Source organism: Heterocephalus glaber, unplaced genomic scaffold (assembly GCF_053883595.1).
Source record: "Heterocephalus glaber isolate CG9 unplaced genomic scaffold, H.glaber_assembly_v1.0 deba00001447, whole genome shotgun sequence".
NCBI classification, from domain to species: domain Eukaryota; kingdom Metazoa; phylum Chordata; class Mammalia; order Rodentia; family Bathyergidae; genus Heterocephalus; species Heterocephalus glaber.
The window spans coordinates 6197549-6401970 of NW_028258299.1; the positions used below are offsets into that span (position 1 = coordinate 6197549).

Below are 204422 nucleotides of genomic sequence, written 5' to 3' on the forward strand. Positions count from 1 at the left end.
CTTTGCAGATGTCCCAAGGCCTTTGGGCTTAACACGTGTGAACCTGTGTCGCCCCAGCCTGCTCCTTGCATCGCTGTAAATGATAGCTTCCTCTTTCCAAGCCCCTCGGAGTTGCCCTCCGCTCCACTCCACTTTCCCTTTCACCCCACCTACCCATAATCCCCACTCTACTGACATATCCGTCATGACTCCTGTTCCTCTCCTTCTAGCCCCATGTCCTTTCTCAGGAGCATCTGCCTAGCAAACCCAAGACTGTGTGTTCAATCCCCAGTGCTGCGCAAACAGAACGAAGAAGATAGTGGTGATGTGGGTCATATGATCCAGGAATTTCGCTTCCTGAGAGTGACGGGTTGAGTTGCTGTATTGACTAAAGAAGGTTGGATCTACTGGGGTTGAGAATCATGGTTTAGGGGCCAGGCAGCATGTGAAACCAGAACTCAGAAGCCATGACTTCCTTTTGAAAATCCAAAAAGTTGGTCCGTCGTATATGCCCTGCTTTCCCGTTTCTTTTGTTTGGTTTTTTTGTTTGTTTGTTTTTTCTTTCTTTTTTTTTTTTTTTTTTTGGTACCGGGGATCAACTCGGGTCCTTGGGCTTGCGCAGCAGGTGGTGAAACCACTGAGCTAAATCCCCAGCCCATGGTTTTGGTTTTTTGAGATAGGATCTTTCTACGTAGTTCAGGCTGGCCTTGAATTTACTATGTAGTTTAGGCTAGCCTTGAACTCATGGCAGTCCTCCTGTTCAGCCTCCCAAATTCTGGGATTACAGGTGTACACCACCACTCCCAGCTTTTTTTTTTTGAAACTGAGTCTCTCTATGTAGCCCAGGCTGGCCTTGAACTCACGGCGATCCTCAGCCTCCTGAGAACTGGGATTACACCACACCTGGCTCCTTACTCTGCTTCAGAATCTTACTAGGTCACTGAGTTCACTGGTTATGCTTCCTCTTCTTCTCATTATCACAACAACAGTGTGGACAAAATCTCTTCCTACACATAGAGAAATAGGAGTCCTCTCCTCTCCTGCATCTGTAGCATTCACTCCCTGGGCTTTACTCTGAGCTTCTCAGGCCTCTTGTCAGCCACTCCACCCCAAACCCACTGCTGCATGCGTTATGCTTTGTTACATGGTAACTGTTTCTAACCAGCTCAATCTGCTGCCACGCACTTCACCCACAGCTGGGCATGGTGGCCCATGCCTGTCATCCCAGCACTCAGGAGGCTGAGGCAGGAGGATCCCAGGAAGTTTGAGGCCAGCCTGGACTATGTAGCAAGACCCTGTCTTTAAAAAACCAAACATAAATGAAACAGACATATCGTGATATTATTTATTTTTTGTTTTGTTTTTGGTATCGGGGATCGAACTCGGGTCCTTGCACTTTCGAGTCAGGCGGCAGAACCACTGAGCTAAATCCCTGGCAAAACAAACATATCGTATTATGCCATTTGGCTCCAGTCGCCTGAGCTCAGGTAGACTCCTCCTTTGGGAACTGCTGTGGTTACGACCAGATGCTGGCCGCCCTGGAGACCTCTTCACATCTGGCTTCCTTGTCACATCTGGCTGTTGGCTGCCACTCCGACATGTGGCCTCTCTGAGGTCTGAGCAAGTTCCATGAGTTGGCATGCTTGAGGGGAACCAGCAGGCCAGGTGTCATATAGCGGCACTGCCACAGACCCACCTTCTCCACAGGAGGGCTGTCACTGTCGTATTTTTAACAACTGCCTAGCTGGGCATGGTGGCACATCTGTAATCCCAGCAATATAGGAGGCTGAGACAAAAGGATTGCAAATTCAGCCCAGTCAGTGCAATTTAGCCATTTAGCAAGATCCTATCTCAAAATTTTAAAAAAGGGCCGGGGATTTAGCTCTGGTTTTGCCACCTGCTGCACAAGCGCAAGGACCTGAGTTTGATCCCTGGTACCAAAAAAAGAAAAAGAAAATGTTTTAAAGGCCAAGGATGTAGCTCAGTGCAAAGGCCCTGGGTTCTATCCTCAGTACCACTAATACAAAAAAAAATTCGAGGTGAGAGTTTTATTTTAGTGCTGGGGATGGTACCCAGGGCCTTGACATGCTAAGCATCCACTCCCAAGGGGCTCTACCCGCAGCTCAGGAGGTCTTGTTCCAGGTATCTTAGAAAATGTGGTGAGGGGCTGGGGATTTAGCTCAGTGGCACCGCACCTGCCTGGCAAGCTCAAGGTCCTGAGTTCAATCCCCAGTACTGGGGTGGGGTGGGATGGATCATATAGAAAATGTGGTGGCACACGTCCTTAATCCCCACCACTCAGGAGGCTGAGGCAGGAGGATCACAGTGAGTTCAAGGTCAGCCTGGGTTACACAGCTAGACCCTATCTCAAAACAACAACAACAAAATGTAACCAGCCACGCACACAGGCTGTCCTCCGTATTGTCTCCCCTTTTTCTTGATGCTTTATGGGGATTCTTTTATCTTCTTGTAGATCTTTGCTCCCTTGTCAGTTTTCAACGCTGTGAATTTCTTCTCCCAAATTGTTGTCTCCTTTACAGCTTTGTTATGGTCTCTTTTTAAATAGAAATTCCCAATTTTAGTGTTGTTACATCTGTATTTTTATTTATGGATGTTCTTCACTGAAAACGCACCAAACATCTGATTCAAGGGTATTCAGTGCATTCACAATGTTGTGCGTTGTCCGGCCCCCTCTGGGTTTGAATCCATGTTCTGTTGCTGTAACAAAATTCCTGAGATGGAGTGATTTTAAAAGACTAGTGGTTCAGCCAGGTGTGGTGGTGCAGTCTGTCATCCCAGCTACTTGGGAGGCTGAGGCAGGAGGATTGCAAATTCTGGGACAGCCTGGGCAACTTAGCGAGACTCTGTCTCAAAAAAAGTATGGAGGATGTAGCTCAGTGACAGCACTTGCTCAGCATGTGTGACACCTGGCCTCTGTCCTAGCATCACAAAGGAAAAAAGAATAGGTGTTTACTTTAGTGCTTGATCCGGGAGGCTTGCGTCTGGTCTGCCTGGCTTCCAGGGACGGCATGGAGCAGGGGACTTCAGGCAGGCAAGAAAGAGGCTGAGCAGGAAGGGCAGCCCCATCACAACAAGGCCCTCTGGTGTCAACCACCATGTGGCTGGAACCATGCTTTTCCCTGGGTCCCCAGGGCTTCTCAGTGCTGCTCTGCTGCAACCAGATTTCAGCGTGAGTGTTGAAAGGGACAGATCGCATCCAGTCCAGTCCCCACCTCTGATTCCACACTGTGGGTGTGGCCCGAGAGCCTTATGAGTTTTCTTATTCTGTTTTGTATTTTGGTTTTTTGAGACAAGTTCTCACTATGTAGCCCAGGCTGGCCTCAAACTCGCTGGGATCCTGCTTCAGCCCCCCAAAGGTTGGGATTACAGGTATGTACCATCACACCTGAGATTTTCCCTTTTATTTGCAGTACCAGGGATCAAACTCAGGACCTTGCACTTGTCAGGCAAGCTCAGCACCACTGAGCTACAGATTTTCCCTTTTTAATTGACTCTTTTGAATAGAAATTTGAAATGCAAGAGCTAGTAAAGAGTAGTAAGGGAAGACTGGCTCTTCCCCTGTCAGTATGCCTAGGAGTTTGTTCATTTTTCCACCAATACATATACCTTACTTTTGTTATTATCATGTCTTTTTTTTTTTTGGTACTGAGATTTTACTATTTATTTATTTTTATTTATTGGGGGGGGTACCGGGGATCGAACTCGGGACCTTGTGCTTGCGAGGCAGGCGCCGGAACCACTGAGCTAAATCCCCGGCCCTTAAAATTTATTTTGAGACACGGTTTCACAAAGTTGCCAAGTTGAGGGCTGGGGATTTAGCTCAGTGGTTCTGCTGTCTGCCTCACAGGCACAAGGTCCTGAGTTTGATCCCTGGTACCAAAAAAAAAGTTGCCAAGTTGACCAGGCTGTGTTCAAATTTTCAATTCTCCTGCCTCAGCCTCCCAGAGTGGTGGGATTACAAGCATATCAACAGCACTTTTGCTAATTCCCATCTGGGTTGTGACCCCACAGCCCCCTTGCCCTGCACCCACAGCCACACCTCAGGTTCAAGCAGCTTTTACCTCCTCTTCCAGAATCCAGATGCCCTCCACCTCCTCATGAACACCTTTCTTTGTTTAAGCTTTTTCTTTTTCTCTCTTTTTTTTTTTTTTTTTTTTTGAGACAGGGTCTCACTATGTAGTCCAGACTAGCCTTGAATCCACTGTATAGCCCAGGCTCGCCTCAAACTCACAGCAATCCTCCTGCCTCAGCCTCCTGAGTCCTGGGATGACAAGCATGCACCACCACACGTGGCTTTTGTTTAGCTTCTCTGCTCTTCTCCCTCCCATCTATCATCCATCCCAGCCTCTCCAGGGTGGCCATGGCTACAGCCGTGCAAATGACAACTTGGCAACCTCTCCCAGGAGCCCTTGAGGTGGGATTGTCCATCTCAGCCTCCAGATAAAGAGTGTGCAGCTCAGGCAGGGGACGCTGCTTGCCTGCAACCAAGTACTGCTCAGCTGGAACTCTGGGCTCATCTGCATCCTCCTGGGAGTCTTTGGGGACACTCTTTGGGGACAAAGCCACAGGGGGAGGAGCTTTGCTCCAGTCATTTCCAAACCCCAGGGGACCCTGGGATGAGTGGCAGAACCCTGGCCCTGTAGACAGTCGCTAAACCTTCTGCCTTTGGTATCAGGTATCAATTTTTATGGAGGCTTAAATTATTTATGCTGCTTTGTTGAAAGCTAAGCATGTTGGAGAAATTGCCACTAATGGAAAGGTAGAAAGTGGCAGCACGCTGTGCTGTGGTGGGGCCTGCCTTCTCCAGTGCTGATACCTTAAACTGTCTTGCATTGTGTGTCTGTGTGCACGTGCGTGTGTGCTGAGAGACAGAGACAGAAGTAAAAAGAGACGGAGTGGGTGTGATGATCCATACCTGTGATCACAGCATTCTGGGAGGCTGAGGCAGAAGGATCTCAAATTCAAGGCCAGTCTGGGCAATGTAGCAACTTACTGAGATCCTGTCTCAAAATAAAAAAATGAAAAAGGGCTGGGGATGTAGCTCAGTGGAAAGGCCTTAGGATCAATCTCCAGTACTAACAAAACGGCAACAACGAAGATGATTTATTGCCAGGACTTATCTGGCCGCCTCTAGTGTGTTTATTTCCCTCTGTTTATTTTTAGCTTCTTTGGAGATGATTTCTCTACATTTCAACCTCTTGGTAAAATGCCATGGTACCTGTTCACATCTCAGGGCAGAAGGAGGTTGCTGATGTAATGGCTTTTTTTAAACTTTGAACTCTTGCAAAGAAAAGCATATTATAAATAAATAGCATAAATTTTAGCTATAAACACAGAGACAGCTGTTTATATAAATATTGTAGCTCTAAATGCTTGGCTTTGCGTGGAGATGCTTTATAATGGAAGGCTGAGCTTTATCATCCACGCATACCGCACCTAGCAAGGCTGTGAGCGATGTGAAACATCTTTGCAGCTGATTTTTTTTTTTTTTTTTTGAGATAGTTTCTCACTATGTCCCAGGCTGGCCAGGAGCTCACAGCGGTCCTCCTACCTCAGCCTCCTGAGTGCTGGGATGACAGGTGTGCACCGCCACGTCTGGGTCCAGCTGAGCTCTTCAGGGTGATTGAGAAGTGCTATGGCAGCCATGGCCCCATCTGCAGGTCTCTCCATGGTTATTGCTTTGTGCCCAGGAAACTGGGCTACAAACAATATTTAACGCAGAATACTATAGTCCCTCCTGCTCTTATGACCACTTATCTTTTTTTTTTTTTGGTTCTGGGGATTGAACTCGGGTCCTTGTGCTTGCAAGGCAGGTGGCAGAACCACTGAGCTAAACCCCCGGCCCCATGACCACTTATCCTAACACTGTGCCTATCCATTTAAATGGAAGAAAAAGAAGTGTGAAGGGCTGGGGATTTAGCTCAGTGGCTCCACCACCTGCCTTGTAAACGCAGTCCTGAGTTCAATCTCTGGTACCAAAAAAAAAGAAGTGTGAGCCTGGTGTGGTGGGACATATCTACATATAATCAATCCTAGGTACTCAGGAGGCTGAAGCAGGAGGATTGGAAGTTTGAGTCCTGGGAATTTAGTGAGACCTTGTCTCAAAACAAACAAACAAACTTTGGGGGATGTAGCTCAGTGCTTCCTAGGTTCAATTTCCAGTGCAGCAAAAAAAAAAAGAAAAAAAAAAACAGAAAAGGTAGGGCCGAGGATTTAGCTCAATGATTCCATTGCCTGCCTTGAAAGCGCAAGGTCCTAAGTTTGATCCCTGGTACCCCCCCCAAAAGAATGTAGAAAAAAGAAAAGGAAAGAAAGGTTGACAGAAGATAAAATAAATAGAGCTGATGGATTAGGGGCCACACAGTGATGAACATTAATTAAGAGACTGAGGAACAGAGGTAAAAGCTGGGAAAGAGGAGAAATAAATAGAATTAAGCAGCCATATGTAGATGGACCAACACCCCATGATGAATGTATTCATTACATGTTGCAATCTTATACTAATAAAAAATAAATTAAGGATCTGGGCATGGTGGCACACACCTGCCACCCACACTTGGGTGGCTGAGGCAGGAGGATTGCCATGAGTAAAGACCAGCTTGGGCTACAGGGTGAGCTCCAGACCAGGTGAACTACAAAGCAAGACCTGGTCTCAAAAGACCAAAAAAAGAAAAGAGACCGAGCGGCTGGGGATATAGCCTAGAAGCAGAGTTCCTGTGGTGTGGGTGAGGCCCCAGGTTTGTTCTCCAGATCTGTGAAGGAGAAAAGAGAAAAACAGAAAACTGAGTGTTTTCATGGGTTCTAAGTATGTGGCCAGGAGGTCCCTTCCTTCAGAGAAAAGTCAGCTTCATTGGAAGATGAGGATGATATTCAAACCCAAATCCCAACTTTCCCTTTGCTGACTTTCGTGGGAAACTCAGTGTGGAATGCGGTAAATAAGGGAAATAAAACAAGGTCTTTTCTTTTTGTTTGCAGGGCTGGGGGTGGAAGCCAGGGCTTCACATGCCAGCCAAGGGCCGCATCCCCAGCCCTTGTTCACTTTAGACAAAGTTGAGGACAGGATGCCAACTGAAGAGAAAGGCAAACGAGTCTTTTGGAAGATAGGAGGCTTCTGTGTCTTTGATCTGATCTCAGCCGTAGACTAAGAGCCTGTGGTGGCTGCCAAGTAACTCTTGCGTTGTGCACTAAATATGCATCTTTCTTTTTCACAAATTGTATCTTCTTGTCAAAGTGCCGGCATTCTTGGCTGAGGTGTGGTCATGACCTCATTTGCTGTGTAGGGTGTGGGAAGAGGCACCTCTGCGGCAGAGCTGCAGTCAGAATGTCACCTTCTTCCCCTTGGCATTGAGTGTGTTCCTGTCTTTGGTTTTTTGAGGCAGGGTCTCGCTATGTAATTCAGGGTGGCCTTGAACTTTCAGCGATCCTCCTGCCTCAGGCTCCTGAGTGCGGATCACAGGTGTGCCCTACCACACCCGGCTTCCTATCTTTATTGGTTAATACTTAGTCAATTTCTGTTTGTTTGACTGATGAATAAGGGGAATGTGGTACTATGCTTAGAGCCAGAGGTTGCTCAGTTTGAGTCCTGCCACCACCACGGACAGTGACATAAGTAAATGATTTAACTTTTATGTCAGTTTTCTGTGGCTGCTATGGCACAAACCAGCCACTTGAAACAGCAGAAGTTGCCAGTGTGTTGCCAGTGTGATGCAGCACACTTGTAATCCCAGAACTCTTGGACGCTGAGGCAGGAGGATGGCAAATTTGAGCCCAACCGGGGCACTTGAGCAACTTAGCATGACCCTGTGTCAAAATTTAAAAATCAAAGAAGGGAAAAAAAAAAAGAAGGGCTGGGATTGAAGTTCAGTACAAAAGCCCTTGATTCAATCCCAGTACCAAAAACAACAAAGGAAACAAAAATGTTTATTTTCTCATAATTCTTTTTTTTCTTTCTTTTTCTTGCTTTCTTTCTTGTTGTTCTTTTTGTTTTGTTTTGTTTAGGTAGGGTCTCATTGGGTAGCCCAGGCTGGGCTCAAACTCAATGCAATTCTCCTGCCTCAGCCTCCTGAGGGCTGGGATTGTAGGTGTATACCGCTATGCCCGGCTAGCAAAGCCTCTCTTTCTATGTAAGTGATATTTACAGGTTCCAGGGACTGGGACCTGGGCCAGGGGCACTGTGCAGCTTCCACAAGCTCTTGCACATTTGTTTGGTTTTTTTAGGTGGACTCGCAACAAGAAGATCTGTTTTCTAGGACTGTTTTGGCAATCACGGGAGGTGATCAATGTAAGATGCTTAATGCAGTTCTTGATTTTATAGTCAGTGCTCTGTGAATACCAGCTGTGATCACCGCTACCATCACTGTCATCGTCCTCTCTTTAAATTCTTCCTCTCTGGAGAAGGAGAGACAAATCCAGTGAGAACAGAAGGCAAAGATGTTAGAACCAGGAAACACCTGGATGTCAATCCATCTACTCTGTTTTGTTTTATAGACCAAACACTGGAATCTAGACATTGAGCAGGGCGTAGTAGCGCATGCCTGTGATCCCAGCACTTGGAAGGTTGAGGCAGGAGGATCGTTGTGAGTTCGAGGTCATCCTGGGCTACATAGAGAGTTCAAAGGCAACTTGGACCACAGAGGGAGGCCCTGTCTCAAAACAAAAAACAACAGAGATATTGACCTGGAGTAGCCCCACACCTACGATGCAGTGGAATCATTTTGTGTTAACATTTTAGATTTGTCGTGTGTAGGTGGGGGAACCCACAGGAGTGCCGAGGGGGCTGTCAGGGAGGAGAGAGGGAGGGGTCAATATTGTCACGAAGCTCTGTTATTGTCACAGAACTGTGCATGGGAGCAGATCTGCACCAACGGGTGTGCTCAGAGTCGCACAGTGGGAAGACGGGGCTGCTGTCACCCTTATTCCTGTGTTAGAGAAGAAACCAAGACTCCGGAGATCACACAGCCTGTCTGACAGCAGGAGGCAGGCGACAGAACTAGAAACCAGGATCCAAGCGGTGTGACTGCTGCAGTTCAGGTCTCAAATGTCCCCAAAGGCCGGATGTGCCAGGCTGGGCCCCCGGGGGAGTTCGGTCACAGGTTCGTGCCCTTGGAGGACTTTGGGAGCTGCCTCTTTCTCACTCTGCTCCCAGGTCCCCAGAGGGTGAGCAGCTCTCCCAGGACACCTTGTGCCATGCCATGCTGCTTCCACAGGCCGAGCACAGGGCTAAGCTGGCTTGGGCAGAACTTTTCATTTTAATAAGTTGGCTCCCTCAGGTGTTTTGTTACGGTGATGGATAAAAGCAGACTCACCTGGAACCTCCCGAGTGTGGGAATTACAGGTATGCACCACCGAGGCCGGCTCAGCATGGATTCTAAACTCATCACCAGGCTGGGATCCACGCAGAATGGGGTGAGGAGACCCCGTCGGAGAGTGGGAGCATCGGGGTGACTGATGATGTCTTCCTCACAGGGGACCTGGGGGAGGCTGGAGGCCACCAGCCACCTCAGGACTGCTGGGCCCTGTCGGCATGGGCTTGGCATCCTGTTGTCCCAGTATGGCCCGGTCAGCGGGTCCCAGGGGCCCCCTGGTGTGGCCTCTCTGGTGCTCTGTCCATGTGCGCTGGGCCATCTGTCATGGGTTCACAGTCCCAGTAAACAGCAGTTTGGTTTCTTGAATCATGGCTTTCAGACTGGAGCTAATTGTCACAAGGTTGTTCCTCATTAGTAAAATGCCTGTTGTTAGAGAAAGTGATTCCGAAGAGGGGGTTCTCTGCAGTGTCTTTTTTTTCTTCTTTTTTTTGGTACTAGGGATTGAACTCGGGTTCTTGTACTTGCGCAGCAGGTGGCGAAACCACTGAGCTAAATCCCGGGCCCTCTACAGAGTGTCTTTACCTGGCTGGGATGCCTGGCTGATTATGGGCCACCCAGGGTTCGGGAGGCGAGACCCAGCAGGCAATTTCAACAACGTCTGGAAGAAACCACTGAGATTAAGCAAACATACTACCTTGAGGCACCCCTTCTTATCTGGGTGTGGTGTGCATGTCTGCGATCTCAGCACTCGGGAGGCTGAGGCAGGAGCATTGCTACGAGTTCGAGTCCAGCCTGGGCTACATAGCAAGACACTGTCTCAAAAAACGAAACAAACCCCATCCGTTGTTTTACTCTTTACAACAATGTGAGTGTTTGCAGATTGGCCTGTCCCCCTGTAGGGATTGTTTGGTATTTCCTGTGTGGCTCTTGGGACCCTGGTGATTCCTGGGGTCACACTAACCTGCACTATGATTTATGCATTCCTTGCTACACTGATATACATTGACATAATTGAGCATTGGAGGAAAAGGGGGAAAATGACATCACTTGATTTATTTGGCTATTGCCTTGAGGGACTTTGGAAAATGTGCTCTAGCCAGGTGTGGTGGTGCACACCTGTGATCCCAGTACTCAGGAGGCTGAGGCAGGAGGATCACCTCAAGTTTGAGGCCAGCCTGGGCTACATCATGAGTTCAAGGACAGCCTGGACTACAGAGGAAGACCCTGTCTCAAAAAAAAAAAAAATGTGGTCTAAACCAGACATGGTGATGCATGCCTGTAATCACAGCACTCTGGGAGGCTGAGGCAGAAGGACTGCATGTTCAAGCCTATCCTGAGCAATTTAGTAACTTAGACTTAGCAAGACCCTGTCTCAAAATTTAAAAGGCGGGGGGGTGCTGGGAATATAGCTCAGTGGGAAGGCCCTGGGTTCGAGCTCCAGCACAATAAAGAACAAAAAAAGGGAGAGAGAAAGAAAGAGAGCAGGGGGTCTAGGCAAGCCTTTCTCCTTCAGGCTCATCCAGAAGTGTAGAAACTGATTTCCTCAACAGTGTCACCTTTTGCCATGACCTGCACAGTGTAGGGGCCAAAGCCCGGGAGAGCAGTGGGAGATGAAGAAACAATGAAGAAACCAAGACTATCCTTAAAAGCTGGGCCCAGATGGAACCATAGCTCATCAGGAGCTAATGGCCCCCTGGAGTCCCATGCACTCTTTATTTATAGTGGAAGGCAAACAGGAAGAGAGGGAGGGCAAACAGTGCTATGTGGCCTAGGCTAGTGATTGTTTGATGAAGGGGGCATGCGCAGGAAGGGAACAGGGAAGGATACAATGTAACTGTGTCCTGGGGCTGTGCCCTCCAGGTCTACAGTGTTTGACTCTCTGATCTATGGAGGAGAAAGGGAACAGAGGAGGCAAAGGGCCATCTTCAGGATCAGTGTCTCTTCACTCAACGTATTTAAAAAACTACTTTCTAGAGTTATGTTCATACCCTATGGCGTGATTTCAACTGTTTTAGCATCAGACATTCACACTCTCTATTCATTTGGGTTTTGAAAACACCTCAAAGTCATTCGGGTCCCTGTGTCATCAGCCAGCTGTGTTTTTTGAGGTCTTCCACATACTTTTTACATTTAGCCTCTGCTGGAATAAGCCAAGCTTTGTCCACCATTGCACTCCCTCCCTTCCAATTTGCTCCTAATGACCTCGCCAGCTAAGGTGGCAGACAGTGGAGCTTACTAGAATTAGTGAGGCAAGTGTGGTGGTGCACACCTTAGTCCCAGCACTTGGGAGGCTGAGGCAGGAGGATCGCCATGAGTTTGAGGCCAGCCTGGGCTACATAGTGAATTCAAGGCCAGCCTGGACTATATAGTGAGACCCTGTATCAAAAAAACAAAACAAGGCCAGGGATTTAGCTCACTGGTTCTGGCACCTGCCTTGCAAGTGCAAGGTCCTGAGTTCAATCCCCGGTACCAAAAACAAACAACAACAAAACAATAAAAGAATGAGTTGGGGGGGGGCGGGGGCTGGCTGGTCGTGCAGCTCAGTGGCAGAGCATTTTCCTAACATGCTCAAGGCTCTGGGTTTGATCCCCAACAATGAAAAAAAATAAAACGACAACAGCAAAACAACACATAGTGATGAAATGTTAATGAAGAGATATTGAATATAGGCTTGAGAGACTTTCCAGTGAGTAAGGTATGTGAAATTTGTAACATTTATTTCAGCTGATTTTCTTTTCTTTCCTTCTGGATTCTGAGTAGTTGAAGCCACCAAATAAAAATCAATCCTTGCCAAACTAGAGGCTTGAGTTTATCGTTTCTGATGGGGTAAAGTTAACCATTTCTAAAATATCTTCAGGTTTCCTCCCTGACTCCAAATAACTTTGGCATATGTAGTGTCTCTGTATATTCATATCTATGAGTGAAACCAACTTGCATCCTCTTTGTTAAAATACTTATTGGACCCCTAGTGAACCCTCAAAAAAATAAAAAAATAAATTACTGGAAAAAAACCTAGCATATTAATTGAAATTTCACAAGCTCCTCATTGTCATTACTTAATATAATCTGTAGATACATATGTCTATAAAATAAATATTAATTAATATTTACAGAGACTGTATAGGAAGACAGATATTTTCAAGGCTTAACAGGATAGAGAGACTTCTAGACTCCTAGGTCCAAAAACACAAGTGGTAACTATTTTTAATCATGCAACATGACCCAAAGACTTAAGTACATGTGTCACCTGACCTTGGTTAGAAGAATTGAAAAATATTTCTCTTTATGGCCTGGGAGAATCCAGCAAGGGACTGCAGCTTTCATTCTCCCAGAAATAAAAACGAGATCTCGTAGGGTTTTGTCCCTTCCAGTGTCAGTGCGTGGCATTTTTGAGTGAATGTGGACTCCGAAGTGGGAAAGGATTTCCACACTTGGCCTTTTGGGCTGGAAGATGGGAGCATTTTACAGTAGGTCGGAGAGGTTAGAGGCACACGGCCCTTGCAGTTGGCCCAGCTGCTGGGCCTGTCCATGTCCCTTTTACCCCAGCTGTTGTTCGAGTCTACAGAGAATTAACTAGCGCTGTTGCAGCTGAGGTCCCTTCAAACAAATTTAGTTATTAAAATAGAAATTGTTTCTGTGGCCCTGGACGTCAAACCCAGGGCCTGGTGCATGCTGGCAAGAGCTGCACATTGCATTTGATCCTCAGTACCAAAAAAAAAAAAAAAAGAGCTACACATTGCAGCCATGAATTTTATTTTATTTTTTTTGGCACCGGGGATCAAACTTGGGACCTTGCACTTGGGAGGCAGGCAGTGGCACCACTGAGCTAAATCCCCAGCCTAGCCATGAATATTTGGTTTTTTGGTTTTTTGGGGGGGTTTTTTTGGTACTGGGGATCAAACTCGGGTCCCTCTGCTTTTGAGGCAGGCAGCGGAACCACTGAGCTAAATCCCCGGCCCTCATGAATATTTGTTAACAGGCAGTAAAGTGTACAGGGCACATAATGGTACCCAGCCATGTACACACCACCCAATGGTATCATTTCCAATCTCGTGTCATCCCCCACCCTAAGAAATAAAATATTACAGATTGCAAGCCAGCTTGGCACATGTCTGTAATCCCAGCTGCTTTGGGAGGCTGAGGCAGGATGATGGCAAGTTCAAGGCCATCCTGGGCAACTCAGCAAGACTCTGTTAAAAGTGCACACCTGGGGCTGGGGATTTAGCTCAGTGGTTCCAGCACCTGCCTCGAAAGCGCAAGGTCCCGAGTTCAATCCCCGATATCAAAGAAAAAAAAAAAAAAGAGTGCACATCTGTAATCCTCATACTCTGGGAAGCTAAGGCTGAGGGACTGCAAATTTGAGCCTAGCCTGGGCAATTTAATGACTTAGAGAGAATCTGTTTCAAAATATGAAATAAAAGATGTAGCTCCAGGCAAAGGCCCTGGGATGAGTTCTCAGTACCAACCAATCGACAAATAAATAAGGGCTAGGAATGCAACTCACTGGTAGAGCACTTGCCTGGCACATTGCAAAACTAAATGAAATGATTACATTAAATTAAAAAAGGGTTGGGAGGGCCAGGGATTCAGCTCAGTGGTTCTGTCACTTGCCTCGCAAGTGCAAGGACTGGAGTTCCATCCCTGGTACCAAAAAATAAAAAAAGGCCTGGTATGTAGCTCAGCAGTAGAATGCTTGCCTAGCATGCATGAGGCTCTGGGTTCCAACCACTCTCTCCCCAAAAGTGATTCTCCTAGTCTTCTCCCAGTTGGGGAACCTCGGTCCTGAATTCGGTGACAATGGTCCTCATGCATAGTTTCACACTTCACTACACTGGGAAGTAGTACTAAACAATGTAATGTTCTCATGCATATTTCAAATTTCCTGTATAAATTGCACTGTTCTGCAAGTCCTACGACCGTTAATTCTTCTTTCTTGTTTGTTGGTTGGTTTGTTGTTTTGGGGACAGGGTCTCACTCTAAAGTCCAGGCTGGCCTGGAACTCATGGTGATCTTCCTGCCTCAGGACCCCCAGTACTAGGATTACAGGTGTGTGCCACCATGCCTGGTCTGATGCCTGAATTTGCATTTTGTATGGTGTGAGGTAAGAATCAGACTTTTTCTTTATTTTTTATTGTTGAGTAATTATTCCAGCACCACTTGCCACCATTTACAGTTTAAACTTTCCCCACTGACTTGAGATGCCAGTGGTCTCATGTCATTCCTGCAGACATGCGGTCTAATTCTGGACTTGCCTCCGTTCCATTTCTGAATGTGTATACTCTTGTGTCAATAATACAGCAGAGTTCTAATCAGTGCGGTGTTCTAGAGAATCTCACTAACTTATAGGCATATCCTCCTCATGCTTTATTCTTCAAAATTGTTGTGTCATTGTTCTGTCATTTGATTTTTTAAAAATGGACATGGAAATGCCTGGTGTGGTTGTACAAAACTGTAATCCCAGCACTCAGAAGGCTGAGGCAGAAAGATTTCCAAGACTTTGAGGTCAGCCTGGGCTACATAGGAGTTCAAGGCCAGCCTCACAGAATCTTTTTTTTTTTTGGTACCAGGGATCGAACTTGGGTCTTTGCACTTGCAAGGCAGGCATGGAACCACTGAGCTAAATCGCCGGCAAGGCCAGCCTGAACTACATAGTCAGACTATCTCCAAATAAGTAAAGAAAGAAAATGGAATAGATGCATCATGTTCATGTGAAATTTACCATGAACTTGTCAAATTCGACCAAAAAAAACTTGTTGAAATTTTGATTGGAATTATATTAAGTTTATGCATTAATTTAGATAGAATAAATATTTCCTTCCAATCCCAAAATTGAACTATTTATTAAGAATAAGATTTATTAAGATTATTATTTTTTAATTTTTTTTGATACCAGGGATCGAACTCAGGACCTTGTGCTTATGAGGCAGGTGCAGGGCCACTGAGCTAAATCCCCAGCCCTTAAGATTAATTATAAGAGTAAGATTTATTAAGATTTTTTTTTCAGGAGTGGGGATTGAACCCAAACAAATTACATCCTCACCTGGTTTTTAAATTTTTTTAAATTTTGAGACAGGGTCTCATTAAGTTGCCCAGGCTAAGCTTGAACTTGAGATCCTCCTGCCTCAGCCTTAGATTTTCTTTAATGTGTCTTAATATAATTGTGAATTTTTTTTCATGTGAGCCTTGTTCATTTATCTGCAACTACTTAATAGTTTTATCACTATTTTTTATGAGATTTAAAAAAGTAATATATTGTGATGAAAAGAAATACTTTGCGTCACCACGCCCGGCCAACATTTTTATAGATTGATGTTGAATCCAGAAGCCTTAGTACAAGGGTTGTGGCACTGTCATATTAATAGACCTTCTCACATCACTGTTTCCTTGCCTTCAGGGAGAGCCCTCCCAGACCAAGGTAAAGTCAGTTTTCTAGTAATCTGTTAATGATTTTGAAGATTTTGTACAAAATCTGTAAATAGAGAAGCTGAGGGCATGCACTGGCTGCATCTGCCTCTACTGCTGCCTCCAGCAAGGGAGTGTGGATCACTGCCCTGCACCTCAAACCCCTTTCAACTTCTGTTTATAGACTCAGCTTCCTGGAGCACTCAAACAACTGTAACTACCCTCCAGCTCTCCAGGGTGCTTATCACAGTACTCTGCAAAGGGCTGGCGCTTGGGCCTCAGCATCCACTGGTGAATCTGAGCTGCTGCTCATTAACCCAGTGGGGTTTCCATTTTTTTTTTTGGTACCAGGGATCAAACTTGGGTCCTTGCGCTTGCGCAGCAGGCGGCGAAACCACTGAGCTAAATCCCCCGCCCAACTATTTGCTCTTTTTAAAAACTGTTTCTAAAATTAAAAAAAAATTTTTTTATATTTATTATTATTTTCTTTTTTGGTACCGGGAATTGAACATAGAACTTGTGCTTGCAAGGAAGGCGCGGTAACATTGAGCTAAATCCCTCGTCCTAATTTTCATTTCACTTATTTTTGAGACAGAGTCTCTCTCACTTTGTAGTTCAGCTGGCTCTGAACTATGTAACCCAAGTGGGCTCTAACTGTGCCGATTCTCCTGCCTCAGCCTCCTGAGTGCTGGGATTACAGGCATGTGTCACCATGCCCAGCCTATTACCTGCTTTTTATTATTTATTTATTTATTTTTTTGGTACCGAGGATTGTCAAACTTGGGACCTTGTGCAGGCACCAGAACCACTAAGCTAAATCCCTGGCCTTACCTGCTTTTTAAAAATGTATTAACTAATACATAAAAATATAAAAGATAGCTGGGGATGGTTGTAGACAACTGTCATCTCAGTATTCTGGGAGGCTGAGGCAGGAGGATTGCAAGTTTGAGCCCAATCTAGGGAATTTGATGATTTGGTGAGGAGTGCAAAGGTCCTGGGTTAAACCCAGACTGCCATAAAAAAAAAAAAAATAAAATTGTATACGTTGATGGAGTACCATATTATGTTTGGATACATGTATACATTGTGTAATGTTTCAATCAGGTTAAAGATATTTATATCTTCAAACATTTATCATTTCTTTTTGGTATCGGGGATCAAACTCGGGTCCTTACGTTTGCAGGGCAGGCGGCAGAACCACTGAGCTAAAGCCCTGGCCCCAACTTATCACTTTTTAATGGTGAACTTTCAAAATCTTTTCCTCTAGCTTTTTGAAATGTACAGTATATTGTTATCAATAGCCACCCCAGTAGCATCCCAGAATTTATTCCTCTCAATACCCCTTGATCAACACTTTCCTATCCTTGCTTTTTTTGGGGCAGTGCTGGGGATGGAACCTAGGGCCTGACAGTTGCCAGGTAAGCACTCTACCACTAAACTACACCTCCAGCCCAATTTTTCTTTCTTTTTTTTTTTGAGACAGGGTCTCCCTTTGTAGTTCAGACTGGCCCTGAACTCACTATACTGCCCAGCCTGGCCACGAACTCCTATTGATCCTCCTGCTTCTGCCTCTCAAGTGCTGAGATCACAGGCGTCCACCACCACGCCCAGCCCCAATTTAAAAAAAAAATAAAGTTCATTCCTGGTTTTAGGAAGTGATTGCTTTGGTATAAGCCATGTCAAATCCTTTTGTGGGTTGGTGGTGTATAAAATTCCTACTAAAATGAGAAATGGCCAATAAATGTTGAATGACTGAAGTCTGAGGATTTTAGTGGCGGTGGTTGATTTTCCAGAACCATTAGTGTAGAAAATTTAATTTCATTGTGGATATGCTTAAGTCAGGCCTGTTATGCCCAATAATATTGTATTGAATTCAGGGGGCACAAAGGAAATCTGATTTTACTTCCCATTTCTGCTAGTAAATCCCTAAACATTTCACAACCTTACAAAGTAGTGGTTCTTGGGATGCGTGTGACAGCTGCATATCTTTTTTTTTTTTTTTTTTGACAGGTGCATATCTTATCACTGAATATGATGTTTCATGAAGTGCTGAATTAAGCTGCTCGTGAATGGTCCAGTCGTGGATTTTTCTCTGGAGATGTTAATGTGTTCTCTTGTGCTCCTGGACTCTGGATTCTGGCAACCCTTTCAAGGGCACCTCCGGAGTGGGGCGCTCTCGGTTCCTTCACCTGGGGAGACAAAGCGTTTTGTTCCTTTCCTCCCAGCCCGCACGCGCTCTCGGAGTTATGCTTTTCCATTACTCATTCCGCCTTTTCTCCCAAGGTGGCGTGTGGGAGGTGTTGTGCGAGGGATCGAGAAGAATAGGCCAGGAAGCTCTGCAGGCTCAGCTCAACCGCGTGCGCGGTTCCGTTCCGATCGGCCCGCTCCCGTGAGATGTTTTCCAAACCCACGATGACTCCACACGCGGCCGCTCCCTACGGAATCCCGGCTCTCCCGCCGGCGTCCGGTCCGTCCAGTCCCGCCCCGCCCCACTCAGCCAACCTTTTGTGCACTCGCAATGCGGATTATCGGGCTGCCCAGGGACGGTCGCTGCCCACTGACGCCCTCCGGGGGTCACCCGGGAAGGAACCTGGGCGCCGCCGTCACCCACCCCGCACCCCCGCAGCGGTGTTGGCTCCTAGACCACCAGGGGGCGCTCGGGTGTCTCCGCAGGCCCTCGCAGCCTCCCCGCCCCTCCCTGTCTCCCCTGGGATTGGCCGGCCCCCTCTAGGTCTGAGCTCTTATTGGCCATGTCCTGCGTCAGTCAGGGGCCCTGGGCGGGAGGAGGTGACGCGCGGCGCCCTGGCTTGGGGCGGTGCCTGTCGCCGGCGGCTGCGGGCGGAGTTTTTGGAGCCGCGGCGCTGGGCAGTCAGACGGCCACGGTCCCTGGAGGCGTCCGCGCGGACTCCAGCCGCTGTCAGCTCCCTGCCGCCGCCGCTCTTGATGCCTAGGCCGGTCGCTGCGTGATGGCGCAGCCGAGCGGCGCTGTGCGGCTGGCGGCGGCCGCGTCTCGCGCTGAGGTGCGTCGGTGCCCGGCCCTCTGCGCCCCCGCGCCCCGCGCCGCCTGCTGACCGCCGCCCGCCCGGTCTCCGCAGCGCGGCTGAGGTAAGCGGCGGGGCGGGCGGCGGTTAGCGTCGCGGCCGCCGGGGACAGCTCCGGGGGAGTCCGCGGCCGGGCCCGGGGGCCGGGCGGGGTAGGGGCGGAGGCGGCGGGGAGCCTCGCCCTCGGGTGGGGCGGGGCGGGGACCCCGGCCTGGGCGACCCGGGCCGGCGGCCTGTTGGGCCCCGAGTGCCTCCCGGCTGCTGTCCCTCCTGAGCCGCGGGCCAGGCCAGGCCGGGCCGTGCGGAGGAACCCTCCGTGCTGCCGGGCCCGGGGCGCCTTGAAGCTCGGGGGTCGGCTCCGCTCCGCTGGCAGCCCCCTCTCCTCGTCTCCAGTGATGGTTGGCATCGGGGTTCAGCTGGGAACGCCGTTCCGCCCCGGTGCCAGATGGAAGCAGGGAAGGGCATCCTCGGGGGCAGAGCTGGGCGCAGAGACCGGGCGAGAGGGCGCGGTGGCGAGGACCGGAGGGGTCGCTGGCCGCTGGCCAGCTGCGGGGAGCTGCGGTGGCCCGGCGCTGAGCCGCCCAGGATCGCCGGCAGCCATATTGGGAGGATGAGCTGACAAATCCTTTAGGAGCCAAGTCCGGCTGCTAGAAGGCACCGAGTGACAGCCCCTGGCAGCTCGCGGGGTGACTGGCCGCGCCAACAGCCAAGCGGTGGGGGTTGGGAGGCCGCCCGAGCGAGCCAGTCATTGTTCGTGCCACACAAAATATCCGCAGCCGCAGAACCAACCCAGAGTCCCAATCACTTTTTCTTCTCGGGTAGGGTTGCTAAAATGAGCTTCCAAAGTCAGCCGCCGTCGAGATTGCGTTCTTGTTGGGATGGAATTCTGTACTCATTGTTTCTGTCCCCGCCTCCTGTGTCCAGGGGAGTGGGAGGCCTGTTGATGCCTTCCTGGCGCATAGGCAGGGGTTGCTGCGAGGCCACTTCGGCAGTGTGCAGGCCTTCGGTTAGCGCTTCGCATTGCATCGCATCGGAGGGCCACATTTGCGGAGTAGCTCAGCAGGCAGAGGTTTAGTGAACTGGCAGGTTCGGTCGGTGGGGGAGGCTTGCAGCAGTATTTGAGAGGACTCGAGTTGTCATCTTCATGGAATCTTGGGGTAGCTGAAATTAGACTGCCAACAGATTCTGCTGCTCCGGACGGTTGCTGTGCCCACACAGAACGTGCTGCTGTGGGTCATGGTGTGTCTGAGCCCGATGAGAGCGCGGGGATCAGGTTTGAGTAACCTAAAAAGTGATATCACGGTGGAGGTTTTATTTAAAGGCTGGCATTTTGTCCGTTTGGCTTAGTCATAATGAAATGTTAGCTCATGTTCTCTAAGAAGTGAGGTGGTGTTTTCTAATTTTGCTGGTTTGGTGGTTGGATTATAAAGTGAGGTTGTCAGTGTTCCGTTTGGGGACGGAATGTGAAGATTGCACATAGGTTGGCATGGTGAAGCAGAGCTGGAAATGCTCAACAACTGGTTTTAGTGTAAGCCTGTAAATCTTCCTGCATCCTAGATGTGGACGGGACCTGGAGAGATGGCATGCCTGCTGTCCTCTTTGTGTTCTTCCTTTTCTTTAATTCAAACTCACTCCCCCCACCCCCCCTTGTGGTGCTGGGGATGGAGCCCTGGGCCTTGGACACACTGAGCAAGTGTTCTGTCACTGAGCTACATTCCCAGCCTCCTAACTCGCATTTCCTAAGGCAGAAATTCTTACTTCTTAGGGTGAACTAGTTGAAAACTTTCCTGTATACTTTTCTTAACTGTATTCTGTAATTTTTATCATTACTCCTTTTAAAGCCTAGTTCAATCAAATAGGGCCTCAACAAGAACCAGTGTTTTTGGGTTTTTTTTGCATACGTTAAGATGAGAGAACTACAGAATATTTGTTGTATAATTCCATGCCCCAAATAAATATTTCTAAGTTTTTTTAATGTTTAGAGTTACTTTATTTACATAAAGAACTGAGGAACTGATTGAATGTAATTTCATCACTTGGTGAAATCAGATTTGATCATTGTGAATCTGATGTGGGGGTTAGATTTTTATGAGCCTAAGCAGCTGTGCTCTGGTGAATGTTTTTCCAGAATTTATCCTATCACGTTCAGCTTCTGAGGCTTAGGATACTGTTTTCCTTTGGAAGATCAGATATGAACTCAGTTTTCCTTTTTTTTTCTCCAAATAGTTTTTTCCTTTTCAAGAACAGATATGAATGTGGTTTTCCTTTTTTTCTCCCTCCTCTTTCCTACTTGGAACTTGAGCAGGGAAAATTTATGCACAAGAAGAGTCTGCCAACAGCATTCCCAAGGCCAGAGCTTTCTAGCCCTCATCTTGTCCCTGGAACAGAGGACAACAGTAGGCCTTGGCTTGCTTGTAAACCTGTCCTGGGGCTACTTTCCTGGGAGTGAGCGTGGCCCTGCATTCAGTCTTGGAAATGGATAGGATACAATCCACAGGTTCTGAAGCCAAAGGTGTGTCATGCCTGCTTTGTGCAGGTCTTTGAAAGAGGGCCTCATTTGAACAGATAATTGTGAGCTCCTGGACTCCATAAAATAAAATAAATAAATATGATACTTCTAGAACTTTTCAAAATGCATGATGAGAGATAAACAGGTGTGATCGAGATAGGAAAGACCTGCAGAGGTATCTTGGACTTCTCTGTGAGTTGGGCTTTTTGGTCCACAGTCCAGTGATTTACTTTTATGCACTTTTATCATAGTTATTGCCAGTTGGCCGAGACTGCAAATGGATATTTAGCTCTTTACCCTCAAGGATCTTAAACTTTCTGGTCTGAGTATGCTGGGATAAGGCAAACTCCTTTCATTGGAGTGTGATTCCTGTACTGCTGCCTGTGCCATGGTAGTTTCTGTGATTTGCAGGTAGAACTTTTTTGTTCTTTATAATATAGTATTTTTTATTATTCTGATACTCAGTTGATACTTTTATGATTATCTTGCAGATATATATGTATATGTATATGTCCATTTCAAGTCCCATGACTATAAATGTCTGATGGATTTAAATTTTTATATATATATATATATTTTTTTTTTTTTATTGGTACCGGGGATTGAACTCAGGTCCTTGCACTTGCACAGCAGGCAAATTTTTTATATTTAATATCACATTGTTTAAAAAAAATATATCACGTTGTTTACACCTAAGCATGTCATTCAACTGTATGTCCTCTACTGTTGCCCTCTTTGGCAACTTTGATTCTTTGCTTAGTTTTCCCTTTCATCCAATTTATTTCTTTATTTATTCAATGCTAGGCATCAGACCCTAGGCTTGTACAGGCTAGGCAAGTGCTTTACCACTGAGTATACCTCCAGCAGCTCCCATCTAAAATTTTGACATCATTTTGGCAGATGCCATTGTATAAATAAACAACAACTGCAACAACAGTAACGATATACATAATGGTTTAACTCATCTTGAGTACTTTATATGTGTCTGGTTCTTCTCTAAGCACTTTGTGTTTATTAACTAATTTAATCTGTGATCCACCATGTAAAGCAGATCCTGTTATTCTCCCCATTTTTCAGATGAAGAAACCAAGTCAGAAACTAAGGGACTTCCCTAAGATCGATAGAACTAGTTAGTAAGCACTGTGCTGAGCTTGCTGTGTAACGATTCTGCTCAAGCAAACCTTGGCTTGGTCCTGTGTGAGTAGCTCGGTGATCACTTTTAGATTGGATTCACCTTCTGATCTTAAACTCCAATAATTCACAGCTCTGGCTTTCTTATTTGCCTTGCCTGTGTTCTCTCCCTCAAGCCTCCTAGCCGTTTAGTCACTTTTGGATTTTACTTCGGTTCCTTCTTTTCTACAGTGTGACCTCTGGCACGTGTTGCTTCAGCTATTTTCCCTCCCTCCCTTTCCAGAGACGGTCTCAGTATGTAGTCCAGGCTGCCTCTGCCTCCTGAGGGCTAGGATTACAGGTGCATACCACCATGCCCAGTGATACTTCAGCTGTTTTCTTTTTTTTTTTTTGGTACTGGGGGATTGAACTTGGGACCTTGCACTTGGCAGTCAGGGCGCAGCCCACTTCTGGTATTTTCTTACCAGCACTTGGAGTTTTTATTCTTCCTTGTTGGGCAGGACCCACTATTTAGATGACAGCTTACATCATTCCTGCTGTCCAAACCCTCTGTTCTAACCCTGTGTTGTGGAGAAACCACGCAGTGCTGGAGATTATTGGTGCCAGCCTCAGCTGGAGGCTTGGGTCTCCTTGAACGAGTCTTTGTGGTCTGTGAAGCACTTCCCTCCCTGAGGCTCCATAAAATCTTGACCACTTCACCATTTGCCTGTGCTGGGCAGAAAACCTTGCTTACTGCCTCAGGAAAGAGAGGTGGACTCCCTAGGCTTCCCTTCTGTGCTTACTAACTTCTCATTCTCCCTGACTCCCACTGCTCCTTGGCCTGCTCTGGATGTGGGCAGCTTCTCTCCAGGGGCCTGCTGTGCGGGACACCCCTCGGCCCCTCAGGTGTTCTCCTCTCCTTGCACGGCTCCGCCTTAGGACCTTTGTGCTGAGTCCACTGCCTGCAACACTCCTCCCTTTGTCTCTTTCCAGTCTGCTGCAGTCTGTCCACCTCAGCCGGTGACCCTCACTGCTTTTAGGGACCTGTACTCTCCTGATTCCCGTAACACTTAGTATATCATCTATAGTTTATTATTTTACCCCCCCCCCCCATGTGATTTGCTCCATGACAAGGATGTTTAGCTTTTTGTTCACTGATTTAGTTGGGGAACCCCTGTCACATTGTTGGTACTTGATGTATAGCCATTGAATTAAGCATAGAGAAGTGCAAGTCTTTACTATGAAGAAAATACAGGAAGAGAAAAAAATTGCTCTCCTTGTAGTATGGGGCTTGACATGCTAGGCAAGTGCTCTGCTATAGGTCTGAACCACCAACCCTTTCTAAAAAATTTTATTTTGCACCTGGCATGGTAGTCCATGCCTTTATTCCAGCATTCTGGAGGCTAAGGCAGGAGGATTGCTGCAAATTTGAGGCCAGTGTGGGCTATGTAGTGAGTTCAAGGCCAGCCTGACCTATATAGTGAGACCTTATTTCAAAAAAATTTTGCCACAAAGTCTCTCTAAATTTCCCAGGCTGGCCTACCTCAGCCACCTGAGAAGGTGGTACTGTGCACATGGGCCACTGCACCCAGCCGTGGGAAATCCCTCCTTCATTCTGTTCCCTCCTTCTCACTCATCTTTGTTCATCACAGCGAGGTTGTGTCAGCCTGGTAAATCTCACATTTTCAGTTCTTTGTTACCCCAGCACAGAGAGACTCTGGCCCCCACTTCTGACACAGCTGTCTTTTGTTAGGGAGGGGACACTCGTGCCCCTGCAGTACCGAGAGTGTGGCGGCTTCCACTCCCTCCATCCTCAACTGCTGGCTGTTGCTCCTCTGTGGCTGGTTTCAGTCTGCTGCTTCCCTGGCTGCTTACACAGCTGTGACATTCACTGAGCCCAAGGTTCTGCATAACTTTTTAGGGTTACTGTGTTTGGTTTTTGTTTTTAGGAACTTGAACTTGGGTTGCATAATATACGCATATACTTATATATACACACCCACACACAGTGACAAAAAGTAGAATAGATTATTCAGAACATTTTATTATACTTTTTTTTGAGACAGAGTCTCACTTTGTAGTTCAGGCTGGCCCTGAACTCACTAGGTAGCTCAGGCTGGCCTCGAACTCGAGGCAATCCTGCCTCTGCCTCCCAAGTGCTGGGATTACAGGCGTGAGCCACCATGCCCAGCATTTTATTATAATTTATACCTTTTACTGCTTCTGGAGAGGATTTGAGTAGCTTATGACAAATATATAAACACTAAGACTGTTGAAATATAAGAAATAAAACTAATCTAATAAAAGGAAAAAATACAAGTACGATTTGCCCAGGCTAATGTGATTATTATAATTTAGTTTAGAAACTTATTGGAAGTCAGAAGTGGTGGTGCATGGGAGCCTTGGGAGGCCTAGGCAGGAAGATCACTGTGAGTTTGAGGCCAGCCTGGGCTACATAGTGAGACCTTGTCTCAAAAAACAAACAAAAAGGGCCAGGGATTTAGCTCAGTGTTTCCACCGCCTGCCTTGAAAGGGCGAGGTCCCGAGTTCGATCCCCGGTACCAAAAAAGAAAAAAAAAAGCAAAAGAACCTTTTTTTTTTTGGTACAGGGGAATCAAACTCAGGACCTCGCCCTTGCAAGGGAGGCAGTGGAACCACTGAGCTAAATCCCCGGCCCCCAAAGAAACTTGAGCCGGGGATTTAGCTCAGTGGTTCCGGTGCCTGCCTCGTAAGCGCAAAGTCCCGAGTTCAATCCCCGGTACCAAAGAAACTTTTGAAAGAGTGGAAAGAAAAGGACAAATTATATAATTTTCATTCTGGTAAAAGCCTAATGCCTCTTAAGTGAAACTGTTTTCAGCTATTAAATTCTAAAGGAATAGGCATCTTGGTACAAGAATTGTGCATACCAAGTATTTTCAACATTAAGCGAAAGGAAGACAGTCTTCAAAGGTCTTTTAAAAAAGTAATCAAAAAAAAAAAAACTAATCCACCTGCATTCTCAACTGAGAACATGACATTAAAGTATAACAAAATAAGTCTTTTCTGTGAAACAAAACTAATGTGGTTCAAGCATATACTTTTACATAAAGATTAATCTCAATATCTCAGCAGAAAACTGATTATTTAGCCCTGGGAAAGGCCTGCAGTACTTGTATTGTGTTGTCATCTAAGAGAAAACATACTGTTACACTTCAGAGTGCTGGTTTATCTCACAGCCACATTGGCACCTGTTGACCCGAATTCCTGCCACGAGATGAGCCGCCTCCCAAGCTCTCAGCTGCTCAGGTGTGGCCAGGAGCAGAATTCAGAGTGAATGAGCCCTGACTCAGCCGAGTTTACCTCTCATGGTTGTGTTCCCTTCTCCACCGTAGCTGTACTGCATTCATTTCAGCCAGGACAGTTTCAGGAGTCAGTGTTGTCACTCCTGACCGAAAGAATATCACCAGAATGTTGGAATTTGAATGGTGGAGTGGATCTGATGGGTGGGGGTGGGGAAGAGGGGGAGAGAAAAAGAAAATTCTACCGAAGGTAGCCAGACATTAGAGGTAGCTAACTTACTAGACAGTATTTAGTGTTGGCTGTTCAAACTTTCAACTTGGCCCTGCCTGAAAAGTTTAAAAAGAAAAGGAAAACTGATCATTGGTAGTGGCATTTCTCAGTGTTCCTTGGGTTGTGGGAATAAAATCATGTCCCCAGTGAGGAGGACACTTGGTTTCTTAGCTGCAGAGGCCAGAGTTCCCGAGTCTGATGACTAAAGAGTGTCTCAGGGGCCGGGGATTTAACTCAGTGGTTCTGCCGCCTGCCTCACAAGCGCAAGGTCCCGAGTTCGATCCCCAGTACCCCCCACCCCCCCAAAAATTACAAGAGCGTCTCAGGTTGTCGGAGACAGCACTTAGACAGCAGGGACCGGATGGGGCCTTCAGCACGTTGCGGGATGGCAAACCTAGCCTGTGGATTGCTGCCCCTGTGAAGTCTGGCTCTGGGTGTGCAGTTGGGATGCAGACAGCAGCTTGCCTAATGTGACCCATTTTGAGCTTTCACTCCATGGCCCATGGCTGATTTTTATCCACAAAGTCAAAGATCAAAAATAGACAAATTCTTACATATCTGTGGGCCGTTTTTTTCAGTACAGCCACAGTCAGTGTTAGGTCCTAAAACTTGTTTGGTCCTCATGGAAAGTATAAAAGAAATACAAAAATGTTACATAAACATTTTTTCGTAGCATCTCAAAAGGGGCCTTCTAACTGTACAGATTTACTTTTGGATACCTAATCTTTTTTTTTTTTTTTTTTTGGTACTGGGCATTGAACTCGGGTTCTTGTGCATTTAAGACAGGCAGCGGAACCACTGAGCTAAATCCCCAGCCCAGGATACCTAATCTTTAAAATACTTATCCTTTAAAAATGCAATTCAGCAGAAAAGGTTGTCTTTTAATTAGATTCCTTATTGATGTAAGTTTGTTGCTGAATAGCAAATTGTGCTAATATTGAATTTAAAAGACTGCATTTCATGGTAAAAATGTATATTCTAGCAAGCAGGTATTGAATAGGGTGTCAGTATTTGAGAGCTAAGTGAACTGACCACAACACAATGAAATAAATAAAGGAAACTGGACAGTCTGTTTTGTTTTGAGATGAACTCGCTGTGTTGCCTAGAGTGGTCTCAAGCTCCTGAGCTCAAGCGCTCTTTCCGCCATAGCCTGTGCCACTGTGCCTGGCAATAGAACAGTTTTTAAGGAGCAAAATAAAGTATGATTCAGAAAGATAGATATTAGGGCTCGAGATGTGGCTCAGTGGTAGACAGCTTGCCTAGTGCGAACAAGGCCCTGGGTTTGATTGCTAGCGCTGAAAAAGAGTTAGCTTTTGGGCCGGGGATTTAGCTCAGTGGTTTTGCCGCCTGCTGCACAAGCACGAGGACCCAAGTTCAGTCCCCAGTACCAAAAAAAAAAAAAAAGAGTTAGCTGTTAAGGAATGTATGATTTAATGCTTCCTGCTCTCTAGTGACATTTGACTTTGTCCTTGAAAGATATGGACTTTTGCACTGAATTGCAAAGGGACATGGGCATCCACAGATGTGGTGAAGAAAGACGGTGGCTAGTGGAGAAAGGGTCAGGGTTGTGAGCGAAAGCGGAGACCAGGGAAGTAGGTTGGATTTAACTTGAGGTTGTGTTCTTTTTTTTTTTGGCAGTACCGGGGATGGATCTCAGGATCCATTGTGCTTGCCAGACAGTCACGATGCCACTGAGCTACATCCCCAGCCCTAGAGGTTGTGTTCTGATGGTGCCTTGGATGGGATGATGTGAGCTCGTTTCTGCTTTGGAATATAATCCTGGCTGTTTTCTATAGAAAAGGACTATTACAGGGCCAGGGATTTAGCTCAGTGGTTCTGCCAGCTGCCTTGCAAGTGCAAGGATCTGAGTTCAGTCCTCGGTACCAAAAAAAAGAAAAGGGCTATTACAAAAACCAGTCAAAGAAACTAGCAGGTCAATTTGTCTTCTCCTTAGACTCCTAATCATCTAAGGGATGAACATTCTGAAAGATCAAATTAGGAATTTGGAAAGCAATTAGGAAAAAAGTAACACATTACTCACATGAATTACACCTCAGTGTTTTGTTGTTCCTTAATGTTAGTGAGTGCTTCTGGAAGTTATGCACCATTCCACGTTGCTGGTGCTTCTATTATGTGTTATAAGGAAGGAAAAAGTAGGCAAGGAACAGTCTAGAACTGAGGCTGTGTGTGTGGCCCGAGTATATATGGTTAACTTTTCCTGCCTGCCTTTCTTTCCTGGCTCTTCAAAGCTAGAAAAATGTATTTTTATGCAAATTAGTAAGTGTTATTTTCCTCTAATTTCTTAAAAATACTCTAATTATTATTTCTTTCTCTCTTCTTTTTGGTACTAGGGATTGAACTCTGGTCCTTGCGCTTGCACAGCAGGCAGTGAAACCACTGAGCTAAATCCCCAGCCCTCTAATTATTATTTCTTACTGGAGTTTCAAGTTGATTTCAGACATACAGGTGTTTTTTTGTTTTGTTTTGTTTTGTTTTTCCTAGAAGCATGGAGTTTTGAACCTGTAATTCTTTGGTGGGTATTGTTGCAGAAGAGATACCATTTATACTGAAGGAGGCTAAGGCAGGAGGATTGCAAGTTTGAATCTCACTTGGGCATCTTAGTGAGACTGTGTCTCAAAAAAAAAAGAAAAAAGAAAAGAAAAGGCTGAGGCTGTAGCTCAAAGGTAGAACACCCTGGGTGTGGTCCCCAGTTCTGAAGAGATAGAGAAGAGGAGAGACGAGTCAGAGACAGGGCCACAGACTGTTTATAGTAGTAGGGAGACAACAAAGTAACTCTGTAATCCTCTGTAGTCTACTTAAGTAGTTAGCAACTGCTGTATAAAATTTTAACCCGCTTGTGAAGGTTGGTGCTGTTTTATCATGGGTTAAACCAGAAAAAATAGATATTTAGATTCAGGTTGTTGTGGGAAAGTAATTTTAAAATGTATCATTTCCAAAGAGGATTACTGTTACCTTTAATTAGAAAGGAATTATAAATCAACTTTTTCCTTTTGATGATATCTCTTTTGAAACAAGTTATACTTTTTTATTAATACCATTTAAACAGTATAGACTGTTGATACAGTAGGAATTCAACAACAAAATTACTGTATTCAAGACTGTTGTGGAGATTAAAATGACTAAGATTGTGTTCTTTAAGTAGTATAAAATCTACAGCAGCAACAAAATGAAGTAATTTATTCTGACCAAGGTAAGGTCAGTAGATTGAGAGATACTGGAGAAGCAACTGCATTTAGTTTGGGGGAGGTAGGGAAGTCTGCCAAGGGTTTAGAGGTAGGTACTATGTGAGAAAGTCCTGGAAGAGTAAGGGGTTTTGGAAAGAACAGGAGAAGAGAAAGGCCACAGTGAGGGAACATTCCGGATTAGGCTGAGAACACCTGAACCGAATGAGGGGTCTCAGTGTCACTAGTCACGGTGGCTAAGGGGAGTACTGGAAGCACGCCATGGTGCTGGAAGCCCTCTGGTGGGGGTGGCTAGGGAATGTGGGTGGAAGCAGTTGTCTTGTGAACTTGTTAAAATAGATAGTTAATGTTGCTGAACGCTTTGAATGTGGAGTTCAGACATGGTAGACAGAGCAGGGAAACTCTGAGGCTTTTTATATACTTTTCTTGGTACTGAAGATGGACCTAGGTCCTCATGCATGCTAGGCACGTGTTCTAGCACTGAGCTACATTGCTTGTCCCACCCACCCTTTTGAGACAGTCTCACTAAGTTACCCAGGCTGTCCTGGAACTTGGAATCCTCCTGGAATTTGGAACATTCCATGGGATAGTGAAGGAGCCTGGCTAGACTCAGCAGGCCTTGACTTTGGTCTTGATCTGGTCAGCACTGGGGAAAAGAGAACTTGGACTCCTGCCTCTGCCTCCCAAGCAGCGGGCTTCCTGGCATGTGCCACTGTGCCCAGCCACTCTGAGGATGTGTAAGTAGACAGTAAACAGAATAGAGCTCTACTTAAGGAGGATGAATCTGGCAGTGCTGTGTAGTATATAGATGGAGTAGAGGGGAATGGGGTAGGAGGAAGAAAGTCAGGTTGGTTCAGGAGGCCATGGGTGAGAAGTATTGATGACCAATAGGGATGTGGAAATAAAAATGGAAAGAGATTTTATAGATGGAAGCCATATAATTTGGAAGCTAATGAGGTGAATGGAGGAGCAAGCTTTTCAGCCTGTGGGAACAGAGTGGTGGGAATGTTAAACAGAAAAGAGGCGAAAGAGCTGGTATTGTTTGGGGGAAAGCTATTTTGGCTTTGGTGTGTGAGGGTGAGTGAAATGCTGGCAGGAAAGCTAGGTGGAGGAATCAAGCAGTCTGTTGAAAAATGCATGTATAGGATGTTAGGTATTAGAGATATTAGTGTTTTGGTTCATGGTTTTTAAATGAGTAAAGTTCAGCTTTTGTTGTCTTGTTTGTAAGTCAGAAATATTCAACATTTTTTTTTTTGGTACCAGGGATCAAACTTGGGTCCTTGTGCTTGCGCAGCAGGCAGCGAAACCACTGAGCTAAATCCCCAGCCCATATTCAACATTTTTGTAGGTGCTGGGTAGAACCCAAAAAAGGAAAATTTGTTTTTTTATAAAAAATTAAATACAGTATTCAGTTACTATCAACATTTTGGAAATCTTATTTCTTCTATACTTGATTTTCTATAATATGTATTTTTACAGAGTTTCTTGATTGAAAAATTGTTGCATTTGGTTGATGAATAACATGTCTCTTTTATAACTCCTTCCTTTTCTTCACTTACACTAATGATTTGAAGAGACTGGGTGACTTGTTCTGTGGTCTGAATTTGGCTAATTTCAACTTTGATGCGTCATCTGAATTGCCTCTTTGCTCTCTATATCTTATAGACTGGTTGTTGGATCTAAGGCCCTTTTCTTTTCTTTCTTTTTGGAGTGGGGCAAGAAATTTCCTGGGTGGTGCTGTGTATTTCCTGTGTAGCACATGAAGGCAAAAGGCTGATCATTTGATTCAGGTGATCTCGGTTTAATTTATAATATTCCCCATCAACCAACCTTTCATGTGGTGCATTTTAGCAACTAATGATGATTTTGACAGAAAGCCTTTACATCAGTTGGACTGGAAAAACATGACATTCAAATTCATTGCTTCTGCATTTATTAGCTAGAATATTTACTCTAAAGAAGAACCTACTCTCATTGACTGATTATCCTGGAATGTTTTATGTAAGCTGTACAGACTGAATGTCTGTTCAGTTCTTTTGTTTCATTTGCTAGTTTTCAGAATATTGATTTTCTTTTGTGTGCTGGGGATCGATCCAAGACCTCATGTGTGCTAGGCAAGTACCCTATGCCCAGCCCAGAACACAGATTTTCTAAGGTATCATTATAAACTGTATGACTTTATATATTTGGTGTTTTTCAGTCCATTTGCAGCTTTTGTTTTTTTGAATCCTCATTATTTTGGCCAGTAGGAGCTCCTTCAAGCCGCACTGTTTTGTTGCGATCCCATTCATTCTTAGTATATTTTTGCTTTTTTTTGCCTTTTTCTTTTTTTTTTTTTTGGTCCTGGGGATCGCACTCTGGTCCTTGCACTTGCGGGGCAGGCGGCGGAACCACTGACCTAAGTCCCTGGCTATATTTTTGCTTTTAAGCATGATAAAATGCCCTAGGATCATCTTGAAATTTCTTGGCCATACTTCAATTTCACCATTTTTTTAACGAACATAGGTTAGGTCCAAGGAGATTTTTGAAGGAACAGGATTTTACTTTGGGAAGCCATTGAAGAGCAAGGATAGATAGAATGCAGTTGTGTAAAATTGTAGTCATGCTCTGCAGCGGGGGGGGGGTCTGTCAGTGCTGTGGAAAATGCCATTGGTTCCTGGAATGTTTGGGAAAGCCTTTAGGAAGAAGGGAACTGGAGCTGGGCAGCTTCACAGAAGCAGAATCTTTGTGCCCACTGCAGGAGAAGTAGTGAGGAGCTGTGAAAGGGCCGGCAGGGTAGTGAAGGGGCCTGACTAGACATAGGACTGGAGCTGTGGTCTTGGTCTAATAAGCACTGGGGAAAAGAAAAGGCGCTTCTGAGAGACAAGCGAGGTTGTGCTTTGGAAAGGTTGATCGTGCAGCAGGAAAAGCAGTGGCCTAAAGCTGTGGTTCTTGGCTAGGATTGCAACCAACTCTCTGAAAAATTAAAAACAAAGTGGCAGACTAAGACCGGAGTCTATCTTAAACCTGTTGAGTACTGGACAAGGGGAGTCTAGGCTCATTTGCATTTCAAAAGACCCCCGTGTGATTCTATTTTGTGTGACCCTGTTAAAGGACTATTGAATCAGACTAAAAGCTCCAAAGAACAGTTGATTCGTTTTAAATATTCTAGGCATGTGGTAGTAAGGACATGGATTAGGGTGATGGCAGCAAGAAGGGGGGGTACAACAATGAAAATTCATGTCTGAAAAGGTTTCATACCGTTTCTATGAATTATGTTAATACTGGTACAAGGATTCAAAGAGAAGGAAACAAAGATGACCCCAAGTCTTATATGTGGGGCCCTGGGAAAATGATATTGATGGAAGTGGGAAGTTTGACAGATTGCTAGTTGGAGGAGAAGATAATGTGTTTATGGATATGATGAAAGTTGAGAGAATGATTATGTATCAAAGAGAACTGGGGCCAGGGATTTAGCTCAGTGGTTCCAGTGCCTGCCTCGCAAGCACAAGGTCCCGAGTTCGATCCCCCGTACCAAAAAGAAAAAAAAACAAAGAGAACTGGAGGGAATGGAAATGTATTTTGTTTTTCTTTTTCTGAATGCTTTATGAATTCTTTTTTTTTTTTGCATAGTATTCAACTAGTGAACATAAGATATGCTACATTAATTGGGATGTTTAATAACTTAAATTTTATTTAATGATCGTAAAAATATGTGATATATTAAATAAAGAACTGTCAATTAAATGTAAAATGGGAAACAGACTGGAAAAAACATTGGTGCGTTTACATAAAGATTAATATAAAAATTATAACCATTTGAAACAAAAACAAAATCAGCAATCTAGGCAAAGGATTTAAATAGATAATTGTTTGTTTGGTTTTTTGTTTTTTGGGGGATTTTTTTGGTACCAGGGATCGAACTCGGGTCCTTGCGCTTGTGCAGCAGGCGTTGAAACCACTGAGCTAAATCCCCGGCCCCAAGGTTTTTGTTTTTTGAGGCAGGGTCTCCCTTTGTAGTTCAGGCTGGTCCTGAACTCACTATGTGTAGCCCAGGCTGGCCTGGAACTTGTGGTGATCCTCCTGCCTCAACATCCTGAGTGCTGGAATTACAGATGTGCACCACCGAGCCAGGCTTAAATAGATAATTCTTGCCAGATGTGGTGCACATCTGTAATCCCACCACTCAGGAGGCTGAGGCAGGAGGATTGGTGTGAGTTCGAGGCCAGCTTGGGCTATGTAGGGAGTTCAAAGCCAGCCTGAATGAACTATATAGGGAGACCCTGTCTCAAAAAAACAAAAAATAAGATTTTAAAAAAATGATAATTCTTGCAGGTGGACAGTATAATTCACTTGTTTACCAGACAGATCAGGTCTTCTTCTGAATGTTAGCACAGAAGACAGGAGCTCACCGAGTAGTCTGGCGTGGTGTGAGAGGTGGACGGTAGAGATGTTCCCAAAAGCAGGGATTTCAGGTACTGATGATCCTGTTAAGATAGGGAGCTGGCTGTGGTGGCCCACACCTGTGGTCCCTGCTCCTGGGAAGTCAAATCAAACCCTGCCTGGGCAATTTAGTGAGACCCTGACTCAAAAGGAGGGGGAGATGTAGCTCTGGTAGACAGCCCAGTACTGGGGGAAGAAAAAAAGGGAAATTTGATAGGGTGAGGAGGTAGAAAGTGACTTTTGGGGTTTTATTTTTTGTTTCGTTTTTGCCTTTTCCTGGGGAAAGCATTGGTAGTGTTGAATTGACAGATATTAGCGTTTCTAATCTGCTTAATTATGTGGAAAAAATTTGGTCAGATTTACGTTCTGCGGGCTTCCCTGATAATTGGACTCATACTTTTCTTTTTTAGACTTTTCTTTTGCTAGGTTGTTCTTGAAGATGTTTATATAATGGATTTCTTCCTGACAAGAGAGATCAGTTGTTTCTTGTGGATTTTTTCCACTGAATAGTATAGGTTTTATTCTTTTGGGAGGGAAACTATTCCTCTGAAAATGTTAGCACTTGTGGCATCTTTGATGTATAATTTGATTCTGCTAGAAGTCCCTGGCAAGGCAGGAGATAGGCCTGAGTCTGGGCAGCTTCTGTGCTTCTTTTGCCAGGAGGTGTGAAATACCAGGGGTCTTCAGCTAGGGGACTCACTGAGCGCTGAGCCAGCTGGATAGAACTGCTCTCTCCTCTACTGTTTAACCCTAAGTCATGTAACCACATGTTTCCAACTGCAGTTAAAGCCTAGAGGTCAATGCATTTCTTTAAAGAAAGGTAATAAGGAGTTTGCAGATGCAAAGCTTAAGAAACTTTTAACAAAAGCTGGGCTTGGTGGCGCACACCTGTGATCCCAACACTTGGAAGCCTGAGGCAGGGTGATTGCTGTGAGTTCAAGGCCAGCCTGCACTACAGAGTGAGACATGTCTGAAAAAAACGCAAAGAAGGGTGGAGGGGGTGAAGGGTGCACAGGTAATGGGGAAAAAAAAAAGAACTAAGATACATCATGTACAGGTACAAGCACCCAATGATAAATGTAAATGTATTGTATACCTAAAATGTACCAATAAAAGAATAAAAAAAAAAACCCCAAAACAAACAAAATATTTTATTTATTTATTTTTTTGAAGTACCTGGGATCAAACTCAGGACCTTGTGCTTGAGAGGCAGGTGCGGTGCCACTGAGCTAAATCCCCTGCCCTTTATGTTTTTAATATATTACTGAGGGGCCGGGGATTTAGCTCAGTGGGGCTGGCACCTGCCTCGCGAAGCACAAGGTCCTGAGTTCGATTCCCGATACCAAAAAAACCCAAAACAAACAAAAAAATCCAAAATATGTTACTGAAAAGTGACCTAGAAACACAAAAACAAGATAAATGCCTATGATTCTGCAGTTCTAAAAACCATTATTAATAAGTTCAGGGACTTTTTAGGAATGAGAAGGTGCTAATAGAATAGGAAAACAAATTTCAGTCTTTAATATTTGATAATTTACTGCTGGGAATACACAGTTTGCAGAGGAGAAAAAGATGAGGATTTTAGAAATGGAAACAAATGGAATGTCAGGTAGCAGCCTCTTATGCTTATGTTGGCCAGTGTTTCCTTTAATTCTGACTGCCTTGTGTGGAACTGTTTTCTTTTCAAAGGAAACTTGATACAACCCCAGAAGAAGAGAGTCCTTGTTGTGGGATTGCGTGTATATCCAAGGCCATCAGGATGTCGGGAGCCTCGGTGAAGGTGGCTGTCCGGGTGCGGCCCTTCAATTCTCGGGAGACCAGTAAGGAGTCCAAGTGCATCATTCAGATGCAGGGCAGCTCAACCAGTGAGTACGCGCTGCTTTCTCTCCCTCCTCCCCTTCCTGTTGTGATCAGAAGTGAACTCTGTGTAATTAAAGCTTTGAACTTTGCCATTCTGGAGGCTCCTCTGAATGCGTCCTGCTCTCAGGTGTTTGCTGTGGTACTTCGGTGTGGATTGCGTGTTTCACTCTTCATAAACCAGAAACTGCAAAGAACTGAATTATTTTAGCTACTTCTGATGCTGCTTATTAAGTTGACATCTTAATGACAATAAGGTATAAGCAGTGATTTTTACTAAATCCTGGTGTGGATATACCTAAGGCCCTAGAGTCACTGTTTTTCTTTCCTGATTTTCAATAGCAGTTGAGCCTGCTGAGATGGTATTAAAACTTCTAGCTTATAGTGGCTGAGTTGAAAAATGGATATAACTAATTTATACTCACAAATCAGTGTTAAAATGACCAGTCGTTGCTTCTGGCTTGTTTCTCTATAGAATTGCTTAGGTAAAAATGACTTAGACTTGTTTCTTTTGTACCTCCACTACCATCTTACTAGGGTTCTGTAGGCAAATCCTTATTTAAAATAGAAGTGGGCTCTGCCCCTTTTAAACCTGAACCTTTGCAATAAAGCAGAATCATTGATTTTTCAGACACAAGATTACTGCTGCAGAGACCATTCCGACTTCATCTGCCTATGTGCCCCTTGCCTGTGTTCTGTGTAGAGGAGTCTACCGGGGAAGTGTGTGTTCCACAGGGAAGACAGCTAGATCCTGCAGTCTGCATTTCAGTGTGGTTCATGTGCAACTTTGTATATCCAATTGCCTATACTCTCCTCTGAACTTAATAGATAGGGCTTGTAACAAAAATGAATCAAGTGCTGGGCACAGTGGCACATGCCTGTAGTTCTTGCTACTCAGGAAGCTGAGGCAGGAGGATTGCTTGAGCCCAGGCATTTGAGGCCAGCCTGTGTAGCAGAGTAAAGCTCTGTTTCAAAAAAAAAAAAAAAAAAAAAAGATTAAAAACTAGGAGTCTAGGGCTGGGGATTTAGCTCAGTGGTTCCACTGCCTGCCTTGCAAGTGCAAGGTCCCAAGTTTGATCCTGGATACCAAAAAAAAAGGCCATATTCAAGAAATCAAAATATCAATAGATAGAGTAAATGGACAGCCAGGGATTTAGCTCAGTGGCACTGCACCTGCCTCCCAAGTGCAAGGTCCTGAGTTCGATCCCTGGTGGTGGTGGTGGTGGGGTAGAACAGTCTCCCAAGTGCTGGGATTATAGGCTTGCGCCTCCACACCTAGCCAAGATGTCCTGGATTTTAAATTGGCTTTATTTATATTCATTGCCAGGGTAAAATAGCATTATCTTATTTTCCCTCCAGTTTTGATTTATTTTTGTAAAGGGGTAAAACATTTCCTTATAATATAAAACTCAGAAAGTACAAAGAATCTGCAGTACAAAGACTTCTTATCTTACCACATAGTGAACTAGTTCCTCTCCCAGAAGCAGCAGGTTAGATTTCCTTCTAGAGATTGTTCATGTTTCCTTCTATAGACAGTTCATACAGCAGCATCTTTTTCTAAGGTAGTTTTTTCCCTTTTCTTTAGTGAGAAGGCATCCTGGCAACTCATTTGTCAGTCTTTCCTGTACTGCATGCTTTACGTACTTTAATAATACAATTTATGTTTATAATTTGTAAAAGTTGGTAGTTGTTTCCTTTGAGATTTTTTTTTTTTTTTGGTACCAGGTACCAGAGATCGAACTTGGGTCTCCGCTTTCAGGCGGCGGAAGCACTAAGCTAAATCCTCGGCCCAAACCATAGGATCATCTTTTTTTTTTTTTTGTGGTACCGGGGATCGAACTTGGGACCTTGCACTTGTGAGGCAGGTGGAGGAACCACTGAGCTAAATCCTTGGCCCAAAGATAATTCTGTTTTTTTGAGTATTTTTTTGGTACTGGGGATCAAACTCGGGTCCTTGCGCTTGCATAGCAGGCGTCAAAACCGCTGAGCTAAGTCCCCAGCCCTCCTTTGAGATTTTTGTATGCAGGAATATCTGTGTAAGTTAACGGGTTTATTTTTCAGTAGTCATCTGTTATATGTCTATGGTATGCTAAATACTATGTATATAAAGTATCAAAAAATAATCCATCAATTTTCCGGAAGAACAAAACACTCAACAATGTATGGTAAAATTACTTCAGTGTTGTAGACCATTTTCTGCTGTTGTCACAGAATACCTGAGGCTGGGTAATTTATAATCTTGGAAGAGATTTCTTTTGGCTCCAGTTCTTGAAGTTCATGAGCATAGTATGAGTGTTGGCTTAGCTTCTGGTGGTGTCTCATGCTGCTTCAAACCCTAGTGGAGAAGCGGAAGGCAGCAGGCATGTGTGAGGGAGAGTGAGGGCTGGGGCCAGGCTTGCTCTGCACCCGCGTATTCGGATAACCAAGCTGCTCTTCACGAGTATGTGTCCCATTATGGAAATAACCCCTTAGAGGTCCCACCAGCTCTTGGTTTCCCACACCTCAGCATGAGTTTGGTGACGACAGACCATCCTCAAACTATAGCAATTTTTTCTGTAGTTCTGGGTTTTTACAGTTTTTTTTTATTGGATTTTTTTTTTTTAATGGTACCGGGGATTGAACTCGGGTCCTTGTGCTTGGGCAGTAGGCGGCGAAACCACTGAGCTAAATTCCCAGCCCTTACAGTTTTTAATAGTAGGACTAGATCTGGGTCTGCTTGATTTCTGATTTTCCTGTGTTTTGATCATCTTGATTAAAACCCACTAAGATGCTAGAGATTTAGCTCAGTGGCACTGCGCCTGCCTCGAAAGCGCAAGGTCCTGAGTTTGATCCCTGGTACCAAAAAAACGCCCCCAAAACAAAAACCTCACTGAGATTATTGACACCTAAGGAAGAAAATGTTAGGTCTCATTGTGTATCTAAGATCGAATGCTATTTGACCTTTTTGTTTTGACTGTATACAAAATTAAGTCTGTTTAGAGGAAAAAGTAAAATCAACCAAATATGATAATTCATTCTGGATGGAGGATTTTAAATGTTTTCACTTGTGGTATAAAGCAAACGGAAGAAGGAAATAAGATTCCTAGTTGAATGTCTTGAGAATAAGGCCATAAAATTTTAGAGTTGACTGGAATATTAATTTTAGTCATTCATTTTTTTCTGTTTCCCACAAAAAATCTATAATTATTGGAAATATTGATGCGTCTTTTGATGAAATATTAAAGATGAAATTTCTGGTGTTCATTAAAGGTAGTAATAGTTGGATTGAAGCAGGTTTGCGCTAGAACATGAAAGGCTATCTATGGATTATCGTCAGCACAGTGCTGAGCCCCTGATGGTTTCCCCCATATTGTATCCAAGCATTAGAGCACAGGCTGAGAGGGCTGCTCTGCCCTCCTGTCCTCTCTCTCCTGCCCTCTTGGGTGTCTGCTCTAACGCGAGTCTGTGGGGGTCATGGGGGTGCCCGCACTGGGGGAGCCTGCTCTGTATGGAGTGCTTAGTTTGTGACAGGATTAATGACATATTAAAAGAATCTTAATACAGAATAAGAGTGATCAAAGTCCTAATTACCATAAAAAGGGGTTTTAAAAAGTGCAAATGTAGGGCCAGGGATTTAGCTCAGGGTTCCGCCGCCTGCCTCGAAAGCAGAAGGTCCCAAGTTTGATCCCTGGTACCAAAAAAAAAAGTGCAAATGTGAGTTGACAAAGGACAAACCTAAAGATTCACTGATGAAATGGTGTTTAACCTGGACTTTGAAGAACGAGTAGGATTTTAACAAAATATCCAGTATACTTGGGGAAAATTCAGAATTGTAGCTTGTTAGTGGTAGTGTTTGGACTACATAATGGTACTTCACCTTCACAGCAACTGTCTGTAACACATTGCATCTCTGAATGTAAAATTTTAGCAGGAGAAATTTGTGACTTTTAAATTAATGTTAGTTTACTAGAAAAAACCACCCTCATTAGATCAGGCTTGGAAAAAGGAAAGTATTTAAGGTTAAATATTTTATCATGGTTCAGAGGATTTGAGGTCTTTTTTATATTTTTGAAGGGTGTAACTCATGATGTGAGAACTATTGTATCTTACATAAGAAGCTTTCTCCTGGATTTTTTTGTTTTTTTGAGACAGGGTCTCATTATGTAGTCCAGGTGGCTTTGAACTCACAGTGATCCTCCTGCCTCAGCCTGTCAAGTGCAGGAATTACAGGCGTTTGCCACCATGCCTGGCTTCATTTTGAAAATACCATTGTTACAGAAAGTGAACTGAGTATGCCACAGCTGCATACTGTTAGCTCCATTAAAAGGCTGCTGTGCTAGCAAACTGGTCTGATTGCTGCTCGCAGGATTACAGCTGATTGCAGATGGAAAGCAATGGAATGTTTCTGCCATAAGGTCTTTTATGAAAAAGGAGAAAAGCATGCTTGAGGGATGTGCAAAGTGTGAAAACTGAGTAATAGCCATTTTATTTGAGCACTTTGTGGTCTCAGAGGAAAGATTTTCCATGCACAGATAAATGTTACTGCTTTGACATTTTGGAGTCCCAAGCACATACAAATGGCTCTGTTCAATAATACCTCATTATGTTCCAAGCTTCTCCCACTTTGGAAGCATTTTTTATTGTCTAATTACGTTGTTTTTAAAAAATGCACACATTTATGGTTAGTTTATACGTGTAAATCTGGAGACAATGAACCTACGTAAATTTCCCAGCAGAACAGGAGGTGGATAAAGCTGGCTTTCCCTTTCTCTGCAAGAGACACTCTATGTATGGGGTGACTGAACCACAGTGTTCAGCTTTGTCTTTAATCATAGGATTCTATCTCTCGCCCTTTGGTAAATCTCCATTTACAATCATCCTCTCCCAGGGTCTTTTGTTTTTTTCATTGTCCAATCTTAGTGGGACAGAAGCAAACTTGATTTTTTTTCTATTGCTTACACTGTATGTCTTGTAAGGCTTTTTCATTCACATATACATTTCTAAATCAAATGCTCCACATCATGGCTGGCATGGAGAATGATTCTTGTCTACTGCTGAAAATTTAGGATGGAAGAAGGGCGGGGACAAAATGAAGAGTTAGGAAGGAAGCATTTAGAAAATAATGCTTTCTTTAGTTTTGGTTTTTGTTTTGTTTTTTGAGACAGGGTCTCACTATGCAGTTCAGGCTGGCCTTGAACTACGTAGCTCAGGCTGGTGTCCAACTGATGGAGTTGCTCCTGCCTCAGCCTCCTGAGTGCTGGGATTATAGGTGTGCATCACCACACCTGACATAAGAATGCTTTTAAATCTGTGTATTTGTATATTTGGATAAATTAGTCCTGGGTAATCTTGAAGGTAAAGATGTTGTATACTCACGCATGTCCATATCAGGGAAGAGGCAGTGCAGTGCATGGTCCTTGTCTGCAGCCTGCTCGTTCTGAAACTTTCTAGCCAGTCTTCATTTCTTTCTTTTCTGAAAGATGATTCTGTACTTTTCAGCTCGATGCCCGCATGGATTACATGACTCTTCTCGACTGGAATATAGAAAGGTGGGCAACAAGAAGAGAAAGAGGTTTCTGTAGTGTAGAAAGAAGGGTTCAGAATTCTGTTGAAATCAGGTTGGGTTCCAGTAGCAGTGAACCTCTTTTGCAGGTGGAAATGCAACACTTTCCTGTGGCGAGGACTCAAATCGATAGCAGCTGGGTGTGGGATTTGTGAATGAAGAGGCCTCTGGGGTGAGGGTAAGCTTACTCACTGGAGCTGATTAAAATCACCCTGGAGCACATCCCCAAAGGGAAGGCGCAGGTCTTGGTCCTGCACTGTCAGTGGCCTTGTCTGCCCTTGGGCCCTGGCTGTATCTGATGGCACAGTTCCTCGCAGGTCAGGGTCGAGCACCTTCCCTGGCACAGGGTGCCTCCTGGCCACTGGCTGTGCTGTGGAACCTCATCTCTCACCCATTCAGGTGTTTGTGGTCCCCACCTCCCACCCCCAGGAGAGGGAATTGAGCTCAGACCCTTTGCACTGAGCTATGTTCCCAGCCCTTTTCAATTCTGAGATGGTCTTTCTAGGTTGCTAAGGTGGTCAGGCTGGGCTTTAACTCTAAATCCTTCTGCCCCAGCCTCTCAGAGTGCTGGAATTACAGGTGTGTGCTACTGTGCCTGGCTTCCATTCAGTTTTTTGGTACCAGGGACTGAACTCATGACCTTGAGCTTTTGAGGAAGGCGTAGTGCCACTGAGCTAAATCCCCAGCCCTCCCATTCAGTTTTTAAAGCAGCATTTGCCTTCTTTTTCGTCATGCTCAAAACATTGTCTTTTCTCTACATATTACACAGTTTTATTTAGTATTTCATGACTTCTCATATAGCAGCTTACTGACTATTGTTTTTTTACTGGGGTAAAGTTTATGGTCATAAATAACGGCATCAGATTGTGTTCTGTTACAGACATGATAGCAGGCATATTTCTTTTTTTTTTTGCTTGCTGTTTAAAATCTTTTGTTGCATTTGATTATGTGGGGATAACATATCAAGACCTTTTTGTATATGTGTGCAGCTTTTTCTGATTTGCTTGATTCCAGAAATGAAGATGACCTTGGCATTTGACAAAAGGTTGAGCTGGGCATGGTGTAATCCTAGCAGCCCACTCAGGAGCTGAGGCAGGAGGATCACAGTGAGTTCAGGGCCAGCCTGAACTTCATAGAGAGGCCCTGTCTCAACAAATAAATAAGCGAATAAATAAAAATAAAGGGTTGCTTGGTGATAGGAACAAAACCTAATGGTCTGTTGGTGTTGAAACCATTGTTTTGTTTTTGGCCTGCCCTGCAGTTTTTCACAAGTTCCTGCTGTGGAGCTTGTATTTATAGCACTACATTGAGAGCAGCTGGGGATGATACATCTTCTGGTCACTTTGATTAGCAAGAGGATTCTTTGGACTTAACTGTCATTTTGCAGCAGTAGTTGGTTTCTGTCTTGTCATTGGTTTATATTAAGAAAATTCTGTGTTCAGAGGAAAGATTCTGTAATTATCTTGGGTGTTACCCATTTCTCAGGAAAGCAGGAAGAGTAGCATGCTTATTTCTTCTGTGATGCTCTTCCATCAGAGTGAGGGTCTCCCTCCACTGCTTTCCTTCAGGCCTGTTGGGCCAAGTGCTGGTCAACAGTTTTTCACTTTGTGAAATGTACCTCACGAGAAAGACAGCAACCTGACAGAAAAAGGCATAGTTCTCAGACTGTTTCATATTTCTTGTACCTTCCTAAAATTGGTGTTTAAGAAATTGAATTTACCTTTTGTCATTGCTATTAAAAATTTTCATAATCAGTAGCAGCTTCTTTCTAGTATTTACAGCACTATAATTTGTTTCAGTGCCTTTGAAGTAGATCAGAATGAGGCTTACAGTCACAGGAAGCTGACTTGTTTGAGGAGTCTCAATTTTTTGTAGCAAGTAATAGCCTCTCACCTGTCTTCCTTGACTCGGACAGCTTCTCTGGCTCTTGCGGAGGAGTTAGCCTCTGGTGTTTACCTGGTTTTACTCTGCTGATTGTCATGTTTTCAGGCTGTTGATAAAAACGCAAAAGGAAGGTAGTTTGGTAGTGCTCACAGCAAAGGCTCTACCTAGCCTTGGTCTCTACTTCAGAACTAGTTATCATAAATGAGATATATCCGTGAGTTCTAAATTTAAAGATAATCTGTGATGTCTTTTGTTCTGAAAACAAAAGGAATTAAAAATCACAGAAGAGACAGCACTTGGGAAACACAGAAAACACAAAGAAAAATCATTTCTAACCTTAACACTCAGAGAAAACTACCATTCCCATCTCTATGTGTACTCTGTTCTTTTCTGTTCACCGAGACATGTGATTAACATTTTTATTGTATTTGGGTTACAATATAGTCACTGTTTTTAGCTTGTTTTTTAAATCTACTCTAATATTTTAAATTTAATTATTTTTCTACATGACTTAGCAATTGTGTAAAACTTTGTAATGTGAATGTCATAATTCTTGTTTCATTGGATTTTTTTTCTTCTATCTCATGTAATAAATGCTCTGATAACTTTTTTTAAAAGCAGGAATTGAACTCAGGGAGTACTGTGCTGTATATCCTGAGTCTTGTCTTTGTTTATTTGGAGACAAGGTTTCACTAAGTTGCCTGGGCTGGCCTTAAACTTGTGATCTATTGCCTCAGCCTCTCAAGTAGCTGGGACCACAGTTGTGAGCCACCATGCCTACCCCAGTAAGCACTTTTTGAAGAGGAATGTTTGTGTACATTTCTTGAGCAAAAATCTGTAGAATAGGGGTTACTTGATCAAAGATATCCATATTTTTTCCTTCTTTTTGGTCCTTGAGGCTTGAACCCAGGACCTCAAGCCTAGTCCTGAGCTGCACCCCCAGCCCAGTATCCTCATTTAAAAAATTTTTTTACAGGTGTGTAAAGGAGAAAAATATATTAGTCAGGTTTTTTTAATAGAGAGGTTTTAAAAGTATAATTACAGGTATTTTTTTGTTTGTTTTTGTTGTGCTAGGAGTTGAACCCAGGGCCGCATTCATGCAGGCACTCTACTACTGAGCTGCATCCCCAGTTTTAGTAATTTGAACAGATATTGATAACCGTAGTGTTTCTAGATATGAACCAGTTTAAATTATATATTGATCTAGATTCTGTTGCAAATAGTGCTGAAACTACATAAGGGGGATTGCATAAGTTGGATGACTAGAAAATGTTATGGAAATTACCTTAAATACTGTTTTCTTCTTTGATGGGTTTAAAGATTTGTTGAATGGTATCTGGGTTCAAACCCAGGACTTCAGGTGTGCTAGCCAAGTACTCTAAGCATTCTAGGGAAGTACTCTAAGTTCTCTATGACTGAGCTGCATCCCTGGCCCTTGGTTTACCGCCTCCCTCCCATACAGTATGGAGATGGAACCCAGGGCCTGTGCATTGAGTTACATCCCCAGCCATTTTTTCATTTTTTAAATTTTGAGATAGGGTCTCTCTAAGTCTCTAAGTTGCCCAGGCTTGTCCCAAACTTGCAGTCCTCCTACCTCACCTTTCCAGAGTACTGATATTATAGGTATGTGCCACCATACCTATGGCTTATGGTTCTTTTTTTTTATTTTTCCCAGTACTGGGGATTGAACCCAGGGCCTTGCACCTGCTAGGCAAGTGCTCTACTGCTGAGCTACATTCCCATCCCTGGTTCATTCATAAGTAAAGTATATTATTACAGTTAATCCACAATCTGACCCCAATTAAATATACCTGCTTATTTTTACCTGAAAGAGAAATCAAAGTCAACTGTTTTATTAAGATAGTTTTATTCCTTAGTGTCCTTTAGTGAAGAGGTGACCTCTTCAAATGAGTGCTTTATTATTTCTTCTCTTCTTCCTTTCCCTCTTCCTCTTCCTCCTCCTCCTCATTGATTAGAGATTAAACTGGGGGGGTGCTCTTCTGCTGAGCTACATCTCTAACCCTTTTCACTTATTTAGTGACAAGGTCTCACTAAGTTGTACAGGCTATCCTCAAACTTTAGATTCTCCTGCCTCAGCCTCCCATGTACCTAGAATTACGGGCATTCAGCAGCATGACTAGCATGAGTGTTCTATTTGAGTACTAATATTTCCTATCATTTTGTTCTAGTAGTTTAATATTCATGACTTAATGAATACTATACATTACTATACATACTATACATACTATTCTTTCTTTCTTTTCTTTTTTTTTTTTTTGTGCTACTGGGGATTGAACTCATGAGCTTGCACTTGTGAGGCAGGCACCGTGCCACTGAGCTAAATCCCTGGCCTTCACATGCTATTCTTTTTTTGCTTAAATTCTTTTATTGGTACATTTTAGGTATACAATACATTTACATTTATCATTGGGTACTTGTACCTGTACATGATGTATCTTGGTTCTTATTTTTTCCCCATTCCCTGTGTTCCCTTCACCCCCCCCCCCTTCCCTATTTACAAAGACTTTGTTTCCGTTTTTTCCTTTTCTTATAATTTTTCCTTTCCCCTCTTTCTTTTCCCCTTCCCCTCCCACTTCTCCTACCCCTTTGGACCTTTTCTTCCTATTTCAAATTATCAATTATTCATTTTAATCATTTTAATCCTTATTTACACTTTCAATTTCTCACACCAGAGAAGCTATTCAATGTTTACAAACATGTGTGTCCTATTTATTTCACTTAAGAGGATGGCCTCAATATGCATCCATTTAGCTATAAGTGTCTAGTTTCTCATTCTTTGTGGCTGAGTAGTACTCCATTTTATAAAAAAACCACATCTTCTTTATCCAGTCTCCAGTTGATGTGCACTTGGACTGTTTCCAAGCTTTCACTATTACAAACTGTGCCGCTATAAACATAGGTGCACAGGGCCGGGGATTTAGCTCAGTGGTTTTGTTGCCTGCTGCGCAAGCGCAAGAACCCGAGTTCCATCCCTGGTACCAAAAATAACCCCAAACAAACAAAAACCTAAACATGGGTGCACATATATCGCTGCCCCACATACTATTTTTTTTTTTTGGTACTGGGGATTGAACTCAGGGCCTTGCGCTTGTGAGGCAGGCACGGTGCCACTGAGCTAAATCCCTGGCCCCCCACATACTATTTTTAATAGCTATCTCTCAGTTGTTCTGGGACATTTGATTGTCTTTTTTTTACTAGGGAAGGCTGATCGTGAAGGTAGGGACCATGTCTGTCTTGTTCTCAGCATATGGCCTAATGCCTGTTATTTAGTAAACATTCAGTGAGAGAGTGGATGAATCAGTCAATGTAAACTAAGATGTAAATGTGTATACAGGAAAAATTGTTTTTTTTTTTTTGATACCGGGGATCGAACTCGGGTCCTTCCGCTTGCGCAGCAGGCGTCGAAACCACTGAGCTAAATAAATCCCCGGGCCGAAAAATTCTTTTTTCTTTCACTTGAGCTCAAAGCTGAGCTCAATATACCCATTATTAATTAAATTCATTGATTTATTGAGTACATTTTTTTTTGGTACCTGGGATTGAACTCGGGACCTTGTGCTTGCGAGGCAAGCGGCAGAACCACTGAGCTAAATCCCTGGCCCTTCAAGAGTATTCCTAAGTGTCTTTCAAGAACATGATTTTAATGGGTATGCAGCATATTTTCGGTAGCTAATCACTTGTCAGACTCTTAGCCTTAGAAGAGTCACCTCATAGACATGCTGTGCAGAAGGCTGTAAGGCCATGTGCACAGGGAAGCAGTTGTGTCCAGAAGGCAGTGTGCTCCTGACCCTTCTCCCGGCCTGCAGGACTAGTGAGCAACCCTCCAGACTTGGCGCTTCCTAAGTGGGTCCTGATGCGCCTGCTTGCAGCCCTGCTCCTTTGCTTTCTCCTCAGTTCTGTCAGTAGCAGCCCTGTCTGGCAGCTCAGGGCAAAGCTCTCCTGATCGTCCTGACTTCTCTCCCGTGTGCTGTGCCAGAGAGCGCCCAGAGCCGCCCGCTCCTCACCACTTCAGTCTGCACTGTGGGAAACTCACAGGTCTCCTTAATGCTCTTGTGGCCTCTACCAGTTGGTTCTCAACAGAGCAGCAGGCGCAATCCTTTTGGAATAGAAAACAAACCATTTTTTCCTTGAACTGTGCAGTGATTCCCTCGTCATCAGAATAGTAACAGCTAACATTTGTGCGATGACCGTTGTGTCAAACCTTCATAGCATCCCTGGCCTGTCACTTAATGGTCTGTTGGATGCATTCCCCTATGTGTTAAATTTCAGGGTGGGTAGTGTGTAGAGCGAGTGCTTAGTCTGTCTGTATGAAGCCCAGCCCAGCTTCAGTCCCCAGTACCCTTTTCATTCCCTGAAAAAGAACTTACTTTTGTAGCTCCATAGCACTGCTGTATTTATGTACCATGCTTTAATTTGACCCGTTTGCTTAGTGTGTATGAGGCACAGGGTTCAATCACCAGCAGTAAAAAAGAAAAAACAAAACAGGAGATGTTGCTAAGGTCTGCTCAGCCTGCTATCCCATAGTTACCGTAAGGATCAGATGAAATGATGTATGCTGCATAGGGTGGTGTTTTTTTTTTCTTTTTTTGGTACCAGGGATTGAACTCAGGACCTTGCGCTTTTGAGGCAGGCGCCAGAACCACTGAGCTAAATCCCCGGCCCAGGGTGGTGTTTGAAAATTTATTTTTTGTGGTTAACTTTAGTACCTAAATTACAGTGTTTTCAATGGGAATGTGTTTAACAGCAGAAGTAATTGAACCTATCATTAAGTTTGATGGAGCTTTTTCTACTGTTGTGTTATATTATATAATTTAAATTTCTTGAACTACTTAAATAGTTTTCACACCAAAACAGCTGAAAGAGAACTGAATAAAATTTTCTTATAGAAAACCTAGTTCTCGGGCCGAGGATTTACCTCAGTGGTTCTGGCGCCTGCCTCGCAAGCGCAAGGTCCCAAGTTTGATCCCCGGTCCCCCCCCGCCCCCCCCCAAAAAACCTAGTTCTCTCCTTGCTGTTTTGTGTCTTATTGTTCAAGTTATTTGAGGTTGCTTTGATTGAAATCCTAACTGTACCTCAAGCTGCCTTTATGTGTGCTTTGTTGGTTCCTCATGGGAGAAAGCAACTATGTCTAGTGTTCTTTTATTTTTTTCCTGAGTTCACTATTAAAAGTCCATGCCTGTAACACAGTGCTGATTGCTTTTGGTAGTTGGCCGGTGGAGTGTGAAGTGCCGTAATGGGAACTAGCAAAGTCTGCAGAGCATTACGATGAGGGACTGCTACTTCAGTCCTTCAGTTAGGCTGGGCAGGCATTCATAGGTTGAAGTCTTGGTCTGTCAAGGGATATGTGTTACAATAGGCTAGGAACTGTTCTTAGTTGTACTGTTGAGGGGTGAAGGCTGTGTGCACACAAGTGGTAGGAACAAGAAATGTGTGAAATTAGGTTTTCCAGTATCTGTAGGAAATCAAGCTTTTGTTCGTCAGCACATGTAGGCTGCAAGGCCACTATGCTTTGAGAGAGTTTTTAATGTTGCTTGCATGTGCTTAAACCATCAGAACAGTGTGATGACCGTTGGAAAGCATTGGGGGGATGCGAGGGGAGAGGTGGACAGTGTCTGAGAAGCCCTTTGTTTTGGCAGAACAGAGAAGTGAAGGGCCAGAATTAGCAGAAGCCACACAATGGGGAAAATGATTTAACTCTACTTATTGTTTCTCCAGACATTGTTCTGTTCTTACACCAGAGTTCCTTTCAGTGTGAATAAACCAGAGGCAAAATGGGTAAAGAGAAAGCCAGAAATCTTTACTTTTAAATTGCCTTTTATTGGGGAAAAATACAATGATTAATAATCAACAACCGGTTAAGCTGTGCCAGGCACACTTAGGCACTTACAGATTTTTTAAATCTTTCATCCCTCACAATAAGGGACTCTAATTTTCCTCAATTCTAGGGGAGGGATTGGTAAGGAGATCCTGGCTCGTTCACCTGGGACCTCATAGACTTGAAAATTGGGAGAGCTAGAAATGAACTCGCCTGTTGGGCCTAGAGCCCCGACTCTTGGCCTTTGTGCTTACTCCCTGTCCATGCTCACAGTGGCTCCTATCTTACTATTCCGCGTGGTGTTGCTGACTGTCTGTGGCCAGTAGGAGTTTCACTGTTCTGTTAGAATTGATCTTGGTATCTCTTGGTAGAGCGAAATCACAAAAAATGGGGGTAGGGCATTATGATTAGTTCAGAAGCCTTTGGGCCATGTAGATTAAATGAGATCTAGGACTTCCAGATCATTTCCCTTTAATAAAAATTACTCAGAATGTGCTTAGGGCCGGGCCAGGGATTTAGCTCAGTGGTTTCTGTGCCTGCTGCACAAGCGCAAGGACCCAAGTTCGATCCCCGGTACCAAAAAAAAAAAAAAAAAGAATTTGCTTAGGGAGAGCAGAATTGTTTTGTTGTTGTTAATTGAGAGTTCAAAAGCATTATAGCTAGCATATTTTATATCAGAGTGATCACACTGTGACACTAAAGAGTTGTTTTTCCCTACTATATGTATTTTTTTTAGTACTCTGGGATTGGGTATTTGGTGAACACATAGTGCAAGTATGACCGTTTTTTAAGATTAGGGATCTAAGTTTGTTATTTCAAATGATTAAGAAGCTTTATGGTTGTAGGTATTTTGCTCAAATCCATTTTATGGTGATGTGATTTATATCATTTTATTATATTTCTAGAGTTATATTACTGTGAGGAGGAGAGGGACCTGTCTATGGATTTTAAAATATAAATAATACACACAGTATTTTTCTTTTCAGTATTTTTTTATTCTGTGCCATTTTTCTTAATTTTTGGTACACAAGGCTTTTGGAAGAGGAAGATGGTACTGAAGATGTCACTGGGATTTTTAACAAGCCCCAAACATGGTGTGTAAGAAAAGTTAATATAAAGTTACAGTGTTCCCACACTGATATCTTAATTATAGATGTAGGCACAATCTTAGTAGTTTGCCAACAACAGTATAATTACCACATTAGAGGCTTAGAGATATTAGATAAACAAATTTATCCTGGAGAGTGAAAAGGCTTTTAAATACAAATCTTGTTTTGACTGTCCTATTTTCTAGGGTTCAGTAATGAAAACATTATTTCTGCATTTCTTTGCTTTGGTAACAAAGTTGGAAAGAAGGCACAGAGAAAGGGGAGGAAATGTGGGATTTTTGTTGTTGTTTTAAGCAGGTTTGCAGTATATAATGATTGCATTTTTTGTGGGGAGTTGGTCCATGTACATAACACATCTCAATTCTTTTTTCATCCTCTTTTCTTCCCCTCGCACCCCACTTTCCTCCTCCCATCTTTTGACCTCCTTCCCATTTGAAAAAGATATATCTCCCTCGTTTCTATTATCTGTCTTTTATTTTACTCTATTTTTTTCTCATATAAGAGAAACCATGTGATATTTAAGCTTGATTTATTTTACTTAACATTATACTCTCAGCATGCATCCATTTTTCTCCAAATGACTCAAGTTTATCCTTTTTTAAGGCAGAATAAGTGCTGCATTGTGCATAAATGCCACATTTTCTTCATTCATCTGTTGATGGGCATATAGGCTGCTTGTAAGATTTAGCTATTCTGAATTGTGCTGCTATAAATAGGAGTATGTATGTATTGGTGTAATACCGTGTCTTTAACTCTTTTGGGAAGATAATTAGAAGGGAAATAGTTGGGTCAATTGGAAATTCTAGTTTTATAGTTTTTTTGTTTTTTGGTACCGGGCCTCCAACTCGGGACTTCGCGCTTGCGAGGCAGGTGACAGAACCACTGAGCTAAATCCCCGGCCCTGGTTTCAGTGTTTTGAGGAATCTCCATACTGATTTCTACAGTGTTTGTACTAGTTTACATTCCCACCAGCAATGCAGAAGGGTTCCTCCTCTCAACCCTACTCCCCTGGCCTTGCTAGCGCTTGTTAATATTTGATTTCTTGTTGATGGCCACTGTTTCTGGAATGAGATGGAATCTCAAGAGTTGTTTTAATTTGCATTTCTCTAATGGCTAGCGATGTTGAACTTTTTTATGTATTTATCGGCCATTTGTACTTCTTCTGAGATGTGTTTCTCTTGCCCTTATTTTGACTGGGATTTTTGGTTTTGGGGTCTAATTTTTTGAGTTCTTTGTATATTCTAGATATTAGTCCTTTGAGAGATAGCTAGCAGAATTTCTTTCCCATTCTGTAGGTTGTTTCTTCACTTTATTGGCTGCTTCCTTTCCTGGGCAGAAGTTTTTTAATTCAATGTGATCCCATTTGTTGATTTGTGTACTGTTTCTTGTGCCATTAGGGTTCTATTCAGAAAGTCCTTGTCTGTGCCTGTGTCTTCAAAAATTTTTCAGTAGACTGTTTCTGTTTTAGATCTTTGATCCATTTTGATTTTAATTTAGTACATGGTGAGATATGTGGATCTAATCCTAATCGCCATGTAAATAGCCAGTTTTCCCAGCACCATTTATTATTTCTGCTAAGTATATTTTTGGGCCCCTTGTCAAGAATCAAATAGCCCAAGCTGGGTGTAATGGCGCACACCTACAATCCTAGCACTCAGGAGGCTGAGACAGGAGGATCACTTTGAGTTCGAGGGCAGCCTGGGCTACATAGTGAGTTCAAGGCCAGTCTGAACTACATAGCAAGACCCTATCTTAAAAAACAGAAAACAAGGGCTGGAGTTTTAACTCAGTGGCGTTGCACCTTCTTGAAAGCACAAGGTCCTGAATTTGATCCCCCCGTACCAGAAAACAAAAGCAAACAAGCAAACAAAAAGATCAAATAGCTGAATGTGCCTGGGATTATTTCTGCATCCTCATCTATTCTGTTGATTTAAATGTCTGTTTTTGTGCCAGTACCACCATGCTGTTTTTATCACTATAGCTTTGTGTAATATAATTTCAAACCTGGGATTGTGATGCTTCCTCCTTTGCTCTTATTACCCGGGATTGCTTTTGCTATTCTGGGTCTCTTCTGATACCATATGAATTTTAGGATTATTTTCTCCAGTTCTGTGAGCAATTCTTTTGGTATTTTGGGATTGTGTTAAATCTGTGTATCAGTTTTGGAAGTATGGCCGGTTTGACTGTTGGTTCTGCCTATCCAGTAATGGGATATCTTTCCATTTTCTGATATCCTCTTTGATCTTCTTTTTCAGAGTACTATAGTTATCATTGTAGAGGTCTTTCACTTCCTTGGTTAATTTAATTCCTGAGTATTTAATTTTTCTTGGTGGTATTCTGTTGTTTTTGTTGTTGTTGTTTTGGGTTTTTGTTTGTTTATTTGTTTGGTTTGGTACTGGGGATCGAACTCGGGTCCTTGCTCTTGCAAGGCAGGTGGCAGAACCACTGAGCTAAATCCCTGGCCCCTTTTGGTGCTATTCTGAATGGTATTTTTTTTTCCTAATTTCTATTTCAGTGAGTTTGTTATTAGTGCACAAGACTGGTATTGATTTTTTATTTTTCTGGTACTGGGGATTGAACTCAGGACCTTGTGCTTGAGAGGCAGATGTGGTGCCATTGAGCTACCCCCCCCATATTGATTTTTATGTGTTAATTTTATATCCTGCTACATTGTTGGAATTTGGTTATTAATTCTATGAGGTTTTTGGTGTGAATTTTTGGGTCTTCTATGTAGAGGATCATCTGCAAATAATAATTTGACTTCTTCCTTTTCTACACATATCCCTTGTATTTCTTTTGGTTTACTGCTCCGGTTAATGTTTCAAGGACTATGTTGAACAGGAGTGGTGATAATGGACATCCTTCTCTTGTTCCTGATTTTAGAGGGAAAGCTTTCAGTTTTTCTCCATTTAGTATGATGTTGGAAGTAGATTTGTCGTAAATGGCTTTTATCAGATTGAGATAAGGTCCTTCTGTATCTATTTTCTTCAGCGATTTTATCATAAATGAATGTTGGATTTTGTCAGAGGCTTTTTCTGTCTGTATTGGGATGATTATGTAATTTTTGTCCTTCTATTTATATGATGTGTTACATTTATTGATTTGCATTTGTTGAACCATCCTTGCGTCCCTAGAATGAAGCCTCTTTGGCCATCATGTGTGATCTTTTTTTATTTTGGTACTGGGGATCGAATTCAAGACCTTGCTCTTGCGAGGTGCCGGAACCACTGAGCCCATGTGTGATCTTTTTGATGATTTGTTGCATTCTGTTTGCCATCAACTTGTTGAGGATTTTTGCACCTGTTTCGTTAAAGAGATTGGCCTGTAGCCGGGGATTTAGCTTAGTGGTTCCGCTGCCTGCTTCGCAAGTGCAAGGTCCTGAGTTTGATCCCCGGTACCAAAAAAACCCCCCCAAAACAAGGAGATTGGCCTGTAGTTCTCTTTGGTTGGGTCCTTTTCTGGTTTTGGAATCAGGGTAATACTAGCTTCTGGGAATGATTTTCAGAGTACTCTTTCCCTTTCAGTTTCATTAGAGTTTGTTTCAAGTGACTCCAAGAAAGGCTATCCATGGTTCACCAGTCAGTTAAGACTTTTGAAACATTAATGGTTTCTTGTTTTGTTGTTGTTGTTTGATGCAGTACTGCAGTTGACAGGGAGTGCTCATCTTTGTCCTCAGCCCTTTTTTGATTTTTGTTTTGAGACAAGATCTTGCTGAGTTGCCCAGGCTGGCCTCAAACTTACAGTCCTCCTGTTTTAGCCTCCTGAGTAGCTGGGATTACAGGTGTGCACCATCATACACCCTGCATGATCCTTTTTTGTTTATTGTCGATAAGGGTCTTCAACTCAGCCTCTACAGCTCTTTTCTAGCTCTCCTAAGATAATGAATGTGTCCAACAGCATGTGAGGAATAAAGGGGAGAAAGTGTGAAAGTCATATGGAGAGGATGAACAGGGAGTCATCTTACCTTTGGACCTGGGAAAATATATATCCAGGTCTTAAGATGCTGTGGCTCCCTTTCAGATTTATGGAGGACTCAGAAGAGCAGCCTTGAAACCAGAGAAGAGTTGGGTGGTGACGAGCTAAGAAACAGAGGAGCAGTGAGGCAAGCAGGGGTTGGGGAAATGAGGACACACCCTGAACAAAGACTCATTCCTTGGGCAGTGTGAGTCCTGAAGGTGGTTATGATAATACTCATGGTAATAATGGTAGGGAGCATAGCGTGGGTGCCTCCTGAACCATTTCTTCTCCTGGATCTCAGAGCCAGACACTTTGCAGATTGCCTTCCTTCCGTCCAGGCCATTTTCAGTTCTTCCTTACCTAGGCAGGCTTTTGTCCTCATTTCTTTGTCTCTGGAGAAGACAGACCCTGTAGGTGTTTTCACCCAGTCCCAGGGCTTTCCTTGTTATTGGCATCGTAACATCCAAATTGGTCTCTCCAGTCTGGATCTCTGTAGAACTCTAGACCTGCCCACCCACTTGCCAGCTTCACTGGACTGGAAGACCCAATGTGCGTGTCCTACTCAGTGTGCCCTAAAAGGAACTGTTGTTTTTCCTTCCCTCCCTGCCCAGAGTGGCTCCTCCTTCATTCATTCTTACCATTATTTTAGTTGCTCAGGTAAAAAATACTGGAGCTGGGCCAGGGATTTAGCTCAGTGGTGAAGCCGCCTGCCTCGCAAGCCCAAGGTCCTGAGTTCAGTCCCTGGTACTCTCCCCCCAAATGGAGTTACTCATGTCTTTTTGCCTTTTTCTCACTGGCAACTCATCAATGTCCTGTTGTCTTTGCCTTCACAATTTATGCTGAATCCAGTTACTTCTTACCATTTTATTCTCACCTTCATCAGCATTACAGTAGCCTCCTGTCTCTCTCCTCTGCCCTTGTTATCATAGAGTAGCCAGCCATGTTTTGGAAATATAAATCAGATCAAGCCTCTCCTCAACTTAAAATATTCATTGGCTTCTTACCATTTTCAGAACAAAACTAAAAATCTTCACCTTGGACACAAGGCCCCAGTGGATTTATCCCCTGGCCAGTTATCTGAGTTCATCTCCTTGTTCACCCTCTGGTTATACTGTGGTCTTGCTGTTCCTTAAATTTCATTCAAGTCCCTGCTCAAATCATCTCCTTTAAGTGGTTGCAGTTATCTTCTATTATCTTGACCCTGCTTTATTTTTTTCTGACATTGTACTGTCTCTAATAGTTAATTATCTGACTTCCTCACTAGAATGCAAGCTTCTTGAGGGCAGGGGCTTGTTTTCACTAGATATCTTCCAGTTGTGGACCATGGAATACACTCAGAACATTTGTTGAATGACCTATTTTGAACATTTTCCTTGTGGCAGACCCTGAGGTAGGATTTGACATGGCTTAGCCATTAAACTTCACAACAGTTCCATAAACTTAAACACTATTATTACTGCACCCACTTATGTATAAGAAAATTGAGGGTTGCAGTTTTTATTATGTGCCCAAGTTATAGATGGACCTATGATAATATTGCACATTTAGGATGGGGTCAGAATAAAGCCTCTACAGTATTCTACTTGCTCTGTTGATAAAATCCTTGAAAATATCATCTAGAGATTGTTTTTAGACATTTTTTTTAAAGGTCAGCTTACCTTTTAATAATTGAATGTTGGATCAAATTGTAAGAGAAAATTCAGACTTGAATCAAGAGACAAAATGCTTTTGATAAAGGAGTGAACTCCTTTCTTCCTGTATCTGAAAACATACAAACCAGGACTCATGGATTTCTGCTGCTAGATGCAGTTCTCCTGGGAGTCATTGTATTATACAGAGGGCAAGCCAAAGTCTCTAAGCCTCCTGTAGTGGTTGGTGTTCCTGTGTACACTCATCCTCCATACTCCATTTAGGAGACACTGCATGTGTTCAGAGGAGAGAGGGGTGGTGTGGACCAGGATTGTAATGAGGAGCTGTGGGATGCTGGAAATATTTGCAAGGAAGCTGAAGGAGAGATCAGCTGTGGAGGGTGAGAGAAGGAAGTTTAGGTGACTCCAAGAGCATCGTGGAAAGATGGTTGTGGCAAGGATCCAGGTCTACAATATACTGTACTGTGTGTCCAGGGAAACCACCATCAGAGAGGAGACCTCAGATGCAGAAGGTGAAAAGTACAATGAGAAGGTGGTTTTATAAGAGAGAAAGCAGTATAAACTCTACAATGCTTGAAAGAGTTATGTTCTGACTCCAGCTCTCAAAATATGACTGGAATCTGTTTCTTGTGGACAGATGGTGATGTGTCCTAGATAAAGCCTGCATGCTGGCGATACTCCATCCTGCGAATGGGTGCTATATTTGGAACAGTTTTTACCTTGAGAAAATATGGCTTGTATGTTGACTATTTGTTGATTACCATAACCTTGTTCTAATGTGCATGCTTTCTGAGAAATAAGCTAGTCCTGCACTCTGTTTTAAGCTCAATTGACTTTAATACAAGAACTGCTGGTTAAGCCAGGCATGGGTGTAATTTCAGCATTCTGGGAGGCTGAGGCAAGAGGATTACAAGTTTGAGCCAGCCTGGGCAGTTTAATGATTTTCTGAGGCCCTGACTGAACATTAAAAAAAACCCCGACTGTGTTTTTACAGTCTTTCAGTAATTCTATTTTTTTCTCTATTCTTTCTGTGAAAGTTAATAAAACCTACTGGTGTTTTATGTTTGTATCGCACAGATACTCATTGTTTTGATTGTTCTCTTTGTTTTCTGGGAATTGGTAGCGTTTGGCCAGATTTAAATTGTACCCCACATGGAGGGGAGTCATCCTCGTGCCAGCTTGGCAGACGGTGATGAAGAGCATCCTCAGGACGTGGTCTTTGCATTTAAGGGATTTGTGAGCATGAATGTTTTACTTTGACTCTTGCCAAAAAGTAAGATTCCTATTTTATCTGTTGTTTACTTTTTAAATTAGTGGACTTTCCTTGCTTTGGTTTAAAGACCATGAACCATCATTTTCATTCCAGCAATTATTGAGAGAGTTTAAAACAAGATAAAAAATACTATTTTTAAAGAAATTTAACATTTGTGTAGTGCTTTTCTTATGTCATTCTGTAAAGTCTAGGTCAGTGGTGGCAAAGCTATGGCATACGGGTTATTGTGTTTTTCTTTTAAGACAAAAGATATTAATGTAAAGTTGTTTTTCCTAAACTAAAACCTCAGTCTTCAGGATTAATTACAGTGTTGACACTTTGCGATAAATAAGAGGATTTTGGGTTGTGGTTTGGCACTTGGACTCTAAAAGGTTCACTACCACTAGTCTAGGTATTACCTCAATTTTAATTTTTAATTTTTAATTAATTAATTTATTTTTGGTACCAGAGATCGAACTCGGCTCCTTGCGCTTGCAAGGCAGGTGGCGGAACCACTGAGCTAAATCCCCAGCCATTACCTCAGTTTTAGAGAGCACTCAGTATAGCAATACCCAAGGTCATAGAAAACACCTAAATACAGTATTTGTTCATTGTTCTTCATATGTATAGAATATTTTTTTTTTTGTTAAGGCCATGTTTTATTTGCTGATTAATGGACAAAAGGCAATGTAATTTATTTTCAAGTATTTTCTTGAAAGTCTGTGCTCATAAAAATCATGAAAAGTTGGAAAGACTGTTAAATCACTGAAACTTTAAATATATCTTACACAATCTTGTTTGTACAAAAATACAAGTTAAATATAAACATAAAGCAATCATGATAATTGTATGCAAATCTGTTTTATGTGATCTTTAGTTATATATAAAAGTTTCTTGGTTCTGTTATTTGTGAAAAGATCAATACCAGATTAAGTTACTATCTATTGGCAAAGGGTCCTAAAAAGCTTACTTTAGCATTAATCTTTCACAATGGTTATGTGTTGTCTAATTTGAGACCACCTAAACACTGGAAACAAACAAAAAAAAGGGCAGTTATGTCCATAAACCAACAAATAATTTGGCTGTAATGTATCATAAAACACAAAGAAAGTCCCCATAGCTGTACAATAAACATTATGTACTACATACTCTCACTCGGGTGCACATGCACGCATGCACTCATAGGGCAAACCCTAATGAGGCGCTGCTTCCAGTTCTATATTCAGCTGTGCATTCTTTCTTACTTCATCAAACGAATAGCTTTTGGTCACTTTTCCATTCTTGAAGACAGTATGGAGAAGATCCTGACCATATTCCCCAAGGTCTCCTTTTCCTTCCTCAAGTGTAACAAAATTCCCTGCTGGTGTCCTATGTAATGATAACCGGCCCTTTTTGGACCTTTTGTTGGGATCAGCAACTGGGTCTTTGAAGACATTAATCCCAAGGCCATTGGTGACAACATAGCTACACTTGAAGGAACAATTCAGGAGATCACTGGTTAACTTCTGCAGCAAAGGTCCACCAGAACCAAAGGCAACATTTTCAATGCTCCACTTTTTTTGTTTCATGCCTTCTATAATCTCTTGTAGGGTATTAATATCTACTCCATCCCCTTGAATAACTGTAAGATAAGGTGGCAGCAACTTGTAGCCTTTTGAGTTCTCAGTAACAGGAAATTTCTTACCTAAAATATCTAAAACCTTTAATACAGTATCAAGAGGATTTCCAGAATCAGGTCTGATTATTAGTGGTGCCTCAGTACTTCTTGACAATATTAAATGTCTTAGATCTTCACCCCATATTTTCTCACACACATTATAAATGTCATAGCTATCACTGACCACAGATATAGGCACTGATGAAAACTGTGTTACTATATGTTCAAAAGCATCTTTTTCATGGTTTTTCCCCCAGGCTGTTATCGTACTATGTTCTGCTGCTGGAACAGAATAGCCTGGAACAGGATCTTTGGTGCCATAGTATTTTTTAATTAGAGCAATTCCCGCTACTGTATCTGTTCCTTTGAAGTTAACCAAATGAGCAGATGCCCCTATGCCAGCAGTCTTTTGGGAAGAGACCCCTCTGTAGCCAAAATCGTGTAACTTGTATTCCAGACCATCTAATTTACCAGAAGTTTCTAACAAATATTTGGCCAAAATTTTCTTCTGCTCTCTAGAATTTGTAGCCACTGTGGTTGGATACCAGGATTGAACAAGAATAGTCTCAATCCAATTTGTAAGCCAGTAGCACTCTGGATCAGTGTTTTCTACCGTGAAGAGAACATTTCCTCTGGGAATGACAGAGCCCTCAGGAACGGCCTTTACTTCTATAGGGAGATGCCCATCATATTTCTCAAGAATGTAGTTCCATCCCTTTTCATTAAAGACATCATCCTGGAAATGTTCTTTGTACACCTCTTTGGCTTCCTGGATTTTCTCTTTGGTCACAACCTTACCTTTTAAGTACTTATTAAGAATGTACTGCAACCCATAAAATTCTGTTCCTCGTATTTCACCTTCCTTACTTTGGAGTTTTCAGTCTTCTTTTCATGGCATTCAAAGTAGGAATAAACTTTGCTTGTGTTGGGTGGATATTGTTTATAGTGAGTAACCTTTTAGGAGTTGGTGGCCAGGAGGATGTTGAACTCGGCTTCTGCCGCAGCGTTCATCTCGGGCCGGAGTGGAGGGGCTGCGCGCCGCGAGATCCTCCGGCGCACCTGCGAGGAAGGAGAAAAATGGGCTTCACCACGCCCCGTTGCTTAAGTCACTGCTTCTATGTATAGAATATTAAAATGTGTGTCAGGCTATAGGCACTGATGCTGGTCATTTTGCAAAATGCTGTATTCTTTCTATGATACGTACTATCTCTCTTCCTTTTTCTGGTTGGAAACTTCTTAATTGAGTTAAAGGAGAAAAGTTCTTTGGCATATTTGAAAACAGAAGTAAGAGTAGTATATTCGGTATTTTTGTTTCTTTGAGACAAAGTCTCGCTATGTAGTTAAGGCCGGCCTCAAACTCACTATATAGTCCAGACTGGCCTTGAACTCACAGTGATCCTCCTGCTTCAGGCTCCCGAGTGCTGGGATTATAGACGTGCACCACCATGCCTGGAGTATGTTTGGTCTTTACAGGGTTCTGATAAGTAGTGTTGTCATCAACATTTTATTTGCAAAAAAATCTTTTCATTTGCAAGTTCTAAGGTTTTAAAATTTTTTTATTAGAAACTATTTTGTATATTTAAGGTAATATGTGTCTTACTATCTGCTAGCCTCAAATTTGCTGTGTTGCTAAACTGGCCTCAAACTTGTGATCTTACTGCCTCAGCCTCCTGAGTGCTGAGACTAGAGGTGTGTCCCACCATGTCTGGCTAAAAAGAATTTTAAACAATGCTTGTGGTTTAATTTTAGGAGGGTGGCCATATACACATAAACATGCACATACATGTGCATCAGATACGCATAAAATGCCACTCCCTTTTGCCTTGGCACCCTTGGCATAGAGGGTGAGCACTAAATGGTGATGTCTTGGCTAACTAGGAGTGTGTGCTCTGGGGCCTAACACTCCTGGTGCAGATCCTGGACCTGCCTCTAGCCAGCTCTGTAACCATGGGTGACTTACTTAGCCTCTCTTCATCTGTCCATTGGGGAAAGGAAAACATCTGCCTGTGTGTAGCTGAAAGGGTTAACAAACAGAAAGTGTTATGGTTCAGAGTCACTGCTGCCTGAATATAGTATTGCTGTTATTTAAATCTTTCTTTCTTTTTTTTATATGGAATGCTTCATGAATTTGCGCGTCATCCTTGCTCAGGGGCTGTGGTAATCTTCTTGTATCATTCCAATTTTAGTGTATGTGCTGCTGAAGCAAGCATTGTTACTGAGCTCTTGTGTGTTGTACCTTTTGGTTAGAAGTGCACTTCTTTGCTTAGGTTACCATTTGTGTGTTGGAGATGTTCCTTCTAGAACCATGCCTCCCTGTCACATGCTTATGTGCAGTGTGAGCCTTATTAATACTCTTGTCAGCATTTGAGGTTGGAACATAAGTGTGTGGCCTTACCCAGTGGAATCTAGCGGGAGAGTTAAGCACCATAGCAACTGTTGCTATTTGTGTCCTGAGCAGCAGCTGCCTGAGACAGATTTATTTTTTAATCCTGATCTCACTGATTGCCTGGGATGGGGCCCTGCTGTAGAGAAGTTGATTGGTTCAGATATCCACTGTAGGAGATTTCATGACCACAGGTTATAAAGATTCTGTTCCACATGAAATATGAGGAGCTAAAGCTTTGTGTGAGGGAGAAAGGAAGAGATTAAGCTTTCACATTCACAGTGGTTCCCTGAAGTGTAGTGTGGCTGGATTGATTATATGAGAAATCACTTTTATTATGGGCAGGGAGACTTCATGCTCTTCAGTCAAAAAGTAATTCTACTGTTTATAACATTCTCCAGATGATTTAGTAGTCTGTGCTTCCACTGTATGAACATACGTACACATATGCACACATACATGTATTTGTGAAATAACTTATATATTTGTTGTTGTCAGCTGTGGATTTCAGAAATAAGACTGTAATGAATACTTCATTACCAAATGCTTTTCTGAAGTAGACAACAAGATCTTTAGAAAGAATTTGTTTCCAGTTGTGGTTGGATTAATGGAGTACTGGATGTCATTGAAATATTTCAAGTCTTATGAAATGCCTTGAAATAGTAACACGGTCCATTTCCAAATTTTGACTGCTAACATACCTAGGGCAGATAAATTCTCAGTTGCGGAAATTTTTTTTTTTGTACCAGGATTGAACTCGGGACCTTGCTGTTGCAGAATATTTACTGAGACTTTGCTGTATACCAGGCTCTGTTCTCAATGTCGGAAACACACAGTGAATGTTGTTGGTCTGATTTTTGTTTTCAAGTTCCCTGTGTACTTTAAATTTCCTCTTAAAAATGTGATACTTACAGTGTTTTGGGGTTTTTTTGTTTTGTTTTGCTGCCAGGGATCGAACTCAGGACCTTGAGTTTGGGAGGCAGGAGGCTGAACCACTGAGCTAAATCCCCAGCCCAATACTTAAGTTTTTGATTGTTTTATTGAGATTCAGTGGTATGAATATCCTGATTGGATATTTATTTTGAGTATGCATATGACATCATGTTGAATTAAAGAACTTAATGGAATGAAACATTTTCATTTTCCAGGTATTATTAACCCAAAGAACCCTAAGGAAGCACCGAAGTCCTTCAGCTTCGACTACTCCTACTGGTCTCACACCTCGGTGAGTCTCCTGAGCCACTTTCCCTTTCTATTTTGTCTTTTCCCTTAGGTGAACAGATTCAGTTGATGCTTTGCAGGTGTAGTCCAGCATCAGTTGACTTTTTGATACAGTGAATACTGTCTGAAGAATAAATTGTTCTTTTTATTTTTGGGGGGGTTTTATTGAGACTGGGTCTCATTATGTACCCTATGCTGGCCTTGAACTCGTGTGATCCTCTTGCCTCAGCCTCCCCCAAGTGCTAGAACTACAGGCATGCGTCACCACGCCTGTCCAGAATAAAGCATTCTTTTTATTTTTTGGTACCTGGGATTGAACTTGGGACCTTGAGCTTGCAAGGCAGGCAGTGGAACCACTGAGCTAAATCCCCGGCCCAGAATAAAGTATTCTTAATAAAATATTTTGGTTGATGGAAAAATTTATGTATAACATACACATACATATAAAAGTGATCTTTGTTAAACTAAATCAATACTGAACCTAATTTAGCCTCATTAGACATCTCTTGAGGATTTATTTAGAAATATCTTAGGATTCTCATTACTGTACTTACAGATCCTAGAAAGTGCCGAATTTAAAAACCTGTTCAGTGTATTATTAATTTTAAGTTAAAATTTGAGAGAATGGAAGGCTAGGAAGATTGGAATGAGCACAGTTAATTTTAAAAATTGTAACAGAAGGCCGGGGATTTAGCTCAGTGATTCCACCGCCTGCCTCGCAAGTGCAAGGTCCTGAGTTCGATCCCCAGTACTGAAAAAAAAAATTGTAACAGGAGAATGTGGCCTCTGAACATTCTGGAAGAGCCTCAGAGTCTCAGGGGAAACAGGAGCTTGACAGCACCTAGGAAGAGGTGGGAGGGCTCCTCCCATGTGTCCTCAGTGCAGAGCCCCAGGCTCCCTGACCTCGGGCAGAATTTGCCTCTGTGCCATCCATCTCTTTGTTACACACTTCGCTTTCATCTTCCCTGTTTTGTGTTGAGAAGTAAAAGATGTATCAACCTGTTGGCAAAGCCTAATTGCCAGGGAAGAGTCTGTGGCAGGAAGTGGAATATTTGGAGAGGGAAAGAGAAGGGTGCTCTGGTTGGAGCTCCCTGGCTAGAAGAGTGACGTGAGGCTGTAGAAAGTGGATGTGTCTCGCCAGCTAGTTATGGAGCTGTTTCTGGTTATGGATGACTTACTGTACGTGCGCGTGTGCACGCACCCCTGGGTGGTATGTGTGCAGCGAAAATTTGTGTAAGGGGTACTTTAAAAATGTACAGTACAGTTTAGGCGACTTCTGATTTGAAACATTTTTATTTATTATGGAAGAAATTGAAAAGTATAGAAAAGAATTTGAATAAAATGCCTTTTATTTTCCTTTTTTTTTGGTACTGGGGAATGAACTCAGGACCTTTCACTCGCAAGGCAGGCAGCAGAACCACTGAGCTAAATCCCGGGCCCTATTTTCCTTTTAATCTTTACAGCCTGAAGATCCCTGCTTTGCATCTCAAAACCAAGTGTACAATGACATTGGGAAGGAAATGCTCTTACATGCCTTTGAGGGCTATAACGTCTGTATTTTTGCCTACGGGCAGACTGGTGCTGGGAAATCTTACACAATGATGGGTAAACAGGAAGAAAGCCAGGCTGGCATCATTCCACAGGTAAAAAGTAATTACTTTTTGTCTTAAATTGCTTTAACAAGTATTTTTATTTGGCAAACATGTATTTGGGCACTAAGATGTGCAAGGCACAAAGGTGACGACCTCTGTCCCTTTCCCTCACAGGAGCTTAGGTGACATGGAAGAGATTGACATGCACACGTGCCTGTCTGTAAAGGTGGAAGAATGAATGTTTCATGAAGATTTTGCTGTGCCCTCAGTGCCACGTTATTTTATCCTTTGATGAGTGGCACCAGCTCCCTCTAACCCCAAGCCAGGATCTCATGTGTGCCAGGCATCTGCTCAAAACCACATGGACAGTGCAGTCTCAGCCTCCTGCCTCAGCCTCCCGAGGGCTGGGATTTCAGGCATGTGCCACCACAGCCTGCTTGGACCTCCATTTTATAGACAAGAAAATAAAGGCACAGGGAGGTCATGATCAGCTGCTCAATTAAGGGATAGTGCCACGATCCAAATGAAGGCAATGTAGTTCTGGAGACTTTGCTTTTGCCTCTGTATGATATTTCTTTAGCAGTAACATAATTGTTTATGGCAGGTTATGCTTAAGCTAAATGTTTTATTACATTTAGACTTTAGCTTTTCTGTTCTTTTACTTTACTTTTTTTTTTTTTTTTTGAGATAGGGTTTTGGTGTGTAGTTCAAGCTGGCCTTGAACTCACTGTGTAGCCCAGGCTGGCCTCAAACTCAGAGAGATCCTCCTGCCTGAGCCTCCCAAGTGTTGGAATTATAGGCATGCACCACCATGCCCAGCTAGCTTTTCCTTTCTTTATTACTGGAGTTCTTTTGGTTTTGTTTTTGTTTTCTTTGAGACATGGTTTCACTATGTAGTTCAGGCTCCCTTCAACTCACTGTGCAGCCCAAGCTGGCCTTGATCTCATGGCAACCCTCCTTCCTGCCTTAGCTTCCCAAGTGTTGGGATCGCAGGTATGCACCACTGTGCCCAGCTTTTATTGGAGTTCTTGTTAATTACATATGTACCTCTTTTCTGATAGAATTTTAGAGTACTTCATTTGAATACAAAAGCAATTAAAAAAAATATTATTTAGAAATTACTACTTGTAATAAATTTTAAATTCTATTTAGATTTCTAGAGAATCACATATAATTTATTTTCAAAATGTATATTGCCTTAATGTATGCTCATCATTATAATGAGTGAGTGCCTTCATATGAAAGGTGTAGCAAACAAAAACTCGGAATTTTTACTATTTTTATTAAAATATCACATATTTTAAATAAGACATTCAAAGAATAGAGAGGATGAAATTTGTAGTTTTCCTAACCTAGAAAAATTGTTTCCTGTTGAAATGCCAACCATGTAGTAGAGAAGCATTTCACATTAGGGTAGGAGTTGTGTGATAATGATAAAAAGAAAGGGTTTTTTTTTTGTTTTTTTTTTGGTACTGGAGATCAAACTCAGGACCTAGCGCTTGTGAGGCAGGCGGTGGCACCACTGAGCTAAATCTCCAGCCCTAAAAAGAAAGTTTTATACAATCAAAATTCTTGAATATACCTTTCATTTATCTCCATGGTAGTATAAGTTCTGTCTCAGTATGTATCTGTGTTTGTAATGAATACCCTGACTATGGAGTAAATTGTCTCTTACTTCAGTAACACATGTGTGCAAATACCATTTAATAATACTTGTATTGTTATGGCAGTACTGACAGTAGGGTCCCGGTTACTCAAGTACAGTATGAAGAGTAGAATTCATGTAGATTCAGTGTGCTGCTGATAGAACTCTGGAAGAGGCACATTTCCCACTTCTCTGAATGTGGCTTTCTTCCTGAGGAAACGATATTGAGGCTCTCTTGATGAGTGAGAATAGAGCTTAGGTAAGAAGAGTGTATTCACAGTTTTTACATTTCATTTAGAACAATAATCACACCTTGAGGTTATGACATGCATCTCCGGAGGAAGAGAACTGGGTCTCGCCAGTTCCTGTAGTGCTGCGGATGACACAGTGGTTCTCTGATTTGGGCTTTTGTGCTTTCTCTCATTCTGCTTCCCTAGTTGTGTGAAGAGCTCTTTGAGAAGATCAATGACAACTGTAATGAAGAGATGTCTTACTCTGTAGAGGTGAGTTCCCTTGGTGTGAAGCCTGGGTCTCTGTTCTGTCCTCAGCGTCACTGCTCGTTGGGTCCCACTAATTACCGCTGTAGATCGCTGAACCACCCCCTCAATTTTGTACTTTTAGAATGTTTCTAAGTTTTGATTATAATGAATAATGCTGGATTTAAGTTTCTGATCACAATTCTATTTCTTTTCAACTACTACTTTTTATGTATCTTGGTTGTTAAATAATACATTTGAATTGCCAAAAGGCCTTTTAGAGAGGCTGTAACTAGGTTTTAATTCCACTAGGAGGTGTATAAGCACCCATTGTGCCCTTGCCAACATTTAGTATTTTCATTTTTTAGTCTTTGCTAATTTGGTGTAATTTCTCTTATTTGAATTTGAATTTGATTATTAGTGTGGTCGACTATCTTGTAAATTGTATAGATGCCTATTTACACTTTAGATCACAGTTGTTTTTATTCACTTGTATGAAGTCTTCCTCTTTAATAATAGACAAATGAGTTGAACCCTCTTTGTCTCACACTTGTGTGAAGAGGGACAAATTTTCCAAGCAGGTGGGCATGTGCCCTCCTGTCTCCTAGGGATTCAGAATTGTATGTACAAGTTTAAGTAGTAAGAATAATTGAAAGTATCTTGCTTTTTAGGGTGACTTGCTACCAGAAACAATACTTGTTGTTCTGTTTTAGTCTCATAGTGAATCAATTACTTAATTTTCAGGGTTCTTTTTTTTTGGTACTGGAGATTGAACTCAGAACCTTGCGCTTGTGGGCAGGTGGCGGAACCAGTGAACTAAATCCCCAGCTTAGGGTTCTTAATTTTTTAACTGATTTTTTTTTTTAAAAGAGACAGAAAAAAAGGAAATGGAAATGGAGACAAGGTTCCATTTCAGATATTCTGAAAATGTGAGTATAGAATGTAAAGTTGAAAATTGTGGGAGTTTATATTGTAGCCTGAATAGCTCAGTGGTACAGAAGGATCTGATTCATGGAAAGGATCATAATGTGGCCTGCTGTAGTGAATGTATCCCAGTTCCCAGCCTTGTGTACTTAGAAGTCTGATTTTATGAGACATCAGGACAAAACCCTCCTTCAAAGGCAGACTCTTGAGTGAAGCACATTTGGCTGTTATGAGACCAGCATGTTAGTTTGTTACCTTCCCATGAGGAGTACCTATTTCCTAAACTCAAAACTCAAATTTGCAAGAGTCTTGTGTTATCTTCTGGAGACAGACCTATGTTGGAACCCTGATGGTTGTTTGGTGAACATGGAATGACAGAGGGGGGAGTTGATTAAATAAATGAAATGTTCATTAAGAAATGATGACTTGATATATTCATTATCATGAGGGATCATCATGTCCTGCTGATGGAGCAATTTGTGAAGCAATTATCTGAGATTTCCTTCTTCAGGCCACTGTGGCTGATCCACCCTCACCACTCCTGGTGCATACATTGTCTGTGGTGACAGTGTGATCAGTCTAAAGAATTAGAGTTACCAGTCTTTTGTCTTCTCTGTGCTGAAATACTGACACTGTTCTTGGGCTTTAACTCTGATGGAAGTCTTATTTCCAAGTGCTTGGGGTAATCTCACTTTAAACCTCAATTACTGGTAATAGTATTCATAAAAAAAAACTATTGATGACTAATATTGCTTCTAAAATATCTTTTCTGCTGAATACAAGTAGCAACCACTTTGTGCCTGAGACAACCTGATGATGTCCTTTTTCCTCCTGAGAAAGTCAGAAGGCTGGTTCTGACCTATGCAAGGTGATAACCTGTTTGTGCTATTAGTAGCATAAATGGGCCTAGCACTATGGCACATTGCTTCATCAATCTTGCTGATCTCTCATAACACACCTTTCTGTAAAAGTATTTTTGGGGCCAGGGTTTTAGCTCAGTGGTTTCACTGCCTGCTATGCAAGCGCAAAGACCCAAGTTTGATCCCCGGTACCAAAAAAAAAAAAAAGTTTTTTGGTCATTTTTTGTTAGGTTTTATTGATATAGGGTCATGCTACACTCCAGGGTGGCCTCAAACTCCCAGTCCTCCTGCTTCAGCCCACTAGAGTGCTAGAATTAAAAGATGTACACCTCTGTGCCCAGCATTTATAAATGTTTTTTAGAAATTTTTACTGCACATGATTTCTTTTTTCCAAGTCCTCTACTTCACTGTAATAATGTTTCTAGGTGAGCTACATGGAAATTTACTGTGAGAGAGTGCGAGATTTGCTGAACCCCAAAAACAAGGGTAACTTACGTGTACGTGAACACCCGCTTCTTGGCCCCTATGTGGAAGACCTGTCGAAGCTGGCAGTGACTTCTTACACTGACATCGCTGACCTCATGGACGCTGGGAACAAAGCCAGGTATGGTAAGAAACAGGCTAATGGTGGAGGTCTTTGGCTCATTTTTGAGGCCCTTTGTTCCCACTTGAGGGATTGAGGCCACATTAAAGCTGTGAACGTTGCTTTCATTGTGGACTCCTCTGATCCTGTGTCTGTGCTGGAGAGCTGCAGGTTTTAACATATTAAGTCTTATGAAAACAAGGTACTGCTGAAACAGGCTAGAACTTCAAGTTTTACTCTTGGGGTTTATCAGGTCATAGTAAAATGTTAGTCACTGTGTCTCTATGACTCTGTGGTAGCAATTGATTCTGGAATAAATGAGCACCTAATAAAGAATCGAAATTAAATGCTCCAGTGGTTTCCAAAGGGATAGCTGAGGTATGAGCAGTGATTCCGATGAGGGCCCTTGAAGTTGGAGGTTACCTTGACAGGCTCCCACATCAGGCAGCATTGTGTGAGTCTCAGTCTGTGAATAAGTTTAAGGCTGTTGCTTGTGATTGTTATGCTTATAATGTGGAGCCTGCTGTCCATTTTAACTCATGTAAGAATTCCATTGTCCCGTGTCCCCTTTCTGTTTATTTAGGACAGTGGCAGCTACCAACATGAATGAAACAAGTAGTCGTTCCCATGCTGTGTTTACCATTGTTTTCACCCAGAAGAAACATGACTCAGAGACGAACCTCTCCACTGAGAAGGTAGGGGAACTTCGACCTCTGGGCTTGTGTTGTGAAGATGGGATTTTGGTACTGGGGATCGAACTCGGGTCCTTTTTGCTTGTGAGGCAGGCAGCAGAACCACTGAGCTAAATCCCTGGTCCTACTCTCCATTTTTTGAAATGGAGGAGAATTGCTCTTTCACCTAATGGAGGGTACTGTTGTATAACTTATGCTTACCATTTTTCTTCCACGCTATACCAGTTTTCAGCATGGGTTCATTTACTTAATGGTGGAGATTGAACTCAGGTACTTAAGCGTGGTAGGCAAGTGCTTTGCCACTGAGCTACACCCTAGCCTCAGCTTGGGTGCTTAAATGAAATTACAAGGTAGAAAATACTGCATTTTTTTCCTCCCAGTATTGGGGATTGAACTCAGGCAAGCATGGTGCCAGTGAGCTACATTCCTGGCTCAAGATAGAAAATACAGTTAAGAAAAAACAGTCTTTTTTTTTTTAAAAAAATGACTTTTGGATCTCATAAACTCTATGCAAGACAGTTAAGCAGTTGTGGAGAGAAACACCTTCATTTTCTTCTGGAGTGGACCATAGTAATGTTAGTTGATGATGTTACTATGGGGTTAAATGTTTATGTGACTGATTAGGCAGGCACAGTATGTTTTGTTCTTTAATTTCATGATAATTCTGGTGTTCTTCAAATACCCGTGCTTGTTAATTTCTCATTTTGTGTAGTAGTTAAATATTGTAGACGTTGGAATCAGACTGCTTGCTTTTTTTTTTTTTTTACTCTTTTTTGGTACCGGGGATCAAACTTAGGACCTTGCGCTTTTGAGGCAGGTGCTGGAACCACTGAGCTAAATCCCTGGCCCCAGACTGCTTGCTTTGAATCCTCTTTTCAGCTGTATTATTTTGGGCAAATTATGTAACCTCTGTGTGCCTCGGTTTCCCTGTCTGTAACCCCTTTATAGTGGTGTTCAAAGGTAAATATAGGTAAAGTGCATATAATAGTGTTTGGCACAGAGTAGCCATGCAGTAAATGTTAATTTTATTATTGTTAATAATGAAAACAATGTTGAGTTCTATTCTGCCTACATTTCAAAGTGGCATGTAACTAGATTCTTAAATCTGAATTTAGATGTGTTGTACTGGCAGCTATATAGGATCCTTTTCTTTCTTTTTTTTTGGTACTGGGGATTGAACTCAGGACCTTGTGCTTGAGAGGCAGGCGAGGCACCACTGAGCTAAATCCCTGGCCCTTAGGATCCTTTTCATTATAAAATGAGTACTTTATGATACCACTGTCACTAAAAATTAGAATTATCTTTTACTTGGTGACTTTTTTGTTTAAAATTATTTATGTATGTATGTATGTATGTATGTATGTATGTATGTATGTATTTATTGGTACCGGGGATCGAACTCGGGTCTTTGCGCTTGTGCAGCAGGCAGCGAAGTTTAAAATTAGTTTTTAAAATACACTCTTTCGTATAGGTGATCAAATAACTTGTTCTGCCAGAGGTAGAAATATTGATGCTACTTGGTAGTATTTATCTGAATGCCACCAAGGAGCATTTTGTGTGAAAGTATTTTTTAATAATGTTAGATGTACAAAATTAACGATGTTAATCCCCAAACCATAGCTTCCTTGCTTGCTTTTTGTGGTGGTGATGTTGGAGGTTGAACCCAGAGCGTGTGAGTGAACATTCCACCATGAGCTACACCCTCAGTCCAATAGCTCTTATAATCCATTTTAGATACTTGAGTCTCAACTTCTCTGAAACAACTTTATTGAGGTATACAGTTAACTACAGTATCCATGTTTAAAATGTAAAATTTGATCAGTTTTGACATACATTCGTATATGTGAAACTAGTTGCACCATCTAGCTCATGAGAATTTCTGTGACCCCAAAAAGTTTTCTCATGCCCCTTTGCAATGTGTCCCTGTCCCTTCTTCCACCCCATCCTAGGAAATTCCTGATCCACCTTTTGTCGCTATAGATTACTTTACATTTTCTAGTAACATACAGTATGCAGTATTTTGCCTTTTGCTTAGCATAATTTTGAGATTCATCTCTTTTGTTGTATGTATCAATAGTTTGTACTTTTCATTACTAACAGATATTCCATTACATAGATACAGTGCAGTTTATTAAATCATCTTTTGATGGGTTTTTAAAACTACTTCTATTTGTTGAATACTATAAATGAAACTGCTACAAACATTTGTGTACAGGTCTCTGTATGGAGATTTAAAAAATTTCTCTTGGTGACTGCCTAGGAGTGGGATGAATGATTCTTAACGGTAGATGGATGTTTAGCTTTGTAAGAAGCTGCTAATTGTACATTGTTATATTCCCACCAGCAGTATATGAGAGTTCCTGTTGCTTGCTGCTTCATTTTTAATATGCCATTAAATAATGGGCTGATAAATTTTAGATATTTTCATGACACACTGTAGTAAAATGTCATGTTTATCCTAAAGTTAAGAATTAGTCAATTTTCTAATGTAGAGAAATACCTGAGGCTGGTTAACTTGAAAAGAACCAACTTGCTTTGGTAGTTCCAGCACCTAGGAGGCTGAGGGAGGAGGATCTCAAGTTTGAGCCTAGCCAAGGCAATTTAGTGACTTAGCAAGACTGTCTCAAAGTAAGAAATAAAAAAAGAGATGGAGATGTAACTTAGCGTGAATCCTTTGGGTTCAATCCCCAGACCTCCCCAAAAAAGTTTTTTGGTCATAGTTCTAGAGGTGACATCAGGGACATGGCATGAGCATCAGCTTGGCTCTGCTGAGACCTTATGGCAGATGGCATCACAATGGCAGTAGCATGTGTGGTAGGGAGATCACATCACCAGACAGGAAGTCAGAGAAGCTGTCAGGGGCCAGCCTTGTCCTTTTAGAACAGCCCTCTCGAGAACCAGCTCAGGGATCCTGTGAGAATTGTGCACCCATTTCCCTAAGGACCCTTCCCCCGGCGGGGCCCATCTCTCAAAGCTCCCACTGCTTCTCAACATCACTGTACTGGGGACCAAGCTTCCTGTGTATGAACCTTTGGGGGACAAAGTCACATCCAGACCACTGCAAGTGACTTCTTTTGAACCAAAATAATTACCATAAATACTCTGCACCCCCCCCCCTTTTTTTTTGGTGCAGGGGATTGAACTCGGGTCCTTACGCTTGCGAGGCAGGTGGTGGAACCACTGAGCTAAATCCCCAGCCCTCCCCCTCCCCGCTTTGATGCTAGGGCTGAAACTCAAGACCTTGCACTACACCACTGACCTATCCCCCCCAGGCCTTTGCATGCATGCCCTTTAAGCTGATGATGATATGTCTTGTTTTTGTCTTCATGAACCATATTTGAGAACTTTTCATATATTTAGTCCTCTTCATATTGTAATCTTTAACAAAATTCCCTGCCCTTGCTGGCTTTTTAATTGTCCCTATGTTACTATTCTTTACCAGGTCAGTAAAATCAGCTTGGTGGATCTAGCAGGAAGTGAACGCGCTGATTCAACTGGTGCCAAAGGAACTCGATTAAAGGTATTTATTTTACCAAATAAGCTGCCTAGTCAATCAGTGTTCTGCAACATGGGCCAAATCCAGTCCACCACCTGATTTTATGGATGAAATTTTATTGACATATAGCTAAAATCATTAGTTTGTGTTATCAGTGCTCTACAGTGGCAGAGTTGTGAGCGATCATATGATCCACAAAACCTAATTTTTAATTTTTTTGCATAAAAATTTACAAAATAGGGAAGGCTTCGTGGTTAGGATGAGAACTGAACTACATTTTGAGAAAAGAGGCAAAATTTGCCTAGGTGGAAGTAGAAGACCTTAAAGGGAATAGGGTACCCAAGATCCAGATATGAGAAAAACATGAAGTTTGGTGGAGATACGTTTAACACAAATAGCAGTTTCATGTGGGAAGAAGGCTGCATCTGTAAGGTTTTAGAGAACAACATCTTGGAGGCTGGTATGTCGTCCGAACAGGTTGACAAATGAAAAGAGGAAAGATTGGGGACTGAAGGCAGTTTTTAGAACTTGTGATCATAAACAAATATGCTATCATATGACAGATTACTGTACATTTTATTCTCTATATGAATGAGAAATTACTCAATATAATTCTTTCATGTTTGGTGTTTATTTTAGGAAGGAGCAAACATTAATAAGTCCCTTACAACACTGGGCAAAGTCATTTCAGCCTTGGCAGAAGTGGTAAGTTATACTTCATTACAAGCAGCATTTGTCTGGTCAACAAATACACTTGGTGATAGTTTATGCTTGCTAATGAAGGCTGTCCTGTTTTGCCCTTTCTCCTCTTAGAGCTATCCAGATTAGATAGTGAGTATAACATAGTTTGACTTTGTACTGAAAGTAGGATGAAAGTACATGCAGATGTGTAAATGCTGGGGTGAAGACCTAAGGTGTGACTAATTTTTAGAGCCTTATTTAATATCTTATAGAAACCAAGTGTATTTATTGTATGTTCTTTTCCTGTGCAATAATTTCTAGGTAGGATGCATAGTATCTTTTGGAGTATATTGAGCAGTTTGGCTTTAATGAATGCTGTTGATTTGGGAGCCAATGATAGCTTTTTGGAATACAGTCATGAGTCACTTACTGAGGGGGCCACATTGTGGGAAATGCATCCTTAGGCATTTATTGCTGTGGGAACGTCATAGTGCATGCTCACACTGACCTGGGTGGGGAGCCCACTGCACACCTCAGCTGGAGGGTGTAGTCTACTGCTGCCAAGGTCATGGTGGAAAAAACTGTGTGAGGTTAAGTTAAGCATGGGAGAAGACGATGCAGTCCAGAGTCGGGTAAACACACAAGATGTTGAGGCTGCTGCCCTTGTAACATGGTACACTTGCACAGTAAAACAAAAATTTTTTTGTAAGTAGAAAGGGTATTCTCTAAAAGAGGGAAAAAAGTATAGCATAGTAAAGACACATACCAGTGACGTGGTCTCTGCTTACTACTGTAATACCGGCAGTGCAGGAGTTTCTTTGTACCAGTTCACTGCAGACATGTGAGCAGTGTGTGGTGCTACCACCTAAGGTCCACTCTGACATAGGGATTTTGCAGCACCATTACAATCTTACAGGACCACCATTGTGTGTCCAGTCAGCACGTGGAGGGAAATGTCATTGTGCAGCACGTGGCTGTAGTTTCATTCTTTCCCATTGTTTAACAGTGGAACACCAAAGCTAAAGCATTTTTCATGTAAGCATCTTCATTATTTGGTTTAGAAGCCAAGGAAGTAATTAGTCATTTTGTGCTCTTCTTTAAATTAATACCTCATTTAAATTGCTAAAAAGAACTGAGTATTTTGTGCTTGTCTCTAAGAAGTCATAATCTATAATTTTTATTGAAATAAAGTACTGTTTTTTATTTGGAGGCTTATCCTGTGTCCTTGTTCTCTCCTCTAAATGCTTTCGTCTATAGGATAACTGCACCAGCAAGGTATGGTGGGGATTGGCAGAGACAAGCTACCTATAGAATCAACTCATGGTTTTAAGTCCACAGGGAATGTATAGAATCATAAGTAGGAATTTGGAACCTTCAGAAATTTTTCATCATTTGTCTTCTGGCCCTGGAATTTAGAATGGTTGTTGAGGGTGATCATAAATTGTTAAGATTTTACCCCAGAATTAATTTAGGAACATGATGTACTTGGAGAAGGAAATAAGAATAAAGAAACAAAACAGAAAGTCTAAGAAGTTTTATATTATGTTGTCTTGCAGTGTTTGTCCTGATTATATATAGGACTGTTTCTTTCTTTTTTTTTTTTGGTACCAGGGATTGAACTTGGGTCCTTGCGCTTGCAAAGCAGGAGGTGGAACCACTGAGCTAAATCCCTGGCCCAGGACTGTTTCTTTATACTTACTTGAAAGTTCACCATGTTAAATTTCTTAAGGATACTACTCTAAAACACACCTGGCTTCTTGAAATTATTGGTATATGTATTTTTTTTTTTTTTTGGTACCGGGGATTGAACTAGGGTCCTTGCACTTATGCAGCAGGGGGCAAAACTACTGAGCTAAATCCCCAGCCCCTATTGGTATGTGTATTTTTAAACCTCTTTGTATTATTTTACTTGTTTTCCACCATGAAAGGTCATGGGAAATTTAAAACAACTTTTTTCCTGTTCTCTGGTTACAAATAGATAAAGTGAAAGCTGTAGAATTAAGTTAAAGTTTTAACTGCATCTAGAAAACTTACTTGTATCTTCCTTTACCCAAATACTATAGATTTTTCTTTTCCTTATATTTTTGTACAAATATTCTAGGATTTATTAGTACTCTTGCACAAATTTAGAGCACCTAATTGTGACTCACATGAGGGAAATTGGAGATAGAGGCAGTATTTGCATTGGAACATTTTATACTCACACTTTCAAATATTTAGATTGGTTTATTTCCTCCACCTTTATAATAATAATTTAGTAAAAAAGTATGCCTTTTTGTTTTTCTGTGCTTATCAGCAGAAGATGCCTTATATTCAGAAACCTACCTGCTATTTAATATTATATATGTGTGAACATTCATGTATCTAGTCTGGGTCTCACAACCATGAAGACTGTTAAAATTTAGTGATCTTTCTAACTTGTCCAGTCTCTTTGCTCCCCTATTAATGTATCAACCACAAGAAAAGTTTGCAGAGTATTTTCTGTAAATGTCCACATTGCTCTGTGCCACAATTATGTAGCAAACATAATTTTTGGTGAACTAAGACATTATTTCCACTGGGGAAGGAAACAAGTTTATTGCTATCTCCACTTAACAGTATAGGTTGAGTGTCCTTCACTCAAAAATTCAAAATCTGAGATGTCTCCAAAATCTGAAACTTTTTGTCCTAGTGTAAAACTGAGTGGAAAATTCCACACCTGACCTCATGTGATTGGTGGCAGTCAAAACACAGGCACACTGAAATTACTGTAAAAATTTACTTTTAGGCTATATGTATAAGGTCTATATGAAACATGTACAGGGTCCCATGCCCCAAATATCTCCTTATATGTATGGAAATATTCCAAAATTAAAAAAGAATCTGAAATGTTTTTGGTTCCAAGCATTTCAGATAAGAGATATTCAGCCCGTATTTTTTTAGAGAGATTAATGATCCAACTGAACTTTTTTTTTTTTTTTGGGTACCGGAGATTGAACTCGTGTCCTTGTGCTTGTGCAGCAGGCAGCGAAACCACTGAGCTAAATCCCTGGCCCCCAAGTGAACTTTTTATGTAACTACTAAAGAACTTATTTTCCAAACGTGTAAATGTGAGAACAGGTGGGATTAATTAAGAAAGCAAACAGAAAAGAAATGGCCAGAATTCTGGAATATTTTCAAATGGAAAGGTTGAAGTTCTACTTATGTTTCTTCATTTAACTATTTCTTCTTAATTAGTCTAATTGACAGAAATGAAAATAGGACATTTTTGGCAAACCAGCGTGCTTATTTTTGTAGTGCTATTTGTGGTTATTGTGACTGGTATACTTTTAAGTTCTATAGCATTTTCAGTATTAACAGTGGGCCTGTAGCTCAGTGGCGCCACAACTACCTGGCAGGCTCAGGGTCCTAAGTTCAATTCCCGGTACCAAAAAGAAAAGAAAAAAAGCAGGGGATAACAGTGGGCAAATGAGATGTTTTAGCTGTGTTCAGGAACTGTAAAAGGATAAACTAAGGTCTCAGGCCTCAGAGATTTTGTAGTGGAAGGAAAGTTTGTTCTGAAAGGCTTGGAGCCTCTTGGAGCCCTGTGCTATTTTAAGTTGATCCTGCTACTGGAAATGACTTTCTAACTGGTGGAATACGCATCTGTGGGTGGAGTGCGATAAGATCCTGTGGATGGGTTTGCTTGTGTTGCTGTGGATTCAAACCCTGGCCCTTGAACATGCTAGGCAAGCATTCTACCACTCAGCTGCATCCCCAGCTCAGTGTTTGTGGTGAGAGATGGAATTACAGTGTCACTTGCCTGCTCCCTTTTGTTCTCCACAATCCTGAGGTTAGCCACTGAGTACTCTTCTGAGTACCTGTGCTTTTGCAAAAAGTAGATTATCCTTTGTTGAACCTTGGATTATACTAGGAATGGATTCTAAAACTGCCCATTGCCAAGGCAGTGTTAATCAGGAAGCCCCACTTTTTCCTTAGTCACTGCTTAAGGCCTCAGAACACATTAGTCAGCCAGAGGTATTTAAGTAGTAGCTGTCTGCAAACATTTTGCTCATTTTTTACCTCTAGAGAATATGATTTTTTCCGTTTCAGCACTACCTTTTTAGTGGTGCTTTGGTTTTGTCCTGTGGTAATGAGAAAGACCATGAAGAGAGCATTATAAATGGATCCTTAAAATATATAGAAAATTCACCCTCGTAGTCTTTACATATCTCTAAATTAGCAAACTACATCATTTTCCTAGACCTTTTCACTTTAGTCCTTGTTCTAATGGTTGGATTTTGTTGTTGTTGTCATAGTTACTAGATATGCACCAACCTACTTGATAATTTTGTAGTTGGCCAAGTAAATTTATTAACTAAACATCTCATTCTTACATATCCAACCTAGAATGCACAGGATTCATATTTACCTTTCTATAAAAATAAATGTGTTTGAGGGCTGGATATTAGATGATAGTGAAGAATTACTGTTAATTTTGTTTGGTGTGATGATAATCTTTCAGGTTTTTTGGTAGTTCTTGTCTGTTAGAGATATGTAGAGAATTTATAGGTGAGATATTAGATTTGCTTTAAAACACTAACAGCTGTAGAAGACACGAACAGCATTAGGAAACAGTATTGTATTGCTGTTGAATTTCCTAAATTTGGTGGTTGTTCTGTGAGAGAATGTCCTTATCTGTTGACATGTTAGACAGGATGTCTACACTGTACTCCAGAATAGCTCAGTCAGGACTCTATAAAAGTGTTTGGAGGGTAATTGAAAGATGAATATATATTGATAATAATTGAAGGTGCATGGTATCATACAGTAGCACATTACACTATTTTCTAGGCTTTTGTGTATGTTATAAAAATTTCAAAATAAAATGCAGAAAGAATAATTGCATGAGCTTTGCGTGTTGTGAAGAATTGGAACTGCAAATGATAAATTTCAACAATGGTGGATTACTACTGTAATTTGGTATACTTGTGAATTTTAGACTGGCTTCTGTCTCATGTGAATTTTTTGTCTTAACAGTGCTAAGGCTGTTCCTTTCTTTTAATAGAGTAAGAAGAAGAAGAAAACTGATTTCATTCCTTACAGGGATTCTGTACTTACTTGGCTTCTTCGAGAAAATCTGGGTATGTTGATTACTGGTACAAATTCACTTTGTAGTTATCTTTTTAAAGCTGTTTACTATCTTTTGTGGTTAATTGTTCTGTGTCTGTTTTGGAGAAAAATTGTCTGTAGATATTCATGTTACTAACTTGAGTGCTTCTTGCCTCCATTTTTACTCCAGACTTCAGCTTGTTTGAGTCATGTAACTCAGGGTGTCCTCCTGTTGCCATTTAGGTCAGGGCACAACTGTGGAATGGTTGTCTTCCTGACCCCCAGCATCTGCTGCAAACTCTGGCTTCTTCTTCAAAGTTTTTCCAAAACCTCTTATTCCTCTGAGGTGCACCGAGTCAGACAGCGCCAGCCTTTACTCTTCCTTATTGCTGGTGTTTTGGAACTTTGCAGTCCGTGCCCTTTATTTAGTGCTCTTTCTTAGCAAGAAGGAGTGATAGGATGTGCCACTAGAGGGAAGAGGCTAAAAGTAAGCCAGTGGTCTGGTTGCCAGCCAGTGCCATCCCATTGCCACGGACGGTGTTGGTGAGTGGCTGAGGTCTCGAGCGGAGTAGGTTTAGGGGAGAGAGGAGATGCCGGAAGTGGACCCAGGAGATCCAGATGCCAAAATTTGACTGTAACAGTGGCTGGCACGGAGACATTTAAGAAAGGTGTTGGTGGGCCAGGGATTTAGCTCAGTGGTTTCATCACCCGCTGCACAAGCGCAAGGACCCGAGTTCAATCCCCGGTACCAAAAAAAAAAAAAAAGTGTTGGCTTTTGATTAACTATTAGCATCTGAGATTGTGCTGTCAAGATTTAATGCATTCGATAAAACTTTCTCAAGTGAGATGTTTGAGATACCTATGATACCTCTTTTTAGGTGGCAATTCTCGGACTGCAATGGTTGCTGCTCTGAGCCCAGCAGACATCAACTATGATGAAACTCTGAGCACTCTGAGGTACCCTCCCCATCGCCGCAGCCACACAGCCCACATTGCTGTCCCAAGGGCTTTTTCTGTGCTGTGTGGGTGGTTGTGTAGACAGCGATCTCCTTCCTTCCTTTCCTCTTTCCTTCCTTCCTTCCTTCCTTCCTTCCATCTGTCTTTCTGTTTTTCTTTCATACCAGGGTTCGAACTCGGGTCCTTGCACTTGTGGGGCAGGTGGCAGAACCACTGAGCTAAATCCTTGGCCCTGATCTTTCTTTCTTAACAGGGAAAAGATGGGGGAAATGAGTGTTACTATAATGGAATTTACCTTTTTTATTGTTTGCAGTTTCACTGGGAAAGGCAGGAACTTTTTGAGAGCAAAGAGGTTCAAATTGCACATGCAGGATTTTCAAATAATAATGAAACTTTATTATGATCATTTCTATAAAAAAGTAGTCTCTTGTGAGCACAGACTTTGTCTTTATAGAAACACTGAAGTTATAAAAAATAATACAATTAGGAGTACATGAAGCATTAATAAAAATTAACAGGATGTTCAGTAGTAGAATATTTTTATATGTGAATAAATTCTGTTACTTTAGTCTTTCTTTCTCCCATATAGTTTTGATACAGCAAAAAGAATCCTATCTAGTCTGACAACCTGGGTTTTTTGTTGTTTTCTTTTGGTACCGGGGATCAAACTTGGGTCCTTGCACTTGCAAGGCAGGCGGCGGAACCACTGAGCTAGATCCCTGGCCCTCAACCTGGATTTGAGACCTCTCTGGTTTTCATTTCTGTTGTGATTGTGCACAGAATCACATCAGTTTATCTGAGCTTCCCCCTCATGCTTATAAGACTGTAAAGCTTTACATAAATCTGTTATTAATAAGGCTCATAAAATGTGTCAATGTTCAGGATGTTTGATTTAGAAATAATGGTATGTTACTTATGAGAAAAAGAGTACCTGTGAAATGGCAAGAATAAATTTTTTTATTAGATATGCAGATCGTGCGAAACAGATTAAATGTAATGCTGTCATCAATGAGGACCCCAATGCCAAACTGGTTCGCGAGTTAAAGGAGGAAGTGACACGGCTGAAGGACCTGCTTCGTGCTCAGGGACTAGGAGATATTATTGATAGTAAGTGAATTAAAATCAACACAAAATCTGATCTTCCTCTTTAGGTTCTTACAATTAAAATATACTTGAAATTTAAGGAACTTGATGAAACTAGATGGTAGTCAAAATGATTTTATGGTTTGTTTTTTTTTCTTAAAAACCCCAGTGAAAGCCAGGCATGTTAGTGTGTGCCTATAGTCTCAGCTACTCGGGAGGCTGAGCCATGAGGATTGCTTGAACTCAAAGGTTTGGGGCTAGCCTGGGCAACATAGCAAGGTCCATTGCAAAATGAACAAAGCAAGAACAGTGAAAATGATCTTGGAATTTCTGTAATATGTACCCAGGCCATCATGATTTTTTTTTTTTTTGGGCACCGGGGATCAAACTCAGGACCTTGTGCTTGCAAGGCAGGTATGGTGCTGCTGAGCTACATCCCCGGCCCCATCATGAATTCTTTTTGGATGTTAACTGAGAAAATGTAACTTCATAAAAATGTAACTTGGAAATTTTGTTTCACGGGTTTCCCTGGATTAGCGTAGTGGGAGTGATACATGTGTAAGTAATCCACCATTCAAGTCTATTTTCAGGTAAGATTCACCTTTTTTTTTGGTACCGGGGATTGAACTTGGGTCCTTACGCTTGTGGGGCAGGTGGCTGAACCACTGAGCTAAATCCCCAGCCCTAAGATTCACCTTTAAGTGGTCCTTGGTCCCTATGAACCTATGAAGGAGAAAGGTTCATTTCCTCAAGTTCCAGAACTAGACTTCTAGCAAGTATTGCTTTGCAGTGCATTGTTTAAAATCTCACTGATGTGCCTGTATAATGTCTAATCCAGAATTCTCCTAATCTAGTGCAGTGGTAAATCTAATGCATCTGTAATCTCTGCTGCTCAGAGCTGAGACAGGAGAATCACAAGTTTGAGGCCAGCCAGGGTAGTTTAGTGAGTCTGTCTCAGTAAAAAGGGCTGGGGATAGAGCTCAGTGGTAGGATGCTTGCCCATTATGTTCAAGGCTCTGGGTTCAGTCTCCAGTGCCACCAAAAAATAAATATTTAAATAAGTTAAATGAATAAAATAGATTATTCAGATAGAGTGGGATTGAACCAGGGCCTCAAGCATCCAAGGCAAGTATTCCTCTGCTGAGCTGCATCCCTAGACTTTTTTTTTGTGACAGGGTCTTAAGTTTCCCAGGCTGGCCTCAACCTTGTCAATCCTCCTGCTCCAGCCTCTAGAGGAGCTGGAATTATAGGCATGTACTACCACACCTGGCAGTAATTTTGATTGTAATATTAGTATTATCTTCCTTGACATTCTCATAGATTTTCAAGGCCTCTTCTAGTTTATTTCTTACTGGATTATTAGAGCCTGAGTTTAGATTAATGGTGTTTGTAAAAGTGATCATACATTGTATTAACTTTATTCATCTTCCCAAATGCCAAATACTGCTATGTTCCCTCTCTGTGTCACTGCTGAATGTGAACTCTGACCCTTCTTGTATTTTCCCTCCTGCTTACCTTCAGTTGATCCATTGATTGATGATTACTCTGGAAGTGGAGGCAAATGTGTGTATTTCATGTATTGTTTATTCCAGTATGCTAACTTGCTAATCTGCCTCTGCTGGATCAGCCTTAAAATGAGCTTTGCATGCCAGCAATGCTAACAGGGAAATCCCAGACAGAGCATGCTATAGAATCAGTACTTCTCCTTTTTTTGCCCTTCTTCATTTAGCAAAGTGACCTTTGAAGAATTTCAGTTTGTTGTTTGAGTGAAGTTGAAAGACTTAAGAATTTCTTACTTCTTTCACTCTTTAGTTTTTCCCCATGTGATTCAGTTAAACCCAGAATCCGAGATGATGAGTACAGTACTGATGACAGCTCATGTTATTAGTGTTCTTAATGCACTATGCCCTCTTCAGGCACCTTCAGCATCATTACCTCTCTCAGTTCTGCCTCTGATCGACACAGTTTGAGGCAGGAGGCTTCTACTGTGCCCCTTTACCATAGCCGGAGTGATTAGTTTCCCGAGCTCCCATGGTTTTTATGGGTCCCGTTGGGTAGTGCAACTTGGAACCCTTGCTTTTATTCTAACACTTTTTTACTTGCCCCTGTAGTTGCTGCCTTCATGGTCTGATTATTATTATTATTTTTTTTTTTTGGTACCGGGGATCAAACTCGGGTCCTTCTGCTTGCCGGGCAGGCAGTGAAACCACTGAGCTAAATCCCTGGCCCAATGGTATGATTATTTATAGAAAATTCATTTTCAATTAATCTTGCAAATGGAAGCCTTTGTGTAATTAACAGAATCATTTCTAGTCGGCCAGACGGAGGCACTCTGCATGTTAGGTTAGCCCTCCCTCTGCTTATTCTAAGTTGGTTTTCTCCATATCTTAGGCCTCAGCTTATTGGATGATTAGCTAAGCATTTCCCCCTCTTTTCATAAAGACACTAAGATTTAAAAACAAGTGTCTAAAGTATATGCTTGAAATGAGGACATTTTATAAAGGATTGGACTTCAGTATTCTCTCCATATATAGCATTAAGTTGATGAGGAAATAATTGCTTAGCCTTTATAACTTATAAAGGAATTAACTTAAAAGACATGAGTAATCCTGGTTAGGATATTAATTTTAAGATTCATATTGATTTTTTTCCATACAGTTAGGCGCCTTAGACAATAGGGAAATGCATAGGAGAACCCAGACATAGCCTGGTTGGTATGAGTTAGGCCCTGCAGATCCTGGAATGTTCTAATAACACATGTGACTCTTGGACTGGAACAGCTCTGTCTGAGATTTCCAAAGCTGAATGATACTGGTGTGGAAAAGATGCCTTCTTATTCTTGCTTTTGTGCTCAAAGTTGCTGCTGCCAGCTTGTTACTGACCTCCGAGCAGCTATGGCATTTCCTGAGAAACCATGCATGACTAAGTTTTAACTCCCTATCTGTGAAGGAGGGCAGTCCTGAGTACTTCTAGGTTTCTGCTTGGATCTACTCTTAATTCCTTTCAGGGCTTGCATGAGTCCACTGGACCTTCTAAACCCCATCCATCCTGCCCTTCCCACCTTGCCACCATCGCTTGGTGGCTGACTTTTTGCTGTAGTTCCAATTCCCCTTTGAAAATATGCCTTTTTGCTTATTTTCCTATGTTCTATATTTACAGATGGTGGTTTTCAAACTGTCTTGAAGCAACTGCAGGCTTTAAAGGGGTTAAAGAACTGTCTTTAGTTTAATAGTAAAGATGAGTAGACCTAGAGAGAACAAATAATATTTTTCTATTATTTGTATTGCTTCATATCCTTAGTTTTTATGCAAATTTTAAGCAGTGTAGATTTTCTCAAATTTAAAATGACCTAATTTAAAAATAGGAATGCACCTCTGGTGTTCATTTGAGAAAGATGACTAAAAACGGAAACTATAAACAAATTAATGAATTTTGTTTGTGGCTTTAAAAAAAATAAATTTAAGAGTAAATTTACAGTTCTGTTAGAGACTTTAGCAAGTGAAACTTAGTCCCTAAAATTCACATATCATACTAGAAAGCAGGCTTGCCAGTGATCCCATGGTTGTGCTGTTGTTTGCTTAAATTAGCAAATAATCATTTTTTTTTTTTGGCCATGATAGATGAGTGGAAACTACACCAAAACATATCAATTTGTTAGTTCTTCTTCCCTATTGAGGCAGTTGTTGAGTTCTGAGTTCTTTTTTTTTGGTACCGGGGATTGAACTCGGGTCCTTGTGTTTGCGAGGCAGGCAGCGGAACCACTGAGCTAAATCCCCAGCCCAGGTTCTGAGTTCTTAACCAGACTTATACAAAATTCCCCTCTCATATTCTTTTTTGTTTTGGGGGTTTTTTTGGTACTGGGGATCAAACTTGGGGCCTTGCACTTGGAAAGCAGGCAGTGGAACCACTGAGCTACATCCCTGGCCCCTTAAGACATTTTAAAGGGCCGGGGATGTAGCTCAGTAGTGCTGTGCCTGCCTGGCAAGCGCAAGGTTCTGAGTTCAATCCCCAGTACTGGAAAAAAAAAGAAATTAAAAAAAAAAAAATCTTTTGGCATGTTGAAATGTTGCTATACAAAGGACGCTACTAAGTGCTCTGCGTTTTAACTGTAACATTTCCTTGGCAATTTTTGGCTCAATTCCATAAAATTGTGGCCCAGGCTAATATGGATTATTACTGATAAATGATTGTTATTTTCTCCTTACTGTTACAAACCCCCAGAATTTTGGGGGGGGGGGGTACCAGGGATCAAACTCAGAACCTTGCGCTTTCGAGGCAGGCAGTGGAACCACTGAGCTAAATCCCCAGCCCATATTTTGTTTCTTTTTGGGTACCGGGGATCGAACTCGGGACCTTGCACTTTTGAGGCAGGTGGTAGAACCACTGAGCTAAATCCCTAGCCCACAAACCCCCAGAATTTTGAAGTAGTGTAAATCTGAAGGCATTGTACATGTGGGACAGTAGACTAGAAGAATGTCATTTGGCTGTTCTGGGAGAGTGCCCAGTACCTCTGAGGCTCTCATCACCCCCTACCAGATACAGTGCTAATCCACATTAGAAATTTTTAGTTTCTAAATTTAGAATTTATACTTAACCTTTAGACACCAGCATTTAAAAGACACGTTTTAGAACTGCCATCTAGAATAGTTATAACTTGTCTTTTGTATTATAATGTGTCTGTCTTGGCGCTTTAATGCTCTCCTCTCTTACACTGGTGTTCCTTCCTTTTTTCCTTCCTCTGCTCCTTTCCTTCTTTCCTTCTTTTTCTGCCTTTCCTTCTTTCTTTGTCTCCCAGATCTGAAAGATTTTCAGAACAATAAGCATAGATACTTGCTAGCCTCTGAGAATCAACGCCCTGGCAATTTTTCCACAGCATCCATGGGGTCCCTCACTTCATCTCCGTCCTCCTGCTCGCTCAGTAGTCAGGTGGGGCTGACATCTGTGAGCAGCATTCAGGAGAGGATCATGTCTACACCTGGAGGAGAGGAAGCCATTGAGCGTCTGAAGGTAAGTGATTGCTCAGCCTGAAAGCAAGGTCTTCTGTGTAGCTCCCCGGGCAGGAGTAGTACTAAAAGTCACCAAAATCTTCACTTAGTACATGGAGAGCTCTTTAACTCATAGAAGTATTCTAAAAAGGAATTTTCTGTTTAGTAAGTTAATTTCTTTTCACTAAAATGCTTGACTTAGCCAGACAAAGACGGTCACAAAGTGACTGATAGGTAGATATATAGAGGTAGCTTATAAGTCACAGTGAAATTGTTCAATTAGAAATTTAGTTTTAAATGAAATAGTTAGAAATACTTGGTTTTGTTTGAAGGTGGAATTTCAAAGAACCGTTCTTCTGTTAGTAAAATTAATATACAATTAAAATTCAGCTTGCACATTTGAGAGGCTATACCAAGTTTATTCAGCTATACCTGAAATATCTTATGGAAGTTCACAGAAAGCCTTGATGCCTTCTGATTACAGTAGCAGAAGGGCTTCTCCTTCTCCTCCTGTACTGCTGGTGCACGTGGGGTCCAAGGCCATGATGATGATGTCACCTGCCCAGGGTCCCAGCTTTGCCAGTGGAGTTTCTCCCAGCCTGTTGGAGGCTGTACAGTTCTGTCGTGTCACCCATGAGTGTGAAAGTCAGGAGTGGCAAAGCTTTCCAGCTCAGAGCTCTTCTCTCCCCTCAGGGACTACAGTGAGAGTAGACAGGTGTCATCCTGGTGCTGAGACAAGCTGCCCATCAAGTGTTTTCTCATCCCCCTACTTGTCACCTTTAATCCGTCCCTCCTGGTCTTTGTGTGCAGGAGTGCCAGGGCAGGGGAGGGAAGGAGGGCCAAGAAACTTTTTTAAGAATCTGGGAAGTTTCAGCTGGCCTGTTCTTCACCTTCCTTCAGTGTCCCAGACTGCTGTCCACGGGGACTCAAAGGCAGTGACTGAGAGCTCTGCCCAGCCCTCACCACTAAAAGTGAACTAAGCTCGATAATTGAAGATGTACATGCTTTCCTTTCGGTTTTCAGGTGAGGCTGATAACAATTTCCTAGGAAGAAAGGGCTTCACTTTTTCTTTCTTAATCCTCTCACCCTTGGCCTAGGCATTTTACTCACTTCAAAAAGAAGGTGCTTCAGAAAGAAAAATAATGATCTTGTTTTTCCTTCAGAAAGTGAGTGAAGTTCTGAAATGCCTAGCAAAAGGGAGAGGTAGTGAGAAATCTTTCTGCTCAAGATTGCAAGCTGCAGGGAAAATTCTGCTGCTGGTAAAATTGACTCTGGGGATTTCCTAAAGACCTCGGTGGAGCCCTATGCAGGAAGGTGTCTTCATTCAGGAATTTTGTCATAAATAGGTGTCAGGGAACGCATTGCTGGGTAGGGCTCTGTTTAGAGCCAGGTTGGAGAAGTGAAACCTTCTGCTTACTATTTAATATAAAACATCCTTTTTCCTTGCAGATTTTGACTCTTACTCTTTGCCTATTAGAAGGCTTAGTGCACAAATGAGATTACCCTTCGTTTGACATTCATCCTGCTGTAAAGGAGAAATGTTTCCCTAAATTCCAAGTGGAACCAACTGGAAATAATGTTAAATGTTAGGAGTCAAGGTATTAACTAAGCTTTTTAAGAATTAGGTCACCCAGTGTCTTCCAAATAGTTTTTAGGGAATAATGCTCCCGAGGGAGCTCTCCTCCCACCTCCCTACTTCCCATTAAAACAAAACAAAATTGTATTACTTTAATCAGCACAGAAATCCCTCTGTTTCAGTTCTCCTTTGAGCCAACATAAATGAAATCTTCCATTTTCCCTAGCTTTATTCTAGAGAGAAATGACTTCTTTGCAGTTTTTTTGTTTTTTTGTTTTTTGTTTTTGGTACCGAGGATCAAACTTGGGTCCTTCCACTTTCAAGGCAGGTGGCGGAACCACTGAGCTAAATCCCCGGCCCTTCTTTGCAGTTTTGTGTTGAGTGCAGCGCCATGGTTCACTGGAGCAGAAGCGCCTTAGTTCTGCTCTTACTTTGTGAATGGGGAGAACACATTGGGCAGAGCTGCATGTCAGTGCTGCAGGCGTGTCACATACAGCAGACATACTTGAGAATCTATAGAACTGTGTGCTAAAGCATGACATTGCAGGGGAGAAATGCTCTCGTGGAAAGTGAAAATAGAGAGGTTAAATTCATTTTCCTAACAGTTTGTTTCCCTGTGCCTCTCTTCATTTTTGATGTAAGATCAGTTGTTAGTATGGTAATTTTACACATATGTGACATAAATATCTTGATTCCTCTATCACCCTTTTAGGGAAGAGAGTGCTGTGTAACTGCTTTTCATTTTAAGTCACAGTTTAGGCTGACTGGATATGTATGTATCCTTGATTTGCTTTCCTGTTTAATAAGGTAGGGCCTTGTTTTGTTTTGTCTTTGAGGTATGGGGGGGGGGATTGAACCCAAGGATGCTCTATCATCAAGCAATATCCTCCAGCCCTTAAAAATTCTTTTAAAATTTAAGTGTTGAGGCAAAGTCTTGGTAAGTTGCCCAGGGGGGACTCAAACTTTTGATCCTCTTCCCTCAGCCTCCCTGAGTGCTGGGATTACAGGTGTGTGCTGCCACACCTGCCTTCAGTGAGGTTTAAGTATGTAGCTGCAGCCACTGTGATGGCTCTGGCTTTATATATAGTCTGGCATCTCGGTCAGTACTGTGAATGCCATTGCTTCAGCTTAGTCTGTAAATGCCCTCAAATACCCTTTACAGATGCAGGCAAGGGCAAGTACAGTGCTGAGGAGCCATAGAGCTCCCCAGAACTTGCTTATGTGTTTAGTACAGTTAAACCTTGGCTATCTGACGGCTTCAAGGAAAGGCCCATGTAGTAAGCATTTAACCTCTTAAGTATCAACATTTAAATTATATATATTTTAATTTTATTTATTTAGTGAACCCCAGGGGTTTGCACATGGTAGGCCTGCATTCCATCACTGAGCTATGTCTGGGCCCTTTAAAATTCTGCTTTGAGGGCCAGGGATTTAATTCAGTGGTTCCATCGCCTGCCTCACAAGCGCAAGGTCTGGAGTTTGATCCCTGGTACCAAAAAAAAAAAATTCTGCTTTGAACCTGATGTGGTGTCACAGGCTTGTAATCCTAGCCATTTGGGAGGCCAAGGCAGAAGATTGCCAATTCAACTCACCTGGGAAGTTTCTCAAAACAGAGTCTCAAAATAAAAAATGAGGGTCGGGGATTTAGCTCAGTGGTTCCTCCACCTGCCTTGCAAGTGCAAGGTCCTGAGTTCGATCCCCAGTACCACAAAAGAAAAGAAAAAATGAAAAAAGGACTGGGATATAGCTCAGTGTGAAGGCCCTGGGCTCAATGCTCAGTACTGTAAAAGTGAACAAATACATAAATAAATTTTATTTTGAGACAGGATCTCCCTGAGCCGCCCAGACTATCCTTGAATTTGTAATCCCTCTGCCTCAGCTTTCCAAGTAGCTGGGATTGCATGTGTACACCACCATATCCAGCTCTAATCTGCCATTTTTTCATGAAAATTATTTTTGATTTGTCCTGTGGGTTTTTCTCTCCCTCTAACGGACTTATCAAGAAGAAATTGTTTGGCTATGTAACATAAGTGTTATTACCCCTTGTTCTATAAATACTGGGAGATGCAGATGTACATAATACAAGTGAAGGATAACGGAACCCAGCATTCCTGGGTGCTAGGAAAGACTCCTGCCAGACCTTATGCTATATTATACTAGTCACTGTTCTTTTTTTTTTTTTTGATACCGGGGATTGTACTCAGGTCCTTGTGCTTGTGAGGCTAGCAGTGGAACCAGAGCTAAATCCTCGGCCCACTGTTCTTTCCATGTACATAATTATGTTTTGGGATCCCAGGGCTTCTTACAGTAGCCTGTTAGTGAATCATTCGGTAATGTATTTTGTGACCTGTAAGACTTCCTCATTAATCACTACGACTGTTTCCATCACTACTTTTATCACCGCCATCACCGTCTGACTTCTGATTTCCTTTTGATGACAAGCATTTCCTCCTGCTTTTGCATATGCCCATCCCCTTTTGGGGGACTTCCCCAGCTCACTTGCCTCACAGACATCTGTGAGTGCCTGGATTCTAGCACACAGAGCACTGTCGTGCTGTTGCCTCCCCACACCTGCTCTCAGTCCTCCGAACGGCATAACTGCTTCCTAGAAAACTCCAGGCCCTTTCCTGCCTCTTCCCTCGCCCATCCATGTGGCAGCATCTATCCTCCCCATCTCTACTCACAGAGCTGACAGACTTACTTCCCTTCTTCCTGCATTCCTTCCCTTTCTTCCTTCTTTTTTTCCTCCAGAGCACTTATCACTGTCTTTGTTGCTATGTACTCACTGATCAACATTATCTTGGTCTCCTCACTAGAATGTAAGTCTCAAGAAGGCAGGGAGTTTCTCCCTACCATATCTCTACTTGCCTGGAGCAGGGCTTCACATGTAGTGGGGTTATATGTAATTATTGAGTGAATAAATCATACTATATAGTAAAACCCATCAAGAACAGGAATCATGTTTTAGTTCTTATATTTGTGTATATAATAAACACTCCGTAGGTGCCTGGTAAATTGTCTTATCAGTGGGTACATGAGATTTAATACTGAATCCTTCCATCTTGATTATTGGGTCCTGTTCAGGAGGGTATTGTGGAATAGTGAAACTACTGTGAGACAAAAGCAGTGACTTCCTTCTGAACTTTATTTTTATAGAAGTGGTTGTCAGAAAAAACATATTGCATTTGGGGATGGCCACATTACCTTTCTTCCACCTACACATGCATGGGCACACATACAGACTCACTATTCAGGTATTTTTAGGAAAACTTAGAGGATATATATGGCTGGGGCTGACTTAGTTTTAGGCCTAATCTTCATGATTCTTATGGTATATATTTTTTGAAAAACTTTATTGACTTTGGCCTCCTATCCTCTGTTTCTTACCTTCCTTCCTGGACATGGTATGTAAAATTCAAAGATTCTCCCACTTTAAAGGTGTACTTTCTTCTTTAGGAATCAGAGAAGATCATCGCTGAGTTGAATGAAACCTGGGAAGAGAAGCTTCGAAAAACAGAAGCCATCAGAATGGAGAGGTCAGAGCATTAAAATCTGGGAATGTTTCTATGTTCTCCAGGGAATTTGGGTTACTTTTATGGGAGGCAAGATGAAATAGAAGTTGAAAACAAAGAACCTCCTCTCCTAAAGCACAGAATACAAACCAACCTGGCAAGGGACTTGTGACATGGAATTTACACTGTGAAGTAAACCACATATTATCATTGAACAAAGAAACCCTTAATAGCGGTTGCACCATTAGGATGATCTGATCCATCATTGAGGTCGTAAACTCTATTTGAAGATTCTCTAGGGGTCCTATGCTTAATAGTTGCCATATTACATATTGCTGAGGATCCATAAAAGTGGAGCATACTGGGTGAAATTATTTATTTATTTACTTACTTACTTTTTTGGTACTGGGGATCAAAGTCAGGACCTTGGGCTTGCGAGGCAGGCATGGTGCCACTGAGCTACATCCCCAGCCCTGAATTTTTTATTTCCCTAAATTAGGCTGCCTTTGACAAAGCGGTGTGCTGACTACTGTCTTTCAGAGTTATCTTTTTTAGAACTTCTTTGGTGAAAGGTATAGTTTAGCTTGCAACTGGAGTAAATTGGTACTGAAGAAATCAGTTCCTGTCTTTCCCCTTCATAGAAGTTGGGGCAGACGCCTGTCTTGCAAGCATAAGGACCTGAATTCGATCCCCAGTAACCAAAAAAAAAAAAATAGAAGTTGAGGCAGAAGTGAACTCTAATGTACAGATACAGTAAATACAACAAACAATAAGAATGTTTTTAGCTGAGTGCTATGATGCACACCTGGTGTTCCAGCTACCCAGGAGGCTGAGGCAGGAGAATCCTAAGTTAGAGGCCAGCTGGGCAACTTGGTGAGATCCTGTCTCAAAAAGGGCTGGGAATTTAGTTCAGTACTCCTTGGGTTCAATTCCTTAGCATTGCTCCCCTCCCACCTGCACCCTGCAAAAAGTTCTTGTTTATTTTAGAGATTTTAAGCCAGGATTTTTGAACCGAAAGGAGGGTTGATGCAGGAAAATAACATTTGAGAAAATCACATTTATAGACCATACTCCATTTACTCATGTTACTTTCTGATTGCTTTCTTAGGGAAAGGTTCTAGAGAAGTGTTCTTCCAAATGGATGCATAGCCTTAAGGAGTATCACCGTCTTTGCTTTTTTTGTATTAATAGATGTGTTGTTTATGAATTAGTATCTATCTCCAAGGCAGAAGAGACAAGAGTGGGGTAAGGGATGTGCTGGGGATCAAGCCTCCACCCTTGACGAGGCAAGCACTACACCATTGAGCTCTACCTCCCGCCTAAGACAGAGCTGTTTGTTTGTTTATTTGTTTTGAGACAGGCTCTCACTATGTAGTTCAAATTGGACTTGAACTCACTATGTAGCCCAGGCTGGCCTTGAATTCATACTGATCCTCCTGCCTCACCTTCCTCAGTGCTGGGATTACAAGCATGCACCACCACCTGGGCTTGGGACAGAGTTCTTGTCAGGGTAAAGAAAACTTTAACACAGGAGCATACTTTAATTTATTTGGAATGTGCTATTTTTCTTAAAAATAGTTTCTCATTAACGATAAGGTAAGCACATTATTCCACATTTGCATTATCAACTTTGGACATGGGCAGTGGTTTGGGCTTTGCATGCTTTACTTTCCAGTTCATATGAGACTGACTGATGTGACATTCTGGCTCTGATGTTCTGATGTGCTTGTTCTCTTTTAGAGAGGCCTTGTTGGCAGAGATGGGCGTTGCCATTCGGGAAGATGGAGGAACGCTGGGGGTTTTCTCACCTAAAAAGGTAGGAAGCCAAAGGACTGTTCAGGGTTAGGGATATAGCTGGGTATTTGCAGAGCATTTGCCTGCTATCCATGAGGTCCTGAGCGCAATCCCCAGGCCCCTGGCTCCCAGAAGAGAAACACTCTTGGTCAGTGGGGCCCTTCATGTCTTCCAGGGATGGCCTTTTCTCCTCTGCTTTTATCTTGATTCTTGGCTTACTGTAAGATGTCTCTAATTTTATCTTACACTGTCCTCTAGCACAGGACAGCCTATTTCTAAAATACCTATCATATTTACAAAAGAAAAAAATCCATGCAGTAAATGTGTAACCTTTGCCACAATTTGTATGCTTGGTCATCTCATCATTGCTTTCTCTTAAATTCCCACCTTAACCTAGAACATCTTGCTTCAGTGTGGCTACTCTTTCTATGTAGATTTTCTTAAGTCTCCAGCCCTGCTGTATAGCTTTTTGGAACCAATTTCAGCTGTTCAGGTTTGTGTAGAAAAATACTACTTCCGTGGTTTGTATTACTTACAACCTTGTACTGAATAAAACAATTCTAGTCCTTCAAGACTCTTCTTTTCTTCTCATTTGTTTTAAAAAAATGATTCCAATGGTTATTCTCCTACTTATATAATTGCAGTAGTTGAGGGGCTGGGGATTTAGCTCAGTGGTTCTGGTTCCTGCCTTGAAAGTGTAAGGTCCCAAGTTCGATCCCCGGTACCAAAAAAAAAGAAATAATAATAATTGTAGTAGTTCAAGTAGTTATAGAATAGTTTGGTATCTTTTTAGCTAATTAAAATAGGAATATATCTTTTTTAAAAAAACTGAGTACAGGTTAGTTATTTTGGATACTGAAAAAGCAATATCAAATCATCTTTGTGTTTAGGTACAATAATAGAACATATATTGATGTAAAGAGCATCTATTTCATACCACTAATAAATGGTTCTTCCTTTCACATGACTTCAAATTAGCCAGTAGAGACTTTTAAGCACCTTCTTGTGTAGATTCTGACCATGATTTTTCCTAAGGTGGGAGGAGCAGGGAGGGAATCTTAAGTTGGTACTTTGGATACAGTATAAAATATTCCTGTGCTTTGTGTAAGACTCTTTTGGTTAGATGTTTTTATCATGGTCACATTTTACGGTTTTTTTTGTTTTTTTGGTACCGGGGATCGAACTTGGGTCCTTGCGCTTGCGCAGCAGGCGGTGAAACCACTGAGCTAAATCCCCGGCCCACGGTCACATTTTAAAAAATAAATTCCAGTGTGTTATTTTCAACAGAAAATATTGATTTAAGTGCACTTTTAGATACGTATTACAGAACTAGAACAATAGGTTTATATAAAGGTCAGTGTTTTTCACAGTTTAAAAGCTTTTCTTCAGTAACACATATTTTTTCAGATATATTACTTACAGTTGCACAAATTTTAGCAGGTATAGGTTTGGATCCCCAGTACAAAAAAAACAAAACAAAAACAACAAAACTTTATGGGCTGGGGATTTAGCTCAGTGGTTCCACCGCCTGCCTCACAAGTGCAAGGACCCGAGTTCATTGATCCCCAGTACCCCAAAAAACAAACAGAAAAAAGTGTATTGTATAGGTTTGGTGGAGTAGCTTTGCACATATCTGAAGGATTTTATAGTGTTCACTGCTTAAGAACTGGGAGTGGCTGGGATGTAGCCCGGCAGTAGAGTGCTTCCTTAGTATATGTGACAGGCCAGGTTCACTCAGCACACAGGCACACTAGCACACACACACATGCAATGCATGCACACATACACAATTTGTGAGGGAAACATTTTTAACTACTTGTAAAAACATTGATATTTAATATGAATTTTAAGTAACTTCACAGTGTTATGATATAAACAGTACAAAATTCGGTACTGAGATCTTAGCTTCCAAAGCTTTTCTTGTTTTAATTTTGCCCATCTTGCTTTAGCTTGCTTTTTTTGTTTGTTTGTTAGTTTTTTGTTTGTTTTTTAGACAAGGTCTCACTCTGATTTCAGGGTGGCCTTGAACTCACTATATAGCCCAGGCTGGCCTCAAACTTGTGGTGATCCTCCTACCTCAGCCTCTGGAGTGCTGAGATTATAGGCGTGCACCACCACACCCCTCTGCTTTAGTTTTCTAGACTTCCTCAGAAAGGAATATAACACAGACCACATCCAAACTCAGTGTGGGGGCTGGGGATTTAGCTCAGTGGTTTCACCGCCTTCTACGACCCGAGTTCAATCCCTGGTACCAAAAAAAAAAACAAACTCAGTGTGGAACCTGAGATTCTCTTTTTCTTAGGTCAGGATCCTGCTTGGGCTTTAAAGATACTGCCAAAGAGGGCTTTGCTTTCCCAGTCCAGCCACATCCTTAGACTCCAGGGGTGGACGCTGATGGAGATTCAGAGGATGTTCCAATTTCCATTTAACTGTCTTTGCAGTTCCATTTCTTTACCCCTCATCTGACTCTTCTTTCAGTTTTCTACATTTGCTGACACTATCATGAGTAGATTTTGGCCCCAGGACCATGTGACTTAGTTTTGGATTCCAATGGGGTCTTTTCACCAAGGAAGGTTGGTTTTTAAAAAAGATTTTAGAAACATTAGAGTTACATGAAGAATATTTTTAGAAGATATTTATATTATTGAATATCAGTTATAGTAATATAATTTTAATATTTAAATTTTTCCTTAGGGTAAAGACTAATAAACTAAAGTCAATGCCTGGGACCATGGAAGAACTGTTGAAAATTATAAAGGAAAATGGCAGAGGGTGTAGGGACATTTTGACAAAAGTAAACGAAAAATTAAATCTTTTTTGAGGTTTGTGCCCAGGCATTTACATAAATTGTAGTTAACCCATCTCGAGAACCAGGGTGTTTTAATTTTCCTTTGTGCATGCTAAGCTTGGATCTTCTCAAGAACTGGGTCCTGTTCTTCATCCCAGAACTCATGTTTTTAAGTAGACCATTAAGTAAACTGTTGGTGCAGTTTGGGGAGGCCTGAGGAGAGTGTCTTCTTTTCACTGTGGAGCTGTAACTCCTTGTAAAAATCCCCTCTTCAGAGCCTGTGGGGAACCTGAAAGCCTGGGGACCCGGCATCTTGCAGCCCCCGTGGCTGCTACAGTGCTCTGGTGTGCTGGGCTTCAAGTTGATCCCTTCTAATCTTTTTCAGACCCCACATCTTGTTAACCTCAATGAAGACCCACTAATGTCTGAATGCCTGCTTTATTACATCAAGGATGGGATTACAAGGTGTGTTTGTTTCTGGTTTTGATAATTTAATAGTTTCTTTTCTCCTAGATGATTAAATAACTAAAGGGAAATTGCCGAAAAATTTTTGCAACAATTTGCTGTTTCTCTTGTCTGAAATAATTACGGACTATCTTCTCTTCTCTTTCCAAATTATATATGTAAGTGAACCACTGAACATTTTTCTCTAGAGGACCCTAAATAATTTTTTCTGTCTTTTAACAACTTATATGAATTCATGAGGGAGGTTGACCACATATGAGAATAGAATTTGCCCTCAAAAACAAAAAAGGGGCGATTTTGTACATACCAGAGGATATTCTTTGGGAGAAAGAGGTTCATTGTTTGCAAGTGCTCTTTGTGTCGGAATTTCCCTGGGAAACACTTTCTCTTGTATTCAGGGTCGGCCAAGCAGATGCTGACCGGCGCCAGGACATAGTGCTGAGTGGGGCCCACATTAAAGAGGAGCACTGCATCTTCAGGAGCGAGAGAAACAACAGTGGCGAAGGTGAGATTCCTGGCTGGAGCTTCTCCAGCAACTTTTGCTTCCTATAGTATGAGAAATCCTCAAGACTTGATATTCCCTGTCTCTGTGCTACAGTCTATTATTGAAAATGGAGAAACCTGGGCTGCTTATAAATGCAGAGACAGACACAGCTGCTTTACATGAAAATAACATGGACAAAAGGAGCCCTTTTGTCTCTGCCAGGAACTGAGCAGGACACTGGCAATTAGACTTGGTCCTGAATATTAATCATTTAATAGAAAATAAGAGAAGAATAAATACCGTGGGTAATAGATTTGAAGAACCTCAAGTCTTAACCCCGTAGAATTTATTTTTATCTAAAAGGAAAGAAAAAGTCAGTCTTGATTTTTGCCCAGGTAATTAGCAAAACAGCAACAATCTAATGGTGTTTTGGGAGCTGGCTTATTATTTTTCCTTAACCAACCTTCAGTTTACTTTGTTTTCTTATTATGTAGTTCTTTTGTAACCACAATACTGTACTAGCTTGTAATCTTCAGCTCCTGGTTATTACTTGTGACCCATACTTAAGATTTCTGCTGTGTTCAGTTTTATTGACCAAACTGTCAGATATTTCTTATATGCGTCTTCTGAGATTTGTCACATTTAGTCAAATGTTTCATCTTAGCCACAGCCCCATATAGCCTCATATTGGGACTCATCCTGGTGCCCAAAAAGTAACTGCCATATAAAGATAGGTGCTTCGGCCACATGTGTAGTTGGAGGAATCTGTTGTAGTTCCCTGAGTCCTGATAGGAAGCTACCTCCCTTTATTTGATCCCGCTGAGCTGTGATGATGACATGAGCTCTTGCTCCCTCAGTTATCGTGACTCTGGAGCCCTGTGAGCGCTCGGAAACCTACGTGAATGGCAAAAGGGTAGCCCAGCCTGTTCAGCTCCGCTCAGGTGAGACTGGGGGATGTTTGAGGTTTTCAGCAGTGTACACATGGTTTGTGTGAGCAACTCTAAATGTTGACTCTTCCAAAAACTGTGTTTTTTGTATTATTAAAGTAGATACTATAGATTTAAACAATGATTTCTTTAGGGCTGTGTGGGGTAGCACATACCTGTAATCCCAGTTACTCAGGAGGCTAAGGCAAGAGGATTGGGAGTTTGTGGCCATCCTGGGCTATCTCAAAAACCCAAAAGAATGAAAATAACAGAAGAAAGGGTATTTAAAATCAATCAACGATTCCTTAATCGTATTTCTGTTTTGTGTTAGGAAACCGTATCATCATGGGTAAAAACCATGTTTTTCGTTTTAACCACCCGGAGCAAGCGCGGGCTGAGCGGGAGAAGACTCCTTCTGCTGAGACCCCCTCTGAGCCTGTGGACTGGACATTTGCCCAGAGAGAGCTCCTGGAGAAACAAGGGATTGATATGAAACAGGAGATGGAAAAAAGGTAATGCACAAGTAACGTGCAGCCCAGGTGACTGTTTTAGACATAGTAGCATTTATGAAACATTGGTGATTTCATCATTTATTCTGTTTTGTTTTGTGTTGTTTTTGTTTTTCCTTCCAGGCTACAGGAAATGGAGATCCTTTACAAAAAGGAAAAGGAGGAAGCAGATCTTCTGTTGGAGCAGCAGAGACTGGTAGGAGCCTCTCCCGAGTCTGCTAACATTAGGAAGGGCAGCTGGTCCCACCCCATCCAGGTTCCTAGTTGAGCTTATCAGGCTCACTGGTGCCATGTGCTGTTCTTCCATTCCTTAGTGGAGGACTGAATCTCCTGGTAGCTGTAGTCTGAAACACAATCCACAGAGCCTCTTATGTCTGAAAGTCAAAGCTTTATTTCTATCACAACTGAGTGTGTTTTTGAGAAAGTAGGATTTTTCTGATACCTTTGCCTCTTGGTAGTGGTTTTTAAATCTGCATCAGTGGTGGTCCTTTTAATGCTAATTACTTTGAATGTTGAATTTGATGGAGTTTGCCTTGGTTTTTTTTCTGATCACCTGATAGTACTAATTCTCTGCTCTTGGGCTGACTTGGGGATTGTTCTTGTGCTGGGCAGATTTTTTTTTTTTCAAGTTAAACTGTGTCTAAAAGTATTGCTGCACAGTTGCATGTGTTAATCCTTTTCTGTCCCCCTGCATGGAGTCTGAATTCTCAGTAAGGTTCTCAGTGGCATGTGTGTAACAGTGGGAGCAGGGGCCGCACCCCACCTCAGACAGGAGAGGGGAGCTGCTATCCTCTGGGTTAAGAAAGGGTTTGGGGTGCAAAGTCAGTGGTCCTTCTATAATGCTAATAGTTGTAGCATTTTATGATGCTAAGTGACTTTCTAGGTTTGATAGAAATTGAATCTCATGAATAAGTAAATTGATCTGTTAGTAGATTTTCATTTTAAAACCAACCAGTTTTGGTTAACAAACCCCTGGTATAAGAAGCTCATGGGGATTCATTTGATATACCATGGAAGCAGTTTAGGAAGCTCTTCATATTTAAAGATGCACAGTCTTCTTTGAAGATAAAGGGCCATGAGAGAGAAAGCTGAGGTGCTGGCTTTTATCCTTAACATAAATTACAGCATATAAATTAAACAACCCTGCTCAGTGCTTTGGAGAAGAAGGGACCATGACATAATGAGCCAAAAAAGCCGAGGACTTGAGTAAGAGCAGCCTTTTCCAGGGTACCTCAGCTCTTGGGTGGGCAGTGGGTTTAACCAGTTAGTTTGGCATCTTGGAAATTATAGTAAAGCCTCCAAAAGTATGGATTGTAAGGATGAAGTGTTTGGGACAAGGTAATGCCAGTGTTACAGGTAGAGTGTCTCTATGCAGCCCACTCGGCATTGGCTTTAATGAAACAGATTTAGCTACCATATGATTAGAGTTTAAAAGGTTTGTGACACATGAAGGAGCCTTTTATCTTAAAGATGTAGTATAATATAACAACATGGCTCTCTGATGGTCTGTGAGGATCAAATGAGGACAGGTATAATTAAGCTCCATTATTAACAATAGTGTCTTATATTTGTACAGTGCTAATTTACAAAGAGCCTTTAACATCTTTCATTTTATTTGATCCTTAAAACAACCCTCCTTAGTAGGTGTGTATGTGAGCTCCTTTAATATTACCCCTAGTTTATAGTCAAAGAAACTAAAATAAGGCTAAAATAATGCTGTCTTGGCCACTCTTAAACACCTGCTAAGTCACAGATCTGAGGCTTCAACTGCGTGTTCTGACTTGCTTTCTCCTGTTCTGTCCATTGAAGCAGTGCTTCTCAGCCACCTTGGAGTCTTGTGGAAATGTAGATATTGACTGAGGAGGTCTGGGGTGGGACCTGCGAGTCTGCACGTCTACCAAGCTCTTTGGTGATGCCAGTGCTACTGGTCCGTGACCACACTGAGTAAACTGGGCATGAAAGAATAATGATGCCTGGTGCTGTCCATAACCAAGAGTTGGTGAACATTAAATAAAGAGAAAGCAAGTGTCTCTAAGACAGGGTTAGTTTCTAGGGAACATTCAGTCTCCAGATAACCAGGTTCTGGCTGTCATTAGTTCTTTGTCTCTGAAAGCAAGCTAGGGTTTCAGGACCAGTTCTGCATAGCAAGAAGTTTCTTTCCTCCCCTAAAGTCTAGCTGTCTGTTCCACTATATCTCTTGGCCTCAAGAGAAACTAATTTCTAGCACTTTAGCTTAAAGCATATCTACCAGTAACCATACTGAGCAAAAAAATGTATTTTTATGATCCAATACTTTTCAACCACTACATATATTTCTGACATATCCTGTGAGTAAAGATTGACGGGATACAAAGGAATTATTATTCAATAAATACTTACTTAATATTTATGATGTAATTATTTTTTGTATAATGGCAGCATTAAAAATGGACTTTGGGCTTACAGGCTTTTATGATAGTTCCCCAAATGCGTCTTACCTTTTTGTGCTTGCATTTTCACACAGGTTTGGGATTCTTCTTTGTTTGTATAAACCTGAAGAGTCTCTTCAGGAGATTGGCTTTGCATTTAGTAGTTAATGAAAACACAGTGATCATTTATTGACTTGTAAAATGGCCAAACCTGAGGGGTTTTTCCAGCCCTGTAATCAGTGAATCTAAATACCTTAAAATCTTCCGGGTTTTTTTTGACATGAGATAGGACTTTATATCTTTGTACATAAAGCTTGTGTAAAGTTTTTAGTATCATAGTCATGATGTGATAGGGTGATTCATTTGAACTGTAAAGAGAACATACACTACTGAGGCAGTTTGACTATATGTGTGTGTGTGTATATATATATATATATATATATATATATATATAAAATGTATTTTTTTTTTTTTTGGTACCAGAGATCGAACTCAGGACCTTGAGCTTGAGAGGCAGGTGATGGAACCACTGAGCTAAATCCCTGGCCCTTTTTTTTAACCCTTTGCTAGAGCTATTTTTGGTTACCACAACCAAGAAAAGAGAGATTATTAATAATATTTCCATTTATTAGGTTATCTTAAACTACTCATCTAGCATTTCCTTTTCCCAAAAACTTTTATTTCCTGAATAGAAATTCTTCCTAATCCTGTTATATATAATTCTAAATCCAACATTGCTTTCATATAGATCCACATTATGAAGATTTGCCTGTGTTAAGAACAGTTGGTTATTAACTAAATAGCCCTTAAAACTGTTGTTGTGAAGTTAGACTGCTATTTTAGGCCCAAGTAAAGTTTTTTTTTTTTTTTGAAAAGAGGTATAATAATACACAAACTTCTGGAAAGACAGAATTAGAGATACATTTTTATTTATTTATTTATTTTGTTGATACTGGGGATCGAACTCGGGACCTTGAGCTTGCAAGGCAGGCGCTGGAACCAATGAGTTAAATCCCCGGCCCTAGAGATACATTTTTTTGTTGTTGTTGTTTTTTGTTTCTTTTTTTTTTGGTACCGGGGATCAAACTCGGGTCCTTGCTCTTAGAGATACATTTTTAAGTGGATCCATTTTACAGGTACACAGTATAATCTTTGTGGTTTTTCTTTTGTTTGTGTTAATTGGAAGAGTTGCCCCTTAAAAGTACATCCCTCAAATAACTAGAAATGCTAGGGGTTTTCTAGATAGAAAATATCTCTTAAATTGTATTTATTAAAATATGCTATTACCTGGGGAAATTTATGTTTAAGTGGAAGTATGTTTGCCTAGCTTAATTTTTGTTCTGGTAATTTATTTCTCAAAAATTTGGAGGTGAGATATTATTGGGTTAAGTGTGTGAAAAACAAAAATAAACCAGATCCACTACAAGGGTTGTTTTTGTCCTTCCTTGTTCCCTGGGTAGCACACTTTAATGTACAATTGAAGTAGGTTAATTTAACTTGAGAAAAGAAAATAGAGGGCCAGGGATTTAGCTCAGTGGTTTTGCCGCCAGCTACCCAAGCGCAAAGACCTGAGTTAGATCCCCGGTACCAAAAAAAAAAAAAAGAAAATAGAAAATCCAGTGTCTTCTCCTAGAAAGATTAGTTTCAAAGTCCTTTTTTTTGCCTGACAGAAAAAAGAATTTGGTTAGTAAGCACCTCGCGTGATCTGCTAGTAGGGGTTCTTAGCACTTTTAACATCATTGCTGTTTGCTTCTTTTTCTACTTTCTCATCCTCTAACTTTTTTCTAGGGCTCCTCTTTTTAGTAAAGCTAAACAAACTTGGTGTCCTATAGCCTTACTAACCTTTGTTAATCCGCCTGCTCGTCACATCTTGTATGGCATCTGTGCTCACTCATGGGGGAAGGAGATTCTGGAAGAAGCAACAGCAATAACCAAGGCAAATGGAGGCAGTGGCTGCATGGATTGTTAGCATGTGTGGGCAGGGGTCTGACTGGGTCTCCTCGAAACAGTGGCCATGTGGCCTCAAGGCTATGGGCTTAGCGCAGGAGATTCACTCCCTGTGTAGCCCTCCTAAGAAATTCAGTCACAGATTCATCACTTGAGCCAGAAAGTGGAAATTCGGATTAGGACTACTAAATAAACAGATCTTTATATTAACAGTAATCTACATATGCATATGTCTCAATAGACTTCCACATCATTTAGATTTTTTTGTTTTTGTTTTTTTATTTGGCTTGTTTTTTAGTTTCTTAATTTTGGTTTGGTTTTTAAATTTGGTTAAGGCATTTTTTTTTCTTTTTTGCTTGCTTTTTTTTTCAATTTGATTTTCTTTTTTACGTTTTAATTTTGGTTATTTTGGGGCCATTTTTTGATTTTGTTTTTCCAAAGGACGCGGATTCTGATAGCGGGGACGATTCTGACAAGAGGTCCTGTGAAGAGAGCTGGAAACTGATTACTTCTCTGAGAGAAAAGCTACCTCCTAGCAAGTTACAAACGATTGTTAAAAAATGTGGCCTCCCCAGCAGTGGGAAGAAACGAGAACCAATTAAAATGTATCAGATCCCTCAAAGAAGGCGCCTGAGTAAAGATTCTAAGTGGGTCACCATCTCAGACCTTAAGATCCAGGCCGTTAAAGAGATTTGCTATGAGGTTGCTCTCAATGATTTCCGACACAGTCGACAGGAGATTGAAGCCTTGGCCATTGTGAAGATGAAAGAGCTGTGTGCCATGTACGGGAAGAAAGATCCCAATGAGCGGGACTCTTGGAGGGCAGTGGCCAGGGACGTGTGGGACACTGTTGGCGTCGGGGACGAGAAGATTGAAGACATGATGGCCGTTGGTAAAGGCATAACAGATGTGGATGACCTTAAGGTCCACATAGACAAGCTGGAAGATATTTTGCAAGAAGTCAAAAAACAAAATAATATGAAAGATGAGGAGATTAAAGTCTTAAGAAATAAAATGCTCAAAATGGAGAAAGTCTTGCCGCTGATTGGATCTCAGGAACAGAAAAGCCAAGGAAACCACAAAGCAAAGGAGCCCATTGGTGCTGGTGTTAGTGGCAGCCCTGAGAATGATGGCAGCAAAGGAGACAGCAGAGAACTTGGCAAAGAAGAACGTGTTTCCCAGCTAATGAATGGGGATCCAGCTTTCAGACGGGGTCGGCTGCGCTGGATGAGACAAGAGCAAATCCGATTTAAGAACCTGCAACAGCAGGAGATAACAAAGCAGCTTCGTCGGCAGAATGTGCCTCATAGGTTCATCCCTCCTGAGAACCGGAAGCCCCGCTTCCCCTTTAAGAGCAACCCTAAACACAGAAACTCTTGGAGCCCTGGGACACATATCATCATCACAGAAGATGAGGTCATTGAGCTTAGGGTTCCCAAGGATGAAGAAGGAAGGAAAGCAGGTAAAGAGGAGGGCCAAGAAAAAGGGGGTAGAGCATCTTCCAAGGGTCCCCAGTCACCATGGGGCCCTCAGGGCACACGAAGTCAAGATCACATCCAAGTTAGCAAGCAGCATATTAGTAATCAACAGCAACCACCTCAGCTACGCTGGAGAAGCAATTCTCTCACTCATGGGCAGCCAAAAAGCACACGCTGCCTGGCATCTGCCTCCTCAGAACCCTTACCCTCCCACCCTGGCCACCCCACTGCTGACCTGCAGACTTTCCAGGCCAAGCGTCACATCCACCAGCACCGGCAGGCTTACTGTAGTTACCACACTGGAGGTCAGGCCGAGGGTGGTGCGGCTGGGCCCTGTCAGAAGCAGACTGACAAGCCCAGCCACTGTAGCCAGCTTGTGACACCCCCGAGGATGCGGAGACAGTTCTCAGCGCCCAACCTCAAAGCGGGTCGAGAAACCACAGTATAAATAAACTACTGGACAAACTTGAAATCATAGTGGAGGACACAGGCATTGTTAATGTTAGTCATGATTTGAGTTGGTTCTGTCTTTGGCCTTTGAGTTCCTATTATTTACATTATGGTTTTAATGTTTTGTTCCTACAAATATTAATTGGTTTTATATTGTTAAAACGTAAAACACTGGTAAACATTTCAACACCTTTCCTTTTGCTTGAATACCATCAATGGGCAGTTTCTGGAAATCTGGATAAAACAACAAGACTGAGATGTTTTCTGAGACTTTCCTCCTACCTTGGTGCCTAGCTAATTAATATACACACTTACGCCAACTTGGCCTGTTACAGTATAAGTTTGTTACGCTCTTAGAGTACCTATAAATTGAGCTGATATCCAGAAAGATCTGCCTCTTAATTTATGCAGACATTCAGAAGGGGAATTTGATATGTAGAATTTGGTGTCTGTTATTTCCCAAAAATATTAGAAATTGGTTTAAAAATAATAACATGCTGGGCTGGGGATTTAGCTCGTTGGTTCCGGCGCCTGCCTCACAAGCGCAAGGTCCCAAGTTCGATCTCTGGTACCAAAAAAAAGAGTAAAAAATAATAATAATAACATGCAACTGTGTGAATACAGCTTTGGATTTCTCATCCATGCCAGTTCTTTTTTAATATAATTGGAATTTTCATAATCATAAATTTGGGCCGGGGATTTAGCTCAGTGGTTCTGCTGCCTGCCTCGAAAGCTCAAGGTCCCGAGCTTGATCCCCAGTACCAAAAAACCAACAACAACATAATCATAAATTAAATGTCTTCAGGCACATTTTGTAGTACACACCTTTGCATCTTCCACAGAACCTCCACATCTTATTCTATATTTTATGTAGAACTGATTCAGTAGTTTTTTTAATGTGTCAGGATGCATATGAAATTTGTCATGTTACCGAAATCTTTAAATTGGCACTATGTCTGGGTTTCTGTTTGTGATTTACAGTTTGAAGTTTAATATATCGCTTCATACACTACCCACCAAAATCATGTCAACGGAAATACCAGCAAAACACTTGAGTGCTTCAAGCAGTATATATACTTTTGTAAGGAGATGATTTGGTGGGAAAAGGAAGCAGTGGGACATGGGGAGAAGGCTACTAGATATGGCTCCTTTCTTCTTTTTTTCTAGTGGTTGATGAAGTAGTAAATAAAAGTTAACCTTGGTTAGGTCTAGAGTAAAGGAAGTGATATATAGTTAACCATTCTTTAGTCGACAATAGTAATGCTCACAGACACTCAAGCAAATGAAAGAAGTCCTGATGAACATTTATTGTATCAATACCTCATTGACTGTGTTGTGGTCTCAGTTTGCCTCATGAAGAATCCACTAAAAAACAAGATTGATTTTAATAAGAAGCAAAGACTAGTTTTCTACTCCTTTTTCATCTCTTGAATGGGTTGTAAGTTTTCCTAAGAGGTAATATGAAGAGCCAGAGATTGCCTGACGTCACAGTGCTGAAGACCCTTAAGTCCTGTGAATCATCCATCAAACGCTTGTCTCCCAAATGGTATGAGAAATTGCAGCTGACGTAGCAATTAGTGTTCAAGGAAGCCTTCAATATTAAGGTCATGTGGTTATTTTTTTTCTTTGTGTGTGAGCACTATGCTTTATTAGAACACATTATTTTTAATCATAGTATTTTTTTACTTGCTTCTATGAACATGCTTTCATAATGCTTTCATAAAGCAGAAAGTTGCTTGGAATTTTAATTTTCTTTTCCCTTAAAAAACAACCTTTGGAGGGGGTTTTGCTCCCTGTTGGGCAAGCGCAAGGACCTGAGTTCGATCTCCGGTACCAAAAAACCCCAAAAAAACAAAACCAACCTTTGGGGGATATTTTTGCTTCCATAGCCAGAAGTGTTCTAGTGTTCAGCAGAGGTTTTTATGGCAGATGAGACATGGGTGAGTGATGCTTGCCGTGTGTTGACTCCATTGGGATGATAGACTCCTTGCCATCTGGTTTGAGTGTAGTCCTTATAGGCTACTTCAACTCAGTCACTTCAGTGTATCTTTTGTAAACCCCAGTTGTCTTTATTCTTCTTTAGATATGACCGTGCTATTTGTTTCTTGTTGAAAAATTCATTTTCTTATATTAAAATAATAATTACTTAGCTTTCAACTCTGTAGCAGAAATGGGCTCCCATCTTCCTACCTTGAGATAACACGTATTTTCCCACTCCACACTGAGAGGGAGTTACTCTCCCTTGGTCACCAGGTGACACTGGAGTAAAGAGTTCTATAATATTTCCATGTACAAATGTGAGTTGTGGTAAGGACTGTGCTCATAGTGATATTCCAAAGAATTGGATTTTTGTTTGTGCTTCACCTGCTAATCTTTGTGCCCTCATGTTGCTGAAATGCTTAGATATCTAAAGGAGCCCTTAGTTTTGTAGATGATCAGGAAGAAATGAGCCAAGGTTTCATCAACTGCTATAGATGGCCCTTCATGCATGTTAGAGCAAATGCTCATCCTAGAGAAGAACTTTGAATGAATAAAATTACTTCATTGAATCTAGGGCTGGGGATTTAGCTCAGTGGTTCTGCCACCTGCCTCGCAAGCACAAGGATCTGAGTTTGATCCCTGGTACAAAAAAAAAAAATTACTTCATTGAATCTAAATAAGTAACTAATATGAGCTGGCGTGGTAACAACATATCTGTAACCCCAGCACTCTGGGAGGCTGAGGTAGGAAGATTGCAAGTTTGAACCCAGCCTGGACATTTGAGAAACTTAGCAAGACCCTGTCTCAAAGTAAAAAATGTTAAAAGAGCTGGGGAGGTAGCTCAGTGTGAAGGCCCTGGATTCCATCCCCAGTACCACCAAAACAACCAAACACACAAAACAGCAAAGGTAACTCATGTGGCTTAAGAATACGGGCTTGATGTTTCCTTTTTTAAATCTGATATTTCTCCCTAAGCTTAAATGCTTTAAGACTAAAAGGGAAATGACCATCATTAAAGCATTATTTTACTATTGAGGTATTCCTAGCTGTTATAGTGAAATGAAGGGAAAAAGTGCTTACACTAGTGAAATTATATAGTGGTCTGACATTAACATGAATGGAGAGTCCTAATTAATTGGTAGTTTTGCAAACCAAAACAGTATTCTTTGGAATTAGATATTCTGTGATAAGTCTAAACCAAAGGGCATTTCCTTTACCCTGGCTTCTAATTCTTTCTAGTACAATGAATTGTTTACTGGGAATGCAATGAATTGAATGGGGATTATTTATTACATTGAAGTGACCTTTCATGCTTCAGGTGCAGGGTGATGCTTAAAAAAAACAAACCAACCTGCATTTGTCACACCAATGCCTGCATTAAATGCTATCAGACAGCTATAGGAAGCTGTACAGACATCCCACTCTCAGCTGTTGTACTGGTGCCCTACGGGTCTTTTTGCAGACTTGCCTTAATGATTTGTGTAAAAGACCGGAAGGAGGGGACGCTGCCTGTGTCCTGCTGTACTCATGAACAAGCCTTCTTAGGCGCAATACAAAGCAAGCATTTGTTCTATGTTGTTGGAGCCAAAATTGTTATGAGCACTATTCATAACTGTCAAGTTTATGTCATCTTTCCCAGATTTTGAAGTCTGTCCTAGATATAGTTTGGACCACTTTAGGTTTGAAATGTAATGGAATTCCTGCGATTATTACTGTAAAAAGAAGTTGTGAATCTTCTTATCACTGAACTGTGGATTTCCCCCTCAGTTTCTTAAAACAATGCTTGAAGATTGTCTGAGTGTATGACTTGCCTTTTCAGAAAGAGTGAGTTAGTTTGTAATGTTAAAAAATAAAAGTCCTCATTCAATAAAAGTTGAAATCATCTGTTAAAAGTGTGATTTCTCTGTGTGGGAGGAGGGAAAAGTGAAACAAGGTAATGCTAATTAAGTTTGGTCTTGACTTTTATTTATTGCTTTTTCATCTAAAAATTTTTGCATACCAAATCTTTTTTATATTTCTATGTGGACTTGATTATTTTGAAGCTTTTGTTTGCTGTCCTTTTCTCTTTAACAAAATTCTATCTTATAAGGGATCTTTAAGCCTTACTTTATGCTATATTTCTCTTAAAAATCTTTTCCCATATAAGATGAATAAGAATATCACTTTCTGATCTGAGTTTACCTTAAACATTGTTTTCAGTATTTTCATTACATAGTCATGATTCAAAGTTCTTGTAAATGAAGTAGGTATACTTCCCTTCACGTGCATAGAAACTAGATTTCAGAAAGCTTTGACTAACTATAGGTTTTCTTTTCTCCCCTTCAACCTTTGTTTTTTTCCACCCAGATTTTTCCTGGTGTGGTAGAGAGGAAACAAGACAAAGCAGTCTTTTTTTGGAGTAGACCATTAGATAAGTCTTGTTGAAAATTTGGGCCTGACTTTTTTTATAATGAGAAACAATACAGTTGTCCATTATGGAGTAGAACACAATATCTGCTTGAGTGTTGAACATGAGATGTTGCTCTTTAGAGAAGTGTTATGCAGGAACTGGTGTTAGTCTGCATCAGGCCTCACAGACGCTTTCCCTTCAGGTACTGTGTATTTATTTACTATGGGAGAAACTGGTGGAAAAATTTCTAAGACCCTACCATTTCCGGGCAGACGGACAATTCTGATGCACTGATACACTGAGTGATAGGTGTGTGCACAGGGTGAGAGTCACATCCAGAGGGGAGAGTGGGAGAAGGTTTTTGGAGGTCGAGGGGAGCTTTGAGCCAAGAGCCGAGTCCCAAAGTACAACTGAGAAGTTACCCCAGGGAGAAAAGCTAGGGAGGAAGAAAGTAGGCCAGGACAAGGAACTGGATAAGGAACCTTGATAACTCAAGGTGGTCAGGACGCTAGAGGTGTGCTGCAGGAGGGGAAGCTGGAAGGAACAGATTGTGGTATGTGAGGAGTCAGAGCTTGATCTTAAATGTGGGGAGAAGCTACCAAATGATTTTAAACAGAGAGATTGCTTTATTAGATTCATGTTTTAGAATGTCCACCGTGGTCAAAGTATAGAGGATGGGCCCAGGGAAGGCAAATTCAGAGCCACATGAGCCAGTTGGGGGAAGTTCCTGTGTGAACCAAAGGAGAAACAGTGCTTTTCCAAGCAAGAGGGAAAGGAGAGGTGGGTGGAAATGCAGGTTGTTCAGATCCGAGAAAAGGTGTGTGGGACCCCAAGAGGGACAGCTGAGACTGTAGCTGCACAGTGCTGCTGATGGTAAGGAGCAAATGTAGATGTTGACAGAAGCGGTGTCACCTTGGGTGTGGATAGCTCCCTTCCTGCTGTTGCTCGCTGATTATGATCTGCCATTTAGAGCAAGCTGCTAATGTCAAAAACAGCCTAACATTGGTTCCGTGGTTCAGCTGCCTACCTTGCAAGTGCAAGGTCCCGAGTTCAATCCCTGGTACCGCCCCCCCCAAAACCAAAAAAAACCCAGCCTAACAAAAACAGAATGGTGACATCAATTTTACTTTAAATGTCACCCCTCAGAGTTGCCCTCATTGTGCCACCAGTTCTCTCACTAGAGGACTGACATAGCCTGACTTGTTTCTTGCCTTCTGTTCTTGATCCCTGCAATCCGCTGTCCACCTAGCAGCCAGAATTTCTTTTTAAACATAGATCACATCCCATCAGTGCCCTCAAAGGCTTCCCACTGCTCTTACAAATAGGAGTCTTACCTTTGGTTACAAGGCCTCACCCGTTGGGCCACTTGCTTGCCTCTGATTTTGTGTCTCGAACTGCAGATGCTCTCGCCTTTGTTTCTTGAGTGTGCCCGTCTGTTCCCTCCTCAGGGCACTTGCTCTTCCTCCTCACTGCAGTTGCCTCCCAGTCATGCTTAACTCTTCCAGATCCGAACTCGTACACTGTTGGTTCTTCCTGCCCCAGCGCACCCTGGATCAGCTCTCACCATGTTAGGAATGATAACCTGTGATTGTCTGGTTTTGGTTTTTTCATGAGAATGCAAGCTCAACCTAGAGCAAATACTGTATCTGTCTTGTTCTCCAGTCATGGGTATGTGTACAGCGGTTCTCCACTATTGTAAGAAGCATCAGAACCCTGGGGTTTTGTGAGAACAGACTGCTGGGCCCTCCTGTAGTTTCTAATTCACGAGGTCTGGGGTGAGCGTGATAATTTGCATCGCTGAGTTCCCAGGTGATACTGATGCTTCAGCAGTCACCTTTGAGAACCACTGATCTAGAGCTGAGGTTGGCAAGCATTTTCCATCAGAGGGTGGATAATAATTGTTGAGGCTTCGTAGACCATGTGGTCTCACCATCTCCTCATCTCTATCCTGGTAGCATACCAAGAAAGCAGTTACAGGCAATGTGCAGATTAACTAAGGCAGCTGGTTTCTAATAAAACTATTCCCAGAAGCAGCTGGCGGGCTGGCCCACTAGCAGGGCTTCCAACCCCTAATCTAGAAGATAGTCACCTTTGAGAACTGTGTGTCTGATCTGGAAGACAAATATGTGTCAGATGTATATTTCCTGGCCTTGTGAAGTTCAGAGTTGTAGAGGAGACAGCCACTGGAGAGATAATCACACTAGTAGTTACCTAATACTTTGTGACAAATGCCAGGAAGAAATGACACAGGGAACTCTGAAAGGTCACAACAGGTACCTTCTCACTGATAATCATTCTATTTCACTGAGGAAAAGCAAGATCAGAACCAATATGTGGTGATACACTCCTATAATCTCAGCACCCTGGGAAGCTGAGGCCCTGGGATCACAAGTTTGAGCCCAGGCTGGGCAGGTTAGCAATTTAGCAAGACACTGTCTCAGAAGAAAAAATTTTAAAGATCAGTGAGAAGTCCCCGGGTTCTGTCTCCAGTTCTAGGCATATGTGCAAGGTTGTGCACGTGCACATGCACACACACAGCAAAATCAGACTTTCCTTCTGCTCCCACTTCTGCATGTGTTCATTCGTAATATGCCCCCCCCCCAGTCTATCTTATTAGTGAGTGAGCTGTCCTTGTGCATTCCATACTTTCTCAAGGACTCACTGTTCTTTATCCCTTCTCTTCCATATCGGCTTCTCTCCTGGATTATTTCTGCCAGCACACAACAATATATTCATTTCACCCCTTCACACATGCCCCATGTCTCCTGTGAGCCACCACACCGATTCTCTGTTCCTCCTCATAGAAATGCTCCTGGAGAGGGCTTTCTGTGCTGCTTCCCACTTGTCCACCTCCCAGGCCGTTACTTTTTCCTGTTTCCATTCTTGCTTGAACTCGTCTAGTCACTCCTGTTGTCACTTCCCAGCTGAAGCCCCTGTCATCAGGGTCACCAAAGATCTTCCTAGTGATGAATCCAGGACTCTTTTTCTCCTTCCTCTTCTTACTGAGTCAGTCTCAGTCAATCCCCACCCCTTGCACTGCACACAGTGGCCTGGTTGTTACTTCTCGGACACTTCTCTTGCCTTGTTTTCTTCCCTCCTCCTATCTGCTCATCCATGGTCTTTGTGGCCACTGTTTCAGCTCTTTCCAGATCTCTAGATCTACACTCATTGCACCAGATGATTCCATATATTTCTGTAGCTTTACCTTCATTTTTACAGTGATGATGACAGTAATGTGCATGGGTCGAGTATATACAGAGTCCACCCAAAAAATGTATACATACTTCAGCAGTTCGCTGTACTAATCAACATCTGGAAGCTAATGGTCACCACTTTGAGCACCTCTTGTAATTGTAGAGGCCAAAGGTAACTTGTATTAATCTCATGATATCTCAAAAAATTTAGTATTAAAATAGTTATAGAAGTTTTTCTTTTCCTTATGTGTGTGTGTGTGTGTGTGTGTGTATATTTGGTGGACTCTTATTTCCTGTCATTGAATCATTACAGCACTCCTCTTCTGTGAGGTAGGTGTTGTTGTTTCCATTTTGCTTACTTTCCCAGTCTCACAGCTGCCAAGTGGGGAAGCCTGATTCCAACCCAGGGCACCAATCTGTGTCCCATCTGCTGCCCTGCTGACTCGGATGTCCCCACCCAATCCTGGGCCTCTGCTGCAGCCCTCAGCTCCAGATGCAGCTGTGTAACTAAGATCTGACATCCAGATGGCTGGCAGGAACCTCACATTTAAACTAACCTACGGCAACTCCTCAGGTCAAACCTCCAAGTCATCCTCAACTTCTCCTTTTTCCTTATCAGATTTTCAGCAGGACCTTTTTCCTCTGCCTGTAGAACATATCCCAATGTCATTCTCTTTATATCACCTTTACTGTTAACACCTGGACCGGGCCACCCCCAGCTGCCTTGGGGCCTGCAGCCTGATGGCTGGTCTCTCTCTCCCCAGTTACACCAAAGCGCTAGTAGAGAGAGGGGTTTGTAAAGAATATATGAGACCACTCACTGGGTTCCCTTAGGATAAAATCCAGTCCTTCCCATGGCTGAGAGCCTTCCATAATCCAGTCCCTACCTACCTGTCAGTAGCATCTCCTGACTCTTGTCCTTCCTCGGCCACTCCACCCACACAGAGTGTTTTGCTTCCCTTAAACACACTTGGCTCCCTTCTATCTCAGGGCCCTGGGAATTGCTGTTAGTGTTACTTTACTTAGGTCACACCCCGTCCAGAGGGCCATAGCGTACTCGCTTCAGTGCTTCCTGACCATGTCATCTAAGTCTTCTTCCCATTCGCTTCCTCTCTGTCAGCCCCTAGTGTCTACCTTTCTTTCTCCTTCAGACTACTTCTCTCTACTGAAATTGTAGTGCATATCTTATTCACTGTTTATCATTTCTCTACCCCTCACCAGTGGGACTGTTGTCTAACTGACCTCTGTGTTCCTAGCATCTGACATATAGCAGGAGCACAGAAGGTAGTTGCTGGATGGATGCCTGAAAATGTGTGCTGTAGATTGCCTGGGTCTAGATCCCATTGGCACTATTTACTCCCTCTGTGATATGCTAGAAAGTTACTCAATTTCTTTAAGCCTTTTTCTTTCCCTCTAACAGTACTATTATAGGTAAGATTAGGATAATCCATGATAAACATTAAGAACAGTTCATGACATAGAATAAGCTTATAAACAAAGATGGGCACATAATCCTGGCACTCTGGGAGACTGAGGCAGGTACATCACAAGTTAAAGCCCAACTGGACAACTTAACAACTTAGCAAGACTGTCTAGGGATATAGCTCAGTACAAAAACTCTGAGTTCAGTCACCCGTAGTGTAGAAATAAACAAGGGTGGGTGGGTAGGAGATAATATTCTAGAAGGAATAACCTGTGCTGTGCCATTGTAAATATGGGGCATATTTTGAACTTAGGACTTTTGGGGTGGGGAGAACCAGGGATTGAACTCAGGACCTTGTATTTGCGAGGCAGGTGCGGCACCGCTGAGCTAAACCCTGGCCCATTAGGACTTTTTATAAACATAAGCGGCCATTGAAAAATATATTGCTGTCTTAGCATGCTTTCCATAATTGTCCTAGTTTTAACCATGAAATGAACAGAACAGCACTGTCCGAATTTCTTTATCCCTGTTGGAAAAATCTAACCCTAATTTAGTTTTTGTGATGACAAAACAGCCTTGTTGGGAGCTTGTAAGCAGCCTGATTGGGGAAAGGGCTCAAGTCAAGGGGTAATGTTGATATTTGGACTACTAATTGCTAATCAAAATGCAGTGAAAGGTTTTGGTCCAAGGATCATGGAAAATCTTACCAGTTTTACTGTCCCTAAAGCACAACTGGAACATTTAGGGACCGTTACCTCATACCTCACTATCAGAGTCTATGAATATTGTTGTAATTCGTAGTTTGACCACCTTAATAAACTTTTTCTTGAAGAAATCCTTAAGTAAAATAGTGACAGTTTTTTCTACCTGGTGATTTTTAAGTAAACTAGCAGCCTTTCTCTTTGCCAGAAGAATCACATATAATACATAGTTTTTTGCCTGGGGATTTAGCTCAGTGGTTCTGATGCCTGCCTCGAAAGTGCAAGGTCCTGAGTTTGATCCCTGGTTCCAAAAACAAACAAACATAGTTTTTTTTTGCAGGGGGTGGGGGGGATACTTTCCCCTGCCCAACTATTTTGAAATTTTAAACATACAGAGAAGGTGAAAAGGGCTGGGGATTTAGCTCAGTGGTTTCGCCGCCTGCTGTGCAAGCGCAAGGACCCAAGTTCGATCCCCAGTACCAAAAAAACCCAAAACAAAACAGAGAAGGTGAAAAAATAGTAAATGAAAAATAGTAAATTACTCATTCATGTTTTTCTTTCTGAATTATTTGAAAGTAGCAGATAAAGCAGTTTACTCCTAAATGCTTCTATATGTATCTCCTAAAATAGGAATAGTCTCTCTTTTGAGTACTCTACTGAGCTACTTGCCAGCCCTTTTATTTGCTGTTTTGAGTTAGGGTCCCACTGAGTTGCACAGGCTAACCTCAAGCTTCCCATCTTCCTGCCTCAGCCTCCTTAGTAGCTGGGATTGCAAATGTGTGCCACTGCACCCAGCAGGGATGTTCTCTTACTGTCATTATCCCATCTAATAAATTTAGTACTGATTCAGTATTAGGTAGTGTGTATAGTCCATTTTCACGCTTCCCTATTTATCTCAGAAATACAAATGTGTGCATGCTAGTGTGTACATATGTGTCTGTGTTTTAATCCAAGATCCAGTATTTATATATTGCAATTGGCTATGGCTTTTAGATCTTTCATTAAATTGGCATTATTGAAGAGTACAGGCCACATTCTGATTTTTTTCCAAAAGGTTAGGCTTAGGTTATACATTTTTAGTAAAAAGACTATAAAGGTGACATTGTGTACTTCCCATTGCATCACATCATTAGACATAAAATATCAATTTTTCCAATTACTGAAAATGTTGACGTTTAATAAATTTGGTTAATGTGATGTTTTCCAGCTCTCTTCATTGTGACTATGTTGAGTCCTTTACTGATAATACTACTTGGGCGTAGACTTTGGATTGTGTGAATATCCTGTTTCCCATCCACTTTTCACTCCATTACTCTCATATTTATTAATGATCCTTGCCTGATTTACTAACATCTGAAATTGTAGTGTGGGGATTTTCCAGTTGTTCCGTCTGCATTTATTAGCTAGTTATATTTGTTTGTTTTAAAGAAGAACTTTCCGGTTTTTTCCTCCTTTCAGTATCACTGCAAACTCATGGATTCTTTCTGTACTTAATTTCTTCTGTGTTCTTGCTGTATTCTTTTTCTGGTGTTATTCTGATTTTCGGCCAGTGGAAGCCTGTGTCCTTTTTTTTTTTTTTGGTATCGGGGATCAAGCTCCAGACCTTGTGCTTGTGAGGCTGTGTCCTTTTGAAATGGCACCAGAGGTCTTTGAATCTTTGAATCCTTCCATCCTTCCTGATAGAAGATGTTCCAGGGTCAGCTTTTACTTTCCTTACTCCAAACCTGGAATCTGCCATTTTCTCTAGGACTTCAGATTTCTTTTAGTGAAGAACAGTATTTAGAAACCAAAATCTAGGTGTATAGTATGCTTAGAAAATAAACCTTTAAGATATGTTGCCTGTTTGGAAGTTGAGGCAGGAGGGTTACAAGTTTGAGACCAGCCTGGGCAATGTAGGGAGACACTGTCTCAAAAAATAAGAAAAGAGCTGGAGATGTAACACAGTGGTAGAGCACCCTGGGTTGGATCTCTACCTCTGAAAAATTGCCTATCGTTTCAACAATCTATTACCCTTTAAGAGACCTTTCACGTGTTTTTCAGATGGTCCTTTCTGCAGTTTTATTTTGTTTTTTTTTTGGGGGGGGTGTTGAGACAGGGTCTTGCTATATGTAGCCCAGGCTAGCCTTGAACTCAGTTCCTGGAGTTCTGTGTGGTAAGCAAGTCAGATGTCTAAGCTCTTCATTTTAAAAATGAGGAAAGTGAGATTTGGAGGCAACCTAGCTTCAGAATTGCAAGGCCAGTAAGAACAGGTGCCAGGATGAATACCCAGTTCTTTTTTTTTTTTGGTACCAGGGATTGAACTCAGGACCTTGTGCTTGAGAGGCAGGCGACAGCACCACTAAGCTAAATCCCCAGCCCCTGAATACCCAGTTCTTTTACCTGCTAGTTTAGTTTTTCTTTTCTCCTCTATTTGTTTTCCTTGTAATAATGTATATAATGTCCTAAAAAGTGTGTTTAGAGCCAAACTCAGAGCCGCTCACCTATAGTCCCTGCTACCTGGGAGGCTAAAGCAAGAGGGTGGCAAGTTTAAGACCAACATGAACAAATAGTGAAGACCCTGTCTCTAAAAAAAAAACTTGAAGAGGGCGTGGGATGTAGCTTAGTAGTAGAGTACCCCAGAGTTCAATCCCTATTACCACATCCCCCCAAAAAGAGAAAAGGAAGAGAGTATGTTTAGATAACTAATAAAGCTGTGTCAGTGGCTCTTGGTCTTGCTCACTACCAGCGCCACAGCTTCCTTTGAGGCTGACAAGTGACCAGTGCCATGGAGAGATTTGTGTCCCTGGAGTTCTGTCCCAGGAGGCTCTCCATGCCCTCCGGATGGGCGGGATGTTGGCCGAGGTGCGGTGCAGGCCTGTCTGAGGAGGGACTCCTTGGGGTCCTTCCTAGGAAGCCAAAGGAAGCAGGAGGCTGCAGTGCAGGTCCTAGGATGCTGTGTTTATGCTGTCATTTAATACTTTATCACTTTATTTTCATTATTACCCCAAGGAACCTTTTTAGACAGTTCTTTCCTAATCTCTCTAGTCCTCAAGTGTTAATACCTCAGACACATGTTTAAGAGCTGTATACATATTTTGTGCCTTATACATAAGAGAACAAGAATTTTATCAACCAAGACTATTTTTTACCCCTTCAAGGTGATATTGCTCTTACTGAAAAGACATGGTGCTGGGCATGGTGGTACACACCTATAATCCTAGGCATCTGGGAGGCTGAGACAGGAGGAGCACCAGTGCGAGCTCAGCCTGGGAAACTTAACAGCTTCGCAAGACTCTGCCCCAGAATTTAAACACATAAACTGATCTGGGGATGTAGCTCAGTGCTAAAGCCCTGGGTTCAATCCCTAGTAGTGACGGAGGGGAAAAAGAAAAGAAAAATAAAATGCATGGAGCAGTTAGAGAAATAAAGGGTAAATCTGATTTGGATTGTAATAATACATTGAGTAGAAGGAAAAAATGGAAACAAAGCTCATGTATATGAGGAGGGGAAGAAGGGTTGAAGGCAGGGGAATGAGAAACAAAAAACAAGATACATCATGTACAGGTACAAATTTCCCATGATTAATATAATGTATATCTAAAATCTACCAATAAATGTTCTGGTTTAAAAAAAAAAAAAAAAAAAGGAGGCCAGGCATGGTCGTGCGCACCTGTAATCCCAGCACCCGGGAGGCTGAGGCAGGAGGATTGGCATGAGTTCTAGGCCAGCCTGGGCTACATAGTGAGCTCAAGGATAGCCTCAACTACAGAGCAAGACCCTGTCTCAAAGAAAAAAAAAAAGAATTGAAGGCTGCACTATGACTGGCCAGTTCAGTATTGCTGGTACTAGGGCTGGGGATTTAACTCAGTGGTTTTGCTGCCTGCTGCGCAAGCGCAAGGACCCGAATTCGAGCCCCCATACCAAAAAAAAAAAATTCCTGGTACTACCTTATTTGAACCATAGTACTCTTTGATGCACAGTATTTACTGTTGAGTTCAGTTGAAAAAATATAACTGATTATAATTTTAAAATAATAATAATACATTTTATAATACAGTAGTATTTTTTTAAGTCTTCTGGAATAACAATATAATATAAATTCTTTCAGTCCAATAGTATTGTGGAGGTGATGGGTTACTCGAAGGCCAGACTCATCCTACACTACAGAGGTAGTAATATTTCACTGACAGGCACTTCAGAGTCTACAATCCTAATTCCTTTCCCTTCAAAACAGATAATTGAGATTTGGGGCAGTACTGGTGAATTGAATCTTTTCCAATATTGTCTTTCTCTGGAACACTTCATGTATAAGAGATTACTTAGATTATTTTAATGTTTAAGGGACACGTGCATGTTTCACCTCAGTCGCTCCTTTTTCCTGCCATAGCTCCAAATAAAGAACTCCTAGGTCCTTGAGGGAGTTGATACAGAGAAATTGCCAGTAAAAACCTTTTTTTGTATTTCTCCATTACAGACTATCTCGTGTGCTTTGTCTTCTCCCTCCTACACGTTTCTCTGTCTTTGTATTGTTTCTTGCCTCTCCCTCTCTTTTCTTGTCTTTATCCTTTGCTTTCTCTGCTTTCCCCATTCCTTTCATTTCTCCTGTGCTTCACTCTTATTTCCTCCCTCTCCTACATGTTATCTCCTTTCTTTCCACTCAGGACTATGAGAGTAAATTGCAGGCCTTGCAGAAGCAGGTTGAGACCCGATCCCTGGCTGCCGAAACAACTGAAGAGGAAGAAGAGGAGGAAGAAGGTGAAATTCACAGACCTAAACTTACATCTTTTGGATCTGTATTATCAAATTCATCCTTTATCTGTTATCAAAGCTGGGTTTCTCACTTACCCTACTGTCTATTGACCTTGTAATGAGCCAATTTAAAGATGAAATAAAAGATGCTCAATGCTCAGAACCCAGGTGTGCTTAAGGGCTGGGGGCAGGGCTGATAGTGTTCATAGACATCACACATTTCTGCGCTCGGTCTTCATGGAAATCTTGGAAAGTTTACATCTACTGTGTCATAGTACCATATGCATGAAGTTCATGTTTGTTTCAAATAAATATGGAGCGTAATCATGTTAAGATAGACTGTTCAGTCTGTAGCTCATACCAGAATTCCCATTGAGGACTTTGGAATGCATGCATGTATTTTAAAGCCATTCCTGGCAGACAGAATTCTGAGTACAGTGCTCGTCATGCTTGCCCTTCTGAAGTTTCCCCCGTCTCAGCCAAGTGAAGGCTTCCATTGTTAATATCGCCTTGCACTATGAGCATTCATCACACTTCATTCACTCCCCAGCCTCTCAGTAGTCTCAAGCCTTCAAATTAACTTCAGAGGAACTCTTAATATACTAAATTACTCATTTTTAAATATTTCAGTAAAATGTGACCTTTTATTCCTATATTAGAAAGAAGAAAGAAATATGAGGCCTTATCCTTTTTTTTTTTTCTTTTTTTGTACCGGGGATTGAACTCGTGTCCTTGCGCCCAAGGCCTTATCTTAAAATGAAAAAGAAAATAACCTGGGAGTGTAGCTCAGTTCAAAGGCCCTGGGTTCATCCCTCAGTAACACACACACACACACACACACACACACACACACACACACACTCACACTGAAGAAGAGCAAATACATTTCTTTGATGTGCTGTTTTAAATAAATACGGAAAACAATGTGATAGGTGAGAATAGAGGAGGGAGAGATGGAGTTTCCTTATACTTATGTGATCACTATTGAATATACTTTGTCTGCTCTTTCAGTTCCGTGGACACAGCATGAATTTGATTTGGCTCAGTGGGCCTTCCGCAAGTGGAAGTCTCACCAGTTTACTTCATTGCGGGACTTACTCTGGGGCAATGCTGTGTACCTGAAGGAGGCCAATGCCATCAGTGTGGAGCTGAAGAAGAAGGTATGGAGGCTGGTAGGACACTGGCCATGTGGTGACAAAGCTGAGCCGGGGGTGGGTGCACCTGAGCCCTTACTTTGAAATCACCTTTCCTGGGGAGCTCTGCTGTGCTACTGGGGTACACCCAGCCCTTAGTAAACACTTTCAGAAGTAGTTGTAATCCTCTCAGTTTAAAATGGAAAACCTTATGTATTCCATCCTCTCTCATTAGTGAAGGACCAAAAATGCATTCTTGGGTCCACCTTTCAGTCTCTTGTGTAAGTTCCACAGAAATCCTCAGTCAACCAGAATATATTTACTGAAATTTTAGTTTGTGCACAATTATTTTGCAAGGCTAAAGAAACAAAGTCTGCAAGTATCTTAGTTTGAAATTAAGATTATTGCTAATTTGGATTATTTGAAATTAAGATTATTCCATGTGTTAAATATACAGGTAGCCTTTTTCCCAGTCAGTCACAAGCTTGGTTGAGTACATACTACATGTTTTACCCCTTTCCCATTGGGCACAGTGCTTTTGCCTTGTATGCAAAACTTACCTGCTGTGATGGTGTGGTTTTCACATCTACCGGTGGCTTGCTTTCCCCTTCAGGTGCAGTTCCAGTTTGTTCTTCTGACTGACACACTGTACTCCCCTTTGCCACCTGAACTGCTTCCCACTGACGTGGAAAAGATTCACGAGGATAGGCCTTTCCCTCGCACAGTGGTGGCAGTAGAAGTTCAGGATCTGAAGAATGGAGCAACGCATTATTGGTCTTTGGAGAAACTTAAGTATGAAGACTTTCATCTGTGCTGTTTTATTTAGGAAGTGATAATGAGTTGTTCTCATGGGCTCCCTCATACTCTCTTCTCCTAAGGCTGTGGTTGCTCTCTCTTCCGTGCTGAGTGCTGGTGCCGGCCAGTGGTACCATCATCCATCCACTTTCTTCTAAGTGATGATCTTCACTCGTCCAACACCTTTGATATTTATAGATAATGCTGGGGATTTAGCTCAGTGGCAAAGCGCCTATGTCACAAGTGCACCGTCCTGAGTTTGATCCCTGGTAATGGGGGAAAAAATTTATAGATATTTAAGCTTGCTCTCTGTAGATTCTTCCTAAGTGCTAAATGTTCCAATTCCATGATATTTAATTCTAGTTATTTTTCTGTCCTGGACTTCATGATGACCACTAGCAAACAGGGATGTTATCACCAAGCTTCCTTTACATTTAGGATGGTGAGATAATTCCCATTGTCTGAGTGTATTTGAGATGTCACTGACCATTGAATTACATTTCCCCTGGGTTGGTTGCCTTGTTAGAGGTTAGGTGGCCATTCTTGACTTTTGGTGGCTTCTCTAGACTCAGCACCTAAGATACTATGAAAACAAAGCGCCTGTACATAGGGAGGGGAGGGAGCTTGGGGGGAATGGGATAAAATAAAATAAAATGTACTTTAAAAATTAACATGAAATAGTGGGAGCAGCTTTTTCTAAAAGATAAGAAAGTCTTGCTGAGCATGGTGGTGCACACCTGTAATCCCAGCACTTGGGAGGCTGAAGCAGGAGGATCGCCATGAGTTTAAGGCCAGCCTGGGACACATAGTGAATTCTTCAAGGGCAGTCTGAACTACATAGCGAGGCTCTGTCTCAAAAAACCTAAGTCAATAAATTTTTAAAAATTTTAAATGTCTTGCATGGAAGATGCTTCCAAAGAAAACTTTTAATGCCATCTCATGATATTAATCCTGTGCTCCATGTTTGTTAAATAGACAGAGGCTGGATTTGATGCGAGAGATGTATGACAGGGCAGGTGAGATGGCCTCCAACGCCCAAGACGAAAGCGAAGCCACCATGACGGGCAGCGATCCATTCTACGATCGGTTCCACTGGTTCAAACTTGTGGGAAGGTATATGATGATTTATCTTTTAAGAAAGGAATGGTTTTATTTTAATTGTTTAAGACTTCAGCAGATGTTATAGAATCTTAAAAGAAAAAAAGAGCATAAAATCTTAGCCACTTGTCATCTCTTGTGTCATTTGGTATTTCTCTTCAGTGTTTTCAGTATACATATTATTTTTTGAGTCTCAGACTTTCAGCCAAAGTATTTGACAATCTTTCTTGACTCTCAACATATTCATAGAATGTTTTACAATTTATTAGGTTTAGAAGAAAAAGAAAACTATGTTTGTATCGTGCAGTTTAAAATCATACTGTCTTACCAAACTGCACTCTCTCCATAATCTGATTTGTTCTCACTTTTTAAAATTTTATTTATTTATTTAGGTACCAGGGATCAAACTCAGGACCTTGCACTTGCGAGGCAGGAGGCAGCACCACTGAACTAAATCTCCGGCCCCTGCTCTCACTTTTTTTAAAGCAATTCATTCCCCTATAAGTCATTGGCAAGGGTGAATTAATTGCATACCTTACTCATCCTCATGAGCTTTTTTGTGCATACATTATTTTCAACACTTTATGAAACCAAACATTGGATCTGTGAGTCCATATTGAGTTAAGTTCTTAGAGGTTTAGTTATTTAAAACCAGGGAAATTTTAGTTTTGAGCCTACTTATTCCAGAATTTGAATTTTTTTTTTTTGTAAAAACCCTCTGATGTTTTTACCCCTTCTGATAGTTTTTTTCCCCCCTCTGATAGTTTTTAAAAGAATTAAATAAGAAGAGTTGCTGAAGTAGTAATAATTTATAGAAATAAAGTCTTTTCCACTCCACTCTGATAGAAGACTAATTTTTTAAGGAGGTGAATTGGCCACATATATCTTACCCAAGGAGAGTACATGCTACTTTGGCATAAGCCATTTCATCCGTTTTGTTTTCTCCTCCAAGATGATCCAAGAATTTGAATAAACATTTAAAGCCTTATTGCATCACCTTAATTTTGAGTATCTCCTTAAGGCCTGGATGCTGATGGAGCTTTTGTGTGAATTAAAAAATATAAAAGTTTTGGGCCCGGGTTTTAGTTCAGTTGCACCGTGCCTGCCTCGCAAGTGCAAGGTCCTGAGTTTGATCCCTGTTCCAAAAAAAAAAAAAGTTTTATAGCATGATGTATACCTGGAATGGTTCACTCACGGATTTCCTTTGGTTTTCTTACTGTAAGGATCCGTCCTTGTAGAACTTTCAGTCTTCCCTTGTTCCCTCTCTCCTAATCCAGGTGATTGATGCTTATTTTATCCTTTTGCTTTTCTTTTTGCTTTTACTGTGTCAATTCCCCAGTGGATTCTGTCCTGTTGGCACTTTGGCTTCCTGTTTAACCAACTCTTCCTCTCTCCCCGGCTGTGCTACTCGGCGTCTTCCCTGGTGTCTAGCTCCCCCATTTTCCACGGCTGTGTGAATGAGCGCCTTGCCGACCGCACACCCTCCCCTACTTTTTCCACGGCCGACTCCGACATCACTGAGCTGGCTGACGAGCAGCAAGATGAGATGGAGGATTTTGATGATGAGGCATTCGTGGATGACACCGGCTCTGACGCAGGGACGGAGGAGGGATCAGATCTCTTCAGTGATGGGCGTGACCCGTTTTACGACCGGTCCCCTTGGTTCATTTTGGTGGGAAGGTTGGTGAGGTTATTGTGAGAAAGGCAAAAAGGGACCAGCTCTTGCTCCGAAGGCCTCTTTGTGCCATTTTGGATGATCTTGCCTAAGCCAACTGGATCCGTGACTGGTATCTGGCGTCCTCCAGTGCCGGGTGCTCTGAATGCTGGTGTGGCCGGAGGTGCAGCAGGCAGCCACCTGGGAGGACTCTGTGGGGAGGTCCCATGTCGTAAATGCCCAGTAGTCTTGTTTGGAAGCAGGAAGCCCCAAAGAAGAGAGTAATTAAAGGGCCCGACCAGTGGTGCTGTGGCCTCCACACTTCCTCTGTCACAAACCAGATGGGCAAAGAGCAGGGCAAGTCCAGGGTGAGGCCTAGGAGTCTGTGGCACTGCCGGAACCCACAGGCTATAGGGGCTGCGGGCCAGCGGTAGGCTTACTTTTTGCTTGGCCTAGGTCCTGAAAGAATCTGAAAGTCAGGTCTGTGCCCCCTACCCTGTCTCCATTGGTTGTCTTTCTGTCCAGTGCCACCAGCCTATCCATAGGTCCTTCAGCCAGGATTTTGCTTGAAAGCTTTATAATAATAAATCTCTGAAAACCATCTGTTGACACCACCAACAGGGGATCTTTGTTCAGCGCTACATGAAGCTGCTTTGTGCCGAGCTCACCAAACAGGCTTTGTCTCTGGCCTCTGTTTGTTCGTCCGCTGTCAGTGAGACAGAACTCTCCAGGCCTGTGTTCCTGCCTTACCCAGCCTGAAGTAATTCCAAGTCCAAGGATGGCCGCAGAGCACTCACTGATTTCACCAAGATTATGTCCAGGTTTTAAAGTATAAAATTTAAGCCAGGCATGATGGCATACGCCTGCAATCCCAGCATTCTTGGGAGGTGGAGGGAGGAGGATTAAAAGTTTAACCCCAACCTAGGTAACTTAGTAACTTAATGAGACGCTGTCTCAAAATTTAAAAAAGGATTGAGGATGTAGCTCAGTGTGAAAGCCCTGGGTTTAATCCCCAGTGCCCCCCCAAAAAGTATAAAACAACTTTGAAAGTATTTTTTTTTTTTGGTACCGAGAATCAAACTCGAGACCTTGTGCTTCTGAGGCAGGTGCCAGAACCACTGAGCTAAATCCCCGGCCCTATAAAACTTAACTTTAATGGTGGATTGGAACTACATGTTGTTGAACCCTTTAAAAATAAGGGAATTGTATAATCCTAGCACTCAGGAGGCTGAGGCAGGAGGATTACCATGAGTTCAAGGCCAGCCTGAACTCCATAGCAGACCCTGTCTCTAAATAAATAAATAAATAAATGGGAATTATAGCCAGGCATGATGGTGCATGCCTATAATCCCAGCACTCAGGGGGCTGAGGCAGGAGGATTGCCAAGAATTTGAGGGCAGCCTGGACTACATAGTTCAAAGCCAGGCTGAACTATGTATCGAGATTTTTGTCTCACAAAACCTAAGTAAATAAATAAAATAAAGGAATTATATCACTGCTAAATGGGTAAGATCAGTTATCTGGAAATAAAAGTACAGTGTGTCTCCTGACCCAGTTGAGACCTGGGTTCCAAAATTTAGCTCATAACATGGTGTTGACCAGCTCATGCAGCTGCATGATTAGTTATGAAGATGATGGAAAGGAGGAGAGAAAAGTTTTTTGGGGCCAGGGATTTAGCTCAATGGTTCCACCGCCTGTCCCGCAGGCTCAAGAACCCGAGTTCAATCCCCGGTACCACACACACAAAAAAAGTTTTTTGATACAAATAAAAACACCTCAGTTATAACTTTGAGTCATAATATTAGACAGTTTCTGGGTTTCACAGTAGGGAAAGGACTTTAGAATGCAGTTTCTCCATGAATAGATACAATAAGATCAGGCAGCTAGGGGTGGGGGATTTAACTCAGTGGCTCCACGCCTGCCTGGCAAGCACAAGGTCCTGAGTTCGATTCCTCATACCAAAAAATATATATATTAGAAAATCAGACAGCTATGAATATTGTTTTCTATTAATGTATCTCTGACTAGATGGTTAGAATTTCAGAGAAACTGAATTTTTAAAAATTGAGGATGGTATATACAGATAACACAACAGTAATTCTTCAAGACTTATGGCTATGTGTACCCTTCAGTACATTTTCATTCTATTCTGTAAGGCCTGGAAGTTAGAACCTAGTAAACTCAGTCCCAGGGCAGTTACCCAGCTTCCAGAGCTGCTTTTGTTGTACCCCATTGCACCGTGAGGACCCTGATCTAATTGTGAGGAGAAGCCTTGGGTCTGGGGCATTCTCTGTCACTAACTTAGGACAAGCAACTTAAATTGAGGCCTATTGGATACTCAAGCATAAATGAGTTGAGAAAGATAAAAAGGCTTAAAGATCTTTTCCATCTTTCATGTTCTGCCGTGCACACTAGCAAAATGAATATCCTGGCTAAGCCTTCTGCTTAGGAGCATTTGTGTTTTTGAGTAAGTTGTATGGAAAACTGAAGTCAGAACCTTAATGTGGAAATTGACTGGGTTAAGACACATTTTTTTTTCACTCATCTTAGGTATATGTATAGGTATAAAGCAATCCCATCTAATTTGATTTTCACATAAAATATTTGTGGCACTATGGCTCAGGAATTGATCTTTCCATTTGTTTGGGTTCCCAGATTCTAGAACTCCCTTTGCCTTGTAAGAGACTGGGGGCCTAAGAACATAGCTCAGTGGCAGAGCTTGTGCTTAACGTGCTTAAGGCTCTGGGTTCAATCCCCAGCACCAACAAAAATGAAAAAAAGCCTGGGGAGGGGAAATTGTAGCAGTCAGTAAAACAAAGGCTAGTGCTCACTGTTGCCTCAGCTGCCTTTCTGGGTAGCAGTGCCCCAGCGCTGGCTCCTGTAGCGGTCACTGGCTACAGGGGGTGACTTCTTTCTTGTTGGTCTGATTGACAGGGTTGGATTTCCCCTGTTGGCACATAGTGGCAAATACCATTCACTTGTAAAAATTCCTGTGTTTCCTATAAAATTCCATTTGTAAGTTTGTTTCTTGGCTGTTCCTGCCCCTGGCTAATCTTTACATTGAGATTAAAAGAGCTTGTCCCTTTAGCTGTTCTCCTGCTGGCGTGCTGGGATGTTATGATCCATCATAACATGACATGAAATATAAAATATGTAAGCTAGGCTTCTGGGGGTAAAGAGTGATATTCTGGGGCCTCGCTAAGTACCTCAGCTGACATTCCCTTTCTGTAAGTGTCACCATAATTACGCTGATTTTTCTTATCTTTATGTTGACAGATTTGTTTCTCTTTTTGATGTGTATTCACAGAACTCTGCCAATATATCCTTTACATCTTCTCCCTCTTTATCCCTGTTCTCCTTCAGTCTGCTAGGTCAAAGTATAAGCATTTCAAAAACACTGTAATTATGAAAATTTCACTTTAAAAAGATGTAAAGGAGAACTTTCATACAGCATTGCTTTGGGCACAGGGCTGTATTCTAATACCATGACCAGGAGCTTTCCAGTGAGTGCGTGGCTGTGTATCACAGAGCTGATGCCCTGCTCCTGCCATAGAGTTACAGATCCTCTTTTCTGTAAAGGGAAGTCTACAGGAATGCCTTCATGCTTCCCGTGTGAGATAGTCATCACCATGGGCAGGAAGGGAATTCTCACCTTTAACACGTGCTCTGGCATGACTTTGTCACAGTGTGCCCGGGACTGTGAGAAGCTCTCCTAAGGAACAGTGGCTCCTGTTTTTAATAGCTATTTAAAGTAACAAATTAAGTAGAGTTAGGAATCTGAACATATTCTATGTAGTTAAAACTCATCATGAGTTTGGTTTTGGAAAATCAGCATAGTATAAAGTTAGATGGCTTTGCTCTCTGCTTCTGGTATAACCCTTTTTTCTCAAAAATCTCCCACATCTACTTGAAGATAGAGGACAGGTTGCTATCCTTGTGTCTCGTATGCACAGAGTTGTTCATGTACCAGACACTGGGTATATTTACCATATATCTGCACCCCCTGCAGACATGGTGAGCAAAACCATGGTTCTGTTGTGCACACTTGCAACCTGGTGGGTGACACAGACACGGTTTAAATAATTACACAAAGTTTAATTACAGCAATAGTGAAAGAATTGTGTGCACTGCTTAGGTTGTATGACCTTGGGGGGACTTGTCATGCAGGGGTAGTGGTCAGAATAAGAAATCAAAGGCATGAGGTAGGCAGGGAATGCAGAGAGGACTCCAGGCAGGAGATGAAAACGTTGGCTTTTAACAGCCCAGGCATCGAAGTGGGCAGGTGTGACCACTGTTGCAAGAGTGGTCTCTGCAGCTGGCTGTGATGGCGCTTGCCTGTAATTCCAGCACTCAGGAGGCTGAGACGGAGGCTTGAGTTCAAGGCCAGCCTTGGCTACATAGCAAGACCAAGACAAAACAAAAGACTTTCTAATCAGCACAGTGTGCACATGTGTGTTGACTGTGGAGGTGAAATTATCCATTTGGTTCCATGGGCCAAATTCTTAGGCTTTTAACTGTGTCACAGTAGTAGGTATATGATGGTCTTGTTTGTAATCCTTTTTAGATTACACTTTCATTTCTAAATTTTTGTACAACATAGCTTTAACCCTCTGTCTTTTAGCATTGCTCCTTCTTTCACTTTGGAGCAGACTGAAAGGGAAGTAGACATCATGATCTAATGTTCACTTGTTATTTTTTGTTTTATTTTTCATTCATACTTCATTTCTATTTTAAACTTACATTAACATTTGTTCTTCTGTGATGCATTTTGTCTATTTTCACTATTTTGAGTTGAAACCCAAAGTATCCACTCCTTCCTTCTCTCTGTTAGAAAGTAAATTTCAGAGCAGGAGAAACAGCAGACAGGCTGGATGTCACATTCATTTGTGTTTGATTTCCTGATGTAAGTGTTTCCTTTGTCTTTGCTGTGTGTTCAAAGATCAGCATACGCCAAGTAGGAAGATGAGAGTAACAGTGGGAACTAGATTCTCTTTCCTTTCTGTTTATTAGAATGAACCCTCTCAAACTTGGTGATCACCACTTTTTATTGCTTTAAAAAATAATACCTAGGGGGCCGGGGATTTAGCTCAGTTGTTTCACCGCCTGCTGCACAAGCGCAAGGACCCGAGTTCGATCCCCGGTACCAAAAAAACCCCAACAAAACCTAGGGCCTGGGATTTAGCTCCGTGGCACCGCACCTGCCTGGCAAGCGCAAGGTCCTGAGTTCAATTCCCAGTACCAAAGAAAAAAGATTAATCCCTACAAAATAATGAAAGAAGAAAAAGTGAAAATATGAGCCAGTTGTGGTGGCCTATGCCTTTAATCCCAACACTCTGGAAGGCTGAGGTAGAAGGATCACAAGTTTGAATCCAGGGGGCTGGGGATTTAGCTCAGTGGTTCTACCGCCTGCCTCACAAGTGCGAGGACCCGAGTTCGACCCTCAGTACCAAAAAAGGATCTTGACAAGTTTGAATCCAGCCTTGGCACCTTAGTGAGACTTAGCAGGGGAGCAACTTCGATAGGACTTTGCTAGTTTGAAATATAAAGTTTAGACCTAGAACTTACCTTAGGTTTTAGACTCTAGAAGGAAAGCCAGCCTTGTAGGGACAGCCTCCCTTCACACTTATCCAGCTGCCTGGGTGGAATGTCTTCTACGCTCCCAAATCACAGCCTCTGCCTATAGCAGCTGCTTCCCTCACTCATTGCTTAACCTGCCTAATGGTAATGGTCCTAGGGAAAATACAGACCCATCATGTTAGGATGTGAAGGCTATTTTAGAGTTAGTAACTGTATTTCAGTTGCATTTCCCTGCCCTACTACCTTGGTTCCTTGAGACAAGGTCTCACTATGTAGTTCAAGCTGGCCTTGAACTCAGCCTCCTGAGCGCTGGGATCACAGGTGTTCGCCACCACACCAGCTCTCCCTGCCTTTTAAAAAAAAAATATCCTAATTTGTCTTTTGGGAAAAACCAAGGCTCTTGGTAATTTCTCATGTTTTAAGGTTAAGCTCTTTAATGGGCTCATCTCTCCACCAGTGGTACTCGCATAGTGGTGTCTGGAAAGTCTGCTTCCAGTTGTTACTCGTGTATGTGCAATATAGTCTGATAGAGCGGGACTGGTATAAGTTGGTCTTTGTCACCGCTGTGCCCAGCATTTGCACGTGTTCATGTCCTGTCTGTATAGATAAGGCAGCTCAGTCAGTTTGAGGGGACAGGGCTGAGAGCTGATCTTAAGACCAGGCCCAGCAGCCAGCTCAGTTTGGGTCTCCTTGGCGAGGCTGCCCTGCCCCTCTCTCCACGGGGTGCCCTGATGGCTCTCTCCCGGTCTCTGTCTCCAGGGCATTTGTGTACCTGAGCAATCTGCTCTACCCCGTGCCCCTGATCCACAGGGTGGCCATCGTCAGCGAGAAGGGGGAGGTGCGGGGATTTCTGCGTGTGGCCGTCCAGGCCATTGCAGGTAGGTGACCCACTTCTGAAATCCTGAGCACCGTGGCTCCTTGCCTGGAGATGAAGCCAGCCAACTCTTGGGGCCACACACAGCTAGCTGTGTTTATCCAGCTTGGAGAAGGCCTCTAGGGCTTCCTTTCTGGCCATTGTCCTCAAGTAACATAAATAGATTCTGTTTAATCCAGGCTACTGCTATTTTGGAATAATGAAGTAAAGAGATTTCCTTTAACATTGTTAAAGGAAAAGAGATTGTTCCTTTAACATGTTCCTTTAAGGGCAACTCTTGGATTAACATCATAGAGTCATCAGCATTTTAAATAACATGTTTTAACTGCTTCAGAAGCAATGAAGGATTTTCTTGCCTAATTTTTTCCCAGTAGATATTTCTTTGGCTACTGTTTTGTAATGCATCCATCAAGTGGTGGATATTTTCCACCACTTTTCCATGATCCAGTTGACATTCTGAGAAAAGAATGTGGCAGTTCCTGCATTTTTCTGTCTTAATTTCCAAATGCTGTGCTGTTTAGTGACGTTTCAGCCTTTCTCTCATGGAAACGTGTCACATAGTCACCAATATTGAGTTTATAGACATCTTTACAAGTACAGCATATTTTCAAGTATTTGTTGTGTTTTATTGAATACCATCTTGCCAAAATGGAAAGGGGTCAGTTTTCCAGGTGTGGCACTTGAACAGTCTCCAAAATAAAACTAGTTCTTTACTGGGCCGGGGATGTAGCTCAGCAGTGCAGCATCTGCCTGGTAAGCATGAGGCCCTGAATTTGATTCCCTGTACCAAATAAGAAAAAAGACCAAAAGCAGAAGCCCCTTAAAAAACCCAAAAACTAGTTCTTTATTAGCTAGTCTCACATGAGCTAAGGAACATGGTAATCAACAGGAACAGAGTTGGAAGCAGCCACTGTCATTTTGCTACTTCCACGTTAAGCATTCTTATGCAAAAGGATTTTGTTGTTTATTTTATAATCCAGTAAATCAGCCCCCACCAGCATATGCAGTCTCATTCCATCCTTGATGATTTTTTTTCTTCTTAGCGGATGAAGAAGCTCCGGATTATGGCTCTGGAATTCGACAGTCAGGAACAGCTAAAATATCTTTTGATAACGAATACTTTTATCAGGTGAGAAGCCTTTGGGATGAAAGAACACCTTGAGAAAAAGCAAAGGAGACCGGATAGATTTCTGAGGAAACCATACAGCATTGGAGGCCAGTTCCTGTGCTTAGAACTAAAAAATACATGGCTGGGGATTTAGCTCAGTGGTGCCGCAGCCTGCCTCACAAGCGCAAGGTCCCAAGTTCAATCCCCGGTACCAAAAAAAAAAAAAAGAACTAAAAAATATATATAGGCTGTGGTAACCTCAGAGTTGTTCGGTAGGACATGGGATGTGCCAAAGAGCTACAAACGTAAAGACCCAACATCAATTTATCATTATGTCACTTTTTCTCAGACAGTTCTCAACGTATATAATTTTCAGGCCCGGGGATTTAGCTCAGTGGTGCCACCGCCTGCCTCGCAAGCACAAGGTCCCGAGTTCGATCCCCAGTACCAAAAAAAAAAAAAAAGATCTAACATATATTATTTTCCAATCAATATTATTTGTTGGGGAAATAAACACAAAGAAACTGAGGAAAAAAAAAAAACTGAGGAAATGGGGGGAGTTGTGTCATCCAAACTGGCCTTGAACTCATGGTCATCTTGCCTCAGCCTCCTGCGTGCTGGAATTGCAGGTTTGGGCTACCATGCCTGGTAGAAAATATATTTTTATGTTACTTTATCATGCACTTCCCTGCCTTGCTTTCAGAGTGACTTTTCCTCAGTTGCAATGACTCGTTCTGGTCTGTCCTTGGAGGAGCTGAGGATTGTGGAAGGACAGGGTCAGAGTTCTGAGGTCATCACTCCTCCAGAGGAAATCAGCCGAATGAATGATCGGGGTAAGTAGACAGAGTGTACTGTCATGGGGGCCCTTTCTGAGAGGGGAGGTACTGACCACTGTCAAGGGGCACAGTCGCTTTCATTGACTAGGGATGGGAAGAATACCACCTCCTTCCTCTCTGCATTATTTGAACCATACGTGTGTTCACCTGCCCCTCCTTAGATTTGAAGTCAGGCACTTTGCTGGATGGTAAGATGGTGATGGAAGGGTTTTCCGAAGAGATTGGCAACCACCTGAAACTGGGCAGTGCCTTTACCTTTCGAGTAACAGTGTTGCAGGCCAGCGGGATCCTCCCCGAGTATGCGGATATCTTCTGTCAGTTCAAGTAAGCAATCCTGTCCGCTCTGCTGAGAGCTTTACACAGGAGACAAGAGTGATGCTCTGGAGGGACTGCTGGGCTCTAAAGGAAGATGCTCTCTTCATTCAAGATGAGAGTATGAGGCAAAAGTTGCTCTGGATGACATGGGATTCCTTGTGGGGAGGGCTGGCTGGGAACACAAGTTCAGATCCAGATCCACTTCCCTTGTGCTGAAATAGGTAGCTGCTTGATAAACAAGGGTAAAGTAGTTGATTATCCAGCCACCAGTTTTGCCTACTTAATACTTGGGAAAAGGAAAATTTAAATGATATAAAGAATAAATTTCTGCATCAGTTAAGAGAAGCTGGGCTGAGATTTAGCTCAGTGGTTTCGCTGCCTGCTGCGCAAGTGCAAGGACCCAAGTTCAATCCCTGGTACCAAAAAAACCCAAAAAAACAATTAAGAAAAGCTAATCTGTAGAAAAGACGTGGCAGTTTCGTTTCTCATCTACCTAGGAGCTTTTTCTATCCCAAAGCACCCTGAAACCCTGTCCTCTAGGTGCTTCCTTCCCAAGAACTCCCTAGAAAATCACTTCCCATGAATCTTAAAGTTTCTATACCTCCACACATCAATATATCTTCCGGTATGGGCTGCAATACCAGAAAAAGAAGTCTAGCCCCTCTGTACCTACGGCCTGCCCTGTGCCAGTGGTGCCACCACAGCTGCCATAGAGTTCCACCGTCCCCACCCTTCATGTGTGTGCTCCCTTCCTGGGGTCCCATGCAGTTCCTGAAGCATTGCTTTTATGTAGGATGTAGCCAGCTGTTGTGTCCAGTGTGATCACTGCATAGTAAGGCACTAATGTTGTTTGCTGTAACTCGTGATTGTCATTGACATATCAGCAGTCCAGTCTTGATTTCACTAACACCCTCCATTCCAGTAGGACAGACATGGCTAGATGAATGGGAGGGCTTTCACTGTTGTTCTGATGAGCCAGGTGATACGTTTTATGGAAAACACCTAACACCTGTTTGGTTCACTGATGTCTGAGATGACATTAGGAGTGTCACCCTTCGTCCTCACACCCTGAAAAAACATCACCTCCATCTGGTGTTAGCTGTGGAGATGAGAGTCTGTGACCCTGGAGGAAGAAGTCTCAGGTTCCCTGGGCTTTACTTGGCTCCCAGCTGGCCTGTGGAGGGAAGAGGCTTCCATGTGGCCATGCCCCGGAGATCCTGACTCACCAGGAGCCCACAGGCTCTGTAGCACTGACAATGGCAGATCAGGCCCACTGATGCCCATGGGGTGTGTCTGGTAGGTATGATGTGTAGTCAGGAGATGAAAAAATGGGGCAAAGTAAGTAGGAAGAGGAGAAGGAAGAGATATGAGGGAAAAGGAGAAGCAGCAAGCAGCCAAGGGTGCTCGCAGCACAAGATGCAGCAGTGCCAGCCGTCCCATCCTGGTAGCAGTGACTGGAGCACTGCACTGCAGTAGGCTGCTGTTCTCAGGCTCGGTGAGCTCATGTGGGAGATAAGGGGTCCATACTACGGGTCAGAGTATTTCCCTTCCTCTCCCTCCTTTTTTCTTTCTGTGCTGTGTCAGTGGTATTTTATTTTATTTACTTTTTGGTGCTAAGGATTGAACCCAGGCCTTCATGCATGCTAAGCACACCCTCTGCCCCAGCCCAAGGGGTCCTTCTCATCGATTTTTCTATCCAGCAGTAAATCTTTGTGTTGAGTATTCTTTAATTCTCCTCTTCTTTTTATTTCAGACTAATAATAGGGAGGGAGAACATAGCGGCTCATTATTTGTGAAAATAAGTAAACATAGCCCGATGATTCTACAAGTATTTCTAGGGTGTCTTCTTTGCATCAAGCCCTGTGGGAAAACACTTGCTGTCTGTCAGGAAGGAAGACAGGCCCATAAGTACATTGTTACAGAGAGGTCTGAGTTGGGGGGTGCTTTCTGGAAGAGGAGACATTGGAATCCGCTCTTGACTGGGTATGTGAAAGGCTGCTGGCCATGTGCACCATACACAGGCTTTTAGTCTTACCTCACAGAAGCCGGAATCTGCCACATTTTTTCTGCACAAAATTATTTCATTGTTTTTATTTGCAATAAAAACTTAGACAAAAGAACAGGAGTTGGTTGGATTCACTTTTTCACTTGAAGCATTCTTGCATATACATCCACATAGCTGAGTGATCAGGGTCAGTTATTTTTGTCATTTTGAAGTGAAATTTAAAATGGTGTCTATATGATATGGGAAATGTTCTTGAGAAGGAAATGCAAATAACTGATCAGTTGAGAATCTGCCTAAGTAGCATGCTTCTTATTGTTGATCCAAGTTGGATTCTTAAAGCAGAGGTCCTAAGGAAATTATTTTATGCAACATTCACCTCTCTTTTTATTAAGCTTCTTGCATCGCCATGATGAAGCGTTCTCCACTGAACCCCTCAAAAACAACGGCAGAGGAAGTCCCCTGGGCTTTTATCATGTGCAGAATGTGAGTGACCCAGACCTCTTTGCCAAACACATCCGGGTTTGTGGTGCCTTTATCTGCTGCAGAAAGCTGATCGGGTAACACTGTGGTTGGGGGTGAGGAGTCACGGAGAGAGTGGACAATAGAGGGAGTGGCCAGAGCAGTGAGGTCATCCTCAGGGACAGAGCGGCCAGCCTCTTATCAGAATGACAATAGGCTCAGTAGCTGGCTGGCTAGTCCAGCAATAAAATCTTCCATCAGTCTGAATGAAGTGAGTTGTTTCCATGCTTCTGTCTTAGAAAAACAGCATGTTTAATGCCAGTTTTGTCAAAGTTAATGGATTGGCCTTTAAACTGTAGAATTCTTACATTGTTTGGTTGCAAGGAATGTAGATGATATTAAACCACTTCTGTAGCTAAATGAAGACTCAAAGTCTGTTTCCCTTGTAGCTAATGCTATGATCAACCTACTAGTGCCCCTTACAGCCTTCTTTACACATGGAATAGGGAAGCAGATTTCCCATCTCTGCATGAAATTCCATTTGAACTCTGATCCCAAGCCATCTTCATCACAGCAGCCTACATTCATTGAGAACTGATTTTGTGTCAGTCCCTATTCTAAGTATTTTCTGTGCCATTTAATCTTCACCGTTACACCATAGACTAATAATCCATATATTACAGGTGAGGTAACTGAGGCACCAAGCAGTGAAAATCACTCACTAAGGTTACAAAGCTAGGAATGGGCTGAGATCATAGAGAGATGTGGCTCTAACATCCAGATCTTCACTACTACATGAAACTCTCTCAACCACTTGGCAAATCATGTCCATTCTGTAAAGTAACGGAGGAAACGACAGCGCCTAAGATGGAGCAAACACGAAACACCCTGTTTTCTTTTTTGTGGTTGTACATTGTGCATCCATGTGTATTGAATAAGTCCTGACTAGCTGCTGTGCATGAATGCCATGCCTGACACGTCTGGGGAGTGTAGATGAATCACCGGTGCCCCCGGGGAGCTTCGAATTGTGCTAGGGGAGTAAAATGCTGTTGTTCACATGGAGCAACTTGGGGAAAGTATCCACTACATGCGGTGGGAATAGAGAAAGGGAAAGTTATTTCCATGTGCAAAGATGTAGTACATTACCTTTTTTGGTTGGAGGGAAAAGTTGGACGGAGAGAAGAGGTAGAGAGCCATCTGGAGAAGGTGGTATTTGTAAGGAAGGCTGTGTCAATCTTGGCCCTATGGGGCCGGGGATTTAGCTCAGTGGTTCTGGCGCCTGCCTTGAAAGCACAAGGTTCCGAGTTCGATCTCCCATCTCCGGTACCAAAAACAAAAAAAAACAAAAAAAATCTTGCCCCTGTGCCTGGCTGGTAGTGAACAGCTATCTGTCCTTGAAAGTTAGGAATGACTTAGGTGCTTGGGGTATAGGAAGGGCCTTCCTGGCAGGAAGGAGAGAGTGGGAGAAGGAGCAGCGGCAGGTGAGTGTGAGCTGCAGCAGTAAGTGGGCGAAGGGCAGCAGGGGCGAGCTCATCTGGGGCATACAGTGGGGCCTCCTCATGGCTGGAGCTGAGTGGCTGTATGTAGGACAAAGAGGCCTGCTCAAGTGAACCTCCAGGACATACTCAGGCTTTGTGGTATTAAAGTCCCGCTTAAAGCAAAAATGTGTACTTTCTTGTAACAAATCTTTCACTAACCTTATTTGGCTTTATTCCTTATTAGATTGCGGTGGAGGTCACAGAGTCATTTGTGGACTATATCAAAACCAAGCCTATTGTATTTGAAGTCTTTGGGCATTATCAGCAGCACCCACTTCATCTGCAAGGACAGGACCTTAGCAGGTTTGGACCAGATAAGCAAAGACTTTGGTTATGACAATTTGGATTTTTAGTTTCTCAGTTGCTGGAAAGGAAGAACTCTTTTGAGGGATTCAGATAACTAAATGGCACTTTATATATTACCTTGAATTTCCTTTTGAAAAAATTTACTACCTTTTTCTTTTCTTTTTTATAAAAATCAATCATTTTGTCTACATTACCCTTAAGGCTTCTGACCTGTATGCCCTTGTACTAAATCCCCACGGACAATTGAAGGTTTTTTGGGGGGGGAGGGTACCAGGGATCGAACTCGGGACCTTGTGCTTGTGAGGCAGGCAGTGGAACCACTGAGCTAAATTCCCGGCCTTTACTACCTTTTTCTAGCTTCCTAATCACTATTTTAGACAGAGCAAATTGGAGTTTGCCCACCTGAGCTTTGCCACTTCTTTGTGCAAGGAGTTTGAATAGGGTAGGAAGTTGGGGTAATATGGATACAACATGAAAAGTGTTCCTAAAAACCCTCAGTTTTATGAAATAGAATCTGTAAGTGGAATTATCAGAATAGATGAGGAGAGCAGGACAGGTTTCTGGATGGTGCTGGTGTTAGCATTAACAGACGAATTTTCTTATTATTAGCTGTGAATCACAGGGGAATTTTAATTAAGATGCATTAGCCTGTGTTACTATGTGGGATTATGTCTGATAGCCCATATCATGCCAGAGTTGAAACATGCCATTAATATCAGCATCCAACTCTAAAGCGCTGAAGAAATTTATCTTCCTAGGCTGGGGATTTAGCTTGCTGGTTCTGCTTCCTGCCTCGCAAGCACAAGGACCTGAGTTCGATCCCTGGTACCAAAAAAAAAAAAAATCCAAAAAGAAATTTATCTTTCTCTCCTTGCAGTCCGCCTCAGCCTTCTCGACGATTCTTCCCTCCACCCATGCCACTCTCCAAGCCAGGTGAGCACAGCTCTACTCTGCCCAATCTCCTCTGTGTCGACACATCCTTGTTCTGAGTGTCCAGATAAAAACCACACTGGAATTCTTCCTCCTCTTCTGCATATCTTTATGTATTCCTGCTCCTCTCGAATGCACCTAGCAGGAACTGGAATTCTTGGTTCCAGATGTAAGAAGTAATAGGGCCCTATCTCTGTTGGTTCTCTGCTCTTCTCAGCAGATTTTTATAACCTCCCTTTCCCTAAATCCCCTTGTTTTGTGTGTAACCCCTGTCAGTGACTGAGTATTTCCTCATGTGTTAAATATATTCTGCATATTCAATCATGTTGCTTTTGTTGTTGTTTTGTTTTCCTTAGAGCAGACTGACAAGCAGTAACTGCATGCGTTTTGTTTAGTGCATGTATACCCTGGGCGATGCATGTGTATGTCATTGCCATTAGCATTTCTCACAGCCTCAACAGTTATCTTTTCTTTGGAGTGAGAATATTCAAAATTTTCTCTTCAGCTGTTTTGAAATATACATTAATGTTAATTCTGCTCACCCCTTAGAGTACTAGAACTTGCTCCTCCTCATTTGTCTTGTTTTGATTTTTCTTTCTTTTCATCCATTTTCCTTCCTGCCCCCTTGCCACACTCATCCCACCCGTGCTCATTCTGCGTCCTCTGTGCTTCTCATCTCCATCTCCATCGGCCTTCAGACCATGAACGAAAGATTGAGCTGATTTGGTTTCTCATGTCTGGCTCTGTGAATGTGCATGTGCTGGACATGCTTTCTGAGCATGCCAGTGTGCTTGCATCCTCTGCTGTCGGCACCTTCCAGAACAAGGCTGACCCAGTGCCGCCTTTTCTCTTTCTGCCAGTGCCCAGCTGCCAGAGTGAGAGGGTACCCAAACGAGATGGTTAGTAGCTGCCTTAGCTCTGCCCTAGATGTAGAACCAACCTCCGGGGCTGGCCCTCAGGCCTGGCTCACAGGGAATGAAACATCGACGTTTCTACCTGCTTCTCAAGCTAACCGTAGAGTTCAGCACACTGTCCGAGTCACACCACATTTCCTTCAGAGAGGCTTTAGGAAGCCCCTCCACCTCGACCTCTTCCACGTCATCCCAGGGGAGCGGGCTCCTGATCTTTCTTTGTCTACAATAGTTTTCTTAATTTTAAAGATTTTTATTAGTAGTTGTTTTTTTGTTTGGTTTTGGTTTTGGTTTGGGCTTTGATTTTTTCCGTGGTGCTGGGGATCCAATCCAAGGCCTCATGCATGCCAGGCAGGTGCTCTCCCCCTGAGGTACACCCCCTGTCCTTGTTTTCGTAGTACCTGTGGTTTAGTCCACTGCCCCTCATCTGGCTGCCAGAAACAGTGACCTCACTCTCTTCCTGGCTAGTATCACAGGGCATGTGAAGCCCAGCTGGGCGAGTACTGCTGATAGGTGGCCTGCTTGAATAGTGCTGCATGATTCATAAAGCCCCTAAATGGATTATGTTGTGGCCTTCACAATACCTCTTCAAGTTAGCAACGTATATGTTATGACCTGCATTTTATAAATTGAGACAAACTAACAGAGGGCAGGCATCTTAACTAAAGTCACAGAGTATCAGTGCTATCAGGAAGAGGGATTTAAAGCTGAAGAATATGTAATAGAAGCTCATTTACAGATTAAACCAGTGGTCCCCAGAACTGACTGCATGTTGGAATCACCTGGGAAACATAAGCCTAGAATGAGTGACTGTCCCATCCTAGAGACTTTGATTTGAGTAATCTGGGCCTTGCCATCTTTAAGATCCCTGGTGACCATGTGACCATGTAGCTCAGTCTTGCCTAGCATGTGCAAGCTCCTGGGTTCAATCTCCAGTACCACAAAAACAAATAAAATCCCAGGTGACTCTAGGCAAAGGGAGGTCGGGAGCCCCAGGCTGGAGCTGGGCATGTGCTGCAACTGAACAGTTCCCGTGAACCCCAGGGCATTTGAGGCCATCCCCAGGTGCTTTCCAGGCCCTGGGTCTCCCATGCTCTCCAAGGTGATGACAGGCCACAAACAGGAGCCTCTGGAATGCCAGGGTTTTTTAATGGTCTTATAGGACACATTTATTTTGCACAAAACCCATTTCTCATCTTTGGAGACAGTCTTTTAAGAAGGAAAGGTAGCGGCCATCCATCCCCCTTGCTCTCCGAATCAGAGGCACTAGTTTAGTTGACTGACGTTTCTTTGGGTCTTCTGCTGCCTTTCTCAAGTATGTCCTTGAAGACTGACTTTAGAGAAGCCTGTGCTTTGCTAAGTAAATAAGGCAAATTTTGACATTTTCTAAAAACTTTTGAAAGTTCCAGCCACCAAGTTAAACACCATGAGCAAAACCAGCCTCGGCCAAAGCATGAGCAAGTATGACCTCCTGGTTTGGTTTGAGATCAGTGAACTGGAGCCTACAGGAGAGTAAGTCCAACTTTGTAAATTTTTAAATAAAGCATTTCAAGTTTAGAAAATATAATTTTGAGTCTCTTCTATTTATGTTCATGAATCATTATCATTGTCAGCATTCAATTTTTAATTGAATTTTTGTGATCTTAGTATATCTCTTTGATTAGAAGTTTGCCAGAGAACTGAATATCCAGTATAATAATTTGCCTTTTTAGGGCCATGGATTTAGCTCAGTGGTTCTGCTGCCTGCCTCACAAGCGCAAACTCCCAAGTTTGATCCCCAGTACAAAAAAAAAAAAAAAAAAATTTGCCTTTTTAGCAACAGCAAGGAGGTGGAGACTGCACTTGGTTCTGAGGGCAGAGCATTACATTGTGGTTTTACCATAAGCAGAGCAGCAGGAGTAGGCAGTGGCAGATATAGTCAAAGGAGGGAATTTAGCTCAGTGGTTCTGCTGCCTGCTTAAGGGAAGGGTCTGCAGCAGAATGTTCCCCCAGACTACTGCTCCTCAACTGTGGCACTATTTTGAGCCAGATTATTCTCCACTGTGGGCAGCTGTCCCATGTTGTAGGGTGTCTTGCAGTATCCCTGGCCTCTGTCTACAAAATGCCAGTAGCACCTGCCCTGAAGTTGTGACAACCATAAATGTCTCTAGACATTTTGGCAGAGCCTGACAAATGTCCCTTGGGGTCAAAGTCACCTTTCTGCTTTTGGCTTCTTTTGGGAACCCCTGTTTTACTTTTTTTTTGGGGGGGGGTACCAGAGATTGATCTCAGGACCTTGCAAGGCAGGCCAGGTGCCACTAAACTAAATTCCCGCCCTGGAACCCCTGTTTTTTTGATAACAGGGATCAAACTCGGGTCCTTGTGCTTGCGCAACAGGTGACAAAACCGCTGAGCTAAATCCCCAGCCTGGAACCCCTGTTTTAGAACAGTGTGATCAACATCAGCTTACTCGTCTCTCTGAGCTGTGTTAGAATGTGATGAGTATAATTATTATTTATTGTTATCACTAAAGGCTTTTGGAAAAACACAGAAGAGATCCTACTTCTGAAACAGGGGCAAGGGGCTGTATCAGTTCATGTAAAAGGCAGGGGATAGATGTTACTGAATGTGCTGGGTATGGTGGCACACAGCACTCCAGTGGCTGAGGCAGGAGGATTGCTTTGAGTTCAAGGCCAGCCTGAACTATAATAGCAAGACCTTGTCTCAGACAAACAAAAAAACAGTTACCAAATGTTCCTCTGTGTATAAATGCTGAGAACCACCATTGTGTTTGGACCAGGAACTATTAATATTAAGTCCTTACCATGCATAAGACACTGGTACATCAATCCTGTATGCGGTTGAGGAATTTAGCTTTCATAGACAGATCTGTAATGTGATTATGACCAGTGTTATGAGGGAGGGCGTATTTCCTGTCAGTTGCCATTGCACTCAATCCATTGCTTACTGAATTCTTATTATGCAAGGGGCAGAGGTGGAAGCAAACGACATTGCTGTCCTTTGAGCATGTTAGTAAGGATGGCGAGATGTCTATAAGTGGAAACAGCTGTAGATGCGGATGGATGAGTGATTAAATGGGCTGCAGTGACCAGGGAAGGCCTCGAAGGTCCAGTCACACTTTTGTCCTTTGCGTTTCTCTTTCAGGTACATCCCGGCTGTGGTTGACCATACTGCAGGGTTACCCTGCCAGGGGACGTTTCTGCTTCACCAGGTACTAAGGCAGGAACAAAACAGGGCCTAGGAGGGAACACCAAAGATGTTAGATAAGAAACAGAGCTTTCTTTTTCTCAACTTTTATCTCTATTTCAAAGATGGGGGCTGGGAGGGGATGTTGACCTGTTATCCTGTGCTGGAGATTGAACTCAGGGCTGGGGGGGGCGGCGGTTGGTACTGGGGATCGAACTTGGGACCTTGTGTTTGCGAGGCAGGCAGTGGCACCACTGAGCTAAATCCCTGGCCCTGAACTGTTTTGTTTTTAATGTTTCTTCCTCAGACCTTAGCTTATATGTACCCTTACTTTATATTTTAGAATAGCTATTTTGAAAAAAAATTATTTCCTTCAATTACTGTAATTTGTGCAGCTCCCATATTGCTTTTTTATGCCTTTCGTAATGTTTGGAAGCTTGTTCTTAACAGAGGTAAAGGATAACAGTTTTAAATTTAACGGGCTATAATTTAGACTTTGAAATGTAACATCCCCTTTGGTAAATCAAAAACAAGTGCACTCAGTGCTCAGAACTGCTGCCCCAGGGGGGATGGGGCTGGGAGTCCCGCACTCACATCCCAGCAGGGCCTTGCTCTTCAGACCGGGTCAGAACCTGACTGACTGGTGCTCACGGCTTGACCCGTCCCCTTGGTGAGGACAGCTTTCCCCTCCCTCTCCATACCTCTCCTTGCTGCCCATCCCCACCATACAGTCCAGAAAACAAGCAAGAGGAAATGATGGGGTGCCCCAGCTGAACTGCACCCCTGTTCCCTCACCCAGGGCATCCAGCGAAGGATCACAGTGACCATCATCCACGAGAAGGGGAGTGAGCTGCACTGGAAAGACGTCCGGGAGCTGGTGGTAGGTGAGTGCACTCCTCCAGCTGAGGGCAGAGCCTGATGCTCAGAGTATCATGCCTTAGGGTATGAAGGCCTTGAGTTTGGAACACTATCGAAGGGCTGAGCGTGCAGCTCAGCAGCAGAGCGTTTGCCTGGTAGGTACAAGGCCAGGCCCTGATCCCAAGCATATCACGCACACGCACATGCGCGTGCGCAGTGAAACACTTCTCAGCTCTCCTCCATCTAATCCGTTGTTTTACCTAGTTACAATGGGTATGGTTCTTTGCTGGATGAGGGGAGAGGACCTAAACCAAGTCTCTTCTCATTATGAGCTTGCAGTTAGTTGGGGAGACAACAGACACATGTACAAAACAGTTGCATGAGTGAGCACCAAATTGAGGACAAGGGAAGAAGGCCCCTGCTGAGAGAATTAGCACCAAAGGCCATCGGAGAGGAGGACTAGAGTAACTTTGAGGGGAGGGCTCTGAACAGGTGCAGGAGAATTGCAAGGGTCTTGTTACTTTGTTTTCTGATACAAATAGTTGGAGTAAGAAAGGCAGGAATGTGCTTGACGTGCAAATGGCAGAGTGGGGAAATGAGGCACATCGCCACTGTGTGGCTGCAGACCCCCATGTGGCCATAGACCCAGTGTGAGCTGTAGAATGGAGTCTGAGGCAGCGGTGCAGAACCTTTTGTTGTCATGACCTCTTAGGCTGTGGCAAAGCCTCAGAATTATGGTTTTGTGAGACGGTCTCGCTATGTAGTTAGGCTGGCCTTGAATCACTTTGTAGCTCAGGCTGGCCTTGAACTCATGTTGATCCTCCTGCCTCAGCCTCCTGAGTGCTGGCATTACAAGCACAGTTTACATTACAATGCCCACACTTGGCTCAGAGTTATGTTTTTAACTGAGGAAAATAAAGTATATAGGGTTAGAAAGGAAACGAATGAATTGAAATATAACCTAAGAAGAATTAAACAGACTCATGATATGAGTTCTTCTTTATTGTTACATTAAATAACAGGATCTAATAGTGAATCTAGTTTGTATCATTTCACAATGGTGAGGAATGGAAAAGGTATTTTAGGACAATTTGATGGGGAAACATCCTGGTTTCTGCAAAAGACAGGGTCACCAGCGCTGCAAATCCCTTCTGGTTCATTGCCCTCCAGAGTTCAAGGAAAACGCCACATTTCAGTTAGAGATGTAATCTTTTTCTCCGGAAGCTGAGGCAGGAGGGTCCCTGTGAGTTGGAGGCCAGCCTGAACTACAAAGTGAGATCCTGAAGATACAATCTTTTTTCCCATCCAAGCCAATGGATGCTTCTAGTTCTGTCCACAGATCCGCTGTCTCCACAGATTAAGAACCCCGGAAGGGAGATTTTACTCTCTCCTGCCAGGGGCTGTTGTTTTCAAGTTTTTTCAGAATTAATTTTTATATGGAGCCCTAATAAACAGGACAGAAAAGATTTTTTTGGTCAAAAAGTGTAGGGGAGGATGCAGAGGCAGTGGCTGTAGGCTTCTCCGAAGAGTTCTGGGATTTGATTGGTGGGCTCCGTGTTCCTGGTACCTTCTGAATGCTCTAAAATGTTGTTTAACCCTCGTGACAGTCACATAAGGGAAGACTTGGTGTTGTTAGAAACCGGGGCTCAGAGAAGGAGGAGCAGAATGCCAGCAGCTTGAAGCTGGAGAGGAAAGGAGCCTTGATTGAGCCATAGTCCAGCTCGTGCCAAGATGCCCTTACCGTCCGTGCAGTGCTGTGCCCCGAAGTGTTAATTTGGGAGCAGAGCTGTAGCATTCTGAGCAAGAAAGTGGTACAGTGAAGTCAGTGACTAAAGAAGTTTGTACAAGATGAGCGTGAGCCAGGTTGGAGCAGGGGAGCTGCAGAGCCAGGGACCAGATGAATGGCTGGCTGCTTGCAGATCAAAGGGAAGGTGGCCTCTGCGAGCGGGGCAGTGTCATTGCAAATAAAAGCTGGGGTAAATGTGAGGGGTCAGGCTTCTCAGCTGGCTATATGGGGGTGGGAGGGAGCTGGCTGTGGAAACAGGCAGGAGCCTGTGGCTGACCACATGCTCTTCCAGCAGCTGCAGTTACAGAGATATATTCTTGCTTTCATCCTTTCCTGTAGGCCGGATTAGAAATAAACCCGAGGTGGATGAAGCTGCAGTCGATGCCATCCTCTCCCTAAATATCATCTCTGCCAAGTACCTGAAGTCTTCGCACAACTCCAGCAGGTAGGGCACCGTGAGCAGTAGGTACCACGTCAGATCCCTTATTTCTTAATGGCTTCCTGTGCTGTCTCACCTCGGAAATCCCTGCCTCCTCCCACACCCTCCTGCTCTCCAAAAAGAAAGAAAGCAGTGACGAGATGCTTGTGTACTCAGTCACCATGAGGGCATGGAAACACTGCATCCCAAGTGGAGTTGGAGGATATGTAACTCAGTGAAAAAGAAAAAGCAAAGTTCACGCCGCCTGGGGTTTAAAGTACGGGTTATGCGGAGGCTGACTGCTTCTGGTGACCTGGCTGTTGTGGAGGAAGCTTTGTCACTCCTAAGTGGCATGGACATGGGCACTCCAGGGACAGTGAAGCCTCTCTGTTTGCTTTTGCCACAGCTGGAGTAGGCTCACATAGCACTTGCTTCTCATTTTCGCTCACACTTCATGTTGACAAATTAATGTAAACTCTTAGGACCAAGACTGGCTGCTCTAAATAACACATTTTATTTTCAACTTTAACACATTCCCACTGGCTTGCACCATGGGTGATTGGCTATTTGACATCACATGAGACATACTAATTATGGCCCTGTCGTGGACATGTTAAACTAGCTTTTCTTTACCCTTTTTCAACACGGATGACAGATATGCATGAAATGTGTGGCCATCCTGCTTCCTGTGTGCAACTGAGACTCAAGCTGCTGGGTCCTCTGCTCCCCGGGAAAGACCATGTTCCTTGTCCCCTTAGGCCTGGGGAGCAGGGGCTGCCAGGAGTTCTGGGTGGCCACCTTCACCTGCTGAGTCCCCTGTGCTCTGTCTGCTCTGAAAAGTGTACTCATATCTGTGTTGGGAGTAAGACAACGGGCAGAAACAGGGTGAAAAATTGGGCCAGGATTCATTTTTCCCCTTGTATTTCAATTTTGCATAGGAAACAGAAAACAGGAACACATTTCTGCTTTCTTTTCTGTGGAAGAGGAGCTGGGGGCCTGAGGAAAGAGGAAGGAGTGTCAGGAAGGGGTGTGTGCCATGGAGGAAATGGCACAGATACAGAGGGGCTCTCTCCCCTCCCCGGCAGAGCCGTGGCCACTACCATTTCCCTGATGGCAGCAGTCACTCCACATGGTTTTATCTCTTTTGCCAGACTTTTAAAGCCAGTGTTCAGCTGGTGTTCACCACTGGATTTGCTTTGCAATTATAAAAAAGCATCTTAAATTTCCCTAGGATACTTAGCAAGACACTCAGGAAAGGTGGAGTTGGTTGAAATGCTGGTGAGCTTAGCTCGCCTGCATTAGAGTGACCTTGAAAGGCCCTCACACTCTCACCCAGCAGCAGGTCAGGTGCTGTAGGAAGTCAGCATGACTTTGTTAGAAGCAGCTTCTCTTGTGCAGTAGAAGCTTAGAGTTAGTTAATCAAAAGAATGTGGGATCCAAACTCCTTGAGAGACTGAGACAGGATGATCACAGGTTCAAGGGCAGCCTGGGCAATTTAGCAAGACCCTGTTTCAAAATAAAAGGGATTAGGCTATAGCTGAGTGCTCCCAGGACTTAATCCCCAACATTGCAGGGGAAGAAAAAAGAGTTGGTTAAAGTCAAGAATAATAGCCAAGTGTGGTGGTATTACCTATAATCCCAGCACTCCAGAGGTTGAGGAACTCATGGAGATGCTCCTGCCTCAGCCTCCCAAGTCCTGAGATTACAGGCGTGGGCCACCTTTTCATTGATTTCTTAATGTTTAGTCAGATTAGGTGATCCTGATAAACGCAAGTGGTATAAACAGGTTGGGGCCTCTGTGTAGCCTCTTCTTGGGCGTGATTGTCTGGATGCAGGAGACCTGTGTGCAGTGTGGACGTTAGGCATTAGAGTCTAGGAAATGGAGGACGTGCGTTAATATGCTGAGTTGCTACATGAGTTTGGCCAAGGGAGGCTCCATTCTGTCAGAGGCGCCACGTTTCCGCTGGATGGCAGAGCTCCAGTACATGGCGCATGTGTCTCAGAAGGCTTCTCTGATGCGTTGACGGTGGAGGATGACTGAGGAGGACCATTGTTCCTTCTTCCCCATCCTACAGTTGTGCTGATTCGTTAGTTTGGCTTTCTCTCAGTGCCAGTCCTGGTGCCAGGTCCCCGCTGAGGTGTTGGGAACGTGGTCTCCACGCCTCTCTGTACCCCCCCAGGAGAAGTCAGTGTCACCGTGAGGCCTTTGCCATGTTGTGTCCCCAGTCCACTTTCCGTCACTGTGCTCCTTAGCAGATTGTATTAGTCTTTTGTATGTGTGTGTGTGCTTCTCTTTTTTATTTTTCTTGTTTTTTCTTGCTGTGCTAAGGAAAGCCTTTTCTGTGTTTTTGCAGGCTCTTTCTTGATAAGGATATTCCTAGGTGTTTGCTTTTTTAGTTTTTTGGTTTTGTTTTTTTTTTTTGGTACCGGGGGATCAAACTCGGGACCTTGCGCTTTCAAGGTAGGTGCTGGAACCACTGAGCTAAATCCGCAGCCCTGGTGTTTGCTTTTTTGCACGTAGAGAGTCTGGTTTGTCAGAATGTTTTTGTCTGTGTGGCTTTGATTGCCCTTTCAGTGTAGGGGCCTATTCTCCTTGTGGACCTAAGCTGGACCTAGCACACAGCAAGACTGTACCCTGGACCCTAAAACTGATCTTTGTGCTCTGAACTTTTCTTACATTATACACTTTAGCATATAACATAAATGATTTTTAGAGCTCTCAATTATTTCTCATTCCATTTACTCAACTTGGCCATTCTGTTCTTTTGCCTATTCAGGTTTTCCTCTTCTACATTACAAAGTAGAACTTTCTACCCCCCCTTTCCTGGACTCTCAGACTTTATTCTCCCCTTCTCTCTTGCCTGTCCTCTCTCAAACATATGGAAGATTTATTGTTCTGTGGCCTTGCAGAACTGCTCGCTTTCTTCCTTGTTTTCTCCTGGGAGGTGTGGAGACCAGTCTGGCTGTGTGCGCAGCTGAGTCTTTGAGAAGAAATGTCTCACATATTTTTAAACATGAGTCTTATTTGTTTTGTTCTTTTGGAATAGAAACAGTCCTGGCTTTCCCCCGTGTCTCTCTTTCTCTCTCTCTCTCTCATTCACGGGAAGCAAGCTGAGAAGCAAGATGTGACAGTCCAGCCTGGGATGTGATTTGACTGCTGCTCTCAGGACGAGGAGTTTGTAGCTCCGTCTGGGTCCCAGCTGGCTCACGTCACAGGTGCTCCCAGTGGGTGCAGGAGGGTGCTGCAGGGCTGGGGTGCAGCTGGGGTGCAACACTTGCTTGGCACCTGTGAGCTGATCCCCAGTGCCACAGTAAAAGAATAGAGGCCCACAGATGTGACCCTAACATAAGAAATTCATTCTTAATTCACAGTTAATAGCACCAAGTGAGCATGCAGTGTACTTCAGTCCCCTCACACCTCTCTCCTCGATGCTGCCGTTGGTTGTGGCGCAGAGGTGATTTTCTGACCCCTCAGGAGGAGAGCAGGTGTCAGGACTCAGCGCTGTTACTAACCTCGCTTTCATCGGTCCGTTTCTTAAAGCTCTTCTCAAGAACTGCCACATAAGTGGGTATTCCTGCAGAGACAGTTGCCACAACTCCGAAATGAAACAAAAAGAAACTCTTTTTTCCAGTACAGAAAGAATTTAGTGATGTTAAAATTTCCTTGTTTCTATTCTTTTTTTTTTTAAACAGGGTTTTGCTATGTAGTCCAGGCTAGCCTTGAACTCAAGGCAGTCCTCCTGCCTCAGCTTCCCAAGTGCTGGAATTATAGGTGTGCACCACCACACTCAGCCTTTTATGACTCTTGACTCTTCCAACTGAGGCAGTGATCTAAACTTGTGTAGGGAAGTTATGTACACTTCTGTTTTTAGGTTCAGTTTTCACTTAGCCTACCATTAAAATTTTACTGGCAGAAACAAGTACCCGGGCGAGGTAGTGCATGCCCTGTAGTCCCAGTACTCAGGAGGCTGAGGCAGGAGGATTGCTGAAAGGTCAGGCCAGCCTGGGCTACATAGTGAGTCCAAAGCCAGCCTGAACTACATTGCAAGACACTGTCTCAAAAAAAAGAAAAAAACCCCAAAACAAATGAACAAAAAAACTAAGATTGGATTTAAACAGGACTTTGTGGTTGTGTGAAGGGTTTTTGTTGAGCCCAGGAGCCATGGAGAGGCTCCCGTTGTCCGTCACATCCATTGCTGTTGGAGCCTATGGCAACTGTGCCTTAGCCTTGTTATTGCCTCTGTGTTTCTCCGGTGTCTCTGTAGAGTTCTCTCAACCCACACTTGCTGCCTCAAAGCTAGACAGTCAAGAAAGAACCATGTAGCAGGAGAGGACGCAGTAAGAAGCAGCTATGAAGTGAGTGACCATACCTCATGTAGCTCCCGGAGGCTGAGGCCTGGTCGAGGGGTTGACTTTCAGATGTGCGCCGTCTTCTCTGCTCATCACGTCTGGAGGAAGAGGCGTGGGTGTGTCGGGACAAAGAACCCCTGTGCCGGTTGTCGCAGGAATCTAGTGAAGGCCCTGTTGGTGAGGCTGCAGCCACCTGGGCAGGCGTGAGGAGAGGAGGGACCGGGTGCGGAGGAGCGAGCTGTGCTCTGCCGGCCAGGTGGACTGGGCCTGGCCAGGCCTGGAGGGAGAATGATTCTAGAACAACTGAAAAAGTTGGTTTGTGGTGTCTACCAAATTAGCTTTTGGTTCTTTCTTGACTCTAAATTGACTTTTCAGATGGCTCTTTTGAAAACTAACAAATGGTAGCCGATTGGCTGTGGTGTTAAAAGTCCTTCTCTTTTACCGCAACACCCATCAGCTCTTGTTCTTCTTTCAAAATAAAGCTCTGTACACTTACATTCTCCAACCTGTTGGCCTCTCAGATGCGAGTGTGATGTCCTGAGGCCTTGGGGAGTGTTGAGCGCAGCTCTGGGGCTGTGGAGGCTGCGCTGTGAACAGCAGGTGTTTCCTCCTGCATCGTCACTGACGGACGGGCCGCTCTCTCTGTCTGTCTTCTCTCAGATATGTCCAGTCTCGCTCATCCTTCTCAGCTTAGTCCCTCCGATTGCTCACTGTTTTTATATTCCTAGGCATGGTCCAAAAGAAAAAAGTGAGCACAGCTAAGTGTCCCTCCCGTTTGCTCCAAGATAAGGGCTCCCTCTGTTAGCGCACTGCGCGTGAGAGCACAGTTGATCCCTGACAGGAGCGGCTTGGGCTCGGTCATGGCTGCTGCCCGGTCAGCCCGTCCTCTCTCCAATCCCAGAACCTTCTACCGTTTCGAGGCCGTGTGGGACAGCTCCCTCCATAACTCCCTTCTCCTGAACCGAGTGACGCCCTACGGAGAGAAGATCTACATGACCCTGTCCGCCTACCTGGAGGTGAGGACATGCAGAGCTTCCACAGAGGAAGCAGTGGCCAAGAGCCCACTTGCTCTTCCTCTTCTCTTCCTGCGCCCCGTTGTTTCTTTTATTCTGCTTGCTGACTGTTGGGATGATACTAGATTCTGTTTCTGGCCTGTATTTAATCAACAGATGACAATTTTTATGATGGTGTAGACCTTAGTAGCCCAGCCACCATTCTTTATGAATGAATGACTTTAGAAAACTTTACAGGCTGCTTGTGGTGGTGCACACCTGCAATCCCAGCGCTCTGGAGGCTGAGGCAGAAGAATGCCATGTTTGAGGCCAGCTTGGACAACTTAGATGCTGTCTCAAAATTATTTATATATGTTTCAGTGCAAAGGTCCTGGGTTCAATCCCCAATACCACAAATAAAAAAAGAAAGAAAAAACAAGAAAAGCTTCACCTCATTTTCATGGTTGTGACAGAGCCTAGTAGTAGTTTAATAGCACAGATCCTGAAAACAGCCTGAGTTCAAATCCCCATGCTGCCGTCTCCTGCCTGTGTCCTTGGACAAGCTCTCTGTGCCTAGGGCTTCCCCCGTACCAGCAGGGGTGATGGCAGTATTTAACCTCAGAATAAACGCAGGCACCAGCCAGAGCACCTGGCCTTGCCCTTTTTACTGTTGGGTTGCTGCGGAGACTGGCAGAGCCGTGGCTCTCCAGATGGCAGTTCACAGCCCTGCCTGTGCTCACTCAGCACCGCTCTGCTTCCAGCTGGACCACTGCATCCAGCCTGCGGTCATCACCAAGGACGTGTGCATGGTCTTCTATTCCCGAGACGCCAAGATCTCGCCGCCACGCTCTCTGCGCAGCCTCTTTGGCAGTGGCTACTCCAAGTCACCAGACTCGTAAGTTCATGGGACAAGTTTCCTTCCAGTTCATGGGTGCCCTATAACAGAACCCCCACTTGCTGTTCGCAGTTACTGTACAGCTCACAAACCACCTGGGAAATGGGTACCTGCAGTCAGAGACTAACACGTGGCATGAATAAAATGTTGGTGGGTGGGTGAGTTAATTAAGCAGGGAAAAATACTACATTGTGAACACTTCCAAAGCACTTTTGCAGGGACATAGAGTATATCAAAATAAGCTTGGGGGGTGCACACCTGTAATCCCAGCGTACTGGGACACTGAGGCACAAGGGTTGCAAGTTTGAGCCATGCCTGGGCAACTTAGCAACTTAGACTTTGTCTCAAAAAAATTAAGAAGACGGGTGATGTAGCTCAGTAGCACCACACCTGCCTCACAAGCACAAGGTCCTGAGTTCCATCCCTGGTACCAGAAAAAAAAAACAACTAAGAAGAGAGTTAGGGATACAGCTCAGTGTGAAGGCTCTGATTCAGGCCCCAGGACTGGAAAAAAACAAAAAAGAATAAAATGTATATAAAAGTAGGTCACGAGCAATAGAGTGAATATTTGTATATCACCACCCAGCTTAAAGAATAAAAGAAGCATGATTCTTACTATAATACAATAAAAGATTCAGTACCACTTCCTACTCATAGTCGTCAGAGCTGTTTACCCCACTTCGTTCCAGTCACTTTTGTCCCTCATTTCTTCTTTCTTATAGGAAGAAAAAACAAGTTTTTAGTTCTCATATTTGTGTTGCAAATATTCTAGTTTAGAATTGTTAAAGAAGGGGCCCAGGATATAGCTCGGTGGTGCTGCATCTGCCTGGAAACCACAAGGTCCTGAGTTTGATCCCCATTACTGAAAAAAAAACTGATAAAGGTGTGGATTTTGTGGAGGGGCGGTTTCTGGGCTTCAAATCCAGAGTGTTTTGCATGCTGGCCAAGCACTCTACCACCAAGCCACACCCACAGCCCAGATACAGATTTTTTTATACAATGGAGTACTACTCTGCCATAAAGAAGAATAAGCCTGAGACACTTTTAGCTAAATGGATGCACTTTGAGACCATACTCTTTAAGTGAGATAAACCAGACACACATGTTTAAATACCACATTGTTTCTCTGGTGTGAGAAACTGGAAGTGGAAATAAGAACTAAAATATACAATAAATATTGGGAAATGGGAAGAGAATGTTCAAATGAGAAGGGGAACAAGGGAGGGGGAGGGAGAAAGGAAAGAAGGAACTAGGGAAAAAAGAAAAGCGAAGGAAGAAATGTAAATAAAGTTTTTGTACATAAGCGGAGGTTGGGAGAAAAAAGAAGCAGCAAGATATATCATGTACAGGTACAAATTCCCTATGATGAGTGTTATCATTATATATTTAAAATGTACCAATAAGTGTTTTGCTTCAAAAAAAAGTTCTAGTTTACCGTCCTGTTACTCAGAGAGAAACAAGCTCCTGCCTGGAAAAGACCTACGACTTAAACTTGAATAGGGGCTGGGGTTGTAGCTCAGTGGTTCCACTGCCTGCCTCGCAAGTGCAAGATCCTGAGTTCGATCCCTGGTACAAAAAAAAAAAAAAACAGATAGAAAAGGACGGTGACTGATAAGAAATGTGCATCATTATATTTGGGGGTGGGTTGCAGCCCCTGCAGAGGAGACAGTTTTAACCAGATGACTGAGGCTTTCCTGTTCTGCATTATCAGAATTAAGCAGTTGTTTTACTTTATTTTCAAATAGGAATCGAGTCACTGGGATTTATGAACTCAGCTTATGCAAAATGGCAGACACAGGTAGCCCAGGTAAGTCCTTGGAGCCTGGAGGTGACACTTATCTTGGCATGTGTTTTAAATAGAGTACAACAAAACTGGTAGGATGGAGATAAAACCTGTTAGAAATCACGTGTATTTTGTTTGTTTGTTTATTTTTGGTACCGGGGATCCAACTGGGGACCTTGCACTTGCGCGGCAGGCAGGGGAACCACTGAGCTAAATCCCCGACTCTTATCATGTGTATTTTTAAAAACCCCCTTTGTGGTGATAGTGGTAAAACTGCAGCACTGTTTGTTGTATGTTGTATAACATGGTTATAAAAATTATATCAAACACGGGCTATGAAATAGTATTTAAAAATCTGAGTGAATTAGAATAAATTTGGCTTGGAAAACTTACCGCTTCCCTCCCCACCTCAGCCCAAAGGCAACTTGGCAGTTAAACGTTACTGAGCAACTGCATCAGCTTCTGTGGGAGGCTGTCAGAAAGTCCAGTTCCAGCCTGGTGGCAGTGCTCTGTCTCAGGGCACATGCTGGTGCTCAATCCCCCACGCCACCAAAGAACAGAACAAGAAAGTTGGGTTCTTAGCCCAGACCCAGGCCTGCAGGATCAGAGGCTCACAGGGGTGGGGACAACAGAACCCCCTCCTCACCCAAGATAACAGCGCGACACCCATTTAGACATCACAGTGACGGTCGCGTTCCACGTGAGTTTCCAAGGGGATGTAGGCAGCACCACATAGGGTTTGTGAAAAAGCATTTGATTGATGAGGTTGTAGTATTTTATTTTTATTTGTTTGTTTGTTAATGGGGTGCTGCAGATTGAGCCTCGGGCCTCATGCATGCTAGGCAGGCACTGTACCGCAGAGCCACACCCTAACCCAGCAGTTAGAGTGGGTTTAGAGGCCTTTACAGGACAGAAGTCAGGGCCACAGGTAAGATTTAGATAAAGACTTTGAGTTGGAATCCAAGTCCCAATAGCAGCTCATTTTAATATCCAGATAGTGTGTGTGTGTGTGTGTGTGTGTGTGTGTGTGTATTTTTTTTTTTTTTCTTTTGAGGCGGGTCTCACTATGTAGCCCAGGCTGGCGTTAAAAGTTTGTTGATCTTCCTGCCTCCGCCTCCCGAGTGCTAGGATTATAGGCATGTGCCACCATGCCCTGCTCTCCATATAGTTTCTTGAGGAATTTGTTGTTGTTGTTTTGCTTTGGGGTTTTGCCGGGGGGGGGGGGGGTGTACCGGGGATCAAACTCAGGACCTTGCACTTTCAAGGCAGGTGGCAGAACCACTGAGCTAAATCCCCGGCCCCAGGAATTTAAAAAATTAATATAAATTCATGTACTTCCTATGTAAAAATAGTGTAACATTTACAAATTTTTTTCTTTTTCATTCCTTTCCTTTTTTTTTAAAGTAGTATAACATTTTTTAAAATGGGAAATGATAAGGACTGAAGCCATCCGTCATCTCCCAATCCCTGCGCTGCTGGATATGTGTGTGCACACTCCCTCCCCCTCCCCATAGGGGCATGTTTTTAAGTATTTGGGATCATAGTGTACAGACTCTTTGATATCTGTATTTTCCTGTAACAGTACCATTAGGGTTTTCTCCAATCACAGTTCAGTCCACTGGCACAGGGCTATAATTCTAGCACTCAGGAGGCTGAGGCAGGGCATTGCAAGTTGAAGGCTAACCTGGGCAGCTGAGTGAGTGAGTGGGAGACCCTGTGCCAAGCAACTGCAGCAGGCCGGAGGTGTCTCTCAGTGGCGGAGACTCCTTGAACATGCGGCAGGCCATGGATTCGATGCCAGCACCGCATGAGAGCTGCTCTGGGAGAAAAGTGGACTTTTATTACTGAACGAAACCTCATGGGTCTTGACCCAGGCGTAGTGTGCCACATGGAAGGGTTAGTCATCCTCCTGACCCGCGATTGGAGTTGAGTCTTGTGTGGGGAGAGCCAATCTGCCCTCTTGTGCCAGGCATGCAGAGGCGGCGGAGGAGAGTGCTGGACACATCAGCGGCCTATGTGCGTGGTGAGGAAAACCTGGCCGGCTGGCGGCCCCGCGGGGACAGCCTCATCTTGGAGCACCAGTGGGAGCTGGACAAGCTGGAGCTGCTGCACGAGGTAGGAGGCTCACCTCCCTCCACACCGCGAGGGCAGTGTCAGACACCTTCCTCTGCTGGGACCGCGCCCGGCACCTACAACGGGTGCAAGTCCGCGCTAAGCCTCCAGGATCTAGTCTGCAGCCAAAGCCCCGCCCAGGAGCACATGGGGCTTTGGGGGACATCTAGAACCAGCTGGCCTGGTTCTAAAATGGTAAAATGGCCAGGCGTGGTGGCGCACACCTGTGATCCCACCACTCGGAAGGCTGAGGCAGGAGCATCACCACGAGTTCCAGGTCAGCCTGGACTACATAGTGAGTTCAAGGCCAGCCTGAACTATATAGTAAAACCCTGTCTCAAAATACAAAAAGAAGATCTAGACAGGCTTTTTTGTTTGCTAAAGCAATAGTGTTATCTTCTCAGGTGGAGAAAACGCGCCACTTCCTGCTGCTGCGTGAGAGACTTGGTGACAGCATCCCCAAATCCCTGAGTGACTCATTGTCCCCCAGCCTCAGCAGTGGGACCCTCAGCACCTCCACCAGCATCTCCTCTCAAATCTCAACCACCACCTTCGAAAGCGCCATCACCCCCAGCGAGAGCAGCGGGTATGACTCGGCAGACATCGAGAGCCTGGTGGATCGCGAGAAAGAGCTGGCCACCAAGGTGGGAAAGGCCTCCTGGCGGGGCACGGCTGGCCTGGGCTCGTTAGCGGGCAGCCCTTCTTCTGGGCTCATGCGCACAGAGAGAAGGAGATGCGGCTGAGTCCCGCCCGGAGCTTCAGCCTGAGGCAGACGAGTGGGTCACGGAGGCTGTCTCTCAGGAGGGAGCTCACATGGGAAAGGGACTGGATGTGGAGCGGGGCCCGTATGGCACTGGAGTTTCCAGGGGCCTGGGGGAGTGATGGGGGGTTTTTGATTTTTCTTTTTGTGGTACTGGGGATCGGGCCCACAGTCTTCACGATGAGCTGTGTTTTTTGAGACAGGGTCTTACCCAGTCACTGAGTTGCCCAGGCCGAGCTCAGACTTGCGGACTGCCTGCCTCAGCCTCCTGGGGTGCTGGGATTATAGAAGAGTGCTACCATGTTGGACTGGAAATATTTTAAACAGTATCTGTTTTAGAAAAATTTCTCTGGCAACAGTGAAGAAGGGTGAGCTTGTGAGGAGGAGAGAAGTCTTCATACAGTAATCAGTGGGAAATGGTGAGGGCTGTCAGCAAGGGCGGAGAGGAAGGGGCACTGGGCTGTGGAGGGAGGAGGCAGAGGGGCACAGCTGCTAGCCGAAAATGGGACAGGGCTTTTGTGTTTGTCTTGTTTTCATAACTTGATAGTCTTCTAGTTGGTGGAAGAAAATGTCCCGGCCAGAATTCTCCATGCCGGCTATTAAGAGAGTAAAGCGGAGTGAAAGGGATGCTGTTAATGTTCTTAAACAGTGCCACGTTTGCAGTAGCTCACTGTCTAGGCTGGCAGCAGCGTTTTAAATCCATTTATTTTGTTGTCTTTATCAGACATGCACCGGCTTTCCCTTGCTGTACACTTTTTAAGGGCTATTCCAGCTAGCTCTGAGGAGATGGAGCAGCCTCTCGCCCCACTCACTGTCTCTGGGTGTACGGGTGTCAGGTCTCTAACCTGGCCATGTGCTTGGCAGATTCTAGAGCAGTCTGGCCCTCGCTGAGCTCCGGCGTGAGAGTTCCCCTCTGCTTTGAGTGCAGGGCTCCATTTAGCCGTTAAAAGTTTTTTTCTTCTTCTTGTTTTGTGGTACTAGGGACCAAACCAGGACCTCACCTTTCAGGCGAGCACTCTGTGTCACTGATCTATGTGCCTAGCTCTTTCTTTTTGAGACAAGGTCTCACTAGGTTGTCCAGGCTGGCCTTGAACTTGTTGTCCTCCTGCCTCAGCCCCCAAGTACAGTAACTGGGATCACAGGCCTGCATCACCGCACACAGCTTAGCCATTGATGTGTTCTAGCCATTTACACAGCTTCCCCTCCTCTTCTTTCTCCAGTGCCTGCAGCTCCTCACCCACACTTTCAACCGGGAGTTCAGCCAGGTGCACAGCAGCATCAGCGACTGCAAGGTGAGCGCTGCAACCCTCGATGTGGCCCGGAGCGTGAGTGATGCTTCCTCCCCTGCAGCCCAGGGCTCTGTTCCTCGGGTTGCACAGTTTGTGAGTGACCTGAGCCGGACACAGAATTGTTTGAAGACTAACACTGCTCTGGGCTTCACTCCAACTTTGCAGAGTCAGAGCAGACTGGGGGTGGAGATGAGGGGGGGACACCATGGCTCTTCCATGAACCTGAGGAGGAGGATGTTCTGTGGGGGGGGGGGTGTATGTGTGAGAGTGTGTGTGAGAGAGAGACAGGGCACAGGAAGTCCTCAGGCTCTCGGTAGCACCAAGCTCAGTGCCTTTGGAGAACTCCTGTGTCCTTCGCTCTGTCCTCCTCAGCCAGCCTCTTTGGTGCCCCCAAACACTCCTGTTCTTGCCTGCCTGCTGCCTGTGTCACTTCCAGTTTTCTCCCCAAGATTGCCCTGGAGTGAAGCACCCCTACCGCAGGCTGGGGCCTCCCCGGAACTTTGTGCCCTCCCATCTTGTTCCTCGCCTTAGCACCTGTTACTGCCTGGTACTTTCTGAAGTGTCTGTTATTTGCCTTCTCCACTGGGATGTAAGCCCCAGGAGGTCAAGGCCTTTACACTGCTCTTAGAGCAATGTCTGCCACATGGCAGGGTCTCGGTGTGTATGTGTTTAAGGGTATTCAATTAATACCAAAAGGCAGCAGCGACGTAAGAAGCCAGGCTTGGGCTGGGGATTTAGCTCAGTGGTTCTGCTGCCTGCTGCGTAAGCATAAGGACCCGAGTTCAATCCCTAGTACCAAAAAAAAAAAAAAAAAAAAAGAAGCCAGGGTTGCCTCTTTTTCTAATTTTAATTTTTATTGGTACATATTTGAATGAGTATATTCATTATAAGGAGATAACATATGTCCATAACATACCTTAATGCTCCTTTTGTAAATGTCTTATATTTTTTTAGAATTTTCTTTTCATTTATTTACTTTTGGCTATACTAGGGATTGAACCCAGGGTCTTTACTGAGCTACATCCCCATCCGTATTTTTATTTTTCATTTTGAGACAGAGTCTCACTAAGTTGCCCAAGCTGGGCTCAAACCTGTGATCCTCCTACCTCAGCCTCACAGAGTGCTGCATTTACAGATCTGCACCATGCTCAGCCAACAGTCATTCTATATGTGGGCTTTTGGCTTGTTTTCTTTTGTTTTTGTTTTGTTCTGTTCTATCTTTTGGATTTTTTTTTTCAGTACCGGAAATCAAACTCAGGACCTTACGCTTGCCAGGCAGATGCGGGCCACTGAGCTAAATCCTGGCCCTTATTTTTTGGATTTTTGAGATACAGTCTCCCTATGTAGCCCAGGCTGGCCTCGAACTTGCAATGATCCTCCTGCCTCAGCCTCCCGAGTGCTGGGATTACAGGCGTGCACCCCCATGCCTGCTTTGGTTTTGTTTCTTGAGACAGGTCTTGCCCTGTAGTGGAGGTTGGCCTTGAACCTAATGTCTAGCTCTGGCTGGCCTCAAACTTGTGAACCTCCTGCCTCAGCCTCCCGAGTACCCACATGGCAGGTGTGACCCCCACATCCAGCTCTGGTGTTCTTGTGCGACCTTGCAGCCAGCTGGTGAAAGGGAGGCACTGGCTGTTCCAGCTCCCTGTGGCCACGCAGCCTTTTGCTGCTGCATCTCATAGGCTGTTCCTTCTGCTTCCAGTTGTCTGACATCTCTCCAATGGGACGCGACCCTTCCGTGTCCAGTTTCAGCAGTGCCACCCTCACCCCGTCCTCCACATGCCCCTCTCTGGTCGACTCCAGGAGCAACTCTGTGGATCAGAAGTAAGTGTGGGCTCAGGGAGGAAGCGGTGTGGGAGCCGAAGGGCAGGGTGGCTTCCTCAGCACTGCAGCTCAGTGAGGGCCTTGCCATCACTCAGGCCCTGCCCCACTCAATTTGATTAGATGTCGGTCTGTCAGCTGCAAGATACTATTTTACATGTCCCTAAGAAAGAAAAAACAACATACTGTTAATTATAAAATGCATCCCAGTTCAAGAATTGATAAAGCAGCTGAGCATGGGCCGCATGCCTGTAATCCCAGCACTCAGGAGGCTGAGGCAGGAAGATTGCTGCAAGTTCAAGGCCAGCCTTCACTACAAAGCGAAACTCTGTCACAGAAAAATAGAGACAATAAAGCGTGGGAAGATGGGCTAGGGCTCAGCTAAGCCCCTAACAACACAGAGGAGAGGACTTTGTTCCCCATGTGGCCAGTCCGAGGCCTGGGCCAGGTGTGCAGTGCAGTTGAGCCTGCGCAGCCTCGGGGAGCCTGGGCTCTGCGTCGCCTGCGCTCAGTGCTGTCCCGTGGGTGACCGTGGGAGGCCAGGGCCACCAGCCAGAGTGAAGCCGCCCCACCCAGCTTCCCATCCTGGAGATCTGAGTTAGGAGTTTAGGAATTTGAGTCCCTGACGTCTTCCAGGTGAAGCTGCTGCTCTGGGTCCATGACCACAGTTTGAGCACCACTGCCGCAGGTTTCGTGGGACTTAAAAAGAAACCTGTATATCCGGCACTGAAGTCCTCGAAATACAAGGCCCTTGGAAGAGAGAGAGGTGGCTCAGTGCTCATCAGCGCTCTGTTGTAGCTTCTGAGGAGGAGAGGGTGGAGTTCAGTTACTCCTCCTCAGCTGAGCTGCAGGGAGGCCATGCGTCCTCTACTCGGATGCCTGACCTTCCTGAAACTCTCGTTACCCCTTCCCCTGAGCCTGTGGCGGAGGGCTGTTTGTATCACTGAAAGCTCCACAAGGTTCACCATCACTCTTCCACCCTCTCTCTTTAAAGGACCCCAGAAGCCAATTCCCGGGCCTCCAGTCCCTGCACAGAATTTGAACAGTTTCAGATCATCCCAGCTGTAGAGACACCCTATTTGGCCCGAGCAGGAAAACATGAATTTCTCAATCTCGTTCCAGATATTGAAGAAATCCGACCAGGGTGAGTGCCACAGTGAACAGGGTGCCACGCATAAATGAGCGACCATCAGCAGTTTGCTTCCAGCTTCTCGTACGACTCTGCTGTGGTCTTGTGCAGCTGGGCCAGGCTGAGGCACTGAGCTAGGTTTGGCCCAGTGCTGGTGCAGCGTGTGTGGTGGCATTTTTTAGTCTCTTGCTCTACTGCTTGGCAGATAGGAATCTAGGCCAAATCGATGCTTCTCCTGTTTTGCTGGGTCCAGGACTTGCCCAGAGAACGCACCTGGATGGCCCTCGGCTCTTGACCATTTTCTTTTTGTGAGAAACTAACTTCTCTTTTCCCTTATTGTCCTTGTAGCTCAGTGGTCTCTAAGAAAGGATACCTGCATTTCAAGGAGCCGCTTTCCAGCAGCTGGGCCAAGCATTTTGTTGTGGTCCGTCGCCCTTACGTCTTCATCTACAACAGTGACAAGGACCCAGTGGAACGTGGCATCATTAACCTGTCCACGGCACAGGTGGAGTACAGTGAGGACCGGCAGGCTATGGTGAAGGTCAGTCCCGCCCTGTCTTGGCACTCGGTGCTGTGTGTGCTGTCCCTTCCGACTCGGAGCTCTTCGGTGTGCTGTGCTGGAGGCCCAGTGGGTATTGCAGGGCAGCGCCCAATACTCACTCCCTGCACTGACTGCCCCATCTGCCTGTCTCTTCCAGACACCTAACACCTTCGCTGTGTCCACAAAGCATCGAAGGGTCCTTCTGCAGGCTCTCAATGACAAGGACATGAATGACTGGTTATATGCCTTTAACCCCCTCCTTGCTGGCACAATACGGTGAGCAGTTGTTCCTGGGCCATACCCGAGTAAATGGGGAAGGAAGCATTGTCCTAAGTCGTTAAAAGCATCGCATCAGGAGGACAGGGCGGAAAGGGGGCTGTAGGGACGGTGAGGCCTCCGCCTCTCCTGAGAGCTCATGTCAACCCTGGTGCAATAGGTAGCTCACACCTGTGATCCCACCCTCAGGGATGAGGCAGGAGGATGGGAGGTCATGCCTAGCCTGACCTTAGCTAGTCTCTGTCTCAAAAATAATTTTTTTTTTTTGCGGTAACAGGGATTGAACTCAGGACCTTGCACTTGCAAGGCAGGTACCGTGCCACTGAGCTAAATCCCCAGCTTCAAAAATAAATATTTCAGGGGCCAGGGATTTAGCTCAGTGGTTCCAACGCCTGCCTTGAAGGCACAAGGTCCAGAGTTCGATCCCTGGTACCAATAAACAAACAAACAAACAAATAAATATTTCAAAAGGTCTGGTAATATAGCTCTGTGTAATGGCTTTCAATTGAATCCCCAGTACCACCCAAAAAAAAAACCATCTTGTTTTGTGAGCCACTGAGGAGGCCCTGGCACATTTGCAGCAGTTCATCTCCCCTTTTTTTGCTCTCAGGAGGTCTGTAGGTGGGGTAGAGCACAGCCCTGTGGCTCAGCCTCAGATCCTCTGAGGGGCTTGTGCCCAGGGTCCCCAGAGTGAGGAAGACCAGGGCTGCAGTGTCACCGAGAAGCACCGCTCGGAGACCCGGAGCTCTGACCCTGCTCCCGTTTGTCCCGCAGGTCAAAGCTGTCCCGGAGATGCCTGAGCCAGCCCAAGTACTGAGTGCTCGCTCTGTGGAGCCGCCTTGCCTTGGAGAGATAAAGAAAACTCCCTCTCTTTGTGGTTCTTGACGGTTGCTCTCCTGTGTAACCCTGTGGCTTAACTACTTTCCCCTCGTCCGGCACTTTTTCTGCTCTCCTGTCCCCGTCTCCATGGCTCTGTACTCCTCTTTCTTCCTGTGCTGAGAGTCTTGGTAGTAGCATGCGGCCTAACAAAAGGAAAACAGATTTTAAAAAATCAGAACCCACGTGCGCACACACTCCGGCTTCCTTTCATGTGACAGGTCCCTGTCATGGCCATCTCTAGAGTCTGTCGTCTTTGGTTACCTGTCTCTCTTTCAGGGTACCTTTTTCTTCTTTTCTCTGTGATATCACTAGTTTTTCTTGGGTGGCTTAGAGGCACGGCGGGAGCTTCTGGCCTGGCTGGAGTCTGGGGAAGACACTCACCTTTCCCTGCTGCCTCCCTTGGCCACGGCCCAGCCCTGCATTTCCATCGGGGAGAAGTCATGGTGAGTTCAGACGCGGACAGTCACCACCTGGGTCGCACGGCTTCCGTAGGAGGTAGAATGGTTCTCAGAGAGTAGAAGAGACCAGAGCGGCCTCCGTAGGCCTGGGACAGCGGCTGCTGTTGGCCCAAGAAGGGATGACCCTGGATAAGGACACGGGATGGGGCCCTGGCCTTGGGGTGGCGGTCAGAGGACGCTGGGCTTCCTCACAGCAGGGTCCCTCCAAAGCCCTTTTCTCCTGTGAGAAGGGAGCTGCCTCTAGCAGTCCTGGGGTCTCTCCTGGCGAGGCCTGTGTCACCGCGCCGTCTGTGGCTGACCTCGGTGGTCCTTGGCACTGTGATGCCGGTGGTGCTGAGCAGTGGCCTGTGAGTGCTGTGCTCCCTCCATCAAGGAAACGGAGCTCCCAGCGTCAGCGTGGAAGTCTCTGCATCCAGGGCTATTCCCAGTCTCGCAGCCTCCCTGGGCTCATCAGAAAGCACACGCGGCAGCCTTTGCTCTCCACACCCTGGGCTGAGCCAGCCCCCACCACTCCACATGGTGGAAGACGGCCGGGCTGGGAGGCCTCCCCCGAGCTTTTCTGCTCATCCTCCGCTCATCTCTCTTTGTCCCCTCGTCCATGTGGCACAGGGATGCTGCCCACAAAGAAAGGAAGCTCGGTGCCACCTAGTCTCCTTTTCCTCTGCCAGACCCAGTCTTCTGGCCTTGAGACACCAGAGGTCGGCTCTGCTTTGGTTGCCATGGTTTCACAGGGGACTTGGCTTCCGAGCAGCCCCGGGTCCCTGCAGCTGCTGTGCCCATGACTCCAGTCCTCTGGTGTCACCCTGCCCTGCTCACTGTCCCCACCACGTCCCTATCAGGAGGGCAGCCGCTGCTCCCAGCTCCTGGCCACAAGGCCATGGCAGGTTGGGGGACCACACCCCACACAGCTGTCTAGGGACCGAGCCCCTGCCCTGCTGGGCCTCCCTGCGGAACGCGCACCGGCACCACCTGGCCTCAGGAGGAAAGGGCAGGAGTCCCGCTGGGCTCTGATAGAAAGTGAGCAACGGAAACTGGTGGATTTTAGCTTTCCCTCCTGAAAACATACGTCACTACCTTGTAACGCTGTTTTCTAAGTGTACACGAGGTTCTTACTGTAGCTAGCTCTCTCTTCTCTGACAGATGCGTGGAGCCCTTCTCGTGTATACTCAAACCAGCAGGATCTGTCTGCTTCCGGCAGCTTCCTGGGCTGGAACTAAATCTAAATCTGATTTCAGGGAAACGAAGATGAAATTTGAAGGTCACTTTTAAATTAAATCTCTGATGCTGCTGCTGTTACAAAGTTGGACTGCAGAATCCAGGACGGTGGCAGGGGAGGCGGGAGGCCAGAGGGAGAGACGTGCGATGCACTGAAATCACTTTTGTGTTTTCCTCTAAGGCAAATGAAGCTGGTTTGGAAAGCCTGCTCTGGGAGTGTGAGGCATGAGGAGCAGCGAGCTGGGCTCTGTTCTGGACGCGCAGAGGCAGATGCTGGGGCAGGCGGAGGAGGACGCGGGTGGGGTTGGTCCTGCAGGGCCTGCTGCCCAGTCAGGCCTGATGCTCTCACCTCTGCCTTGGAGCCAGGACAGGGTGTGCAGCAGGAACTCCTCCTGAGCCGCTACCTAGAGCCATAGTGGCAGGAAAGCTGACACCCCTAACCTTAAGGAAACCACGTGGAAGGTGGTGTTTTATTTATTTTTCCCTTCTTAAGCAAGCACACAAAGAGACAGGAAAGAGAACTCTTAGGCAGCTTACAAGGGTGAGTGCTAGTGAACACTGATCATCGCTTCCTTCTCTCAACCCTCACCCTCCTTCCGCCTAAGTGAAATGTGGCCTCAGGCGACCCACACCAGTGCCTCGTCTGCACCTGCCTGGAGTCAGTCAGCTCCAGGCCGGGCTGTGTGGGGCCGGCCAGCCCCTCGCAGTCAGGATGGAGGCTGGGCTGCTGCTGCACTGGTGGGGGCCGCAGGCGAGGCCCCCCCCCCGTAAGGCACCACTATTATGCTACCACCCCCCTTTAGGCAGTAGCCCTCATATTTCGGCTGGCTTTTCAGCTTGTTGAGATGAAGGAACGAATGAGACCGTCGTGAAAGATCTTCTGGGATCTAAAACAGGTTGAATTCTCCTGGCACATATTTCAAAGCAAAGACTCTGTTGCCTGCTGTTGTCTGATTTACAGGGGTATTTAATTTGTAAGCTATGAGGATAGTTGCACAGCTGTAGCTAACTCCACGCTGGGCCGGCAGAGGGCGCCCTGGCGCTGCACCTGCCCGGCCGGGCGCAGGTCCTTCGCTTCCCTCGGGTTCCCTCTGAATGTGATGAACCTGCTGCTGCGGACGAGAAGCCTCCCTGCGCCGCTGCTGTTGAGGTCCCGTGCCTGCGCTCTGGTGTGTGCCGATCCCGTGCGCAGCGGCTCAGAGGTCGTCAGCGGAGGGATGTGTTCCTGCTGCTATTCAGAAGGCCATTTATGAGGTTCGCCTCTGAGCCCTGTGAAATCTTAGGGAGCCCCAGTCGGTTACAGGAAGAACTGCATTGAGGCAGAACTCAGGCCAGGGCTGGGATGAGCCTCAAAGCAGCTCAGCCCGGGCTGCTGGGTCGGGACGTCCACCCCAGGCTGGGCTCTCGCCAGCCCCGCTGCCGCGCTGTCCCCCTGTCTTCCCGTCCGTCCTTTCCTGTGCTGCGCGTCCTGGCGTGCGGTCGCCGCGGAACCCACCGGCCTTCTCGTGTCGAGGGCTCGAACTCGCCTCTGTGGCACTGCAGTGCTTGTCTGTTGAGACCCGAGTCTTGTCACCATCCTCCCCTGTCACAAAACCCCATGATGCATAAGTGGCCTTTCTGAACCAAGACCTTGCAGACTGATCTCTCCCCAGCGAAGGAGTCCAGCACATTAGCGACAATGTACATTATTAATTTTGGATTTTCATTTTCATGTTTGATTTTGTAAATACTCTCTGATGTTTGGAGCTTGAGTATACAGAGTGTAAATACAGTTCTTGTATTTGTACTGATTCGGGTTCTTTTGCTGCATAGCCTTAGATGTGCAACGCAGACATTAATCTAACTGTGTATGGTAACCTTGTATCACGGAGTTACTAGTGAACGAGGTAAAAATAATAAAGGTACAACCAGTGCATTCTGGGCTCCTGGTTTGCATGCATCCTGCACCCTTTGAAAGGTAGTTCACTGCCAGGTGTGGCAACCCACGCCTATAGTCCCAGCATTCAGAAGGCTGAGGCAGGAAGATCTCCATGAGTTCCAGGCCAGCCTGAACTACATAGCAAGACCTTGTCCCAAAGAAACAAAACAAAAAAAACAAAAAAAACCCCAATTCATTACACACTGATTTCTTGACTGGTAAAGATGATTCTAAGACCAAAGACACAGTGCTGTGACCCACACGTTCTTTCTGCTGCTTGAAACGGCGCTTTTTACATACCCAGGAAAACAAAGCAAAGTGTGGCTGTGTTGGAGAGTGCTTCCCTCCCGAATGTTAGGTTTGGGTTTCCTCTGGAGCCCTCTGTCACTGCCAGTGGGGTGGTGGCGGTTCTGTGGGCTGAGGTCTGCTTTGAAAACCCGGCTGTCAGTGTAATGGACCATGCTCTCTGGCAGGTAGTGTGGTTCAGTGGTGAGCGCCCACCGTGAGCAGGCCAGCCGGCCCAGACAGAAGCAGCAGTGTCCTGGGCCAGGTCTGTGTGCCAGCCACACCTGCTGAGATGTGCAGGACCCTCGGTAAAGGGGTTCACAACATTGGGTGGTGAATGTTGCAGAGGACAGCAAGGCCAGGTAGAGATGGGAACGTGAAGGAGACCCAGCCTGACCAAGAGCCAGTGTCCAGCCATCCCTGCTCACCGGGGGCTGTGCAGGGCCCTGGGCGAGGCCTCTTGTGGGCAGAGAAATGAAGCCCTTGGGGCAGCAGTTCTTCAGGGGTCCAGGAACAGCAAGCCCGCTGGTGTGGACTCGGGCGACAGCGACGAGCCATCAGGAGGTAGCCAGGCCAGGGGCTAGGGTTGAGGAAGACTTGGGGTTCACCGCAGTGAAATGGGGAGTCTGCACAGGTTCAGAGAGGAGGAGCAAGAGGTCTGATTTGTGTTTGTAAAAGATGGTCTGCCTGCTGAGCCGAAACAGCTAGGAGGCAAGAATAGGAAAGGGGAGGAAAGCAGGAGAGCCCCCCCCCATGTCGGGGGTTGGGGAGACAGGAGGTAGACTGAGGCAGCCCCAGGGGCCAGGTTCGGAGGCGTGACAGACACCTTTGCTGAGAGCCTGGGGTCGTGCAGGAGAGGAAGGCAGCTCCCCAGGGGCCGTGCGAGTGAGCAGAAAGCGTGTCCCAGGAGGTGGTAGGAGAGCCACTGTGCCTCCCTCCCTCGAGTGGAGCTGGCCACGCAGCTGGGGAGACAGTGGAAGCGGAGGCTTCTGACAGGTCAGGGCCTGAGGAGACTCCGCCAGGTCGGGGTCAGCACAGAGGAAGAGGCGTGGCCGCAGAGACAGTGACTCCTGGTCGCCAAGGCCAAGTTAGGGATGTGTGGGAAGACAGAAGCTGTGACTGCACAGGTTTTGGCGACAGGGAGGGTAGGAAGCCTGGGGGAGCCTGTGGGTACCGACAGTTTCCCAGGCTCAGAAGCCATAGCGAGAGGAGCACAGCAGGCACAGAGGCCATGGTCACGCCTGGGCCCGAGGCCTCGCCGGTACTGAGTCTGTGTCCCCGGCTGCAGGGCCGTGGGAGCTCAGAGTCTCCTGGAGCCCGAGCCAGGACAACCTGTCTGTCTGATGGCATCCAGGTGACACCACCCCTGGCATTGTGGGCCACTGCGTGGGCAGAGGCAGAGTGGGCTCTGAGAGGCGAAGCAGCTGGGCCACGGTGACCAGGGCTCCTTTCAGATGTGCAAGACAGTTGGACTGCAGCACTTCCAGCCCACGGGTGAGCAAGCATGCCCATGTGGCCCAGGAAAGCCCAGGGCTGGTGCACGCCTGTGAGCCCAGTGCGGGCAACTCAGCAAGACCCTGTCCCAGAATTAGAAACATAAGATTAAGGAGGGGGCCTCAGTGCACAGGCCCTGGGTTCAACCCCCAGAACCAAGAAAAAGGCTTCCTTAGACTGTGCTGGACTTGCAGTGTGAACTGGACAACCAATCACCCTGGGTGGGGTCTTGGCTCTGTCCTACACCTAGACCTCATTCAGGATCAGCCTCCTGAGTTTTCTTGACATCCCGTCTTTGGTCCTGTGCGATCTCCCAGGATCCCTCAGGAGCTGCTTGTCCCCACACAGCCCTCTACAGCTATGCAAGCACGTCACCTGCTGCACTCTCGTCTGCCATTTGGTTCCATTGCCTCTGGATTGGTTGGTTTGTAGAGACAGGGTCTCCCTATTCAGGGAGAGGAGGTCCAGGCTGGCCTTGAACTCACTATGTAGCACAGGCTGGCCTCAAACTTGTGATTTTCCTGCCTCTGCCTCCTGAGTGCTGAGACTACAGGCGTGTGCCACTATACCTGGCCAGGTCTCTGGGTTTTTCAAAATTTTTTTCTCCCTAGCGTGTGATGGAGCCTTTTGAATTCAGTTACAGGAATTCCAGAGCAAGTGAGTGGCAGAGCTGGGCATTTCAAATCTGCACAAGTCCTTCCATGCCCTCTTAGCAAACGAGGGTTTGCCCAGGGAGTGTGCGAGAAGAGCTGTTGCTGCAGGAGTCATGCACTGGCTTTGATTTGGGATTTGGAGAGTTAGGGGGAGCCTAACGCATAGTATCATGGGTGGACTTTCTTAAGCAGCACATGTCAGGCATTTGTGGATTTTCTAATAATTGCAGGTCAGCATGAAACCCTGGCTCCAGCGCTGTCACCAGATGTGTCCTTGGGAGCCCCGACGTGGTCCCAGCCCATCTCTCAAAGGCCTGCTGCTGTGGTCTCACACCCTGGAAGCAGGCCTCTTGTTCTGTGGCTTCTGCTGCTTGTTAACACCTTTCCCTGGAAAGGGAAAGCCTGTGTAGCAGGGACCGGCAGGAAAGGAAGAAGTGCTGCTGTTGATCAGCGCTCTGAGTGTGCCCTATGGCATGACAGGCACCTGCTCCCAGGGACCTGAGGGAGCCCAGGGTTTAGTCACGTTGACTCAGCACAATTCCTGCCTTGCTAAATCTCAGGCCAGAGCAATCGATCAGTGGCAGGGTTCCTTGTTAACGGAGCTCACAAAAAGGAAGTCACTGCCACAAAGTTGAAAGGTGCACCTGTCGCCAAGGTCTTCCAGGGAGACACTGTATCAAGTTCTGCTGATAAAATCTCTACAACTGGCATTTATTCTCCAAAGTGAGTCGCTGAAGTTAATTTCAATTCCGCTGCTGCTTCAAGTGATCTGAGGACGTGTGGCTGTGCCCTGCTTGTCCCATGTGGGTGTGGCCTGGCAGTGACAGGCCTCCCAGAGCACATCAGAGTGGACACTGGAGAGCAGTGTTCCAGTTCTGGGAGCCGGCATGGGATTGGCCAGTCCGCTGTGCGCCCCGGAAGGAGGCCGAGGGCCTGGGCTGCGTCCTGAACCGTTGGTCCACTTTGAAGCGTTTCTTGTTCTCTGCTCCTGGCTCTGTGTTTGCTACCAGGCTGGGAGAGAGAGAGGGGCCTGCACATCAGGGACCTGCCACAGTGTGCCCTGTGCCATCTGGCAAAGCCTGAAAATGTGACTCCTCCCTAAAGGACTCAGGGAGGCCTTGGCCATCGGCAGGGGGACCGAGCCTAGATGAAACAAGTAGAGGTCACCAGCATTGCAGAAAAGTTAAAAGTAAAGACATGAGGCAGGCATGGTAGCACATGTCTGTAGTCTGGGCTACTAGGGAAGCTGAGGCAGGAGGATCCCAGGTTTGAGATCAGCCCGGGCAGCAGCTTAGCAAGACCCTGTCATAAAAATGAACTTTAAAAAGGACTAGGGGTGTAGCTCAGTGGTGCAGCGGCCTGGAGTCCATCCCCAGTAACAGTAAATAAATAAAATTGCAACATTTCCTCTTCTATTCTGATTTGTGCTTGTGGCAGACAAGGGGAGAGCAACTGGGCTTCCGGAGTTGGGGGTTCCAGGGCAGCCGCCCCTGCCCCACCTCTCCTGGTTGCAGTGTCTGTGGGCTCAGGCTGGGGCCACCCTGACCCTGTGGCTGTGGCTGCTGCTGCGGGGGAAGCTGGACCGCAGAGACGGCGCTTTTTTATCAGCTGAAAGTGTGAGGTTTAGCCAGGTAGCAGACCGGATGCAAACCCAACCTGGTGACCGGAGATGGGCACACCCCGGGAGGGCGGACACTGCATGCTGGTGCAGGGGAGACCCCAGGTGCCCCTCCGCAAGGCAGAAGCTGGGGACTTAAGCAGGGGACTGGGGGTCCAGCTTGACATTTAAAGTACATATAATTTGGCCACTGTCCTCTCTCTTTCCCGGTGGTTCACTCTCACCCTGTGGAGTGTTCTTCTTTTCCCACTTTTATTAGGCCCGAACTCTGCTGGGCCTGTTTTTTTTTTTTTTTTAATTGTTAATAAATGTAAAACCTCGCAAAAATAAATATAATTTATCGTGCAAACTAGGAGAATTTTGAGAGTGAAAGGAATTACTTGTCATAGCTACACAAGAAGACAGGAATGACTTAGGCCTGGGCCACACCAACTGGAATGCAGGAGCCCTCCCTTTTTTTTTGTACCAGGGATCGAACTCAGGACCTTGCGCTTTCGAGGCAGGTGGCAGAACCACTGAGCTAAATTCCCGGCCTGAGGCCCCATTTAAAAACTGAAAAAAACGCCAGAGATTTAGCTCAGTGGTTCTGCTGCCTGCCTCGAAAGTCCAAGGTCCCAAGTTCAATCCCCGGTACCAAGAAAAATTGTTAACAAAAACTGAAAAAACCAAGCCAGGAAGGGTGGCGCATACCTGTAATCCGACACTGGGGAGGCTGAGGCAGGAGAATCACCATGAGTTCGAGGCCAGCCTGGGCTACATAGCGAGACCCTGTCTCAACCCAAAAACAAAAAATCTGCAAAACACAGTCATTCACCAGCAACATCCCATGCCCATCTGCCATGAAGCACAACAAAGGCAGCAGCTGTGTGTGAACATCCAGATGCAGGCATTGTCCTCCCACACTCAGGGGCCTCAGAAGGGAGAGGGAAACAGGCCAAGGGCCACAAGCCCATGCCAGTGGTGCCTGAATCCACCTGAGAGACTGGGGCAGGGGCAGGATGTTACAGGTTCTGGGAAGACAGGAATGGGAGAGCAGAGCCACAGGCCCTGTTCCAGAGCAGTTCAGTGTCTGTGCAATGCAGGGCCAGGGCAGCATCTCTGGAAAAGCAAAACGGTCAGTGGAAGCAGTGGTGCACACCTATGGTCCCAGCTACTCTGGAGGCTGAGGCAGGAGGATTGCTGGAGCCCAGGAGTTTGAGACCAGTCTGGGCAATATAGTGAGTTCCTGTCTCAAAAATCAAAACCCAGCAATACTCGTGATGGGACGTGCTGGGGTACTCAGTTCCCAAAGGATCTGGGATGGGGAAATGCGGACCATAGGGAAGAGGGTGAGGCACTAGGCTGATGCGTGTGTGGAGCAGGAAGACAGACTCTGTCGAAGGGGGGATCCTTTCCAATAGCAGACAGCTCTGCGTGGCTGCGGGAACAGTTGGTGAGGCCGGGGAAGTTGCTCCCCTGCTGGGACTGAGCCAGGGCCTCAGCATCCTAGGCAGGGCCACTGCTGAGCTACATCCCAGATTTTTAGGGTTTTTTTGGCACCAGGGATCGAACTCAGGTCCTTGCGCTTGCGAGGCAGGTGACAGAACCACTAAGCTAAATCCCTGGCTGTTTTGTTTTGTTTTTTGTATCAGGGATTGAACTCATGACTTTGCACTTGCGAGGCAGGTGTGGCACCACTGAGCTAAATCCCCGGCCCCCAGACTTGAAGCTTTTGATTTTGAAACAGAATCCCTAAATTGCCCTGGCTGGCCTCTAATTCCTGATCCTCCTGCCTCAGCCTGCTGAGTAGCTGGGATTACAGGTGTGAACCACTTCACGGGGCCAAAAGTCACTTTTATCTTTTTCTCTGGAAAGTTTCCACAGAAGCTCAGGAGAATTTTTTAAATTCAGCCCTGTTTTTCTAACAGAGGTCTCTGTTCTGACCCCTTTCCCTTGGATAGAGTGTAGGAGGGATAAAGGGTGGCCCCTTCCTCACCCATCATAAGGGTTACAGTGAACACTTGCTGTCACAACCACAGATTAGAAAGAGAAAAGCTGCCTGCCATGTATACCTGTAATCCCAGCTACTCTGGAGGCTGAGGCAGGAGGATAGCAAATCGGAGGCCAGCCTGGGCAATTTACCAAGACTCTGTTTCAAAATAAAAAGGGCAGGGCCTGGGATTTAGCTCAGTGGTTCTGCCACCTGCCTCGAAACCATAAGGACCTGAGTTTGATCCCTGGTACCAAAAAAAAAAAGGGCTGGGGGTGCGGGTCAGTGGTAGAGCGCCCCTGGGTTTGACCCCTAGCATGAGAGAGAGAGAGAGAGGGGGTAGGGATTAGGAAGAATAAAGCTGCCGGGTACAGTGGGACACACCTGTCATCTCAGCTACAGTGCTAGGGAGGCTGAGGCAGGAGGGCAGGAGTTTGAGGCCAGCCTGGGCATCTTGGTGAGACTCTGTCTCAAAATTAAAGGTGAGGGGGTGGCTGGAGGTGTAGCTCACTGGCAGGGCGCTGGGCTGGCCTGTGCAAGGTCCCCATGGGAGGCACAAGGTCCTGGGTTCCATCCCCAACACTGCAAGAAAAAACAAGGGGAGGGGGAGGTTAGAGTGATATTTCCAGGTTTTATGGCTCTTTTTGGGAAAGAGGGGCTCTAGCTTGTATGACACACATTGGGAAAGAAAAATTCTGGTTTCTTTGACTCACTCTCGGGAGAAAGAGGTGACAGATGAGGACAGAGGGTTGGAACAACCCTGCCTCTGAGGCCCTCCAGTTCCCCTCAGCTCAGCATTCCCAAGACACCAGGTGCTACATTTGGGGTACTGAGCCTGGAGCCCCAACAGAAGCAAGCCTGGGGGTGTCAAACGCTGGGCACAGCTTCTCAGGGGCGTCACTGAACCCTAGAGCTACCGTGAACTCTTGTCATTCCTCCTTGGCAGAAGGGGAATTCAGACTCAATACGCTGGCCCTGTGGGGTGGGGAGTAGAGCACCTGCATGCCCCAGGGCCTGGGTTCAATGCCCAGCCTCAAAACAAAACGAAACGAAACAAAAACAAAAACATACCCCTGTTGGTACAGCTAGAAAGAAACAGAACCTTGGGCCGGCGATTTAGCTCAATGGTTCCACTGCCTTCCTTGAAAGTGCAAGGTCCCGAATTTGATCCCTGGTACCAAAAAAAAAAAAAAAAAAGAAAGAGAACCAGAGCGAGCCAGCCTGCCTGGCATCAAAACCCCTCCTTTCCAAGAGTCTGTCAGGCAGACCATCCCAGAAGCCATCGGATGTGATTTCCAGGGTAACAAACGAGCTGTCCCCGCAGTGCGGCCATCCCTGAGTCCAGATTTGACTGACAGGGACGGTGGAGAGCACCCAACCTCCCAGAGAAGGTTCTCAAGTTAGCCTGTCACTGTGGGACTCGGCAAGTCTTCCTGCTCTCACACATGGGCCTCAGGACCGCTGCACCCTTAAACATTAGGGGGCCTGGTGCACCCCTGTAATTCCAGCACTCTAAGAGGCTGAGGCAGAAGGATTGCAGGTTTTAATCTAGCCTGCCAATGTAGGGAGACCCTGTCGCAAAAAAAAAAAAAAAAAAAAAAAAAAAAAGGGCTGGAGATGTAGCTTAGTGCGAAAGCCCTGGGTTCAGTCCCCTGTACAAATAATAAAAATCGTAGAGCACTTGCCTAGCACGTGAGAGGCCCTGGGTTCAATCCTCATCACTGGGGGCGGGTAAGGGACTCGTACAGTTCCCATACAGTTGTACCAAAATCGAGTAGTTGAAAACTAAAGTTGCAAATGTTCTGAACAACAATTTCACAAATGCAGCCCCCGAAGAGTTGGCTGGTCGCAGCCGCGCAGGCGCAAAGGGACACCGAGCACTTCGCCTCCGCCGTCCAGGGGTCTGTGTCGCGCGCCCGCGCTATCATCCATCTGCTCTGAGCTCTACTGATTCGGCCCCCGGAGTGGGCGGTACCGTTTGCCCTCAGGTGGTGTAACAGGCGCCGGAAAGAACCAATGGCGCGGCGTGAGACCCCGCCCCTCCCTTCCGATTGGCGGGCGCCGACGAATGTGGCGGGGAGCCGCCCCAGGCTGGGGAGGCCAGCGGGAGTCCGACGGCGCCGCATTCTCAGCAAGCGCTGAGTTCCTGCGCTTGTCCTGCCCGTCTCGGTCTACTCCTCCCGCCGCCGCTATGGCCCAGTGAGTGGCCCGCGCTGGGGCCAGACCCCGGTTCTCTCCCCGCCTCCCCAGGCCCGGGTAGCCCGCTCGGGCTCTGGAGGCGCGGAGTCGCGGCTGGGGCTCCCGGGCCCCTCTGCGCGCAGGCTCGGGCGGCCGCTCGCGGGGCAGGGGTCCTCCGATGGGCGGGCTGGGTCCGTCCGAGGGCGCCAAGGTTCCCCGCGCGGCCTGGCGCAGATTGGGGGCGGGGCGACCACGTCCCAGTCGTGTCTGAAGTGACCGGGCGCTGACATTTTGCTTTGTTCTCTTTCCGGCCTCTCAGAGCTGACGTTGCGCTTATCGGACTCGCTGTCATGGGCCAGAACTTGATTTTGAACATGAATGACCACGGCTTTGTGGTGAGTGCTGGGATCACGTCCCTTCCGGCCCTGCGCAGCCCTGGCTGTGCACCTGCCCAGCGTCAGAGAGCCCCTGGAGTCTGCACCCTTCCTGCCCGTGCACCCCAAAGCTGCCGGTGCCACTCTTGTGAAAGAAGCCACCTTAGGCGTGGGTGTGGCCGGGTGGTCCCTGCAGTTGCAGGAAGGAGTCTCCGGTGAGGTTGGAGGCTTAAGTAGCGCCCAGTGGGCCGTGTAGAGCGACTGCTGACTTGTTGCCCAGTGATATCTGGGAGAGTGAAAAACAGGCTTGTTTTTTTTTTTTCGAAACAAGATGACCCTTTGTTGCCCTGGGTGGCCTCCCAATTCCCAACTCGAGCCATCCTCCCACCTCAGCCTCCTGTGTCCCTGGGGAGTCTCTGGGACCTCGGGCATGGCCACCAGCAGGCTCTGAATGTTATTTCTAAACACTAAAGGGGCTTAGATGCCCCGCTTATCAGGGACACGAGGGGCTGGGGCACTGCTCAAGGTGGAAAGCTGGCCTAGCCCGTGTGAGGCTTTGGGTTTTATCCCCAGCTCCACAGAGAGAGAGAGAAACAGTCAGGTAGAAGCCAGATGAGACCAAGCGCCTGCTGGAACAGCTACTTCCTGGGTTTGGTTCTGCGGTCTAACCAGCAGTGACAGGCTTCAGCAGGTACACTGGGGACACATGGCCTTTGCCTCAGTTCCTGTGTCTCCCTGCTGAGGTGGCCTGCGCCCTCCCTGGGACTGAGGCTACATGGACATGTCACTGTTACCGAGTGCACAGTCGGAAGTCTTGTGTGTCCCAGATCTCTTAATGAGGCCCTTGTCCCTCCAGGTCTGTGCCTTTAACAGGACAGTCTCCAAGGTAGATGATTTCTTGGCCAACGAGGCGAAGGGAACCAAGGTGGTGGGGGCACACTCCCTGAAGGAGATGGTGTCCAAGCTGAAGAAGCCGCGTCGGGTCATCCTGCTGGTGAAGGCCGGCCAGGCCGTGGACGACTTCATTGAGAAACTGGTGAGGCTCTCTGCTCCTGGCTGTGCTTCCTCGGTTCTCCTTCAGAGAATTTTTATTGTCAGTTTCTGGATCTGAAGTGTTCTCTTTGACAGGACAATTTCTTAAACGTGTCAGTGTTGGGTAACCTGCCTGGCACGCATTGGGCAACAGCATAGCCTTGGGTGGCAGTAAGTCCAGGACCTGAGGGACCTTTCAATAAGAACTTATTAGCAATAAGAATCAGAACAAGGGCTGGGGATTTAGTTCAGTGGTGCTGCCGCCTGCCTTGAAAGCGTAAGGTCCTGAGTTCGATCCCCAGTACCAAAAACAAAAAAAGAACTAGAACAATAGGAACCTATTAATGGGTTCTCTGTCTTTGTTATTCAAAAAGATTTTACAGCTATATGTGGTGTGGTGGCACATGCCCACCAATCCAGGCGCTCTGGGAAGCTGAGGCAGGAGAATCACAGATTCGAGCCCAGCTGGGACAACATGGGGCTTAGCAAGACCTTGTCTCAAAAAATTAAAAAAGGGCTGGGGATGTGGGTCAGTGCAAGGACCCTGGGTTCAATCCCAAGCACCACCAAAACAAAACAGTTTTCTTACAGTTCCCTGGCGTGATCAAACCCAGGGCCATGTGCATATGGGGCAGGTGCAAACACTGCTGCTGAGCACACCCCCAGACACTGTTTTTAGTTTTTGTGTTTTGACTTTGAACCCAGAGCCTTTTGCATGCCAGTCACCTACATCTTAAATGCTTTTTTCTTCCTGTGGTACTGGGCATTAAACCCATGGCCTTCACACTGAGCCACAGCCCCAGCCCCTTTTTTTGGTTTTTTGAGACAAGGCCTAACTACGTAGCCCAGGGTGGCCTCAAACTGGCAGCAATCCTCCTGCCTCAGCCTCCTGAGTGCTGGGATTACAGGTGTGTGCCACCGTGCCTGGCTGTGTCCCAATTGAGAAATACATTTTTTTTCAGTATTGCTATAAAGCAATAATTTTCTTCCTTCGTTCCTTTTATTTTTTTGAGATAGGATCTCATTGTGTAGTCCAAGCTGTCCTTGAACTTACACTCCTCTTGTCTCAGCCCTAGCAGTTTTCACAGTTGTATAATGTGAATAAGATATCCCTTCAAGGACTCCTAGGAACTGGTAACTTAGTTTCATACCAAACAATTTGAGGCTTTAGCAAGTGTAGCCTTTGGGGTTTTTTGGGGTTTTTTTTTTTTTTTTTTGCTACCGGGGATGGAACTCAGGTCCTTGTGCTTGCGAAGCAGGTGGCGAAACCACTGAGCTAAATCCCGGGTCTGTGCATCCCTTGTTTTTGTGAGTTTGTTTTTGAGACAGGGTTTCACTGTGCAGTTCAGACTGGCCTTCAACTCACTCTGTAGCCCAGTCTGGCCTCACTTGTGGCGATCCTCCTGCCTCAGCCTCCTGAATACTGGGATAGCCACCACTCCTGGCTTGTCTTATGATTTTAAGTAAGGTGTAGGGCCGGGGCTTTAGCTTAGTGGTTCCACTGCCTGCCTCGCAAGCGGAAGGACCCGAGTTCGATCCCCGGTACCAAAAAAACCCCCCCAAAAAACAGATTTTAAGTAAGGTGTGACTGTAGCCACTCAGAGTTGTTGACAAATATAACATGCCCGCAGACTATACATATTTGGGATAAATTCTTGTTCTTTCTCTCTTTGGCATCCTGATGCCCATGTCTGGTTGCAGGTCCCATTGATGGACACTGGTGACATCATCATCGACGGGGGGAATTCCGAGTATCATGATACCACAGTGAGTGTCCCTCAGTCCCAATTCCTCCAGGTCCCAGGAACACTCGAGCAAGAGCTGTCAGCGTCTCTCTCACCTGTGACCTCAGGCCGGCTCTCCTGGGGCCTGGCTCTGTGTCGCCTGGCCCTGGGCCTTTCCTTGCTGGGTGGGGTCTCGGTCCACACCTCCAGCTTTGAGTGCTGGCTGCTCCGCCCAGCACCGGGGCTCTGCTCACCTCGACCCTCCCCTCCCCACCGTTGCCTGCCAAGTCTGTGTCTAACGTGGTTGAGAACCCTGCTTTGATTGCCTCAGGCCCTGGGAGCTGCCCTGGGAGCTAGGGATGCCCCCGCGTGCTGCAAAGTGCTGAGTGACACCAAGTCACTAAGCTTGTATTAAACCATTGAGTCTTTTTGTGCAAGCTCTTTCCAGGGAACATGGGAAGGTCTGTTTGCCTTTATTATTCCTTCTGGCAATAGGGAAGGGCCTTGAACATCCAGGAGAAACGATTGTTTTTATTGCCCCCCGGAGAGACCTGAGTTGGGTGATCGGCCCCTAGCCCCTGGGTCAGGCCTGTCCACCGTGGTGTCTCTGCCCGGCTAACCCCTCCTCTCATTCCGTGTGAGGAATTTGGTGTTTGGAGGAGCCATCATGACTTGGTTTTTCTCTTCTTCAGAGACGATGTCGAGACCTCAAGGCCAAGGGCATCTTGTTTGTGGGGAGTGGCGTTAGTGGTGGCGAGGAGGGTGCCCGGTACGGCCCATCACTCATGCCAGGAGGGAACAGAGAGGCTTGGTGAGTGGCCCGGCTACACTGCAGGTCTTCACCTTGGCTTTGCCATGGGGCTGAGGCACTGCTTTCATCTGGGCATTTTTGCTGGGATCAGATGAGTGTGCATGCTCCTCTTGCCTTTCTGCCATTACCACCGAGACTGGTAGTGCCAGCCCTTAGATTTGGAGGAAGATGGGCAAGGTGTCCTGGGTAGGACAATGTAAGGGCTCAGCGCTGCCTCTGCAGGCTGAGGTGTGGTCCTAAAATAACATAGAATTGAGTAGCACAAAAATCTGACTGGGCCTGGGAATGAGGCGGAATATTGTATTTAACTTAAGGGGAAAAACCAAAGTTCACACTCTTCACTCTGGGTTGTGTAGGAGGAAGGGCCACTGTGAAGGGGAAGTGCTGGAAGGGGAACTGGTGAGTCAGGTGTAGGAGGTGGCGGTAGGAGTGGTTGGAGAATCCGAGTTTACAGTCTATGCAAGCAGTGGATTGTGCAGGATTTAGACCTGGGAAGAGAGCTGTGCTGAGACTAGGAGAGCCAGACAGGAGGGAGAGGGAGGACACGAGAGGAAAACAGCAAAGGAGGCATCCCTTTGAGGGACAGGCTGGAGTGAGTTTGATTCCCAGACCGTCTAGATTTGCATCAGGCACTGGTGACCCCATTTGGAAAGATGACTTTAAATCACCTCTCTGATCAGTGAGGCCAAGGATTCTTTCCAGTGAGTTAAAGCACAGAGGCAGGGAGCCTTCCTGCTTCTCAGAAGCAGTTATTGTTCCCATGGCAACCCTGGCCACAGCAGCCTCCACTTCCTCCTGGTCTCCCTTCTCTCCCACTGGTCTTCGGAAGTAGAAATGGCACATGGGGGTCAGGGGTGGGGCTCGGCAGGGGAGCCTGGCTGTGGCTGATTCCCATCCCCAGAACTGCAAAGTAAAAAAGCCAAAGGAAAGAGAAGGAAACAGCTCTGACCTGGAGGCCAGCATGCTGCCCTGGGAGGCTTTGTGTCTGTAGCACCCTCATGGAGGAGAAGCCTCCCCTGGTCAGCAGTGGGCAGAGCGGTGTGGGAGAACGGAGCTGTGGAGGAAAGGAAGGGGCTGCTCCTCCTCTGCAGGGGCCTGTCCTACACCGCTGCGCTGCTGTGTCTCTGGGACCGGGTGTAGAGAACCTGCCGCACCTGCTGACTTGCATCTGAGCTAACCACAGGGGTCTTTAGATGGATGGACCAGTGTCACTTGCAGGCTGGGATCACAGCTGATTCTGAGGCCAGAGTGGACGTTTTTCTGGTGTCGGGGGGTGGGTTGGGGGGGTGCTGGGTAAAGAACCCAGGGCCCCATGTGCTTTACCCCTGAGCTCCATCCCCACTGCAGCTTCCTGATGCTTCTTCCCAGCCTTTTTGTTTTGCTTTTCAAGGCAGTCTCACTATGGTCCGGTCCAGCCTTGAACTTGCTCCATAGCCCAGAGTGACTTGAAACTCATGATCCTCCTGCCTCAGCCTCCCAGGGGCTGAGCTGCTGGCATGCGCTCTGCCCAGCCTTTTTGTCTGTTGTCTGAGGCAGGTGGTTGGCAGCCTCTGCCCTGAGGCCCAGGGGGACCTGGAGGCCCAGGCCTGGTGTTGACCATCAGAGCTTGGCGTGCTCAGCAGTTTAATGAGCACTTCCGCCTCCCGTCGGAAAGCAGAACCTTCGATTACTGAGTGAAGCTGAGCCCGTCTCCCTCCACAGGCCGCACATCAAGACAATCTTCCAGAGCATCGCTGCCAAAGTGGGGACTGGAGAGCCCTGCTGTGACTGGGCAAGTTCCGGGCACCCCTGTGACCCCATGGGCATCGTGAGCCTGTCTGAGTGATGGAGAGCACAGCCGAGCTGAGGCCACCACGGTCCCTGTGGTTGGCTTTGTGACATTGGCCTCAATCTGAGACCTGCAGCCGCTCCCATGTACTCCGTGTCTGTGGGCCTGGACTGGCCGTTCAGAGCACAGATGCTGGGCTACTAAGGCACCCTCCTCAGCGCAGCTCAAAGGCAGATTCCATAATGAGACAGGCAGGCTGGGGGCGACCGAGACTTCTTGAGTGTCCCATCGTAGCTAGAGAAAGCCTCAGAGGGGACGTGGGGGTGTGTTGTCTGCCGGGAGGAGGAGGAGGTGGATTGGGCTCTGCTGTGGAGGTGGAGAATCCCTCTCCCTATGCTTGGGATCTGGGTGCTGAGTGCTTGCAGGGGCTGGAAGTGCAGAAGGCCTGACGGTTCCCAGACGCCTCCTCCTGTTCACTGTGGCTGCAGCCTTAGGGTGTGTGGAGGAGAAGGCCGGCCTAGGGAGAAGAGCGTTGTCACGATGCTTCTCCAGGCAGGTCACTTCCCCAGGTGGACTTCCGTTTCCTGATCTGGAAACGGGTGGGGTGGGTGATCTCCACACTCTTCCTGCCCCTGGCCTTCCTGTTACATCAGCTGTTTTGTCCGCTGATTTACTTACTTTATATCCTAGTCAGAGGGGCTGGGACAGGATTGGGCGTGTGAGGCCCGAGGGACAGACACCCTTCTTCCGGGGCTGCCATGGCCTGGCGGCTTTCACCACAGCAGCTTGCCCAGCGCCTGCCTTTCCCCAGGGTCAGCGTGCCATGTAGTCTCTGTGACAGCGGCAGAGGCTGTGACAGGGAAGGCTAAGCAGTCTCTGTAGTCTGAAGGACTCGAGGGACTTGATCCTGAGCAGTAGGTGACAGGAAAGCCCAGCGCCCCTGACTTATTCTTAGACGAACTGGGGTAAAATCAGGAGGAAAGAGCAGCTCACCCTGCAGGTCTCCATTAGGCCAGGCTGCCTGTCCCAGGCCTCTGGGCTCAGGGTGCCGGAAACCATGGGCCTGAGAGCGTAGCTGCACCACTGAGCTTACATGGAAGCCACAGGAAGGTGAAGCAAGACGCCGGCAGCCACAGTGCTCTGCGGCTGTGTGGCCAGGTCAGACTGCTGTTGCGCCGGAGGGTCCATGGAGGCCGGGACGGCCAGGAGAGACTAGGCCACCAGCTTGCACAGGCAGCGGCACCACCTCCTGGGGACGGGAGCGAGACTGGCGCCTGGGCATGAAGGACCTGACTCGTCTCTGTGCCCTGGTTCTCTGCCCGCTGGACAGTTTGTAGTTTGCTTTCCCAGGTAGCTCTTCAGGGACAGAATCCATTGCTCAGAGTAACACGTGTGTTTTGGTTTTTTGGTTTTTGGAAACAGTGTCCCTATGTAGTCCAGGCTGTCCTCGAACTCATGGCAACTCTCCTGCCTCAGCTTCCTGGGTGCTGGGATGACAGGCTAGAGTAACTTGTAACCACCGAGGACCCTCATCAAGTTGCCCCTCATAAACTCGGCAGCTATTCTGTTTTTTACATCTGGCCAGCGTATGTGAGGCAGGGCCTCGTCAGCAGCGGGGCCTGGGAGAACAGCCAGATGCCTTGCAAGGCCATTTTACCCCCTCTGTAGCCATGGAAACAACTGCAGCATCTTTATATATGGAAAGAAACAAGTGATTAGCCAATTTATTATAACTTCTGGTTTCTAAAAAAGTGGTAACCAGGAAGAAGAGGACTTTGTTTGGTTTTTTTTTTTGGTACCGGGGATTGAACTCAGGACCTTGCACTTGTGAGGCAGGCGTGGCACCAGAGCTAAATCCCTGGCCCTAGAAGAGGACTTTTAAAATTTGTGGTAGGGCCTGGGAGAGGAGCAGTGAGGAGAGGCCGGGGACCTGTAGGGGGCAAACCTGCGGGGCTCAAAGCCTAAAGCTTGCAGGGGTCTGAGTTGTGTGAAAATACTGTGTTCGCTTCTGGTTGGTGGCTTTTTTGTATGGCTGGAAGGAAGCCTTGCTGAGGATCGTGTGGGGCTGGGGACCTCTGGCCCGCCGTCCTCCCTCCTCCCTCTCATGGCCCTCATTTGTCACCCCCACAGGTGGGAGATGAGGGGGCCGGGCACTTCGTGAAGATGGTGCACAATGGCATCGAGTACGGCGACATGCAGCTCATCTGTGAGGCGTACCAGCTGATGAAGGACGTGCTGGGCCTGGGCCACACCGACATGGCCCAGGTGCGGTGCGGCGCGGTGTGGCTTGGTGTGGCGTGGTGCGGCGTGGTGCAGCTCGGCGCCCGAAATCACCCTCCCTCCTTCCCGTCCCTGGGCCGTCTCGCTCCTGCCCAGACTGAATTAGGGGAAGCCCTCAGTAACGGGACCATAAAGTAGGACAGCTGGCCATGAAGCAGAGTCCCAGGGCGTCCTGGGGTAATCGGCCCGGTTCCTGAGCTTGCTTTCTGGCCCATGTCATGGGGCGCCCTGGGTTGGCCATCCACGGGGTGGGGAGTGTTCCCTGCTGATCAGGCCAGACCTGACTTTTTGATGGTTCATCAGAGGAGTTAGCGAAGGCGGAAGCAGATGGATTTCACTGGCATTTTATTCAGTAAACCTGCAACATGTGGCAAGGGTCCCACCGTAAACGCTGTGCACCCCCAGGCCCATGGTAGCGTTTCACCAGACTTCCTGTCTGTCTGTCCGTCTGCTGGAGGGCTCGTGTGATATTCTGGGTGCAGTGCATGGTCAGCACTTCTTCCCGGTGGCATTAGGCAAACATTTGTTTCACTTGAAGACATGGGATTGAACCCAGTGCCTCATGAATGCCAGGCAAGAGCTCTACACTGAGCTCCCCAGCCCCATTCGCCTATCTTTCTGTTTTGTTTTTTGTTGTTGTTGAGACAGGGTCTCCCTGTGTAGCCCAGGCTGGCCTGGGACTCTCAGTGATCCTCCTGCCTCAGTCTCCCGAGTGCTGGGATTACAGGCGTGCACTACTGCACCTGGCATCCATCCTCCTGTCTCGAGTGTGTTTCCGAAATACTGCTTTTCTGTTTGTTTGTATTTGCTTGGTTTACATAATACTCGGTCTGTTCATCTAACACGTGAACACATGGGAGGTGCAGTCCTGAGGCTTCATGGTGACTGTCCTGAAGAAATGGAAGTGGGTGTGGGGTTCGGTTTGTTTGTGCCACGGGCCGCAACACCAGGGTAGCAGGCGGGCACCAGGGGGCGCACCCTCCACCCTGCGCTCCCACCCCCGCCAGGTGCTTGGGCAGCTGTGCCCCTGGTCACGGGTGGGGCCGGTAGCAGAGCCAGGGAGGAGTGTGTCCTGCGGAAGGCGCCTGGCCCTGACATTGCTTTGTCCCTCTGCCGCCACCACAGGCATTCGAGGACTGGAATAAGACAGAGCTGGACTCGTTCCTGATTGAAATCACCGCCAATATCCTCAAGTTCAAAGACAGCGATGGCCAACATCTGCTGCCCAAGATCAGGGACAGCGCGGGGCAGAAGGGCACTGGGAAATGGACGGCCATCTCCGCCCTGGAGTACGGCGTTCCTGTCACCCTCATCGGTAAGGCACGGTCCCCTGTTCTGACCTGGAGTCCCTCTGGAGTGCTGATCTGATGGGTGTGTAGACTGTTGCCGGGGCAAAAGTCAGGGTCTTTCTGCAGGGAGGGAGTGTGGCCTGGTTAGGACCACAGGCCGTGCGGCCACGCAGAGCTTAGTGCCTTCCCGTCCAGTTTTAGCTTGGGAATATTTAGCATTCCTCACTGAATTCCAGTCAGAGACTGTCGTTGCTGTGTAGTGCAGGTTGGCCTTGAACTCACCATGTAGCTAGGCTGGTCTGGAACTCACAGAGATTCTCCTGCCTCAGTCTCCGAGTGCTAGGATTGCGGGCATGCACCACCATATCCCGGCTCTTCTAGCTGGGACTTCCTGGTCAGCCTGGCCTCACCTTGCGTGGAAAGGCAGGGGAGGAGGGGAGCAGGCTCATCAGCCCCAGGTGTGCAGAAGGAGGTTGGCTGCCCTGAGCTAATCTGGGTGGCACCGTGAGCTGTCTGTTCACAGGCACTGAGGTGCTGTAAGCGTGGCACTGTCCCTGGCAGAGCCCCCTTCTTCTGTGGAGACTTCGTCCCCTTCCCCCAGGCAGGCGGCATTAGGCAACAAGGAGGGTTTGCCACATTCATGTGGCCGCATCGCTGTGGGAAGCTTCCTTCCCTCCTGCTCAGTCAGCCTGTGTGGCTGCAGGAAGAACAGGCGGGGTGGGGCAGGGGGATATCAGCTTCGGAGATGCTTGGAGCTCAGCTTACGCTCTCCAGGTCACAGCCTGCATCCTCTCTGTAGGTCCTCGGTTAGTTCCAGGATTTCAGCCCATTTTGTCTGGACAAAAAAAGAAAAGTAATTTATCCTAATTATATAAATTGTTAACTAAACCAGGGGTGTTCGTGCACATCTGTAATCTTGACACTTGAGAGGCTGAGGCAGGAGAATCATCACAAGTTTGAGGCCAGTCTGGGCTACAGAATGAGTTCAAGTGAGACCCTGTCTCAAAAAAACAAAACAGTTCTGTAGCAAGGGGTGGTGGCACATGTCTCTAATCCCAGCTATTCAGGAGGCTGAAGTAGGAGCATTACAAGTTCAAGGCCAGCCTGGGCAACTTAGGTCCTTTCTCAAAATAAAAAGGATGGGGATGTAGTTTAGGGCTCCCTGGGCTCAATCCCCTATACTGAAAATAAAATAAAAATGAGCCAGGTGTAGTGGCACACCCCTGTAATCCCAGCACTGGAGGCTGAGGCAGGAGGATCACCATGAGTTCCAGGCTAACCTCAACTACAAAGCTAGACCCTGTCAAAACAAACAAGCAAAAATAATAATAAAAGTCTTCTGGGGCTAGGGATTTAGCTCAGTGGTTCCGGTGCCTGCTATCCCAAGTTTGATCCCCGGTACCAAAAAAAAAAGTCTTCTAATTCAAAATTCACAGAAAAGCGCTGGGGATTTAGCTCAGTGGTGCTGCGCCTGCCTTGAAGGCACAAAGTCCTGAGTTTGATCCCCAGTACTGGGGGGAAAAAAAATCTGTGAAAACCCTATATAGATGAGCCGGGGATTTAGCTCAGTGGTGCCGCCACCTGCCTCATAAGCACAAGGTCCCGAGTTCGATCCCCAGTACAAAACAAAAAAACTATATAGATGAATCTCCACAAAACTGTCCTGAGATAAATCCTGTGAACAAAATAAAAAAGTCTTCTAAATTGAAACTGAAATTTTAATTCATGGCCATTACTGAGTAATTCTGAACAGTTGTCTTATTTCTTCACTGTCCCTCGAACACCCCTCTGAATTCTGAGTTGATCTTGGTGCTTGAATCCCTGTGTCCATGTTGAAGACTGAGGTGGAATCTCAGCGCGCTGCCTGTGGAGTGTGCAGAGGTTTTCTGAGAGTCCCTTGCGGTTCGGGTTAAGTTGGGGCCTGTGGTTGGAGCTTCCGCTCTCCTCTCCATAGAGCTCTTCCGCATCTCCTGCCCGCTAGACCCTCCATGGCGCCTGTGCCCCTTCCCGGGGTCTGGGGAACCTGGCATTTTGTCTGTCACCCTCGCCCTCGCTTCCTCCGTGCAGGAGAAGCTGTCTTCGCTCGGTGCTTATCGTCGCTGAAGGATGAGAGGGTCCAAGCCAGCAAGAGGCTGAAGGGCCCCCAGAAGACCCAGTTTGGGGGCGACAAGAAGTCCTTCCTGGAGGACATCCGGAAGGTGGGGCGTCCCCGGCCGGCCCTGCCCATTCCCAGCCGCCTCCCTCCCTGTGCTGTGGTCTCTGTGGGGTGTGGGTGGGGAGCTGCCACTCGCCAGCTGCAGCCTCGAGAGTCCCGGTGTCACTGTCGCCCTAGGCCCTCTACGCGTCCAAGATCATCTCGTACGCGCAGGGCTTCATGCTGCTGAGGCAGGCGGCGTCCGAATTCGGCTGGACCCTCAACTACGGCGGCATCGCCCTCATGTGGCGAGGGGGCTGTATCATCCGCAGGTGAGCGGCGCACAGCAGTCCTGGGGGTGACTGTTCCTGCCACCCCCCATCCTGCGCGGTGGCCCTCCGTGACTGTCACTTCCCCACCCAAATGCAGACTGGAAATACTTGCAGAAAGATGGGGTCAAGGGCCGGGCTAGAGCTCAGTGGTGCTGCGCATGCCCAGCCAGCCCTGGCTCTGGTCCCCAGCACAGCCAAGACCGAGTGTACAGGACACAGGAAACGCTTCTTGTCCCAATTCTGTGAACAGCGCGGCGAAGCAGCTGCTTCTCCAGGGCAACCCTGCCTTAGGTGTCGCCTGGGTGCACCTGTGGGTCCTGTCCGGCACGCGAAGCCCTGGATTTGGGGCCCAGGGGCCCACCCCACATGCGCGCTGAGGGAGCCCTTCACGGTCGGCTCCATGAGGACTTCCCAGACCGTGTTCCTGCGGGGCCGGGCTGCCCCCTCGGCCTCTCCTCTCGGGGGTGGCCCCCGCCCGCTCCCTTGCTTTCTGCCAGGCGCGGGGCTGCTGGGCTGAGGCCGGTGATCCTTCCCTCTCCATCCAGTGTCTTCCTGGGGAAGATAAAGGACGCCTTCGACCGAAACCCGGAACTCCAGAACCTGCTGCTGGATGACTTCTTCCGGTCAGCTGTGGAAAGCTGCCAGGTGCGCGGAGCGGGGGACAGCGGGGCGCGGGGCAGGAGTTGATTCCTGCGCCCAGACCGCTCACCCGGCTCTGCCTTCGCACAGGACTCGTGGCGGCGCACGGTGAGCACCGGGGTCCAGGCGGGCATCCCCATGCCCTGCTTCACCACCGCCCTGTCCTTCTACGACGGCTACAGACACGAGATGCTGCCGGCCAACCTCATCCAGGTGAGTGGGGCCGGCGGCCGCCCCTGTGCCCCCTGCTTGCCCGCAGCCCTGTCCCCGCTCACCTGTCCCCGCCACCCTCCCAGGCGCAGCGGGATTATTTCGGGGCCCACACCTACGAACTCTTGGCCAAGCCGGGACAGTTCGTCCACACCAACTGGACGGGCCACGGCGGGAGCGTGTCGTCGTCCTCCTACAACGCCTGAGTGCACCGCTGCTCTGTGCCAGGACCGGCAGACGACACTCCAGTGGGGACCACGCCTCGGGGCAGCAGCAGCTGTGCCTTGGGTGGGGAGGTGGCCGCGGCAGGAGCGGGCTTGGAGACTGCCTGGCAGCTAGATTCACTTTCCTTCCGCTCTGTAAAGCTACATCGTGCTTATGCTTTTCCTGCTCTTCTTAGTCTCACCTGGGCCACACTCCGCAATTATCCAGGGGGCAGAAAGGTTTGCAATGGTTTTAATAAATCTGAATCAGTTTTTCTTCCAGCCTAAATTCTCCTCTTTGTTTTAAAAAAAAAAAAAAGCCAGTGTGGCCAGGGATGTAGCTCAGTGGTGCAGCACCTGCCTGGTAAGCTTGAGGCTCTGAGTTTGATTCCTAGTATCCAAAAAAAGCCAGGCAAAGTGGTGTACACCTGTAATGGCAGCTGTTTGGGAGGCTTGAGTCAGGAGCATTCCAAATTCAGAGCCAGCCTGAGCAACTTAGCAAGACCCTGTCTCAACTTGTTGTTGCCGCCAGTCTCAAAAACTAAAAAAGGGGGCCGGGGATTTAGCTCAGTGGTTTTGCTGCCTGCTGCGCAAGTGCAAGGACCCGAGTTCGATCCCCAGTACCAAAAAAAACCCAAAAAAACAAAACTAAAAAAGGACCTGGGCATTGTGGCGCACACCTCTAATTCCAGCACTCAGAGGCTGAGGCGGGAGGATTGCTTCGAGTTTGAGGCCAGCCTGGACTACATAGGGAGACCATGTCTCAAAAAAAAAAAAAAAAAATTAGGGGTGGAGATGTAGAGGTGGTAGAGGGCCCTGGGTTCAATTCCCAGGACCATCAGAGAGGGAGACTCAAGAACATAGGAAATACCTAGTTGGGGTGCAGCTTGTCTGGAGGGAGGTGTGGGCAGGAGGGTGGGGCATGCAGGGCAGTCATGTTTCACCTCTTACGTTGGGGGGTGGGTATTGGGCAGTCACTGTAACGTTCTTTTTATGTCTTCCTATTTGTCACCTTTGTCACAATAAACTTAGTTTTTGATACTGGGAATCAAACTCAGGACCTTGCGCTTGCCAGGCAGGCGCAGCACCACTGAGCTAAATCCCGGCCCTGTCACAATACACTTAGAGAATGACACTGCAATGCCAGGCTCGGCTAGGCCGGCTCTGTCCCCTTCCCTGGACCTTTGCCCAGTTTGTTTCCTGACAGGTAGATGGCAGGGGCCCGGCTGTTCCAAGCTGATGTTTCTGAGGGCTTTGTGGAATCTTCAGGCCAGGACACCAAGCAGAAACCGGCTGTTGGACAGCTGGAATCAGATTTGCCCTCCGGCCTCTGTCTTAGAAGAGGGATGGGCAAGAGGACCCTTCATGGTAAACCAACCTTTAAAGTCCTTGCCTTAACCAGGCATGGTGGCGAACACCTGTGATCCCAGGAGCCTGGGAGGCTGAGGCAGAAGTGTCATGAGCTGAAGCCCAGCCTGGCAACTTTATGAGACCCTGTCTCCCAAGAATAAAAGGGAAGGGACATACTCAGTGTGAAGGCTCTGGGTTCAGTCTCCAGTATCACAACAAAAACACCTTGCCTGAGTGTGAGGATTCCACCAGGCCCTTCTGCCCCTTCTGCCCCACCCGGAAACCTGCAACCTCGAGTGGCTGCTGTGACCATGGCTTCCTCTTTAGGGGCTGGGAAAGCACTTCTCAAAGGTGACCTGGCCGCCCATGATGGTGCATACCTGTAATCCCAGGACTCAGGAGGCTGAGGTAGGAGGACTGCTGAGACTTCAAGGCCAACTTGGGCTACACAGCTAGACCCTGCCTCAAAAAACAAAAAGAAAAACCCTAGAACCACCTGCGTTTCCAGATGGCCTGCATTCTGTGTTTCCAGCAAGCTCTCAGCTGAGGCCAGGCTGGGCAGTCCTCAGTGATGGGCCTCTGACCATACAGAATGGACCACAGAGCACAGTTCTGGAGCTAACACAGAGCTGAGTTCAAATCCTAACACGACTACCTATTGCCACCGTCAGCCTTCAGCAAGTTGGTTTTGCTTTGTCTTTTTGCAGTGCTGGGGATGGAACCCTGAACCCCATGCATGCGAGGTCAGTGCTGTACCACTGAGCTACACCCCACTGAAACTTTTAAGTTTTAAACTGTATGCCATTCTGAGCAGCAAGATGGAACCTCATGCTGTCCCACGCGAGCGCACTGGGCATATGAAGTGTCCCTTGTCTGGCAGGTCCATGGTGAGTGGACCAGTGTCCCTGTTAGCAGTTCCAGTGTGGAAGTGATACCGTGGACGGGTCCAACAGGTTCCAGGCTCTTGGGCACAGTGAACAAAGAATTATAGATCCAACGGTGTAAGAAGAATAGCTGCAGGGCTGGGGACGTAGCTCAGTGGCATAGCGCTTGCCTAGCAAGTGCGAGGTCCTGAGTTTGATCCCCGGTATGAAAACATCAAAAAAAAGAAAAGCAGCTGGATTTATTGAAGGTCAGAGAAAAATGAGCTCAGGGCAGGCCTGTGCCAGTGGAAACAAAAAGGCAGCACGAACAGAAAAGTGGTGCCAGATGTCAGGAAGAGCAAAAAGCACACAGATAAATCAGGCTGTGGACTGGACATTGTGGGCACGCCTGTGATCCCAGCACTCGGGAGGTTGAGGCAGGAGGATTGCTGTGAGTTTGAGGCCAGCCTGAACTACATCACAAGACTCTGTGTCAAAAAAAAAAAAAAAAAAAAAAAAATCAGGCTGGGATTTCTAGGAGGTGCAGCCCGGGTTCTTCTCCTTGGGTCTTGGTAAGGCTGACAGGAGGGTTTACGGGGTATGGGGTCCTGAGTCGGGCTTTCCACAAGCACACGTGTTCAGAGCCCTGATTGGTTACAGTGCAGGGAATGGGGGAGGAGGTTGGGCCCTGGGATGTTGCCCAACTCAAGTGGGTGGAGGGGCCTGGCCTCCCAGCCCCCGCTGTGCTGCCCATGCCAGAAGCACTGTTGGTTGATTGATTCAACCCAGGGCTCACACTGAGCTACATCCCCAGCCCTTTTTATTCAGTTTAATTTTGCAACAGGGTCTTGCGAAGTCGCTAGCTTGCCCAGTGGGGCTCTAACCTGTGATCCTCCTGCCTCAGCCTCCCAAAGTTCACTGCGACCTCACCACCCCTTGGAAGGCAGAACTTGCTATGCTGAATCCACCGCTGGAGGCCCTGAGGTGGAGGAGCTGACTGGCATTTCCGGGAGAACGCTGGACTGTGAATTCGGTGACCCGGGGTAGCGTCCAGGCATGTCGTGGGACGGCCTGGCCTCTGTGTGGCCTGCTTAGGTCCTCACTGACCAGCGCGGTGGCCGCAGCCTGGCCTGGAGTCCGCCCGCGCTTAGCAGTGAGGGAGGTGGCTTCGCTCCGCATTTACAGGGATTCAAGGAAGAATAAAGGTGCCTGCTCTTGGACTCAGTGTTGACAGCGTCCTGCTCTGGAAGCCGGGCGAATGCCCCCGTGTCCTTGCGGGGGGACGTAGGCTGGCGGCAGGGGTGCAAGGGTGGACGCAGTGCCAGCTGCTCAGCACCAACCTCCTGAGCACTCCGACCGGGCGGGCACATCCCTGACATCGGTAACCCCCACAGTCCCCTTGGGAGGGCGAGGCCAGCCTGGGCTACACAGCAAGGCCGTCTCAGAACCAAAAGAAAGAATAAAAAAGAAAAGAAGCATCCAGAACCACGTCTGTGCAAAGGGAGGGCTCTTAGCGACGATTTTGCAAGCGGGAGGGCAGGACCTGGACTGGTGTGCGGGACAAGGGTGACATCTAGTGGCAGCTGAGGGCAATTTCAGCCAAGTGCCGAATATCTGGGCTCTGCAATGTGACTCCTCGGCCCTGGATCTCCCTCCCCTCTCCGCCCCCACCTCCTCCTTCCCTTCCTTCTTTCTCTTTTTTCAGTACTGAGGATTGAACCCAGGGCCTTTGAACTGAGCAACATGCCCAACCTTTTATATTTCTTGAGACAGGGTCTTGCTAAGTCACTAAGCTGCCCAGACCAGCCTCAAACCTGCAATCCTCCTGCTTCAGCCTCCCAGAGTGCCAGGGTCACACGTGTGTCCCACCACACTCACCTCGGCCCTGGAGCTTCCTCTGGGGCCCTTAGGTGCCCATTATTCCACGTGTCACTGGCACAAGGCTCAGCACCCGGAAGCCATGCTTTTAGCACGAGCGAGCATGTTACTGTTCCCTAGTCTGCCGGAGGCGTCACCGTGCTGAGACCCACACATTCTGTGGCTTGCCAGGTTACAAACAGAAGTATTGGGGACCCTGCTCCCTGAGATGCTGCTGGGATTCGGACCTACAGCAAAGCTCATGCACATGAACTCGTGCTAGCGCGTCCCTGGGACTCACTGTTAGGAGAGGTGCACGCCCACGTCTTCCCCAACTAGCTGCGGGGCGCTGTGTTCTCAACTTTGATTTATTCGCTCACCGGGGTTTACCCTGTGCCAGGCCACTGGTAGATGAGGGCAGTTCCTACAGGTTGGTGGAACCCAATCTGAATTTTGGGGAATATTGAAAACCAGGGACAAGTATAATCATTAAAATTAAGTCATATAACTTAGGCCTAAATGATTTTTTAGAAAGTAATACATACTCTAAACTCATCGCTTCCCAGTTAGGTTGCTATTTGTCCCATTATTGGGAGAGTTGGATGTGACATCCAGTGCCACTTCCCAGTCCTGAGTTCAGTGACTTCGCACTGGCATCTTGATTTAATTTTTTTTTGGTACCGGGGATCGAACTCCGGACCTTGTGCTTGCGAGGCACGTGGCGGCACTACTGAGCTAAATCCTCGGCCCTATTTTGGATTTTTTTAGATAGGATCTTGCTATGTAGTCCAGGCTGGCCTCGAACTCGTGGCGATATTCCTGCCTCGACCTCTGAGACAGCTGGGACTACATGCGCCACCACTCCGGGTTCATTCTTTTTTTTTGGTACCGGGGATCGAACTCGAATCCTTGCGCTTGTGAGGCAGGCGCTGGCACCACTGAGCTAAATCCCGGGTTCATTCTTTTTGTCAATAAGATTTATTGTAACAATTCTGGAGGGGTCTAGAGGCCACCCGACCCCTCCCCGGCGCAGCCGCCAGGGGGCGCGTGCGCGACGGCGAGGAGGAGCTTCGCGCTTTGACTCCCAGCGCCGCCCGTCGCTCGGAGCCACGGCGGGAAAGTCTGACTGAGGAGTTTGGCCGTCGCCTTTCTGCCTTCGCGCGCCTGCCAGTGGCGGCCGGCCGCGATGGAGGAGGAGATGGAGGCCGAGGAACAGGAGCGATTCTCTTACCAGCAGGTACAGGATAAACGGGATACGGGCTAGGCAAGGTCGGCGTCGAGTTTCTGGAAGGGCAAGCGACGCCCCCCACACGCGAACTCAGCTGGTTTCCCCGCTCCAAGCCGGTACTAGCTGCCCTGAACGTGTGCGCATGCGCCAGCGCGGGTGCCGCGGGTGGTTCTGGGAGCCAGTTTCCCCGGCAACGCGGCTGCGACCGGGCGGCTGTAGAATGTTTCCTAGCTTTGGGAGGAAGCTTCGTTCTCCCTTCTCACATGAGAGGGAATTGGGTGGCTTGAATATGGACGCTAAAGACAAAATCTGAAACTCAGAATATAATGAAATACAGGAGAGATGGTAGAAAACAGGGAGACAGACTTTTTGGAGATGAGGGAGGGGGTGAAGGGGAGGGGAAGAAGAGGGGGCAGAAAGGGGATCGTTAGCATTTTGCTCTAGTTGCACCTTCATTCTCTCCCCTCCTTTCCCAGTAGACCTAAGCTGAGCTTGCTAGAGCTCAGAGAGGCAGAGGGTTCTGCACAGTCCAGCGTGGTGTGATGGTAAACTCCTTCCCTTTTTTGTTCTGAATTAATTGAGAATTGGGGTAGCTTGATGTCTCACTTTTAGATTTTAATTTCCAACTAACAAGGGCATCATCTCAATAGATTATCACACTTGGGAAGTGTAGTATTATAAAATCCCATTATCGAATGTACAGTCCATCTTCAAATGTCCCCATTTGTGCCAAAGTGTTTTTGTTTTTTTTGTAGTACTGGGATCATTCCCCATGGCCTCACACTTGCTACACTAGCCATTCTTGCCACTAGGGAGACAACTGTGAACTTATCTGACAGGGTCCTGCTCTTTAGGAATTTAGAGACTCCCGTGATTTAGACTCCAGGTGCAGCAATGTCTTCAGCAGGAAGAAAGCACTTAGGAGGAGCCTGTAATCCCAGCACTCAGGAGGCTGAAGCAGGAGGGAGGATCACTGGGAGTTTAAGGCCAGCCTTGGCCACATAGTGAGTCCAAGGCCAATCTGAACTACACAGTGAGACTCTGTCTCAAAAAAAAAAGAAAGAAAAGGAGGTATTTAGCCCTAGCCCTGGGTGTGGGGTGGGGGAGTAGAAGAGAGACGGAAGAAAGAAAACTTCCTCGAGTCCAGGGCATTTAGGATATGTGCCTGTTCTCCTATCCTGACAGTACTTAAAAGGGCTTTGGAGGTCTTTGTGGCTCCCAGGCTGATGGTTTGGGGTCTTCCTACCACAGGCCTCCATTTATGGAGTCCCAGGATGTCAGACGAGGAAGGCAGGGGCCTGCTGTCTTCCTGTGTGCCCCATCCGCCTGCCTGCGGCCTGTCGGTGATGCCCCAGGTTTCTGTGGTTGCTCCTCATTTTGTAGAGACAGCACCCACAGATGGGGCTCAGCAGCTTGTTGACCCTCAACTGAGGCCTTTGCTCAGCTTGTTTTTTGGGGGTTTTTTTTTTTTTGGTACTGGGGATTGAACTCAGGACCTTGTGCTTTCGAGGCAGGCAGTGGCACCACTGAGCTACATCCCCGGCCCTTGCTCAGCCTGTTTTGAGGTTCTTCCCACCTTTTTCTTGGTACTTCTGTGCATGGGGAGGAGGGAAACTTTTCAGCATCTAAAAAAGTTAGCTGGATATAGCAATGCAGCACTGTGGGAGGCCAAGGCTGGAGGATGAGCCGAGTCTGGTCTCCAACTCACTATGTAGCCCAGGCCGACCTCTAGCTCAAAGCAATCCGCCTGCCTCAGCTTCCTGAATTCTGGGATTACAAGTGTGCATCACCACAGCTGGCTGACCCTGTCTCAAAATAATAAAAGGGCTGGGGATGTAGCTCAGTGCACAGGCCCTCGGCTCTGTCCTCAGTATCACAAAATAAATAGATAAAGGATTGCTCAGGGATGGGAATGTAGCTCCTTGGTAGAGCCCTTGCCTGTTATTTGATAGGCTCTGGATTTGATCCCCAGCACTGCACAGAAAGAAAAAGAAAAAAAAAAAGTGTGGTTGCTGGGGAACTGGGAGGGCTGCTGAGGTGGGCTTACAAATGCCCAACCCAGAGTAGGAGCCTTTCCTGGTGTTGTCCTATGCTTTCATCTTTTTTTATTTTATTTTTTGGTACCGGGGATTGAACTCGGGTCCTTGTGTTTGCGAGGCAGGCGGCAGAACCACTGAGCTAAATCCCCAGCCCTGCTTTCATCCTTTGTGCAGGGGCCTCAGGCAGGCCTGGGGCTGCCAAGACTCTCTGCTCCTTCTTCGTTTTCTCACAGGGACTCATGTCATAGTCCACGCTGGCCTGGAACTCTCCATCCTCCTACTTCGGCCTCGGTACTGGGATTGCAGGTGTGGGCCACCAGGCCTGGCCCTTCTGTGCTGAGCCCATCTGATGTGTCATTATGTCCCCGAGAATGGGAACTGAGGGGCTGGCGGGATGAGGGAGGAATGGCAAGCCTGCGCTTGAGTGCCAGGGTGACTTCTGCCCCCATGGCCGCCCTGTGAGCCCTCTTTACGGGTCCTGGTCACAGGCAGGGGCTGGGAGGTGGCGTTTCCACAGGTCACCCTCCAGAGTGCCCCGTGACTCAGTCAGTGCACCTGAAGGGTCCTCAGACACCAGGGCAGGCTGCAGGAGGAGGGGTCAGCGTGTTCAAGCCTCGAACAGTGCTCAGATGAAGTCTCACCCTGAAGTATTCTATCTCCCCAGAGGCTCAAGGCAGCAGTCCACTACACGGTCGGCTGTCTGTGCCAGGAAGTCGAAGCGGACAAAGAGGTGCAGTTCAGCAAGCAAACCATCGCAGCAATTTCGGAGATGACCTTCCAGCAGTGTGGTACGGATCTCGCTGTGTCTAAATCCCAGAGGTCCATTTGCCTAGATTAGTGTGGGGGGAACTGTCACTGTGTCTCGGGCTTCATGAAATGCTTCTTTCCTTTTTTTTTTTTTTTTTTTGCAGAACAAACTTTATTTTTAAATTATAAAAAGACTTCATTTTTTTAAAACAAAGCTTTAAAATAACTTTTTTAAAAGTAGTAAAGTTCATGGGTTTTTGTTGTTGTTGTTTTTTGGTACCGGGGATCAAACTCGGGTCCTTGTGCTAAGTTCATGTTTTTAACTTAACTGGTGCAAAAACACCCCATGATGCCCATGCTTACTGCTGACCTGCTGGCAAGGCTTTTTCTTGGTTTTTGGGACAGGGCCTCACTGTGTAGTTCAGGCTGGCCTTGAACTCATGGCATTCCTTCTGCCTCAGCCTCCAGAGTGCTGGGATCACAAGCACGCACTATCATGCCTGGCTACATGTTCTTGTTTTGGCTCTAAGATTTGGGTTTTGGTTTGGTTTGGTTTGGTTTGGTTTTTTGAGACAGAGTCTCACTGTGCAGTTCAGGCTGGGCTAGAATTCACTATGTGGCCCAGCCTGGCCTTAAGCTTGTAGCCATCCTCCTGCCACAGCCTCCCCACAGCTGGGATTACAGGTGTGCAACGTCATGCCCAGCAAGATTTGGATATTTATGGAAAGAACTATTAGGGTTTTTTCTATTACACCAACACTGGAATATTAACTTCTGTATTTTATTGTGTATTAAACTGCCCTGGTGGCTGGATGTTACACTTACATTTTTAATTTCAACGCATCGTAACATTTTTATATCAGCCACAGTGTATTTGTCTGGTGAACCTGTGGCATTGCTACTTGCTTAGCTTTGGAGGAAATTCCTGTGCTCACAAGCCCTGACCTGCAGCAGAATTTAAAGTTAAAGGGTAATTTCTGGAAACCAGCGCATTGTCACAGTTATGGGAAGGCTGGCCCTAATGAGCGGAGAAGTGGAGGAGGAACGAGGGGGACACCAGCTGACAGGGCCTCCCGAGGCGCCTCTATGGGCCTTCAGAAGGGTTAGCCTGGCATGGTCCGCCTATAACCCCAGCACTCTGGGAGGCTGAGGCAGGAGGATCACAAGCCCAGCCTGGGCGACTTAGCACAGGACCCTGTCTCAGAATGAAAAAGGGCTGGGGTAAAGAGCGTTCAGGGCCGAGGCCTGGGTTCAGTCTCTAGCACTGTAGTTGAGAAGTTTGTTGTCTCCGTCACTGTGCTGACTGTAGAAGTCAGGATTTCACCTTTCCCCTTCTGAAATGAGGTTGAAGTAAGCATGCCTAAAGCATGTCTCTTTTTTCTCTTGCAGAAAATTTTGCCAGAGACCTTGAAATGTTTGCCAGGTGGGTAGAGCTCTTGGTCCTGGGTCCTGGGTATGCGTCGTGTCCGGTGTCTGCGCAGCACTTGGGCCTTCGGTTAAGGGTCTATGGCTGGCCACACCACGATCACAACTCTACCGGACTCTACCAGCTGCTCTCTCACTCAGTTCTGAGCTGGCTCGGCCATGTGTGACGTCTAAAGAGCAGCTATGGAGTGCGGCGCCTCCTCACGAAGCGTGTCAGCTGGTGGCTGATTGTAGGCTGCGCCATCCCCATGATTGCTCGCAGGTGTGGGGACAATGACTGGCAGCTTCCTGCGTCAGGCCCACACCCGGAAGGCGGTGACTTGCGCTCAGTTGGTACAGCTTTAGCTTTTACAGGTGATTTATGCTCAGCTGGTCAATTAGTACCTCAGATAATTGAGGACAGTCGCAGGGAGCTGCTTTTATGCAGCAGCTGGAAAGACTGGCTGAAAGGGCCGCACTTTTCCATGTGCTGGGGTACAGCCCACCCACACCCCCACCTCTCACCTTGCTCCTCTTAGCTCTTTGTTTCTCCTGTCAAAGTTGTGAATGAATTAAAGCCACCAGTTCGGGGAGGGCAGGCTCTAAATCTTCCCTCATCCTTTATACATCAGTGCCTAAAAACCACTGCACGTTGGGGGTGGGGGCAGTGTCACGGGGCACTGCGAGCCCCCCTTAGCTGTGAAGAAAGACTGTAAATGTGGCAGAACCTCATGTTTAGCATGTTGGAAGCCCTGGGTTTGATCTTAGCCCTGGAAAAGGAAAAGAAATTAGAAATATTTAGCAGATATTGTGTGCTTTTATGCCTACATAAAAGGCTCATCTTCTTTTGCTGGGTACTTGGGGGAGGGGTGTGTGGGACTTGAACTTGAAGCTCCAAGGACAGGACATCACCTTTTATGTAAAAGGGTTCTGAGCCGGTGTGGTGGTACACACCTGTGATTCCAGTACAGGAAGGGTGAGGCAGGAGGCGTCCGTGAGTTCAAGGCCAGCCTGGGCTACAAAGTGAGACCCTGTCTCAAAACAAAAATTAGTAATGGCAAGAAAATGTAGTTAGAGCAATAAATTATTGAATAGAGCTTATTATCTCAAATTAGGATAAGAGGCCCAAAATGAGGATTTGGGTCCAAGTTGTAAGCAAGAACCAGGCTGTAGTTTATTTATTTTGTTTGTTTGTTTGTTTGTTTTGAGACAAAGTCTTGCTCTGTAGTTCAGGTTGACCTCAAACTCACTATGTAGCCCAGCTGGCCTTGAACTCGAGGCAGACCTCCTGCCTCAGCCTCCTAAGTGCTGGGATTACAGGCTTGTACCACTGTGCCTGGCCAGCAGACTCCAGTTTAGAGGCGGCTCTTTGTTGTTCCCAGACCACCATGGCAGTTGTAGCCTATCAAGGCTTGCAGGGAAATGGGTGCGAGAGGCGTCTATCACCCTGGGCTGTGACTTAGCCCTCCAGAAGAGCGAGCAGGCCTGGCTATAGTACGGCCACACGTCATGGAAATTCTGGGTTCTTCTGTTTAACATCTGTGTAAGCAAAGGTGACCTCTGTGTACACTGCCTTTCTCCCTGCTCTTTCTGTGCTATTCCCTGTGGCTGCTCAGGTCACTCTGTAAGGGGTTTTTGGTTTTGGTTTTTTTGGTACCAGGGATCAAACTCGGGACCTTGAGCTTTTGAGGCAGGTGCTGGGACCACTGAGGTACATCCCTGGCCCTGAAGGGTTTTAGCTCCTCAGACTTCCTGAGTCCCAAGCTGGCACAGCCCTCAGGCAAAGTGGATAGGATTGCTAAAGAGCGTCATTTCACACACTCCTGTCTCACCTTTGCTCAATGACTTTAATCTCCAAAGTTGGTCTACTTAGTGATCCTTGCAAGTTTGAAGTCTGTTTCATCAAAACTTTAAATAATAGTAAACATTTTGGTGCCTTGTTTCTGCCCTTTCCCAGACATGCTAAAAGAAGCACGATTAACACTGAAGATGTGAAGCTCTTGGCCAGGAGGAGTAATTCACTGGTGAGAGATGGATCCCTAAATGCTCCCCTTTCCCATCAGAATACATTATTCCCAATTAATCACCAGAGGCCAGGAAGTTATTCCCCGGAGCACCTTGCATTAAAAACTGGAGATGCCCGAACCATTCAGGCCTGCCCGCCCATAATTTATAGTCTTTCTTTCGCTATGATGGATCTTGCAAAGCCAGTTTGAAATTTTCTAATCAGCACTCTTTATTTCATCACTTGCCTGTTTTATAATATCTCAAAGCTCAGGTCCCATGTTCCATTGCCGACGAGATGTCACACGCTGGTCTGGGCTGGTCTCAGGCTCCCCTGTGCCTGGCTCTCCGTGGAGCCAGGCGTGGGAGGGGTGTGTGTGGCTGGATGGCAGGAACAGCACATTTCCCATCTTTCCAAGTTTAGAGTGTTTTGACCAGGTCTCCATTTTCCAGAAGCAGACACCTGGCACCCAGAAGGGCCGGGTCATCCCAGTTAGCGGCAGTGACGACGGGAGGTGGAATGGTTGGGTGTGTAGTTATATTTTGGGGTTTATAAAATGGTTTACAGCCTCATTTAGTTAGCGTTGTTTGTTGTAGCTGAAATACATCACAGAGAAAAATGAAGAGCTTGCTCAGCTGAACCAAGAGCGAAAGGCAAAAAAGAAAAAGAAGCCAGAGGATGGAAACCAGAATTCCAGGGAGCCAGCGGAGGCTGAAGTAGGGGAAGATAAGAGTTAGGCCCCTGAGAGATGCTGGTGCCACAGGGAGGGGCTTTGGAGGGTGAGGGGAGACTTGGGAAGAAGAGAGGCGGACAGCTTTTATGCTGTGTTCTCCAACCTGAGCTGTGAGTGCCAGCGCCTCAGACACTGGCTTCTTGAGCGTGGCACCTGGGTTGCACCCACGCACTGGGAAAGGTGCGGCTTTGGGGCTCCCTTGGGTTACACACAGCCGTTAGCCAGGCTGTCGGCAAGTGGCCCTGACTGACATTTTCAGGCACAAACCCTGGTTATTTCTTCATGGTTTGACACAATTTTCCAGGCTAAGTGCTGAGCTCTGAAAGATGAATAAAGCAGTATTACTTAGCTCTCTGTTACTGATGCTTTTCAACTCGTGTGCCCCTGATCACCAGGTAACAAGGTGATGTTGGGAATGGTCCCTTTTACTTTTTAAAGGTGATTTTCTCTGGAAACATGGTTTATGTGACTTTTCTCTGGTGATTTTGTAGTGAGGCTGTGGCTCTACAGGACAGAAGTTTTGCTGGGGGCTGAGATCCAGGACTGACTGCCCTGAACCCTTCAGGGTGCCACTGTTTCCTTTGTGAGCAATGAGTTTCCCAACACCTCGGCTCTCCCTTCCATGTCTCCAGGCTTCGGAGCGCTCCGGGGCCTTTCCTTAGTGTGACAGTGAGGGTAAAATGGGCCTGGCACTTAAAGAGCCACCATGGTCCATATAATCCCTCGTTGGCTCTTCACAGCTTTATCCCCATTTTCCTGATTAGCAAACTGAGGCTTGGCAAGGTTAACTGGTCCAAGAGGACAAGCTCCTGACCAGTGCACACAGCATCCACATTCAGGGGTGTGGGCTTTTGGGTGGGCAAGAGAGAGGGGGCATCATTTGGGGCAGAATTTATACCATCCACGCCCCACCGTGCTCAGCTGGAGACATCCTAAGTCTGTTTTGGGGAGGCGCCTGGCCAAGGTCACAGGCAAGCAGTGACCTACAGCTTGATGATTTCAGGCCAAGCAAATAATCACTGGATCCCATATATTAATGGTTACATCTGTATGTCACATCAAGGAGGGGAAAATGAATCCTAAAGCCTTTCATGAGCCAGGTGTGGGGACCCATACCTGTAATCCCAGCACTTCCAAAGGCTGAGGCAGGAGGATCTAAAGTTCAAGCCCAGCTTGGGCAAAGGCCCTGGGTTAATCCCCAGTACTGCTAAATAAGGAAAACTTTTTTGTGGTACTGGGGATCAAACTCCGGTCCTTGCACTTGCACAGCAGGCAGCGAAACCACTGAGCTAAATCCCCGGCCCTAAATAAGGAAAACTTTTAAAGCCTTCCATCCTCGTACATTTAGCTGGAGGTGGTATACAGCAGCTTCACTCCAATACCACTCTTTGAACTTGACGTCGGGGGTGAGGGGCGGGTGCTGTGGGCTTCCCAGAGCTGAAGGATCTAGGTTTGCATCTTACTTCAGCAGCTCTAGGACCATGTGACTGAATCAGGGTTTAAAATACCTCCTGATGGGATCATCCGTGTACTGCACAGGACCCTCAGAGAGTTTTAGAGACTCCAGTGGCTTCGGGACTTGATGGGTCTGTGATGGACATGGCAAACCTGCTGGTGTCCTGTCTGAGGCTCTGGTGGCAGGGGCACTGGATGTGGTGTTGCCTAGAAATGAGGGTGCTGCCCTGGCACCTGGGAGCTCTGGGTGTGCTGGGTGTGTTTACGGTGACCGTATTTCCAGTTTAGATGAATGTCTTACAGTGTGCTTTCCAGATCCAAACTCATCGCTGGCCCCACGTCCCACATTCCACATGCATCCCATTAGGGTTGGCTGGCTCTGGACATCCCAGGTGATGCTGCCACCCTCTACGACTCCTCTTTTGAACTGTGGTTTGCTCCCCTGTGGAGTTGCTCCTGGAAGCTCCCCTGAATGTAACTAGATCTACAGATGGTTAACTGTATGCAGAGGCAGGTGTTGAAGCCGGGTGTGGTGGTATACACTTGTAACCTGGCGCCATACTGAGTTCAAGGCCAGCCTGAACTACATAGCAAGACCCTGTCTCATAAAACAACAACAAAAGCCCGAATTGTAGTCTACAAGTCCCCCTTGTTGGCAGAGCCAATAATAAGCTATCAGGAAATGTCCCTGGTTGCCTGCCCCAGCACAGAGCCTTCCTGGCAGTGTCTTACCCACTGGAAAGCCTTCCTCTTTTCTTATCCTGCCCCTTGGGCTTACAGCTCTGTTGGGGTGGGGCCTGGGTCCTTTTTGGTATGGGCTCTGTGTACTGCCCGGGTGAGCAGAACATTTAATGGGCCAGTTGGAGAAAATCCACAAAACCTGCAGGGTGAGATGGTGCATTCTTAGCATCCCACTGACAAGGGAGGCTGAGGCAGGAGGATCCTGAGTTCAAGCCCAGCCTGGGCAATCTTGTGAGACCTTGTTTGAACGTAAAATAAAATGGGCTGAACCCAGTGCAAGGACCTAAATAATAATAGCAGTAATAACAGTCTGCAAAACATACTAAGGACATAGGAAGCTGGCTGAGTAGCCGTGAATTTCTCATCTCCAAGAACACCTCAGAATTTTTTTTTTTTTGGTATCGGGGATCGAACTTGGGTCCTTGTGCTTGCGGGGCAGGTGGCGAAACCATTGAGCTAAATCCCCGGCCCATAAATCTGACATACATGTTTCAGACAACATACTTGACACCTGCAGCTTAGAGGAGGAGAGGTTTATTTATTTATTTATTTATTTATTTATTGGTACCGGGGATTGAACTTGGGACCTTGTGCTTGCGAGGCAGGTGGTGGAACCATTGAGCTAAATCCTTGGCCTGACCTCAGAATTTTAATGTCATTTGTGGGAATTATTTTAGGCCTAAAATTATTTTGGTATAGAAATAAAAAGTCTAGGGCTGGGGATTTAGCTCAGTGGTGCCATGCCTGCCTCATAAGTGCAAGGTCCTGAGTTCAATCCCTGGTACTGGGGAGGGGGGCGGGGATAAAAGTCTAAGCAACATTCAGTGTATTTTATTGTTGTTATTTGAGACAGGGTCTCACTATGTAGTTCAAGCTGGCCTTGTATTCCTGGCAATCTTCCTGCCTCAGACTCCCTTGTCTGGCACAGCGTGCAGTATAAAAACCACAGGTTATTAGGCCATGTTAGAATTTCCTACAACGGTACCTGGTGTCATGGCACACACATGTATTCCCAGCACTTGGGAGGCTTAGGCAAGAGGATTGCTACAAGTTCGAGGCCAGCCTGGGCTACATAGTGAGACCGTGTCTCAAAAAAAAAAGGTGCTGATTTCCGGCCTCTGTGTGTAAGGATCTGGCTGCTCTCAGCCGGCATCCTCTGGGTCTGCTAGAGACAGGAGGGCTCTTCGGTGACTGCACTTCAGGCACTTTCCAGTTTGAGGCCTGGCTGGGAGGACAGCAGGTCTGACCTGCTAGGGGGGGCACAACTGCTTGGGTTGACCTTGCCCACAAGTGGGTGAAGCCAGTAGCGCTGTCACTGCTTCCTTCTGAGCCCACATTGCTCTGAGTTTCTCTGACTCCCAGCAGACCCGGGTTTTGGTGCTGGATCAGCCCGGCCTCAGCGCTCTCCACTCAGCTCCACCCAGCCCCGCAGTCATATGGGCAAAATTACATATGGGCAAAATTTCACATCTTCCTTCGGCTCCTTCCCCAAGGCTAATTTTATATTCTGTTAAATCACTTGGTTTTGTTCTCATGGCTTCCTGCTTGTTGTAGGGATAATTGCGAGGAAGTCGAACTTCCTCCGACGCAAATGCACATGCATTCCAAAATAAGAGTGAATTCACTCTAAATGCAGGAAAAGACCTAAGGGTTTCATTAAGGGGGCACAATCCAGCCCCAGAATGCTTTTGTGGGGGCTCTTGCTCGGGCTCCTGCGTCATCACTGAAGTGTGAGGAGAGGGCTCCAGGTTCACCACCAACGTGGAGACGCCACAGCCTGTGCTGGGTCTTCACAGAGCCGGCTCAGAGCACTGATGCCAGGGCTGCCCACGATGGATGGCGCCCAAGCCCGAGGGACGCAGCAGCTGCTGCTGCTGCTGCTGCTGCTGCTCTGGGGGGCCACAGCCACCGCCCTGGCCCTGGAAGGCGGCCCTGCCAGCCAGGACCGTGTGGTGAGTACGGTCCCCTCCATGCTCTCAGCTTGTCTCTGTCCTTGGTATTGGGCAGCCTGTGGATTCCCAGCATTTGTGCAGCTAGGGGTGTGTGTGTGTGTGTGTGTGTGTGTGTGTGTGTGTGTGTGTGTGTGTGCGTGTGTGTGCGCGCGTGCGCGCGTGTGTGTACCCTACACACTCCATGTGCTGTGGATCACACCAGGGCAGAGCACAATGCTGAACCTTGACCCTGAGGTCATGTGTGGTCCCCGGTTCTCGGGTCCTTTCCTTGTCTCAATCCATGGTTTGCTGGTGACCGCTGCAGTTCCCCGGGGCCTCTCTGTGCTCCAGCTGAGTCTCCCCTGGGCTCAGTGATGGCTCCAGGCTGTGCTTTCAGAGGGGCCCCTGCCCGGATCACTCACAAGGACTTCCAGGACCATAATTTATTTATTATTTTTTTTATGGTACCGGGGGATCAAACTCAGGTCCTTGTGCTTGCGAGGCAGGTGGTTGAACCACTGAGCTAAATCCCCGGCCCCAGGACCATAATTTATATAGCCCGCCTCGCTCTGCCTGGCTCAGCTGAACTGACAGCGTCACATTTCCATGCAGAGAATTTGTAACTTTGGGAGGTGATTTATTTTTCTTTTTTCTTTTTTTTCTGTTTTGAAAAAGTTCCAAGAAGAGTACATAAAACTGACCATTAAAAATGGATTTTTTTCCTGAAATTACCAGATGAGTTTCAGACAGGCCGTTTGTCACTTCCCCAGGAATGCGAAAGATGAATTTAGCAGCTCAATCTGATCTATCTCGGAGAGCAACTGGGCAGGGGGACGGGACCCAGGAGTGTGTCCAAGACGGGACATGCTGAATCAGCCCAGTTCCTCTGGCTTCCCAGTTGCCAGTCTCCCGGCAGGGGACACACAGGTGTCCGGATCCCTTGTAATTAAGGACCACAGCAGAGACCCATGGGGCAGCACCAGCTGGGTTTTTCCTGGACTGAAATGACCAACTTTTCCTTTTCTCTAATTAGAGCAATCTCTTTAAGGCTTTCTGTTAACTTTCTCATCCTTTGAATGGGAATTTAATTCATTGCTGAAGAACCTTCTCTCTCTCTCTCTCTCTCTTTATTGCAACTCCTTTAATGCTGGCAGAGCCAGGCCAATGATTTGTCTTTCCTTTGTCATCTGCTTCTCTTTAAAAGCATATGCAGGAGATGGCAGAAATAAAGAAAGACAGCCTCCTGACTTTGCTCACGTGGTGGGATGAGTGGACCTCCCAGGCCAGTACTGGGGACCTCGTCGGGGGGCACAGCAGAAAGGTGGCCAAGCGACAGGAAGGCGCACCCCTCCAACAGCCCCCTCGCCGAGACAAAACACGCTGTAAAAACTTCTTCTGGAAGACCTTCTCCTCCTGCAAATAGACTCCCCATGACCGACCACACTGGGGGTTGTGATGTGGACTCGAATAAAATGAATTCAGCAGCACTATCTTCTTGAGGCAGTTTCTTTTCTTTGTGTGTCACTTGCGAAGTATTTTATTTAAATTTCAATAATGTCCAATGCCAGCAGTATTTAGAACTGAGTAATTGGGAACCTAATGACAACACTTTTAATAAAGATTTTGGTGGTTCTTCCTTGGGCGTGGTCGCACAAACCTAACTACTCAGGAGGCTGAGACAGGAGGATGACAAGTTCAAGGCCAACCCTGGGCAACATACCAAGACTTTGTCTCAAAAAATAAAAAGTAGGCTGGGTGTGGTGTCATGTACCTGTAATCCCAGCACTGGGGAGGCTGAGGCAGAACTGCTGCGAGTTCGAGGCCAGCTTGGGCTACATAGTTTAAGATCATCAGCCTGAACTACAAAGTGAGACCTTGTCTTAAAAAACAAACAAATTTAAAAAAATGTGAAAAGTGATGGGGATGAAGCTTAGAACAAAGCCCCTGGGTTCCTCTGGGGTGGGTGGCCCAGTGGAGGAGCCCAGGCCAGCAGGCACGAAGCCCTGGGTTTGACTCCCAGCACCGCAAACTTTATGAGCACATTTTTTTTACATTGTGCTCCAAGAGCAAAATAATTATTCCTAATGTTTTAGCTAAAATTAATTTTAAAACAATTGTTACGCTATTAAAGAGACATCATGCTGACATGCTCATAAAAGTCATATTCAAAGTTGCTGTTATGTTCCAGTTTTAATTAGTAATGATATTAATTTGTTCCAATTCTTTTTGCAGATTATAGCTTCTGTTTTGCTTCGATGTCTACTTTTAAAAGTATGATTTCAAACCAGAGACCCCAGCAACACTGCTCCCCAGCCTGTAGCCTGCTGGCATCAACTGGTTTTTTTTGTTTGAGACAGGGTGTAGCATTTGTAGTTTAGGCTGGCCTTGAACTTGTGGTGAGCCTCCCGCCTCAGCCTCCAAATGCTGGGGTCACAGGCCTTCGACAGGTCGTCACCTGGCTTGAATCAACTTCTGAAATACGAACCTCCAACATCTCACACTGGGACCTTGTTAGCAACACTGGGTATGCATTTTGTGTGTAGTCACACTAGCTTCATCATTCCTGTCATTTCCAGTGGGTAATGGTGAGATAAAGCCAGGCCTGGCAGCTGCATATCCCAGCACTCTGTGAGGCTGAGGCAAGAGGGTCCCAAATTTGAGCCCAACCCATGCAATTTAGTGACTTACATCATTAAGTCCATTCCTCAGAATAAAAAATAAAATTTAAAAAGGGCTGGAGGGCCAGGGATTTAGCTCAGTGGCACAGGGCCTGCCTTGCAAGCCCAAGGTCTTAAGTTTGATCCCCGGTACCAAACAAACAAACCAAAAAGGGCTGGAGATGTAGTTTAGTACAAAGGCTCTGGTTCAACCCCAAGTACTGAAAAAAAAAAGTAGCTGGGTGTGGTGGTGCATGCCTATAATCCCAGCACCCTGAGAGGCTGAGGGCTGAGGCAGGAGGGTCTCGAATTTGAGCCTAGCCTGGGCAGTTTAGCAAGACTCTGTCCCAAAATAAAAAGGGACTGGGGATATAGTTTATTATAAAGACCCTGGGTTTGATCCCTAGTACCAAAAAAAGTTTAAATGAGGGAGAATTTCATTTTCCTTTTTTTTTTGAGAAAATTTTGCTAAATCGCCCGGGCTAGCCTCAAACTCAAGATCTGCCTGCTGAGAGCTGGGATTCTATGTGTGC

At 45.4% G+C, this 204422-nt stretch overlaps 3 protein-coding genes, 2 long non-coding RNA genes, 1 other non-coding gene and 1 pseudogene across 31 annotated transcripts; 3 read left to right on the forward strand and 4 right to left on the reverse strand.

The window, feature by feature from the left end:
• The first annotated feature begins 18588 nt into the window (after nt 1-18588).
• Kif1b (kinesin family member 1B) lies at nt 18589-163883 on the forward strand. Of its 17 annotated transcripts, none has more exons than XM_004863617.3 (49): nt 18589-18727; nt 35231-35406; nt 61816-61892; nt 63352-63531; nt 65563-65628; nt 67811-67989; nt 68552-68663; nt 72103-72180; nt 72796-72861; nt 74095-74112; nt 77864-77939; nt 78786-78864; nt 79829-79971; nt 81469-81510; nt 84743-84954; nt 89965-90044; nt 91761-91836; nt 94988-95067; nt 95466-95572; nt 96409-96492; nt 96809-96989; nt 97110-97182; nt 117597-117690; nt 118696-118844; nt 119431-119609; nt 120588-120725; nt 122142-122390; nt 128701-128819; nt 129859-129944; nt 130627-130756; nt 130921-131083; nt 133472-133562; nt 135261-135379; nt 136236-136315; nt 138627-138735; nt 140368-140434; nt 141209-141293; nt 143393-143498; nt 148723-148837; nt 149575-149708; nt 151454-151515; nt 153461-153606; nt 154008-154247; nt 155584-155655; nt 157352-157473; nt 158465-158614; nt 158948-159140; nt 159298-159416; nt 160191-163883. In XM_004863617.3, the coding sequence occupies exons 2-49, from the start codon at nt 35301-35303 to the stop codon at nt 160231-160233; spliced, it is 5475 nt and encodes a 1824-aa protein (XP_004863674.2). In that variant the 5' UTR covers nt 18589-18727; nt 35231-35300; the 3' UTR covers nt 160234-163883. The 17 variants fall into 17 exon arrangements, with proteins under 17 accessions (XP_004863674.2, XP_004863673.2, XP_021099123.2 ...); XM_004863616.3 differs by having other exon boundaries at nt 18674-18812; XM_021243464.2 differs by having other exon boundaries at nt 18674-18812; nt 136260-136315.
• Nucleotides 57821-59310, reverse strand: LOC101704777 (nicotinamide phosphoribosyltransferase pseudogene; annotated as a pseudogene).
• LOC147827382 (U6 spliceosomal RNA) lies at nt 60389-60494 on the reverse strand. The gene has a single exon (XR_015452592.1). It is a non-coding gene; the product is annotated as a U6 spliceosomal RNA (small nuclear RNA).
• Nucleotides 163884-163896: 13 nt separating the features above from the next.
• On the reverse strand, nt 163897-171831 carry LOC147827383 (uncharacterized). Its single transcript, XR_015452486.1, has 2 exons — nt 171591-171831; nt 163897-170487 (listed from the first exon to the last, which is right to left on the reverse strand). It is a non-coding gene; the product is annotated as an uncharacterized LOC147827383 (long non-coding RNA).
• Nucleotides 171832-171941: 110 nt separating this feature from the next.
• Nucleotides 171942-185161, forward strand: Pgd (phosphogluconate dehydrogenase). 2 transcript variants are annotated; one of them, XM_004863605.3, is made up of 13 exons: nt 171942-172104; nt 172403-172478; nt 173314-173493; nt 175191-175256; nt 175906-176024; nt 177726-177795; nt 179923-180057; nt 181198-181387; nt 183429-183559; nt 183694-183827; nt 184373-184472; nt 184557-184679; nt 184763-185161. In XM_004863605.3, the coding sequence occupies exons 1-13, from the start codon at nt 171974-171976 to the stop codon at nt 184880-184882; spliced, it is 1575 nt and encodes a 524-aa protein (XP_004863662.2). In that variant the 5' UTR covers nt 171942-171973; the 3' UTR covers nt 184883-185161. The 2 variants fall into 2 exon arrangements, with proteins under 2 accessions (XP_004863662.2, XP_087070582.1); XM_087214456.1 differs by having other exon boundaries at nt 171991-172104; nt 177726-178344.
• On the reverse strand, nt 179571-190326 carry LOC110345615 (uncharacterized). Its single transcript, XR_002389055.2, has 2 exons — nt 190181-190326; nt 179571-182196 (listed from the first exon to the last, which is right to left on the reverse strand). It is a non-coding gene; the product is annotated as an uncharacterized LOC110345615 (long non-coding RNA).
• Cenps (centromere protein S) lies at nt 190017-202722 on the forward strand. Of its 9 annotated transcripts, none has more exons than XM_004863611.3 (8): nt 190370-190522; nt 190657-190722; nt 192450-192522; nt 192881-193004; nt 194353-194386; nt 196325-196391; nt 201098-201253; nt 202437-202722. In XM_004863611.3, exons 4-8 carry the CDS (start codon nt 192986-192988, stop codon nt 202653-202655), a joined length of 495 nt encoding a protein of 164 aa, XP_004863668.1. In that variant the 5' UTR covers nt 190370-190522; nt 190657-190722; nt 192450-192522; nt 192881-192985; the 3' UTR covers nt 202656-202722. The 9 variants fall into 9 exon arrangements, with proteins under 9 accessions (XP_004863664.2, XP_087070587.1, XP_004863671.2 ...); XM_004863610.3 differs by having other exon boundaries at nt 190377-190522; nt 190654-190722; XM_021243627.2 differs by lacking the exon at nt 192450-192522.
• Nucleotides 202723-204422: the final 1700 nt, after the last annotated feature.

What these genes read in the sequence shown, in the direction of transcription:
- Kif1b (XM_004863617.3), top strand. Translation starts at nt 35,301, where the DNA reads ATGTCGGGAGCCTCGGTGAAGGTGGCTGTCCGGGTGCGGCCCTTCAAT. An exon ending in GAAACTCTGAGCACTCTGAG is followed by an intron (nt 78,865 to 79,828) that starts GTACCCTCCCCA and finishes TTTTTTTATTAG; the next exon opens with ATATGCAGATCGTGCGAAAC. An exon ending in CAAGGACAGGACCTTAGCAG is followed by an intron (nt 135,380 to 136,235) that starts GTTTGGACCAGA and finishes AAATCCAAAAAG; the next exon opens with AAATTTATCTTTCTCTCCTT.
- Pgd (XM_004863605.3), top strand. Translation starts at nt 171,974, where the DNA reads ATGTGGCGGGGAGCCGCCCCAGGCTGGGGAGGCCAGCGGGAGTCCGAC. An exon ending in TCCTGGAGGACATCCGGAAG is followed by an intron (nt 183,560 to 183,693) that starts GTGGGGCGTCCC and finishes CTGTCGCCCTAG; the next exon opens with GCCCTCTACGCGTCCAAGAT. An exon ending in CAGCTGTGGAAAGCTGCCAG is followed by an intron (nt 184,473 to 184,556) that starts GTGCGCGGAGCG and finishes GCCTTCGCACAG; the next exon opens with GACTCGTGGCGGCGCACGGT.
- Cenps (XM_004863607.3), top strand. Translation starts at nt 190,136, where the DNA reads ATGGAGGAGGAGATGGAGGCCGAGGAACAGGAGCGATTCTCTTACCAG. An exon ending in CCAGGAGGAGTAATTCACTG is followed by an intron (nt 196,392 to 201,097) that starts GTGAGAGATGGA and finishes GGGTCTTCACAG; the next exon opens with AGCCGGCTCAGAGCACTGAT. An exon ending in CTGCCAGCCAGGACCGTGTG is followed by an intron (nt 201,254 to 202,436) that starts GTGAGTACGGTC and finishes TCTCTTTAAAAG; the next exon opens with CATATGCAGGAGATGGCAGA.